Source organism: Corvus hawaiiensis, chromosome 20 (genome assembly GCF_020740725.1).
Source record: "Corvus hawaiiensis isolate bCorHaw1 chromosome 20, bCorHaw1.pri.cur, whole genome shotgun sequence".
In the NCBI taxonomy this organism is placed as follows: Eukaryota; Metazoa; Chordata; class Aves; order Passeriformes; family Corvidae; genus Corvus; species Corvus hawaiiensis.
The window spans coordinates 9,938,084-10,203,718 of NC_063232.1; the positions used below are offsets into that span (position 1 = coordinate 9,938,084).

Below are 265,635 nucleotides of genomic sequence, written 5' to 3' on the forward strand. Positions count from 1 at the left end.
ACTGCGTTGGGCCCTTGCTCTGTCCGTGCAGTGCAGGTGTGCACGAGCGCTCCCTTAGTTCTGGCTTTTCCCATTTTCCAGCTGTTCATGGTGTGCTGTTCTACACTTTGCTTCACCTCTTATGCACAACATTCTCCTGATCTATTTCTTTCAAGTGAAGCTACAATATAATATTAGAGAGAATTAAACAGGGGGAACCTTCCTTTTCAAAAAGAAAGAAAAAAAACCCAAAGGTCTTGGTGGTTTTAAACTGTAAGTGCAGGAAAAACCACAGGAAGTTAGCATTTCTTTGGATCAATGACCAAACTGAAATTGGATTGAATCATTGTTTTTTTTTTTTGGTGTGGCAGAGAGGAACTAAATTGCATCAAGGAATGCCATAATTTGGATTTAACAGGTTTGTGTGTGTACTTATGGAAAATGGTCTGTGTTATTCAGGAGGAGAGTAATAAACACTGACAGCCATACATCCTACCAGGAGAGATGACAGCCTGTAAAAAGAACAGGGGTGATTTGTAGGCCCTGCTATAAACCTGCTTTGGTGTTTGGTGGGACCCCTGAGGGCAGGAGAGGTGGAGTAGTGCTGCTTTCAAAGGGGATCAGGTTCTCAAGGATTTGGTGCAGATGTTGGCAGTGTCCATGGGAATAAACCAGTGCAGAGTGCAGGACCCTTTTGTAAAGCAAGAGGAACCTTTCTAACAGCAGTAACTTTAGGAAATAGTTGTGTGGTTTGAGATGTCAAGGGGCTGCAGCTTTATTTATTTATTTATTTATTTTTGTGAACATCCAGGAGAAACTGTAAAACCATCCTTGTGATGGGGATGGGAAAGTGACTGTGGTAAATCTCCACTTCGGTGGATCTCCAGTCATTAACGTCAGTCTCAGGTACACTAACCTTGCAAGGAGAATAAATCAAAAATGCTTAAAAGGTTTAGCTACAACCCCCACCCAGCAACACCCACCTTCAGCATAGTTAAAACATCAAAAAGGAAAGAGGCCTTGATAGTAATGAAGTTTGGGAACTCAAGAAATTAGAGGTCACTTCAGATCCCATGGCCCCTGAGCAAAACCGTTTCAAGGCATTTTACTTTTCTGACCTTCTTTGTACATATTTGAAAGCCACAGCTTTTTACCTAAAGTGCTCTAAAGAAGATTAAACAGCTTTTTAACATCTGCTGTTTTCAGTGTGTGGGAAGAGCTCAGTTGCTAGCAAGATAGATGGGTTTTTGCGTGATTTGGAAAAGGTGTTTAAACATACTTTGATTTATGTTTTTGCATTCTGTTACACTCTGAGAAGGGGTAAAGAAATACCTTGCTTTAATTTGGTGATTTTCATTCAGAGGGAAAGAAATGCTTTAAAAACAAAGCACACCCACATCTAGAGGTCAGTTCTGCTGCAGACGTAAAAAGCAGCATCTGTTTAACAGCAAGTGGTGGCTGTGGCTAATGATGTGGTACAGAAATGCAGGAGTACAAAGGGAACCTGGGAGAAGATGGAGGATAAAAATACAGACTGAGTTGAAAGAGAAACTCATATTTAACAATTGTGGGACAAGTGAGAGATTTGGCAAACGTGGTGTAAGAAATCTGCCTTTTTGACTTTATATGATAAAATATCTCTGTGATTTATAGGGGCGTATTTTGCCTGCTGTGGTTAATCAGGGAGGACAGAGCTACTCAGGGTGGAGAGGGCTCCGAGGATGTCAGGACTTGGAATGTCCATACCTGTCCCCATGTTGGGTCTGACTGGGATTACTGGACTGGGAAAGGTGTTTGAACTGGAAAGGAGAGCAAAGTGGGGCCTGGCCCAGGCCTGAGAGAGCCCCCAGATCTCTGGAGGGCCAGGCTGCCTCCGGGGCTGAGGGAAAGGCTCCTGGAGGAGCTGGTGGTGTAGCTGAGGGGTCTGCACCCAACACACCTCAGGGACAGACACTCGCCTCTGCACAAGGGCATCCTCAAGTCACAAATACCTGTCCTGAGGTGCTGGCTCCTTCCCAAGAAGTCTCAGTAGAGGCTCCTCCTGAAAAAGGTCTCAGTAAAACACAGCTGCACCTCTGACCTGAGGAAACTGTGAATACTCAGAGTCTGTGATTGTTAACAGGATGTTCCTGGAGAAAATGCCACACACAGGACAGGCAAAAAGGACTGGGAAGAGTCCAGAACTACAATTCTCAACCTCTTATTTTCATTTTTCCATGCTGGTCTCATTTTTCCTTAATTTTTGGTTCTTGGTGTGACCTCAATCAGTAGAAAACCCCTGGCTGCTCGTAACATTTGGAGTCTTCCTGGAAGCTCCCTGCAGCTGCCAGGTGATCCTAACCCTGGATGCCTCCCCTAAAACAGAGCTCACAGCACACCATTCTGACCTGTGGGTGTCACTTTGGCTCAGATCCAGCAGAGGAACGGGGCCAGCAGCAGTTTCCAGCATTTGGTGGTTTTTTTCTCTCCAGGAACTCTCCTTCTGAGCACACATCTGAATTCAGGGCTGTACTCTACTCAGTCTGTGCACTCCCCAGGGATCAGCTCTTAGGACAGAGCAGCAGCAGATGTGGAATGGGAATGGTGTTTGCAGTCTGCTCTGGTGCTGCCCACTGCAGCCAGCAATGCAGTGCTCTGCACTCAGCCATTCCTTGATGGTCCCATAAATTCCCTCTTGGGGTTTACACCCTGGGAATTCAGGCTTTCTGCTTGGAATAGCCTCACAGACAGATCTGGAGAAGCTCCTTTGGAGAAGTAACTGTGGATTTTTGAACTTTGGATGAAAAGCCAGGTGCTGAATCTCTTATTTATCAGAATTTCCCTTGACATCAGTAAGAGATGGAGCTGAGCAGAAGATGCAGAGTTCAGCCTCAGATTTCTGGAATTCACATTTGCTGTTGCCTGATACACATTGCCTTGCATGAGTTAATTAGCCTGTACGGAGGATCATTTTTACTTCATTTTATATTTACATGCTTTGCTCAGAGCTTCTCTGCTGGGATGAAGGAATTTCACGTTGTCAGTTCATCCTGAAACTGAAGTTGAGCAGAGCTTGTTTGATGCCTGGGCTCTGATAAAAGCATCTGCAACTTCCAGCTGTGGTTCTCTGAGCTTCTGGTGAGGAGCAGAAGGCTCTGTCCAGATGCTTTTGTATCCCACAGTGTCTGGGATGGGTTTAATGGATGGGATTTTGAGTGCAGGCCTGGAGTTAGAACGTTCCAGGATGAACTTAAAGCAGCCTTTCAGTACCTTAAGGAGGCCTCCAAGAAAGGTGGAGAGGGGCTTCTACAAGGGCTATGTGGTGACAGGACCCAGGGAATGGCTTCCCAGTGCCAGAGGGCAGGGCTGGATGGGATATTGGGCAGGAATTGTTCCCTGGGAGGGTGGGCAGGCCCTGGCACAGGGTGCCCAGAGCAGCTGGGGCTGCCCCTGGATCCCTGGCAGTGGCCAAGGCCAGGCTGGACATTGGGGCTGGGAGCAGCCTGGGACAGTGGGAGGTGTCCCTGCCCATGGCAGGGGTGGAACAGGATGGTCTTTAAGGTCCCTTCCAACCCAAACCAGTCTGGGATTCTGGGATTCTTACTGTGGGAGCCAGCAGGACTGATCATGCTTCCCTCACCTCTGTCTAGTGAATCTGTGTACCAGGGTTTGATGTGCTTTGTCCCAGGCACAAAAGCTTTTATAGCTCAGCATATTTGCTGAGATCTCCACTGCTCTCTCAGTAAAGAGATTAGTTGAGGAAATAAGTTTTGCTCCCTTGGGAGCTGTGATGCATTGCCAGTTTGTAAATACACAGATGCCATCACAAGAAAAAAAATCCAAATATTGTATCGAGCTGTGATGTCTGAAACATTGTTTTATATTCTAAAAGACTCTTGCTTTGATATTGAAGACTTAGATGTCACAAAAGGGAATGTGTATGATTTAATTTTTTAGAAGGCTACAGCTAAAGAGAGTGATAAAATTCTAATGGTGTTGCTCTTTTAGGGAAAACCAAACATCTTCCTAAAGTAAACTTCATGCTGTATTTTCTGGAGTAGGCAAGTCACAGTATAACAATCTTCACAAGAGGGGAAATAGGAAATAACCAACCCTCTGTAGCCTGAGACTGGCCTTTCTAAGTGCACATCATCTCCTTGTGCTTTAGCTCTCAGCTCGAGTGTCCCAGGTGATTTGAGTTCTTACATTGAGCTGGAGGAGAGTGAAGTCGCCAGATATTTTATTGTAGCTTTGTATTTGTCACAGGAGATGTTTGGCTCAGAAAAAATCGATTCCACGCTTTTGTTTTAACTTGAGAAAGGAAAACCTTGCAGCCCTGGGTGTGCCATGAATAGGCTCCAGTTCTTTCATGCTTGAATTTTTCACACTGCGCTCTGCAGCTCTCGCTGAAACTCAGTGGGAGGTTGGGCAGTGGGTGCAGGAAATGTCACCTGGCCCTGTGGTCTGTGGGACCTTATCCCCTGCACCTCAGCTCCCCTCTCACACAGAACTGAGTCCCTGCTAAGTTGTCTCTGGCACTGCTGTATCAGCTTCCTTGGTTCACCTCATTTTTCTCTGAACTTACAGGGAGAAAGATAACTTGCATTTAGTTAGCAAGAATTGATGCAAAACCCCGGTGTTGAGATGTGAAGAAATGCAGCTGTGAGCAGCTGTGAGCAGCAGTGGCGTGAGCCTGCAGTGGATTGCAGAGCAGTGATGGATTTCACAGCCACTGTCCCTGCCCCAGCCAGGGCAACCAGGTCCCTGCTGTCACCTGCTTTGAGCTCTGCTGCCTCTCTCTTCTCCCTGTGCAGAGCCAGCTCTGCAGGGATCCCTGTCCTGGTGGCTGCCAGGCTGATCCAGGCCAGTGAGTGCACCCAGCGTGCCACCACTGACCACAGACTCTGCCAGTGCCACTGCGCCGTGTCCCCCAGTGCTGCTGTTTGTCCCCAGCCCCAGGGCCAGCCCTCCTGCTCAGCTGCCCCTCACTGGCACAAAAAGCCCAAACACGCCAGGTCTGTGCCCTGCAAGGGGCCCTGCTGCTCCCTCCTGCTCCTCCCCACCCGGGGGCACAAGCCCAGGCTGCCCTCACAGCCACAATTTCATATTCTCTCAGGATGCTCATCAGGAAATGCAGCTCAGGGAGAAGAGAAAGCAGCTTTCTCTGTGTCACGTTTTCAGAAGCTGTAAATAGAACAATAAACTTAAACTTCCCCAGCAAGCACTTTGTGCAATCTGAGCATTTTTTCACCCTAATTTGTCATCTCTGTAAAGTATCCTTTTTTTCTTGCAGATTTATTGGTTTTGTTTGCCCAGTGGTTCCTGAAGCCTGTCAGCATCACTTTTTAAAATGCGTATATAATAAGGGGCTTGGCAATTAAACAAACAGAAAAAAAGACACCCAGAAAATGCTTTGGAATTTGGTTATTTAAATAACTGCCTTGTCCCTGTGGAGTATCTTCAACTGAGACAAATAAAATCTCTCAGGTTTGATTCCTTCCAGTGCCTGAAGGAGCCCACAAGAAAGGTGGAGACAGACAATTTACAAGGGTCTGGAGTGAAAGAACAATGGCAAGTGGCTTCAAACTGGGAGAAAATAGGCTTAGATTGGATATTGGGAAGGAATTGTTCCCTGGGAGGGTGGGCAGGCCCTGGCACAGGGTGCCCAGAGCAGCTGGGGCTGCCCCTGGATCCCTGGCAGTGCCCAAGGCCAGGCTGGACATTGGGGCTGGGAGCAGCCTGGGACAGTGGGAGGTGTCCCTGCCCATGGCAGGGGTGGGATGGGATGGGCTTTGAGGTCTCTCCCAACCCAAACCATTCCATGGTTCTCCATCACCTCCCTTCACATTGTTGCCAACACCATTTTCTTTGGGCACAGGCCTGTTTTCTCCTGTTGTTCTTGCCTCTAGTTCTAAGATGTGCCAGGAGCACAGGGATGTGCCAGGATATCCAGAGGGGCAGGTGAGCCTGCTGCAGCCTTGAGGCACTGGGACACAAATTGCAGGCCCAAAACATGAGCTGAGCTGGCTGAGAACAGCACAGCACAGCAGGGGCTGAGATAGTGATCCTTGAGCTGTGTGGGTCAGGATTTGGGAGAGGGCTGAACCTGCTGGTTGTTAATCACTGCAATTACAGCTGATTCACCAGGGAATGCTGTGTTTAATATACACAGAGGGGACCAGGCTTTGCTATTCTGGTCAGATACACGTGAACAGGTACTTGGAGATCTGTTCCAGGATATAAATAGGCTTTAGCAGGTAAAGCACTACTATGGAGTTGTAAATAAAGATGTCGAATGATAGTCCATAACAAAACTGCAGGTACTGGGTGGAGGGTGATGGCTTTTGCTGTGTTCATGGCTATCTTATATCTAATACCCCATAAAAGTGCTGTATTTTATAGCCAAGGTTGTACTGAAGTGAGGGATGTTACATCCCAGCCTCCAGCATTCCCTCTGAGCATTCCCTGTTCCCAGCAACTGCAGAGCCCAGTGAGGTTTTCATTTAAGGTCCATATGGGAAGCATATGGAAAAATATCGCTTTGACCTGTGATTTATTAATGGCACCTTATGAAATCTTTTGTTTGTTTGTCTTTGCTGAGGTGTTCTTGCCTTCCCTTAAAATACAACTCCCCTCCCCTGGGCAAGCTGCTGCTGTTGTTTAGTTCTGGGGAGGTGAAAAAGATCCTTCTGCTGTGCTGGGGTGACCCTGGCTGGGCACCTGGGCACCACCAAGCCCCTCTGTCACTGCCCTGGGCAGGGGACAGAGGACACAGGGAAAGGCTCTGCGTGGGATAAGGGCAGGGAGAGATCCCTCAGCAGGTGCTGCCATGGGCAAACAGGCTCAGCTGGGGGAAATCAGTTCCATTTCTTGCCCATCAAATCAGAGCAGGAAACTGAGAAATAAACCCAGATCTTCAAACCCTTCTCCACACCCCTCCCTTCTTCCCAGGCTCCACTTCACTCCGGATTTGTTCTCCCTCCTCCCCCTCAGAGGCTCAGGGGATGGGAACGGGGCTCTGCTCAGCCCATCACACGTTGTCTCTGCTGCTCCTTCCTCCACAGGCCTTGGACTCCTCCCACTCTGCCCCTGCTCCAGCCTGGGGTCCCTCCCAGGGCAGATTCTCCAGGAACTGCTCCAGTGTGAGTCCCTTTATCCATGGGGTCAGTCCTTCAGGAACTGCCCCAGTGTGGGTCCCTTTATCCATGGGGTCAGTCCTTCAGGAACTGCCCCAGTGTGGGTCCCTTTATCCATGGGGTAAGTCCTTCAGGAACTGCTCCAGGGATCCCTTTAGCCATGGGGTAAGTCCTTCAGGAACTGCTCCAGGGATCCCTTTATCCATGGGGTAAGTCCTTCAGGAACTGCTCCAGGGATCCCTTTATCCATGGGGTAAGTCCTTCAGGAACTGCCCCAGTGTGGGTCCCTTTATCCATGGGGTCAGTCCTTCAGGAACTGCCCCAGTGTGGGTCCCTTTATCCATGGGGTCAGTCCTTCAGGAACTGCTCCAGGGATCCCTTTATCCATGGGGTCAGTCCTTCAGGAGCTGCCCCAGTGTGGATCCCTCTATCCATGGGGTCAGTCCTTCAGGAACTGCCCCAGTGTGGGTCCCTTTATCCATGGGGTAAGTCCTTCAGGAACTGCTCCAGGGATCCCTTTAGCCATGGGGTAAGTCCTTCAGGAACTGCTCCAGGGATCCCTTTATCCATGGGGTAAGTCCTTCAGGAACTGCTCCAGGGATCCCTTTATCCATGGGGTAAGTCCTTCAGGAACTGCCCCAGTGTGGGTCCCTTTATCCATGGGGTCAGTCCTTCAGGAACTGCTCCAGTGTGGGTCCCTTTAGCCATGGGGTCAGTCCTTCAGGAACTGCCCCAGTGTGGGTCCCTTTATCCATGGGGTCAGTCCTTCAGGAACTGCCCCACTGTGGGTCCCTTTCCATGGGGCCAGAAGTCCTTCCAGCACATCTGCTCCAGTGTGGGTCCCTTTAGCCATGGGGTCAGTCCTTCAGGAACTGCTCCAGGGATCCCTTTAGCCATGGGGTCAGTCCTTCAGGAACTGCCCCACTGTGGGTCCCTTTCCATGGGGCCAGAAGTCCTTCCAGCACATCTGCTCCAGTGTGGGCTCTTCCCTCCACAGGATCACAGGCCCTGCCAGGACCCTGCTCCAGCAGGGGCTTCCCACGGGATCACAGCTCTCCCAGGCATCTCCTGCTCTGCCCTGGGCTCCTCCAGGGGCTGCAGGGGAAAGTTTGCTCCCTGTGCCCTCAGCTGCCTCTCCAGGGGCTGCACCCTGGAATCTTTGGGGAATCTCAGCTCTGGCACCTGGAGCAGCTCCAGCTCCTCCCTCTTCCCTGACCTTGGTCTCTGCAGAGTTCATTCTCTCAGATGTTCTCACTCCTCCCTTCTCCAGCTGTACTGGGGCAGTTTTGGGATTTTTTCCCCTCCATTTTTACCTCAGTTACCCCAGAGGTGCTACCACAGTCCCTGATGGGCTCGGCCTTGGCCAGCAGTGGGTCTGTCCTGGAGCCAGCTGGAATTGGCTCCATCAGACACTTGCAGCAGCTTCTCACGGAATCCATCCCTGTACCCCCCCTCCATGCCCCAGTCTAACCCAAAACTCTGGTGAGGGTTAAACTTCAGGCTGGGGAATAAGCAGCAGCAGCAGCAGAGATCTCTTAGAAGGCTCTCGCTTCCCTGAAAGTGCCCTTGATGATGCAGATTGAAGGTGGATCAGTATGGAAAGCATGACCTAGATGTTCTTTCAAAGCAGAATGCTTCTATGTACACATAAATATATATATATAAATATATATAACATAATCATCTTGCAAGCACTGGCAGCTCTTTAAAGCAGCAGCAAAAGCTCTTTTTTTCAGAAATCAACATCAACAGCCTCGGCACAGTCCCCAGTGATTAAAGCTACACCTACAAGAAAAGCTGGAAGCTCTGCCAGTAAACCTTCCTCCTGCTAATGCTGCTGAAAGACCCTTCATTATCCCACCCAAGGCAGAGCTGAAAAACGGATCCTTTCCAGCATCCCTGCATCAAAAAGGAGAGATTCAGGCAGTGGCAGCAGAATCAAATACACAGAAATATTCTACCTTTTCTGCAGTGATTTGCAGACACCCCTAAGGCCCCATTCCATGTACAGACACTCTGTGCTTCCCAGGAGTGGCCATTTGATTGCTTATTCAGAATTTATCCAGAAAGCTGTTTCGCAGTAGGAGTATGTTTTAATATGAAATCTAGTAGCTGGATAATTGATAAATTATGGCCATGAATAGCTTAAATATAATTAGTTATTATGAGGTAGAGAATTGTCATTTTTATAAGGAGGACTATCAAGTTATTATTGTAGAATTTTAATAACCATTTATTGGACATTAGCATAGTTCATATTAACCCTTTTTGGGTCATTTCTTGTATCTGTCAAAATTTATTTTGTTCCCTGGTAGGCTTGTGGTCCAAATTAATGTTGAGACCTTGTAGCTGTTCATCACAAATGATCTCCTAAACCAAGCTGGAACTGAATAAACAACAAGGCAGCTCAAAGGTTTGTACTGGTCACTGATGTGATCAGGGAGCTACTGTGGTGAAATTTAAAATATGGGGTTTAAATGGGTTTGAGTGAGGGGCAGGTATTGCCCTGGCCATTTGCACAGGGATGGCTCTAATACACCTTCAGGTTTCCAGTGCACTACTGAGATTCTTCACACTAAAGAAATAAAATGTAAGACATGGATGTGAGAATTAAATCCAGTAAATGATGTTTTATTCACTGAATTGTGCCATCTGAGTAACTTGCCCCAAGCCTGGTCAAAAGCTTTATTCCAAAACCCAGTTCTTGAGATCCCATTTCTCCCAGCATTTACTGGTGGAGCACATTTTGTCTAAATGAGCAGCATCATTGACTTCCCCAGGGCTGTCCGTGGCACGGCCCCGAGGCTGCCAGAGGTCCAGGAGCATTCAGACACCACTGCCAGGGATGCTCAGGGTGGGGTTGTTGGGGTGTCTGTGCAGGGCCAGGAGCTGGACTGGATGATCCTTGTGTGTCCCTTCTCTTTTAGAATATTCTGATTTCAGCTGGAAGGTGTAACTGGGAAGCTTAAGGCCTGAAGTCCTTCATTTCAGTTATCTCAAGAGGTGCTCCAGTCAGACTGCAAAATAATTGATATGTGGCCCTTGTGTGGCTGCTAATCCTGAGCAGTGAGTGCTCTGTGCTGGGTGCACTCTGAGCCCATTGACGTGAACCTATGGAGTGGCTCCTTGTGATCCCAGCCCTGATTCCTCCTCCATCCCCACTGAACCACCACAGGCCACTTAGTGCTAAACTGAGCTGAGGGCTTTTCTCTCTGTTTTTTTAAATGTATATGCATAGATATCATTTCAAAGTGACCTGCTCAGTTTTTACTTCATGCAGTTAGGTACAGGAAGAATCCATCTGTGGAATTTTTCTGTGCAAGATGACAAATGCTCGGTTGGAAAGGAGGCCTCTTTCCCCCAAACAGGGACAGTCAGATGAGTGTGAGTGCTCAGAGATCTCCAAACCCTGTGACTTTTCAGGGTGATTTCTGGAAATGGGGAAACGTTTCCCAGGGAGAGCAGAGCAGTTTGGAAAGCTGCTGGTGGGACGTGTCCAGCCTCTCAGACCTGGGGTTTTGTGCCTCCTTATTTCCTATCACCTCCGTGGGTCATAATAACCTTTCTTTCTTTTCTTTCCTGAAGTGCCTCCCCTGTACCTCAAGAACTTCCTGTAGGAAACTTAGAGACTGCTGGTAGCAGCCCCATGGAATGAGTCAGCTCCATGCTGCTTTCAGGCTGGTGAATGAAAGGGTTCTGGAGGCATAATTTCCTTATTACTGAACCCTGGGTTTGACAGAATCATAGGATTCACTGCTTTCTCATAGGTATGTGTGTCTAATTGACAGAAAGAAATCACCAAAGCCTCATGTGAATCAGAATCCCAGAATCATTAAGGTTGGAAAGAAACCTCCAGGATCATCGAGTCCAACCTGTGACTGACCCAGCCCAGAGCTCTGAGTGCCACCTCCAGCCCTTCCTTGGGCACCTCCAGGGATGGGCACTCCAAACCTCCGTGGGCAGCCCCTGCCAAGGCCTGAGCACCCTTTCCATGGGGAAATTCCTGCTGCTGCCCACCCTGAGCCTCCCCTGGCCCAGCCTGAGGCCGTTCCCTCTCCTCCTGGCCCTGTTCCCTGCCAGCAGAGCCCGACCCCCCCGGCTGCCCCCTCCTGTCAGGGACTTGTGCAGAGCCACAAGGTCCCCCCTGAGCCTCCTTTGCTCCAGCCTGAGCCCCTTTCCAGCTCCCTCAGCCGCTCCTGGGGCTCCAGCCCCTTCCCAGCTCCGTTCCCTTCTCTCAGGCCTGGATGTGTGCAGACCAGAAGCACTGCTGTGCTGAGAAGCTGTTGTGTGCCCCAGCTTTTGCCAAAGCAGGAACACAAGAGCAGCAACGCTCTGGGTAATTATTCTGATACCTCCCTTCCTTAAGAGGCTCTGAGATGAGTATATCTTTTAAGGGGAAAAAAGATTAAGTCTTGCATCCAATAGGTTATTTTCCAGAGAAATAACAAAAATATCCTTCCACTGAACATTAGCCTTTCTGCAGTAATTTCTCTTTATAAAATGCAAATCCACTGTTCAGGCCCCAAACAAACCCACACTGGGATGGCATCACTGCTGGTGCACAGTCCTGGCTGTGCTGCTGGGATTCTTCAGCCATTTCCGGCTCCAGCACTCAGCCACAAGCCTGAAACTCCTCACCTTAGTCCTGCTCCTGTTTTCCCTTTCTGTGAGGATTTGAAGAGCTTAAAGATCACCTCTCTCAAAGTACTTGACAAAAGTATCTCTGCTCTGTGAGAAGGTAACTCCTGCACTCCTCATGTGAAGCATTTTTCCATCTGCCTCATCTTTTCATGTCTTTTTTTTTTCTCAGAAAACTCACCTTCATCCTCTTTTTTTATTTCATGACCTGCATCCTACTCGTTTGTGGCTTACTCAGCCCCAGGGGCACCTCTGGAGCTGTGTCCAGCTCTGGCTCCTCAGCACAGCAGGGCCAGGGAGCTCCTGGAGCGGGGCCGGCGCCGGCTGTGAGGATGAGGAGGGCCTGGAGCATCTCCGTGCCCAGGACAGGCTGAGGGAGCCGGGGCTGCTCAGCCTCGAGAGGAGCCCCAGCTGAGAGGGGCCCTCAGCCCTGGCTGTCCCTGGCTGCAGGGAGGGCTCAGGGCAGGGCCCAGGCTCTGCTCCGGGGCCCGGCAGCGGCACCAGAGCACCGGGCAGGGCCTGAGCCCAGCAATTGCCCTGCACAGGAGGCAGAACTGCTGCCCTGGGCAGGGCCCAGCCCTGAACAGGCTGCCCAGGGAGGGGCTGGAGTCTCCCTCAGCGGGGATATTGCAGAGCCCTCTGGGCACAATCCTGTGCCCTGTGCTCTGGGATGGCCCTGCCTGAGCAGGGAGGTGGCACCAGGGACCCTCTGGGGTCCCCTCCAGCCTGGCCCAGCCTGGGATTCCGGGATCCACTGCTAAGACAAAACACAAGAGCAGATATTATCAAGACCAGGGAAAGAAACAAGGTATGAAACCCATTTAGTCTTTGGCTTTCTATGTGGCAATCTCAAACTCTACTTCCCCATTGCATTCCCCAAATATTTCCTCCCTGTCTCACCATCCCTGGTCATCCTGGCCATCCCTGTCCCAAAGCCCTTCAGAACTGACCAGGGCGTTCAGGATTAATGGCTGAGCTTTAGTGTTTCCATCCACAAAATGGATATTGCTCATCTGGAGGTTATGGTCAGAGCTGATGGCTCTAAAGCTCCTTAAAGATATGATGCTGTAAAAATTGTGAAGGCCATTGATGGTTTATTATTTTTTATCTGTAATATTTATTGCCTTTCACTCCCTTCTTGCATAACATAGCAGATGTTGTTCTGCTTCCTGAAAATGTGTGGTAAATCAATTGATCCCCTGTTTTTTCCAAGTGTCCTTACTTAGTGTTAGTTTTCATGCACATGTTGTGGAGTCTATGTAAACTATGCCTTAAACAGCTGAATAAAATAAATGCCAGGGCTCTTAACAGCTTTTTCCACCTGCTTTCAATGCAGAGCTGCCAAACAATTTCAGTGGTTTATAGCCTGTTGCCCAAAATCAAATTCTCTGTTACTTTTGGTTTAAGGGCTAATAGCTTTTTGAAATATATTAGTGTTTTCTGGTGACAGATCCAAGATTAGCTGTTTATCCATTGTTCCAAGAGGTATTCTATAATCCTGTGGCACAGTCAACTTTATGAGGAATTTTACAACCTTTCATGAGCACATTGTGTTTTAAAATGCTAAAAAAGCAGTTCAGGAGAGAGGAAAACAAAGCACTGCAGTGTGTCCCTCTGATGTTCCATTGGCCTTTGAAGTGCAGTGCTGGGGCGTGGGGAGGGATGACTGCAGGAATGACTGCAGGAGGAATCACTTTGCCCAGACAGACTGAGGAGCCAGCCAGCCCAAGGCTTTAAGTGCTGCAGACCTGCTTTACTGGAGGAGTGTTTGCCTTTAGACAATGAACAGGCAAAGTAGGGGAGCCCAAGTCACTGCCAAACCTTGAGCTTGTCCTTGGGAGCAGCAGGATTGAGAGAATGGCATCTGCTGGATTGGTGTCAATCAATCCTGATCTTTTCAAGTGATGAGAGCAAAACAGCGTGAGCAGCAGATTGAGGAGGGGGATTGTGTCCCTGTGCTCAGGTGAGACCCCACCTGCAGAGCTGCCCCAGCCCTGGCCCAGCCCAGGGAGGAGCTGGAGCTGCTGGAGGAGCCCAGAGGAGGCTCCAGGGTGATCCGAGGGATGGAGCAGCTCTGCTGGGAGGAGAGGCTGGGAGAGCTGGGGGTGTTCAGCCTGGAGAGGAGAAGCTTTGGGGTGACCTCACTGTGGCCTTGCAGGGCCTGGAGGAACTACAGGAGAGCTGGAAAGAGACTCTTTACAAGGGCCTGGAGGTTCAGGACAGGGGGCAGTGGCTTCCCAATGTCAGAGGGCAGGGCTGGATGGGATATTGGGAAGGAATTGTTCCCTGGGAGGGTGGGCAGGCCCTGGCACAGGGTGCCCAGAGCAGCTGGGGCTGCCCCTGGATCCCTGGCAGTGCCCAAGGCCAGGCTGGACATTGGGGCTTGGAGCAGCCTGGGACAGTGGGAGGTGTCCCTGCCATGGCAGGGGTGGCACTGGATGGGCTTTGAGGTTCCTTCCAACCCAAACCAGTCTGGGATTCTCTTCTATGATTCTGGGATTTGAGGCAGTGCAAAAGCAGGACTTTGGGAGTGCATCCACTGCTCCCAGATGGTTCTTGCAGGGCATGGCAAAGGCAGAGAGTTGCTGTGGGAGGGCAGGGCTCAGGACACCCCAGCTTCTTGCACCGTTGCAAACCGTGGGTACAACTTGGATGAATAGCTCCATAATACTTTATTCCTCTTTTACATGGAGACAAAGGGAAATTCCCAAGTGCTGCGATGAGATAGACTAGAGGGGGGAGAATTGGATGGGCTCAGCACAGGTTTTTTCCTTTAAAAGCTACTCTGTGAGACCTTCAGCCCTAGATGCAAATGTATATTCCTTCAGAATTATTTCAGAGGCAGGGTCTAGCACATCATTTTCTCTCCCTGCCTCCTTAAAGATGTCATATCCTTCCCCCACAACAAATGCTTTTGTTGGAAAGAAAATGGAAAATCTTTCTGGTCATTCTTGTGAAATGAAAGCAGCAATCTTCAAAGCTAAGAACAATCCCTTCAGGGTAGCTGAGTAACTACTCAGGCTATACAAAAACAGCCAATTTGTACTTGTGAAGTATCGAGACTCAGCTGTTCGATCAGGCTGGAGATGTTTGTGCCTGGCAGTGGCTGGAGTCGTCTGTCACTGGGGCATGGTGGGCTGGGCTTGGTCGCTGAATGGTGCTTGGAGCCTGGTTTTGTGGTGGGGGAGAAATCACAGCCTATTTTGGGCACCAGTTTTCATTGGATGGAGGAAGTCACAGGTTTGACTGAGCCTTAGGATCTGCTTTCCTTTGCAGCTTCGCCATCCAGTGCCTGGTGGGAGTGGAGCAGGCTCAGCCCTCCCCGGTTTGCCTCCCAGCCAAAACTCTGCTTTGTTTTGTCCCAAATCTCCTACTGCAGTTTCACCTAAACATTAAGCAGGGTTCTCTGTGAGTGACTCCCCAGCTGAGAATATTTGCAGTAAAAAGGAGATTCCTACCTGCAAAGAGCTCCTTTTGGGGGCCTCCACACTGGGATTGGCAGTTTTGCGACCCCATCTCCCAAACCAACCACCCCCTGTGGCTGGCACCAGTGCTGAGCTGAGGAGCTCAGGCTGTTCAGCCCTTCTGACGCTGCAGCCTTCAGCTGAGTGTCTGAGTATTTGACCCATGAGAAGAGGGACAAGATGATCAGAGGGATGGAGGGTTGCAGCTCCTCTCTGAGGAAAGGCTGAGAGAGCTGACAGGAAAGGTGGGGACAGAGGATTTACAAAGCCCTGGCACAGGGTGCCCAGAGCAGCTGGGGCTGCCCCTGGATCCCTGGCAGTGGCCAAGGCCAGGCTGGACACTGGGGCTGGGAGCAGCCTGGGACAGTGGAAGGTGTCTCTGCCCATGGCAGGGGTGGAACAAGAAGGGCTTTACGGTCTTCTCTAATCCAAGCCATGCTACAGTTCTGTAACTACCCTGAAAACTCAGCTCTGGGCATTTTGCCTGGACACAGCCAATGAATCAACAGCAAATCTGAAATAAAATCCAGTTTGGTTTTGGTTTTCCCACTCTACCTTTCACTGAACTCTGCAAGGGTACACAGCACCTGTGAGGTTTTGCTGAGACAGGCAGTCGGTGTGTTTTGGGAACTGGGAACACAGTTCATATATAGAGTCCCAAAATAAAACAAAAGGCTGCCTGAGAGGGAAATTCAGTTGTTTAACTCAGAGTGTAAACACATATATGTCTGTTTCTTGACCTACTTGATTTTCTAAACATTAAGAACTGCTCTGAATTACTGGTTTTTTCTGGGATGCAGACCTCTTGAAATATTTATGAGAAGCATCTTCTAAATTCTGCAGCAAGAATTTATTGATGTCAATCAGTGATACTTAATCAGTGTGGTGCAGTTCACACTGGCATTTGTCAAGCATTTGTTGCCATCTGTGGTTCCTCTTTATAGGGAAGTTTAAATTTTTTGGGTTAAACCAGTGTGTTATTTGCAGATGGTCAGCCCATCATTCATAACCACAGCAGGATAAACACTGCCCTGGCATGGCTGGGATACAGTTTAAGCACAGTGCAAGAGACATCTGAGTGCTGCAAAAGAAGATTTACATGAAAAGAAATAAGCAGGCAAGTGTTTGTGCAAAGTGGCTTGTAAAACACACAGGATTTTTAAAAAATTTGCTTTCTTTAATACAACACTTTGTATTTTGAGATCAACACACAGAGGGTCCTCATGGATAAGGAATAAAGCAAGGTGTCAGTTTCCAACTGGCATCTGTGGCTGCATTATGGCCAAGTCTTGGATTTGTACCTTCAGTGCCATCTCCGTGACTCTGGACTCTCATCCTGCCCAGCACTGTCCTGCTGGGGGAGCAGGAGCATGGGCAGAGCCCTGCAGGGCATCCCCAGGAGTCCATGGGCTCAGAAAAGGCTTTGAGCCTTGACCTTAAGCTGAGGGCTTGGTCTAAGTCACAGGATAAGAAGTCCCTCTTGAGCATGAGCTGTAGCATCCAGAAGGTCCTCAGAGCCAGGCTCAAGTAGCAGCCGAGAGGGGACGCTCCATCTCTGGGCTCTGCTCTGCTGTGGGACAGGCCAGATTGCTACAGGAGGCAAGACCAGGCTTTTGGGGAGACAGCTGAGCCCTGAGGGGCTTCCTCCATCCAAGCACACTGACTTCTGATCTTTGTCTTGATACTGACTTCTGGGCTTTGTCTTGGCTGCAGTGGCAGATCTGCCCTTCTGACAGCCATGGAAAGGCAGTCCCGATGTTCACAGGAACAGGGATGCTGCCGTTTGGCTTTGGGATCCTTCAGCATTTCCCTGCTCCCCACTGGCATGGCCGTACTGTGGTGCTGGTGAGTGTGTCAGCTGAGTGTGTCAGCCTGGGACTCAAGGGTCTGGTGACAAAATGACCTCTTGTCCTCAAGGCTCCTAAAGGCTTTAGTCCTGGCCAGCTCCTTTGTGTCATCTCTTGGTTCCCTTGGGAGTTTAAACCCCAGGAGAATGGCTCCCCAGTGCCAGAGGGCAGGGGTAGATGGGATATGGGGAAGGAATTGTTCCCTGGGAGGGTGGGCAGGCCCTGGCACAGGGTGCCCAGAGCAGCTGGGGCTGCCCCTGGATCCCTGGCAGTGCCCAAGGCCAGGCTGGACATTGGGGCTGGGAGCAGCCTGGGACAGTGGGAGGTGTCCCTGCCCATGGCAGGGGTGGAATGGGATGGGCTTTAAGGTCCCTTTCCAACCCAAACCAGTCTGAGATTCTGTGGTTTTTTTCAAAGGTCTTCAGGCATCTTTTTCTTTGCTGGTGTAATGTGAAGAAACAATGGTATTCCCTGGCTCAGGGACTATCAGGTGATGATTAGGTGCTGAAATAACTTAGGCCATATAAGTATCTTCTGTAATGAAAAAGAAATAAGAGAGAATTTATTTTCTAGTCACACAAAAAGTCAATATTTAAAATGGATTTTCTGATTTTTTGATGATTTATCAAAATTTCAATGAACTTGCTCCTCTTGCTCTTCTCCCTTCCCCCTGTTTTTCAAGAAAGAAGCTGAAGCTTTTCAAACCAGCTCTAATAATAAAATGATTTAAGAATTAGACTCTGGTCATCAAGATGAATATTGAAGTTCAAAGCAACCAAACTGAAGAATAGTTGACTTTAAGCTATGATTTTGTTTTTTTGGGAGTGAGGTCCTTAATTTCTGAAGTCAGCCAAGAGCTGAAGCCATTCTAGAAGCTTTATAAATGCTGATCCTGAAAGATACTTATTGATAACCATAGCAAAGATCTTTTTAATATCCTTGAGGGAGCCATAAAGCAATCTCATAAGCTAAAAGTACAATAAGTTGTTTGTTTTTTCACAGCATTTCCCCAATATATCAGTGATGAGCTGTCCATGCTCACAGGCTGAACTTAAACATTCATGAAATATGAATGGAGTTATTGTAACAGGGAACTAAATATGTTCCCAGCTTTGAAGATAACACTGAGGAAAGTTACTTTTGTGCATTAGCTGTTCCCACAGTGGAGAAGAACGTTAAGGCTGGAGATAAAGGGTTCACTCCTTGATGTTAAAAACGTGCCGGAAGTACTGTCAGAAATGGCTCAGAGAGAGCAGAGTGAGCCATCAGCTTTGGAATATTGGCTTCTGAAAATGATAAAACATCTTTCTATACAAGTTTCACTCATTTCACCAGCCCGGGCCTCACAGCGATGTTGGTGACCCTTGCAGGGAGCAGATTCCGGCATGGAGAAAACTCCAGTGGGAAAAACAGAGTTCATAGGCAACATGGAGGCTTGAATTCACCTACCTGATGGACGTGGGGCTTTCTCAGAGGTGGTTTTGAGTGGCAAAGCAACAAAATGAAGGCTGAATAATCAGAAATTCTTGAGAGCCTGAGAGAAAAAAGGGAAGATGCAACTCCTAAGCACCACCTGAAGCCCGAAAACAAAGAAATAACTCAATTGCACTCACAGCAAGATTCTGAGGAAGCAAAACTGGCTTTAAATTGAACCTTTTCTGCAGATTTTTGTTCGGTTTTGTTTGTTTTTTTCTTTAGCCGATTATTGTTCTCATACAGGGAGTTGGTCACAGAAAGGCTCATTTATGCAACTCAAGGAAATTTAGCTAAAAGAGCCAAGCATTTTTTTTTTTTCCTTTGTGCTGGTGCTACAAGGCTGGAAATGTAACTGGGTGCAGGGCCTGGGATCAGCTGGGAGAGAGCTGAGCTGGTGCTGAGGGAAGGCACCCGTGCCCTGCAGAACCCCCAGCACTGGCAGAAGCTCCAGTGAGTAACAGAAACTATTTTTTCCGGCCTGTTTTACATCTCGCAGATTGTGAAGACAGTCTGCCCCAGATCTGTCATGGTATCATGCTACCATCACACACTCCTGAAGCGATCGGGGGATGATAACTTCTGCAAATCAAGTTATTTTTGTATTTTTAATTCTTCTTGTAACTGGCAGCTCGTGTTGGCTGTATTTTAAGGAGCAAAGATTTCAGCTAAAGCATTACTATGTCATTAACCAATCCATTGAATATTCATGATTTAGTGGATTTTTTCCCCCCACAGAAGGAGAGAAGTAATTATTTTGGCTAGCACTTGAAAAGTGCGTGTGTGCTTTTCACAGAACTCCACTGGAATGGGCAAAAATAGAATTTTTCTATTAGACATGCAAACTGATCTCTGCCCGATACTGAGCCACGTCCTTTAGTTCTTCCTCTCTATTTAGTAACAATGTTTCAAGCCTTTTTTTTTTTTTTTCCCCTGGTAGGAATGTAATGAAGATGGAAAAAAAAAAAAAAGGATGAAAAATAGAAAAAAACCCTCCACACTCTCCAGTGGAGGCTGAGCTATGCCTTGGTTGAACCCTGATTTAGAGAGTGGGGTCTTGTCAAACATTTTCAAGCTACCATTTTGGATTTGCTGTTGAGATTCAGTTCACTGTTCTGGGGGTGCAAAGCTCTAAGGAAATATAGGTGGGGAAGCCACTCTCAGGACTGGAATGCCACAAAGCATAACTTCTCCTGGTCTCCTACGGCCGTGTCCTGTTGGTGTCCATCTTCAGGGCAGGGTGACAGGAAACAGCCTCAAGCTGAAGTTAAATTAGATATTAGGAAAATTTCATCACTGAAAGGGTGGTCAGGGCCTGGCACAGGCTGCCCACAGCAGGGGTGGAGTCACCATCCCTGGAAGTGTTCCAAAAATGTGTGGATGTGGTCCTTGGGGACAGGGGTTAGTGCTGAGCAGGGTGATGGGGCAGCCTTGATGTTTGGACCCGGTGATCTTGGAGGTCATTCCCAGCCTCGGTGATTCTGTGAGTCTCTGACTCAGCGGACTCTTGGATCCTGATTGTTGTTTGTTATCTAAAGCATTCGGCTCTCTTGTTGCTGTAGGGGAGGTACAGAGGGATCTGTTTGTGGATAATTCTGCAGCTCTGGTGGCACAGGTGGCATTTGGCTCCTTGGCAGTCCCAGAGAGCTGAGCCTCGTTCAGAACATGCTGGGGGGAGCTTCTCAGGACACACTGAAGGGAATGTGATGCTTGGTGTGAATACTTTGGGGTTTGCTTGGTCCTCAGGCCACAAGTGATTGGAGTACAACTGAACAAAACCAAAATAACTTCTCCCACATGAAAGAAAGGAAGGGAAAATCATTACTTCTGAGAGTGGCACGGCAGAAGGGGCCTGTGGAACATGGAATGCTGCAAACCAGTTCAGGAAGGGGGATCAGATTTTCCTCAGGCTGGTTCCCGTAGGAGTTCTGCAAAGGGAAGCACTGCCCAGCTGCCCCCGAGGCCAGCAGCAGGGCCAGCTCTCCTGCAGGCAGATGTAGCTGGGCTGGGGACAGTCCCAGGTGATGGGATCGTTGTCAGCCAGCACAGCTTCAAGGTCTGCTGCTTGCCTCTCCCCCGAATAAAAGAACAGCAGCAGCAACAACAGACACCTGGGGAGCTTTTGGAAGTTAATCCTCCCGGATAGGGCAGGGGGGCTGTTGGCACATGTGTATTCTGAATTTTTTGCTCTCGTGTTATTTCCCACAGAGATATTTTTTTCCTTGCATTTTTTAGGGACATCTTTATTTTCTCCTGCCATGCTGTCTTCCCCGGGACCACACACACTCACGGTGCCAGGTGCCCTGTGGCCATCTGTCACCCTAAGGGCAGTTGTGGCTTTCTCCCTCCCTCCTGCTTTTTTGGGGACTTAATTCTGCTCCTTTCTTAAAGAAACTGGTGGCAAAAATGCTCACCTTGTGCTTCAGCAAGGAGCTGCTTCAAATTCTTGCATTCTCTTTTTTAAGATCCTAAGATTATTTTTTTTCCATTGGGATCATCTGTAACAGCCACGTGCCAAACGTTTTTAAATCCAGCTTTTCCCAAACTGGTTTATAATTAAAATAGATCTTGCTGCTTCTGTGTAATGCACCAGCCTGACTTCAGTGGGAGCAGTGGTAGTGAAGGACAACGGGAACAAGTCTTTATCCCAGACTGCTTCAGAATAAGCAGCAAGTACTTTTCTGCTTGCACAAGTATTTCTGCTCCTGGCAGTTGAGGCCATGTGGTTTCCCTTTTTGGTAAACTACTCTGCCAAGTTGGGGTGGTGTTTGTTTATTTGTTTAATAAAAAGTGCTTTTATTTATAGAGAAGAAAAATCTCAGTTGTCAGCTTTGGAAACAAACCTTCTGTTTATCATGTGCCAAAACACCCCTGTAGAACCCCCAAACCAGCTTCCCCTCGGTGCCTGCCAAAAGCTGGATTTCAGCAATTTCTGAGGTACTTCTAGCTTTATGTCACGCACATCATTCACATTTTCACCGTCTTAGCAGAATAATGAACCTGCTGTGGATGATGGACTGACCACAGTATTTTAGGGTCTGATTATGAGTTATGTGCCTGTCTCTTCTCCAGGTTTGTAGCAGGATCCTGGGTCTGAACACAGAAGCCATAAAAGACTTCATGTACAGCTAGGACAAAATTAAAACTCCAAATCCTCCAAGGCAATTTTAGGTTTGTTTCCATGGCATTGATTTTTTTGTTTCTCTTTTTTTTTTTTTTTTTAAAAATTATGGCTTGAAGGTGAGAGGGGTTATTCTTACCTTTTGAAAAGTTGCCTTGTAGGATACAATGACTCAAGGTTGTTTGAATTTCTAATCCGTGTTGGTGCCATCTTTCTGAAAGGCAGGGTTAACTGTGGCACATGGATAAAGCTCGGAAGAGGGGGGTTACTGGGGTTGTTCAGTAGTGGCTGTGCTCTCATGAGAGGATTCAGCTTTCTGCCATTAAAACGTTGGATGTGAATTGTAGTTTATGATGTTTATCACTTTACCTCATGTCAGGGTTTGAGGTACTGACGATCCTTACTAAGGAGAGTGGTGACAGCTCTGAAGTCATTCCCTCGCTCCGGCTCGGAAGGCCTGGGGAGCCTGGGGAAGCTTTCTTTGTCATTCCGTGCCGGGGTCGGGAAAGCCAGGGTTCCGAGGGAGAGCACAAAGCTTCCATCCGGGAACGGGGGGAGCAGTATCCACGAGAGGGCCACGCACCGGCCCGGGGGGCTCAAACTTTCTGTGACACCGAGCAGCCCGACCGCGTTACCGCGAGCGGCCCCATCTCCCCCCGTTACAGCCCCGCGGCCGCATCCCCGCACGGCCCCGGCCCCCGGCACCCCGCAGCCCGCGCTCCTCATCCCCGCACGGCCCTGGCAGCCCAGGCTCCGCACCCCGCACTGCGCATCCCGACACGGCCCCGGCACCCCGGCACCCCGGCACCCCGGCACTCCGCATCCCCCGCACGGCCCCGGCGCTCCGCACCCCGCAGGGCCGGCGGGAGCGATGCCCGGCCGCGCTGCCCGCTCGGCCCCGCCGCGGCCCCCGGGCCCCCGCGCCGCGCTCGGGCCTCCGTGCCGGGCTGTGGCGGCGGCCGGGCCGCTCTCCGCAGGCGCGGGCGCTGCGCGGGGGCTCTGCCGCAGCCGCCGGCCCTGCGCGGGGCGGGGGCTCCGCCGCGGCCGCTCCGCCGCCCCCTCCCCGGCGCCGTGAGGGGCGGGCGCCCCGCGCCCCCGCCCGCCCCCGGCCCCGGCCCCGCTCCGCCCGCGCAGGGGGCGCCGGCCCGGCCCGCGCCGCGCAGCAGCGGCCCCGCGGGCCGGCGGAGGCGGGAGGCGGGCGGGGGTCGGCGCTGGAGCCGGCGCTGCCGCCGCTGCTGCCGCAGGGCTCCTCGGCCCCGCAGGGCTCCTCGGCCCCGCGGCCGCCCCGCAGCCCCGGCGCGGCCGCCCTGCGCGGGGCATGAAGTTGCGGCGGCGGCAGCGCGGCGGGCGGAGCGGGGCGGGCGGCCCCGGCCGCGCCTCCTTTGCGGGGCCGTAGTCCGGGGCGGGCTCGCCGCGCCTGGGCGAGCGGTGCCGCTGCTCGCCAGCCCTCCCGCTCCGCTCGCCGCCGCGGTCGTGCGGCCAGCCCGGCCGGCCGGGACGCGCTCCCCGCGATGTGCGCGCAGCGGCGGGCGGCCGCCTGCCCGCTCCCATAGCCCTGCCGGCAGCGCGGCGGCTGGCGGGGCCCCTCGGGAAGTTTGATGGCTTCTTTGAGGAGAGTCAAAGTCTTGCTGGTGTTAAACCTGATCGCCGTGGCTGGCTTCGTCCTCTTCCTGGCCAAGTGCAGACCCATCACGACCAAGAGCAGCGACTCCTTCCATGACATCCATCCCAGGGCAGAAGTGGTCAACTTGACAGCCCACGGCATCAGCTCCATCCAGGATGCAGTGCTGAAGAGGCTCTCGCTCCTAGAAGACATTGTCTACAGGCAGCTGAATGGTAGGAGTAGTTCTCCTGCTCTTTAATGTCTTTGGGGTAGGGTCGGTGGTGAACCGAGGCTCGGAGCAGGTGCCCGCCTTGCCTGAAGTTTGCATGACGGACCCCTGCTCTCCTTTCTGTTGTTGTGCAAACGGGCTCTTGACGCACTGAATCGATTTAGCATCTGATTTCCAAGTTCCGTGTGTGTTTAAAGCCCGGGGTACCTTGCACAGGATGGAGGGAAATGGTAATAACAGAATGCTGCCTTTCACATTTACAGCGGCGGTCAGAAAATGACAGTGGCACGATTTCTGCATCAAACGAGCCGGGTGTGCAGTGGGCGAACACGGGTTGGAGCAGCACAGTGTGTATCGATCGAGGGAATGGCTTTTACTCCTACAGAGCTGGGTTTGGAAAGGAGTTTTTAATGGCTCAAGTGTGTTGCATCATTTGAGTGCAGAAGGTCAGAAAGCAAAAGCACTTTCTCTAAGAAGTTAAGCAAACTATTCAGTATTTCCTATGGCTCAGCACTGACAACTGCTAATTAAAATCTCAAGTAATGCTTCTCTTTATAGCACAGAAAAGGGATTTCTATTAAAATCTCACCAGGTTCAGTAGCTCTGAGATGTGGAAAGGGAGTTTTAGAGATGCTGTGCAGGATAGAGAAACACGTTGTAGAGATGTAAGAAAATCTAGGTGAGGTATCTAATTAAAACACTCACTGTGGAAGCTGATTTTTTAAAAGTTGTTCCCCACAGATTCACAACTGGGGGTGCAATTTCAATCCAGGGTCTTGCTTATTGCTTCCAATCTCCGTAGTTTTAATGCCTGCGAGTTTCTGTGTGTCGGAATGAGCAGAGTTGGTGTTTCTGGCAGTGTCAGTGTGATTCCCTCTCTGAGTTTGGAATATGGAGCTCATGCCCCATTCTGTGCTGTGCTGAACCAAGAGCTGGTGTGTGCTGTGTCTCTGTGCTGAACCTGGGCTGTAGCTGGTGTCCCTTTGCACCAGGAGGAGAGGCAGGTGCAGGGATGCAGCGTGGCTTTCCTGGAGCACTTGGCTCAGGCAGTGGCTTTGGGGACAGCACTGGAGCACTCAGCTGAGGAGGAAAGTGTTATTGATATTCCTACTTTATACACTCGTGTGAGAAACCTGTCCTGCCTGTGCCTGGCACCACGAGATGTTGAAGCAGCACTGCTGGGTGATAAACAGAGGTGAAGCGTAAGAATAACAAGGAATAAGGTAGAAAGTTGAATGTTATTTGCAGTCACACTGTGAAATTGCCTGCTCCTGGATCCTGCTAGGGCATAAGTTTCCAGGAGGATTTAGGCAGTTATTTGGGCAGTAACTGCAGCTCAGGATAGGACCCTTACACCAGGGCGTTGGACTAGGATAGGACAAGGGATCATGCAGCAGTCTGCTATCCCTGCACACACACAGGGTGAGCTGAGGTTATCGGTTATTGCCCTTCTGTGGAGGTTAACGTGGGCTCCCTGCCCTGCCCTGGGGGCTGCTCTTGGCGCTGGCCGGGGCTGCTGAGACGCGCTGCAGGGGCACGGACAGCTCAGTGCTGTCCCCAGGCTGCTGTGGGCACGGGGAGCGCTGTGCTGGAGCCTGCTCAGTGCTGAGCAGCAGTCATGCACCTACACACCAGGGGAGGCAGAGAGGGAATAGATATGTTGGCATATCACAAACGTTTTCTCAGGGCAGGCAGAAAGCTGAGCACATAAATGTGACATCTTGTCTGGCCTCTGCATCCTGGGGTGATTTATAGCAGCGCTGATCAGTCTGGCTGAAAAATAGCTCTGGCACGGCGCTTATGTAACTTTGGGTCAAGTGTATATTTGGTACATGTGCTTTTGAGAGAAGCTCAGTGTGCTCAGTGCTCTGAGGGGTGGCTGTGAGCCGTGCTTCAGCAGGGCTCGGGTTTACAGCAAGATGTGGGGGGCCAGGTGAACCCCACCACCACCCACCAGCACTGAAAGGAAGCTGTCAGGGGCACTGGGACAGTCCCAAGGACTGAGGATGAGGAGCAGCTGGGTTGGCTTCCCCTCCAGGAATTTTCTGTGCCTTGATCAGCATTCATCCTGGGCAGTTGAGGAGCACCTCTAAAATCTCCTGCCTGCTGGAAATGTGCAAATAGGAGCTCACCACTTCTCCTTGATTTTCACGTGGGTAGTTTTGTGCTGGTGCCTCATAAAGCCCTCCTCAGCTCTGGGCCAAGCTCCTTGCACAACGACCCACTGAGAGATTTCTCTTTTGGTTCTAAAAGGTCATGTTTCATTTGGTTCTAAAAGGTCATGTTTCTGACCTGTGGTTTAGCAGCTACAAAATCGTGGAATAAAGTATCTCGTAGGGTGGCATGTGGAAAGCCTGCACCTCACAGAGCATTGGGAAGTGTTTGGCCAAAGAGAGAAACTACAACCCAGTCTGGGTGCAGCCAGCTATGGATTTCTTCTGCATTATAGGACTTGGCTGGATTTCAGTGGGAGTTGAAGCCATCTTTAAAAACCTGAATGTCTTCAAAAGCTCCATTCTGTACAGATGAAATGAGCAATCTGATCGTACCGTTGCTGTGGGTTTGGTTTGTGAGTCATGTAGTGTAAAGCAGATTGGAAATAACAGCTCTCGGTGGTACAGCAGCCCTCATGTTTTATGTCTGTGTATTTATTTATCTCTGTAAAGGTCAGCCATGAAAACACCTAAACAACACTGCCTTGGCGCTGGGAAAGGAGGGATTTGACACAATCGTAGTGTCTGAATGACGTTTCTCTGCCATGCCACTCTGGAAATAACACCAGGCTCCCTCTTACTCCTCTCTGGGCAAGGAGAGCTGTCCCAAACGTGGCTCAATCTGTACATTTGCTCTGTTCATTTCTGAAAGCCCTTTAACTCGTTGCACAGGTTGTGTGGGGTTTGCTCTTTGCTGGTCTCTAACTGATGGCTCCCACACAGAGAGGTACGAGGGCACCCTTTGGAATGGAGGGCTTTGTATGTGCAGGCACTGATCTGGGACTTCAGAGGATTTGTAATTTCTGCAGTCACTGCTATGGATGGAATTCTTTTGTCCAGCAGATGTCCAGAGAAAGCTAATGAAGGTCAGAAAGGAATGTGTGTATTTTACTCTGGGTGTTAACTACAACTTGTCTTTCTGATCCAAGCCTGGTTTTTTGTGTGCTGACATTTACATAAGCACAAATTGTGATCCAGATTATTTCAACGTCACGGAGATTTGCACAAATGAACTTTTCAGTTTGTCTCTGTGCTTACAAAGAGAGGGTTTCTGTGCTATGTGACCAGGTGAGGAGCTGCAGGGAGCAGAGACTCAGAAGGGAGCATTCAGCATTTTCAGGAGCCGTGTGCTTCTTCCTGGGCAGTGCTGGGCAAAGTCTTCCCATTAGCTAATGCCATTCTTCTGAGGCTAATGTATGTATGACTCAGTGATGACCATGAGGAATTTGAGGAATTGGGCATTTATAGGACTTTGAGACAGCAAATGTGGGCCAAGCTTTAACATCACAGTGGCTGTAGAGTGAGTGACATGGCTTGAGGACAGCTGGTGTTTGTGTCCAGTGTCCAGAGGTACTGTGAGACCCTCTCAGTGGGGTGGGTCAGTAAATGGTGCTGCCACTGGAAAATAGGGGGTGCAGGGGGGAGAGAGCACTAAATAAACCCTGGTTTTGGGTGTGGGGAGCCATCCCCTGTACCTGCCATAGCTGAGCACCTGGAAAAGATTGTGAGCAGGTTACTTGTGCTGCTCACTGGGGACCTGAGGAACCTCCCAGGCAGCCACCTTCCAGCTCTGTGTCCAGCAGAGGTCTGGCTCTTGGATTAAAGCCTCTGAGCAGTGCAAAGGCCACAAGCTCCCTCCCTAGGGCTTTGGATGCTGGTGGATAGTGGTGGGTTCACAGCAGCAGCAGACTCCAGTAAGTGCTCAGCTGCCTGGAAGCCAATGACACAGGGATGATGTGGCATCTACCTGAGTAGTGAGGGAAAATAGTACAAAAAGTCTGAACTTCAAGCTAAATACTGGTAAGACAGAGAACAGAAGGGCACTGCTGACTCATCCAGAGCTCTTCTGTTACATTTTATTTTAGAGTCTCTCAACAGATCATAGAATCAGAAAATGGTTTGGGTTGGAAGGGACCCTAAAGACCACCCAGTTCCAGCCCTCTGCCAGGGGCAGGGACACCTTCCACTATCCCAGGGTGCTCCAAGCCCCGTCCAACTTGATGTATAAGATCAGGGAGAATTACAGCTCTTTGTAAATTGCTGTAAAAGAGAGAGAAGTGATGAAGGAGTGCTGAAGTGAAGCTGGCCAGAAAAGGGGTGAGCAGAGAGGGCTTCTTCCCCCATGCTAAAGAAATGCACAGGTTAAACTGCTGCTTTTACCAAATGTTAAATGTTGAAGAGGAACTTTACATTCCTTGGGGGTGAAATAAGCCTGTGTTCATTTTTTAAGGCAGCCTGCATCTGTGCTTTTGCACATGGAATAATGTGAATGTGCTGAGGTACGGCCAAGCACATGCCAGCAGCCTCCTGTGTTCTGGCTCTGCTCTCATCTGCTTATCCAATTAGGAAATTAACTTTGGGAGGGTTGCGTATGGACATGGAACTGACACTGAATCACAGCCCTCAGCACGGTGTTGCTATCCTTGTAAAGTGGCACTTAATTAACTTAAAACACTTTGGAGATACGTGGAATTGCTTCCCATAAGGATAAGATAATGCTTATCTTCTCTAACACTTATCATCCTCCAAACACATTACAAACTTAGCTAACCACTGAGTATAGAAATTATATATGTAAATAAGTCAGATTAAAAGTGGTTTTATCAGCATTTAGGAGAGTGTACTAGCACTACACCCACAGTCTGGTAATATTAAGGTTTTAACAGGTAGGTAATATATTAACTTAAATGCTAAGAAATCCCCTGATTAAGATAAATAACTAAGTGTAAATAACTGAGAGCAGGGAAAAGCTGTTTGTAGGCAGAAGGGCCCAAACTTTAATGATGTTACTGAACTAAAACAGTTCTTCATAGGAGCAGAGCCTTGGTGGGTGAAATCCTTTGATATAAGAAATGGTGATGTGGAGATAAGTGATAAAGGATGGGGATGTGGCTGCTGTGTTAACTGATGGTTGTCACAGAGCAGCTGGGATGGTGCTTGCCAGTCTATCCCACTCCCAGGATGTTTCTGAAGTAGAAAATAACTGTATTATGTTGTATGGCCTTTACATATTAACTTGATGAAAACTGCCACTTTAACATTTAGGATGCACCCAACAGGTTTGGTTGCCGTATTCCCTAGTAGGAATAATGCAAATTATGCATTCAGTACCTGCTTTTAGAAGTTCTTAGCCTAAACTTCCTCACAGCAGGAGAGAGGTCTGCACAGGCTCAAGGCACCTGAGAGCTGCTGCCTGTAAATTATTCCTAGCAGGTTCCTGAGAACTGGGTTTGATACCGATCAAGGAATGAATAAAGGAAATACTTCTTAGAGAAATAACAGAGTTAAAAGATGAGGCTAAGATAGACATTTAGAAGCATCTGGAAGCTCAGACATGAATGTGACATTTAGTTTGCAACCCATCTGACAAGGAACTGATAGATAATTTGGGGGTTTGATGGTTGTTTGGCATCATGATCCAAATATTCCCTGTCATTGACAACGAATGAGTAATAAGCCAGTAATGCATTTGTCGTGCAGAGACAACACAGGGTTCATGGGCTGCAACAGCAGTGACCAGAACACAGTGACAACAGTGGTGTTTTAGTTTTGCATATTAATTCAGGTCTCCCTGAATGGAGAACAGAAGCTTACCTGGCTGGCAGAATTCACACAGGTACATTAGATTTACACTGCCTGTTCAGTTGTGCAGCTGTGAGAAATATCTCCCCAAGGATACAAAACACCTACAGAGGTGCTGTAATTATGTGAATAACGGTGTTTGCAAGCCTCAGTCTGGATCAGCCGTGTCCTATTGTGTCTCCAGGGAGAGAATTGGATGTATTTGGAGAAGCAGGCACATCTAGAGATGTTTCAATGCCTACAGGCTTCCAGCTGCCATTCCAGAGGGCAGGACTCTGCCTGGGTGGAGGTCTCCCCTGCTGGGCTCCCAAAGCATCCTGGATACCCTGAGGCCTTTGTAGGGCAGCAGGAATTGCTGAGGAGCAATCCTGTGCTTGCTGTCTTGGAGATCTCCCCTCTTCACCAGGCAGGATTGATGGATGAAGTTGGCTTTAGGCATGTGCTGTCCATGTGCTTGGATTCTGGGGAATCTTCTGGTCCATTCCAGGCCACCATCCTCCCTCCTTACCCTCTCCTGGCAGAGAGCACGAGTGTTGCTGATCAGAAAATGCAGCCTGTGAGAAACCCACCTGTTAACAGGGCACAACAGCAGAGGGAAATGAGCCTTCTCAGGTACCCAAGGAGGCTTTACTGATTTTGTGATTCACACCACTAATCTTTGCCTAAAATGGAACATCTGTTCCAGATGTTGCTGGCAGGCTGCCAGCTTCCAGCTCCTCCAGACACGCCTGAGCCGCGGGGTGTAGCTGAGGGCATTCTGCATGTTGATAGATTAAATTTAAAAGAGAGGCTTATTTTTGGTAAGGTGTCCTTATCAAAGTCTGCAAAGGGCTGTTCAAGCTGAATACTCGGGGTATTGACCCTCCTGTGAGTCAACAGCAGTGATTCAACTCCAGAAATGGATCCGAGCAGCACGGAGATTATTTTTCCTAAACAGTTCTGGGAGTACAAGCAACTGTATTTTCCAGCCCCCAGTCCCCACGGTCAGATTTGTTCTAGAAATTGTTGAGTGCTTTACACCTTATAGTTACAAGCCTTGCTATTTCTGCCTATAAATCTAATAGCTATCGACCCACATTCTGACATCCCCTGACGGTTATCTAAAAATAATGCAGGAATGATGCAACGAGACGTAAAACTGTGTGAGGAGAGGGCTGTGCTGAGCCATCACAGCCTGCTCGGGGTGCAGCTCAGGGCTCTGCTGCTCGGGTCCCTGGGGGGATGCAAAGTTGCCTGAAAAAGGAATAAAATTCCTGGTGAGTTGGATAAAAACCACAGTTTGCGTTTTCCTTTTTAAAATCTGATGCTCGGCACTCGCTGTGTAATGAATCCCCATTGCTGTGATCCTGCCCTCCCAGGGGCTCCTCCCTGGGCTTCACTCTGATCCCTGATACCCCAGAGAGCGATGCCAAGGGCTGTCTGCCATGTCCCAGCACTTGTTCTGCCCTGGAACAGGAAACACCGACAGCATCGCTGGCTCTGCTGGGGGAGTAATCTGAGAACTCTGCTTTAATGGATGTGTTAAAAATAGGGATCTCCCTGGGCTCTGCGAGCCAGGCTGGTGTGCAGGAGCACCATTCTTCCTGCTGGCAGGGAAAATGAGAGAGCTCTGGAGCTCTGGGGCTGTGTCACACGCAGTCAGTCAGCACATCTTCCCTCACAGCTGGTGTGCCATGGTGCACATGGGAACTTAATTCCAGTGCAGAGAAACCAGCGGTGTGATGTGTCAGCATGGGATGCTCGGGAAGGAAGGAGGGAAGGGGAGGCCTTGGTCCCTCTCCCCTTTAGTACCCTCAGCTATGTGCAAGTGGAAATGACTTAGAATCACAGAATGGGTTGGGTTGGAAAGGGATCTTAAAGCCCATCCAGTGCCACCCCTGCCGTGGCAGGGACACCTCCCACTGTCCCAGGCTGCTCCCAGTCCCAATGTCCAGCCTGGCCTTGGGCACTGCCAGGGATCCAGGGGCAGCCACAGCTGCTCTGGGCACCCTGTGCCAGGGTGAGAGTGAAGAATTCCTTCCCAATATCCCATCCAGCCCTGCCCTCTGGCAGTTTAAAGCCATTTGGTCTTGGGTCTCTTCCTGTGGTTTGAGGTGTGAGTGCCCCCAGCAGTTCCCTGGCTCTGGAAGGGGAAGGCTCAGGCTGGGAAGGGCTGAGCTGTGCCATGTGCTGCCTCTGAGCATCCTTAATCCCTCTGACTCTGTTCCCCAGCACCCAAATGGGATACCGGGCTTCCTTTGCTCCCATCTCCTCTATGGAACAGCAGGGCCTTTCTGTGTTGTGGGCACTGGAATCCAAATTGCTGTTCCTTGGTGTGTCCAAGTGCTGCTGAGACACAGAAAGCAGAAAAGCACTACAAGAGAGAAATCAGCAGTGGATTAACAGACACCAGCAGTGCCCCAGCCGAGTTACTCTGGCTGTTTCCTCGAGCCTCAGAGAGCCGAGCAAAGCTTCTTACCTGCTGGTTCAGAATTGACTTTACCTTAGTTTTAATCTTCATGAGCTCATGCACTATTTTGGGTAGGGTAGTGGCCCACCGTGGTTGTGCCTGTTCTCAGAGCATAAAGGTAAAGTGAGAGGTTAATTTTAAGATAAGAATTCCTTTCTGGGTCTTTGCCTATATTACACTTTAAATGAAATCATGAGGGCACTCACGTTTGCACCAAATTACTACTAATTCTTCCAAAGCAGTTGCTTGATCACACTTTATAAACACGAAGCAGAGGAGGAGAATAAAAAAGTGAAAAGCCATTTAATGAATTTTAAAGCTCGCTTATATTCCATTATTGGATTTTAAATAATTTTTGTTGACCTTTGTGTGTTTTTAGTATTTGCTGCATTCAGTGAGGTGGGCTGGAACACTGAATACTTTAAATATCTGGGAACATAAACCCCCTGTTCTGCTGGACTTTATTTCAGTTTTCCCTATTTGCTCTGACAAGACAATAACAGTAATAACCATTACCCTGGTGTAACCCACGTCGTGCCTTTCCCTTTGCTAAGTGTAGCCCAAAACCCTAATGTGGGATTCCAGTCTGCTGGAAGTTGCTGTTCTTGTCATCGGGGGGACTGGTGTCACTGCTGAGGGCAGCAGGATCCAGCAGGAAAGGCTCAGGGCTCAGTTTTAACTCTGATGTTTTGTGTGATGCTCCACCAGTCACACATAGTAGTATTAGAAAAAATATGTAAGTTCAGGATTTATGTTCCCTTATGTATTACTGAAGGGATGTCTCAAGGATGGGAAGAGATGAGGTTTTTATGTGGGGAATGATATGAGAACAAAGAAAACCTTGCAGACAAATTTTGGTTATTTGAGGATCCTTGGAACTGGCATCAGAGAGGTGGGAACAGAAAGAGCAAGGCAGGAGAGATGCTGGGCTTGCTTCTTCCTCCTTGGGGAATCCCACAGAGTGGATCAGGCTGTGGGACCCCAGAGGGTCCCTGGTGCCACCTCCCTGCTCAGGCAGGGCCATCCCAGAGCACAGGGCACAGGATTGTGCCCAGAGGGCTCTGCAATATCCCCGCTGAGGGAGACTCCAGCCCCTCCCTGGGCAGCCTGTTCAGGGCTGGGCCCTGCCCAGGGCAGCAGTTCTGCCTCCTGTGCAGGGCAATTGCTGGGCATCCATACCCAAGGGCTGGAATGGCCCTGGATGAAGTGATCCCCCCTCCCTTAGGCTGTGACCTTGCCCAGTGGCCCTGACTGGTTCCTGTCCCTGATACTTGGTTCTCTAAACCAGTGAGAAACGGGCTGTTCCCAAACCACTTAACAATATAAATCATGCAATAGAGTGAGGCAGAAGATTGGGAGGAGGGAGAATTAGACCTAAAGTTGTGTTAATTCCCTGTCACTTTTGGATTTCAAACTCCAGTTGGTTTAAATCTGTATTAATTGCATGTTGATTAGGTTGAAGGGGAGATATGTTAGAAAATGAACTAATAGAATCAGAGAATATCCTGAGCTGGAAGGGGCCCACAGGGACCACCCAGTCCAACTCCTGGCCCTGCACAGGACACCCCAGCAATTAATAAACTAATTAATAAAGGGACACACAGAGGGACCCTGGCTGTGGGAAGCTGGGGGAAGCAGAGGTGTCACTTTGGAGGAGCAGGTGCTGCTGGTGGGGCAGGGGCTCTGTGGATGAAGTGGCAGGGTGGACCCTGGCTGTCTGGTTTTCAGGCCCCTCAGGTGGAGGTCAGGAACAAACCTTCAGTCTCTGGAGAAATAAATGATTGATTTACCCCGTGGGATGGGGGAGCTGCACTCTCTGGCACGAAGAGGGATGGTTCAGACGTGGGGCTGTTTGCTCAGTGCTGTGTTAGGAGGGGACAGTGAGTGAGGTGCATCATACAGGTGATTTAGGGACGTGCAGACACCTCCCAAACCTGCCCTCAGGAGTGTCTGGAGGTAGCTCGGGCCTCTTGCAGTGTCTGACATGGGAGGTGTTGCAGGATCGGGTCATATTGACTTGAGTTGCCTTTGGATCAAGCTCTGAATCAATAATGACTTTCTGGGGGAGTTTAACTGCTGTTCTGACAGACATGAAAGGGGCTAGGCAGTAAAATGGGACTTTACACTTTTATCAGTCTTTTCCTAGTAAGTTGCTCAACTTCCAAGTACTAATTAATGCTATGTTCCTTCCACAAATTTCCCTTCCTACTGATGCTGTGTGTTTGATCGAGAGCAGCACCAGGCCTTGCAGATTAGAGCTGCCTGCCAGGCTGCGGTGGGGACAGAGAACAGGGAGGAATAAAACTTGGACATCACATCCCCATTGGAGGCCTTCAGCATAATTTATGCTCTTTGTGCAGCTGTTTGGAAAATCCTGGAATTCCCTTCAATGTCCAGCTCTGCATATCCAGAAACACCCAGCTCCAATTCCAGAAATTCCAAAGAAATTGGATTTGGATATCGAAATCCACTCCGAAGCTGCAGACCTGGGTGGAGACACCTCTGGTAGTGTTTTACTCTGAGGCTGCCCAGACTTTTCCAGCATGAGAAACTGCTTTAATTTGTTTATAATTTTTCCCATTAGACTGAGATGGTCAGGTAGTGTTAAGTTCATGTTTATCTTCAATTCCATCAAACTGGTCCAGATGTTTCTGGAAGTGATGTGTGAGAAGAATCACAGAATGTCCTGAGCTGGAAGGGATCCTCAAGGATCATCCAGTCCAACTCCTGGCCCTGCACAAACATCCCAACAATCCCACCCTGGGCATCCCTGGCAGCGCTGTCCAAACACTCCTGGAGCTCTGGCAGCCTTGGGGTCGTGCCCATTCCCTGTTCCATGTACCAAGAACAGGTACCATTGTCCCCATGGAGGGACAAAAGAGGCTAAAAAGGGAAAATGAGTGGAGTGGTTGAACTGGCAGCTCAAAAAAAATAGGGCTGAGAAACCATGGGAGCAGAGAAGGGGGGAGATGAGGAGGCTGAGATGGGTGGGGACCTTCAGAATTGACAGGGAGAGAGGTGGCAGGGGATGGGACAGGGTGTCCAGGCAAGGAGCAGCAGCCCTGGGGGCATCTCTGGATTGCTCCAGGAGTATTTGAATGCTGTGCAGCTGCTTGTTTTGTTACAAATAGTGGGAAAAGGGCTTGCTGCAAAAAAAAAAGTGTATTTTCAACTTGCTACTCTATATAAATGAAGTATAACTGAAAGGAGAGGTACTTCCAGAAGCCTTAATGGCAAATGTAGTCCTTGGATGTTTGTTCTGGTTTGGTGATTCCAGCGTGAGCCTCGCTCAGGAGATGAGTGGGTGCAAAGCAGGGCAGGTATTATTAGCTGTGCAAAGCAAAACAATACAGTTGCTGTGGAAAAATTACAGGGTTTGTGCTGAAGCAGATATTTAACCTTTGTTTTTACAACTCCAGAAATGAAGCAGTTTGTTTCTTAATGTGGGTTTAATGCTGCAAGTGTGTGCTGACTGGATTTTCACACGGAAGGGAAGAGATGCTGGGCGATTAAAGTCTGCTTTAACGATCTCTATTCCCATAACTCCTAATATTTGCCATTTACTAATTATGATGTTCCGAAGCAGTTTGCATTTGTAGTAGGTGTTTTAAATGCTGCTGCTGTTTTAGTTTCAAGCTAGTGACTTTTTGCTTTAAGGAAGTATTGTGTATTATTGGTGATTTTTGGAGGCTAGCATGAAGAGCTCACCTCAGATTGTTCTTTATTAGGAGGTTTTTGATGTCCAGGGCCCCGGTGGAAGCAAAAATAGATGTGGCAGAGGACCAGCAGTGCTGGAGAACACAGGAAGTGTCTGTGAGCATTGTTTTGTGGTATAAACTCCTGTGAGTCAGCGAGGGTGTGTCCAGGGGCGGTTGCTGTGGGGCCCTTTGTGATTTGGGACTTACTGCTCTGTTTGTTTGTTTTTTTTAAATCCTTGGGATTTTCTGGCAATTTTATAATAGCAGAAATGTGGCTGACTGAGAGGTCACAGCCTGGGCAGCAGCTCCACAAGGAGCCCGTGGGAATGAAAAGAGTAGAGTGGTTTGTTCATGGCCCATTTTGCTGCTCCAGGGGACAGTGGGATGGGACCAGGTGATCTCATTTAGGGCCCCGCAGGTGTTGTGAGGACACTGACCTTTGTGTGGGGTTTGTGTCACCAGGTTTTGGTATTGGGGAGGCTGCTGGAAGCTTCCCCCATGTCCAAGGAGCCAACAGCAGCCGGCTCCATGGGGCTCCCGGGGGGATCCATGGGGGAGCAGAGATCCACCTGCAGCCCCTGGAGGAGCCCAGGGCAGAGCAGGAGATGCCTGGGAGAGCTGTGATCCTGTGGGAAGCCCCTGCTGGAGCAGGGTCCTGGCAGGGCCTGTGATCCTGTGGAGGGAAGAGCCCACACTGGAGCAGATGTGCTGGAAGGACTTCTGGCCCCATGGAAAGGGATCCACACTGGGGCAGCTCCTGAAGGACTGACCCCATGGATAAAGGGATCCCTGGAGCAGTTCCTGAAGGACTGACCCCATGGCTAAAGGGACCCACACTGGAGCAGATGTGCTGGAAGGACTTCTGGCCCCATGGAAAGGGATCCACACTGGGGCAGCTCCTGAAGGACTGACCCCATGGATAAAGGGACCCACACTGGAGCAGTTCCTGAAGGACTGACCCCATGGATAAAGGGATCCCTGGAGCAGTTCCTGAAGGACTGACCCCATGGATAAAGGGATCCACACTGGGGCAGTTCCTGAAGGACTGACCCCATGGATAAAGGGATCCCTGAAGCAGTTCCTGAAGGACTGACCCCATGGATAAAGGGACTCACACTGGGGTAGTTCCTGAAGGACTGACCCCATGGATAGAGGGACCCACACTGGGGCAGCTCCTGAAGGACTGACCCCATGGATAAAGGGACCCACACTGGGGCAGTTCCTGAAGGACTGACCCCATGGATAAAGGGACTCACACTGGAGCAGTTCCTGGAGAATCTGCCCTGGGAGGGACCCCAGGCTGGAGCAGGGGCAGAGTGGGAGGAGTCCAAGGCCTGTGGAGGAAGGAGCAGCAGAGACAACGTGTGATGGACTGAGCAGAGCCCCATTCCCATCCCCTGAGCCTCTGAGGGGGAGGAGGGAGAACAAATCCGGAGTGAAGTGGAGCCTGGGAAGAAGGGAGGGGTGTGGAGAAGGGTTTGAAGATCTGGGTTTATTTCTCAGTTTCCTGCTCTGATTTGATGGGCAAGAAATGGAACTGATTTCCCCCAGCTGAGCCTGTTTGCCCATGGCAGCACCTGCTGAGGGATCTCTCCCTGCCCTTATCCCACGCAGAGCCTTTCCCTGTGTCCTCTGTCCCCTGCCCAGGGCAGTGACAGAGGGGCTTGGTGGTGCCCAGGTGCCCAGCCAGGGTCACCCCAGCACAGCCTTTTTGTGTGAGTGACCTCCCTGCAGAGCAGAGCAGAGAATGCCAGAGAAGTGGTTAAAAAACAGCTTGTAAAGTGTGAGTTAGGCTGGGGCTGTGCTTGAAGGAAAAAGGGAAATGTGCGACTCGGAACTGTTGGGTTGCTGTGCGAGCAAGGCAGGCCTGTTAGCTCAGCTGTCTGTTCCCTCTGCCTGTTATTTTACCTTGAATTTTACTTGTTGTGTTGTTTTTTTCCTTAATCCCATTTCTCAGTCACCTTCACCAGAGGCAACTCCAGCTGTGACTTGACAGCTGCTACTGTCTTCTCCAGCATGTGCTGCCAAAATCCCAGTTGATTCTAGGGCTTAAGGCACAGTGCTGTCTATTTTCTGTACTTCTGCCTACTATGAAATCACACTTATTAATATTAATCATGCTCTTTCCACATTCAGAAGCCTCCAGGCATACTGCAATTATGGGTTTTTTTTTATTTAGTGTTTGGCAGGTGTGCCCAGGCAGTAACACAGCTCATGAGCATGGCCCAGGGCAGAGCTTTGGGGCTGGGTGGACTCGAGTCTTCAACTAAAACCTTAAACTCTTAAGGAAGCTCGAGTGTGAGTGAAAACTTGGAATACACTCTCTCCACTTGACATCCTGTGAAAGAATTCCTTGACTTGGCAGAAAGGGCTGTGGTGCCAGGGGTAGGATGTGCTGCAGGTCCTGGTGCTGGGCATTGGGTGTGGTCCTGCTCACACCTGCTGTGGGTACCTTAAACTGAGCTCATTTCCTGCTGCTTTCAGCTCCAGGCTCCCTCTCTGCAGTCTAGAAGGCAAAATGCTGCTGCTCTTGGAGGCAGAATCCAACCTGCAGCCCCTCACTCTGTCTCCCAAAAGTATTAAAAAAGAAGAGAGACTTCCCCTTTCTCACCTGCTCCTTCCTTGGCATTTCCCACACCTCCACGCTGAGCCTTGGCTTAAAGCCTTCGGAGTTGAAACTCAAGAAGTTGGGGAGGGGGGAAAAAAAGCTGATCCAGGAGTCTTCTGCCTGGATCAATGGAGCAAAAGAACAGGCTGAAGCTGCACAATTGGGAGTCAGGAGAAGTTTGCTCGTGCTGTGTCAGGAGCTTGTACAGGCGATTATCTTCAGAGGTGCATAAGGCAAAAGCTTTTCCAGTCTAAGGAACTTCCTTTTTACTTCAGTTTTAAAATGCTGATTTTTAGTTTACTTTTTAAAACAAAATTGCTGATAGGGGCATTGAAGTAATAATGAAATTTTTGTGGTTCATTTTCTTTGACTCGTTTTTTAGATGTTGCTACACAAAACCTTTCCAGTACTTGCCTCCTGTGAGCCCTGGGATTCCTTTTCCTGCCTTCTGTGCATTCCCTGCACTCTGCACACTCGATCCTGCCACGCTCCCAGAGCTTCCCAAAAGGAGCTGGGTGGGAGCAGCCCGGGGTGCCTGGCCTTGGGGCAGAGCTTGGCTCCCCAGGTGTCCCTTGTCACCTGTCCAGTGACCAGGGCTGGAACTGGGAGCAGCAGGAACGTGTTCTGTGAGTGCATGGGCACAGCTCAGGAATTCCTTTATTCCTTCAGTATTGCCTGTTGTGTGGAGCCAGGCTGGGAGAGCTGGGGGTGTTCACCTGGAGAGGAGAAGGCTCCAGGAAGAGCTCAGAGCCCCTTCCAGAGCCTAAAGGGGCTCCAGGAGAGCTGGAGAGGGACTGGGGACAAGGCATGGAGGGACAGGACACAGGGAATGGCTTCCCAGTGCCAGAGAGCAGGGCTGGATGGGATCTTGGGAAGGAATTGTTCCCTGGGAGGGTGGGCAGGCCCTGGCACAGGGTGCCCAGAGCAGCTGGGGCTGCCCCCGGATCCCTGGCAGTGCCCAAGGCCAGGCTGGACATTGGGGCTGGGAGCAGCCTGGGACAGTGGGAGGTGTCCCTGCCATGGCAGGGGTGGCACTGGGTGAGCTTTAAGGTCCCTTTCCAACCCAAACCATTCCAGGATTCTGTGGAACCACTGGTAGGGTTTAAAACCCTGCAGCCCAACCTGTAAATTTTTCTGAGGAGTGGGCCCTGCCTGCATCCCTTCATGTGGGAGGTTCGGAAAACCCAAGCAACTCTGGTTTCATCATTGCAGGTGTAAGCTCTGCTCTTTCCAGGGATTTCAGCAGGGTTAGGATCAGGCTTTGCTTCTGAGCTTTATTAATTGCCAGGACGAATTGGAATGCTCTTTGCTAGGCTAACGAAATAAAAGGGTAGGGCCTAATTTTCAGGCTGAAACTGATGTAAGCTGGGCTTCTCTCATGTGAGTCCCCTGAGTTTTTTCAGTCTAATTCAAGAGATTTTTCTTTCTTCTTTCTTCCCCTTGCTAGGTCACGAGGAGCCTTTGTATTCCGTTTGCATTGTGTTACCTGTCAGGGACACATAGCTGCAGGCCACAAGCAGAACCACCTGTAGGGCAGCCACCTTCCAGCTGTCCTTCATGTCTGTGTCTCAAGTTGGTTTTTCTGACAAGTGTGGACACTTTCATATTTATACCCGTGACAGAAGTGAATCAAATTAGTCTGAAATCACCCTTTGCTCTGACAATGCTCTGCACTTTCCTTACATTGAGGAGATAAGGAGACGAACAAACCTGCTTTGAAGATGAGCTGATTTCCATAGCAGGCAGAGTGACCTACTTAAAGGGAGAGGGAGAGCGAGCGGGGCTGGGAGTGGGCTCTTTATTTATTTATATAATCTCCAAGAGTCTGCGTCAGCTCCCCTGGCTGAGTCCTCTCCTGACACTCAGCTGCCAGTGGTGGGGAACGTGGAGCTGAGCAAATGCCGTGTCCTACAAGGATCTCCTGTGTGTGCCCAGCCTGGCGTTGGGCACTGGGGAGTGGCACCATTCGCACAGGGCTTTGGGGAATGCTCATCTTGGCTTCGCGTTGTGGGAAACCTGCGTGGTTGCCTCACTTAAATGAGGAGGAGCGGGTGCCTCGCTTTGGGGTCTTGGGGGTCACGTTCAGAGCACGGGAACATCCCTGTGGGGAATTGCCAAGGGGCTCTGGGGATCCGGGGATGCCGCAGGGGATGGCTTGGAGCAGCAGGTGGCTGGTGAGATGTGTTTGCTCCTGATTTTGCACACTCCTGGTTTGGCAGCCAGGTGATGCATGGAGTCACGTGTGTGCCATCAGTGAACACTGCCTGGGTGGGTGTGGGGTTTGTGGCCTGTTCTCTTTAAAATGGGCTCTCTTAGTAATAACCTGTGTCTGGCTGGGTGCCACCCCAGTGGGGGACCTGCCTCTGCAGAACAGAGTGCTGTCCCTGGTCCTTGTCCTTGGGGTGAAGTCAGTCTGTCCCAGAGTCATCACAGGGGGCTTTGGGGCCAAAGGGACTTAAAGCCCCTCAGCCCTGGGGTCACAGAATCACAGAACTGGCCAGGTTGGAAAAGACCTTGGAGATCATCGAGTCCAACCTATGACCTGACACCACCTTGTCACCCAGACCATGGCACTGAGTGCCACATCCACGCTTCATTAAACACTTCAGGGATGGTGACTCCACCACCTCTCTGGGCAGCCCCTTCCAATGCCCAGTGTCCCGTGGGCAGGGACACAGATGTGCATCTGGACCAGAGTGACCATGGTCACACCAGCCATGGAAATGCATCATTTGTACCCTAAGAGCTGATGTTCCTGCCCCCGTGGGTTTGTGACCACCCTTCTCTCAGTGGCTGAGGGCTGGCTGTGCCCTGCCAGCGCTGCTTCCTGGGTTTGTGACTCGGCTCCACTTGCATCACCTGCAAAATAATTTCTATGTCCAGAGTTGGTGCAGCTCAGGCATTGCATGAAGCTGGGATGATGTGAGCTTTCACAAGCCCAGAACTGCTGGACACTCCTGCATGTCCAGTGTGATGTCCTGAATGTCCAGGCTGTTGGTTGGAGCTGCTGGCTGGGACAGTCTGGTCTGAGCTGATCGTGTTTATGAAGAGATGAAGATTTGTTCATTGAGGCAGACAAGGCACTAAGAAGTTTTCTTTGCCTACCCTGCAGAGGGACAAATATTTAGTAAGAGCAGCGTGTCTGGTTGTCTCTGCCTGGAAGCGCCTGCCCTGTGGGTAGCTGGGTTTCACTGGAGCCATCTGCTGAGTTAACAAAGCCCGTCAGGAATTTGGCAGGATCTGGGAACTAAGTTAAAAATTAAGCACCGACGAGTAGGTGAAAAAAGCGTGTTCACAGCCACCTCGGGGCATCAGTGCTCCTGTAACAACTTTGTTCTGTGCAATTACTGTCCCCTGTTGCTTTTTAATAACATTTCTGTTTCTCTGAGTCAGAACTCAGCTCTTTTAGGCTTCCATCCTTCACTGAGAACAGCAAATCTGCGAAGTCTAGAGGAAATCTGTGGCCTGCTTGAAGTAACATTTATAAAAAATAAGTTTATTGACTCAATGCAGAGAGGAAACCTCAACAGGATGAAGAACTTTCCATGGAGGGTGGCAGAGCCCTGGAACAGCTGCCCAGGGAGGTCATGGAGCCTCCCTCCCTGGAGACATCCCGAGCCCACCTGGATGTGTCCCTGTGTCACCTGCTCTGGGTGACCCTGCCTTGGCAGGGGTTTGGACTGGGTGATTTCCAGAGGTCCCTTCCAACCCCAGCTATTCTGGGATTCTGAGAAAATGTGTGAACACCTCCCCAGGTGCAATGAGGAGCTGTATCTTGCTTTTTTTGCTTTTATTCCATTCAGCTTTGCAGAGTTCTCCTGTCCTCTGAGCTCATCTGCCTTTCTCCCAGGGTGGAGAGTCCCAGTTTATTTCATTCCTCATCTAAAAAAGCATTTTTAAAATCTTTGCTATCCTCTTGCTTTGTGTTGCTACATTTTTTTTTTCTCTCTCTCTCTCTGTTTGGTTTTACCTGGAGCTGCCCAGGGCTGCACCCAGCAGTCTGGGTGGGAAAGGGGGGGATACCTGGGCCAGACATTGGCAAAATGGCACCAGTAATTGCTGGAAATTCAAAGACATTCCTGTATCCATAACTCCTGCTAGTGACGTAGGAATTTCTGTTCATTCCTGCTCTTAAAGGGCTCCAGGGCTCAGATGGACAGGACAGTGTCTCACAGAAGTGAACCTGAATGGCTCCAGTGTTTCTCAGTCCTCCTTGTCCCACCATGTCTCCTGTCCAGAAGGAAGGGCCGGAAGATGTTCCAAATCCTTGAGCTGCGTGGCAGGGTCTGTCGAGCCTCAGTGTCTCAGAAAATCAAAGTAAACTCTGAAACCCAGGCCCAGAATGACACGGCCTTGGGCCACTTGTGGAACTCGAGGCCATTAATGTTGTCACCATCAGGATTTATGGAGATCTTAGGAGCTGGGGTGACCCTGCACCCCCAAGGATGTGTTTTACCGGTGGTCAGTGGGGCTGCAGAGGGATCTCCCCCCTTTTCTCTGAACGTGCACCTTGTGGAAGTTTGGGAGCTCTCTCTGGGTAGAATTTGGCAGATCTGCCCCCGTCCCCGTCTCCATCCTCAGCTCTTCCTCCTGCTCAGTGATCCTTGCAGCTTTCCCAATCCCACACTGGCCTCTGTTGCTGATGGCAGACTCCAGCAAAGCTGTGATTTATCTTTGGGAGCAGTTATGTTTAATGTGCGTGTCGATAGGATGCACTTCAGATCTGCGTGTCCTGACGCTGGGGAGTGTAAACAACCCAAACAGAAATGGAAAACCTCTTACAGCCTCGTTCTGAGGCATTAAAACAAGTGCTGTCTATGGGGGAATTTAATGATTCCTTTCAGAAAGATTTATTTTGATATAATATTTTTAAAACCTCACTTTAATCTGCTCAACTGTTGGAGAGCAAACAAGACAATGCCTTCCTTAGACGTTTTGTCATTTGATTGAACAGTAAAACAAGTAGGTTCTATTAAAAATCTAATTTTTGCAGAGCACTTAGAGAACTAAAGAATTAAGAAATACCAATGAAGTCGTTCAGGCGTAGCCCTGGGTGGTCTGTTAGAGGGGTGTAAAGCGCAGGGGAGTGTTTGATGTCCATGACTGGAGTCTCAGGGTGGGATTCAGCACTGAGGTCTCTCTGCCCTCAGTGCTGGCCCCAGTCCCTGCTGTGAGGTGATGCTCAGGGCCAGGGTGTCACCCTGAGCCCCTCTCAGGGCAGCAGAGCCTCTGCACAAGCCAGCCCCAGCAGCAGGATGCATGTGCCAGGATGCAGAGATAACCCCTGCTGCTCCCAGGGTGCAGCTTCTGTCTGCTCGTCAGCCTGGTGTCAACCTGCCAGGGCTGTCAGAGCCAGCAGGGAGATGGAGTGGGAAGCAGTAATTCCTGCAGGGAAGCTCTGTGGCTCTGTGTATTCAGGAGTATCCTGGTGGGATGCAATGAGCTTACACTGGGCGAAAACATCTGCAGGCAAAATATTGTTACACTGGCAGTGTCTGCCCTGCCCAGAGAAGGGTCCAAAAGCTGCTCAGGTTCACTGGCAGTGAGGGAAAGGAGAGGTTGGGAAAGGCAGGATATTGCCCAAATACCCAGCGTTTGCCACTTCCCAAAACAGGATGTTTTCAATTCACCAGAAAGCCCCTTGGGAAGAGAGAGGGAGGAAGGGACTCTGGCCCATGTCAGGATTAACTCTGGGAAAGGCTGTCCTGAAAACAGCACTTGGGGATTGGTACGAACTGGGGAATACCCAAAAAGAGAATCAGAAGTGAAAACTGGTTTATCCTTTGTTGTTGTAGAGCTGTCTTCAAACAGGTGGTAATCCTTAGATTAAATCCTTAGATTTAGGATTGTAGCCTCTTGCCTGGAGCTGAAGGCAGTTTGCTGTGGATAATGGCTTTGGGTGGCTGGGAGCCCTTTTCCAAGTGTTTGTGGCCCTCAGCCAGCAGTGCCAGCACAGTGATCCGGGATCAGAGGTACCCAGGGTACTGTGGGACACTGGGAGCTGCTTCCATGGCACAGCTGGACTCTGAGGCACTGGCGAGGTCTCTCCTAGGGTTTGGCACACATCTGGATGGAGAACCCCCCCAGCTCAACCCTTTCTGTGGGTCAGCAGGTCCTCTGCTTCTCACTATCACTCAGCTCAGTTGTTCTGCTCTGTGGTGAGATTATAAAATCCAAGGATTCAGCCTGGGGCTTTGAAAGCTAAATTGCCGTTATCAGTTGGTCCGTGTGGATGGCACTGGACAAATGAAGCTGCTGCTGAATGCCCAGTTCCTGTCCTCAGAGTCGGGAAGCTGGCAGGGCTCAGCTCCAGGGAGGGAAAGAGCACAAACAGTTGAGCAGGATGATGACAGTGTCCTTTGTGAGACATGCTTGTCTGTGCCATAGGATAAAGCCATTCCCGTGGGGGTGGCAGTGCAGATCCAGCCAGTGGAGCTCTTGGATGCAGTTGTGGGAGATGGAACAGATGGGCCCTTGTGTGCAAACCGAGCGTGTTCCGCGCCCGTCTGTTGTGGGAGTGGAGCTCCGAGAGTGCCAGGCCCTGGAAACCCCTGGAAATCATCTTTTCTTGAGGAGATTAATTAACTAGATGTTTTTCCTAATACGTGTGGACTGACAATTTGTGCTGTTGCATATGGAGCTTCTGCACCACTGAGCCTTTTGATTCCCTCTCTCTTGCTCCGGTGACGCTCCTGTAAAGCTCCTGCAATTCCCTGGGGCTGGACCACTGCTGCCTGCAGCCCCTGCTGCCTGCCAGAGCACTCAGCCTTGCCTTGGGTACATAATGACAAGAGTTCACAACCTTCCAAAGCCATGGAATGGATAAAGAGACACAAAATGACTTAGATGCCTTATCCTGGTAAGGAAAAAGGTTGGATGCAGCCCCTTCAAAAGGGTCAGAGCCACTGGGATGTCTCTGAGCTGTGCAGGCTGCAACTGTACCCACCTGGGCCTCTGGAAGAAGGGAGGGCAGTTTTAAAGGCTTCACTCTGGAAGAAACTGGGATTGGAGAGAACATCTCTCTTAGGGGCAAGAGGAGAAGCAGGTTTGGATTTTGAGAAGAAATCCTGGTGGGTGTTTCTGCCCTTCAAACAATCTGAACTGCACTTTGTGCAGCTGGATGGGTCCTTGCTCATGTGACCTTCCAAGGAGACACTGGGACTGGTGTTCCCAGGAGATCCCAGAGCCAGCAGCAGGGACTGACACCAACTGAGTGCCTCCTGTGGAGGTAAAGGGGCAGAGGCAGCTGAGCCTTCCTGAAGTGTAAAAACTGAGAGCTGGAACATGCAGACCTCCAAGAGGAAGTGAAGTGAAAGATGTGGGATGCAGCAGTGTCCAAAATCCTCCCTGGGTTTGGAGGTGAGGTGATAAGGAGCATGTTGGTTCTTTAGGTTGGAGTCTGATTTTTTGTCCAGTTTGGGGTTTTTGGCTGGTTTTGTTGCCATTTGTTGCCATTTTGTTCAGTTTGGGGTTTTGCAAGCCCTGTAGCCTGGTGTGCAGCAGTGATAGAGGGAGTCAGCAGGGGTAGGTTTCACTTGAACATCTTGGAACCTCCTTGTTTAAAAAAATGCAATCTTCTTGTTTAAAAGCCCAGTAATCTATAATTGTAAATGATGTACCCAGTTCTGTACAGAAGCAAATGGGGAAAGCTGTCAGAAAGCAAATCTTCACTTAGGGGCTGTAAAATCAGGCTTTTTACATTTTCAAATGTCATTAGTACCTGTTGTCCAAGCATGCCTTGGTAATTGCTGAGGTTTTTGTTGTTTACATGTGGCATTTCTGGGAGCTTTCTGTACCAAGCCTGTGATAAGCAGCTTCGCTTTGGCAAGAGGTCCCTGCATCCCTCCCACTGCTTCCCCTTTATGGCTTAATTCCCTGGGCTTTGCCACACTTTGATTTTATTTCATGCCCTGCAGCACGAGGTCTCCAAATCGTTTACATCTGTTAAGCAAACATCTCTTTCTGGGACTGAGGTTTTAATTTAATAAACCACTTCCTAATGGGGGTCAGCTGCAGCTGTGAATTTGTAATGAGAGTTTGTTGGGAGCCCTTTGGAGTGGCAGAGCCTGGAGGTGCCAATGCCAAGCCTGTGCAGGGGGATGCGGCAGAGGGGTTCACGCAGTGTGAGCTCCTTGTGTTCGATCAGCTGGTGCTGCCTGAGCCCCCGTGGCTGCCCTTCCGTGGAATCCCAGGAATGATACAGGGCTGACATAAAGGTGGATCCCAGGCTCAGTTTGGATCCAGCTGGAAACAGCAAACGTGTGCAAAGGGGTTGTGTGTTAGAAGCTACAGGTTGTGTGTTAGAAGCTACAGGGAGTTGTTTTGAGGAGCTTAACTAAGGGATGCTCTTTTGTAGAGCATGTTTTGCATGTGGGAGATTTTGCCCTCAAATGCTTTGGAATCATGGAGTTGTTCAGGTTGGAAAAAAGCCTTAAGTTCATCACGTCCAGCCCTCAACCCAGAGCACCACCATGGTCCTCAAGTGCCACACCCATGTGTTGTTTTGAACACTTCCAGGGAAGGAGACTGGCATTTGCTAGGGCAGCCCCTTCCAATGCTTTACAATTCCTTCAGTGAAAAAATTTTTTCCAGTGTCCACCCTGAGCCTCCCCTGGCCCAGCCTGGGGCCGTTCCCTCTCCTCCTGGCCCTGTTCCCTGGCAGCAGAGCCCGACCCCCCCGGCTGCCCCCTCCTGTCAGGGACTTGTGCAGAGCCACAAGGTCCCCCCTGAGCCTCCTTTGCTCCAGCCTGAGCCCCTTTCCAGCTCCCTCAGCCGCTCCTGGGGCTCCAGCCCCTTCCCAGCTCCGTTCCCTGCCCTGGACACGCTCCAGCCCCTCAGGGTCTGTGTTGTCCTGAGGGGCCCAGGACTGGACACAGGATTCAAGGTGTCACCAGTGCCAGCACAGGGGACAGGCACTGCCCTGGTCCTGCTCCCACACTATTCCTGGCACAGCCCAGGTGCCATTGGCCTTTTTGGCCACTTGGGCACCCCTGGGCTGATGTTCAGCTGCTGTTGACCAGCACCTCCCACCAGACCCATTTCCAGCCACTCTGCCCAGCCTGGAGCATTGGATGGGGAATGTCTGGGTTCAGGTCACACAGATGGAACCCCCAGGCAGGGCAGGTGCTGCCCTACACAGCCCCCAGGAAGATTCCCAGACCAATTGCTTGGCTCATGGAAGCAGGTCCAGGGCAGGAAGTCAGATATTCCCGAGGGCCCCCACAGCCTTGGGATAATTCCCCTGTTGCTGGGCATCAAACATTTCCTCCTCATTTCAGAGGTCAGAAGAGCCCCCAGAGGCTGATTGCTGCTCCGTGTCTGCGTTTATCCAGGGGGTGTGCAGGAGCTGTGTTGTGCTCTGTGTCTGGTAGAGTTAATTGGGGTCTTGTTTGTTTGCCAAAGCAGCACAGAAGGATCCCAGGCCCTCAGGACACCACGCAGAGAGATTTTGTATAAATTATAGAAGATTCATATATTAGTCAATGAATTCTTTTGTATGTCCTTTCCCATCTTTGCTGATCTCTAATAAATCAGTGTTTTGGAGACCAAACAGAGGCATGAAAAATCTCACAGGGATTATATATAATATAATATATTATATATATATATTATTATATATATTATATATATATATATTATATATATATTATATAATATATATTTTATATATATATATATAATATAATATAATATAATATAATATAATATAATATATAATAAGTTTCCCCTTGAGCTTTTAATTTAATTTTTCACTTTAACATGCCCTGTCCTACTGCCAGTCCCTTCCCTTTGGTAACACTTTAAAGTGTACTTCCTTTGGCAGACTTTTCCAAATGGATTTGGGATGGATCATTAGGCATCTGATTAAAGTTTGTTTTCTTTCCCCCCACATCCTCCAAAGAAAATTCTGACTTTTTTTCAGAAGATGGGCACGAATTTCTATTACAAGTCAGTGAACTTCATTTACCACTGCCTTGAAGTATTTTGCTTTGCTACCTTCCTGCCAACTCTCACCAGGGCATCTCTGGTGAGACTTGCAGCAGAGGAAGCAGCTCATTTCTTTGGCAGTGCTGCCTTCTGGGGTGTAAAATTCCCTGTAACCTCTGGTTTTTTTCCATGATGGCTGTCCTGGACCCATTTTTGTGTTGAGTTTCCCCTGGGGGCTTTACCTGGTGAGGTTTTACACCTTGCTAAGGCCCTGGGGGTCGCTGCAGTCATTGTTGGGGTGGGTGAGGCATGGAGCTCAGCTTGCTCCTTGTCTCTGCTGTTCCCCAGGAGCTCCAGCACCGGTGGATTCCCAGCACAGGGCTCGCCCAGCCTGGCAGCTCTCCTGGTCACACCCTGCAGCCTTGAGCTGCAGTGCTCCCCTTTACATCTCCATTCTTCGCTCTTCATGTCATCCTCCTTTTCCTTCCTAGTTCTGTTGCTCTCACTTTCTGTTCTTTTATTTTTATTTATATTTTTTGATATTTCTTCCCTTTAGTACAGTGCCTGTTGGAGCTGTGCTGTAGCACAACGTGGCTGAAACTTCAGCAATGGGCCAGGGGTGCCCATCCTGCAGAGCTTCACTCTGTCTGCCGGGCTGGCAGGGAGCAGGACAGGAGCAATGGGATGGCAGAGCTCAAGTTAAAACCAGCTCAATCCTGACTGGAAGACACTTAAACCAAAACTGAGCTTGCAAATGTGTCATAACTCTTTTGATTGGTTTAACTGCTCCTGGTACCCCGAGTTATGGAAAGGGGTCTGGATGCTTTGTGTTACCGTCTACTGACCCCCCCAGGCAGCTTTTCTTCTCTGGAACACTGACAGATTCCAGTGAGAATTAGGCTCCACTTGGGGCTGGAGCTGTGCACTGAATAACTTGTTCAGAGCTGAGGGAAAGCTCCTGCTGTGACCGTGATCCTCTGGCTGCCAGGAGCTGGTGTTTTCCTGGGTTCGCCTTGTATTTCTCTATTAAGGACCTGTGATTATCCTGTAGCGAGAGGCATTGCTGTGCTGAGAAATCTCTGCTCAGGATCTCCAGCTGGAGCCATTATCATGAGAAGAATGGATTTCTCCTCTTCCGAGTATTAGGGATGTGTTGTGACTTTGTGGAATCACTGCAGGAGTAAATGATGTATGAAATGAGAAATCTCTGCTCTGTGTGAACAGGCACAGCCAGGGCTCTAAAACCTTCAGCTCAGAGGCAGCCAAAAAAAACCCCTGAAGTGTCCAACACGACTCCTGTGGTAAAGCACCTTCCACCAAGTTTGGTTTAATGTTTTTCCTGGTGCACTCACAAGTCTTGAATGATCATTACAGGGAGAGATGTCCGTGCCCAGTGTGGAGAGCACACTGTGTGCACGTGAGGAGGCTGTTTCCCTGGAAGTTTGTAGCCAAGAAGGGATGCTCCTCAGCCTGGGAGGAACTTCTTGTTCCATCAGAGCCCCTTATCAAGCCCTTTTATCAAGCTTTCTCCTGCAGACATCCCACCTTGCTCCTGCCCCAGCCAGCTGAGCTGCACACACTGAAGCTGGCAGGTCTCACATGGAATCAGTGCTCAGAGGAGACCTGGGAAGTTGTGCAGCTTCCTGCTTTTTATTGCCACGTGTGGATAAAGCCCAAGGCTGAGGTTAAATCTGCTCACTGACACTCTGTCCTTCCTCGGGCCCCCCGCCCTCCTCCCTTATCCCCACAGGAGAGCCTTGGGTGGATGGAGCAGCCAAAAGGCAGGAACTCCTTACACTGAAAAACATCAGCAACAATCTTCAGCTTCTTACAGGGTAGGTTCATGGAGCTAAAAATACAGAACTCTGTGTATTTTCTAAAATAACCTCATCTCCTCACAGGTAATTCAGCTGGAGAACAATTTGGAATTGATAATAAAGGACATTTTTCTTCCTACCTTTAGCAAGGAGGCAGAATGACTGAGAGATAAGTCCCTTGGACTCCTACCAAAAAGCTGCATCAGTGTTCCTGGGAGAGTGCCTGGAACTCACAAAATGCATCATCTGTTTAGCCAGGCTGGATGAGTTATCAGTTCAGCACTAACTGTGCCTCTCCTTGCTGCTCTCCATGGGTTCTTCTTCCCCCGTGGCATTTGAGATGAGCCCTTTCCCCTCCTCAGACTTCCTGTGTGACAGACAGGTGACATTAACCCTTAGAGTGCCTCAGGTCTGTATCAGAAACCCTCTAAACGGCACTTTTCTCCATCAGAACTTTAGGTATGGATAAGATGAGCATGGCTGACCTCCTGCAGTCCTGCAGACGCCCTGACCACTGGTTCTGACCCTGGTTTCTTGGTGCATTTGTCAGGTGGAGGGAAAATTGATGTCATTCTGTGCCATCAGCTCCTCAAGTGTCACCCTCACTACGTCTCTGCCAGGAACAAATAAATCTAAGGTAGGGAGTGGGGAGAGATGGAGGAAAGGCGATTTTTTCGCAGCACTGATGTGGCCCTTTCACTTTGCTGTGATTTCAGCACGTTTGGTCAGCTGGAAGAGCTCTGTCAGTGACTGCAGAACGTGGCTGCTCGCGTGAGACAGGGGCAGCAGGGGTACCTGGAGCCCTTGTGGGGAGTTCTGTCCCTTTTTGGATCACAGGTCAGTAGGACCTTTCTGATGAGAAAACTGCTGTATCAAGCGTTCGTTTGCAGGCTCTGAAAACTGATTAACCTGGATCCTCCTGGCATCTGACCTTGAACCAGGGACTGCTTCAGAGCTGCAAGAGTGGCTCTTACATCTTAGAAACACTGGGAGTGTGTCTGTCTGTGCAAGTTCATCTGGAGGGTGGTTTGCTCTCTGTGGGGCACATGCTGCTCTTCAGATTTTTGTGCTGCCATTGCAGCCTTGACATTTCAGTGGAAGGTGTCCCTGCCCATGGCAGGTGTGGAACAAGATGATCTTTAAGGTCCCTTCCAACCCATTCTGTGATTCTGTGGCTCTGTGACAATTTCTCTGCCTTTGTATGTTAAACACTTGCTTCTCCTCCAGCTGCTTTTTCTGTGCTTGAATGCCTGTTCTGCTCCTCTTGAGTGAAACCCACTTTAAACCTTCATCAGTTGTCTCTGCAGAGCTTTCACCAGCACAGCAGCAACTGGCTCTAGGAAGAGCATCTTCAGGACTGCTGTGGTTGTCCTCAGGGCACTCTGCAACAGGGTTGTTCATGGAATCATGGAATCATTGAGGTTGGAAAAGCCCTCCCAGCCCATCCAGTCCAAGCTGTGCCCGATGCCCACCTTGTCCCCAGCTCAGAGCACTCAGTGCCACCTCCAGCCCTTCCTTGGGCACCTCCAGGAATGGGCACTCCAAACCTCCCTGGGCAGCCCCTGCCAAGGCCTGACCACCCTTTCCATGGGGAAATTCCTGCTGCTGCCCACCCTGAGCCTCCCCTGGCCCAGCCTGAGGCCGTTCCCTCTCCTCCTGGCCCTGTTCCCTGGCAGCAGAGCCCGACCCCCCCGGCTGCCCCCTCCTGTCAGGGACTTGTGCAGAGCCACAAGGTCCCCCCTGAGCCTCCTTTGCTCCAGGCTGAGCCCCTTTCCCAGCTCCCTCAGCCGCTCCTGGGGCTCCAGCCCCTTCCCAGCTCCGTTCCCTGCCCTGGACACGCTCCAGCCCCTCAGGGTTTTTCGTCATGAGAAGCCCAAAATTGAACACAGCACTCAAGGTGCTTCAGCAGTGCCAGCACAGGGGCACAATCCCTGCCCTGGTCCTGGCACAGCCCAGGTGCCACTGGCCTTTTTGGCCACCTGGGCACCCCTGGGCTGATGTCCAGCCGCTGTCACCAGCATCCCCAGGGCCTTTCCCACTGGGCACTTTCCAGCCCCTCTGCCCCAGCCTGGAGTGTTCCATGGGGTTGTTGTGACCCAAGTGCAGGACCCAGCACTTACAGGTTTATGTTTATGAGAAATGGTTAAGCTGGGTCTTTGGTTGAGACTTTTCATCACAGTCTAAAGGTTTTAGATGTGTGTTTTATAGAAAAATTAATAGTCTGCTTTAAAAACCCAACCACAGAACTTGACTGTGGTAATCCAGCAGTGTTCATGGAGAAAGGCAATAATGTTGTGGTTGAAACCACCGTGCCTGGGAACCTGCAGAGGTGGCTGGAACTGGGAGCCTTTCTGAGTGGGTTTGAACCGAGGAGGGGCCGTGGCTCTGCTGAGTTCTGCAGAGTGGTTCAATAATCCTCACTTTGTGACACTGGATAGGAACACCTCCATCAGAGCAAACTGATGGTGCTAGAGGCTTGCAGGCTCTTTAACTAATGCACAGGAGTGTTGTGTGGTCTGAAACTGCGCAGGCCTCCCAAGGAAATTGATGTTTTTCATAAGTGTAGCTCACAGAGGGTCGTTTTTTGTGCATGTGCAGGCTTGATTCACCTAATAAACCCAGCTCTGTTTTGGGCTGTAGTTGTAAATCCTGGAGATCAATGCATTTCCTTTCCACTTAACAGCTCGTGAATGAATGCAGTGCTGCACAAAGGGGATGGTTAATGAGGGTGGTTCTGCAGGGTGTTCCAGGCAGGTGTGGTGGTGACATGAGCAGCAATCCCACGGGAGAGGCTCAATCCTGATTAATATCACCCTCTGCCACCCGCTGAACCTTGGCTGAATCTTTATTATATGCCCAGGACATTTGGGGCAGTTAGGAATTGGTTTTGTCTCTGTTTTCAGGAGGGAAATGTGCTGATCCCCCACGTTCCTGGAGCAGAGCATTCGAACTGCCTTCCTCCCTGATGGGAGGGAGAGGAGGGGCAGGCAGGGCCTGGCAGCTTCACACTCCGCTCTGGCTGCTGGGGTGCAGACAGACCCAGTGGGGCCCAAAGGCTCCCTCTGTTCACACCAGCCTGCATGCTGCCCTCCCCCGGAGCTCCCCCAGCCCCCTGTGTCCTTCCCTGCGGGATGGCCTCACACTTCACCCTGGGGAGGAGGGCAGGGTTTCTCCGGCTCAGGAGCTGACGAGGGGAACGATCGTTACCATGTTGGCTCCGGCTGGCCACACCAGTGCTCTTTTCAGTGCTCCAGCCACGGGTGTCTTTGCTCTGGCTCCTCTGCCCCCTGGGAACCCTCTCAGCTTTCCTCTGGTGGCCATCTCTGCCTGCAGAGGAGCCTGCCTTCAGCCAGGGTGGCTGCTGGAGGGGTGACCCTGCGTAAGGACAGTGCTGTGGTGGGGTGTGAGCTCCCACATTTCAGAGTCATCCAACCTCAGACTGGTCGGTGTCAGAAGGGGCCTAAAAGCTCAGCTTGTTCCAAGCCCCTGCCATGGGCAGGGACACCTTCCACTATCCCAGGTTGCTCCAAGCCCTGTCCAGCCTGGCCTTGGGCACTTCCAGGGTACTGCATTTACACCTTTAAGGCTTGGGGAGCAGAAGGTGTGCACAGAGCTTAGCTTGTGCTCTTCCAGATGGGGCTGGAGCTGGATTGAATTGTTTGGCTCATAATTTAAATTCTGCCTGGGCTGCCTGATGTTCAGGACTGCCGGACAAGGGATTGTTTATGGCCACACATGGACAGTGCTGCACACCCAGGGGTCATTAGGGACCCCCTGTGCCTGAGGAGTCGATTTGTGCTTGAGAACTTGGGCCACGTAAAGCTCCTCCTGCCCCACAGGGGCTGTGTCACCCCTCCTGATTTGTTGTGCTCTTGTTGATGCTGATGTTCTGCTGTTTACATTAACATAATTACATTAACATAAACAAAATGTTTATATTAAAGTCACTGCAAGGGAAAAATCACTTTCCTTATCCTGTCTCGCATCTCCATGTTGGTTGTTTTTCATAACACACCTTTTAATCTTCACTAATATTCCAATTTAAAAAACCACAGAGATCTTGCAAGTGCAGCTGGTAAGGAATATCACAGCTCATGCTGGAGGAAGAACAGGGTCAGTCTTTCAGACACACAGAAAGCAGGATTTGGAAGTGGTGGTTTGGACAACGTAAGGAAGAGATTTTCAAGGGCACAGCATGAGATGACATCAAGAGGAATCAAAGGCTACCTTTTCCAAAGAATCCCTGTGGACTGAAGGCCAGATTTTACCAGAAATCAGTGAGAGTTTTTTACAGAAGTTAGGCTCAGTTGCATTTGCTTAAATGAACTTCATCAGTAGAGCTGCTGAATCGCACCACAACCGGGCCAGGAGACACTTCAGAGACAGAGTCAGAGAAGTGGGTATTTGCTTTATTCGGCGCGCCGGCTGTGTGGGGATCGCTCCTCCAAACACACACACCGGTGCTCTCTACAACACAGTATTATGGGCTAAATTATGAATATTCATCACATTCCTTGGGACAGGTTATACAAATTATTTTTCAGAAGTCATTAATATCATTAGCATACAGGCCGCTCATGCGCTGTGTGTCCCGGTGGTCGCACTGAGGAAGGCTCCTCTTCTTCCTCAGGGGTCTTTCTGATGAAGGCCAGTAGTCATCCTCTCATGAACTTTTCACCTTTCTCCCTGGGCATGCGTAGTCCTTTGAGGAATGATTCAGCGGTCTCTGAGATGATCCTTGTCCCCTCTATCTTGACAAGATTAGGGTGAATTCGGCTTCTTAGGTTGTGTAATTAACATCTGCTGTCTGAACTAACATTTGCTGTCTCCCAATAGTTAACTTGTGCTTACACGAGTTAGTTATTGACTGCCCCTTCTTCAATGCCCCTCTTTTCTTTGGTTATTTGTAATTCTTTACAAATCTTGCATGTCTTTAAAGCAAGAACCCTTCTCTATCTTATTTCTAAGTTTATGCTTGTGCCATTGAGCATAGGCATTGCGATTCCAGGTACATAATATCATACAACAGTAACTACTAATACAAACACTAAGTAACAATGCAATAACACAAATAGCTATTACAAACAATTGTTTAAGCCAGGATAAGTTGGGTAACCATGCTGTAAGTTTGTCCCATACCTCTTCAAACCTTCAAGAAGTGTCATCTAAGGTGATCTGATGCAATGTTCGCTTTGGATAAATAATTTTAACAGTTTTCTGGGTATGATTATGAGACCCTTTAGCCTAGCCCACCCATCTGTGCTCATTTGTCCCTTGTCTTCTTGTATCCAATCTAAATCATCAGTGTCGTATGGTGGGGTTTTTTTTTTACTTATAAGGATGCTAGAAGGAATTAGAGCTAGGGCTTGGATCTGAACCCCACTGGGCACTGCCTTTGCTGTTTTGTCTGCCATAGCATTTCCCAGTTCAGGGACAGTGTCACCCTGGGAGTGTCCCTTACAATGCATTATAGCCACTTTTGAAGGTTTTACCACTGCTTCCAGTAACTGTACGATTTCAGTAGCGTGCTTGATTTCTTCTGTGAGGTTAATAGACCCCTTTCTTTCCAGATAGCCCTGTGAGCGTGTACCACCCCAAAAGCATACCTTGAATCAGTCCAAATGTTGATAGGTTTTCTTTTGGCTAACGCCAAGGCTCCAGTTAGGGCTGTTATTTCAGCCTTTTGAGCTGATGTCCCCACAGGTAACAGATTTGCCTCAATGACAGCATCTGTGGTTGTAACTGCATACCCAGCGAGCCGCTTACCATCCTTGACATAACTGCTTTCATCAGTGAACCAGTTGTCTGCATTTTCTAGCGGAGAGTCCTTTAGGTCCGGGCAGCCGGAGTAAACTGCCTCGAGGTTTTCAATGCAGTCCTGCTGTACAGGCTCCTCAGCAGCCTTGCCCTGGAGGTAAGCTGCTGGGTTTAAAACGTTGGTTACTTGGATACTCACATCCTCCGATTCTGCTAGGACAGCTTGGTGTTTGAGAAAGCGAGATGGGGTTAGCCAGTGATTTCCTTTCTGTGTGAACACTGCTGACACTGTGTGAGAGACAAAAACAGTTCTCTGCTGGCCCAGTGTGAACTTGAGGGCTTCCTCTATGTTCAGGGTCCCAGCTGCCACTGCACGCAGGCAGGTGGGCTCTCCTTGGCTGACCACGTCCAGCCGCTTGGAGAAATAAGCCACTGGCCTTTTGTACGGTCCCAGCTTCTGTGCCAAAGGTCCCAGCACCAGTCCTTGCCTTTCATGTGAAAACAACAGAAAAGGTTTAGTGACATCTGGTATGCCCAGTGCTGGAGCTTGCATCAACTCACGTTTCAGAGTTACAAATGCATTATTAGTCTCTGGTGTCCAGCATAGGTGAGTTCCCCCAGTCTGTTTTAGGAGTTGGTATAAAGGTTTCACAAGGAGTCCATAGTTGTAGATCCATAATCTACACCATCCTGTCATTCCCAGAAAAGTTCTCAGTTCTTTGGTTGTAGGTGGCCAGGGCATTTTTCAAATTGCCTCCTTCCTGTTGTCTCCCAAGGCTCTCTCCCCTCTTGCTAGTTTATACCTTCGATATGTAATATTCTGGAGGACTAGCTGAGCCTTTTCAGGGGAGACTCTATATGCACTTAGTCCCAGAAAATTTTAAAAACTTACAGTCCAGTTCTTGCAGTCTTCACAGGTCCTTGTTGCTATCAGTAGGTCATCACCGTACTGCAGGAGTGTACCTTCTCTAAGTGGCAGTGTCCAGGCTTCCAGTTCTTGGGATAATTGACCTCCAAATATCGTAGGGCTATTTTTGAATCCTTGTGGCAATACAGTCCATGTAAGTTGGCTTTTTCTCCCTGTTCTGGGGTTTTCCCTTTCAAAGGCAAAAATTCCTGACTGCTTTCAGCTAATGGCAGACAAAAGAAAGCATCTTTTAAATCTAAAACTGAAAACCACACCCAGTCACTTTGTAATTTTGTGAGTAAAGTGCAAGGATTGGTTACTATGGGATGTAGTGGTTTTGATACTGTATTTATCGCTCTCAGGTCTTGAACTAATTGATCCATTTGGCTTTTGCACTGGTAGAATTGGGGTATTGCAGGAAGATCTACACTCTCTCAACAACTTCTGATTAATAAATTTAGTAATTATTAGTTCTATTCCTACTCGTGCTTCATGCCTTAGTGTATACTGTTTAACTGACACTGGTTGTGCCCCTTCCAGTAGTTCAATAATCACTGGGGGAGCCCATTTTGATCTCCTTGGAATTTCAATATCTCCTACTAATGGGATCACTTGATTTGTTATTTTACTATCTATGGGTATTTTTCTTTTTTCAGTCTTCTTTGTTTGGTCGGTTGTTTTTTTTTGGTTTGGTTTGGTTTTTTTTCCTAGACCTGAGTTGATCAAAGAATGGGTTTTCCCTTTATCTAATCTTAGTGGTTTAATTTACACTTTAAAGTCCTAGTCAGGTATCTTCAGGGAGGCTTCTTTGGTTGTAGCTTCTTTATACAGTTTTTGTTATAATAATATTCTTACTCTGCTGTATAATTCTATACATTATGAAGGATTAGTTTTTATGATACAAAACTAACACACAAAACATTTCCATACAAAATGTTCTCATGCAAACATATCTTTATATCAGGGCTATGCTCTGTTTTCCAGGAGACAGATTATAGCACTCTTGTCATTTAATCTTGACACAAACTACAAACTGTGGCTTTATTTTTGGTGGGATTAAAAATGAAATGAATTCTCTTTCAAACTTAGTTTTTTGGGTTTTGGGGGTTTTTTTAATTTTTAGTGAATAAATTGCCTTCATCCCATTCTGCACCTACAACTGAGATTGCAGAATGTGCTATAAATAGGAGGGGTGAGGAAAAGTTAAAATATCCTCTTAAGACATATGGCATGAGATTGAACAGCACTTTAGTTTGAGAGCTGGTAGAAGGCTTTTCCGTATCCCTCTTGGTTTAGGAAGGGGGATTCAATCATTTCTCATGTAGCATTTGCTTGTGTTTTGTCAAGATTCTTTAATTCACTAATTAGAAAATTCAAAAAATTTAGCCAGATTATAATAATTTTGAAGCCTTCTGAGGCAGAACTGGGAAGGTTAGAACATATTTGTAGGATTTCAAATATGTATCAATTCTTATACCAACTCTCAGGATAATATTGGTTGAGACAAATTATACATCTATAAGACCTTAACCACACCATTTTTCAGTAAAAAGACAAAACAAGTTAGACAAAAATTAAACTCAAGAATATGTAGAATGCTTTAACTACTATTTGATCTTTCACCAAGTCACTTGCAATGAAAACACAAACAAATTACAAACATTAACCAACTGACAATGCGAGCAATTATGGTGACACTTTAAATTTCATTGGTTTTCATACAGCTCCATCTCATGTGTTGGTAGATTCCTAGAAAAGAAAAGTGAAAATCTGGCCCAGTAGACTGATTATTAAAAAAGAAGTAAAACTTTTTGGGGCTAACACAAAGTGACAGTGAAGCAATGGTTATCACATTTAGGTGTGATTTTGCTGCTTGCAGTTTCCTTGCTCTCAAACTGCTTTCTTTATCTTTGATGTCGGGACATTTGACATTCCTAGAAAAGAGAAAAGAAACAAACTTCCCCCCCCAAAAAAAAAAAGAAAAATATGTCTGAGTGAAACAAGAGTTTAATTGCATTAACTTATTCAAGTGGAGTTTTAGTTTTTATTCTATGAAGTGCTTGTTGCACCACTTTTGTTGTCTCCCACAGGTTTTCAGTGGGGTTTCTTCCAATTGATTCTTCAGTGGAGGGAGTGAGACTGCTTTTAAAAGTTTTGCAAGAGTTGCAGTCTGTGACTCAGGCATTTGAGTTGCTTTTTTTTTTTTTTTTTTTTTAATAACCAATCACATTTTTAGTAATCAATCATCTTTTAGTAACCAATTGTTCCTTATCTCAATTTTTTTTTTTTTTTACCAAGTCCACCCCAGGAGTAGAGAGGTGACTAACAAATTAACCAAGGAAGGACAGCAAAACATTTTCCCCATAGGTTTTTCTACAGCCCCCGCAGATGAGGCTGCATGACAAATACCTGGGGCTGCACAGGGACAACACCATCCCCACAAGGCTGCAGGATTAGAATCGGCCAATTCTAGTTCTCCACAATAAACCACAGACTGGTGGCAGGGGAGGGTTCCCCACAAGATAGGAGCTCCGGATTCGCCTCAGAACCGAAACCTGCCAATTTTGGCTTTTCACAACAAAACACAAAAGGCACAGGGGCACGGGTCCCCTCCAAACAGGAGCCTTTCAGCTCTGCACAAGCACCACATAACAGGAGCCTTACAGCTCCACACAAAATACCAAGCAGAAAAGGGAACTAAACACCCAAACCTATTAACCACAACGTCCACAATTCTTACAACTTCTGCCATCACCTTTGCCATTGCTTTTGCCTTTTCCTCATCTCTTCTTACATACACTTGCTGTACTTTTCTAACCGGTTCCTCTCAAATTTCTCACTATTTTCTGCCACTCTCCCCTTACTCTAACATTATCTGCACCTTCATTTTCTGCTAAATTCTTTATTCCTGCTCTTTCTAGGGCAGCAGTTCTGCCTCCTGTGCAGGGCAATTGCTGGGCTCAGGCCCTGCCCGGTGCTCTGGTGCCGCTGCCGGGCCCCGGAGCAGAGCCTGGGCCCTGCCCTGAGCCCTCCCTGCAGCCAGGGACAGCCAGGGCTGAGGGCCCCTCTCAGCTGGGGCTCCTCTCGAGGCTGAGCAGCCCCGGCTCCCTCAGCCTGTCCTGGGCACGGAGATGCTCCAGGCCCTCCTCATCCTCACAGCCGGCGCCGGCCCCGCTCCAGGAGTTCCCTGGCCCTGCTGTGCTGAGGAGCCAGAGCTGGACACAGCTCCAGAGGTGCCCCTGGGGCTGGGCAGAGGGGCAGGATCCCTCCCTGACCTGCTGAGAATGCTCTTCCTGATACCCCCAGGGTATCATTGGCCTCTTGACCCCCGGGACACTCTGCTGGCTCAGGGACAGGTCATAGTACACCATGAGCTCCCAGGTCCTTCTCCTCAGAGCTGCTCCAGCAGGTCCCCCCCAGCCTGTGCCAGTGCCTGGGGCTGTTCCTCCCCAGGTGCAGGACCTGCATTTGCCTTTGTTGAACTTCAGACAGTTCTTCTCTGCCCTTCTCTCCATCCTGTCTAAAGGTTATAGTAATTACAATTAGTAATAAAAATAGTATCAGAGATTTCTTTCCTATTACTCTTTGCTACCTCAGAAGGATCTCTAATAGAGTTGCTCCGAGGCAGAAGCTGGTGTGTCAGGCTTCCCCCCAGGGCAGGTTCATATATTCAGCTGGCAGGTGGGGTGCTGACAGCCCTGCCATGGCACGGCTCCGGCAGGAGCGCGGATAACACACGGCGGGCTGCATCTGCTGGGACGTTAATCTGTGCGAGGGGAGACACGGATTTGATAAGGCCAACTACACCACTCACGAGTTGTTTGGTCTCTTTCGTGTCTTGAAGATGAATGTCAGGAAGTACCCAAGGCAGCCCATATTCTTTAGATTTTCGCCCTGAATTATTTAAGCATATTCATGTCTGCTTTTGTACCAAATTACATCTGCGGCCCTGGGACAGATACTATGGTTTGTAGGAAGCACTGAAGCAAAAAGGCAATTTTCCAGCAGCAGTCAGTGATGCTGGTGCCTTTATTTTGTCCTTCTGTCTTACCCTTGGTACCTTGTTAAAGGCCACATTTTTTCATTTGCTGCCCTTCCCCTTAAAGCAGCTCTTGGTGTTTTGTTTGACCCTGTTACCGTTTGAGGTTTTTGCTTGGTTCTTTGTTTGGTGTTAATCCTGCTCTAAGGGATGGGTTTGAGTGTTTCATGCCTTTTGTACAAGGTATCTGTGTCCTCTTGAACAGACTTGTGGCCTTTTGGGGACTTTGATTCCTTGTTTGCAGTTGAAGTCCAGGGGAAGATGCTGTGTTGAATGCCATGGGAATACCCATGGTTTTGAAATCAAACACAAATAAGCAGCCAAAAGCAGCTGCTGGACCAGTGCTTCTGGTGCTGGTCCTGCACAGCATCTCTGGACACTGACTTTGGTGTCAACACAGAAGTCTGGGGGACTTGTGGGATTCACCCACCAGGGCTGGCAGGGCTGGAGTCCAGGGTGTGGGCAAAGGCAGTTTGACTTAAGTTAGAGAAGAAAAGCAGGGACAGAGGACCAGTAGTGACACCTTGGGTCATGAAGGAGCCCAGTGTGGCCTTGGCCCTGAAGCCCACGTGAAATCTTGGCCTCCTTTTAGACTGCAAACCTTAAAGGACTTACCATTGCTCCTGGGTTTTATGTCCTCTCCTCTCCCTTTTTCACCCTGTCTCCCTTTCCTCCTCCTTTTCCATTTTTCCCACCTTTTCCATTTCCCCTCCTTTTCTCTTTGACCAGAGCAGGAGAAAGTGCAGCTGCAGTGAAGCCCTTCCACACAAGTGAGCATTTTGTCATTCAGGGTGAGCACATCCCAGCCCTTCAGTCCATGGCTTTGCTCCCCCATTCCTTACTTATCCAGCTGTCTTCTTCAAAGTGCAGATTTCAGCCCTGACAAGGGCTCCTGGGACTGTGATTCAGATTTCCAAGAGTGTCAGTGCTGTGCCTTCCCTCAGACTTACAGTCACTTCAAAAACCCATTACAGGCTGCAATATCAAGGGCGCAGTTAAACCCCTCCAGCATCCATCTCTTCAGAACATGAATGGAGTGGATGAGCTATTTCCAGTCTGACACCATGGATCACAGAGCTGCAGGTATTTCCCTGCCAGCACTCAGATCCTGCCCTTGATTTGTGAGGATGCTGAGCACAGGAAGTTTCCCCCAGTGCCAGGCAATGTTCTGCATGCAGGTGCATGTGGTGTGAGCATGAAGCAGCGCTGGATTGTGTTCTCCCATGAAAAACTGTCAGCCCTCACTGAAAGGAAAGGAGGGGTGCCTGTTCCAGGTACAGCAGGAAGCAGGTACCAATCCATGGGCATATCTTTCAGCCAGGCACTGGGTTTCCTTTCTTGCCTGTACAGATGTGTCCCACTGTTCGTTTCATTGGTCCACAGAAGTGGTTTAAGACCCAGACCCATTTAAGCACATCTGCAGTGTTAAATTCATTAATTAGGGCATCTCCGTGCCCAGGACAGGCTGAGGGAGCCGGGGCTGCTCAGCCTCGAGAGGAGCCCCAGCTGAGAGGGGCCCTCAGCCCTGGCTGTCCCTGGCTGCAGGGAGGGCTCAGGGCAGGGCCCAGGCTCTGCTCCGGGGCCCGGCAGCGGCACCAGAGCACCGGGCAGGGCCTGAGCCCAGCAATTGCCCTGCACAGGAGGCAGAACTGCTGCCCTGGGCAGGGCCCAGCCCTGAACAGGCTGCCCAGGGAGGGGCTGGAGTCTCCCTCAGCGGGGATATTGCAGAGCCCTCTGGGCACAATCCTGTGCCCTGTGCTCTGGGATGGCCCTGCCTGAGCAGGGAGGTGGCACCAGGGACCCTCTGGGGTCCCCTCCAGCCTGGCCCAGCCTGGGATTCTGTGACTTGATACAGGAAAATGGCCCAGCCAGGCAAGGACCAAAACAGGCTGGGCAGGATGGGCACAGCTCATATTAAATATGTTTTAGTGTTTAATGCCAGGCTGGATGGGGCTTGCAGCAGCCTGGGACACTGGAAGGTGTCCCTGCTCATGGCAGGGGGTGGCACTGGATGGGCTCTAAGGTCCCTTCCAACCCAAACCAGGGTGGGAAAGGCATCCAGAGCTGTGGGGTCAGGTGCAGCCAGGATCCCCTGGCAGTGGGACACAGATGGTGTCTGAAACATCTCCTTTTGTGCCCCGAAGGTCTCTGATGTGCCAGGAGGAAAGATTGTCATCAGTTAAGTTTGCTGTGGACCAAATTGAGGTTCCACCTCTTTCCACTTGTCTCCTGTGACCTCAGGCAAGTCATTTGGCTCAGACCCTCACAGATCACTTGTCTTTCCAAGTACAGAATCAGGGAATCTCCTGAGCTGGAAGGGACCCACAAAGATCATCCAAGTCCAACTCCTGGCACTGCACAGACACCTCAAGAATCCCACCCTGTGCCTGGGAGCATTGTCCAAACACCTACTGAACTCTGGAGTACTTGTGATTTAAGTTAAATATGATTTAACTTGTAGTGAAATCAGTGGAAATCAGAGTCTGAATATCCTTAAACACCTGGCTGTGGGTGCTTGCCTGGAAATTCTCTCTCCAAATGTAAATAGTGTGTAATAGGCCTAAACCAGAGCTCTGATTTGGCCTGAGGCTGGGAAACCTTTTTAAGGTGTTTCTTTATCAGAGCTGGGAACATGCAGAGGTGGTCAGTAAGAGGAGAGAGCTCCTGAGCCCCAGCTGGCTCTGGCTCTGTGTTTTACACACAGCCAGGCTCTCTGCTGTTCACACTGAGCTCCAGCCAAGGTAACAAACCCATTTGTGCTGCCTCAGTGGGAAGGAAAATCTGTTGCTTCGAGGAGTTGCTGTGGCACATGTGAGCATCATGCACAGGCCTAAGATGGAGCAGAGATGAGTGAAGAGCTCCCAGGATGACAGATGTGCTGCTGGAGAGACGTGGAGGCTGTGCTGAGAGTGTGTGACAGGCTGTGATGTGCTGCAGCAATCTGATGGGGCGATGACATGGGAGATAGCTGGGCTGTGATGCTGCTGGATCCACTCCAGCAAACACCCCTGGAGCTGCTCCTTCCTCAAATCTCCGGGGTTTCTTCACCTTTCTTATCTTAATCACGGCTTGCTGCCTGTGAAAGGCACTGCTCTAATGTTATTGGGGTTTTATTTAGTGTTTGTGATAGCATTGCCCCGGCTGGATCTGTTGGATGGCTGGATTTTTAAAAGGGTTGCACAGATGTATTGAGATGTTAGAAAACGAGCAGGTTTCCAGGGGAAAACTCATCCTGTGAAATCACTGATTCTCCTTCAGATTCCCTCAAAGTAGCATTTAGCTGTGTGTGTTTTATAGCAGAACTGTTCCTCCTTTGCCATCACCTACATTATATTTATACTTGCACTGTAAGGCCTGAAGTATTCGTGCCTCAAAAGACAAAACCCTAAGATCTGCCACTAAATTTATTGCTGGATAACCTTACAGTGGGAGAATTGCCAGTGAGCTGTGGAAGGCACATGTTTTCCCTTTGCTTGGAGAGTCTCCTCAGCCTCCAGCCTGGCTGCTCTGTGTGCCTGCCTGCTGCTTTTCCAGCAACAGCTGCAGAATCCAAACTTACTGCAGAGAGGGAATAACAGCATTGTTCTTGCCTTTGCTGTGCAGCATCCTAACTCCTATAAATGTTTTATAGCCAAGCCCACGTCAAGTGCTCAGAAAGATGCAAGAAATCTGTGGTTCCTCTTCCTGGCTTTGTTGCTGCTCCAGCTGGCTGCCTTCAGTGCTCACAGAATCATGGAATATCCTGAGCTGGAAGTGATCCACAAGGACCATCCAGTCCAACCTGACCAAATTCCTCTGAGCCTGTTCCTGTTCCTGGGTGCATTCCTGGTTCCTGGAAGTGCTCCTTCCCAGCAGTGAGGGAACTGGAGATGTGTTCCTTAGGGTGGACTTTTGGAGTGTGACTGATGTCGTGTTTGGTGGGACTGCTCTGCTGGGGACACTGGGGAGTGACACTTGTGTGACCGGAGTGTTCCCGTGAGGGGCTGTGCTCCCACAGTCACAGCTGCCCAAAGCTTTGGCTTTTGAGGGGGAAATTCTCCAAACTCTCTGTTTTTCCAGGCCTGAGCAGTCTTAGTGAGTCTCCAATCTAAGAGTGATTTAGGCTATTTCTCTGTATTTCTGCAGCGTATGTGACACAAAGGACTTATAAAGGTCATGGACCACTTGCCTCTAATTCTGGTGGTGGTGCAGGGGGGAATTCCTTCTCTGCCTTTACCTTACCCAACTGGTGATTAAAAACAACCTCTGCCCATGAAACAAAGGATCCCAGGTGGGACTCAGAGTTGTCCATCCAGAGGTACCATCCAGCCCTGATGGAAAGGAAGGGACCACCAGACTCCTTCTCAGCCAGCCCCGTGTGCTGGGTAATGCTGAGCTCCGAACTTGGAGAGTTTTAATCCATGTGATTGCAAAGAGCTTTGGGCTCTTCCAGCTCAGCTGGCTGCACCCAAATGTCAGCTTTTCTACCTGACCGTGGGCACAGCATCCTTGGGGAGTGATTTCCCTCCCTCCTCTGCTGACAAGGTATTGCAGCCACGTGTTGTTGCTCCAGTGTGGCTTTGCAGAGGAGATGGCCTGGAAGGGTGGCGTGCTGGAAGGAGGGAAAAACTGGCTTTGTGGAGCTGCTGGTGGTGGTTTGGGCCATGAGGTATTTGGTAGCTGCTGCCAACATACGGATTTTGTTTAAATTTCACAGAACAGGGAATTATGTGAATGAAAACATGATGTGCTTGTTTTAGGCACGGCAGCAGTGGCCACATTACTCTGAATAGAGAATCAAACCTGAGAAGAAAAGTTACTGATTTTTTTTTTCCTGGCCATTAATTGTGATTCCCTGAAAACTTTTACCAGAATCACACTTTTTTTCCGTTACTAATAATAGGAAATAGGACTTAGTACTTGATTACTAAGTCTAGGATATAGACTTATCCTTAAGATAGGATTAGGCCTTGTGTAATGATTTTCAGCTGTTTATTATTTCATTTGACTAATGCATGGCCTAACCCAGCATTCACAGAGCCAAGCTGAATAAAAGCCAGAAATATGCACAGCAGGGTTTTGGTGGTTTTTTTTTTTTTTTCCACATAAAGAGCAAGTTACTTTCTGCAGACAATTACAGGCATGTAACATATGGGGAATTATGGGATGAGGTATTTATTTCAGGGCCCATATGGGAAGCATTTCTCCTGCTGCTCTGTGGACAGACATTCCTGTGCAGCACGAACACCACGGCGCTGAGGCGCTGGCACAGCCCACACACAGCCCCGGTGTTTGGGGTTTCATTGGGGTTTCATTGCCTCTGCGAGGGAAGAGCTTGATGGAAATGTTGGGGGTTGTAGGCATTAAGGTGGAGAATAAGAAGAAGTTGTATTTACAGCACAAAGTGCAGTCAACTCACATGAGGAAGCTCCATGAGCTCTCAGAGAGTGATACCAAGAAATGGGCACAGGCTGCCCGTCAGGTGCTCCTAAAAGCATCCTGCTGGTGATTGATAGAATTATCCCAGTTGGAAAAGACTCCAAGATCAAGTCCAGCCTTTGGCTGATCCCCACCAGCCCAGAGCTCTGAGTGCTCAGTGCAGTTGGATCCACCAGGCTCTTGCCCTGCCTTCCTCCCACGTGGTGGATCCCAGGAGCTGCAGCAGATGGGGTTTGCTCCTGGAGGAGGAGCAGCTCCTCTCCCCAGCCTGGGGAGGGGAGGGATGTTCATTTTATAACACACTGGCAAGTGTTTAAAAATAAGTCAGCGTTGGCTGCAGATCAGAGTTTTGACACTGCAAAAGATAAAAGCAGATTTGGTAAAATTCCGTTCAGTGCCTGCAGTCTCAGCCATGCAATAATCCCAGTCTCAGACCCAGGGGAGTTTGTGGGGCTCCTTGGCTTTGCTGTGGCACGAGCACACAGAGCCCCCAGGCCAGGCTCACCTCCCTCCTGAGGGTGATAAAGTTGTGCTGATTAACAGAGGCTTGCCCCAGAGTCTTGCAGTCACCTTAAATATATTCATTTATTGCTGTTGTCATTGGTTATTTGTGCGTAGGTGGTGTTCAGGAAACCCAGTCATGTATCAAGATCTCATTGAGTACAAAAGAACAATAAAATAACACGGTGCTTCACAGACCTTACAGTTAATGACTTAACTAATGACTCTAATTAATCTGTGCAAAATTGGGCAATTTGCCCTGGGACCTTTTGAAACATTAGTAAACATATATTGTCTTTTTTCTGTCAGATATTCTCATCCTGAGGTTTTTCCCTCTGCTCTGGGTTACAGAAGAACAGCCGTGCTGGGACATCAAAGCACAGCCAGAAATGTCCATTTAGCCTTCATTTGTGCAGAGTATTTTCCAGTTTCCACTCCCCTCCCAGGCCTCTCCTTGGGCTGGCAGGGTCTCTGCCTGTGCTGGCAAACGGGGTGGGGATTTTGGGGGGTTTGGGGTGTAGCACATGTGCTGTTTCAAAAGCCTTGGTCTGAAAACAATTGATTTTTGAGGCTGCTCTAGTTGAAATGAGCAGCGCATCCCTTCCAAGCATGTATTGAAAATACGACAAATTGCTTGGCCTAGAGGATGTGATACTGTCCTTCTAAATGTATCCTCCTGAGAATCTGACCTTTAAAAAGGATGTTCTGTTGTTGTTTTTTTAGCAAGATAATTCCTAGTACCACAAACTCCTGCCAGCCCCAGTTTGGAGCAGAAACCTTGAGCAGCACAAATACATTTATTACTTCTGTGCTGTATTTTTGTGTGTTCTATTTGCCCTGCCCTGCCCCCTGCATAAACAGAGGAAAAAACCTGGTTCCAGCTGCTCCTTCTCTGCCTGGTACCGAAATTAGGGAAGTGATGATGGACACAAGTAGGTAATGGGGGTGATGTGCCACAGAGAAAACTTTTCCTGGGTCTGAAATGAGATTCAGTAAACGCTCCCCTCCGAAAGCCCTGACCTGCAGCAAACTGGTCCGTTTGAGATAAAAGGGATGTGTCCTGGGGCTCACTGAGGCAAGAGGAAGGACTCCCAGGAGGTCAGACTGCTCCAAAGCCATTTCAGCACCTCAGGTTCAGGAGTTCACTGCTTGTTTTAATCCCCAGCAGAAGGTGTGCAGAGTAATTGCCAATGCTGCAATGCCTGTAGGTGCTGTCCCCCTGCACCCAGGGCTCCCAGCTGTGGGTTCTGAGGCTCAAAACTTACTTTGACTCATGCAAATGAATCTAATGGCTCACTTTGAAGTTCCTGCAGAGCACAGCAGTGCATCAGGTTCACGGTTCTTCCTGCCTTTCCTCCAGGGAAGGCTCTCACAAACTTAGAAAGTTCAACTCCAAATTTCGGATTTCAAAGTCCTGCAGTCTTTGTTTCAAGGCTGAATTGTAGTTGATGCCAAATCAGCACCAGCCCCTGAAGATGTTCACCTTGGTGGTTTGGATTCTGGGTTTCTGAAGGCAATGTTTCCATCAATAATTTGAAAACTGAAGACAAATGTATCCAGAGGAATAAAACCTGGATGTGCAGAATAAAAGGGTTTTGGTACCCAGGGTTGTCTGCTGGTAGGGTGAAGTGAGAAGGGTCAGTTTTGAGGAAGAGGGGGATGAATGCTGCCATTAGATGCTTTAATAGCCAGAAACACCAGTATTCCCTCTCTGAGAGGAAAAAGGCACTGGAGCAGGTCGGTGGCACTGGAGGATGTTCCTGAGGACCTCGAGCACGTGTAGGGATGAGACGGCTGAGGCAGGAGGGTGGATCATGGCACAGAAAGTGTAGGAGGAGAGGGGGAGGGAAGGAAAAGGAAGGAAAAAGAAGGAAAAGGAAGGGCTGGCTGGTGCACAGGGCAGGATTTGTGCGTGGGGATGGGCTGGAAGCCACTTGGCTGTGGAGATGCCGGGGGGCTGTGAGCACAGGGTGACTGTGGGAAAGGGGAAGCAGGATGGGAATTTCTGGTGTGATGGGAAGCTTTAGACTGGAAAAGCAGCACTGAAGAGCAAGTGCAGTCCTGCAGTCACCTTCCACTGTGAAAGTGTGTACAGGAAATGCAAGACTTGAGCCCAAAACTTGCCTTTCCTCACTTCCTGCTCACCATTTGTTATTCTCTTTGAATTACAGATCCAAGTTGCTCTTAGGTGTTGTCCAAAAATGGGATTTCCTTAATAAGTAAACATGGAGAAGTGGAAGTAATGCTTGTGGTTTCTCTCTTGACGCCCATCTGAAGCAGGAGCTGCTTTGCTCAGAAGGGAAATACCCTTAATATTTCCTCCCTCTTAACTCCTTCAGTTTGCTGCAGGGTGAGGAGGGCCAAGCTTTGGCAGGTGGGTGCTGATTGTGTTCCTCAGGGAGGTGGAAGAGGGAGGGGAGGATATAATTCACTTTGAGCTGTTGCAAGATACTTCCCAAATTGTTTAAGATTATCAGTTTGGGAATTAATTAAAATATGTCCTTTCCCCAAGGACAACACAGTCTGCACACTGGGGGTGTGGAAGGCTTGGCCAAGGCAAGACGGAAGAAAAAAGTGGCAGATCCTGGAAAGATGTCTTTAGGAAAGAGTGGGGGAAAAGAAATGATCCCCTTCAGCCCTCAAGTGAGTCAGGGGAGAGAGTGACCTGTCCCCACAGAGGAAGGTGTCCCCACTTCAGGTCCTCAGCTTCTCTCGTCTGTCCCATGTTCCCAGTGAGGTCAGATTTTCATTCTCTGCTTGGATTTGTTCTCATTCTGGGGATTTTAAGCACGACTCTCTTCTTTTTAGGGCATCTTTTCCACAGCAGCTCCTGGGCCTGGGAGGGGATGGGGCTCAGGGTTTGGCAGCTCCATGTCCACCGAGGCTGCATTTTCCAGAGAGCAGCAGATTCCCTGCTAAACCTGACCTGCAAAGGCAGGGAGCTGCTAAAGGAGGTTGCTGACCCTGGGTTTTGTACAACAACACTTTTTGTTGCCCTCTTAACTCCTTCAGTTTGCTGCAGGGTGAGGAGGGCCAAGCTTTGGCAGGTGGGTGCTGATTGTGTTCCTCAGGGAGGTGGAAGAGGGAGGGGAGGATATAATTCACTTTGAGCTGTTGCAAGATACTTCCCAAATTGTTTAAGATTATCAGTTTGGGAATTAATTAAAATATGGCCTTAACAATTTGGATTTCTCCCTGCCTGTCTAGGACAAGCAATGGGAGGGCATTTAGAGGTTTTTTTTAAACTGTAAGTATCAACACAAAAAGAGCAGTCACTGCCTGTGAGCTGGGCAGCTGCAGGGTTACTCATTAGCACGGGTTTTAGGGGGAATTAATTAGTACTCATGGCAGTCTGGGTGGGAGTCTCAGGCCTGATCTTGGCTGCTCCAGGGCAGGTCAGAGGATGTGCAGTGCTGGGGACAGGAGGGGACTGTGGGGAGCAAGGACTGAAGTGTTCAGGGGATGTGGTGTGGAAGGAGACTGGAACTCAGAGGGGTGGAAATGAGATGGAGGCAGGATGGAATGACAGAAGTAGGAGGTGTGTGTGTGTTGGAGGGCTGGGAGGGTGGGAAGGAGAATGGAGATGAGGACTGTGCTGGCCTGGGAAGTCATGCAGCTCCTCCAGAGGGAAGGATTGGCAAAGGCCACGTTTTGTGAGTCCTCTTTGCCTTCTGCTCCCCAAGTGAAAAATGCAGTGGCAGGGGTGCACTGTCCTGGCACTGGTGGCACTCCCCAGGACATCTGGGAATCCCTTCCACAGGGCACGAGGCTGAGGGAGGCCCATGGGGACACCACACACCTGGGTGCATGATCCAGCTCAGGGGCTTCTTCTCATTGAACACCTGGCTCTCACAAAACAGCTCCAGACGCTCCTCTTCGGCTAAAAATGGGATCCTGTGAAGTGCTGGAGTGGCCAAGGCCCTCTGGATTGATCTGGTCCTTCCAGATCAGCCACAGAGCCAGGGGTTGGCAGTCAAAGCAGAGTGGTCAGTGCTCAGGTGCCACCTGTCACTTGGTGTGGTCACTCCAGAGGGCAGGGCCTCTGGAGGAAACCCCCTGCCATGGCAGGTTCTCGAATTTCCTTTCTCTAATTTCCTAAGAGATCAGGTTCTGTCTGTAAACACTAATCCTTGGCTAAGTCACCTTGGATAAACTATTTTCTGTGTTTGACACCTAGATAAGGAGTGAGGTGTGTTTTCCCCTGAATTCTCTGGGAGCCTCAAACACAATGGGACCGAGACCCTATTATACTGTGAATTGTACCAAGAGTTCTACAAAGGATCAAGGACAGTCCTACTCCAGGTAGCTGAAACTCCCACTCCTATATTTAGCTGCCTCTCAGGAGTGCTTTGAGCATTAATTATGGTTTTAAAGCACTTAGTGTCTATCATCAGAAGCTCTCTACAGAAACACAGAGTTAAACAGTCACAGATCTGGGGCCTCTGAGGAGCTGTTCCCAATGCTGAGCAGTGTAACCATTCTCAGATGTGCGTGGATGGTGGAGGGTGAGCTCCGGCTCACTCCTCGAGGCAAAGCAGTTCAGCTCATGCTTTCCTTGAGCACTTGAGTGGTTTCAGCGAGCTGGGTTTGGTAGCAGGGTCCTTGGATGCACACAAAGCTCTGCCTTCCCCACACAGAGACTGGGTGGCACTGGGACAATGCCAGGTTTGTGTCCAGGAGGCGTCTGCTGTGCTCATTCCAGCAATGCATCCCTTACATAAAGCAGCCCAGCTCTGTGGCTGCCGTGTTTGGCAGGAGACTGCAGATGTGTGCAGGGATAAAGGCACTGCAGTGGAGAAGATTTCTCTCTAATGGCCAAATTAGCTCCTTTATTTCTGGCTTTGGCTGTGTCACCCCTACGGCCCATTGGCAGAGCACAAACAGACGGAAGGAGCTTGAAGAGCACGAGCACTCTCTGGGGTGCTCTGTGTGTCTGAGAGCACTAAGTGCACACCCCAAAACCAGCAGTAAATGGGCTTGGGCACTGAGTGAGGACAGTGCCTGAGCACAGAAGTTAAATGCACCAAGCAAACCCTTGCCAAATGGACTTTCTTGACCTTAGAAAGTAATTAGTGCGTTCACAGCTCAGTAAAATGCCATGAGTGGGATGAAGCTTGTACACACTTGCTGATGATGCACTTGTAAACCCTCTCTCTGCAGCCATGCTCACATCAAAATTACATTCTTTTTTGGGGAAAGCCAATTTTGGGCAATGTCATCCCTTCTCTGATCTGTTGGTCTTTAAAGAATGAGCACATTCGAGGTAGCCCAGGGAGGGATTATTTGGACCAAAGGGCCCCTCTGGAGAAACCTGGCAGCATTCTGAGGGCCCCTGTGCAAGTGGGGCTCTCAGGGTACACCCCCACGTCCCCTCTTTGTCCCCTGGTGCCCAGCCTGTCTCAGTGACCTCGAACTCTGCTTGGGCCTTGGGTTACAAACACCACCCGTGTTTTCCTCCCTTCCCCACACTTCAGGAGTGGGAAACAGGGAGGCCTCTGTAAGGTGCTGTAGCCTGGGAGGTGTTTTGGTGACCATCTGCAGTTTCTGCCTCTCCCAGGGCTCTGTGGAGGGGGTGCCCTGTGCACGGAGCTCACAGCGTTGTGTAACCTCCCACCTACCCACAAAAGTCAGCCCAAAACCTGAGCAGCCACTTTTGCACTGATGACGTCTGCACTTCCACTGTGGGGTTTCTTCATTTCTTATCTTGCCAAATGGCAACGATTTTCCCCTTTCCAAGAGGCCAATCTATACAGAGAGGAAATGTTTTCAGAAGGAAAACAGGCACATGCATTGGAGGAAAGCACAAACACTAACAGCTTGCTATAGAGACACGATCTGGAAATCACAGATTCCTTGTGAAAATAAAAATGCTAAATATTATTTATAACCTTTGAATGGGGTTCAGAAACTGTTGGCTTGTGTTTTTGTGGGTTCTGTTCTTTCCCCGCTTCCATGCTTGTTCCCGTGGTTCTGCTCCAGTTCCTGTGGTAATCCCATCACACTGCAGGTGCAACTCCACTCACAGCTACTCTGGGAAAAGGTGGATTTAGGAAATCCTTGTTTCTCCACCTTTGGCTGTGTGGTTTTGGGCTGGCACTGAAGTTTGACATCTCTGTGCCCAAGCAGCAGCTCTGCCTGGAAGCAGAAGGGTCGTGATGGTTGGGTGGGAATGGACTGCGTTACCCAAAGAACTGAAATTTTGCACTGGAGGATAAAAGCAGCAATGAAAGCTCAACAAAAGGTCTGCCTGAGCCCGGAGTGGTGGTGGGAGTGACTGCCTGGGGATGAACAGTTTGCAGTTTGGCCTCTGAAATCACTCCCTGAGCACAAATGTGAGGGCTGATGTTTTGCTGCTGAGGATGGAAGAGTTTGGGAACTTCTGAAACTGCCTGTAGTAAAGAAGTTTCCAGACTCTTCCAACCTCAGCATGGAAAGGACCTGTGAAGATCATCTTGTTCCAATGGTCACTCAAAGCCCCATCTAGCCTGACCTTGAAGACTCCCAGTAATGGGATGTCTGTGATTTCCCTGGGCACAGAGCTGCTCCTGCCACGGCCTCTGAGCAGCCTGGCACGTAGGAGAGTGTCCTGCCAGAGCGATGTCCTGGCAGCTCAGAGAGGAGAGCAAGATAAGTTCTCTCTTGCTTGAATTGAAGCCTGCCTCCTAAAAGTAAAGCTGCAGGTAATTGCTTAATTCATCACCCAAATGGGCCCTTGGCTGCCCGGTGTAAATGTGCAAGGTTGTTTTTGCCCTTGGCCTTGCTCCCTCGCGCTCCTGTGTCTCGAGCCACCCACAGGCACCGAGCCAGGCACATGGCTGGGAACGGTTTGGGGGCTTCAGCAAAGCCCACCCTTCAGCAAAGCTCACACTCAGGTGTGTGGAGAATCAATACCCCATTAGGTGCCGGGGCCAGGGACCTTGTCTGTCTTTGGAATGGTGACAGGCCCTGGATTGATCTCTGAAGTTACTGGAACAGTGTCAGATCTGTAGCGTCAGGCCCTGCCGTGGGTTGTGCTCTGTGGCCTTGGTAGCTGCTAATACAGACTCCCCTTACGATATCTCATCAGGTTTTAGCTCCCTGTGGGTTCCCTCCCAGCAGATGGATGGCTGGGCAAAGCTTTTAGTGTGGCTCTTTCCCCTGGCTGCTGGCAGGGTGAGGAGAGCCTGGCATAATTCCCTCCATCGTCCTCTCACAGAGCATCCACAGCAGCAGCCGTGGGCCCAGAGCCTCTGTGGTCCTGGAGCCTCAGCAGGTGACCCCAGGCTCAGGCTGGGCTGGAGCAGCCAGCCCTGCTCCCCCAGCATGGGCCTGGCGTCTGAGGAGGGGGAAATGGCCCAAAGGCTAGAGGGAGGAGCCTGTGGAGTGTTTTGTCTGCCGAGTGACAGTGGTGGAGATGAAGGTCCTGGAATTGCACTGAGCCCAGGCTGCTGATGGCAGAGGTCTCACCAAGGGTGCTCCAGCCTTGCAGATGTGCTTCTGGTGCCTTGGATGAAGCTGCTGTCCTGGTGGGCTGTGCTGGGGGATGTGCTCTGCTCTGTGGGGCATCTCTTCTCTCCCTGCTTGGGTCTCCTCACTTGTCCCTGGCTGTGCTGGGGGGCCCTGGCACAGAGCAGCCGTGGCTGTCCCTGGATCCCTGGCAGTGTCCAAGGCCAGGCTGGACATTGGGGCTGGGAGCAGCCTGGGACAGTGGGAGGTGTCCCTGCCCATGGCAGGGGTGGGGATGAGATGGGATTTAAAGTCCTTTCCAACCTAAACCAGTCTGGGATTTTGTGTTGGGTGCTCTTCACAGAGCTCCCTCCCCTCTCTGAGGCTCCGCTGTGCTTTCTCACTGCTGCCTGGGCATGGTGGTGCTTTGTGGAGATTTGTGCCACTGGAACAGACCAGGGAGAAGCCAATGGGAAGGTTGCTCTGGACTGTTCTGACCAGCTCATGGAAATACCTTGCTGTGTGTTGGTGGGGAAATGCTTGTGCCTGAATCCCAGGAATACTGAATCCCTGAAAGCAGCCCTTAGGCAGGGCTCACTAAAGCCAGTTCTCTGGAGTTCTCTGACATCTCAAACACAGGTGTGGTGTAACTGGAGTCAGCTGCCTCACTAAATGATCTTAGCGATGGTTTTAACCCTGATTTTCCTTTTTGTTACACGCTGTGATCTGCTCTTTTTCGCCTCTTTTTTCTCCCTTTCCTCCAGTATTTCCAGAATGTGATGATCCCATATGTCAGTCCGAGGTGTAAATTTGTATTTGTGTCATGACATGCAGGTGAGATTGCTGCAACAAGCTCTTTTCTTTACCTTTTCTGCCAGCACCCTTCATCCCTCCCTGCTCCTGGATCCCAGGCTGTTATCCAGAATTCCCAGGCAGCTGCGGGTGCTGTGAATGTGAATGAAGACGAAGGGCAGTGGGGTGTAACTGGTCATTTTGGGACAAACCTGTAACAGCTGTAAGGGATTGGCTTCCTGAGTGGGATTTCCCCTTTGGGAGGGGCGTCCAGCAGCAGGACAGCTCCTGGGGTGCTGGTGGCTGTACCCACAGGGAAGGGCATTGCTCTCACATCGCCAGGAATGCCTCACACGTGTGCAGGTTTTCCCTGGGACATGAATCACCTTCAGTCTCGTGTTTTGTGTCTGAACAAGGTCTCTCTGCCTGAGACTCCCGTGGCAGCAGTGCTGAGCTGCACAGAGCTTTCTTTAGCTGATGGATTTCTGCTCTGCACCAGCTCTGCTGCCAAGTTCTGCCTTTTTCAACAAGTTATTTCATCAATGTGAACAGAGTGGTAAATGCCACTATTTTTGGACTTTCAGGGAGGACAGAGCAATGTCCAAGCTCTTTTACTAGTCCCAGGTGTTGGAACCAAATAAATCATTCCTCAGAACTAAATAGCCTCGGCCTGGGGAAGGATTTCTGTTATTTTGTGCCAGAGGCAAATCTTGATTGGGAAATGATAATTTGGAAGCAGAACTTGGTAGTGTAATAGGCTAAATAGGCTTTGACATTGTCCTGATGACTGTATTGTCCTTGCTCTGGGTGCTCATCCTCCCTCTGGCTCCAAAGGTAATTTCCCTCTGTTTCCATTCCCATTTGATAAGAAAACTTCTTTTCTGAATCCCTGTGGGTGTGGATATATAAATGTATATTTGTGCTTAAACATTTCACACGAGACTTCAAGCCTGTGCAGTGACCGTGCTCCCTTCTCCCTCCTTTCCAAGGAGTGCAAGGTGGGGAGAAACCTCGATGTTTCTGGCTGTTCCCATAATGATTTAAGCACTGCTGGGTTTAAAACATTCTTCTACAGGTCGTCATTCAATCTAAGCTTAAATCAGAGAATCCCAGAGTGGTTGTGTTGGAAGGGACCTTAAAGCTCATCTCATTCCCCCCCTGCCATGGGCAGGGACGCCTTCCACCAGACCAGGGTGCTCCAAGCCTCATCCAGCCTGGCATTAAAAAGGTTGTATTATTAAATATATTTAGCAATGAGCTGTTCCCATCCTGGTTTTTGTCCTTGCCTGGATGGGCTGCAAGAAAATGGGTTCAATTCCCTCACCCCCACCTGTCACAATTATTTAAGTGAAATCTTAATGCTCTGTTGGACAAATTCATTTCAGCCAGCATTATTCACATTATTTTTCATAGGCAGGAGCTTTTTCAGAGATGCAATATGTTGGAGTACAGGTAAAATATGTTCTATTTCCAGTCTGTGTCTGCTAAAATCCCTGCTTGCCAAGCCTGGGCCCATTCATCTGCTGCTTTTTCTGAGTTCCCATTTGTCATTCAGCGTGAAGGCAGAGGGTGGGAGTTTTCTTGACCCCCCCACTTTTGAAAGTCACCATGCTCATGGTAATCTCTGCAGCAAACCAACACATCATTTGCAGGGTGAAGGACAGCAGGCAGCTCTGTGCCCTGGGGGAGATGTTCTGATATGCTAAAATCCAGCTCCTGGAAAAGGACTGTTCAGTGGAAGGGGAAGCACTGACCCTTTAGCTGCAGCATCTGATTTGGGGGATAACCTTTTGATAAGTGGTCAGCCCTGGAAAAAGTCAATTTAGCAGGTACAGTGAATAGGGTTCAGGGTTCAGGGTGAATAGGGTACAGTACAAGGTTCAGGGAAATGCTGGCTTTTCACTGGGCTCTACTATTTAAGCTCATTTTAAAACTTTATATATATATAAATATTTTTTTTTTTCCCCAGGAGAAAGCAAACTCTCAGCTTGTGATCCCTTTACTGCTACTTTTAGTTTCCCGTGCAGGACTATAAGGATGCTTTGGGGAGGCAGTAACAGCAAGGGAAGCTGCCAGGCTCAGCTGTGTTTGGTATTCCCTGCCCAGTTCCCACAGCCCTGTGGCAGCACAGCGTTCCCTGGCACACAGGTACAGCCAGAGGAGTGGGAGTTATTTACCCCAAAAACAACAGCTCTGAGCAAAGACCAGCTAAAATGGTGGAAAAACTGCTGCAAGGAGAGAAAATCCCATGCCCCAGGTTCCACCAAAGCTGCAGAGGAAAGCTGGTGCCTGTTCTTCTGCCAATGCCCCTTTTCAGCAATGAGCCCTCCCTTTAACAGTCTGTGTTGCAGCGATCAGCAGCACAGCACTAAAAACTTCAGCAGTTCCCATCATTTGCAGCATTTCCTGGGACATTGTGCCCTTTGTAGCTGGTTCTCATCGATGCCCTGAGAGCCTCTCTGCTGTGTCCTCTCTCTCTGTGTCCCCTGCAGGTCACACACTCCCACATTGGGCCATTTACCTCCCAGTTTGGCTTTTTCCCCACGCCAGAAATTGCCTGGTGGCCTTCAGCTCAGTGGCTGACTTAGGCCAGGAACAAACACCCCTGTGAGAGCTCTTGGGGCAGGAAAATGCACTGTGCTTAAGTGAGTAAGGGCTGCACTTTGCAGAGACATCTGCTTTGGTTTTGTTTTCATGGTTCCTGTGCTTTCCAGGACTATTTCAGTATTATTTATTTATTTCTTCTGGAGAAGGGGGGCTTTGTGTTCCTCTTCCCTATTGGAATGTGGCTTTCACCCTGAGCTGTGTGTGCTCTGTAGCTCGTGCTGCAGGAGATATAAATACAGAAGGATGCAGCTAAAAATTTTGCTTTTCCAAATATCTTTCCTTTATTAGAATCCCAGAATGGTTTGGGTGGGAAGGGACTTTGAAGGTCATCCAGTTCCACCCCCTGCCATGGCAGGGACACCTTCCACTGTCCCAGGCTGCTCCCAGCCCCAGTGTCAAGCCTGGCCTGGGGCACTGCCAGGGATCCAGGGGCAGCCCCAGCTGCTCTGGGCACCCTGTGCCAGGGTGAGAGTGAAGAATTCCTTCCCAATATCTCATCTAACTCTGCCCTCTGTCATTTTTAAGCCATTCCCCCTGTCATGTCCCTCCATCCCTTGTCCCAAGTCCCTCTCCAGCCCCCTGTGACCCCCTTAGGCACTGCAAGGTTGATGTTCTTTTCCTTCCTTGCCCCCACTCAGCACCTGTTTCTCAGAAATGCCTTTTCATTTCAGGGCTCTTCCGTCTTCCCCAGCCCCCTCAGTCACAAATTTCCTCAGCTGAGGGTTGTATGGGAGGGTTAATGTTTTCCTTCATCCAGGCTGATGTGGAGCAAAAAGCTTTTCTCCCCCTCTAGCTCCCGGGGAGCCTTTGGAAATGAAGGCTGGGAATCACATTAGATTGTATTTCACTAAAGGTTTTCTCTGCCTTAGAAAACTCCTGGCTCCTCCTGAAATACACTCAGCTTGAGAAGAACCGGATATATTTACTCTAACTGTGCTCAGTCTAGGAATATTTTTGCTGTAGAGATTAAATTTTCATATCATCTTGAAGAAAACCAACTCCTGCCAGTCCCCAGGGATCCCCTGTCTCAGGGCCCTTTCAGCAGGAAGGGCTCAGATCTCGGCAGCTCCAAGTGGTGTCGTGGTTTTTCTTTTCCCTTCTATTCCTGCAGTACAATAGCAATATATTCTATTTGTTCCAAAGTTCTGAATTTTTTGGAGATTCTGAAAAAAAAAAAGTCCTGGTTTTGGTTTGGGTGAGTGGGGCTTTGGGATGAGTGGAGCTCGTGGCTGCTCAGAGCTGGGATCTGCACCAAGTCCTCATCTCCATGCAGCCCGTTCCCATCTCCTGAGCTTGCAGAATTCCCTGGAGGCTGAATTCACTCCAAAAATCAAGAGTTTTTGTGGGGATTAGTGGTGTTTATCACTAGAGATAGGCTGGAGCAGGCATCAGGAGAGACTTCCTGGCAGAGGTTCAGCACTCCTGCTTTGTGCCTGCCCGGAATGACAAAGGATTCGCCCTGTGACTCGGGAACAGCCCTGGCTCTGTGCTTTCAGCCCTGTTCTCCCAGGAAATGAGCTGATGGCACCATGCTCTTGCTCTGTTTCGCTCATGGTGTCTCTGTGTGTCACATCTGGCCCTTCCAGGCCAATTTCAAGCAGGTTTCATGGAATCCCAGAATATCCTGAGCAGCCACATGGGCTGGGCTCAGGGCAATTCCTGACATCACAGCAGAGGCACCTCAAGTTCACAGAAAGGTGCCCAAAAATGTGGTGAATAAAAGCCAGTGAATGGATTGACTGGATGAGGATGGGCTGTGACCATTTGTTTTCAGCTCTGCCTCTCCTGAGGCACCTTTTCAGCCAGCTGGAAACAAATCTCCTGTTCTGTTTGGACATGGATTATCTTCCTGGCCAAACATTCCTTGATTCCTGCTTTGAGTACCACACACCAAAGTGACATTGCTGAGCCCTCCTGACAGCCTGGACTGGAGAGGAAATGTTTAACCAGCACAGAGACAGCCAGAGGATCCTGCCTGGCACATCCCACCTGGGAATATTCATCTCCATGACTCTCCCTGCGGGCCTGTCCTGGTGCTCTCCTGGAAGGGAGGATGGTGGGCTCGAGGTGAGCCCTGCCCAGCACAAATGGATCCATTTGATTGATTCCTTTGGTTAAATGATGTTGGTTTATCAGCATTTACTGACTTGGAGTAGTAGAAGGACAGAATATGCAGAAATCATGAACAAACCGAGTGAGCAGAGAGAAATGTGTGCTGGGATCTGAGTGTTGCCCTGATTGTGGTTTGGAATAAAGCAGTTAATGGCATTACAGGTTTGCCACTCAAAGCTGGCGGGTATAAAGTCATGTTTGGCCTTTCTCTGGTGCCTCTGTAGGGAGCAGAGTTCAGCAGGACCCTCACACTGAGCCTCCCACCGAGCCTGGGAGCACGGGTTGGCTCTGCCCGTGCCTTGGCTGTGCTTTGGGAGGCACAGAGTGGGCACTGGGGTACCTGAACTGTGTGATAAAAGCTCAGGTGGGCAGGGCAGGTGTCCTGGGCTGTCCAGCAGCTCCCATCCCTCTCCTGGTGGAGCAGGATTGGAGTTTGGCTGCTTGGAGAGGGCACCCAGCCTGTCAGTTTGAATCGCCTGGCAAAGGCATCCCTGCTCCAGGCATCTCCTACTGCTGCAAAGGGCAGCTCAGGCCCCCAGGCCGGCGTGGCCTCTGTGGCTGGTGGTGTTGTGAACAGAGGGAGGTTCCTCACCTCGAATTCCAGGTCCTTCACCGAGGTGCTGTGGTTGGGAGCACAATTCCCTTAGCTGAGCCAGAGATAAGAACCTCTGGAGGCTGACTGGGATCTTGTGGGGGATGGATTAGCCTTGGAGGGATCATCTTTCCCTGCTGGCTTCAAGTGTGGAGCTCTGGGAGAAGCACTGCCTTGGTGTCTGAGTTAATTATCTATTACTAGTGTTGATAATAACCAGAGCTTGTGTTTTTAAAACCTGCTCTAAGCAGAGCCAGGTGCTGGGATGTTCCTGGTTCCCACAATCCCACTGAGTGTCCTCCATGCATGGAGCCTCTGCCCTCCTCAGAAAGTCCCCACTTCCCTGCAGCCCCTCTTACAGGTGTGTGCCTTCAAAGCACCAAAAGCAGAAGCACTGGGGCAGTGAGAAATGGGTTCAAATGAATCAAGAAAAGTTAAATTAAGCTTTAAAAGCAAACTGGGAGATGTTGAGGGTTCCTGGAGTGGAAGCATTTGGGGTTGGGAAGTTCACAGAGGGATCTGCTGACCTTCTGCAGGCCACAGAGTGCCTCCTTTCCCAGCCTTCCTGAGTGATCACTGGCTCCTGCTGAGCCTGGAGCTGGGAAAGGCAGCTTGGATGTGGGATCCATCCCCACGTCACAGCCAGCAAACCCTGGCAGTTGATTTGTTGTTGCTGTCCTCAGACAAAACCTAATCAAGCCCAGTGTGGTCAGAGGGGCTCTGTCAGCTCTGGTGGAGCAGGGAAGGATGTTCAGAGCTTCCTTGTCAGAAGGAATAATAATAATAATAAAAATAATTAATAATAATTCTTCAAACTGTGCTTCCGACTGTGATTTACATTCCCAGCTGATTTTTTCCTGCCTCTCAGTGCTACTTTTTGAGGAAAAAAGTATTTAAATCTGTGGGGAGGCAGGAATGTCTTGTCCAGGACAATGGAAGTCAGTGGCAGGTTTGGGAACTGGACCAGCCTCAAGGTTATTGTCCCTTCAGAAGCTTCGGAGGTGACAAAACCTGTCCTGTTCTGTCAGGCCTCTGTCATTGAAACAATGGGAATATATACCCTGGTGTCTGTTAGGAAAAAAAAGCAACCAAACAGACAAAAAAGCAAAACAGAATCCATCATTATTATTTTTATGTTTCTGACAAAAGGAGACTGAATCTCTGCTAATGAAAAATATTAAAATTCCAGGTGTTCTGTCTAATGAATAATAACATGAGCATGGACTCGGCTTCCTACAGGCACCACAGATCATCCATGGAGTTCTTTATGTGCAGCTCATTTTGAACTTTGCCTATGTCCTTCAGCTATGCAGATATAAATAAATAATTCCCCTTGATAAGGGTCTGGGAATGCTGTACTTTAAAAGATAAGAAAGCTTTGAGGGGAAATTGTTTCTAAATCCGTACCATTTGTATGCTGTTCACTGTTCACACTGAGCAAAAATTCATTCAGCAGGCACTTAACCAACCCAATTTTATTCCTGCTCTGTGTTCAACCTATCCTTCTCCTGGGGACATCTAACCTTCCATGTAATTACCTCTCCAAGAGTGGGAAGGAGGCCTGAATCACCTCCCCACCAACTGAATAAATACACAGATCCTGGGACAGGTTATCAGCTGCCCACCAGGGGCAGGGCTGGCAGGAGCAGCGTGCCTGAGCCACGAGGAACTGCAAGACTTGAGTCACTTCTGTTCCAGCACTGGGCCAAAGAAGGAGAATTTGGAATGTTTGCAGAAAACCAACCCAAAACACCCAGGAACCCAAACACCCAGGAACCCAAACACCCAGGAGTTTTGGAGTAGTCTTGTTTCTTTGGGAAATAACAGCAATGGGTTTTAGCAGGGATGGGTTTTACCTGTGATGGGTTTTAGCAGGGATGGGTTTTAGCAAGGATGGGTTTTTCCAATGATGAGTTTTACCAGTGATGATGTTTTTGTTTTCCCTCAGGTCTGTCCAAGTCCCTTGGCCTCATTGAGGGCTATGGTGGCCGTGGCAAGGGTGGCCTCCCAGCCACCCTGTCCCCCGAGGAGGAGGAGAAAGCAAAGGGACCCCACGAGAAGTATGGCTACAACTCCTACCTCAGCGAGAAGATTTCCCTGGACCGTTCCATCCCGGATTATCGCCCAACCAAGTGAGTGCCAGGTGCTCCAGGAGGGAGTGGTTGTGTTCAGCTGTCACCTGAGCACCAGCAGTGCCAGTGGCTTTCACACTCAGGTTTGGTGCTGTCGGCTCTTCCCTCATCATTCAAACTGGGGTGGCTGGGCTGGAACTGAGCTCGTGGAATCACAGAACCACTGAGGTTGGAAAAGCCCTCAAAGATCATCGAGTCCAACTGTTCCCCAGCACTGCCAAGGCCACCACTGCCCCATGTCCCCAGGTGCCACATCCACAGGGCTGTTAAACCCCTCCAGGGATGGGGACTCCACTCCTGCCCTGGGCAGCTGTGCCAGGGCCTGACCACCCCTTCTGGAAGAAATAATTCCCAATATCCAACCTGAAGCTCCCCTGGTGCAGCTTGAGGCCGTTTCCTCTTGTTCTGTCAGTTGTACCTGGGAGAAGAAAGTGATCCCCACCTGGCCCCACCCTTGTTTCAGGTAGTTGGTGAGAGTGAGAGAGTTCATCAAGATGATTTATCAGGGGAAAGGAGTGAATTTCTTCCCAGTCTGTTTTCCTAAAGCAGTACAGGATTTTGGGTGGAATTGGTGCCATCAGAAGCTCAGCTCTGCTTTCACTGAGCTTTTGGTGTTTATTACCCTGTAAAAGTGTGCAGAGATTCTCCCTCCCTCCTTGTCAGCTCCGTCACGTCCCTGCAGGACCTCTGGAGGCCCTGGGCTCCTCTCAGCACAGGGATCCTCCTGGGACACTCTGGGATCTCCAGCTGGAGATCTGGGCCTTTAAAGGGAGTTTTTACAGTGACAATATCCTTCCTCTCCTTTTTTTGATTGAGCTTTTAAGGTGCTGGTGGTGTTTACCTGCCAAGCAGCACAGAAGAGGCTTTAAAAGAGGTGACACATCATTTTGTTAAGGGGAGGAGGAAAGACATGCTGCAAGTTTATCTTTGTGAAGGTTCATTTTAGATACAGCTGCCAGAGTGTTCCTCAAAATAGGAAAGTGTCAGTTTGTCCAGGCCTGGAGTGAAATCCCTGATAAAAAAATGAGCTGAGAGAGGTTTCAATTGTGAAAGATCCGTGCCCAATCACTGTGCCATTGGGGCAGTGACAAAGCTGTTGCCTGGCATCTGCAGAGCACTGAAGATCATGCAGCCAGGGATGCAGCTCTGTGTCCCCAGGTGCTGGCACCTTGTCCAGGCTCTGGGAGCAGGGGCAGCTCTTGTTCCTTCTGTCCCCAGGTGCTGGCACCTTGTCCAGGCTCTGGGAGCAGGGGCAGCTCTTGTTCCTTCTGTCCCCAGGTGCTGGCACCTTGTCCAGGCTCTGGGAGCAGGGGCAGCTCTTGTTCCTTCCCCTGTCCGGGCGCTGCCTGAATCCCGAGCAGCTCCTTGGAGCATTCCGGGCTGTCAACCACTGAGAGCAGAAATCCTTGGATGAGTTTCCAAAGGAATGGAGGCCCAGCCTGCATTTTGCTGCTGCAGCTCCTCCAGGCACGCTGAATTGCAGGTGCAAATTGCACCTCTGCCTCTCTGATATGCAAATCCCAGCACCATGCCAAATCCTTGGAGCGAGACCTTCTCCAGCACTTACCTGAGGCTGAGCTGCTGATTTCCATTTCTCATCCACAACTCTGACTTCCAGCAGAGCCAGCATTACTTGGTGGGAATTAATTTGAGAAGTAATGTTTCTTTTCAGATTTTGGGGGAAGAAAAGGATTAATTCTGACATTTTTAGGCTCGCGTTGTATTTTTCCTCAGTTCCGCTATCCATCATTCCATGGGAGAGTGGGGGAGAGGACAGGGCACAGCAGTTCATTAAAAATGCTTCAGTTTGGAGCTGGGCTGAGACTTGGGAGAGAACTTGTGGGTATTGACTGCAGCTGCACAACTTAGTGCCTTTTATCTGTGTAAGAATTTCAGGAGTGCGTTTTGTTTATTGGTTTTCTTTTTGTTTTGGGGATCAATTGTCTTGGTACTGCAAGAGAACAGTTGGTTAGGCTGGAGTTTGCTGGAGAGTTTGGAAAGTTTCAGCTTTTCCTACTTCTGGCTTCAGGGCTCCCTTGCTATTTAGTGCATTCAGGTTTATGGCTGATTTTATGAAGGGTTGAACACAAACCATTTAAGTCAAGTATCCTGGTCTCTGATTAAAATAGATTCAAGTAAAGGGAAATTAGCCTAAATGGCTTTGAAATTGCAGCATTAGTGGAGAAAAACTGTTGAAAACCCTCCAGCTGATAAGCATTACAAAGCATGTAGTAGTTTTAAATATAATAGTGAAGCCTGTGTGGTTCAGCTAAAGGCTGCTGTCTGGAATGCCAATGGACTGGGCCTGGTCCTGGCACAGGCTGGCACTCCCCATCCTTTCCTCTGTTTTCCCTGGTTTTAAAGAAAGATTCACGTGGCCAGGTGTCCGTGCCCTGAGTGCTGGGTCAGAGCTCTGAGGCCTGCTCCTGCTCCCTCTTTGTGCCTGTGGCCGAAGGGAAGCAGAGCGAGGAGAGTTTAGGGGAAGTTTGGCACATTTTGTGTGTATTTCTGTGTCTCCAGGCTCCCTGCACCTCGTGGTCAGCATCACTGAGGGTCCAGGGACTCAGATATGCCTGCTCCGAGGGATGTCAGGTGCTGTTGGTGAGGAGGAGCCAGCCCAGCTCACAGCTCAGGGCCTCTCAGTCCTGCCCAGAGGCAGAGAAAGGAGGGAGGTTCCCTGGGGTAAATGGTCCCAGAGGTGTGAGGGTGATGTTCAGGAGAAGGTCAGGTCTTTCCCAGCACCAGGAGCTGGGGCAAAATACCTTGTTTGTCCTGATTTGGGGAATTGTGGTGTCACTTTCTAGTTGTTTGGGTTATCATCTTTGCTTCAGCTGAGAGATTTCCTTCCCCTTTCCCCTTCCTCTTTGTCCTTCCTTACCTCTTCCCCTCTCCCCTTCCCTTATCCGTTTCCCTTTATCCTCTGCCTTTCCCCTTCCCTTTTCCCCTCTCCCTTTCCCCTTTCTCTTTCCCCTTCCCTTATCCCTTCCCCTTTCTCCTCTTCCCCTTCCCTTTCTCCTTCCCCCTTTCCCTTTCTCCTTCCCTTTTCATCTTTTCTGTTTCCCTTTTACCTCCCCCCTTCCTTCTTTCCCCTTTCCTTTTTCTCTTCCCCTTTCTCCTTTCCTGTTCCCTTTTCTCCTTCCCATTTCCCCCTCCCCTTTCCCCTCTCCTCTTTTCCCTTTCCCCTTTTCTGCTTTCCCCATTCCCCTTTCCCTTACCCCCTTGCTGCTGGGGCTGCTCACCTGTGCTGGGAGGTGGAAACTCTTCCCTGCTGTTCCCCACTGAGAGGACTGGGTGTTGCCCTGGGCTGGTTCCCAGAGCAATGGTGCTGATGCTCTGGATCCATGGAATGACGTGTGTGGAGCTGATTCCAAACAGGAGCTGTGCCTGTTCACACCTGGACCTCACTGATGTTCCTGATCCCAACCCTCTGCTGAGCAGGAAGGGCTGTGCTGGGTGTGCATGAGATTTTCCAGTTAATCAAAGAATAGATTCCAGTTTGGATGGCTGGGAAAGCTTGTCCTTGGGCCAAATAAGGCAGGACTGGTGTTTTGGGGTGAGTTAACCCAGAACTTGCTGCCAAACAGTGCCATAATAAGAAGGGCACTGGGAAGACATTTCTATGGTGCTTGATTGGGTTTTGTCGCTTTAGGATGAGATTCCTGTGTGTACTAAACTGCTTGTACTAAAACTGTTAATTCTTCATTGCAATTAGCACAAACAATGGAAGGAAAAACCACAAGTCCCAAAATACAGTTTATTTCTTTGCCTATAATCAGGAAATCTTGTTCTGGTAAACAATCTCTGCTTCCAGACTGGAAGTACCCAAGGTGCTGCCTGCAGCCTGCAGGACTTCTACACAAATCTCCACAAAAGTGAGCTGGAGAGATTTCCTTCAATTTTCTGCAAAACCCTCTGAAGGATAAGGCTGCTGAGTGAGTTTTATTGTTCATCCATTCTCAGCACACGCTGCCTGCCTGGGGAGGATAGGGGGGTTAGGGAGATGTGTTGTTTTCTATATTGAAAGTGAAGCATATTTACATGGGATCCCAGGGCCTGCAGATGTTCCCTGCTTGGAGACAGCATTTTATGCACCTCTGTTTTATCCTATGATACAGGATTTAATGGGAACCTCTCCTGTGTGCAGCCAGAAAATAAAATTGCTTTGTTAGATCAGCCTGCCTGTCCATCTTATCCGGTATCTAATCTCTGATAGTGGAATTACCAGATGCTTCAGGTTGAAGAAATCATATTAAGGAAAACTGTGAGATAATCTGCCCATCTGGTATGTTCTGCCTCCCCCGTTCTCTCCTTTCCATCCTATCCAATATAAATGTGGAGTTCTCATTATCTCTTTAAAAGTCTGTTCCTTTCTGGAATCCTGCTAAGCTCTGATTCAGTGGTATTTTATGGCATTATAGGATTAAGGGGTAGATTTAAGAGAAATAATACCCACAATTGTTCGGACTATTGGATCATTGGGTGGAGATGACACATTCCTGCTGCTGCAAATCTCCTGACAGCTGTTCTCAGCAGGAGATCCTCGAGGTATTACAGTGATGATCAAGGATGGTGTAAGAGATAAGCAACTCCCACAGTTTGATTTTTCAGATGTTTTGAGGGCTTCCCAGCCTGGAGACACAACCTCTTCCCCTGCCTGCCTCGGGGTCCTGCACGTGCGGCAGGAAATGCATGGAGAGGGACTTTGGACAAGGGGGTGTAGTGATAGGATGAGGGGGAATGGCTTAAAAATGCCAGAGGGCAGGGCTGGATGGGATCTTGGGAAGGAATTGTTCCCTGGGAGGGTGGGCAGGCCCTGGCACAGGGTGCCCAGAGCAGCTGGGGCTGCCCCTGGATCCCTGGCAGTGCCCAAGGCCAGGCTGGACATTGGGGCTGGGAGCAGCCTGGGACAGTGGGAGGTGTCCCTGCCATGGCAGGGGTGGCACTGGATGGGCTCTGAAGTCCCTTCCAACCCAAACCATTCCACGATTCTGTGATGGAAAAGTTTTGGAGGTGTTGGGAGCCTGATCTGCTGCTGTGTTCTCACAGCACCCGGTCTGTGGTTGCCGTGGGCCCCCTGGGCCTGGAGAGGTGCCCTGGGCAGAGCCTTCCCATCTCCATCAGCTGAGGAGGGAACAGCTCCTCACGCTGGCTTGGTTTAACTGCGGCGTGTGTGGGGCTGACTCAGAGCTGTCACACGCCTGTCTCGAGTGCCTGAATCACGCGTTTATTTCCGGAGCTGCTGCCATGGGAGCCCAGCAGCAACTGGGCCTTTCAGCACCATCTGCCTTCGGCTGCTTTGTTACCAGGGTCCTGTGGAGCAGCAAGCTGAGAGCCTTTCTTTGGGATATGGTGCAGAACATGGAGAGTTTCGGCTTCTGGGTAGACTTTGGGTGGTTGGTTGACAACTTAACTTGAAGAAACGAAATCAAGCCTTGATTTAATTTTTATTTAAAGTGGTCCGTGTGTGGCCTCTGTGGGCTCTCAGTGTGCACTTGCTGAGTGCTAGAGCACACTGTGGGGTGGAGAGAGGCCCTGTTCCCCTTGGGGCTTCTCCCCATCCCTGCAGGGCCTCCTGCCCTCTGCCGTGGGGCTGCCTTGGGGCCTCAGCCTCCCCTCAGCTTGCAGGGCCCAAGAATTCCATTTTGGCTTTATAACCACAACAGAATGCATCTTTGGAGAGTGGTGAGTGTGGATGTGACTGACACACATCAGGACTGCCCAAGAGGAGACCGGGCATTGAGTCTCCTGCCCATGAGACTACTCCTGCTTTCCCCTCTCCTGTGCTGGATCCAGAATGTTCCTGCAGAGCCCACCCTGGCCACGGTTTGTGCCAGGGGGTTTGTGCCCTCTGGTTGGCTCTGATGGGGAAGTTTCATGTGCCATCATATTTATTTTCCTGTGGGGAAGAGCAGATCTCCTCTGCTGTGGCAGTAACTCAACTCCCTGGCTTTGCAGGTGCCTTTGGCTCAGGTTTCTCTGGTACCAAGGCTCTGAAATGAGGTATTTTCTCAGCACCTGCCACAGCTTGGGCAGGAGGTGCCCCTGTCACTGCTCCATACATCTCATCTCATCTCATTTCCTCCCCAAAGCTGAGGTTACACAGCCTCCTTTAATGAAACAAAATGCTTTTTTCCTCTCCCCTCCCCCCACAGGACCATGTTGGCTTTGGCAGAAGTGTCTGAGATGTGCAGATATTACTGCAGCCAGTGGGAGAGCTCAGAGATGGTCTCCTCAAGGACCTGGGACATCCCTGAGCACACATCTGTGGGGATGGGCTGGTCACTCGTGTCCTGCCCTGGGCTGGGCAGCCAGGCTTGATGCAGTGAGTCTGAGGAGAAGGACAACGTTTGAGCACACAAAAACAAACTACTTGAATTATGAGAGTGGTATTTGCTGGGAAATAGAGTTTCTTGCCTGTTTATTTGTTGTGATTGCTGCTTATTGCAAACAAAGGAGGTCAGAAGAGCTCCTTCTCTCTTGCATGCACAATGTGTTACTGCAGTTCATTATTTTACCTTCTGCAAAGAGTGCTTTGATGGGCTTCAGCCCTACATCCAGACAACAGCCAGGAAAAGAGAGGCAAGATGTAGGGCTTTTTCTTCATCAAACAGCTGAAGGCAAAACTAGAGAAGAACCAAGACAGTGGAAGAATGAAAAAAAAATTACTTTCTCAGATGTGAAATTCCCTTTGAATCACATGTGGGAGTGTATTAAAAGATCCTTACAGCTCTAGGAAAAAGCCAGGACTGGTTGTGCACATTCTCTCCTAATAGATGGCTGTGGGTTTGATCCAGCATTGTGTGAAAAACACTCTTCCCCTTGGCTTTTTATAGCTTCAGCCATAAAAAAAGGAAAAGTCATAATTTCCAGTACTTGGAAAGGTGCCACCTGAAAATTTTCTGGGAGAGCAAGTAGAGAAATCAAGCAGTGAGTATCAGTGTCACAGCTCTGGCATGAAGGAGCTGTGCCTCAGAGCAGGGCTCAACCACAGCCAGAGCAGATTTGCAGTTCAGGGATGGATTGTTGGATATTTTCTATCCATGTGTTCTGTCCTGCCCAGTCTGTCCCATCTCTGTGTGGTCCAGGCAGGTTTATTCTGCCAGGCTGGAAGGCACCCAGCTTAGGAGAATCCGAGAATCCCTGAGGTTGGAAAATCCCTCCAAGGCCATCGAGTCCAAGCTGTGCCCAATGCCCACCTTGTCCCCAGCCCAGAGCTCTGAGTGCCACCTCCAGGGATGGGCACTCCAAACCTCCCTGGGCAGCCCCTGCCAAGGCCTGAGCACCCTTTCCATGGGGAAATTCCTGCTGCTGCCCACCCTGAGCCTCCCCTGGCCCAGCCTGAGGCCGTTCCCTCTCCTCCTGGCCCTGTTCCCTGCCAGCAGAGCCCGACCCCCCCGGCTGCCCCCTCCTGTCAGGGACTTGTGCAGAGCCACAAGGTCCCCCCTGAGCCTCCTTTGCTCCAGCCTGAGCCCCTTTCCCAGCTCCCTCAGCCGCTCCTGGGGCTCCAGACCCTTCCCAGCTCCGTTCCCTGCTCTGGACACGCTCCAGCCCCTCAATGCCTTTCTTAAAGTGAGGGGCAAAATCACCCAGCCCTGCACGGACACCCCAACAACCCCAGCCTGGGCATCCCTGGCAGCGCTGTCCCAACGCTCCTGGAGCTCTGGCAGCCTCGGGGCCGTGCCCATTCCCTGGGGAGCCTGGGCAGTGCCCAGCACCCTCTGGGGGAAGAACCTTTCCCTGCTGCCCAGCCTGAGCCTCCCTGGCCCAGCTCCAGCTGCTCCCTGGGCCCTGTCCCTGTCCCCAGAGCAGAGATCAGAGCTGCCCTCAGGAGGAGCTGCAGCCCAGTGAGGTCCTGGTGGTCTCACTCGAGGCTGTGCCCAGGCTGTCCCCTCCCTGCTCTGAAGGTCACAGGGGTAGAAGGTACTTCCAAACCCAGCTCCAGACAAACTCAGGTTTTTATTTCTCCTGCATCAACAGGGCCCTGAGCTCTGAGGAGCCGCTGCTGCTGCGCTGTGTGTGCAGGGGCTGCTGGTGCCCTGTGCCCCTCCTGCCCCTCCAGGGATGAGGCTGCAGCTTCTGCTGCCTTTGGGGTGATCTGCAGACAGGAAGAAGCCTCTTTGCTGCTCCACTGCTTCTCCAGCACTAATACAAACCAGCAGGCTGTTGAATAAATACCAGTATTGATCTTTATTCCTCAGTGTGCTTGGACATGCTGCTCCTGACTTCCAGCAATGCTTTTTCTTGAAAACTGGGCAAGTAAAGACTCTAAAGACATGCTTTTGCAGCTGTGCTTTACATTTGTTGGTTATTATTTGAGCCTGCTCCTGTGACCTGCAGGAGCAGCCTGGCTCCTTGGACATGCAGGCAGCTGGAGCTGGCTCCAGGGAGCTGAGAAGTCCCCCTAGAACTGGACCTGTCAGACTCCCTGTGGAAAAGTTCAGGGGTTTGTGCTGTGTTTCTGTTGTGGGTTTAGATGGGGACACAGGGCAGCTTTTCCCTTCTTTTCCTTTGGAAGCAGAGGTCACTGGAGCACACTTGGGCAGCTTGTGCGGGGTCAGGAGTGTGTCAGAAGTCTTTGGTGCTTGAAGCCCCAATATCTTCTGGAACCCCAGTGGGGAAGAGAGTGCTCTGGGGAGAGCAGCTGGAGTTTGTTTAGAGGCTGTCAGAGAGTCTCTTATTTCCACTGTGCTGCTCAGTGTCACCTGCAAACACTGTGACCATGGATTTATAGCACAGCACCTCGGGGTTCTTTATGCCACACATCCCACTAATTGTCAATTTTCCCTTCCTGACTACAAAGTTATTACCTGTTCTTGTGAGTTGGGAACATGGTGCTTCAGGGAAGACTTCTGTGGCAGGAGCGTGCTATAAAACATTTCCTAACGCAAACACAAGTATTAAATGATCACTTTGGCAGAGGATGGGATTAGTGTAATTTAACAACTCGCTTTTGTGCTCCTCTGAACTCCACTGCTGAAAAATACCCGTGTTATCATCAATACTTCTGACTAAATTGTGCTTATGAGAATAAATGAACCAATTTAAGCTTTGGATATGCTTCCCTCCAGCTGGCTTCCAAGGAAATCAGGGCTTGTGTGTTTGTTTGTGCCACCAACCTGCTCCCCTGGACTGCCCAGAGCTTTTCTGTTCCAAACCAGCACGTTCCCAGCCAGACCAGGCAGAGGGGGAGTCAGGCTCTGCTGCTTTGACAGCCTTGGTCCTGCAGCCGTTTGTGCAGTTTTCCAGCAGGAAAATCCAAGAGCAAGGAGGTGTCAATGACTTATTCTGTGTGTGTGGGAAAGAGCTGGGCACGGGCAGAGCTGGGTAAGTGGATGTGACACTTGGAATTGCTCTGGCTTTTATCTCCCTTAGATCTGCCTGAACCTAATAACTTTATTACAAGAGCCTCTCGCCAGAGTAAATCCCATTCTCTACATTCTGTTTTTACAACTTTGCAGATAATTTCTTCTTAGGACTTGCCAAGTAATGTGCCTTTAGAAATGTCTGTATGTCCCTAAATTGTGATGCCTATTCTTGAGACCCTAATTCTAAAATAGAGCTGAACATTTCTGAAGAAGAATTACTGGGAATAAAGTCGATGCTTTAAAATTGAGCTTTCCAGGGAAATGTGAGGAAGTTTCCAGGCTTTGCAGTCAGAAATAGTTTGAGAACCTGGATCTGTAAACAATGAACTGTACCAGACAGCATTAGGTGTTTTAAGATGGTTGGGTCACAAAAAATGTACATGATAGGATAGACACAATAGATTTAATGTTGTCAGTCCCTTTTGCAAGCAGACATGTGCACCAAATCAGCAAAATCCAAACTAGAATAAGCAATTAATGAATGGAGCATGATGAGGAAGTGGCAGGATGAATAGCAGGCTGAGCACTTGCTTTCTTTTAAGCCTGTTCATAATCTTTACAAAAGGCAAATGGAGATCAATTCATTTCCTGGTGAAGCTTTATTTTGGAGCACAAACGGAGCTTGTTTGGTACCAGTGGGTTTCCTTTGTGGAGTTCTTTGTCACCAGAAGGACAAACCCAGAGGGTTTTTCCTCTGCTGCTGAGGTTTTCAAGCAAAAGCAGCACAGATGTGTAGGGAAGAAGTGGGAAGCAACGCCTATGGATTAAAGCATCCAGGGAGCCTGACCCTGCCTGTGCTGGCACAGCAGAACATTGCAGTGGGATTTACAGCATTTTGTGCTTCAGCCACGATGCTTTGCAGCCCAGCCATGGGGAAATCATCCAGTCCTACCAGTGCCTCATGCATGGACCAGGATTTACCTCCCAGGCCTTCAGCTGCAAAGTTCCTGTGGGTTCTCTGTGGGCCAGGAGGGTTCCTGAGGAGCTGCAGGCAGCAAAGCCAAGCCTTGGGTGTGCATGGATGTGTTTGGCTGTGCAGGTGGTGGGAGCTTGGGAGCTAAAGCTGGTGAAAAGCAGGAAAAAGTCCAATGGCCTTGGTAAGGTGAGGGTGAGAGGGAAGAGGAGTCCAGAATTCCCCACTTTTCAGGTGTGCATCCAAACCTCTGGGGTGTGTGGGTGACAAGGATGTCTTGGGCAGGTTTAGAGTTACGTTCATCAGAAATCACTTTTAAGCCTTTAAAGTTCATCCTGTACTTCTGCACATATTTTGATATGAGTTTGCTGTGCTTTGTCAAATGTGTTATGGAAATATTTAGGTTGGAAAAGCCCTCCAAGGTCCAACCCAGCACGGCCAAGGCCACCACCATGTCCCCAAGCGCCACATCCACGGCCAGTGCTCCTCAGACACAGCCAGGCAGGCAGAGGGTGCTCACAGCCACGTCTGGCTCCTGTGGGGCCGGGCTGGTGGCAGGGTGACAGAGGAGCTGTGTCACTGTGTCAGGCTTTTGGTGCTCCTGTCAGCATCTCTGGTGTGACAGAGAACAAATCCCCAGCCCCAGTGCTGTTCTCAGGGATGGAGGAACAGTGCAAAGCGTCTGTGGGAGGGAGCTGTGGCTGCTGTCCTTGGATCCCTGCAGGTAAAGGCAGGCACAACGAAAGGGTTGTGAAACCAAAAAGGATGGGGCATCCAGCCTGTCACTAAAAATCAAGAGTGCTCTGGTTTGGGGTGTTATGAGGGGACAGGGAGGTTGGGGTATTTTTATTTGTGGGGGTTTTTTTCTGACCCTTGTGGTAATTCAGCTTTTGTTTGACAGGCTGGGTTGGGTTGGATCCCTCCTTCCCCTGCTCTGAGGGATTTAACGGTGTTGCAGTTTTGCACTGGGTTAAACTGGGTGCCTGGGTGTGCTCAGGCTCTGAACTGGTCACCTTTGTCTCCCAGTGCTGCCTGCCGTGTATTTTGTTTGGCAGAGGTGGAGAATGCAGCCACAAATCTCTCCACAGAAGAGCAGGGCTGGTGTGGGGCTTCCTCTGTGGAGTGAAGGGAAACTTCTGGCACTTTGGAGTGAATGCCTGTGTGTGGTCTTGTGGTTTGTTAACCTGATGGCCCCCTGCATGAAGGGGCACCCGTGTTCGTGGGCAGTTAATTGCCTTCAGTGAATGGGTACCTGACATTGCAATGTGAGCAGAAAAGCAAATCTAAATCAGCCCCACCTGCTGGTTTGACCCTTTTCATAGTGCCTGGGATTGTTTTTATTCCTTTCCACCCAAAGCAGTGCAAATGTCTCACCAGTGTGTCAGCGTGCCCTGGTGAGCAGCCTGTGCTGGGGCAGGTTGTGCTGGTGCCAGCTCTGGGATGTTGGGATGGCAGAGCTCTCCCTGGAGCCAGATCTGGGATTCTGGGATGGCAGAGCTCTCCCTAGAGCCAGTTCCTGGATTCTGGGATGGCAGAGCTCTCCCTGGAGCCAGATCTGGGATGCTGGGATGGCAGAGCTCTCCCTAGAGCCAGTTCCTGGATTCTGGGATGGCAGAGCTCTCCCTGGAGCCAGCTCTGGGATGCTGGGATGGCAGAGCTCTCCCTGGTGCCAGCTCTGGGATTCTGGGATGGCAGAGCCCTCCCTGTGTGCCACTCCCCACTCAGGAATTTGGCAGCCAGACTGAGGGGCGCCGCTCTGCCGAGGCCGATCCAATTCTGGCAGAGGCTAAACAAACTCATCCGGTGATTCTGTACGTAACAGGAAAGGTTTAAAAACCTCTCCATCTTCCAGTTCATAAAGCCTTCAGCAGCGTGGCTCTGTGATCACAGGGAAGAAGAGCTGTCTCTAAAATTCCATTGAGCCTTTCAAGTTCATCATTTTTATGCCAGCTCTTCCAGCAGTGGCATCATTCCACCTTGTTCCAGGCAGCACAAGTGGTGGCCACTTTTCTTCTTCATTGCCCCAAGCCTGTCCTGGGGATGTCAAAATCCTGGGTTCCCATGAGATGTATTTGAGTGAAACACTCCCACCTCAGGCTCTGTACCAAGGATTTCCTTTTCAGTTTGAGAGGGAAGGTTCACAGCAGTGCCAGTTTTATCCCCACCTGCCTGAGCAGAGCTGTGTTTGCTGTGGGACTGTCACCCTGGAATCCCCAGCTGGGACACGAAGGGCTCCCTTCCCTCACTGATGTGTTTGTCTGAATGCTTAGCCTGGGGCTGCCTCTGATCAGGGGAGGAAAAAGGCATTTTCACCCACCCAAAAACCAGCTTCAGTGACATCCCTGACAGAAATATACCTGGGATGGAGAGGTGGAGTGAATTGTCCTTTGGCAGTGGCAGTGTCACTTCACTGACCTTGAAGGGAGCTCTGGCTCCTGCCTTAGCTGAGATGGCTCTGAATTGCCTCATCCAGGACTGTGCCTGTGTGAGCAGGTACAGAGCAGCAGCTGCCTCTAGCAGAGGCTGTCAGAACATGCACTGGTAATTTACAACTTATTGGTAATTTACATTTTACTGATAATTTACAGTTTTACATTGCTGCCTGTCTTGGTTTGAAAGACAGGTGTCTGCTAAGGAAGGCAGGAGCCTCCCTTGGAAGGGAAAATGTAACCCCCTTCCCTCCAAATTATTATAATTTTTGAAATTAAGGGGCTTTCAGGCAAAGATATGAGAAATAGGAGTAACAGTTCTTTACTAGTAAATATAACAAGGCAATAATACAGAAACACTGGCTTAACCTGACAGAGTTAGGGTACAACCCAACACCCTGCCAGGCAGGGTGGTGGCAGCAGTCCGATTAAGGGGTGGCTGCAGTCCTCTTTGAAGCGATAGATACGGTTCTGTTGAAGCAGTGATCCTGTAGAAGGGTCTGGTCTCCTCTGAAGGTCCAGGGGTGGTTATGTAGCTCTTGTCCTCCGGGAATCCAGTAGGTCAGGGCTGACTGCGGTGTTCCAAACCTCAGATTACATCCAGGATGGAATGCTTGGTTCCTCCCCCTGGGTGGAGCATCTCACAGTGGGATGATGTAATTTTGAGAGTCACGCAGTGAGGCTGGATGGCTCAGTAACAGGAGATTTCCCTCCGGAGGGAGTTATCAGGGATGTGTCACTGGAGAGACAAAGAACCCTGCCCCAGCTGGTTTTAGCAGCTGGTGATAGAATACACACTTTTGGTTACACCTTACATTGTAACCTGAGACACTGCCTTTCATCCCTGGGCACTCACTCACCTGTTGCAGTGGGGATACTGCAACATGCATATACCAAACCAGGAGTCCCGTGGAAAGGAAATATATAGGATAGACAGATTCTTGCTAGCTGTTTCAGAGATGTTTATTTCTCCAGCCGCATGGCCGGAGCTCTGCTGAGGAACTGTTCCAGTCACGGGACCAAGGGTCCTTCTGCCCGCGCAGGGAACACAAACCAACCAACGGGAACGAGGCTGAGCAGGGGCAGGGAAGCCCCGTGTCTGTGCCCTCAGGGCCCCTCTCCCAGGGCTACACGGCGGGGGAGGGACCCCAACACCTCACCTTCTTGCCAGTGGCCAGGATCTGGTGCTGTCCCTGGGGAGCAGTCAGGGCTCCCTGCCTGTGCCTTCCCTGAGGGACTGCTCAGCACTGGGTGATGGAGTCAGAGCTGCCCTTGCCCCACAGCTTGGGATCCTCATGACCAAGGAAGCCAGGGTGCTGCTCTCTGAGGTCATGATGGTGTAAAATGCTGCAGACACGCATTTCAAAGCTTGCTCCTTCAGTCCCTGCCCGTTTGGACATCATTCAGCATTCAGCTGTGTTTGCAGGGCACTGTTTTAAAACAAACAGAATTAAAAATGCTCCTGAATTTCCTCCCTGCCCAATCTGACTTGCCTGGGAGGAGAGAAAAGCCAACAGCCAGGCAGCAGGACCTGCAGGCTTTGCTCCTGAGCCCTGCTGACTTCCTGTCCCCCCGGGGCTGACCACTTCATCCCTGAGCATCATAACTTTGCCATCTTGTGTTTGAATCCCTGATGCCTTGGTTAAGGGGACAGCGGCCTCCTTCTCCTGAGGACTTGTCAAGCTGGGAGCCCCCAGATGTGGCCAGGTGTGGCCATGAGGAGACCTTGGGGCTGTGTCCTGCTCTGCCTTGTCCTGCTGGGACTGATGAGGAGCCAAGGGCTCTGTGCAAGAACTGATACAGTGGATGTCATCACTTGTGCTGTCCTGAAAAGTGACAGGTGACAGGGACACGCTGGCTGGCTCTGGGCTCCTGCACCACGCCATGGGATCCTGCTCCTCTGGAAGAGTGCTGATCTCTGCGTCTGTAATGGGGTAAAACTGCTGGGACTTCATATCTGAGGAGTGCTTTCAGTTTTGGGAACCTCAGCACTGAGAGATGCAGTGGTGACAGTTCCAAGTTGATGTTTCCCTGAAGCAGCAATCTCTGGGATGGGAATTTTGGGGAGAATTCCACTTCTTGTGCACTAATCTGACTGAGCTGTCCCTCACGCACCCTTGGCTTTACTGTGGCAGTTCCACAGCTCATTGTAGAAAAGGCATTTAAATATGTCTGAGCTGAACTCTCTCTCTGCTCCTGAGCCATGTTTTACAGGAACAGCTCCACAACTCCGTGGAAGCTGTGCCAGCAGAGCTGAGCACTTCCATGATACTCACGGTGTCTTTAAGGAAGGAAGTAACAAGAATCATTTGTTCTGCTGATGAAAAGAGTATTTGCCTGTTTAAATATGCAAACCCTTGAGTCTGATACAAGACTGAAATGTCAGGAAGGGATAAGCTCCTGATAAGCACGTTAGCGGGATTTATTCAGTGTGATGGCCAAAAGAGAAATTATTAATAAGTCAGGATCCAGACTGGGGAACTCAGAATTAAAAATAAAGAGGGGGGGAGATCTGGCACTCTGATATGGAGGAGAGGAGGAAATCTTGGAACAGCCATCATCAGGATCTGCTTTCATAAGGCGCTGTGATGTCCATAATCAGAACCAGCACATTCTTTGTCTGCCCTTTGCTCTTCCACAGGTGCACAGGATCTGGATGGGCTGAGATGATCTTTAATGTCCTTCCCAACCTAGCCACTCAATGATTCCGTGATCTGGGTCTGTTTTGTGCCAGCTGGCACAGATTTCCATGTCTGCCTCTTCATGTCTGCTGAGTGTCTGTCATGGCTGATCCCACAGAGATGGAGATGGTGCAGTAGGACCCCATTAGGAGCTGTAGGAATGACTCCAGAGGATGTGGGAGCAGCACAGAGCCCCAGAGCCCTGGGTGTTGTGCAGACCAGGGATGTCCAGCCCTCTCCATGGTGGTTGCTGCTGGTGGCATTTCAGAAGGACAGGTAGGGGGGACATTTGTGTCCTGACCAGCCTTGTGGGACATCCCTGGGAAGATGAGGGGTGGTGCAGCATCAGAGCTGATGGTGCTGCAGTTATTAAATGGACACTGAGGTCATCGATCATTCTGAGCAGATCGATGCTCAGATCGATGCTCAGGATCACTCTGCTCCTCAGACCCTCGCAGTGAGGCAGCACAGAGCAGGTCCCGCTCCTGCACCGGCCATGGATGTGTTCCCTAAGAGCTCAACACAGTGCTGTGTGCTCCAAACGATCTCACAGCGTGCTGCCCATCCCTGCCTGTGCCGGGCATCAGTCAGGCCAGGGGAGTTGTTCCAGGGGCTGCACAGAGCAGGCTGCTGTTTCCCTGCTGCTTTTTGTTGACCTTTTCTCCTGGGTGTGTTTTCCTGACCTGACATCCATCCGAAGCAGAGCAGGGCCTGCCCATCCTGTGTGGCACCTGCTCCATCCTGTGTGGAACACGGACACTGCACAGGATGTCCTTTGTGTCCTGGGTTTGAGGGATGGACAATTGTAGAGGCTTGAACCTGACAGGAGGGCGCAGCCGGGGGGGGGTCGGGCTCTGCTGCCAGGGAACAGGGACAGGAGGAGAGGGAACGGCCTCAGGCTGGGCCAGGGCAGGCTCAGGGTGGATATTGGGGGGAATTCCTCACTGAAAGGGTGCTCAGGCACTGGAAGGGGCTGCCCAGGGCAGTGGTGGAGTCCCCATCCCTGTAGATGTGGCACCTGGGGGCGTGGGGCAGTGGTGAACAGGGTGGTAGTGCTGGGGTAGTGCTTGGACTCAGGGACCTTAAGAAGGCTTTTCCAAGCTCAGTGATTCCATGATTTACACCCAAGGAAGGACAGGAAGCCCGGGAGCCCTGTGTGTGACTCTTCCCTGGGGTTGTAGGGCACGTTTGAGCCCTTCCCTGAATGAGAGGGTTCCGATTTCCATTGGCATTTCTTCACTTCCCATTTGGCTTCCCTGGCCTTTGCCTTGGCATCCCAAGGCCTTGGCAGCAGGGGCCGAGCCCGGAGCGGGGCTGGCAGTGACCTCTGCAGGGGGAACTGTGCTGCTGGGGCTGAGCTGGGCCCAGCTCTGGGCTGGCTCTTTGCATGGCCAAACCTCCCAGCAGAACCTCTGCTTGAGCTCCAGCTGCGGCACCAGCCTGGATAAAACAGCTCAGGGCAAAATGTTCTATCTGTGGTTCCATAAAATGCACAAATACATCTCCAGCCAGAGGGTGGGACTGTTGTTCCTGGTGTTTAAGGCACAGTGAGGGTGAGGTTGGGTTTTTTCCTACCTTGTTTATTAGAACTGTGATTTTAAACCACCATCAGTGCTCTGAGACTGAGCCGCAGCCACTTTTCTTTCAGGGGTGTTCTTCTAACACCTCTTTACTTCTTCACCTCTTTGCTCCTCCCAGTATGTGTCTCTCTGGATCTTGCCAAGCTCTGCCTGTGCCCCCCATCCCTCAGATGGAGAGGTGGCTCCAGAGGGCTCCAGGCTGGATTGATTAGAAGGGCGTCATTAGGAAAATCAAATTACTGCTGGATAATTTCAGATGGCCTGTGGCAGCCTGGTTTTTGTCTGAATCCAAGTATTCCCTTTCAAACATTGGACATATTTGAAAACCAGGGAACTCTGACCAGAGCAGGCTTCCAGAGGAATGGAGTGCTGCCCCCTCCCTGGGAATGGGGACAGCTACACCTAATGGGATTCCATCTCCTCTTAAAGCTTTGGTAGATTTTATGTTGGCACTGGGGGAAGGGGCCATGCCAAAGGCACAGGTTAAGGGAATGTGGCAGTCTGGAAATGTTGAGTTCCTGTGCAGAGTAGATGTGGGAGCTGTCAGGAGTGGACGACACATCATGGCACAGCATGGAAGGGGGAAGACAATTCCTGTGGCCAAGGGTGGATGTGATCTTTGGTGCAGCCTCTGGGATTAGAGATTCCCAATCTCTCAGCATTAGCAGGATTTCTGCTCAGTGCTCTGAGGGGCAAAGCAAGCTGCAGCCTGACTGCCCAGCTCCTCCCTGAGCTCTGTGTTGTTCAGGGCATCACAGATCCATAAATACCTGAGCTGGAAGGGACCCCCAGGGATCACCCAGCCCAGCCCCTGGCCCTGCACAGACACCCCAACAACCCCAGCCTGGGCATCCCTGGCAGCGCTGTCCCAACGCTCCTGGAGCTCTGGCAGCCTCGGGGCCGTGCCCATTCCCTGGGGAGCCTGGGCAGTGCCCAGCACCCTCTGGGGGAAGAACCTTTCCCTGATCTCCAGCCTAAAGCTCTCCTGAAAAACTTGAATATATTATTATGTCTTTCCTTAAATTGTTTTCTTTCTGAAAGGGGCTACCTGGGGGAGGTCCCAGCCACAGCACAGACATTCCCTGGCAGCTCTGTGCAAACCTGGCCTGATGTGAAGGCCAAGGAGTGAAGACTCCTTGAAGCCAAGGAGTGCCTCTGTTGTCCTGGAACAGTCCACACTCCAGGCTGTCCATAAGCTGCCTTGATTGGTGTTGATCAATGGGTTATATGGGCTAGGGAAGGTTAGAAGCCATCGGGTTTGGCTGGTGCCAGGCAGTGCAGTTCCAGGTGGTTGATGGAAATGGCTCTGTGCCCCAGAGAACAGGTGAAAGGTGTTAATTGGGTAATAGAGTGGATCTCGTTAAGTCCCTGGGCAGGAGGAGGTGCTTTGTAACTGTTAGCTGCCACTTTGTGCCTCTCTGTGCTCCAGGAGCGCTCGCTGTGATTCCAGGTGATTTTTCTGCTGAGGGATCATGAGGCAGTAAATGCTGGGTTATCCCTTTCCTGTTACTGAGACAGACAATAAACATCCTAATCTGACTCGCTGCTCTGAAGAGTGGATTTACAGCTGTGTGCTGAGCAGAAAACAAATGATCTGAGGATTCAAAGCAGGCTCTGCAGCAGGCAAACACGCGCTGGAGCAGAGCTGGGGGTTTGTGCTGTTTTGTCTTTTGAATTTGGCTGTCTTGATTAATCCAGCCTGATGTGTGCCAAGCTGTTCAGCAGAAACTCAGCCCTGCTTTCCCCCTCCCCCAGCTGCCCTGCTCAGCCTTCCTTTGTTTCGGGATGGTTTCTTACATAAAACAGGAACTGCAAAGATTCAGGTGAAAAAATGTTCTCCGTAAATACATTTGGTTTGTGGGTTTCCTTGCAGGTTCTCCTGTTTGCAGGCCTGGGCTTTAGGTAGAGTAAAGATCTTGGACCCAAAAACGTGGTGGTGCTCACAGTCCAGGAGCTGTCACCTCTGCACCCATCCAGCCCCTGTGTCCCTGGAGGAGGGGCTGGGGAGGATGTTGGGAGGAGGTTTGTGCAGAGGCTGGTGTCAGTCATCAGCTCCTCAGAGTTCTGAAGTGAGGAAAGTGTCCTGGAAGGTTCTGAGCTGGAAGGGACCTCCAGGGATTATCCAGGCCAGTCCCTGGCCCTGCACAGACACCCCAACAACCCCACCCTGGGCATCCCTGGCAGCGCTGTCCCAACGCTCCTGGAGCTCTGGCAGCCTCGGGGCCGTGCCCATTCCCGGGGAGCCTGGGCAGTGCCCAGCACCCTCTGGGGGAAGAACCTTTCCTGATATCCAGCCTAAACCTCTCCCTTCATGCCTGAGCCTTGGACCAAGGACAGAGGAAACCCCTTTTTTTTCCCTGTTTAAGGCCAAGATCGTTTCTCAATGAGACCTTGGCGAGGTCCTTAAATTAAACCCAGTGCTGAACATGGGGAGGTTTTCCCCAGCCTCCTCAGACTTGGAGAGTTTTGTGAGCATGATTTAATGGAACATATTCAAGCATGATTTAATGGGACATAAAATGCCTCTTTGATATCCCGTTGATCTAAAGGAGAGACAAAACTCTAAGGGGGCTCTTTCTTTCCGCTATTGATTCACGATATTTGGATATAAATCCTACGAGCAGGTGCCAGCCTGGGTTTAATTGGAGAGAGCAGGACTTAGTGGGGGAAAATGTAATTGTGTAACCTGCACTGATTCGTTTCCAGATGCTGGTAGGGGCTCTGTGCTGGGCCAGGGGGGTGCTTCTCACCTGGCAAAGCAGGGATGGGGAGGGATCACCTGCAGCCTCCCTCCGTTTTCTCCAGTTAGGCCCTGTTGCCAACTGGCCCAGTGCCTGTGTCCTGCAGATGTGGCAGCACCTCTGCCTTGGGGCCAGCTGCAGCTGTGCACGTGGCTGGAGAGCACCGGCTCCATGGGCAGGGAGAACTTTCTGAGGCAGCCTTTGGTACGGATGGAATGATGGTTGTGGGCTAAATGGAACATCAGATGATGGGCTGGGCCTTAGCTGGGTAACTGATCACTGGCCCTGGAGCGTATCGTGGTGGTCTGTCCCTTGTATTTAATTTAAATTTAAAAGTTTTGAAGTGTTTGGAGTGTTCCCTTGAACATTCAGCTTCCTGGAAGGAGCCTTGATTTGGGCTGGCCAGGTACAGCGTGAGCTGGGTGTTTGAAACAGAACCTGAGATTCACAGGATCCCAGAGTGCTTTGGCTTGAAGGGAACTCAAAGCCCATCTTGTTCCAGGCAGGGACACCTTCCATATCCCAGGGTTCTCCAAGCCCCATCCAGCCTGGCCTTGGGCACTGTCAGGGATCCAGGGGCAGCCACAGCTTCTCTGTGCCAGGGCCTCACCACCCTCCCAGGGAAGGATTTCTTTCCTATATGACCCTCTTCGAGCTTAAAACCATTCCCCCTTATCCTGTCACTGCTTGTCCTTGCAAAAATTCCCTCTCCAGCCTTCCCGTAGGCCCCCGTTAGGGAATGGAAGGGGCTCGAAGGTCTTTTGAAGTATTTTGGCCTGGGATCTGAATTCCAAAGGCCTTGGCTGGCACACAGCCAAAGGCTGAGGGGGATAACTGTGGGCAGAGGGTGTCAGGTGTCTCAGGTGAGGTTTGGTGCATTGCTTGGGACTGTCCCTGAGCCTCTGGAGCTCCTGCTGGCACCTGGGCTCAGTGCTGGGTTCTCTGTGCTGTTCCTCAGGGTTGTGCTTGAAACTGAAGGCAGCAGGAATTGCCCATCTTGTGCCTTCCCCCTTTTGCAGGAAGGGCCTCTCAGGGTGGGCAGGGTGTTGTTCCCGAGGGTGCAGGTGAGGAGGGAGGTGTGGGGGTTGCAGCCTCACCTGTCCCAAGACTCAGCAGTGAGTCCTCCCTGAAGGGTCTGAGTGTTCCCAGAGTAAAGCAGCCACACCTGTGCCTCTGCCTGCACATGGGCAGAAGGACCAAGCATCCAGATCAGCCCTTTTTCTAGGAAAAAGGTTTAAAAGAAGAACCCCAAACCACCCAACACCCCAAACCCACCCCTTCCCCCCACCTGTGCCCTCACCATTCCTGCTGTTTCCCACAGCTTCTCCCCTGGCCTTTCCAGTGATGTTTGAGCTCAAGGGTTGCTCTCCCCTTTTCCCCTCCCTGCCCCAGGAGAGCCCAGCAGCTCCAGGTGTTTTCCTGCACGCTTGCAGGGATATTTGCTGGCTTGTCCACAGGGAAGAGCCTGGTGGAGCCAAAGGCTGTGGCAGAGCATCGCTCACCCCACAGCTTTTGGCACCAGCACTGAAGGGACCCCGTGGGAGGAGCACAACAAACTTGACGTGAATTGGGCTTAAAATTGCTGCTTTCTCACCCCTGTGGGTGCAGCCAGAGCCACCAGAGCAGGGTGCTTATGCAAAGCCTCTCCTGCCCTTGGAGAACTGGGGCTCTGTGCCCCCAACAATGCGGGGTTTGCCTTTCCCACTCCTCCTTTCCAGGCTTATCTCCTCTCCCTGGATCTCTGTCCGCCTGTCCTCGGAGACTGGGGAAGGAGAGCCCTGATAGGAGTGGCACAGGGAGAATGCCAATGAGCAGGAGATGAACCTCAAAGAGCTGGGTTTGGATTTGCCTCCAAAGCTCTTTGATCACAGGCTGAGCTCTTTATCCCCCGCAGCATTCCTCGGGGGAAGGCTGCCCAGAGGTGAGCAATGATTAAAGGAAATGCTCCTGCTCCTGTGACAGCCTTGTCTTCATCGGAGCAGGTATCAACATCTACCAAAAGCTGGTTTTAATGTCTGAGTCAGTTTACTTTGACTTTCTTGGCAGGATTTCAGGGTCCCTTGTCACTTTGCCCCATCATGACCGTTCTTTCATTCATTTTAAAGAAAGTTTCCCTTTGGAAGATCCTTTGGTTGCTGTCTGTCGAGCTCTTGGCTTGCTGTAGGGAAGGCAATAGTTAAATCGAGAAACACAACCATGTTTTCATCCAGCAAACTTGTTTAACTAAAGGAGACTCATAAAGAAAACTGTATTTCTGTGGAAATCTTTGTCTCCCAAGTCTCGTTTTGGAGTCTGAAGAACGCCTGCTGTTGCCTGAGAAACCCCCAGGACAATGCAATGCAGAGGCATTGCTGGGGAGTTGAGGAGCTGCTGGGATGTCACTCTGCCTTTGGTTTTTCTCTGCTGATCTGGGCAGGGTTTGTTCTGTGCACGCTCATTGTAATTCTGGGAACTCTGCTCCCATGTCTGATCTGTCATGGATGTGGGGAGGCTCCTTCTCTCCTTCCCCCTGTGGATTTATTGAAGGGGAAGCTGGAGAGTTGAATTAAATTGTTGGAAGTGGTTCAAGATCTCCTGTTTGCCTTCCACAGTTGCTCTGTGAAGAGGAGGTGTCTGGCTGAGATGAAATGTGGCAGAGGAACAACACCCATGTCCCTGTGCTCCCTGGAGAGCTGGGGGTCACCCAGAACACCCCTTCCCTTGGAGCTGCCCCAGCCCTGCTCCAGGGGTGTCCCTCTCTCCAGGTCTGTGTGTCCATGTAACAGGGACCCGCTGCTTGCCAGGGATGGTGCTGGTGGAAACCTGGGAGCTTGGGCTTTGTCCTGCTGGGCAGTGTGTGTGAGCAGAGAGCCAGCCCCAAACCCTGCCCGAGTTCAGGAGCGACTCCTGAAACCCAGGGGGGTGATCACCAGTGTTTGGGTTTAACCATCCTGGCTGTGGAGTACAAAGACACCAGGTCTTTAAAAATGCTTTAAAGAAAAAACCCAAATCACCCAACACCCCAAACCTCATCACTTCCCACCCCACACCCTCACCATTCCCACTGTTCCCAACAGCTTCTCCCCTGGCCTTTCCAGTGATGTTTGAGCTCAAGGTTGCTCTCCCCTTTTCCCCTCTGCTTCAGAGACAGGAGTGTGCTCAAAAGTATCTGCTGAGGGAGCAAAAACATTTATTGAGACTATTTAACCAAGGCTCATTTTACGTTCATTTCTTTCCAAAGCAAATGGGAAGAAAATTCCCAAGTGAGCACAAGGCTCATTTCTGAGCACCTGGAAACCTTGGGACAGAGTGGGGCTGGGGAGTTTCCCTTGAACTGCTAAAGGCATCTGCTGATTTCTGGAGGCCACTCCTGGTCCTGCCCACCAGCACAGGAACACAGCCTGGGTCAGGTGAGCTCTGCCTGTGCTCTCTGAGCCCGGGGAGGCTCTGCTTTGCTGCTGTGTCTTCCCAGCAGCAGGGATTCAAGGATGGGTTTGCAGGCACTGGGGGTCCCTGGCTGTGCACAGCTGGGAGCTGGCAGCTGTGGGCTTCCCCTGGGTATTTCCCATGTGCCTGGCTGGAAGCACTGCCCTGTGAGCTCTGCTGACCCTGTGTCTCTCTCTGCCCTTTGTGTTGCAGGTGCAAAGAGCTGAAATACGGGAAGGACCTTCCGCAGATCTCCATCATCTTCATCTTCGTGAACGAGGCGCTGTCGGTGATCCTGCGCTCGGTGCACAGCGCCGTCAACCACACGCCGGCACCCCTGCTCAAGGAGATCATCCTGGTGGATGACAACAGCGATGAGGGTGAGCAGTGCTGGCAGCTCCCAGCTCCACCAGGAGGGGTTTCATCTCTGGGAATCTCCTGGAGGGTTCTTTGGGCAGGGGCACGTGGTGTAAGGGGTGGGTGTGCTGCTGGCACAAAGTTCTCTCCAGCTTCTCTGGCGAGGAACAAGATCAAACCACAGGTAAATCTGAGAGAGCTGTGGTTTGAAAGCATATCTGAGAGCTGGGAGGTGAAGGGAACCAGAGAGCCATCTGACCTCTCCCTTCAGTAGCATCCAGGAGTTCTGGTTTCAGGGTATCCTTGTTTCTGATAAGAACAGTTTGGTTGTTGCAGAGATGCACCTCTAAGTATTTGGCAGGACGAGAGCCTGGAGCCCTGAGGGATTTCTGCTCTGGCACCTCCCAGTATTAACTGAGGTATTTCCTCTGTGTGTGCCTTGGTTTCCCTGTTGTAAAATACCATCCTGGGCTTTATGGATGGCTGGTGCCCTGCAGAGACCCTCCTTCCCTGAGTTCTGCTTTTGGTAGGAGAAGGAAAGTGGAAGAGGAGGAAACAGTCCCAGCCCACCTGTCCAGGTCAGGCCCTGCCACAGCCTGGAGGGGATGTTTGGTTTCCCACATTGCACATGAGGGTCCTTTGGTTCACCCTGCTCTCCGTCACTGTTCTCATCCCTTCCCTTCTGGCTTTTGATAACACAGAACTGCAGGGAGCATTTTCACACTCAGATTCTTCCAAGGTCTTTTTTTCTCCCAATATACCCTTGGACAACATAACCAGGGCAGTTAAAATCCTCGTGAAGGACAGCAAAGAGTTAAGTGACTTTGTTTACTGCCTTCTTCAGCTGTGCTGCCTTTTCCTTCTTTCAGTGTTATTTGAAAAAAATTAATCAAGGAGTGCTGTGGATGCAGTGATTGGAGGGGAGAGCAGGGCAGGGTGCAGGATGTGGAGAGCTCATTCCAGGGGGAGCTGAGAGGTGCTCTCTGTCTGTGAGCAGAGGAGCTGGTGCACTGCGAGCTGTTCAGGCTGTAAAAACAGGCACTCAAGCACCACAGTAATGAGCACCATGGAAAGATGATGAGTTCTAATTAGCAGGAGAAGAATCAGGAGGGCAGCTCCTCAGCTGGTGGGAATCACAGCAGCTCCAGGGCAGAGCTTGGATGGTGTCCACAGTGCAGCCATGGGATTTCAGAGCTGGAACCACTTGGCTGGTGAAGGGGAAGTGCAGGTGAGGTGCTGCTCACAGTGCTCAGGACTTGGAGGGCTTGAAATACCAAAATGAGAGGCTCCTTCTGCAAATTTTATCCTATTAATGGGGCAAAGGGAAGAACCCTTTCACAGAGAAGCCATTGGTGCCCATCCCCGAGCTTCTCCCCTCATTGCTGTGCACAAAGAAATGTCTCTGAACAGCCTCTTCCTCATTCACTGAGGGGCTGAGGTGAGCCAGGTGCTCTGGAGACCCTGGAAAGGCACAGGACAACAAAACAAATCCTTCCAAAAGCATCTGCCTCTTCCACGGGCCGAGGCTGCGGCTGGCAGTGAGGACCAGGATGGAATCCCCGGATCCACTGTGGGATTGCAGGGCAGCACCGTCCCCGGGGTCTGCCAGTGCTGGGGCTGGGTGGGGCTGGGGGGTGGCAGGGCAGGTAGAGGGGTGGCCAAGGACTGGGCTGTGTTCAAGGGCTTCCAGCTCTGGGGTTTCACAGAATCCCAGAGAGGTTTGGGTGGGAAGGGACCTTAAAGCCCACCCAGTGCCACCCCTGCCATGGCAGGGACACCTCCCACTGTCCCAGGCTGCTCCCAGCCCCAATGTCCAGCCTGGCCTGGGACACCTCCAGGGCTGTGTTGGAGCATTGTACAGCACCAGGGAGGGAGAGGCAGGGAGATGACCCCAGCTGATGGACGAGTTCAGACATCCTGGGCACAAGGTGGGAAAATCACAGTCTCCTGGCACACCTAGGCTGCATCCCACCCTGAGGGTGCTTTGATTGGCATCAGGAGCATCCAGGGTCCCTCATGCTGGCCCAGGGCTGTGCTGAGGGTTGGACATCCCTGAGGGGTTCTGTCCTCAGAAACATTGGGATGGAGGTGCACAAGGAGAGCGGCGTGGGGAGCGAGGTGGTGCCATCAGCTGGGAGGGTGAGTTAATCATGCCAGTGTTTGCTGCTGAGGCTTTGCAGGCCTCATGACAAATGAGATTTTTAAGGAGGGATTTGAAGGAAGATAATGAAGTAACTTGGCAGATGTTTATGAAGAGCTCCTCCCAAGCGTGTAATAATCTACTTTTCTCATGTAAAAGAAATGATACAAACCAGAACGCAGCTCTGGGATCGTGTGCTCCCTCTCAGCATCCTCGAGGAGCTGCAGTGACAGCCAGGAATTATTAATGGCAATAACATTGTCACAGAGTTCCCACTAATGGTAGGCAATAATTTTGAGCAGCAACAGCAACATCGCAGAGTTGATGCTTTGGATATTACAAACAAAGTCATCATAATAAATAGATTTGGGTTCTACAGGAAAATAATTACAGGAAAATAGTTCCTCATGAGCTCTCAGATTTAGAGATGAATCCTGGAGGATCAAGCAGAGGATGGGGCTGTGTGGGTGTGACTTTGGAGGCTGTGATTGAGCAAGAGAAGGAATTTCTTCAGCCTCTTTGGGAGCAGCCGTGTGGGTGTGAGTGAGGGACAGTTTCTGTGGGGATGTGGTTGTAGCCCAGGAAAAGCCTTTGGGGGCTCAGCTGTGTAACGTGAGAGAAGGTTGACTCCAGGGAGCAGTGCCCAAGCCCAGGAGCTGTGCTGTCCCCTGGGTCACCAGAAGCAGCTTCGGGGCAGTTGCTGAAGGCTCAGGACAGTCCCTGGCTGGGGTTTGTGTGGGTTTGTCAGGGGGAAGAGGAACCACAGCAGATCTGGGTAATTGGAGAACAAAGTTAGCAGAGATTTCCAAATCAAGTGTTAAGGTTAGCCCCAGGGGTAGAGGCAAGAGCCACCTGCCCTGCCCACCTGGCTCTGTGCCCTCCAGGCAGAGCTGTGCCACAGCCACTGCAAAGCCTGGTGCTGGTGTGAGGTTTTCAGGCTGGAACAAAGAGCTCCTGAAGCCTCATTAGACACTCCTTGCTCTCAGCTTTGTTGTACAACAGCACAGCACAACACAAAAAGTGTGCAGTGAGAGATTAAATTAATGAACACAGGCATTCTGATGCTTTATGTCTGAGCTGTAAATAGATAAAAGATGTCAATGTATTGTAATGGGGGAAAAAAAAATCCCTCCTTGAAGGAGAAAGCTCGGGGAGTTGTAGTTTGAACCCCGTTCTCCCTTGAGCTGCACATTACACTTCATAAAGACTCCTTTGGAGGCTGCTTTTGTTTGTGCTTGTTGCAGGGCTGCAGTTCCACAGGCAGTGTGCAGGTTGTGTTTGGCGGCGATAACGAGGTTCCCGGGCTGGTGGAGGATGCAGCCACGTGCCCCTGAGATGCTGTGTTATCTCACAGCTGCACACTTTGTCTGAGTCTCTTGTTTAATCATCACCTGCTTTTTTTTTTTTAAGTTGTTGTTGTGTCTTTTAGTGTTTTTAATCTGGGATAACATCTCTTTGAAAAGCAAACCTCTCGGAATAAAGGAAACCCTTTGGATAAAAGGCTGCTTAAAGGAGCTGGCTGCACCAGGGGAGACACGCTCAGGGTTGTAATTTACCTCGGCGTTGCACATTAGTGAGACTTGAGGGATCCCTTTCTTGTTCTGCAGCTCATTCCAGCAGCAACAGCAGCGCTCTGTGCCTCGCTCTCCCGGGACCTGTCTGGGTGTTTGTGCTCAGAGGAGGAATTGCAAGGAGCTGAGTCCCATTCCAGCCTTTCCCAGTGCTGAATTACTCCAGCCTGAGGATGGGGTGTTTAACTGGAGCTGACCTGGGCTGTCCCACTGGTGTCCAGCCCCGAGGCTTTCGGGGCTCCATAGGGAAGAGCAGCAGAGAGCACTGGGTGGGGTTGTTGGGGTGTCTGTGCAGGGCCAGGAGTTGGGTTCCATGATCCCTGTGGGTCCCTCCCAGCTCAGGGCATTCTGTGATTCTCTTTGGGTTTTGCTGAACCCAATGACCAGAGGCTTGAGCTGCATGCCCTGACCGGGAGCAGCTTTCTCTGTGAGAACTGATTCCTCCCCCTGCTCCCCCTGTCACAGTTTCCTCTGGTCCAGCTGCAGGTAAAAAGCTTCAGAAACTCCCCTGGCTCTGAGTCTCCCTGAAAAATGTTCCCATTTATTTATTTATTGCCTGTTGAATGAGCTGTTTTAGTGATTTCCTGCAGAAATCCCAGCCCTGATGGCTTCGGAGGTTCAGGCAGGTAAGAGTTTGGGACAGGGGTGCTTGGGGTCTCCCATGGCACTGGAGCACCCCCAGCCCTGAGCCCTCTGGTGTTTCTGATAACACCTCGGGCTCTGTAGGCTTTTCCCACCCAGCTGAGCCTGGCAAACACAGGGGTGTTTTCCTTAGGGGTGTAGAGGAGGTGTGGTCCTCACCCAAGGCCCAGTGCTGCACAAGGAATTCCCTGCCCTTGGTAATTCCTTGAGCTCCCTGGTGCTGCTGGCCTTTGCTCCTTTCTCTGTGTGCCTACAGGCAGCTCCCACCTTTACTTCTGGGGGCTACCACGGGATTTGGAGAGGTTTGGGCAGGATTTGGGGTGGGCATGGAGCAGTGGGTGTTTCTGTGCTTGCAGCTGGGCTGATGTCCATGGTGGGGTTACTTTCCTTGGCATCAGGTGGTTCCACTTCCCTGGCAGCCCCTGGCAGCCCCATTTCCCTGGCAGCCCCATCTCCCAGCCAGTGCAGGTGACAGAATAGTTTGCAATAGGTAACATAAGTGATAGCAGCTGGGGTTTTAATGGAGCAACAGGTCCATTGGATTCGAGTTCCTTGCTCTTGCCCTTCAGGGAAGATCGGCAGGGACAGATGGAGAACAAAAGGCAGCATTGCAATTGAACCTGCTGGCATTTTCAGGAGGCTTTCTCTCTGCAGATCTTCCCAGGCAGCAGCTCTGTCAATGGCAGAGATCAAACCCTCCCAGACTGCACCCTGAATGAACAGAGGTGCTGGGGTGTGCTCTGGGAGATGGTCCAGCTGGCTTCCTCAGAGGGGGCCTGGGGGTGTGTGGGAGGAGGGCCATGGGGTGCAGGAGAGGAAGGAGGCTCCAGGGGCCGGGGCAGTGTTGGATTGGAGGGAATTGCTGGTGGTGCAGCCCCTGTGGATCCAGCCCTGGGAATCCTCAGGAGTGCAGGCCTGAAGGAAGTGCTCCTCTGCTTGGGGAGGATGAGGGGAGCTGGGGGCCACTGCTCTGCTCCCATCCTGGCTCCTGACCTCCTTCACATCCAGAGTCCCAGTTTTTGAACTCCAGGCTGGTTATCCTGGCTCAGGATCCTGTGGATGTTCTCTCTGTCAGCCCTGTGAGTGCAGCACCAAGGCCCCGTGCCAGGCAGGGGTGAGGATGGAGCAATGCCCTGAGCTGGAGATGCTCTGGCCCTGCTGTGGTTGGTGTGGAGTCCTGGGAGGAGCAGATCCAGGGGCCAGGCTGCCCCTCTGTGTGACAGCCGCTGTCTGCTGCTGTCCCTTGGTGCGAGTCACAAATCCCTGGCATTCTATTCCAGGCCTCCCAACCTCCCTGGGGAGGAAACATCTGAGCTGACAGGTCAGATGAAGAGCTTCAAGGTCAGCAGCAGCTCTGCAGGTCCCGAGGCTGGAGCTGGGTGTTCCTCAGTGACTGCTGACTGAGGGAAACATGGGGTAAAATTAGGGATAACTTCACCTGACTTGGAGTGGGATGAGATTTGTGAGTCAGTGATGGTTTCCAGAGGTTTGAGCATGTGTGGTCCCACAGGATCAGCATCCCCAGGAGCAGAGGAGCTGTGCCAGTGCAGCTGTGCAGGCACTGGGGTTCCCACTGATGCTTTTCCACACAGCCACATCACTGACAAGGGGCCCTGGGCCAGGGCTTGCTGGAGTTTCTCAGAGAATTTAATTGTTCAAGGCCAGGCTGGACAGGGCTTGGAACAACCTGAGCTATGGAAGGTGCTCCTGCTCATGGCAGGGGTGGGATGAGATGGACTTTAAGGTCCCTTCCAACCCAAACCATTCCAGGATTCTGAGATTCCTGGAGACTGGCACTTCGCTTTTGTTAGCCAACACTGGATTTTCCACTCCTGCACTTCTGGATGCTCTGGGAAATGAGATACAGAGCCCACCCCATCTGAGTGCCAGGGATGTATCCCAGAATATCAGAACAGTGCTGTGCTCTGTGCCCTCTCCTCACAGAGCTGCAGGACAGCTCAGAAGGGTGAGGCTGGCCCAGTGCAGGGGTGCAGCCATCCTCTCCATAAGGGCTGCTCAGGCATGGAAGAAAAGGGAGTTCTCCCCAAAAGCCGTGTGCTGTGGGCTGAGGGAGGGAGCAAGCCTGAAATCTGTGTGAGGCTGTACAGGAAACCCTTGGTGGAGAGAGGGCCTGGAGCTGCATTTCCCACAGCATCAGTGCTTGTGTCCCTGGAGTGTAGCAGCAGCCCTGTGGGGACACCTGTGTCACACTCTGTGGGCAGGAGAGGGGCCCTGCCCCCTGCCAGTGACCAGGGGCAGAGTGGTGCCAACCATGGGCACCTTCCACATCCCCTGGTGCCACTCCCCAGGTGCTGCTCTGGCTCCCTGGGGACATTCTGAGCTGCTGTCACACAGCAGGGTGAGCATGGGGGTCTCTCAGGTCTGACCCTTTGCTGCCTGTGAGATGTGACATCACAGCTCTTCTGTTTCACTGCAGCTTTGCTCTGCTTTGAGCTGCTCAGACAATTCCCCAGAGGAGTTTCTTGTTTTCCTTCCACTGAGATTCCAGCTCCAATGTGAAAGTTGTTTTAATCACTCCGTGGTGCACTGGTCTGCTGCATTAATGACTTACCTGCTGCCAAAGCCCCACGTGCTGTGCTTGTGGGGCTTCATCTGTCAAAAAAATCGGTGTCTCTGTCTCCTTAAAACCATTTGGGAGAGTTGTTGTCTCCATAAAATCCTGGTTTTGCTCCGAGTGGCTCAGCACGAAATGGAAGTTGCTGAGTTATGGATGTGTGTGATGCAGATGCTTTGAATTGAGGAAGGGGCTCATTTGCTTTATTCTTTTTATTCCCACTTCAGCATAAAAGAGAAAGGAGACTTTGGGGAAATGGAGATATGAGGGGAAGCATCCCAGAAAGGCAGTGTGGAGAAAGCACATTTGCTGTGTCTGGGAGGAGGCGTGGTGGGGAAGGGAACAGATAATCCTTCTCCTCTGAAGATTTCAAAGCAGATGAGCCTTGCTGTTTACTCCTTTGCTCTCCATTGTGTGTTTCCTTCATGTGGGAGCCCACGTGTGCTCGTGTGTCTCGAGGATTTCACCCTGTGGGTGGTTAATGGTGACTTTTTTTTCCCCTCTTTACTTTTTGTCCTGGAGACAGAGAGTGCAGTGAAGGGCAGTAGACTATAATCTGAGGTCACGGATCATGCCTTAATTTTCTGCTGTCCTGAAGCCTCACAGGGATAAAAGATACTCTCAGGAACTGCTTTCATGGTGTTGAGAGTTTGTTTTGGTGCCCAGTGGCTTTGCTGAGCTTTTAGTTCCTCTCTCCAGCAGAGCTTTGTGCGCTGAGCTGGTGCAGCAGGCACTGAAAGGACCAAGGTTTCTCTGGCAGAGAACTGGCACTTCTCCAAAGGGCTGAAAAACACACTCGTGTTTATCCTTTATTGCAACCTTCCATCTGCTCCCACCTTCAGAGTCCTCGGTGTCTTTTATGCTCAAATCTCGTACTCTCAAGAATTTCTGTGCTGGGGGTGGCTGAGGGCTGCAGGTCCCTGAGGGTGCCAGGCACTGCACACACGGGCCTGGGCAACAGAGGGACATGAGCTGCAGTGAACACGAGATCTGGGGTGGGAGGATCTCCTGAACAAAGCCCGAATCCCTTTCATCCCCTCATAAAAGCAAGGGGAATTTCAATTTTTCTGGTGGCAAAACAAACAGCAAGTGCCGAGGCTGTAGTGGTGAGGCTGGGAGAAGAGGGCAGTGAAGCTCCCACATGGTTTTGATGTAGTTTGAGTCACTTCAGGTGGGTTTTGCAGCATTTCTAGCAACGCATTCAGCTCAAACCCCCATCAGGAGTTCAGAGTGTTTGCTGTCCATGGGTGCCTTCTTTCTGTCCTCGTGTTTCAGCTCCATTTCCCTTAGTGCAAAGGAATGTTAGCATCCCCTCACTGCCCTGCTCTGAGGTGGCCTGTGGGCTCCTCACTGGCCCAGCAGCAGCGTTTTGGGCCACCTCGAACTCCTTCAGTGTGGGCTGTGCTCAGTGCCTCTTGTGCCAGCCAGCGCTGCCTGACCGCGTGGGCAGGAGGAGTTCGGCCCCGTGACGCTGCTCCAAGCCCTCCCCGCAGTGGGTTGGTTTCTCTCAGGTGAGAGCTCAGCTGTTGTTGCCCTTTCCCACGGCTCTGTCCTTGTCCCCAGAGGAGCTGAAGGCGCCGCTGGAGGAATACGTCAACAAGCGCTACCCGGGGCTGGTGAAGGTCGTGAGGAACCAGAAGAGGGAAGGGCTGATCCGAGCCCGCATCGAGGGCTGGAAAGCGGCCACGGGCCAGGTCACCGGCTTCTTCGATGCCCACGTGGAGTTCACTGCTGGCTGGTAGGTGCTCGGGGGCTGCAGTAACCAGGCAGTGTCCATCCTTTTGTAGGGATGTGTCCCTGTGGAATGGCACACAAGTCCTCTGCCTTGTTAATCCTTCTCCAGGATTCCGTCTGGATGGACGGCATGGATGGAATGGCATGATGGGAACCTACGAGGAAAACCTCTCCTTGCCCTTGGTCCTTGTAATCCTTCTCTGTTCCTTGCCTTTATGCTTGCACTTTCCCTGCTCCCTGCTTACATTTTTCAGGATGATTTCCCATTCCCTTAGCCTTAAGTAATTCCTCCAAGTTTAAAAGAGCCCAGGCAGCAAAGGAATGAAGGAGAAAGTGTTTCCCACTTCTGTGCCCTTTGCTGGATCCCAGTGGGGAAGGCTCAGATGCTTTGGATTGATTTGTTTCCTCTGCTGCTGGGAATAAGTGCAGAGGTGCAGAAGCAGCAAGAGGTGTTTCATAAGGATTTTTTTTCAGAGAGATTCAAAATATTTGAGCTCAAGTGGCTCAAGTCTGAATCTGTATCATGACAGGAGCCTGAAAGGGATTTCTTTTTTCTTTAACCAAGAGTAAAAAGTAAATGGTCCATGTTTAGAAAAGTAGAGGTGGAAGAAGCTAAGCTTGTGTTGAATTTGAACACAGTAACAGCCACAAAAAACCTGTTTGCAGCTGTTAAAGCCAGAGTTCTGCACAGCTACTGAATCCTTTTTAGTGCCAGTGCAGCTGGAGGGGGTCTTTCAGGAGCTGTTTGTTATGTTGGGATCTGTATTCCCAGAGGAACATTCCTCTCTCTGGTCACTCAATCCTCACACCTGATTCACTGAGGAGCTCCCACTGACTGAGCTCTTGGAGCTCTTTTTTAGGGATAGACAGGAGGCATTTCTGCACTGTGGGCTTGGCTCTCTCTGTGTTTCCCACCTGCTGCTGTTACTGGGGGCACTGGGAGTACCAGTTCCCCCAGATTCCCCCTGGTGTGGGCACACTGAGCCCAGCTGGCTCTTGGCTGCAGAGGTGAGGCTGAGCACATCCCCTGTTCTGAACACGTGCAAATGGCCCAGAGATGACATTTTTAGCTATAAAGCCATCAAACTGCATCCCAGAGATGAATTTTTTAGCTGTATATCATCAAACTGCATCCCAAGGGAAAAAAAGATCCTTCCAACAGTCCCGCTTTCAAGAATTTACCCTGTTCTGCCTGGGGTTTTGGGATCTGGGGGAAGTCTGGGGGGAGTCTGGACTAGTTCAAGCGTGGTTTAAACCAAGCAGACCCTTCCTGGCCTTGCTTTACAGAAGGGAAAGTTTCCAGCCAGGCTTCCCAGCCCATGGATCATGTTTGCATCCAACACAGGAAGGACATGGAGCTGTTGGAGTGGGTGCAGAGGAGGAACGTGAAGGGCTGGACCACTTCTCCTGTGAGGACAGGCTGAGAGAGCTGGAGTTGTTCAGCTGGAGAAAAGAAGGCTCTGAGGAAATTCCAGAACCAAAGGGAGCCCTCAAGAAAGCTGGAGAGGGACTTGGGACAAGGGCCTGGAGTGCCAGGACATAGGGAATGGCTTCCCAGTGCCAGGGGGCAGGGATGGATGGGATATTGGGGAGGAATTGAATGGAAGCTGCAGAGAACTGACCCTCTCCTGCTGTGCTTTGCCCCTGTCCCCCCAGGGCCGAGCCGGTGCTGTCCCGGATCCAGGAGAACAGGAAGAGGGTGATCCTGCCCTCCATAGACAACATCAAGCAGGACAACTTCGAGGTGCAGCGCTACGAGAACTCTGCTCACGGCTACAGCTGGGAGCTGTGGTGCATGTACATCAGCCCCCCCAAGGACTGGTGGGACGCCGGGGACCCCTCACTGCCCATCAGGTACGGCCAGGGCTGGGGGCACTCACTGACCAGCAGCGAGGGCAGGGAGGCATCCAGCTCCTGTGGGAGAGCTGGAGAGGGACACACAGAACCCTGGAAAGACAGGGAAAAGGGGAATGGCTTCAGACAGAGCAGGGGTAGATGGGATATTGGGAAGGAATTGTTCCCTGGCAGGGTGGGCAGGCCCTGGCACAGGGTGCCCAGAGCAGCTGGGGCTGCCCCTGGATCCCTGGCAGTGGCCAAGGCCAGGCTGGACATTGGGGCTTGGAGCAGCCTGGGACAGTGGGAGGTGTCCCTGCCATGGCAGGGGTGGCACTGGAGGGGCTTTAAGGTCCCTTCAACCCAAACCACTCCATAGTTCTATGAAAATGCAGGAAGATGAAGTGAGGCAGCCACCTTGGAGAGTCAGGTACAACGTCATAACCCCCACCAGCTGTGTGACATGAGCCAGGGAGGGTTTGGAAGGGTTTGGGGTTTGGAAAAGGGTGTTGGTAACAAACACACTGGGGAGGTGCAGAACTGTGCAGATTTGGCCAGTCTGGTGTTGCAGTGCAGGTGACAAAGCGGTTTTGCCTCAGTTCCAGTGTTAGTTTGTGCAAACCATGAGGAATGGGGAGGTTATTCCCATGGAATGGATTGAGTGTGGATCCATGAAACACAGCACTGTGTTTTCCTGAATGGAAAGTCCCTCTCCTCCCAGGGCAAGCGTTGGAGAAATGTGTCTCAGGCTGTTGTAACACTCCAGCTGAAGGGTTGGCAGCTCTGAAATGCGCTCCAGCCCTGCCAGGCTTCAGGGGTGGGATGAGCCCAAACCCAGAGCAGGAGGGGAGGGGAGAGCTGGGTGTGGCTGGGAGCTGGGGCTGCTCTGTGTGCACAGCTCACAGGTGTTCCCTCCACGGCCCCCAGGGATCACAGGTGAAGCTCTATCAGGAGTGGTGTCTGGCCAGCAGGGTCGGATCCCCCTGGCTCCTGGCGTGGTTGATCTGGAGAAGCCTCGTCCTGAGGCCCAGAGCAGCTGCACGGTGCAGTCCCTGCCTGCTGGGAATCCTGGACCCAAGCAGCTCTGCTCTGCTCACTGACATAATCCCTGGGAGCTGGAATTAGGTCTATTCCCATTCACACTGAGACTTCTTGTTATTCCTTTGGTTCCCTTGTTCCAGGCAGCTCATTCAGCCCTCAGAGGAGGAACTGTCAGTTTATTCTGGACAGGAATCAGGGCTTTGACAAATAAACAGTTATTTTAACCAAATTCAGGCTGTTGGACTTGTTTAAGGATGGCTGGGCCATGCAGAAGCCAAAGCTGAGGAATCCAAAAGCCTTTGCAGGTGAGGTGTGAGCAGTGTGGTGCTGGCAGCTCTTGCTGGAGCCTCTGGAGGGTGATAAAAGGGGATCAACACTGCTGGGATAAACCTTTCTCAGCCAGTAAATACAGCAGTCAAGGAAGAACAACCTCTTTTATTAAACCAAAGTGGTGCAGTTGGGAGACCCAGGAGTGTCCCCTGTGACTGTGGCACCACCCTGGGAGCTGGCTGGGCTTCAAAACCTGTCCCTTGAGGTGACTGAGGCAACTGGAGCCCCCAATGTGACATTTAGAGATCTGCAACACCTTCTGCTCTGTTGTGCTCACAGAACGGGGTTGGAGTTTGTGTCAGTGCACTCAGGGGTGCTTAAGGAGAAGCTGGGGCAGAGCCACGTGGGGAGGGACAGCTTTGGTTTGGGGAAGGTGTTTGGGGGCAGGGGAGGTGAGGTTTGGTTGGTTGGTTTCTGGAAGATGTTTGATGTTGGTTTTTGGAAGGTGTTTGATGTGAGGGGAGATGAGAAGGCAGAGAGTGCTGAGCTGAGGAGTTTCTGAGCTGAGACCTGAGGGGAGCTGGAGGGTTGGGTGATCATGAAGGGTTGGAATGGGGAGGTCAGGACCTACACAAGGAGGATTTGGGTTCTTTAGGATGTGGCTTTGCCCCAGGCTCCCCAGATATGAACCAGTTTGGGGTTACCAATGAGCCAGGAGTAAATGGGGTCACAGGGATGTTGGACACTTCCACAACACATTTCTTGTCCTTGGTTTGGTGCAGAGAACCAGAGGTGCTGCCTGGGGATGGATCTGCTGCTGACCCACAGAAGGGAAGGGTTTTCTGTGGGAGTTGGCTCCTGCTGGCCAGAAGGTCCTGTTAGGTTTTTGTGATGCTTGTTTTATCTTTAAAAAATGTAGGCATGGTGCTAAAATCTGGGCAGGACACTGAGCATCACATCCATGCATTTCATCTGATTGCAAACAGTCACTGACAGGAGGAGCTGGGAGAGGTTTTTATCTGGGGTTCCTACAACCCTTTTCGACACAACCCTGGAGCAGGGGGTGCCCCATTATCCCCAGGGCATCCACAGCCTGGTAATCCCAGGGATCTGCCCGCTCAGCTCCATGGAAAAGAGACCAGAGGAGGGTTCTGGAGACACCTGGATTTGTTAAAGGCATCTGAAATGTGGATTCTGCTGCAGAGGCCTCAGGGGTTTGAGGGAGCCCGGGCGAAGGACACAGCCCTTAGACACCCAGGAACCTCCCAGCCGTGTTGGATAATCAAACACCTGAAATATCATTGCTGGCAGGCACTGGGGCAGGATTAGAGAAGATAAATGGGCAGTGTCCCCAGCAGGAGGCTAATGGCACCTCTGTCCTGTTGGGGAAGCACACACAGACCAGAAATAACGACAGCAGCTCTTTCTGTGCCACACAATGCTGTGAAAATCTGCACTTTGCAGCAATATTTGCATGGAAGGGATGCCAGTGCAGTGCTCCATGTGCCTAGGCATGGGATTAGAGGAAGTTTGGAAGTTACAGCATACAGAGGTACATTAGTTTTTTAGAGATATTTTAGGATGAAAGGATGGGAGTGAAGTAAAGAGTTTCTCCCTTATTTTTGGGTTTACTCTCGGTGCCTGGGGACTGTGGCAGCCCCAGAAGTTCCCTGCCCACCAGAGCTGCTCCAGCCCTGTGAGCCCACAAGTGACCAAATGCACTCAGTGGGGACTGGAGACAGAACTTGTGGCTATGTTTGGGGCAGTTTTCTCTCGGGGCTAATTCCCAGATATGATTATCCAGGCAGAGAGCTGATGGCCTCTTTGAAATGAAATTCGTCTAAAATATGGCCCAGTCTCAAACTGGCTCCTGCTTCACCCAGTAATACCCTGCAAGAAACAGCCTCACTGAATCCCTGGGGGGAATTCTGCTCTAACACCTGGGCTCTGCAGTACATCTGCTGCTGTATTTTTGTCACATTAACATCTAAAATGCTGATACACCAAAGATCCCCCCAGTCTCAGCACTAGCTGGGCCTGATTTCACAGCCAGGCTTGCCTTGCCAGGCTCTGCCTACCTCTGTGCAGGAGATAAAGCTGTGATTCCAGGGTAATGGATCGTGGCTGAATTAGCTCTCCCAGAAGAGGCAGACAGAAAATGACATCGGAAATGGTCATCACAGAGATCCTGATCTTCACCACAGCGAGGTGCAGGGCTGCTGGGATTTCCTGCTGAGTGCTAGGAGGGAATCTGTGCCTGCATTCCGTGGCTGGATGTGCTTTGCTGTGGAGATGTAGCCAGGATTGATCCAGTTATTGATGACAGGTGTTGATCAGAGTTTGCTGAGGGCCCAGAAACCTGTGAGGCCACAAAAAATGGAAGAAAGCTGATGCTTTCAGTGACCTGTGGGAAATCCAAGTGAGATCTTTGGAGATGCTGTGAAACAGCAGATTGATGACCTGGTCTTGGCGTATCCCATGGTGGGACCCAGGTTTTAGCATCCTCAGGAATGATTTATTTCCCCCTGACAGAACATGAGCTTTTTTGAGGTTCATTGAGGTCTGGAGCCTGTTGTTTCACTGGTGTGAACCCCAGAGCCTGGCCTGGTTTGGTTGTGTCGCATCAGCTTTGGTCCAAAAGCTGCTGAAATCTGGGAGGTTTCTGGCTCCATGTGCTGATGGTGCTTCAGAGGCAGCCCCAGGATTTGTAATTACAGGTGTGAGACACTGATGGCTCCAGGGGTCTGGTCCAGGAAAACAATGAAATGCTCTCCTGCCCCTGGATCTCATCCAGGAGCCACATGAGTGAACACTGAGCAGCCCTGGGGCTGAGGGACACTCACCTGAGCGTGGAAATGGGGCTGGCCACACCTTTCTGCTGGCAGGAGTTGTGCAACCTGGATCTTTGCTGCCTGGGTCCCTCGGTGGGGGGACAGGGCAGTGAGCTGCTGTCACTGGCATCACAGAGCCTCTGAGGGTGGAAAAGCTCTCCGAGACCCTCAAGGCCAGCCCCTGAGCAGGTGCCCCCATGCCCAATAAACCACGTTGTGAGATGCCAGGTCTGCCCATTCTTGGAACGCTTCAGGGCTGCTGACTGCACCCTCTCCCTGGATAGATTGGATTATTTACAACGTGATGGATTTCCTGACTTTCTCTTTGCCTTTTCCACACGTGGCTGTGCGGAGCCTCAGTGGCTCCCTTGGTGAGCAACCCCCATTAGGTGTTGGGGCTGGAGAAGCTCTCAGGTGGCTCCAGAGGTGACAAGAAGCCTCTTTCCAAGCCTGCCATGCACAGATGGGAGCAGCTTTTAGGTTAAACTGGGCTTCAGACAGGGCTGTGCTGCAGATGTTTTATGTGGCACTTCATCTTTACTGGTGCTGGAAGACAAAAGCTCATTTAATTAGAATGAAGATAATTGTGAGGAGGAAATGGGGTTTGAGAGTTATGGATCAGGAAAGAATAGAAGGGCTGATAGGTTTGGGGTTCTTTTATAAAGATGAAAATAATGTTAATTAACCCACCCAATTACCTGCTGTCTCAGCCTCACAAATGTTAATGAGTTTGCTTTTGCAGTGTACTTAGGAAAGAGCAAACTTCATCCCAGGTGTGGGAATGATGCAGGGGTGGAGATGGGAAAAGCAGAGGGGTTTTAGGTTATTGAGTATGGCCCAGGAGCGGGGAGAAGGTTCTGCTGCTTAACAAAGAGTTTGTGTTTAATTAAAGTGTTCCTCAGTCACAGAGCTCAGGGGGTGCTGAGCTGCCCCTCTCTGGTGGCTGGGCTTTCACTGGACCTTAGGGATTTGTGGTGGGATCATTATCATATTTATTTATTCATTCCAGAAACCACTAACTATTGATTTTTCCGTGGGGCTTCCTGCAGCCACCATCCCATGATGGCATTCAAAAGCCCAAAGGTGTTTTCTTTGTTTTAATTAAACAAATGCTGTTTCTTTCCTCATTTAGTCTAATTCCTAGGAATTAGGAATTCACTGTAACAGCCTGAAACTTCTGTGCACACAGGATTTGCACAACCTCTGAAGCAGCTATGGGCTCTTGGGAATAATCTCTACTGCCATAAAATGATGGAAGAGGATCTCCGTGCCTGGGACAAGTGGTTCCTGTGGCACATCCCACATCCACACCCTTGCAGGGTGAGCAAGGTGCACATCAGACCCTCAGTAACAGATTCAGACAGGTTTGCTTAAACTCTTATAAATAATTTCATCACCACTGAGCTGCTCAAGGTGGCAGAAGGCATCTCAGGGATGGTGCCTGGACACAGGTGTGAGGAATAGGCAGGATTTTCAGGATTTGTCCTGGGTTTCTGTTGGTTTGTTTTGAAAAAAACTTGAGGCGTTTGTACAAAATGCTGAATATTTTTTAAATTGGTTCTTTCTGGCTTTAACATCTCCAAACTGCAGGAAGGTCTCTGATTCTGTGTGAAGATGGTTTAAAATGTTCTCACTCTTCTGGCATTTGGAAGTTGAGGGAAAGATTTCCATAGGAGCCAGATGTGGGGCAGTGAAATGAGAATTTGTTTTTGGAAACCTCATCTGGAATGTGTGAGAAGATGGTGGTGTTTGCTTAGAGGGATGGGATGGGATGGGATGGGATGAGATGGGATGGGTGGGAATGTCCCAACAGCTGCAGAAGGCTCATGGAGCTCTTCAATGGCTTCATATGAAATTTAAACAGATAAAATTTAAATCAAACAGGAAGATAAGATGTTGGCACTGGTGATCCACCCCAGGCTCTAAAGGCCAGGCCCTCTCCTTGAGCAGCTCAAGGAGACCAGAGCTCTGTGTTGGCCACCCAAAGGCTTTATCTCCCTTGAGGTCTGGTTCTCCTCCATCCCTGCACTGGCTGCAGTTCCATGTCAGGGCTCAGCATCATTTCCAGCAAAATCCCTGGAGCCCCAAAGGACTTTGGGCCAGACCTTGGTCCAGCATGGGAACAACCTGGAAGTGTCCAAGGCCAGGCTGGACATTGGGGCTGGGAGCAGCCTGGGACAGTGGGAGGTGTCCCTGCCCATGGCAGGGGTGGCACTGGGTGGGCTTTAAGGTCCTTCCAACCCAACCCATTCCATGATTCTGTGATTCTTCCCCAGGCAAGGCTTTGTTGGTGCTTCTGGAAAGAGCTGCTGCAAACATCTTGTTGTGTAAACACCTGAACAAAATCAAACCCATCCATCCTGAGCTCCTGGAGAGCTGTGCTTCCAGGGGTGTGAAGCTGAAACCCAAGGTCTGATCACTCCTGGCTGCCACAGAGAATGAAGCTCTGAAATCTTGAAAACAAATAACAGAAGAATCCCAGAATATTTTGGGTTGGAAGGGACTTTAAAGCTCACCCAGTGCCACCCCTGCCATGGGCAGGGACACCTCCCACTGTCCCAGGCTGCTCCCAGCCCTGTCCAGCCTGGTCTAGTAGAGAAGAAATGGAGGGATTTTTTTTTGTTTAATTAGCGTCAGTCTTGTTTGGGCTCGAAATGTAGGAGAGGGAAGATTTAGGTCAGAATCATGACCTCAATAACTTTGTCATCCATCTCCAGATTAAATTAAAACCATCAAGTGCTTTATCAGCTTCTAAAGTACTCCAGCAAGAACCTCTTCAGTGTTCTCAGTTTGGGTTTTCCTTTTAATGCTGAGGGTTTTTTGGGGATGATTTGAGGCCACATAGTAAAAAATCTTTTAATTGACTTTCTCAGTTTTTATGTTAACGGTACTGGGAGAAGTGATCCTCAACTGGCTGCACAAAGTGGCCTTCACTCCCTGGTGTGCTAATTTGAAGCTCTTAAACTTCCCAGAGATTCCCTGTGGTGTGAGAAAGCTGCCACGGACGTGTTGGAGCTCAGATTGCTGCTGTTGGGCCCCTTTATGAGGAATTCTTCATCTGCTGGGTTTTAATGTCACCTAATTTAGTGCCAAGTGTAAAGAAGGCTCTGTAATAACTTGTAGTGGTGTCAGGTTTTACAAGATGAGCAGATTGATGTCACTGCCTGGAGAGCCTCTGCTGAGGGGGCACCTGAGCTCTGTGCACCTGGGGCTGGTTGGCAGCAGCCCGTGGGATGAGCAGGCTCTCCATGGATGTCAGTGCTGGATCCTGGTATTCTTGGAAGGGAATCTCCTTGGGATTGGCTGCACCCAGAGCAGAAGATCCTTGCTGAAACTTGGCAAGGTCCCCACCAAGCACCAGGGTTTGGGGGACGGCCCAAAGCCATGTGATTCTTCTGTGGGTTAGGGAGAAGCTTCTGGAGTGGAGGAGCTGTGTTTGTGCAGCTTCCCAGTGCTGGGGGCAGGGCTGTCACAGCGCCGTGGCAGAGGGACCCAGCTGGGCTCGTGCCTGGCTGGTTTGGCCAAGTGACCTTGCAAAAGCAGTGTTTGAGCACCCTTGAGGTGGGACATTTGGGGGCATGGAGTGGGATTTGGGTTCAGTATGAAATACCTGCCCCAGGGAAGGAACGGGGGACATCCATCCGTGAGGGCTGAGCCTCCAGGCCAGCGTGGTGCAGATGGAACCCCCTGCAGCCCTGCCCAGCCTTGGGTGGGGCTGCTTGTTGTTGCCAGGACATTTCTCTGCTTTGCCTGAGAAGTGGCTGGCTGGAGTCAGTAATTTGGGGGGCTCCTTGGTTGTTTCAGTGATTCCTGGATGAAAATAAATGCAGGAAGTCTTGATGATGGTGCAAATTCCATCATCGTTCTGGGCATCCTGGGACACTTATAAAGGCTTTAAGGCTGTGATTGTCCCTCTCTGCTCTGTGCTGGGGGCAGTGTAAGAAAGATCCAGAGTTACTGGAGATGATCCAAGGGAGGGACAGGGAGGTGGTGAAGGGCCAGGAGGGGTGGGATTGTTGGGTGTCTGTGCAGAGCCAGGAGTTGGATCGCTGATCCTGTGGGTCCCTTCCAGCTCAGGTTATTCTGTGATTCTACAAAACCACCACTCTAGGCCAAATTAAAGGTGTTACTGCAAGTAAAACTGAAATCCCTCAAGCACCAGTCAGCCCAGCTTCCCCCTGAAAGGCCTTGGAAACTGGGCAGGGACACTGAGCCCCTGGCTTGTCCCTTCAGGGGGGGAACAGAGCTGCAGGCAAGGGAGCAAATCCTCCTTCCTGAAGGGAGCTGTAGTTTATTGGCAGGAAATGTTCATGTAATCCATTTTCATGAAGAAAACCACGCTGGCCATACTGGAAGCATTTGCTTTTGTATTTTTAGAGCTTTGCATAAGAGAATTATTTTGATTAAAAAGAAAAAAAAAAATTATGCTCCTGGTTGAAAAAATAAAACTACTTGCACTGACAGAACTTTAATCTGAGCCCAAGTCACAAAACCAGCCTTTATTGATGTCAGAGTTGCTTTAGAAATGGAAAGAGTAAACAGGATTTGGCCTTTAATTTGTGACGGGTTTTGATTTTTTCAGAGGCATTAAAGAGACAGAAAAGATGGGTATTAAATTATTTAACAATTGCTAGGAAAATTAAGCTTCAGAGAGCCTGTTTTCACTGCAATAATCTTATTAATAAAAACAAAACAATCTGGGGCACACCAATATTCGGAGCTCATACCCCGCTGCCTGAATTGTTTCCGAGTGGTCCATGAAGTGATTTTGGAAGCCAAAGCCAAGCTGAGCCTTTTCTGTGGTCTGTTCACACTTCCCAGGAGAAAGCTGCCATTGATGGATTATCCAAACATATTTTCCCTCTAAAATCGAAAGCAGAGGGGAAAAATATGCGAGGAGGAGTTGGGGGAATTTGGCTTTTTGAAGTTTTTTTTTTTTCACTGGCAGATGGCTTTCAAGTGATTTATTGGCCAAAACCAATCCATTTTCATTAGAATGCAAGTATTTAATGACTTTGGAGGTGAGGACTCCAAACAAAGCAGTGATAATGGAGCCTAGGGGCGCTCGGTGACAAAGCAGAGCAGCCCTTCATCAAACAGACTTTAGAGAGCGTTTGAGAGCCAGGGCTGAGGGCTATGATTTCCTTTCATGTGCACTTTAATTCACTGTCCTTTGCAGCCAGCAGTGCATAAATAGGCCTAGATTAAATTAAAGGGAAAATGGATCCTTGCTCTCATCCTCACGGGCTGCAGCAGTAAGTGCTGGATGCCCTGGGAGCTCCCGGCCCCTCAGCCTTGGAGCATGGGAGGTTTTCCAAACTCTCCCGTCCCTCCCTGCCCAGAGCCCCTCCTGCTGCTTTGTGCTGGACTGAATCTCCCCCAGATTCCACCCTGGAATGTCTTCCTGGTGCTTGTGGAGTGTCTTCCCAGGGATGGGAGCAGGGCCCTGGCAAACCCAAAAGCCAGGGGGGCACCTCCCTTCATCCCGGGTTCCCAGCACAGCTTTGAAAATCTGCAAATGGGAAATCTGAGGGAGAGCAGTTGGGAGGGTCCTGATGGTCCGTGAGACCCCACCTGCAGAGCTGCCCCAGCCCTGGCCCAGCACAGGGAGGAGCTGGAGCTGCTGGAGGAGCCCAGAGGAGGCTCCAGGGTGATCCGAGGGATGGAGCAGCTCTGCTGGGAGGAGAGGCTGGGAGAGCTGGGATTGTTCACCTGGAGAGGAGAAGCTTTGGGGTGACCTCACTGGGGCGTTCCAGGACCTGAAGGGGCTATGGGAGGGCTGGAAGGAGACTCTACAAGGGCCTGGAGGGACAGGACAAGGCAGGTGGCATTAAACTGAGAGTGGGTTTAGATGGGATATTGGGATGGAATTCCTGGGTGTGAGGGTGGGCAGGCCCTGGCACAGGGTGCCCAGAGAAGCTGTGGCTGCCCCTGGATCCCTGGCAGTGCCCAAGGCCAGGCTGGACACTGGGGCTGGGAGCAGCCTGGGACAGTGGGAGGTGTCCCTGCCCTGGCAGGGGTGGCACTGGATGGGCTTTGAGGTTCCTTCCAACTCAGCCCATTCTGGGATTCCATGACACCTGTGGGTGCCCCCACCCTTTCCCCACCTCCCCTCTGGGGATGAACAGCTCCAGAGTTGGGATTTGCTGCCTTCTGCACCCACACCAGCTCTTGGTGGAGTTACTGCTGGGCTCTTTCAAAGCACAGCTCGAGCACTGCAGCCTGCACTGCTGCCAGGGAATTTTGGCATTCCTGTGTGAGTGAAGTCACCCAGGAACATGTTTTAGTTGCTGGTTTTGATCCTGTCAGTGCCTGGAAATGATGTACATGGGGCTGGCTCTGGGCTCCCTACCCACAGAAGCCCATTTGTAGGAGCTTCACAGGTGAGCATCAGCCCTGCTCATCCTGAAGGGCCTGGGGAGGTGCTGGATCATCCCTGCTCCCCCTTCCCCACCACGAGCTCCTCAGCTTTGGCTCAGGGGTACGAACGCTACCTGGACACACCTGAGGTGTGGAGGAGTCCTCAGAGCTCATTAGGATTTCTGGGGTCTCCAAATCAGAAACCCTCTGTGCTTGCAGTGCTGAGAGGGCCTGGGCAGAGCCAAAGTCTGTTGCAGGGGGATGGAGGCTGGGAGCAGCTGGTGGGAGCAGCTCTGGCCGAGGTTGTGCCGTGACAGCTGAGGGAGCCGTGGGCCCCGTGGTGCTTAATGAACACCTTTTCCAATCCCTGGTGCCTTGTAGCTGCTGTACTGTCAGAAAACGAGCAGGTCCTTGCTAATGAGCACAGCTTGGGGTTGTTCTGAGCCTGATCTGACTCGTGCTCGCTTTGCTCTGATCAATGCCTGGGCACACTCGCCTCTGCTGGGGACATGGAGCTGCTGTGAGCCTGCCACAGGACACAGAGAAATCGGGTGTCTGCGAGGGGCTGGGGCTGCTCCGGGCTCATCTGCCCTGGGGAGCAGCCTTTTACTGCCCTGCAGCCCATCCCCTCCCTTCTTTAGGCCTGGTTTAAATTTGCAGGTGTTGAGGCATTGGTACGGGGCTGGCACGCTGCAAGCCACAGCTGTGGGCTGTGCTGGGTTAATGCCGTGCCAGCCCTGCTGAACACCAGCCTGGTGTGTCCTTCCCCCTCCTCTCTGCACTCTCTGTGCTTTCCCTTCAGGAAAAAGTACTCTGGGAGGGGAAAAGAAAAGGACACGAAATACTTAGGTGAACATCTGCCAGCGTTTTTGAGTGCTGCCATAAGACCTCAGTGGCTGCAGCAAACTGATCTGAATGGGAGACCCGGGCTTAGGAGGAGGGTTTGGTGCTGGGAAAAGGTGGCACAGGGTGGGCTCCACACCCAGAGCAGCCTCCACAGAGGCTCCTCACTCCCTGCAGAGAGGCAGGCTCAGGTTTGCTCTGTCAGTCCTTCCCAAAGTCACTGCTGGGACTGTTTGGAAGGAGCTTTTCCCTCTGCTGAGCAGGGGATTGGTGCCTGCAGAGGCCCTGGCCCCCTGTGACCAGCCCTGGCAGCACCAGCACAGCTCTGCTGGCAGTGAGGAAAGGCATCAATCACAGCCCCAGATGTGCACCCTGATTGCCTCCCCGTTTATCACTGCTGCTCTGTCAAGCCCAGCCCTGGGAGGAAAGAGCAGCTGACAGGTTTCCAAGATTCTCCACAAATGGGACTTAATGGCCATGTGATCCCGTGGTTCTGGCTTCTTTTTTAGGGAAAAGTTCTTTTTTTTTTTTTTCCTGTTGCAATGACAGAACTTTTTCTTGAGGTGTGGGAAGTCAGCTAAGGCAGGGTGCCAAGGAATTGTGCATTTCTCTTGGTACAAACTCCATGCAGGCAGAACTAAAAACTTGGAGAGCTACAGGCTCCAGGGAAGGTGCCACATGAGATTTTGAAACTGTGGCAGTCCTGAGTGGGACTGCAGTTGAACCATTAAATGTGTCAAGAACATTTGCAGCCAAAACAGAGGCAGGAGCAAAGGCTGGCACTGAGAAGGGGTGTGAGGATGAAGTTTGATGCATTTTGCTCCAAGTTTGGAGGAATTGGGAAGCTCCCTGGTGGGCTGTGTGCACTGGAAGGTACAATAAGGCAGATCATGATACGAAGCTGTTGGGATGGAGTAGTCGATGCAGGAAAATGGGAGTGTTAAAAGCTGCTCTTCCCTGCATGTGGTGGAATTTCACAGAGGGATCAGGCCTTGGTCCTTCCACCATCCCAGGGTGCTCCAAGCCCCGTCCAGCCTGGCCTTGGACACTTCCAGGGATCCAGGGGCAGCCACAGCTTCCCTGGGCAGCCTCCCAGGGAACAATTCCTTCCCAATATCCCATCCATCCCTGCCCTCTGGCAGTTTGACCCCATTCCCCTTGTCCTGTCCCTCCAGTTCCTGATGCAGGGTCCCTCTCTGCCTTCCCTGGAGCCCCTCCAGACCCTGGGAGGGGCTGTGAGGTCTCCACACAACCTCCTCTTTCCCAGGCTGAGCAATCCCAGCTTTCCCAGCCCGTCTCCATAGGGGAGGTGCTCCAGTGTCCCCACTAACCTCATACAGCACGTCCCCTGAGCCTCCTTCTCTTTCCCAGGGCATTGGGATGTCTCAGTGCATTGCTGGCTTCTTCTTGGGGAAGGAAAGGGATGGGAGCACTTCCTGAGAGCTCTGTCAGCCTCGTGTTTAGGCTTATCTCTCTGCTCCACTTGACAGCTGTGTGGGTATCATCTCCAGAGCAGAAACCAAACAAACTCCAGGAGCTGTGAGTTCTGTATTTTCCCTGTGTCCGTAGGCAGCTGCACTTGTGTGTGGGCAGTCATGGGTTTGTCACTTTTCTGAGAGGGAACAAAATGAAAAATCTGGTTTTCTCGGAGATGACAAAGTCTGCTGAAGCTCTTTGCCCGTCCTCAGTGTGAATTTCAGGATCTAGGTCTGTCTAATCCACAAGATGGTTTGTTTTCTTTGTGTTGCAAAGCTCTCTGTCCACTGGTCACCAAACATTTTGTGTCCACTAGAATATTCCTGCTGGAAGAACACTTGGTTGGAAGGAGAGAGAAGCACACAGGGTGCAGTTTTAAGGGTGGGGAGCTGAGCTCTGGCTGAAGACGCTCTAAAAATAAAGTGGAAAGGACGGAAAGGAGCGATCCCAATTCCTTTTGGAACAGGAATGAGGAGATGGAGGAAGCAGATGGCTGCTTTGCTGGATTGTTCCGCCTGATTTGGGGATGGGAACCTGCAGTTACTGCCAGGAGAAATCACTTGGGAATTCATGGGAACAAGCATACCACAGGATTAGCAGTTTTTGTGGGCTGTGGCACCAGGCTGGTGGTGCCTCCACATCTTCCATCCAGAGCGGCTCTCAGCCCTGTCCAAGATTTCCAGGCAGGCCTTGACACAAAGCAAGAGGCTCTGCAGCCCCAGCAGTGCTCAGGGCTTGCAGCAGAGCCACGTTTTCTGTTTTAGCAGGGCAGACAATGTCGTTTGAGTGCTTATTTTCCAGGCAGCAGTGCTTCCCTTGGCCTAGCTGGCCATAAATCAGCCCGCATTCCCTGTGTGCCTGCAGAAGTGGCTTCGTTTCAGCTCTGAGGGAGAATTTGCTGCCCCTGCAGTCGTTTCTTTTTCAGCTTTTGTGAAACAGGCTTTAATATGGAAATAAATCATCAGAGCATTACTAAATTAAAAATAAGCATAGAAGCAGACAGAGCTGCCAGGTTAAGGTTAAACTTGGAGCAGGAGATCAGATTTTGGTTTCATCAGTCTTTCCTCCCACTCTTTGCTTAATTTGGTGCTTAAATGAGCCTAATAACTGCTGCAGAGCTCTGCACACCCAGCTGCTTTGGAGAGCAGTCTCCTGGTCCTCATGTTCTTATTTTGGGTCACACACATCACTGCACTGATGTGCTGGAGCTGTACTTGTAGATGCCACAGTTTATTGGGATGCAGAAGGATCACACTTGCTTGGAGCAGAGATTAGCATCAAGTTTACCTCCTTCCCTGGGAGCAAAGAGGAGCATTTCCAGTCCACTGGCAGGTTTTGGGTTGCCTTTGTTTGCTCTCATACCTGACCCCAGCTCACTTTTGAAGAGTCTCGAAGCAACAGCATCATCAGGAGGAAAAGTCATCGTCACTGACAGGGAACTGGGAACTTCCCAGGGACAGACTGGCAAAGGGATGGAGGGGCCTGATGGTCACTGGTGCTGCCAGGGATTTACAGAAATGTGCCCAGAGTAGGGGAGGGTGGGGAGGGGCTGGCAGAGAGCAGCTGTGGCTGCCCCTGGGTCCCTGGCAGTGTCCCAGGCCAGGCTGGACAGGGCTTGGAGCAGCCTGGGACAGGGGAAGGAGTTCCTGCTGTGGCAGGGGGTGGAACGAGCTGGTTTTTAATGCTCCTCCCAACCCAAACCATTCCAGGATTCTGTGTTTCATTCCCAGGCTGAGAGCCCTGAGCTGGTGTCTGGAGCAGCCTTGAATTTCACAAATGCTTTTTCCCTTTCAAAGCCTCATCCTTAATTCCTCTCCCCCTCCATTCCCAGCACTTCAAGGAATGGGATGATATTTTCATCCCATTTTTCCTCTTTATTTTACTGAAAGTTCACTGTGGCAAAATCCTTGAGCATGTTCCTGCCTCGGAGATCTAAAAGGAATCTCCAAATGGTGCTGGATGTGATCCGTGGGATCCATCCAGGACTTTGCTGAGTGCTGGCCACTGTTTGTAGTGCTCTGTACAGGTCCTTTGCTCTTGGTTTTCCATAATCTCCATCGGTTATGGGATGCCATTGCCAAACAAATGAGATGGTAATTAGCATGGCAACATCAGAGGAAGTTGATTTTCCGTCTGTAATAGGGATGATGATAATTAAACATGCATGACCTCATTGGGTTGAATAGGAATCAATTCAAATTAAAGCTGGCTGGGAATTCTTTTCCTCCTGTGAAATTTTTTGGAGAAAGCAAGAACAACATAACAAGTCCTAATGAAAGGAAATTGGGCTGATTTGCACCCTCAGTATTAAAAAATGAAAAAGCTGGGAGATTTTTCAGGGATGGAACGTTTGATGGTACCTGCCCTGCCCTGCCCCAACTGTGTGTAAATGCCCATTTTGATGAAGTTTTTCATTTGGAAGAAAAAGTTCAGAACTTTCCAGCTGTTTCTAACACTGTTTAGAAAAACTCAGCTCAAACACGTGGAAATGCTTCCCCAGTCTGTGTCCAGAGAGGCTCTGTGGCCAGCAGGGCACATAAATTAGTTCTGTAACATGTCTTAATTCCTTGTGCATGAGTGAACTCATCTCCAGTCTCACTGGAGCAGCTGCTTTTAAAGGGAAAAGATTTGTTATTGTGGAGATGGAACAACAGAGGGGTTAAAGTTGGAAGCCCAAGTCTGGGGCCCCAGAAAGGAGCTGGTGTTGGCCTCACCCTCAGCCAGAGCGGTGGCACCTGAGAGGCTCCTCTGGAGTGCAGGTGGGAAAGTGTTGGGTTAAATTCCTTCTTTTTGCCATTTTTTTTCCCAAATGAAGTTTCAGTGGTGCCTCAGCAGCTGCAGCCAAGCTTGCCCAGAGCTCCTGGGTTCGGCTTTTGGGAGAAGTGTGAAACCTCTCAGCCTGCAGGCTGGTTCGGGCCAGGGCAGGGAGCTGAAGGATGGGAAAGCAAAGCTTGGGTAGTGCCAGGTCTGTGTTCTGCATTTTGGGTTTGCTTCCAGGCCTTTGGTAGGAGCCCTTCGAACCTGTGGGATTCATCAAACATGGGAAGGGGCTGAAAGCAAGATCCTCTCCCAGCCACCAGGGTGAGGCTGCACAGAGATCTGCTGGAAGCAGCTGATGCTTCCCATTTTTGATCAACATCCTGAACAAGGTACTGCACATGTTTGCTCTGGGACAGTGCTGTCCTTTGGAAAGGGCCATTGAGGGAACGGCCTCAGGCTGGGCCAGGGCAGGCTCAGGGTGGGCAGCAGCAGCAGGAATTTCCCCATGGAAAGGGTGCTCAGGCCTTGGCAGGGGCTGCCCAGGGAGGTTTGGAGTCCCCATCCCTGGAGGTGCCCAAGGAAGAACTGGAGGTGGCACTCAGAGCTTTGGGCTGGGGACAAGGTGGGCATTGGGCACAGCTTGGTCTGGGACAGCTTTTCCAACCTCAGTGATTCTGGGATTTTCTCATCCTTCCCCCTTCCCTAGGGAAAAGCCAATAAATCTTACATCCAGTCAGAGTGAAACAAATGCTGAAATCCTTCTTTCTTCTCTTCTTTGGAAAAGTTTTGTTTCTTCCCTGTCCCCAGCCATTGGTGTCACTGGGTGTGGTGGGAGGTGGTGGCTTAAATTCCAAGTGTGGCCCTTGGTTCCTGTTGGGATTTGACACTTTTTTACACCTGTGATGGGGCCATTTCTGACTCAGATTCTCAGATTGCCCCATGTGTGATAAATGACATAACACAAGGTCGTGTCTGTGCAGGTGACACTCAAACCACAGCATGAGAGGTGAGCACACCAAATGTGTGGCCAAATACTGCCGTGGCTTTGGTTTGGATGCATCCACTTAAACTTCCATGTTTTCCACATGGATTTTTTCGTCTGCCACAAGCATCCTTGTGAACACAGGGAAGTGTTCCTGAGGAGAGATGCAAGATGCATCTCTGATAGCTTAAACTAGCAAATCCCAGCTTTGTTTAGTTTTCATCTCATCCTGGCTTTGCCTCATTTAGGCTCCGTTTCTGCAAGACGGGGCAGAGCTGGGTGTGATGGGTTTATTTTCTGTATCCTCATAGGCTTGGCTGGACAAGCAGGAAGTTCTATCCACAGGCATCGGCTAAAAGGAGTTTCTGGGGCTGCAGGGATCCCCCCACTGAGTTCAGATGAAGGCAGCACAACAGGCTCAGTCCCTGATTGGAACATTCCTGCTGCCTTTCCCCGTGCCAGCTTTCCTCCTGCATTTGGCCACAGAGCTGCACAGAAGGCAGCTCCTGCCAATGGCTTTCCAAGAGGGAAGAATGCAGCCAAGGCTCCTTCAGGCACTTTCTACCCAGTGGTTTTTATCACACCCCATGGAGTTGTTCACTGAATGCCCTGGGTTGGGACCTAGGCCTGTGGATGCAGTGGGGCTGTGTGTGCTCAGCACATTGGGAGATGGGTCCTCTCATAAAACAGTCACTGGACAGAATATCCAGAGCTGGAAGGGACTCACAAGGATCAGCAGAGTCCAGCTGCACTGGACAGCCCCAAGAATCCCACCCCGTGCCTGAGAGTGTTGTCCGAACGGTGCCATTTTCTGGGCTCATGCACAGTTTTGTGGGGAAAAGGGGCTAATGGTGACTCTGGAGGGTGTTTCACTGCCTCCCTGCTCCTCATCAGGTGGAGCTCTCAGTGCTCCCTGTGGAAGAAGGATTTCTCCTGGAGCAGCTCCTCCCTCAGTCCCCGGGAGCTCAGTACCTGCTGCCATCCCACAGGTGTGGGCAGGGTCCCTCTGCCTGCATGGGGCTCATGGGGCCAAGGGGGGATTCCTGGGGGAGTCTGCACAGCTCCCACAGGTTCCTTGGACTGACAGCAGGGAAGAACCCTCCTGTGGTTATGTCCATGCATTTGCTGTTGTCTCGTGTGAGGGCAGTGGGTGAATCCCCAGCTCGGGCTGGGCTGCTGCCATCACGTGTGACCTCTTCTTGGGGTGGAAAAGACCAGAGTTGAGTCAACAGGAGAAGATTTGCTGTGCCAGTGGTTAGGAGAGGTGGGGAACCACAGGCTGGGCCCGGCTGGAGGGGACCCCAGAGGGTCCCTGGTGCCACCTCCCTGCTCAGGCAGGGCCATCCCAGAGCACAGGGCACAGGATTGTGCCCAGAGGGCTCTGCAATATCCCCGCTGAGGGAGACTCCAGCCCCTCCCTGGGCAGCCTGTTCAGGGCTGGGCCCTGCCCAGGGCAGCAGTTCTGCCTCCTGTGCAGGGCAGTTGCTGGGCTCAGGCCCTGCCCGGTGCTCTGGTGTCACTGCTGGGCACTTTTTAACTCCTGAGCTGCCCTGGCCTCGCTGCAGGAGCTGCAGGAGTTGTGTCCACGAGGTGTGCTCACCATCCCACAGCGTTTTTCTGGGCAGGGGAAGTTAAACTTGTCCATTTGAAGTAGGATTTATAAAACACAACGAATTCCATGAGAGCTGAGAGCTGTGCTGGGCTGGAGGATCAGAGGACGTGGTGTAACAGGACCTGGAGCTGTTCATTAGGACAGATCTTGGAGAGGAGTTCTCTCTTCTGCCTCTTAATTGCCCAATCAAGGCCAGGACCAGAAAGGCAGGATGCAAGTGAGTGCTGCTGCCCAAGATGCTGCTCTAATTAGAGCAGTCCCTGAACCTCATCCAGACTTACAGTGTAGTATCAATTCAGGTTAAATTGGGAAACTGAGCAGAAAATTGCTGTCTGGTGTTTGGAGTGGTTTCTGCATCTTAACATTATCTGATATTGTATCATTATGTACTGATGCAAAATGCCAACGAGTAATGGCAGAGCCCTGCAAGTAATGACACCGGGATGGGAGAGCAGGAAATAGTGAGAGAAATTTAATTTCTTATGCAGTTTCATGAAATAAAGTCAACTCAGGTACACACTTGTTCAGATTAAATATAATGATGTGTGTCTGCAGCCCGGGTCTGCCGGGAATGCACATCCAGAGGCTGGGGATGCAGGGGGGAGAGTTGCCATGGAAATACAGCCAATGTCACACTTGCAGCGCGTTGCAAATGGCTCATGTGTCATGGCTCATTTTCCAGAAGAAGCAGGGAAAACTGAGAATTAAGGGAAAACATCTTTAAATGTTCGCAGCAAGGCACGGCCGGGACTCTGCGGGGACAAATGTTGGGAGCCCTGAGTGTTTGTGGGGAGAATTTTTGTTTATCCCAGAGAAGTTTGGGTTGGAAGGGACCTTAAATCCCATCCCATTGCACTCCTGCCAGGGGGAGGGACAACTTCCACTGTCCCAGGGTGCTCCAGGCCCCGTCCAGCCTGGCCTTGGACACTGCCAGGGGTGTGGATACCTCTCCCTGTCCATCTGAAGCGGAGCACAGCTCCGTGGAACAGGGCTCTCACCCAGCACCCAGGCAGCCCAAGGATGTCTGGGATCAGCAGGACAAGAGGAAGGAGGGGGTGGCTCTGACCCCACAGCTCCTGTTCCCGGGCTGGGGGCAGGGAGTGATGGAGCCCAAAGCACAAAGGGAGCCCAAAGCACATCTGTGGTAGGGCTTTGCAGCATTCCTGGGATCCTGCCTGATGCCTTCTCCTTCCTCCTGCTGGGACAGCACAACTGGACACACCCCTGGGCTGGCTGGGCTTCCCCTCCCTGCCCTCAGGGGACTGCACAGGACGTCAGCTTTCCCTCAGTTTGCTCCTTCCAAGAGCTTGGCAGCCCAGTTCCTGCAGTTGCCTGTTCCTTCCTGAGTTGCCTGAACTGTGCCAGATGATCCAGGGTTATTGCTGGATCTGTCCTGTAATCGGGAATTCAGTTGCTGGCTCTTGTGTGGACTAACCCAGCTCTCGCTTTAAAATTGGATGAAGTGCTCAAGGGTATTTTTCTTATCTTGTTCTGATTTTTGGGGGGGAATAATGGTTTTGCCATGCAAAAATAAATGAGGCTGCTAGACAAACAGCTTGGGTTGTTAGAGCCTCCCTCCAAGTAATTATGGTGTAATTCAGGCCTCTGAAATAAGAAGCAAACAATAAATAAATGATTAACTTGTCTTTAGAGTGTTGAAATCGCTATGTATTTTAAGGCTGCAGTGGGTAAATAGGAGCAAATGTGTGTTTGAACAGGCAATAGAGGAGGGACAGAAGGATCAGGGAACCAGAATCCATGAGAATTCCCAGCTCAGGACCTGCCCAGCTGCTGCCTGGGGTCAGTTATCTGTTCCTGCTATCAGCTTCCCTGTGGGATGGGTGTAACAGCCCGGGGCTCAGGTGTGTTTGAGGCGATTTTTGGGGTGTCACCTGGGAGTTCTTTGAAGGACAGAGCCACTTCTGTATGCAGAGAAATGAAGGAGCTGGCCAGTTCCTCCCTGGTGGAGAAGGCACTGGTGCTGAGGGAGAATTTGGGCTGTTTGACTGGAATGGGACTCAGTCCTCACCCACACGAGGCCCACACTGTGCCTTTTACAGACCAAGTGCCCCGGGGCTGAGGTCTGCAGAGCCAGAGGGTCCCTGGCACAGCCCATGGGTGCTCCTGCTGCAGGAGGGGAGGCAGGCACAGAGGCACATCCTCCCTTTTCCTCCATCCTTCCCTTTCCCTCCATCTTCCCATTCCCTCCCCTCTCTCCCACTCCAAGCAACTTGTCACCTTCAGCCCCCTGAGGTGAAAAGTGACTCAAATTGGAATGTAAAGCTGGGGGCCCTCACTGTGGCAGCAGAGCTCTGTCAGCTGCCAGGTCCCGCCTGGGTGTGAGCTGGGCAAGTGTCCCAGAGCTACAGCTCCAGGGAGAGTTTCTTCTCTAAAGGAAGGTGATGCTCCTTAAAATGAAGTGTCATTTCTCTCTTCTTGCTGATATATTTCCTTGAACAGCAAAGAAAGGCTGCAGAAGAAAATTGAGTGGAGTTCCTGCCGAATTCAAACACACTGTAGTGATAAATATGGTTCTGAATAAACCTCCTTGTAGTCACAAATCAATTAATCTTTTTTTTTCCCCGTGTGCTCCATCCTAAGGATTTACTTTCTCATTGAGCTTTCCGAGCTCGTGCAGTGCCTAATTCCTCACCTGGATAAATAACTGGTGGCATTTTTATTCCACAGCAAACCAGCATTATCTTTCTTGCTGTGTACAAGCAAAGGGAATTTTATTTATTTGTTTCTTTATTTTCCCCAGAGCAAACTCTGGGAGCTGGGGCTTGGAATAAAGCAGAGTTCAGGGCTTGCTGAGGAGCAGCTCTGCCATGGTTCAAGGAGCATTTGGACAATGCTCTCAGGGACGGGGGGGGATTGTTGGGGTGTCTGTGCAGGGCGAGGAGCTGGACTGGCTGATCCCTGTGGGGCTTTTCCAGCCCAGGATACTCTGATTCCATGAGCAGCCTCAGAGACAAGGGGTCTCCATCAGTTTACTGGAGCCCTTTGGTTTGCCAGACCCCCTTGGCTGAGGATGCACCGTGGATTTTTAGGGAAGGGCTGAACCACAGTTTGGGCAGAGCTCTTTTCTGCTCTTGTCCTGCTCAGAGCCAGCCTAAGGCCCTGCAGGGAGTTCAGCTCAGGGCTGGGGTGAGCAAGGACAGAGCAGAAACTTCCCACCTTGTGTGGCAGGAGCTCCTTCTTCAGCCTTCTGCTTCTTTGGGGGTGAGTTAAGAGATTAAAGAAGACCAAGCACAGGATTGAGTGTGAAGCTCCCGTGTGCTCGGTGGCACCTGGAGCTGCAGCACATCCTCAGCCTGGGCTGCTCTGCAGGGACAGAGACTCTGGAGGGAGCCCAGAGCAGGTGGCTGAGTGTCAGATCCAGAGTTCTGGGCAGGGGCTGGGAGCAAGGCAGAGCTGACCTGGGAATTCATCAGGAATTGGACTGGAACTGGAGAACTGCTGGGTGTAAAAAGAGCAAAGGAGCTGGGGAAGGGCTGGAGCCCCAGGAGCGGCTGAGGGAGCTGGGAAAGGGGCTCAGGCTGGAGCAAAGGAGGCTCAGGGGGGACCTTGTGGCTCTGCACAAGTCCCTGACAGGAGGGGGCAGCCGGGGGGGTCGGGCTCTGCTGCCAGGGAACAGGGCCAGGAGGAGAGGGAACGGCCTCAGGCTGGGCCAGGGCAGGCTCAGGGTGGATTTTGGGGAATATTTCTTCATGAAAGGGTTGTCCAGCAGTGGTGGAGTCCCCATCCCTGGAGGGGTTTAACAGCCCTGTGGATGTGGCACTTGGGGACATGGGGCAGTGGTGGCCCTGGCAGTGCTGGGGGAACAGTTGGACTCAGTGATCTTTTACAACCCAAAGAACTCCATGATTTTATCCTGATCTCTCCTGCCAGCACTACCTAGTGCCAGAACACCTCCTGAGTTCCAGCAGTGCAGGATATCCCTGTTGGACTCTTTCAGCTCCCCTTGCCCACACCCGCATATTGAGATGTGTGACAGCTCTGCCTCTGCTCCCTGCAAACACAGGGGAGACATTATAGGAAATAATCCATGGTCTTGTACTTCTGAGTGAACTTAAAAAGCTCATGCAAAGGTCTGCTGGATGAGCAGCTCACTGAGCGATGCAAACATCCCTGACTGGCTCCTTCAGTGCTTCTGCAGGATGAATTTTTCAACTCTTTTCTGTTGTCTTTAACATGTGAGAGGTGGGATGAGGGTGATCAACATCCTCATCCCACAGCCTAAAAATGGAGTGGCCATTGGGTTCTTCCTTGCCCAGGTGGTGAAGGTGAAGGATGCTGCACAGAAGGGGACAATCTTTGGGAGTGCTGTGAGACTCTGGGCAGTGGTAATGGGTGGTAGAGAATTTATATCCTGAATTATGAACCCCCTGCATGTTGCCACTGGGGTTTGCCTCACAGAAATGTTTCTGAGAGGGACCAGAGCAGGAAGCTGGAAGTCAGCTTGCACAGGCCCCATGAGCTTTCCTTTCATCCCTTGTAGATGTGAAATATTGACTCAAGTTCTGAAATCCTGAGACATGGATATTTAAAATCTCTGAGGAGCTCTTCTGCTCTGAAAGATCATCTCTCATTAGCATCACATCAAGGATGCTCCCTGAAAAGAGGAATCTTCCCTGGGTATCAGCACAGAGGGCCATTAAATGCCCTGCTTGGTTTTTGTCCTGGGGTTTCTGAAGGAGAGGGTTTTTTCTTTTTGTCTGGTTCTGTGTGATAGAGAAAAAAGGCAAGGGAGTATTAATTGTGTGCAAATGCTCTTTCAAAAGTCATGGAAAGGGTGAGCTCCTGGAAGGGGTCTTTGTGGAAGGTTTGGGGTTTCCCACCACAGGATCTGGGCTTTAACCAGCAGGTGAGAAAAGCCTTCTTCTGCCTGTAGATGTGGCAGGGAACAAGGTGGGGCTGGGATGAGGCAGAAGGATGCCAGGGGGTGGCTGGGTGCCTCCTCTGTCTCGGAGAAGTGTCCTGCTGCCAGGATATCCTCTGCCAGCACTGAGAGTCACCAGGCCCAGATAAATTCACAGCAGTGAGGAACTGTCTGGAAATGACAAAGTTTGCCAGCTGCAAACATCAGTTACAGCCAGCAGCAAAGGGAAGCAGGAGCAGATGGTTCATAAAGCATCGTGGCTGCTCTAGGAGTTACCAGTTTAATTTACTGGTGGCAATAGCAAGCCCTTGTTATCAGCTTGGCCAAGGGAGTCTCCTTTTGGTCCACAAGATCCATCTCCTCATCCTCCTTTTTTTGCTTTCTTTCCCTGGGAGGAAGGAGGGTGTTCAGCATCAACCCCAAGCTCTGGTTGTGTTACACATTCCCTCTTTGACCTGGTGATACCCTGGTGGGAGTTTTGTCTCTCTCTGTATCACAGGACTTCCCAACAAAGGTCCCAAAAGTTTGAGCAGCCGTGTGTGGAATCCACAGCAGAAGCAGCCTGTGGTGCAAAGGCCTGGGAGCGGGAAGGGCTGGAGAAAGGTGTTCCCAGGTGCAGTGAGGTGTCAGAGGTCCCCCAAGGCACCCATCTGATGCCTTGAGGGGCTGCCTAAAAACAGAGGGCAGACAGAATTACGAGAACACAAGCGGTTACATTTACTGAAGGGCCTTCAGGTACATTTAGAGCACTCAAAGTCCCCGGGGGCTACACCCAAAATGGACCACGGGGTGATGGGTTTTTCATACTTCTGTAAGTTTGCTCCATTTGCATATCGGGGGTTAATCCTCCGATTACAGCTTCAGGTAATGAAGTCATTTACCCCGAGTTTGCTCCTCCCCAGCTCACTGTGGTTTACATTTCTCAAGGCCTGAGGCAGTGAGGTGTCCTCGAGTTCCAGGCCTGGAGAGGAATTGTTTTTTCTGACCAGGATGGGAGAATAGCAGCTAACAGGCTGTGTGGAGTTTAGAATTACACACTAAAGAATCACAGGATATGAAAAATATAAAAGCGAAAGTCCTAAGGCATCACGTCACATCAGGCTGGGTGGCAGGACTGCAGCCAGGCTGTGCCTGAGAGCCAGACTCCAGTTCCCAGCCTCTCTCAGCAGGTTTCTGTGCTGTAGCTGCCTCCTTTGGGCTCAGCTCGCTGCAGGGCTGGGCTGAGCTCTCAGTCTGGCACAGCGTGGAACAGAAAACAATTGATCCCGCTGGGAAAAGCCCGTTGTGGTACGTGACATCCCCTGGAAACCCTGCCAGGGGTAGAGGTGTCACCCACAAACCTTCCTGGCACACCCAGAGCAGCACCTTTGGTGTCCTAAAACCTGAACAACCCCAGGGAGTGATGCAGGAGGGTCCAGGAGCCCTCAGCACTGCAGTGAGGGTGCCCTGGTGACCCCCAGGCACACCAGGGGACTCAGTGGCCCAGCAGGACCCTGCTGGCCCTGGCAGGGCACTGACAGCAGCAGGGGAGGGACTCTGATGTATAATCCATGAGGCTGGCTTTGTGACAGCCCTGTCACTGCAGAACCAGGTCCCTGGGGCTGTGTGTCACGAGGAGCTCCAGGGAGCCCTCCAGGGCTTTGGCAGAGCTTGGCTCTGGCTGCTGCTAAAGAGAAGCTGCAAATGTCACAGGTGGGACATTTTCTGAAAGCACCTGTGACTGCTCCTGCAGGGCCTCCAGGGGTGCTGAGTGTTGGTGTTTCCCACCTTTTGCACCTGAGGCACCAAGGGAGTCCAGCTGTGGAGAGATTTCAAGTTGTGGAAAAGTTTATATAAAGAGTTTGTAGTGATTTCATCCAAATCAGAGGCTGATGGGACAAGCCACGAGGACAGCCTGGCTTTGGAAAGAGGGACTGCAGTGACACTGGCTTCCCCAAAAAAGTTCTTCTTTGGGAAGGCTCTGGAATATCTGTACTTCCCAACAGCAGGGCTGTGCTGCTGTATGCCCATAATGGCTCCAAAATCCTGGCACAACCACAACTGGCTGCTGGGTGAACAAACTTTGGGATTTAAGAGCAGCTTTGGAAAGGCTTGGGAGGATGGAGTGAATGTGGCAGGGGACACGGCTGGGATTTCTCCATGGCCTGAGTGGCCTCGCTGCCACCACTGGGAGCTCCAGCACAGGAGGAGCGCCTGAGCTGCAGAGCTGGGCAGGGGCTGGTGAGTGTGGGATGTCAGGGCCCAGCCCCAAAGGCACGAAGAGCAGGGAAGACACCTGAAAATGCAGGTTGCTGCCCAGTTCTCTCCAAGTGTTTTCATGGGAAAGCTTCCTGCTGCATTGCTGACAACAACCAGGTGACCAGCTGAGGGAATTTGTGGGGTAACACCTCACTAATATTAAGCTTCCCCTGCAGTATTTGGGACGCCAGTGGGATGGATTTCAGAGCCATTTTTGTCAGAGCAGTCAGAGAAAAGAGAGATCTGCCCCAAATCGATGAGGTTCAGCATTGTGGGTGGCCAGGTCACCTTTGGAGATTGGATTTTGGTTCTGAGCATCTCTGAGCACTGCTGAGTGATTTGCTGCAATGAAGAGCTGAGGTTTTGGGATGCAATTGCTCTTCCTCATGAGCCAAAACTTCACGAACTCCTGTAACTGTCGCTCACTGTCAATGGAAACATTTACAGGAAATGAACTTCTCAATGGACAACTGCTCCTGCCCCCAGAATTCCAGCAGAATCCCTTGGTTTTCTTACTGAGATCAATATGTACTCATCCAGCATCACCCTGCTCAATATTCAGCCTCTGAAAGGAGAGAGGGGGGCAGAAGTGAGGCAGTGGAGTTGCAAATGCAGGTTGTCAAGGATAAGGAGAGTTAAACTCTCCCAGAGCTGAGCTGGAATCCTGCTGGACACGAGGTGCTGAGCATCCTCATCACCCACGAGATCCAGCTCTGGGATCTGTCTCAAAAAAGTTTCTGGTGCTCAGCACCTCACAGGATTTGCCCCTTTGTGCAGGAAGAAGGATCAGACAAATACAGGCATATTTATCTGCTGAGTTTTCAGCAGGAAAATGGATGAGTTTGGAATTACTTGCCATATGTTCCCCTTTGGGCATCAGGCTCTGCACTCTGTGCCTTGCTGCTGGGGACTGGAGTGATGGAGCAGGGGAGGATGTCAGACCTGGCTGCCACAGCCCTCCTCCTTTGCTCAGCAGCTTTGAAACACCAATATTTAAAGCAGTGTCTTCCCTTCCTTCTGCTGCAGCTCCCCCCGGACCTTTCCACCCACTCGCGCACTCAGCATGTTCTGCTCCCCCTCACATATGGCACGCAGAACTTTCCCTGGATTAAAACCCTAACCCGGGGAAGATTTGATGCTCCAAAAAATGTAGCAGTGAAATCAGAAACACGAAAATATGAGGCCCACTGGAAGGGAAAGGGATTCCACCTGGGAAATAACAAAGAGATATGTCTGCAGCATGTCCTGCTGCGTCCGTGAGCAGGGGCTGGACGGAGCTCTTGGAGGAGCTGAGTGTTTAATCAGGATGACTTTGAGCACCTGGCTTTGGGAGAGGGGGGCAGAGCCCGGGGCTGTTGGCAGGTGTGTGTCCCCGAGGCCGTGCCCTCCCCAGGCCCGCCCTGCTCCCACAGCCCCTCCTGCATCCCGGGGACCTCTGCTGAACCCACTGCCCTGGGCTGGGCCTTCTCTCCCATCACAGTCCCTCTGGAGGGCGATCGCTGCTCCTGGAGAAGCCACCTCGGTGTTAACCAGGCTGGGATGGGCAGCCAGAGGTGTGTTGGAGAGTCTGAGGGTGTTCAGGGCCTCGGGGAGCAGTGCAGAGGCGCTGAGGAAATCCGCTCTGCCTCCTTGCAGGGGTTGTGTGCAGCTGCTGGCTGAGGGTGAGCCCGGCGAGGATGAGCCCGGCTCTGCTCCGAGGGTGAGCCCGGCTCTGTCCTGAGGGTGACCCCAGCGCTGCCCCGAGGGTGAGCCCGGCTCAGGGACTGAACCCGGCTCTGCCTTGAGGATGAGACCGGCTCTGCCTTGAGATGAGCCCGGCTCTGTCCCGAGGGTGAGCCCGGCTCTGCCTTGAGGATGAGCCCGGCTCTGTCCTCCACAGGGCCCTGTGCCCCTGCCCTGCTCTGTCAGCCGCTGGCAGCCCATCCTCCCGCAGCTTTGGCAGCGAGGGCAAAGGGAAGCTCCTCAGAGTTCATCCCCGTGTGCAGTGCACACTGCCCCGAAGGACATCAGCTCGGAGATCTGCTCACTCCTGTCACCGTCATCCCCGCTTCTGAGGCTCCTCAGTGCACCCAGTCCCTCGGACGGGCTGCCAGCATCTGCCCCCGGTGCCCGAGTGCCCTGTGTGTGCCTTGGGAGCTGTGCCCAGCAGCCCTGGCTCCCGGAGTGGCAGCAGGAGATGTGGGCACACAGAGGGCCCCGTGCATTCCTGGGAAGGCTGATGGGATTTTCAGGTCAAATGTCTGGAGTGAGCAGCTGTGCTTGGTCCTGCTGGCACTTGCCCATGTGTTGAATAATGGTTTGTTAGTGTTGGGGCAGGAATCTGCTGTGCCCCAAAGTGATCCTGTGGTGACAAGGGCAACAGGGAGCTGTTTTCTGAAGATGTGGTAAATTTATTGGCTGTGCGTGGCCCTGGATCCAGCCTGCCTGCAATGGGGCTTGCAGTGCAGACAAATTGTTTTTAAAATTTTGCCTCTTTATTCTCGAGGTCCTGAGTGTGAATCACCTTTAACCAGCAGAGGGGAGCTGTTGCTGCCATGCTGCTGCGCAGGGAATGGTGTCAGAGGAAAGCAGAGCCGAGATGTGATGGGGATGGCATCACCCCTGGCATTAATGTCACCTCTGGAGCTGAGCCTCACAGAATCATGGCATGGTTTGGGTGGAAGGGACCTTAAAGCCCATCTTGTTCCATGGACAGGGACACCTCCCACTATCCCAGGCTGCTCCAACCTGGCCTTGGGCACTGCCAGGGATCCAGGGGCAGCCCCAGCTGCTCTGGGCACCCTGTGCCAGGGCCTGCCCACCCTCCCAGGGAAGGATTCCTTCCCAATATCCAAATTTCCTTTGTGCTGATCCTTGTGCTGAGTTCTGTCCAGTTCAGCCCCACATGGAGCAGCACAGGGCTCTCGAGCTGGCTGGGAATGTCAGGAGGCACCATCTGGATGCTGGGTTTGACTGAAATGTTGTATTCAGGCAGAACGAAGGCAAGGTCCTTTCCAAGAAAACAGTGCTGGAAACCACCCTGGATCTGTCTCTCAGCTGTGATGTTGAATGTTTTGATTGTCAGGGCATCAGGGCACTGCATGAAACATTTAATATGAAAATAGATCAGGAAATTAGTTACCTGAATGATGAAGTTGTAGAAGATTAACCTGTGCTCTGTGGCAGTGCTTTCCCAGCACCCCTTCTATTTCCTGCTGGGTTTCCATCTTTTCTTTGTTGCTCAGGAATACAGAACTGAGACAGTGGAATTTGCTGGCAGCTCTCACGTTCCATAAAGAATTCCAAGGATTTTAAATCCCTTTCCTGAGCCTGGGAGATGCAGTGCAGATGTGGAACAGCGAACTAAGGGAGTGCACTTGGCTTCTGCAGGGGGTTATTTTCACAAGAGCCATTCTCCCTGTCTCAAACCTGCATAAATTTTATTCATAGAGGTATTAGAAATCGCATTGCCTTTCTTATCCTCTTTGGTTGATGGAAACAACCCTTACACCACCAGTTTAATTTTTCTGAAGTACTGCACTAAAGTGATTTCCGTGTTTGTACAAATGAAAATACCTTCTTTTAAAAATTAAATTGGAGCCGTCTGCTTGTTTTGCAACCAGAATCCCTGATCCCTCTGTGTTGATCGTCCCCATAATGAATTATTCTTTGCATTGGGGTTAAAAATAACCCAGCCCCAAAGGCAGTGCCCTCCAACCCCACTTTGTTCTTGACTTGTGCCGAGCCATTAACGTGAGAGAGCCCCAAGCAGGTACCTGTGCTGTGGGTGACCTTGGGGACAGGATTCCCTGCTTTGGGCAAGTGCACTTTAGTTTTGCCTGGATTGCTGTGGGCAGGAGAACTGCTGTGGGGAGGAGAACTGCTGCTGGCAGCTCCTGAAATGGCAATTTTGAAGCCTGCAGCATGTTCCAAGGCAGCTGTTCAGTTCTCAGTGATTTTGGTCAGGGATTTTGGTTTCCATCATTATTTGGTGGGAAGGACGTCCCCTGTCTTTGTGCAGCTGAAGGGAAATCAGGCATTGATGTCACCTGAAACAAAAATGTCACTTTGGGGGTTTTCGGGGGGGTTTATCTAATCAAAGTTTTCGAAACAGGAAGTTAAGAGAGAATTGTTAAGAGAAAATAGTTAAGAAGGCTGCAGGGGCAACAGGCAAGGGGTTGTGGTGGCTTTGCGGTGGGTAAAATAAAACCAAACTGGTCGATAAAGAGCTGATAAGGGCTTGTACTAGTTTGAAAACAAACCAGTGGGAGGCACTAAGTCAGAATAACAATTTAATGGAAATTAAAGAAAAGGGGGAAAAAAAAGGTAAAAGAAAACACTGTCAAACTGACAGAGTCAAGGTACAACCTGACACCCTGTTAGGCAGGGTGGTGGTAGCAGTCTGGTAGAACGGTGGCTGCAGTCCTCTGAAGCAGTGATCCTGTAGTAAAACAGTCTGCTCTTCCTCAGGAAGTCCAGTGGTGGCTGCATAGCTCCTGTCCTCTGGAAATCCAGTGGGAAGCCGGTGTCTCTGGTGTTCAGCCTCAGCTTATATCCACGATGGGATGCTTGGTTCCTCCCTCTGGGTGGAGCATCTCACAATGGGGTAATGAGTCATGAGGCCAAGTGTTGATTAGGCTCATTAACAGGAGATAGTTCGGAGGGAGTTATCTCTGAGTCAGGCGGCAGGACAGTGATGGGCCATGAACAGAAAGATAGTCTGGGGGGAGGAGGCAAGGAAACACTGCCCCACCCGGTTTCAACAGCTCCTGAGGATGGTAATAGAATACACTGCAACCCAGGACAGGGCTTTGTGGTGTGTCTGCATCCTGATTCTCACAGGGCCACCAGAGATCACGGCACAACCACAGCCCTGTGCGTCCCTGTCCCGGTGCTTGGACTCTCAGTGGGTTTGTCCCTCATGACAGAGAGGGTTGTAGTGGCTTTTTCTGCCACAGCACCACCCTCTTTCAGCTCTAAACCCTTTGCCATCTCTCTGAGCAGGGGCTTATTGACTGTTTACGAGTGGCTGATAACCCTGTGGAAAATCCCAAAGCAGCTGGTGTTGAATATTGGGGCTTTGCAGCCCAGAGAAGAGGAGAGTGTGCAGAGACCTCACAGCACCTTCCAGGGCCTGGAGGGACTCCAGGGGAGCCAGAGAGGGACCCTGCATCAGGAACTGGAGGGACAGGACAAGGGAATGGGGTCAAACTGATAGACAGGAATTTAGGTTAAATATAGGGAAGGAATTGTTCCCTGTGAGGGTGGGGAGGCCCTGGCACAGAGAAGCTGTGGCTGCCCCTGGGCCCCTGGAAGGCCAGGTTGGACCAAATCAGCTGAAGCTGATTGCAAAACCCTTTCTCCTCTTGAGCCCAGATTTTGCACTGACTGGAGAGGGATGGGTCAGGCTCAGGCCTGGTGTGACCAATTGTTGTGAGAGCCCTGCCTGTTTGCCTGTGCACATCTCCCAGCTCCAGCTCCCGCACACCCTTCCAGCCAGCACACAAAGGCACTTTGTGCCTTGCCCCCTGGAAGCAGAGCTTCCAATCCAGCACTGGGATGAGTCCCCGAGCCTCCTCCGGGCCTGGATGCGTTTCAGATTGGGATGGCTGTGAAGAAATCCAGGAGTGCTGCAGCCTGGACAAGCTTGGGCTCAGAGAGGTCAGGACATTCCCCTTTGGATCCATCCCATGGCTGCTCCACAGGCTGGGAATCAGCTGGAGCCAGCAACCATCCCTTAAAGGTGTCCTGCTGCATCCAGGAGGAGGGCCAGGGTGGAAGGGCCAAGTGCTGCCCACGCTGGAAAACAGGGAAATCATAAAACCAAACAAGGTTTTGAGGTCAACTCTGCAAGGATAATTGTGATGTTAAATTCATGCAGTTCTCACTACAGACCTACACAAATGTCTTCCCATTAAGGAATTAATCACTCTTGCAGGTTTTTCCAGAGCAGTAGGATGAGAATTTGCTGCTCCAGAGTCCAAATCTGGTGGATTTGGGGGCAGCCAGGCAGTGGTGGGGCACTGCCTCTCCTCCTGCATCCTGGGATCCATCCTGGGAGAGGATGTGATGTTTTTCCAGTCAAAATGGTCCAAATCAAACAGTAAGGATAGGTTGGAACAAGTGGAGAGCAGGAAAAGAGTCTCATTATAACACACAGGGCACGGAGCCTGGCATGGGGAGGAGGAAGCACACACGGCTGTTAGCCAGGGCACCAGCCTCTTTCTCTTCAGTTTAGCTTCAGCTTCCCTTAAAATTCTTGCTGTTTATCCACTTTGCCCACACGGGAGCCAGAAGCTTTCCTGCTCGTTTCTGTCAAATTAAATTAATGGGGAGAAAAAAACAACCACACAGATGCTCCAAATCCCAGGCTGGAACTGCAGAGTTTTGGCTCTTGCAGCTGACTCTCAGTGTGGTTTAAAAGCAACTCTGAAGGCACTTAGGGCACTCAGAAAAGGCAAGAGAGCAGCAATTTTTGTGCTTGAAGGGAGAGCTGAGTTTTCCAGCCAGCTCTGAAAGGTGAGCTGTGGAATCTGGGGGTGTGCACGTGTGTGATGTGCTGATCTCCTGTGGCAATGCACGGGGCTTTTCCAATGCCTGCATTGGCCAGATAAGCTTTTCTGCTAAAATAATTGTATCAAAAAATAGCTGGGAAGCTTCTGGGAGTGTGAGGGAGGTGCCTCCCCACCTGGAGCTCCCAGCAAAGCACCTGGGAGGGGCAGGGATGGAAACCCAGCCAGGGGCACAGAGCCCTGCATGTGTGCTTTGGAGATTTGACTCTCTTGGGGCAGTTTGACGTTTCTAACATCACTCAAAGTCATCTCCTTCCTTGCAGCCAGCACAGGACCTGGAAAGCAGCTGCAGATCCAGTGGCCCCAGTCACAACTGCACTGGGATGAGCTTGTGCAGCCACCCAGGGGCAGAACGTGTGGGTGCAGATCCCAGTTTTGTGCAGGGAATGAGGAAGGCAGAGGGGGCAGCAGGCAGGGCAGGGCAGGGCTGGGCAGCAGCCAACTGCTTTTACCTTCTGCTCCTTGCACTGCCAAGGACCATGAGCCAAGGGGAGAGGAAATGAATTGATGGCTTTAAGCATGTCTGAGAACCCAGACTGTCCTTCTGGAAATGGCTTTGGTTTGGCTTTTTATGGGCAACTCAGAGCTTCTCCTGCCACCTCTCCAGAGGCCCTTTCCTTTCCTTTCCCTTTCCTTTCTCCAGGGATGCTCCAGATGAAGGGCTAGAATCCCATGTTACCCCAGGAATGCTCCATCAGTGGTGCCCTGGGTATGGATTTCCTTTGCCCCCTAAAAACTGCTGGAGGGTGGGAGGAGTTCCCACACCCCCAGGTGGAAGGCAGCAGTTTCGTTTGTCAGTGTTAATTAGAATGAGCTGGTTTGGTCTCAGTGGAAGCAGCTCTGGAGCAGGATTAGGCTGGAATGGATAAAATCAGGGATGTGAAGCTGTTGGAGTTTGATGCCAAGGACGTGTTTAGAGTTTTGCTGAGTTGAAGAGAAGATCAGGAGTAAGCACTGATCCTGGGGAAAATACATATTTTGGGGTTCTTTCATATCTTCTAATTGCAAACATCAGGTGCTGTTTGCAAGATTAGAACCAAAATTGGCCAAACTGTTTCCAAATGCTGAGGGACAGAGAGCTCTGGGGTCCCAGCCCAGGGAGGAGCTGGAGCTGCTGGAGGAGCCCAGAGGAGGCTCCAGGGTGATCCGAGGGATGGAGCAGCTCTGCTGGGAGGAGAGGCTGGGAGAGCTGGGGGTGTTCAGCCTGGAGAGGAGAAGCTTTGGGGTGACCTCACTGGGGCCTTCCAGGACCTGAAGAAGCTGCAGGAAAGATGGAGAGAGACTTTTACAAGGTCTTGGGGTGCCAGGACACAGGGAATGGCTTCCCAGTGTCAGAGGGAAGGAATTGGGAAATTGGGAAGGAATTGTTCCCTGGCAGGGTGGGCAGGCCCTGGCACAGGGTGCCCAGAGCAGCTGGGGCTGCCCCTGGATCCCTGGCAGTGCCCAAGGCCAGGCTGGACATTGGGGCTGGGAGCAGCCTGGGACAGTGGGAGGTGTCCCTGCCATGGCAGGGGTGGCACTGGGTGAGCTTTAAGGTCCCTTTCCAACCCAAACCAGTCTGGGACTCTGTGATGGTTCAGGGTTATTGATGAGAGCAAAGTTTTGGTTTGGTTTCTCCCCTGCCTGGGAGACTTCCCCAGCATAGGTTATTTCAGTGCCTTTGCTGCCCCTGCTTCCCTTTGGTGCTGCCCAGCTGCAGGCAGGGAGCAGCACTTCCTGGGAATGTAAATCTGGGCAGGTTTTTTTGGGACAGAACTGGATTTTTTTAAAACTTCCAGGCAAGAATCTCTAAAATGCATCACAAGCCCTCAATTTGGGGTTTAATGGTTCCCTTAATTCCCAGTGAATTCCTCAGTGAGAGCCTGCCAGCCACAATTTAGTGTCACCTGTGAAAATGTCAGTGTCACCTCTCAGAGCAGGGGGAGCTGGAGGAGGATGTTGTGCAGCTCGGCAGCAGCACTGAAGTGCTCAGATGTGTTTCAGGTGGGGATTAGGAACCTTTCCATGGCAGCCCTCGTGCCATGGAGGTTGTGTACACATTTATCCCACAGCTCCAGGAGAGCCTGGGGTTGTCTCAATCCCCTCCTTAACATCTCCACCTCCTGCCCCTGCATCTGGCACCCAGATGTTGCAGCTTCTCCTCTGCTCTGCCTTAGGCTGTTAAATCAGTACCTTTTTTCTGATTAAAATTCCTGATTAAAAGCTGGAGTGGAGTGAAAGTGCTCCTGGCTCTTTCGACATGTGGTGCTCTGTAGGAAAAGGGCACAGAGGGCAGAGCTGTTCCTCCCTGCAGTAAAACCAGCAGTGGCTCCTGGCACAAGACTGGAGCTTTTGTGTTGGTTTCCCACAAGCAGGAAGCCTCTGCAAAGACACAGCATAAATGCAGGTTAGGTTTGTCCAAGAGCCAGAGGGCAACTGGACTGGAATTCTTGGAGCATGTCCTTAGGGAATGAACTCACGGCAGCTCCCGGGTTGGTTCCCCAGCCTTTGATGTGCAGGGCTCTGCAGGTGATCCCCTGGCAAAGGTTCCTTGCCAATCCCACTTCCTTTCAGGACTTCAGGCACTGACCTCCCCCTCTCCAGTCCTTCCCAGCCTGTGGATTCCCTCAGTCTGGACTGGTTAAAGGCTGCAGCCTGTTGGAGCTGTGCCAGGGCAGACTGCAGATCCTTTCCCTCCTGGAATCTGACACTGCTCAGCTTCGAGGCAAAACACGAGGAGGACTCAGCCCTTTGGCCACAGCACTCCTGGAGCGTGAGGCAGATCCTTCCTGAGCCACATGGGAACGGTGCAGCACTTGGGATTCCCCGGGCCACGGTGTCGCCTTGCCCTAGGAGGTGGGAGCAGCTCCCTCTGCTCCCAGCTGCGTTTTTATCCCTCAGGCTCCAAACCTGCCCTGCAGAGCTGGGAGACCCCCCCATGCACCCCTCACAGCAGGACTGGCTGAGTGACAGGCAGGTCCCTCCCGTGCTGTGCCAGCCCTGGGACTGGGGAACCAGGACTGCCTTGTCCCGCTCCCTCTCAGCCCTGGAGCTTTGCTGCCACGTTGGCCGTGAGTTGCAAGGAAGCCCTGCAAGCACAGGAAGGAGCATTGCTGCTGAGTGCTGTGTGTGCAGCCAGGGAATGGGGTTCTGCTCCTCAGGACCACAGTTGGAGGGGAAAGGGCCCCGTTTCCTGCATTCTTTTGCTCCCTGAATGCTGGCAGCAAACCAGCTCCCCTCACGTGCAGTGTGGAATTAAATCCTGGCTCTTCAGCTCCAGTTCTGCCTGGGCTGATGCCACCTGGACACACGGCTGAGCCCCTTCATCCCAACTTGGCACCTCATTGCCAGGTGACAGAGGGCAGGAGCTGCCTGGGGACGGCCCCTGGCTGCTCAGTCTGTGAGCCAAACATATTTTTTTACATTTTTCTTACATATTTCCTACAGGAAGGGGAACTCTTGTCACCCAGGAGCTGGCTGAGGGTTTTGCCAACAACTTTGAGAGAGCTTTGAATGCAAGTCTCCACTGGGAGAGGAGGCTCAGCCTCCAGAGGGCTGGAGTTCCTCTGCTCTGGAGCCAGGCTGGGAGAGCTGGGGGTGTTCAGGATGGAGATGAGAAGGTTTTGGAAAGAGCTCAGAGCCCCTTGCAGGGCCTAAAGGGGCTCCAGGAGAGCTGGAGAGGGACTGGGGACAAGGGCTGGAGGGACAGGACCCAGGGAATGGCTCCCCACTGCCAGAGGGCAGGGCTGGATGGGAGATTGGGAAGGAATTGTTCCCTGGGAGGGTGGGCAGGCCCTGGCACAGGGTGCCCAGAGCAGCTGGGGCTGCCCCTGGATCCCTGGCAGTGCCCAAGACCAGGCTGGACATTGGGGCTTGGAGCAGCCTGGGACAGTGGGAGGTGTCCCTGCCCATGGCGGGGGTGGCACTGGATGGGCTTTAAAGTTCCTTTGAACCCAAACCATTCTCTGATTCTATGCTTTTAAAAAAATCAATGCATTTGGTGATTAATAAACCCCCCAAACAATGAGCCAAAGCAAACTAAAAAATTAACACCAGCACCCTCCCCGCTCGAGAAAAGAATGTAAAAGCCCCAAGCAGCTGTCCCAGAGGGGGCTCATGGTGAGTGTGCCCCAGGCCAGCAGAGGTCAGCCAGGGCTGTGCTGGTGCTCAGGGTTTGCAGTCAGGAGCTGATCTGCAGCACTCTCCTGGTTGCCCTGTGCTCAGCACTGCTCCACTCTGCCGGTACAAAGAGCTCTTGCATCACTTTGTGCCTCCAGCCTGTGCAGCTGAGGCAGGAAACACAGATTTCCATGGGTCTGCTGGTATGCTCAGGGTACCTGGGATGGGGTTCCTGCTTTGGGAGCTGCTGGCTCTGAGTTGCCTGACCCTAAACAAGCAGTTGGGATAAATCTCTGTGCAAACATCGGGCTCTGTGCTTTGTGGTTGGGTGGATCTGCACGAATCCAGGTGGAGGTGAATCCCAACCATCTTCTCCACCCCTGAGTTCCCTTCCCTGGCAATCATCTTTACCAAGCTTGCATTTCCATTTCGCTGCAGTTTTGCCCATTTTCATTTTTCTTTCCCATCAGCTCCGCTCGGTGCTTTAAACAAAACAAACCCAGCGCTGAGCAATGAGAGTGACATTTGCTGGTAAAGGCTGGAGGCACAGGATGGATCTGCTGTGTTTCCCTGGAATTGTGCTGCTGTGCCAGGGATGCGTGAAGGGTGAGATGAAGCTGGGAGCTGCCTCCCCAGAAATAGCTGCTATCAAGGAGGTGTCACAATAAATGCATCGCTCAGCTCCTCGAGGTGCTCACGGGGCTCTTTCACTGCTCCCTCGTTTCCCAGCGAGTGGAGCTGCTCCAGCTGTCAATAACCATTCCTCACACCCCGTGATGTGCATGGAAATCACTCACCTAAACTCTGTCTGCAGGAATATCCCTGAAATTCCCCAGGACTGAAGGCTCCTGAGTCTTTCCCAGCTGTTGCAGGGATCCTTCAGAGAGCACCAGGGGCTGTGCAAACCCACTGCTGATGGCATCACCCACCACAAGCTTCCAGCAGCACCTGGAATGTAGAGCTGAGGAGGAATTGGTGTTCAGGAGCTGCTGCTGAGGGTTTGAAGGGGACTGGGACCAGTGGGTGAGGTGTGGCTGTACTGGAGATTTGAATGTGACCGTGCAAAATCACCCCAAAATCACCCTGTGGTGGCAGAGGGGCTCTGGGGCTGCTCCCCCAGCACAACCTGACCGAACCATGGCCTCAGCCTTTCCCTGCTCTGCTGTTCCTCTTGGTCCTAGGAGCTGACAGGAACTTGTGCTCTGTTCTACCTGTCAAGGGAATTACTTCTCAACTCAGCTTTGTGGCAGGCCACAGTTCCTTTGTGTGCTTGTCCCCAGATGCACAGCTCGGGCTCGCAGCACCTTTGTTCCAGGCAGTGATTTGCTCAGGGAGATTCCTCTCCTGATTTCTGCAGTTTGGTTTGAGTGTTCAGAGATTAAAAATGGTGTTCCAGCCGTAAACAGAGCGGGTCTGTTCTGGAGAGATGCTCACCCGAGCCCATCTTCACCTTTACAAGTCAGTTTATTGTAGTTTCTTTCAGCTGATATCACTTGGAGCAAGTGGAGGAGCTGCAGGAGTATTTCAGTGGAAGATAGGTCAGAAATCGCTTCCCAAGTCCCACTTTGGGACCAAGCTCAGGGTGTTAACTGTGATCCTTCAGCCCCAGCTCGGTGCTTTAACCAGGGCACGGTTGTTGTTGTGCCTGAGACAAAGGGAACTTCGTTTATCTGTGAAATTTGCTCATTGTGATTTTTATGCTCAGTGGAGAGGAAGAACACGCCTGAAAATCAGCTGCTCGGCTGCCCTTGAGAGAAAATACATTCATGTTAAAAACAGCAAAGTAAATAACACGTCCCTGTTAAGTGCCTGATAGTTATACATATTACATCCCAGAGTAATTACCATTTAATTAGCACTCTGGCAGCAGTGCAAGGAGATGGAGTTACAGCACAGTTACTGCTGAAGGGTCGTGCTCCTGATGAGGAATTCCTGCATTCCTGGAAGGGCCCTTCAGGGAGTGTGAGCAGCACCAGGAGCCAGCCCCCCAGGGCAGCAGAGACCCCAAACCTGCCGGGTTCCCATTGCCTTGGCCATGAGGAACGAGGTGCTCCCACCTGAAAGGCAGTGGGAGTGGATTTAGGATTAGATTTGGGATTAGATGAGCACGTGCAGTCTTGGCCACCCAAACTCTGGTCACCATCTGAGGGATTTCTGGGGAACTGTTTGGTCCCCTTTTCTCTTTCCCTTTTGCTGCACTTCATTTTGTTGTCGGTCAGGTTGTAAGTGCCAAGTGTTAAAGAAATCAGTGCCATTCCTCTTTGAGTATTTTTATATTCAATACAAATATCTGTTTCCTTTCTATTGCACCTGATCTCTAGGGTTTGGCGAGGAGAGGTTGAAATGAGATGCTCTGCAAGGTTCCACCCTGAACCATTTTGGGACTCTTGGAAATAAAAGGCCACAAAATCTTTGCCCTTGCCAGAGGAAATCTCAGCACCCACATGCTGTCACTGGGGAGTTTGAAACGGTGTGAATCCAAATCCTTAATGTGGAATTTATGATGAGACTTCACTGTCTCTCGAGGAGCTGGGGACTGGTTGGAAGGTGCTGCGAGTGTGAAAGCCCGGATCTGGTGGGGCCCAGAGCTGGGCCAGAGTGGCTGCCAATTGTGGGGTATGCCCAGCCCCTGCCCTGGAGGGATCTCTGCTGGGCGATTGCAAAATCTCTTATCTCAGCAGACATCCCTCCAGGGCAGCCAATTAGCACAAATGAGCTTCTAAACTACTTCTGGGGGAACTTTGAAGCCACTGGCTGATTTTATCCTCTTTGCATAGGCAAACACTGCCAGTTTAATGGAGAATTCCCCTGGGATTGCAGCCCCCAAGGAGCTCGGAGGAGGTGCTCGGGGCTGGGTGCTGATGATTGATGGTTGCTGAGGGTGGTTAATACGGGGATGTGCTCTCCTTACCTGCCAGGCCCCCAGAAGTAGTTTAGAAGCTCATTTGTGCTAATTGGCAGCCACTCTGGCCCAGCTCTGGGCCCCACCAGATCCGGGCTTTCACACTCGCAGCACCTTCCAACCAGTCCCCAGCTCCTCGAGAGACAGTGAAGTCTCATCATAAATTCCACATTAAGGATTTGGATTCACACCGTTTCAAACTCCCCAGTGACAGCACGTGGGTGCTGAGATTTCACCTCTGGCAAGGGCAAAGATTTTGTGGCCTTTTATTTCCGAGAGTCCCAAAATGGTTCAGGGTGGAACCTTGCAGAGCATCTCATTTCAACCTCTCCTCGCCAAACCCTAGAGATCAGGTGCAATAGAAAGGAAACAGATATTTGTATTGAATATAAAAATACTCAAAGAGGAATGGCACTGATCTCTGGAGCAGCAGCTTTGCTGAGCAGGGATCCCCAGGTGGGGACACCTGCATTTCCTCACCTCCAGGCTCAGATCAGAATTTCAAACTGCCCGCTTTTGTCAGAGCTTTATCTCCTGTTGGTGACCACGTTTTAACTGATGAGACAGCAGCGAACATCCCTCTCCTGGTGGAGCCCAGGCTGGGGCTCAGCTCCTGGGGCTGCTCACAGGATGAGCTGGATCATTTCTGTGTGGGGCAAAGGGAACAGCGATTTCCAGATCTGCTCTGAGGGGCACAGCTTTAGGGGACCAGTCACAGAGGGAAAATAAAACCAGGTTTACCAGGTACTGAGCCTTCCTGACTCCTCATCTCTGCTCATCTGGGCTCCCTTTGTGTCTTGCCTTGATCTGCAGTGCCTTTCCAGGCAGGGAAAGTGTTTTTCTTGCATCTTTCAGTGGCTTCCAGTATGAGCCAGTGCACAAATGAAAATCCTGCTCTGCTTTATCTCAGCCCCAAGCCTGAGACTCTGTGTGGCCTCTCCTGTGGGAGTGTCCCTAATAAATCCCAGTGAGTGATCACAGTTATTCCCCCAGTTCTGCCTTGGTGGATAAATGGGGCCCATTAAGGGTCAAACCCTCGGCATGCAGATGTTTGCAGATGTGCTGCAGGGGCTGTGGGAAGGACCCTCAGCCCCCTGAGCTCTGGGGAGGCACCTGGACCCATCCCTGTGTGCCAGAGGGTCCCCCCAGAGTGAAGGACAGAGTATCCCCGAGTGCCTCCTGCAACTGCCAGGAAATGGGCTCAAACGAGCAGCCCTGTTCCAAGTTCATCCCGAGGGACAATCCTGGCACTGCAGCTCTTTCCTCTGTTTCTCAACAGCACCATTTGAAGGAAATTATCAAATTGACTTTGGCCAAGTTCAGGCAAAGCATTTAACTCCCTTGTGCCTCTGTTTCCTCCTCTGGCAGGTGAGTTTAACACCTGGCTGCTCGTGAGAAAAACCATTTCTAAATCAGTTCAGTGCTTTCCCCACTGGAGCTGCTGAATTCACTGCTGATACTGCTGATACTTGGCCAAGGTGGCTTCTCTGGGGTTTGTACTCTGGGACTCAGAGTGCAGCCCCCAAATGCTGCCCCTGCTGGGACAGAGGGGACAGGAGCACCAGGAGCACTGGAGATGTCACCTGGGGCTGTTTGCAGTGATGGAGAACAGCCCCAAACACCTCCTGCACGTTCTCCTGGCCCTGGGCAAGGCTCAGCCCAGCTCATGGCTCTCAGCCTGGAACGCTTTTCCAGGTTGGTGCCTTTTGTGAGGTCCCAGCTGGGTGGATGTGAGAGCTGGATGGGATTTGGCATGAGGGCTCCTGCCGTGGGAATGGGATCAGCCCTGATCCTGGGGCCAGAGTTTCACTTCAGGTGACAAAACACAGAGAGCTGGGGACAGCTGCTCCCTGCACGTGAGCATTTTGGCAGCCTAGAGCAGCACATCCATCGGGGAGCTCCTGCAAAAGCGCCTGCGGTGTGAAGGAGGTGTCCAAGCATCCAGGGATCCTCAATGCTGGGCCATCCTTGGGGTTTTAGAACACACCAGGAAGGAAAAGGCTTTAGGCAGTGACTGAGGCAGCAGTTTTCATCTTGGAGGGGAAATTTTGCTGTTGAGCTTGGAGGAGGAAATCGAAATCGGCAGTGGTTCCCAGGCTGTGCCTGAGCTCGGGGTGGGCACCAGTTTTGGATGCTGCTGGGGTTGGCAGCAAGGCTGGGAAACAGCCAGTCCTTGCTCAGAAGGTTGTTACCACCAGTGCTTTTCTCCCCAGAGCCTGAGGGGTCTGGCAGCCATGGCAATATCAGCAGTGAATTCGGCATTCCAACAGGGAAAGCACTGAACTGATTTAGAGATGTTTTTTCTCACGAGCAGCCAGGTGTTAGACTCACCTGACAGAGGAGGAAACAGAGGCATAAAGGAGTTAAATGCTTCACCTGAAGTCCCAGAGCAGGCAGAGAACAGTGACAAAGTCAAATGTGTGTTCAGCAAGGTCACAGGCATGGGTAGATGTAAGAGGTTTTTTTAAAATCCAGTTTTCACAGCCTCCTTGCCATTCAAAGTTTAAGTGGTATTAATCTCCAGTAAATTCAGTGAAGCCATTCAATCCAGCATCTCTTTTATGTGGTATCTCTTATTTTTAATTTGTTTCACAGGTTCTGTGGTACTTAGCAGGGCAATAAACCCGCTGGAAACAGACAATTAACCCGGGGCACTGGGGCAGGGACACCGGAATCGTGCGGGGAACAGCTCTTGGAGATGCTGCCCTGGGGATGGGATGAAGGAAGCGACGCTGCTGGGGGCTGAGATGCCGTTCCCTCATGAACATTCCTGGCAAACAGGTCCAGCTTTCTCCATTCCCCTGGCAGTGAAGGGGCGCTGGGAGCGTGGCTCTTCCCAGCTCCTGCTCTGCATGGACATGTCCCACAGTGGAGGCAGAGGGAAGGTGTGATTCCGCTTTGGACACATGCTCTGTGTGTGACGCTGCATTCTGGGCTTTTGCCATCAGGCTCCTGCCTGGGCAGTGCCAGCAGCCGCCTCCTGCTGCCGCCCTGGGCTCGGACACTCGGCCCTTCCCGCAGAAATCCACGGGCTGAGGTCACTTCCAAAGCAAACCCCGCTCCACGGAATGCATCCTGCCTGCCCGGGGTGTTTGAGATTCAGAGGAGCTGGGATGGGGTAAGGAAGGGTTGGGATGGGGGCACCACTGTTTGGGGTTGGGAGGAGCTGGGATGGAAATGAGGAATCACAGAATCACAGAATTGAATAGGTTGGAAAAAACCTTTGAGATCATCAAGTCCAAGCTATGACCCGACACCTCCTCATCAACCAAACCACGGCACTGAGCACCACGTCCAGGGATGGTGACTCCACCCCCTTCCTGGGCAGCCCATTCCAGTGCCTAAGGAAGGGTTGGAATGGAGACACTGTGGGTTTGGGGCTGGGAGGAGCTGTGATGGGGTAAGGAAGGATTGGGATGGAGGCACCACGTGTTTGGGGTTGTGGCTGAGGAGCCCGTGGGGAGAAGGCTGAGAGGGCCAGGGCCAGGCAGGGGGGTTCTGCCTCATCCTCACCCTCTCTGTTGCCTCCTGGATGTGGCCCAGCCCTCTCTGAGGACAGGGAGTGGGATGAAGCCGAGAGGGACAATGGGCAGGGCCAGCTTTGTCTCTGGGTCTCTGGTTTGCTCTGCTGGACCTCATTTCCCTGTGCAGGAACTTCTCTCAGTCCAATCCCATTTCAGGGAACGGGCTCACTCCAGCTCCAGGCTCTGCCCAACCTCTCCCATCCCAGCCTCCCCCTCCAGGGACCCCAGGGGCCAGGTCAGGCTCTGCAGGACCGTTCCCAAGGGAGTGGATGGTCCAGAAGCCAAGTGCCACTGGAAACCAGGCCTGCTGCTTCCCAGTGACTTTTAAATTCCTCCAGCTCCTCTCCTCCTCCTTTCTCTGCCCCAGGCCCTGAGGGAGCAGAGCTTTCCTTCGTGGCTGTGCAGAGGGCTTGGCTGCAGGTGCCCTGAGCACAGGATGTCACTTGGGCATGGTGGCAGCTCCAGGGTGTCCTGGGGACACTCAGCAGGGATGCTGCCCCTCAGCCCCCCCAGAGCTGTCCTGCTGAGCTCAGACTGGGCCCAGTGTGGTGCTGCAGTGGCTGGACTGGTCAGAGAGCAGTCAGAGCTGGAGGCTCCATCCTGGCATCCCTGATTCCCAGGACGCAGCTGGCTGCCAGTGGAGCAGAGGGTTTGGATGGATTCTGCCTGGGGCAGGCTCTGGCTGTCCCTGTTTGATCAGCAGAGGGGTCAATCCCTAATGCCACATCCTTGTGTTCCATTTCCACACAAATAATTCCCTTGTACAAACCTATGTTTCTCATCCCAGGCTTTAATATTTATTTATTCCCTGAGCACAGAGGGGACAGCACTGGCAGTTGTTTCTTTTGCAAGCAGCTCCTTAATCTTGCCTCTGGCCAAGAGAAAATCCAGTGTTTTATCCCAGAGTGTCACTTGCAAATGGAGGTGGTGTTCTTCCCTTCCCTGCTGTCAACAGGGAAACCATGGATAGGCCACTAATTAAAGCCAGGGGCTTTAATCTGATAATTTACCTGATGTTTTCTACATATTGTGAGTTGGTTGAATTTCAGCCCTGGAGCTCAGAGGCTCCCAGAGTTTTCTGCTGAGATGCTGGGTCCCACCAGTGAGCCCCAGCTGGATCAGGGAAGTGCAGAGAGGCAGCAGGAGTGGGAAATCTCCAAATGGAAAATGGGATTGTTCCCATGAGCCCCCAGCTGGAGTCCTGCACAGTTCTGGTGTCCCCAGTGTGGGGAGGACATGGAGCTGTTGGAGCAAGGCCAGAGGAGGCCATGAAGTTGATAAAGGGACTGGAGCACCTCCCCTATGGAGACGGGCTGGGAAAGCTGGGATTGCTCAGCCTGGGAAAGAGGAGGTTGTGTGGAGCCCTCACAGCCCCTCCCAGGGTCTGGAGAGGCTCCAGGGAAGGCAGAGAGGGACCCTGCCTCAGGAACTGGAGGGACAGGACAAGGGGAATGGGGTCAAACTGATGGAAAGTGGGTTTAACTGGGATATTGAGAAGGAATTGTTCCCTGGGAGGGTGGGCAGGCCCTGGCAGAGGTTATTCCATGGATTCCCCATCCCTGGCAGTGCCCAAGGCCAGGTTGGATGGGGCTGGGAGCAGCCTGGGACAGGGGAAGGCGTCCCTGCCCATGGCAGGGGCTGGAATGGGATGAGCTTTAAGGTCCCTTCCAACCCCACCCATTCCAGGATTCCCTGATTGGAATTGTGTGAGTTGAGTGTGTTAAATTAGGAATGGCAGGGTTGGGAGAGGGACCAAGAACTTTCCTCTGGGCAGGTAAAGGACTGTCCCAATGTCCCAACTGTGGGGCAGTGCCCTGTGGTGTGGAAGGTGAGCAACTCCATGATCCAAGTTTATTAAAAGCAGCAGCAGTTTAACAGGAATTGGACACCCTGGAAGTTCTTCCAGTGTGTTCTCAGCCTCTTGCAGTCAATGGTAAAACCACTAATTACTTTTTTAATATCTCTTTTCTACATATTTTATAACCTGCTCTTTAGTGTAAAATCGGAAGCCAAATCCAATTGTGGGGGAAAATTAATTTCCTCGAATTGAAGGAGCAATCTCCTTGAGACTTTTTAATCATTAGATGATAACTGTGAGCTAAAGAAAGGAAGAGCATTAAAGTAACTTAATAGAGCAGGATAAACGTTTTTCCCTGTATCTCCATCATCTTTATTTAGAGATCCATGAGGAGGATATTTCATAAAAGCTGCTCTTCTTGACCTTCCTTCACTTGTTCTACAGAGGAACCAACCAAAAGAATGGCAAGGAAGGAACACTGTGGAGTTCTGGATACAAACCCAAGAATTCTGCCCGACATCTCTGCTCTTCCTCCCTGCCAACTTCTGCTTTTCCTTTCTCATTGCAGGGAGAATAGCTGTGGGGACAAATAAAAATGCATTTGGCTGAGCTGGGTGATTTTTAAAAACAAGCTCTGTTAATGCTTTTAATTAAGGGGCAGAGGAACAAGAGGCTTTATCAGCTCTTTGTCTGCAGGCCATTATTTCGTTGGGGATGAGCGATCCATTATTGTCAGCGGCCACCTTTTTGAAGGATTTACCACCAAATCAAATGGTGTTTTTATTGAAATTGTTGAGCGCTGCTGGATTCCTCATTTATTTAATGTGGAGGCATTGTTAGAGAGGAGAATGGAGCACTTAATTTGGATTGCTTGAGGGACCAGGAGCAGTGCCTCGGGAGCTTCCCGGTGTCCTGGGCTGGAACAAGATGTGCAGCACAATGGGAAAGAGGAAAACGTGAAGGTGAAGTTGCTAAATCCCAGTTAAGCTGCTTCCAGCAGAATTTTAGGAAGGATTGGTGGCTCTGTGCTTTATAAAGTGAAGTCATGTTGTGAAGTCTCAGGAAGGAATTGTTCCCTGGGAGGGTGGGGAGGGGCTGGGATGGAATTCCCAGAGCAGCTGTGGCTGCCCCTGGATCCCTGGCAGTGCCCAAGGCCAGGCTGGACATTGGGGCTGGGAGCAGCCTGGGACAGTGGGAGGTGTCCCTGCCTCTGGCAGGATGGAATGGGATGGGCTTTAAGGTCCTTCCAACCCAAGCCATTCCATGATTTATAGAAACAATGAGAGAAGCCCTCTCAGGGTACAGCTCCTGTTCATGGCTCCTGAGCTGTTTCCAGCCCAGAAAAGCTCATTTACCTGGTTGAGAGTTCCCAGTGATCCACATTATTGGGTCCAAAATGCAATTTCCTTTGTCTGAAACTTTCACCTGGATTCTTTTTCTGGCTTTTGCCTCTTCTCTGAGTGCCTCTAACAGGTTTTGACTGGAGAAGTCAGAGGTTTCCACACCTATTCCTGGTGGAGGAGATGAACTGGGTTGTTCATACTCTGGAAAAAACCAGAGCAATTTTCCCTTCTCTTAAATTCCAGGAGGTAATCTAGGATAATGGAACTATTAGATTTGGCATCTGTAAGGTGGTTATCATTTCAGAAGGAATTGTTTCTGTTAATGGCAGTTAACTTGCTACAAATAAAGCAAGAGAATTGAAATCTTAAGTACCAGCGTGGCAGCAAACCATGAAACATTATCCTGCTCCGTGGAAGGAAGGCTGAGCCAGCTGTCAGGGAAGAAATCTATTGGAAAAACCCTCTGATGGATTCCAATTGGAGCTAATTTAACGTGGCAGCAGCACCCAGCTCTTCTACTTTCTATTAGAAGAATTAAAATGTCTATAAATAATATTAAAGTGGGCAGACGCTTTCATCCAAGGAGCTCGTGGTTTGCACCAAGGTGAGTTTGGTGGCTCTTGGTGGAGCTGAGCTGTGAAATCCTTGGAATTACTGAGCCCTGGGCTGCCCCGGGGACCCCAGGAACTCCTGTGGCAGATTTGGGCACTGTGTGAGGTGCAGATGGAGCCTGGGCCTTGCTGTCTGTGAGCCAGGGCTGGGTGAATTTGGGGCTGTTCTCCACCTCTGCAGGCCAAACCTGCTTAGTCCAGCCTTGGACAGGACTGGAATGGGCTTTGAGGCAGGATTTGGGGGCTGCTGTGGAAACACAGGATCCTATTGCCCCGTTCCTACCTCTGCAGCTTCCCTCTGGAGAGCAGGCATTCCTGGGTGGTGTGGGATTGCCGAGGGCCATCCCATCCCCCTGCTCAGAGCTCGGAGCTCAGGGTGGGCAGGGAAGTCCTGGAACTCCCCAAAAAAATCAAACTCTGGCAGGACCTCGCTGTAAAATTCATTGGCAGCTCGCTGCTGGACTCAGTGGATCCCTGGGTTTTTCCTTTACAGCATGGATTCAGAGAGCAGCCGGCAAACGGGAGAGTGCTTTTTGTTGGGGAGGATGAAAGTTTGGTAAGAAAGTTTCACAGGTGTGTAGGCTTGGCAGAAAGATCTCTGAATGTAGAAACTGGGGATGAGGTAGAAATGGAAGCAAGTTTTGATATAGAATAAAGGATGTTTTGCTGAAACACTGATCGCTGAGTAACTGAGAAGGCAAAGGTTGGAGATGAGTTGGAAGGAGATTTTTATGATTAGAAAAAAGGTACGTGACTACAAACAAAGACATGTTTTTCACCAAGTAAATAAGTCTCAAGAAGAGCATAAGTAAATAGAAGACATGTCTTTACCAAGAAGAGATATATGGCAGGCAAACAAGAAATGTTGATGTAGCAAGAAGAAGAGAGGTCTGAGAATTTTCCATTGTAAGCTTAAATTATAACTTACTCTTGTGCTTGGATAATAATGACTATAATATGGTGATGGTAGTAGCTATGATAGGCTATAGGCAAATGTAAAGGTATTGTGTGTGGTGCTTATTGGTTGTTATGTGTTAAGATACTCTGCAAAGAAAAGTATCTGATGCTTTGTAATTTGAACAGAAAGCGGCTTCAGGTCTGCCTACAGCTGGAGCTGGCAGCTGTAGGGCTGGCTCTGGATACCCGCTCCCTGAAATGCTGTAACTTCGCCTATGCCATAAACAGCTTTCAAGAGAGCCACCTGAAGTCCAGACATCCTTTGTGAAACTTTCTCCTATAGCTTTTCATGTTTCTGTTTTAGCCCAGGGAACATGCCAGGGGCAAACTGTGCACAGCAAACAAACACAAACCACGGCAGCAGCAGCTGAGTGCCCCCGAGCAGCCCGAGCAGAACCGCTCGGGATTGTTCAGCGCTGGGCTCTGGGCAAAGTGCAGTTTTAGGGAGAGGGTTGGCAGCGCTAAGCGCTCCAGAAACGCCCTGAAATGTGATCTCAGAGTGTGTGAATCACAACTGCATCCTCATCTCAGGGCAGCTGTGGCAGCTGGAGAGCTGGTCCAGGGGTTTGCAAGTAATGAGGGTCATTAGGAACCACAGCCCTCTACAACGTCCTTAAAATTGCACAGTTACGACAGATTCACCCCGGCACTGTGTGTGTCCTCCCTCTGTGGGCTATTCCATGGGTGCTCCCAGCTTCCTCACTCCTGCAGTGTGAGCTGAGAGCTCTGAGCTGGAGCACACGAGGTGCAGGATGGATGTGACACCTTGATCCCAAACCCAGAGCCCTGCTGGTACTGGGGCGGCTGGGAAGCGACCCCACAGATGGTTCTGCAAACAGTTCTTAAAGGATTTGCTGCTGCAAATCTGCAGCGAGCTTGTTGCTGGCAGTGATGGCTCCTTTGTGGTTCCAACTGGAAACCCTCTTTCCTGGAACACCCTAAAAAGTAGATTCCATCCTAAAATCTACTCCATGCTGGACGTCAGAGAAAGGAAAGGGCATTATTGTATTTCCCTTGTTTATGGGCAGAGCTTGTACCCTTGCCCACAGACACCCCAAGGGATTTCCAGCAAAGCCACAACCTGAGTGCTCCTCCAGAATTTAACCCCAGGAAAACCCTTTCTCCATTTTGAAATGAGCTTGGATTTTGGGCAATTCATTGCAACGGTAAAAATTTTGGACAATTTGATTGCAGTGGTAAAATAATGTCTTCAAAGGCACAGAGCTCGCTCACTTCCACAAAGTCTTTGGGATAACCAGTGGTGGGAAGCACCTGAACCCAGCAGCTTTGCAGAAATGAGCCCAGTAAGGGCTGGGAAACGTCCCTGACTGTGCATTCCTGTGGTTTCTCCCGGTGCAGGACCCCGGCCATGATCGGCTGCTCGTTCGTGGTGAACAGGAAATTCTTCGGGGAGATCGGGCTGCTGGACCCCGGCATGGACGTGTACGGAGGGGAGAACATCGAGCTGGGCATCAAGGTTTGTGCCACCTGGGCAGCAAAAATGTCGCCTCACAGTGTTGTAAGGAACCCAAAGCTCTTACTGAGTTGGCCTGAACAGTTACTGGAATCCTTCAGGGGAGCTGGGAGGTGATGGGATTCACAGCATTTTAATTTCACTTCAGGGGAGAAAAATGCCTTGGTTTTAGGGGTGAGTTTAATTTTTTGCCTTGGATTTTAATCTGTCTGACCCGATGCAAAAAGCTGCTGAAATGAAAGGGCATTTCCAGCTTGAACTTGGCTGTGCTGCCACAGTGTTGCTGGAAGTTACAGGGATCTTAAATACCAGGAGAAACACGGTTGGGTGAGCAGCATTTGGGGGTGCTGAGACTACTGTGAGTGTCTCAGGAAGACACAAAGCCTGCAAATCTTTTCCAGGCATTTAGCATCTGCAAATAAAATGTGTTCACAAGCACAGAACCTGCTTTGAACAGCTTTGAGCAGTGAAACTGATGCCATGAAGACTTTTGCCTTTTCTTTTATACCCCCGTTATACCTTTTTACAACTTCTGTATTCCCAGTGCTTTTTGCCTACATTCTTGGACTTGTTTGTCAAGCTAAGAGACTCAACATTTCAGAAGCTTTGTAGTTAGGGATCAGTGTGCCCCAGACCCCAAGGTGCTCTCCAGAACACATTCTGTAAACCAAGATAGAACCATCCAGGGGAAGGTTCCTTGGGGAGGGGGGGCTCACTTGAGCCTCTCATTGGGGAATCTTGGATAGATCTGCTAATTAGTAACACCTATAAGGTTATACCCAATGTTGAGGGGACACACACACTCGGTGGGGTGCATCTTGATGCATATGACCTGGATGTGTGCACCTAAGGATCCTTAAAATAAATACCAAGGTAAAATCCCTTTTCCCCTTCTAACTGTGTATGACTCTTGATTTTAACACCAGGAAAAGGCATCAAAACTCTACGAGCCAGGATTTCAGAGCTGCCTCGGTGCCGCCGCCCCAACACCATCCCTTGATTACTGTGTACAGTATTAGATCTGGCTTAGTGATTCGAGTGTTTACACACACTGAAGTGATTCATCAGCGATGAATTCCGTGTTCAGAGCAACCCAGGATGGCAGAGTCTGTGGAGATTCTCCCAGGCATGGTTTGGAGTGCAACACTCGTGCATTAACGAGCTCACAGGGGGAGGCTGGAGACTTCTAACTGGGGAAATTGCATTGATTATGCTGTTGTAAAAATGAAAAATCATTGTTCAGCTCCGAGATTTACCAGAGCATATTTGCTTTGCTGGCAAGGCAGAGGAACCTTCAGAAATCTGTTGTTGTTGGCTATGAGGAGCAATAACCTCACTTAAACAAGGGAGTGGAAGTTGAAGGCTCTAAATGTGCCACAGAGCTCCTCTCCTTGTGATTCCTGCTCATCCTGCAGTGGGGCTGGAGAGATCCCTCTCCAAACCCAGCTCCTCCTGTGGCTCTCCTGGTTTGTGTGGATTTGGGATTTTTGGTCTCATTGTAGAGCTGCTCTTCTCACAGTAATTCATCTCATTTGCCTGGTTTGGGGGGATTTCACTCAAGATTGGCTTCTTAACTGGAAAAATCAGATGGATGTCAGAGAAAGTGGTGAGCATTTGTCCTTTTTCACGTGCTGGATTTTTTAATAAGGCCAATAAATATCCTTTTGGAAAAAAAAGAATCCTTCTCTTCCCCAATTTGACTTTCCCAAGCTTGAGTTTCTAAGCGATACCTTTTCTCACTCAGGCTGTGGGTTCTGGTCAAGGTTTTTAAATTATGAGTGGTTTTGAGAGCCAAAATACTTAAAAACCTGCCTTGTAAGACCACACGGAGTAGAATTTTAAAGATTCTCGAGCTCCAGAAATCAATCTCTGTGCAAGTGTCTCCTTTAGTGACCAAGATCTCGTGGCACAGTGGTAAAGAAGGACTCTTTATTAATAAAATCCTTTTAAGGATCAGTGAATAGAAAATTATGAAGGCTTTTTGGGGGTGTTTTGCTGTTTTGCCTGAGAAGAGGCTGTCTAGAGTCCGAGAAGTAATTTGGGGGTTCCTTGGTTGTTTCAGTGATTCCTGGATGAATATAAATGCAGGAAGTGTTTCTTTGCTTGTATGATGGAGCAAATTCCATCATCGTTCTGGGAATCCTGGGATGCTTTTTAAATGTTTTGTGGATGTGATTGTCCCTCTCTGCTCTGCACTGGTGCAGCCTCACCTCAAGTCCTGGGAGTGGTTTTGGCACCAAAATATCTAAAAAATCTAAAGCCAGAACAGCCCAAAGAACAAAAATGAAACAATGAATTCATCGAGGCCACAAGAAGGAGGTGGAAAATGTGGAGTGTTTCAGGCAAAAGCAGAAGCTAACCCTGTCACGGGAAATTCAATCAAGGAATCTGAAAACCATAATGAGATAAAGAATTGAGAGGGTTGGGCTGGACTAACCTGGAAGGGCCAAAGCCCTGTAAAGGGTCCTGTTTTATTAATGTGCTTCAGGGTGGGGGAGCCCCCATCCCTGAGGGGTTTAACAGTGGGGATGTGGCACCTGGGGACATGGGCCACTGGTGGCCTTGGCAGTGCTGTGGGGGCACGGTTGAACTCAAAGACCTCAGAGGAATTTTCCAGCCTAAAGAATTCCATGATTCCATACATGGTGTAAAATGAGCTGCACTGTGCCTGTTGTGGGGAAACACCTGGGCCTTGTGTTTCTGTCAGTGCCGAGTTCAGAGAGCAGAATGAGGAAAGTCCTGCAGGAGCCTCTTAAAACCCCCTAAAAACCCTTCAAGGAAGAGCCCTGTCGGTCCCATTCGCAGCGTGGCTCTGGGCTCTCTGCGCTCTGGGATTCCACAGTTCCATCGCTCGAGGCTCCCCTGCCCTCCTGGGGAGGCTGTGGGGTCACTGGGGTCTGTGGGTGCCGGGGGTGCTGCGTCCCCTTCTCCTGGCCCAGCTCCACTCCTGCTCTCTCTGAACGAGCTTTGGGCCAGCTCTTTAGCCCTTTTCTGTTTGAAGGGGTTTCTGCTCTGATTTCATAAACCTGGTGCCCAATTCTCATGGCTTGACAGTGCTGCTGCTGCTGCTGTGGGTCCCCAGCAGCTCCAGGTGGGAATTCTGGCACAGAGACTTCACTCCCCATTCCTGCTCCTTCCATTGAAAAGTTGTTGTTTCTTCCAGAGCTGTTTGTGGTTTTCAGTGTGTGATTAAGGGGGGAGGCAGCCTGTGCCCTGTGCCTCGCCTGTGCTCTGCAGGGAGCAGCCGTGGCTCTCCATGGTTACTCACAGACATTCCCTGAAGATGCTCCATGCAATTGTGTGTATCTGCTGGACTAAAGATGCCAAAGTCTGTGCCGTGGCTGCTGCCACGATTTCAAGCTCTGGGATGGGCTGCAAGGTTCTTTTCAGAGCATTTCGTGCTGGTGTCATGCATTGCTAATTAAAGTTATTTGAGTTGTCTTTTCGAGATTAATTTAATCAATAGGGATATTATTACTACTTTGATGGTATCATTTGTACAAATTGTCACTTGAAGAAAGCAATTAACTGAGAATGCTTATTAGCTGATCCATCCCACACCTTATTTGTGCAGCAGGAATCGATTATTGGATTCATTAAGTCAAGCACAATTCAGGGATCCCTTTGAGGTTTATGACTGACTTGAGCTGCTTTTACTGCTGCTGTTAAATGGGCTGAGGGTCAGGGTGGATCTTTAGAAGTATTTCCAGAAGAAAAGTGTGGCATCTCCTCTTTATATCCCAGACTTTTCCCCCAGAATTTGTCCTCTAGATCCAACAGGGCAGATCTCTGGTGCTGCCAAGCCAGGGGATTTATGTGCATGGAGCAGATGCAGTGGCATTCCCAGGCATGGGAATCATGGAATAATGGAATGGTTGGGTTGGAAGGGATCTCCATCTCATCCCACCCCAGCCATGGCAGGGACACCTCCCACTGTCCCAGGATGCTCCCAGCCCCAATGTCCAGCCTGGCCTTGGGCACTGCCAGGGATCCAGGGGCAGCCCCAGCTGCTCTGGGCACCCTGTGCCAGGGCCTGCCCACCCTCCCAGGGAACAATTCCTTCCCAAGATCCCATCCATCCCTGCCCTCTGGCACTGGGAAGCCATTCCCTGGGTCCTGTCCCTCCAGCCCTTTCCAAAGTGTCTCTCCAGCTTTCCTGTGGCTCCTTCAGGTCCTGGAAGGCCACAGTCAGGTCACCTCGAAGCTTCTCCTCTTCAGGCTGAACAATCCCAGCTCTCCCAGCCTTTCCTGAGTGCTCCATGTGCAGCTTTGGAAATAAAGGGGTACAACAAGTTGTTGTTAGAGGTGATTTCAGCAATCAGAGCCTCCTCCTGCAGCTCTTCAGGCAAAAGTGACCCCCTGCCCTGGCAGGGACATCGATCCTCCCAGGGGTACCCCGGCTCTGTCCTCTCAATTTCAGAAACCCTCAAAAGAGATGTAGTGGCATTTAAATGGGACAAACCTCCTGCCTGTTTAGTTGGTATCAGTATGATTGTTCATTGTTGAAATATTGAGAGCAAAAGAACAAAAGCAAAGCTGTCAAAAAGTGTGTTTGAATTCTACACGGGAGCCTGACTCTCTCCGCATCCAGAGAATCAAATCCTTCTCTTCCTGCTTGCATTCTCCATAAAACTCTGCAGTCTCTTCCTGGGAAGAAACCAAGTGAGGGTGTTCAGGGCAAGCAGCTCTTCCAGCATCTGGGGGGCCTGAGGTGAGGGCTGGGCAGCCCATGGGAGCTGAGGGTTCCCGTGGGTGGGAGCAGAGGGAGGACGGCAGAGCTGCCGGCTGGGAGGAAGAGGCTTTGGTTTTATTTGGGTTTTTTTCTCCTCTGTTTTTATAAAAGTAAATGCACTGCAAGCGCAGACTGGCCTTGCCAGCCTGACTGGGAACTCAGGCTCCATGAGGCTTTGCATGGAATTGCCATGGAGAGTGGTGGGTGGGAGTGTAATGGGGGCACTGTTCCATTGTTGGATGGAGGTTGGGCTGGGTTTGGGCTTGCAAGGAACTTATATCTAAAAAATAGGGAGTGCCTGTCACCAAAATGGAAGAAACATCCCTGCTTAGGGTGGAATTTATTTTTATAACGGAGGCACTTTCTGCCTCTGCCACATGTCCGTGGAAATGGGGTTTGTGGGATTTTGATCATCCTCCAACGTCTCCCTCTCAGTGCTTCTGATTAATGAATTCAAGTCTGGGTGCAGGCAGAGGGAGCTGACACAGGCTGCACCCAGAATCCCTGTCCATCAGTGCCTGGTGTGAATTCCAGCATTCCCAGGGACTGTCACCTCTCCTGGCATGCTGGGGGATGCGGGATGTGGAGCGTGGTGGGATCCAGGATGATGCATTGTTTGGAAAAGCCTGTAATTTATTCATGAGGCTTTATTAGGCTTTCAGGGTTCACAGGAGGCAGGGATGAATCCAGTTCCTCGTGGGCTTTTTGCCCACCTCACTTTGAGGAGCCTGAATTAGTCATGGAATTGCGGGTGCTGCAGGGAAGGGCTTTTCTGGGACGTGTGGGAACAAATCCGCTCCGGTTTCCGAGGGATGGGCTTGGGGCAGCACAAGGGGAGTTTGCTGCAGGTGCCTCCCCAGCTCTGCTCTGTGGTTGACTGCAGGAGGTGTGGGCACCCCTGGCTGCAGGGAGGGAGGGAGGGAACGTGCCCTGGGCCAGCTGAAGGCTTTGGGGTAGAATTCCCGGGGATTTTGTTCTCTGGGGCCCGTGTACTGTTCAAACATCCATTCTTTGGACATCCCTGAGGAGCTGTGGTCTTCCCAAAACTGGCCAGGTGGAGATGAGGCAGAGCCAGTGGAGGGGATGTTCAAGTGGGGCTGTGGGCAGGAGGGGAATCCCAGAATCCAGACTGGTTTGGGCTGGAAGGAACCTCAAAGCCCATCCAGTGCCACCCCTGCCATGGGCAGGGACACCTCCCACTGTCCCAGGCTGCTCCCAGCCCCAATGTCCAACCTGGCCTTGGACACTGCCAGGGATCCAGGGGCAGCCACAGCTGCTCTGGGCACCCTGTGCCAGGGCCTGCCCACCCTCCCAGGGAACAATTCCTTCCCAAGATCCCATCCAGCCCTGCCCTCTGGCAGTGGGAAGCCATTCCCTGGGTCCTGTCCCTCCATGCCTTGTCCCCAGTCCCTCTCCAGCTCTCCTGGAGCCCCTTCAGGCCCTGCAAGGGGCTCTGAGCTCTCCCTGGAGCCTTCTCCTCTCCAGGTGAGCACCCCCAGCTCTCCCAGCCTGACTCCAGAGCAGAGGTGCCCCTTGGGCTTCCCCTGGACTTCCTTCCTGTGCTGGGACCCCTGAGCTGGACTCCCTCCAGCAGGGAATGAAACCCTGTGCTCACCTATCAGCGAAAGAAATGCTGGAGTTGGAGCAAGATGTGGGAAAAGCAACAGGGGAACCACTAAACCTGGAGAAGTTTTATTTATCAGCCGTGGGAGTCGCAGCTGGCCCGGCCTGATCTGTGGGATGAAGCTGTGTGGGAATGGATCAGCTCTCCCTCCTCCATCTCCAGGCACAAGGGGCATGGAGCAGCTACCCCAGACCTGCTGATGCCTTGCTGGGACCTTGCAGATTCCTGCAGATCAGCAAACATAAAAACAAACCCATCAAAAGAGGTTGAAACAATCAAACAAAAAACCCCACAACCCAAACTTGCCCACGATATAAACTCAAGACCGGTATTGTGTAAGTGTTTTATCTGTCAGACACCAAAATCCACTTAGAAATTGGGGCTTAAGGATGTTTCCAAATAAAAATCAAGTTAATTTGGAGGAAAATCAGAGTCAGGGTAGGACTGACCTTGGAAAAGCTCCTAGAAACACTGATACACCAGGAATACACAACCTCCATCTGTTTATTTGTACCTGGACCCCTGTTAGAGGAGATTTTGCTCTTCAGACTGATTGTGGCATGGTTGGAAGAAATATTTCCACCCCTGAACAATATCCAATCACTGCCTGCATTTATTTTAAGAGCAGGAATCAGCACAAGTGTGAGTTCAGCCCCGAGGTTTGGCATCTGAGCTGTCAGCTCAGGATTTACGGTGGGTGCTTGAGGGTGCTTGAGCTGAAGCTCTGCTCTCATTTTCTAAACTGGTAAAATGCTTTTCATCCCAGCCTTCTCCATGGAGATGGAGCCGTGTTTGGATTGTTTCTGAGCAGGAGGAGCTGGGGGTTGTGGCTGTCCCTCCTTGGGAAGGGGATGGCAGGAGGCTCCCGGCTCGCTCCCTTCTGATAGCAAAGGATTTGTCACCCCTGTTATCTGCTGGCAGATGGGATGGGGGGGGAGGGAGAAGGGACTGATATTTTCACCCCAGCTGATTCTCCTGTTGTCCCTGACAAGTTGATTTTTATGCTGGGAAGACACTGATCATCTTTGCTGGGAAATGTGACGGCTCTGCCCGTGCAATAACCGTGTGAGAGTCACTGGTGGGTGAAGAAATCCATTTCAGGACTCAGCCATGCCTCGTTGTCACTTGAAACTCTGGCAGGTGTCAGCTTTTTATGGATTTTCATGGGATTGGTGCCTCTGGCAGGCAGTGGTTGGGATTTGTCAGGGGTTGGTTTAACACTGAGCCATGGTCAGAGCCTACCCAGGGGCCTGGGTGGTGAAATCCAGATGTGCAGAGCAGGCACAGCATCGCTGTGGCTGTTGGGCTGTGGGGAGCAGGACGAGGGGCGGGCAGGTTCCTGGGTTGGCAGAGTTTGGTTTGTTTGTGCCCTCTGCCAGGGGTTTCAGAAAATGGCACCCAAACCCTGAGGGAGCTCCCGCCGTGCTCAGCTTTGCTCGGACTCTGCTCCTCCTGCTCAGCAGAACTCATCCAGGTTGCTCTTCCCACTGAACTTTGGGGAGGTTTGAATTTCCCCTGCTGTAGGGTTTGGCTCTCACTGACTCTCCACTGAGGTTGCTCCTCCAGCAGGTGCTGCCACCCCTGCCCACACCCAGGCTGGGGACACCAAAGACACCTCCAGTGCCCCCAGGACAGTTCATTTTTGGTTTTCCATCCCACGCTGTGTTTCTTGGGCATGACTTCCATCCCTTTTACTTCTCCTGGGCTTCCAGCTCTCCATCCTCTGTGGGGAAGGAGGTGGCAAAGGAGGTGCTGAGTCTGCAGTTTCCCCCTTTCACTGAGTGCCACGTCCTTGGACACCTCCAGGGATGGGGACTCCAAACCTCCCTGGGCAGTTCCAGTGCCTGGCAGCCTCTTCCAGGAAGAAATTCCTGCTGATGTCCAAGCTGACCCTCCCCTGGTGCAGCTTGAGGCCATGTCCTTTGTTCCCTGGGAGCCGAGGCTGGGATGCTCAGGAATCCCTCCGTCTCATCCCCAGGGATCCCTCAGTGCTGCCCCTTCCAGGACCTGTCCCCAGCCGCTCCGTGCTGGTGTGGGGAGGACTCAGGGACTTCCCTGCAGCAGGAGCTGGCACGGGGGGTGCCAGCAGGGAAATAAATCATTTCAATTCCATCCTGCCCAGCATCCTGCAAGGCACACTGCTTCCCTTCTTTATCGGCCCCCTGGCCCTTCCTGTCCCATTGCCTGGGCCACGGCCCCATTTCCAGCCCTGAGATCTCATTACTGCAGGGATGATGCATGAGCTGGAGCAGCCCTGGCTCCCCGAGTGCCTGGAGGCTGCGATTGGGTCAGGAATTGCTGAGCTGCAGCAAAGTTAGGCCCTCTGGAAGGTGTTTTATAGCTGCTCTCCCTGGAGGACAACTGTCCTCCAAAGCATTCCTGGGTGCCTGGAACAAGCACTGAAATCTGCCCTCACTCCTCCCCATGCAAGGTGAGCAACAGCACATTCCCTCTGTGCATGTGCTGCGGTGTCTGGGATAGAAATTACCCCAGAAATCAGAAAAACCAGGCTTGTCTCTCCCTAAAATCCAACTCCCAGCAAAACTGACCTTTGTCTTCTGACAAAAAGCCACTCTTGGGAAATGCCGAGGAAAATGTGACGTGGAGCTACCCACCAAGAAATGAGGCTCGTAATGAACTGAGGGGAGGCGTGAGGCGTTTTTTCATCCCATTACATTCCTAAAGCCTTTGGAAAGCTCCCTGCCTGGCATGACTGCAGAGCAAAGGGAATTTTTTGTCTTTTTGTCTGTCCTTTCTTACAAGCAGACTCACTTGTGATGCACCTGCTGGGGCTGTGGGACACACAGGTCTCTTCCCACTTCTGCCAGAGCCACAAAGTTGGTTTTAACCCTCTTCTGGTGTCTGATGACTCAGGCAGGGCAGGAGCAGCCCTGGCTCATTGAGTGCTGGCTTTTTCCAGGGATGAGAGTCTCTCTTGACTCCAGATTTCTCCTAAGCTTGAGGATTATCCCTGGTAAGATGTAATCAATGCTGTTCCACTCCTGTGATTTTCAACCCAGAAGCTTGGAGTTAAAAATTTCCAGGCAGCTTTTGGTGTGTTTGGGGTCTCTGTGAGGCTTTGCTGTCGTCCTCTCTCAAGGACTTTGAGGTCAAACCTGTTCATTTTTACAAACAACCCCCTGTTTTCCACGGGCCCTCGCTGCAGTCGAGGCTCTCAGAGCTGGCTAAGCTGCGTTTCCTTCTCCTCGGAACTGCCCCTGGCCAGGGAATGCAGCTGGAAGGCTGCTGGGATGGCAGGGAACAGACTGACAGCATTTCCCTGCCCACATCCATCCCAGCCCTGCGGAGCCAGCGGGGAATGACGGTGACACAACAGTCAGACAGTGACCAGACACTGCCCCGGCCCTGGAGCGAGGCAGCTGCGCTCCAGAGTCAGGGAGGCCTTTCTGCCTCCTCCACCATCCCCTGCGGCTGCAGCACCCAGCAGCTCCTCCTGCATCCCCCTTGGACACCCAAATCCCTGGGTCTGGGGTGCTTTAGAGCCCTGTGTTTGCTGTCAGCCCAGGGCCAGGCTGGATGGATCATGCCACTCCCAGCCCCCAGCGCTCCCCAAACCCAGCCCAGGGTTTGTGTTCCAGTCCCTGCTCCTGCCCTGTGCCCGAGGTGTGGCTGGGCATGCTCCCGCTGCTGGCACCAGCTCCACGTGCCTGGAGTGCAGAGCAGGAGTTTGGCTGCACGATCCTGCCTGGCTCCAAGGCTTCAGGAAAGGCTCTGGAAGATCCCTGTTGGATCATGCCACGTCCAGCCTGTGGCTCCCTCTGATCCAGACAAATCCTTGAGCTCGCTGGGCCTGGTTTGCCATGTCCAGGTGGATTTTGTGTGCCTGAAGCTTGGTTGGGGTAGGAATTGCAGCACCTCCTGTGTGTAGGGAAGGCGTTGGCATCCTTGGGCTCTGCCAGGATCCATGGCAGTGCTCAGGAGCAGCAGCTGCTTGGTCCTCTCAGATTCACTGGCTCCCTTCTCCCACAGTTTTCCCAGACCTGAGGGACTGCTTCAGTGCAACAAGGAGGAGAAAATTCCCAGCCAAATTTAGCGGGAACTCATCCCTTATCTCCTCCAGCCATCCTGGAAAATCCCCCCTTCCCTTCCATGAGCAGCAGGAGCCCAGCCCTGAGTGCGTGTCCATCGATGTGACACCACTGAGCCTTGCCCTGAGCACCCCTGAGATAACAGTGGGAACAACTGGACAGGATTGGCATTTCCCTGTGCATGTATCCTTGTCTGGAGTGTCCTCGTGATCCCCACGGAGCTCTGTGGGAATCCTTCCGAGCAGCATTCCCAGGCGGAGCTCCCTGGGAAAGGAACTCCCTCACAGTGGTGAACTTCCTGTGCTCTGAGGTGATTCCTTCCTCACAGCCAGACTGCTGGCTCAGGGCTGATCTGATGGCTCTGATGCACCTCTGCCTAAGGCCTGAGAGGTGTTTAACCTCTTTGATCCCTCTCCTGACTCCAGGGTTTCCTCAGCAGTCCCTCAGCTGGGAAGATGCTGCCGCTTGACCTCTTCGGCTGCCTCCTCCTGCTGGAGCTCACCCCCCAGCCCTATCCTGCCTCAAATTCCATAAGGACTCAGTGGTTCACTCAAACTTCCTTGGCTTTGCCTAAAAACTCGACCACTGAGGCACTGGATGCCATGGAACTGAAGGATCTATTGGGGCTTTTCTGCACTGGGGTTGGAGCAGTGTTTCCTATCTCTGCCTGAGCTGGGTGGAAGCTGCTGGTGCAGGAAGCAGATCAGAAAATGAAATTGAATTCCACCTCTGACTGCCCAGGCTGGGATCCAGCAGAGCACTTAACTCTGGGCACCTGGGCAGCCCTTTCCATTTTGGGGCACTATTTCACCTGCTTAAGTGAAGTTCTGGATCGAGGCCTCTGGACTGAACCTGAGCCATAAGGGTTAATATTCCCAGAATTAAATTCTCCCTGGAAGAAGGTGGTGTTGCTCATCCCCGTCCCTCCAACGAGTGCTTCCGTTTTATGAGCTAATTAACTCATCTGGCTTTAAAATACAAGTACATCCTTCTTGGCTTTTGTCATGTGTCACCACCTTCCAGGGAGTTATGATGTCTTATTTACACAGGAAATACAGAAGGAGGGAAGTGAACCTGTTCAGTGCTGAAATTTATACCCAAAGCCATTATTTCATATTCATCTACAGACACAAAATACGTGTTAATTAACCAAAGTGCTGCTAGTGGGCATATGCAAATGAAGTGGCATCAATCAGGCCACGATCACCTTTTTTTTTTTTGAGTTTTTCCTTTATCAAGAAATACAGCTTTGTGCTGACTGCAGCTCCTTAATACCAGATCTGTGCCTTGAAGCTCAGCCTGCAAAGAGCCTCAGAATCTCCCAGCACTGCAGAACCCACTGCAAATGATGCAGCTGATAATGAAGAATTCCTGTGTAATCCCAGGGAGGAGAGAACTGTCTGGGCCTGCCTCAGGCACAAAGAACCCCCGTTTGTTTTTGTAGGAGGTGTTTCATTCTGTCAAAGCAGCAGAGTTAAATTGAGAGAGACAGTTAGGCATAAATTCACATTTGGACTAAATATATCTAACATCAGATGGAAGATGGGAGTTCTGAGTCTGCAGCTCTGCTTTTCCAAGGCACATGGTGACAGCAGGACCCACAGGATCTGCCCTGGAGGTGTGACAAGTGCTCAGAGGGGGATCCTGGGTGGTCTGTCCCTTCCCTGCTCCCTGGCTGCCACTGCCAGAGCCACTGGGGATGCTCCTGGCGCCTCAGCTTTGAAATTCCTCAGCTCTTTGCCCAGCACTCTGCACACCCCTGTCCTGCACAGCTGCCAGGCCAGGGCAGGGGGTCCTGCCTGCAGGAGGAGCTTTGGCAGTGGGCAGGCCTGGGGCTGACCTGTCTGCAGCAGCTGCTGCATCTGGTTGTACCTCTGGCATCATTCCAGCGCTGATGGTGCTGAGGGCAGAGCAGGGTTCTCAGAATCGCTTGGTGGGATGCATTTTGTTTCCTTCCCAAAGGAAATATTGGATATTACTGATGAGCCAGGACGGGGGGAAGGGGCTGGATGGAGCCTTGTAGAAGAGCTGGCAAATTGTGAATGGCAAAGAAACTTCTTGCTCTCTGGTCTTTTCCATCCCGAGATGTTGTCCCCCCACCAAAGGGACACAACTGTTGATTTTCACCTTTCAGGTGGCCCAGGAAGGTTCCCAGTGTGAACCCCAGCTGCTCTGGATTCCTCCTGTGCCTGCCCATTTTGTCCCCAGAGCTCTGGATGGGGGGAATTGATCCAAATCCCAGGACTGAACCGTTCCCCTGTGATTTTTTGTGCTGTCTGGACACATTTCCCTCTTTCCAGTCCCTTCCAATCAGTGTGAGCCCCAGGAGAGTGAACCCAAACCCACACCTGGGGCTCAGCTGTCACCCCCCATTCGGTTGGGTTTGGTCGACTCCGCAGCTGTAGAGCTGCAAACAAACACCAACTTTGCATCTGGAAGTTCAATGCTTCTCCTCTTCTTCCTAGGATTTTGGGTTTAAATCCATCTAAATGTACAGAATTACACCTGGTTTCTATTCAGCGTTTTGGCTTTGGCCATTCTGAAACCCTGTGGGTCTGCAACAAGCTCGTGCTCCTCGTTGGATTATTCCAGGATCAGGAACCTGGCCTTTGGCTGCGAACATTAAACCCCAGCATTCCCCAGCATTTGGATTCTGCTCCAGATCCTGTAACCTCTCACCATCCTGGTGAACTCGGATTTTGGCAGGAATTGTTTTCTCCTTCTCTGTGCTTGTTCCAGAGGGTGCTCGGAGGTGGGGAGGCACAGGAGATGGCCCAGGCTGTGGCCCAGGGGTTCCTGCTTCCATGGCCAGCACAGATGTCTTCATTCCACCCTTGAAAAAAGCAGAGCTGGAAGAAAGCTGCACTTTCCTGATGTTCCCAGCAGCTCCTGCTCCTCCAGCCACAGCCCAATCTCCGAGCAAGGGGCAGAGTGTGGCTGTGGCACCTGGGCACCCAAAATGCTGCTCAGCCACGTTCCCCACACCAACCTCCCTCCACAGCTCGAGCTACCCACGGGATCCAGGGGCTGCAACCACGTTTCCAGTCCAATTTCATCACAGCCACCGAGTCCCCGGGAGTTTTCTTGGGTTCCTGCTGCCTGCACAGGGAGGAGCTGCTGCCCAGCACTGGGGACCTTGACACTCCACTGTCCGTGGTGCTGCTCAGCTGCCCCCTCATCCCACACCATCCCATCAGAGCACGGCATCACTTTTCCGTGGCTTTGCTTTGCTAAAGGCTCTCCCAGCCCCGTCACTGACCCCATCTGCTGCAGCTGGGCTGCACCTCCTGGCCAAGGGTTTGTCTGCTGTGCTGCCCGGAGCTGCATCTCCACTGCTTCTAAGGCCACGGAGCAAAAGCTTCCAAATCAGGCTTCCAAATGGCTCAGGAAGCAGACCCAGGTTCCCGTGGCTCGGGCTGTGTGGATGGCAGGAGCGGCAGGAGCAGCAGGAGCAGCAGGCAGACCCTCTCCAGCAGGGCACCTCACTGGTAATTTTTGCTGACAGCCCAAAAGCAGCCAAGTGAACCATTGTAAAAGCCCTTCAGAACTGTTCATTTCCATCATTTGCTGCTTCTGTCAGGCACACAGAAGTGTGTCTTGTCATGTCTTTTGTCTCATTTTTACAAGAGTTCTGTTGTCTATTTAGATTAAACTACAGGAGCAAGCAGTTGCTCAGGGATTAGCACTGGTGTGATCCGAGCGGTGCTCGGGAGCAGGAGCAGGGTGGTTACCTCAGGTGGAACTGTCAGGAAATAGATTTTTTTCCTGCTGTATAAGCTCAGATGTGGCAGCTGAAGCTGCATCCAGCGTGGATGGATCCCTAGTGGAAGGACCAGCCCACGGAGGGGGTGTCTGGTGTCCCCAGGTGAGGTGAGGGACTGGGGACAGGTTTGGATTCAGCTGCTTCGGGGTGTCTGGGAGCAGGTGCTGCTGCTCTGATGGGTGCTGGGTTTGAGGAGCTGGTGCCAGGGGAGCCTCGTGCCCTGGGGAGGTGAGGATCCTGCTGGGAACCACCTGGGCAAGAGCCAACTCCCTCGGGAGGGAAAAGCTCCTGACAAAAGGGGTAGGAGGTGGATTTGTGTCATCCCTGCCTCCAAAACCCTCTGGTGGAGATTTGCACCCCAGGGGGGGGAACTTGGCCCTATGTCCTGCTTCAAAGTGCCTCTTCCTTCTGAAATCTCTGTTATATTTAAATTTATAAGCATTTACAGCAGCTGTATTTTCATTTTTTGGGAGGAACACGTAGACACTGAATCTTCCTCACCTGTTCCCACACCTTTATGTCCAATAAAATTGAGAAGTATCTTCCCAAAAATGAGCAGCCAGGGGAGTGTGAGCCTGGAACACCTGATTTCATTTGCTCCAGGGGTAGCACTCGCTGTGTTTAATGGATTTGCTTGGCTTTCTGGGACACATTTAAAGGGGAAAATGTGTTTATTGGCATCAAATTTAGAAGACCTGTAACATTTAAGAGGGAGATATGTTTGAAAATGTGATATGAAATGGGGAATTGTCAGTTTTGCTGTCTTTGCAGAAGTTCTGGCAACTTTACTGACCATGTTTCTGTGGTGCAGATAGAATCTGGGCCCTAAAAAACTGAATGCATAATAAAATACCTATGGCATGCCATCATTTCTGGTTATGTTACTGTAACTGGGGTGTATTTCTAAAGGCAATCATCGCTGGAGAGGAGAGAGGAAAACACAGAGAGAGCTTTAAATTTCATTAGACACTGAAACATCTGAAGGAGGAACTCTAATGGTTATATATAATAAACCTCTTTTTTTATCTTCCCATAAAATTGTATCTCTTTTCCTTTTTCCCCTCAAGTTGATCTGCCTTGCAGTGTGCAGGGTTCTGAAATAAACCGATGATTAACTAAACAACAGGAATTCATAAACCTCCTTATTTTATAGCAGCGTTTAAGGCAGTGCACAGTGCGTGCTCCCCAAGCTGATCTACGCCCTCAGGTCCATTACTGGAGCTGCAGATAAACGAGGTGTGTTTTACCTGGTGGAGGTTCTGCTCAGGCAGTTTTCACCCTGCTGGTGTAAATCCAGGGCTTTATGGAAGGAGAGGAGCAATATTCTTTATAGGTACAAGGAAACGTGACCCAAGGCTGGAGATCTCAGGGGACGATGTTGCTCCTGCTGAGCTTTTCTCAGCACAACCTCAGGAAGTGCAAAGAAGATTCCTTTTCCTGGGTTTCCATATTTCCATTCCAGTTAGGAGCAAGTCCTGGGGCTGCTTTCCTTACTGGGAAGCATTACTGGGAGGGAGAAAGGAGAGCTGTGCTCTAGAGGAGCAGCTCAATTGTTGTCAGGGAGAGCATTTAGCTCCTGGCAGATGATGGAAATAGAGCAGAGTGAAGAGAGTCTGATGGAGGCAGCTGAAAGGCATGGAAAGCACTGTACAGATGCTGCTGGTGATCACCTGGAAGGGCTGTGGCTCTCGGAGCTGAGCAGGTTTCTCTGTTAGAATTGCTCCCGGGGTGTTTGCTCCCTCGGAGGTGGAAGTTTTGTGATGGTTGAGCCACGTTTGATGCAGGGTCCTGCAAGCCCCATGGATTTCCCTGCCCGTGTCCCTCCTGGGCCTTGTGAAACTCTGTCCCCTCCTCTGCATGGAGGTGTCACCATGGCAGCTCCTGCAAACAGCACCTCTGAGTCAGTGGCAGCAAAGCTGCGGGGATTTATCAGGAAAGGAGCTGGGAATAAACTGCTCTGGCTGCCCACACCCTGCCTGCTCCGGGACTGCAGGCTCAAAGGTGATTCCAAGCTGGAAATGGTTCAGAGGAGGTGATGGAGGGCACAGAAGGGCTCCTTCATCAAGGGGGGAGTGCTCAGCAGAGAGAGTCCGGAGCCTGGAGGGAGGAGGAGGATGTGGGAAAGCTCTAAATCAGAAGTGATGGGGAAGCAAAAAGAGGCTTTTCCCTGGGCCCTGCCCTGAGAACACAGAGGGGTTTGGAAACACCGAAGGTGCTGCTTTACTCTGTGCATGGGTACTTGGCTGCTGCTAAAGGTTCATTTGTTCAACAAGTTCCTGCATTAATTCCTGGAAAAGCCCACTGAGGACTATTAAATGCAGAGAAGGTTGCTTCTGGCTCTAAATGTCACCCCCATCTCTGCCCAAGGCTGCGAGTGAGCTCTGGGGTGGCAGAACTGCATGTTCCTCCTCTTCACCAGGCACTAGCTGTTGGCTACATCCAGCACCACTTCCCAGTAAAAAACCTGGGCTTGGATTTGGCTGAAGGCAAAGAGAGAACTCCAGGATTTTGCCTCTGCTCAGCCTCTTCCACCCTGCCCTTTCCCCCTCATTTTGCTGAGCACGCAGCAGCGTGTTGGTTGTGGCCTTGCAGTGCTCTGGGCTTCTTATTGAAGGGTCTCCTCTTCCAAACCTCATGGAAGAATCCTGGGCTATTCCTGTGCTTTAAAAGGAGAAGAAGGACTTGGGCCCGGAGTGGTTCCTCCTGCTGAAGTCTCACTCCTGCTCCGGGAGTTTGGATAAGGGCCTGAGGGTGGCTCAGCTCTGGGGATGAGGAGAGATGGATCTCAGTCCTTGTTTGCCCTCTGCCTGTGTGGCCTCACTCCACAGCTCCTGTGTGTTTGCAGGACAGCTCTGGCAGAGCCCGAGAGCACAGGAGATGCCCACAAGTTTCCAGCAAGTGATTTCCGAGTTGTTTGTGCTCCCTGCCGCCAGCTAAACCCTCAGATGGAGGGAAGTGCTTGGCAGTGGGAAGGATTTCTTCTGACAGAGCAAATCAGCTCAAAATCTCCTTGCAGGAGAGGTTAAGCACAGCAGCCCCAGATCTGTCACAACTACACTCACTTCATCATCAAGGCAGACAGCGTTCTCTCTTCCGCAGTGAGGAGTGTGCTATTTGTTAACCCTTTACCCCCTTCCCTTCTCAGCCACTGCCCTTTAATCACCTGTTAATCAGATTAGGGGGCCTGACTGCCTCCTCCTCGCTGTGTCCCTGCTAGCCCAGCCGAGCCAGTTAAAAGGCAGATGCTACAGAATTTTCTATTTGATTTTTTTTCCTGCTGTTGCTCCTCGTTTGACCCTTCCTTTGTGGCTCTCTCGTGGAGATGCTGGGAGATGGAATCTGTTTCCTTTTGTGGGTGCTGTGTTTGGTACCGGGGCCCTGCAGCGAGGCCCGATGCATCAGTGCTTCCATTAAGTGACTTCAGGGAGGTTTAGCTGGGCCATAAAAGCCGGGGCTGGGCTGAAAGCCGAGGCACAGAGGCTGCAGGTACCCCGAGGCAGCAGGGATGGGCTCTCTAGTTCGATGAGCTGGGGAGATGCAGCTTACAGAGCAGAGCTCAAATCTCTGTCCTGAGCAGGGCCAGGAGCAGGACTGGATGATCCTTGTGGGGCTCTTCCAGCTTGGGGTACTCTGTGATTCTATAAAATGCTTTTCTGGCACTGCTGTTATTGCCAGGATTTGTTCTTCCACACGAACAGCAGGTTAGAAAGGAGATGAACAGAATCGATGCAGCAGCAGAGCTCAGATAAAAAAAGAGACTGCAGGACACATTTATAGTGCAAAGAAAAGCAGCTTTGAGTCTCCACCTCAGAAAAGTTGTTTCTCTTCTAGGAGTGATTGAAATGCTGCTTTTAAAAGGGAGAAAGAAAAAGCATTGAGGATGCTTGAGGCTCAGTGGAACAGCTGGTGTGTCCGTGTCCCGGGGTCGGGTCAGCACAGACACAACTCCCTGGCCCAGCAGGGACACATGGAACGTCTGGAGACGTTCAGCAGAGGTGACACCAGAGCCGGAGCCATCAGTGGGAGACAGCTCCTGCCCTGCAGTGAGCCCTGACCATCGGTGCTCTGTTCTGGAGCATCCCAAACACTGCGGGAGCCACACCCCTCACACCCAGCAACCCCTGCCCGTGTCTATCATTTCAAAGTTCAGCTTTCCCAAGCCCGACCAGCCTGTGCTGTAACTGATTCCCAGGCTGGCCTGTGCACAACCAGGAGATGGCCTCGATGATCTCTGGGGTTCCTTCCACCTCGGGATGGATACTCCCTGCTGCATCAGCTGTTCAGGGAACGGGCTCCGGCTCTGGCCAGGCACTGAGCTCTGGGGGATTGTCCTGTTCAGGGCCTGCAAAAGCCTCATTCCCAGACTGTCCCTCACTGTGCCTTTCCCTGCTCCATCTCGGTTCCTTTGGAAGGCACTGCTGTTTAAAGGCAGCAGATGCTCTCCCGGGCACGTACAGATATCAAACACTTCTCGCCACGTCTCGCCTCGCGCTTCCTGCGCGGTGCCCGGGAGCTGCTGCTCCAGTCCTGGAGCTGTCCTGGCAGTTACAGGGTCAGATCTCAAAGCAGATGCTGCTCTTTCCCCATGAACATGTGCAGGGCAGCAGGTAGCAACTAAAGTCACCGGAAAATGCCCATTTTTCTGCTCTCCTGCTTTTTGAACCGATCCATAACAAATTCTCTTGGAGGCGGAAAGTGGCAGCTCCGTGGTGTTTGCTAAGGGGAAATCTTGAAATAGGGTAAACTCACCTGAATTTCTGAGTCTTGCAAGCATAAAAAGGCAAAAAGGCAGTCTTTAGTCTGGCATTTTCGTGTTTCTCTTGGTTACTATCAGAGGAGGTAGAAATCTTCTCTTGGAATGGGATGTGGCAGTGCCTGTGGTAAATGGAGCCCGGGGGTCTTTATGGGGTTTTTTTTAATATATTTTATTATTGTTTATTATTGTTATTGTTGGCTGGTCCTCAGGGCAGAGTATTCCTGAATTTAAGGAACCACAGAACCCAAGTTTATTGCTGTTTGATGATGAAGTAAGGGCTGCTGAAGTGATGATGAGCACGGTGTGTCCCTGTAGGTTACGGGGTTCTGGGGTCCAGTCGGGACAGCCGGACGTAGACGGTGACGGATGGAGACGAGAGATCTCTATAGGCAGGTCTCGGGACACAGCCGGTTTATTGTAAAGGGCGTGGGTATTGGGGCACTGCTCAGAGCTGGTAGACTCAGCTCTGAGCAGGCCCAAGAGAGCAAGAGAGTGAACGGGTGAGAGAGAGAGTGTAAGAGCAAGAGTAAGAGCAAGAGTAGAAGTGGAAGAGACTGAAGTCCTGGTTACAATACAATAAATCATCTTCTGTACTGAATATTCTAATTGTCACTAACCAATCTAATACAAGATACAAATCCTATAGCATTTACATACAGCCTATAAGAGTTCTTATATTACCATAGAGTGTTACATCTTAACTTCTAAAAACTACTCTTTGGACCCCTTCTGCTGAGCGAGTAGGGTCTGCTCTGACCCTTGGACCTGTTTGCAAGCAGAGGGTATTGTTCCATCAAGAGGGGATTACTTCAGTCGGCCATACCATTGTTTTCCAGTTGTTCAGTAACTAAGACTTGGTATTTCAAAAGTGGCTTTAATTTCGATGTTGCCTGTAGTTTTCATATTCCCAAAATCTTTTGTCAGGCAATCATATTTCCAAGGCTTTCCTGTTTCATCTTCCCCAACATGTCCCTAAGCATGGGAATGCAAAGCCTTGGGCTGTGCCAGAAATCCTGGGAGCACCCAAAAATGTTAACAGACATCACTTCCAGGGCATCCAGCGCCAGCCTCTTGGCTTTGCTCTGCTGTTCCCCTTTCTGGATGATCCAACAGGCAGCAGAATGAGGGGCAGGCATGTGGCTGTCCTTTGTGATCCAGCAGGCTCATCCCTGTGGGAGTTCTCCTGGCATGCTGCTCGTTACGGTATCGATGTTCCAGTAAATGCAGTCGTGGGACTCAGCCCTGCTCTGCTCCCAAGGACTTTGGGAGATGTGGGACTCTGCCCCCTCCCAGCACAGCAAACGCTGCCCTTGGCTGAGGGGGGTCAGTGCAGGACTTGCAGATGTGTTTTCCCTGAGCGTGTGTTTGGGTAGCCGCTGCTGCTGTGGGGTGCTGCTTGTGGCTGGCGTGGGAGGGAATCCAGCAGTCCCAGCAGAGCTGAGCCTTCCTGCTGGCTGCGGGATGGACGCTGGTGACAGCAATCACACTGTGCACTGCTGGCATCACGGTTCCACAGCACAGTCCCTTCCAAACCTGGGATCTGCATACAAGCAGAGATTGAGCTCAGGCCTGGCTGAGCTCTCCTGGTGGTTTACGAGGTTTCCCTGGGCTCTGTCCTCCCAGATTTGTATTTTCCAGGATCTGGGCCTGCTTTCCGTTCTCACTGTGTCTCTGGAGCACCCGCTCCTGGTGCTCTGGGAAGTGGCCAGAAGCCAGTGAGGATCTCCAGGCTGCTGGGAGGGGGTTGTGAAGGGATTTAGTGCGTGGCCTGATGTCCCCACGGGGCTGCAGCTGGGTGGAGGTGGCTGTGCCCACAGCTCCCTGCAGCACAGGCACCCCATGCCCCTGCTGGGGCTCCCCTGGACTCCTGCTCCCCCTGCTCAGAAACACAGCTTGGGCACGTGTTCTGAAAGCAGGAGAAGATGTAACTTGGGTTATTTCAGCAGGAAAAAAATGCCAGAGAGCTCCAGGTGAGAGGGGTGTGTCAGGGGAGAGCCACGGTGTCAGGGATGGGAGGTTTCACTCCCAGGAGCTGTGTGTGAGTCTGAGCCAGCCCGGCTGTGTCTCCAGGCAGGGTTTGCCCACTCTGCAGCAGGCGTGCAGGGTGGGTTAACATCAACACCACGGTGCCAGATCCTCCCTGGCTGAACGTGGCTTGCACCAGCACCATCTCTTCATTTCCATCACCAGGTAAAATACACTGCAATGATGAATATTGCCTCTTCGTTTAAAAATGACGTGAAAAAACCATCTCTCTCCCTGGGCCTGCTCCAACCTGGAAAAGTCTGAAGGAGAACAGAGCCTTGGTACCTTTGTACATCCCTCTGTTAACCCGAGTGCCATGAGAGCATCACCAGCCCCACTCAAACGAGAGCTTTTTGCTGAGGAGGAGCCTCAGGTGACCTCTGTGACCTGGCAGTGGCTGGGACTGCCAAACCCTGCACGTTCTAAAATAATTCCGAGAGGGAAGTACGGCAGTGCTGGCAGTGGGAAATGAGCAGGGCAGGGCTTTCCTGAAACCCTGGCTGCGCTGGACAAGGTGGCTTCTGGTGCCTTCCTGCAAAGTCTGCCTTATCTCCAGGGAAGGAAGATTCCTAATTGAGGAGCTGCATGCTGCGCCTTCACCCCCAGCTCTGATTTATGTCTGCTGCTGCTGGAATACATATTCATGACAGGTTTTGCATAGAGCAAAGCAAATTATTCTTGTGGAAATATATAGGGCAAGGATCCTTTCCGTTTGTTACCTCCTCGAGTGTCTCTGGTGATTGGAATGAAAAGCAAAGTGGTGGCTTTGGGTCTGCATCAGTCTGGGAGGGAAGCGGGGCATTCCTTCGGGAGCAGTGCTTTGGAAAGGGATGTGGAGGATTCACAAATGCTGATGGACCCTGTCATTCACACTTGGCTTTATCCCCAGGTCACTCCTGTACATCACTACCAGAGAATTCTGGGATGGTTTGGGACCCTAAAGCTCATCTCAGGGACACCTTCCACTGGTCCAGGTTGCTCCAAGTTCCATCCAACCTGGACACTGCCAGGGATCCAGGGGCAGCCACAGCTTCTCTGGACACCCTGTGCCAGGGCCTTCCCACTCTCCCAGGGAAGGATTTTTTCCTGATACCCAGTTCAAATCTGTGCTCTTTCAGCTCTTTCACAGCATCACAGAATGAACCAGGTTGGAAAAGACCTTTGAGATCATCAGGTCCAAGCTATGACCCAGCACCTCCTCATCAACCAAACCACGGCACCGAGCGCCAGCCACATCTAGGCTTTGTTAAACCCCTCCAGGGACGCTGACTCCACCCCCTTCCTGGGCAGCCCATTCCAGTGCCCAATCACTCTTTCAGTGAAGAATTTTTTCCTGATATCTAACCTCGACTTCCCCTGGCACAGCTTGAGGCTCTTTCTTTATCAGATCTATTGTTGGAGCGGGATAAACTGCTCCCCATGCGGTGCTGGCCCAGCCTGGAAGTGGCCATGTCACTGAGGGTGAGTTACTGGGGTGTGGGCACCTTGCCCTGTCTGCCTGCCCACAAATACCAACCCCTCGATCTTCCCCAGCACTGCCAGGAGCAGGCAAAAGCCAGAGCCCAGGGAGAGCTGCTGCTGCTTCCTGATGGCGCATGAGCTTTTAGCATGCTGTGGAGATGAGATCTCCCGCTCAATTAATACACTGTGAACTCCAAATAATTACTGAAGGAAAGAAAGGGCTCCAAGTGATGGATTACGTCCACAGCCGAGTGTGTCCTCAATGAAGGCAGGTTGGGACTGCTCCTCTCCTGGAGAGAAAATGCCTTTAGAAAGCCCATGCCTGGGTCTGTCTGTGCAAATCCAAGCTCCTTCCCTTTTCCACTTGAATTATAAAATGTTTCTGTTTGTTTTATACAAGCATTCAATTGGCTTTGATAAGGAACACGATGTTATTTACTGTGCTTTAGCCTTGTACTTTAATCTGTGTTTTAGCAGCAGAACAAATTAACTGCTTTCTCCATCTCCAGGCAGAGCTTTCTGGTCCAGAGCCAGCTGAGCCTCCCAACAAAGGATGCTTTTAGTGCCTGCATCTTCTCGAGCTCCCATCTTTAGTGGATTATTTTATTATTCTGCCTCTGATTGGAGATCAGAAGTGGCTGTGTTTAAAGCTCTGTATTTACACTAAACCAGCGTAAGCCCCCGAGCTGCAGCAGCCTGGCTCTGCTCCATGAAGGGCACCCCGTGTTATTCCCTATCCTGGGCTCTGCCACAGTCACAGGGATCTGCCACACGTGGAGTGAAGTGGCAAATGCTGCCTGGGCAGCTAGTGATTATTAATCCTGGGAATTAACAGATGGGGAAATTTGGAAGCTAAAGAAACCTCCCTGAAAAGGAGTCATCTTCTGTAGGGTGGCAGCAGGGCCAGGGCAGGGTTTGTCCCCTGTGCTGGGCACTGCTGTGGTCACCTGGGGTCAGTTTTGTGCCCCTCAGGACAACACAGACCCTGAGGGGCTGGAGCGTGTCCAGAGCAGGGAACGGAGCTGGGAAGGGGCTGGAGCCCCAGGAGTGGCTGAGGGAGCTGGAAAGGGGCTCAGGCTGGAGCAAAGGAGGCTCAGGGGGGACCTTGTGGCTCTGCACAAGTCCCTGACAGGAGGGGGCAGCCAGGGGTGGGTCGGGCTCTGCTGCCAGGGAACAGGGCCAGGAGGAGAGGGAACGGCCTCAGGCTGGGCCAGGGCAGGCTCAGGGTGGGCAGCAGCAGCAGGAATTTCTTCACTGAAAGGGCTGCCCAGCCCTGGCACAGCTGCCCAGGGCAGGGCTGAGTCCCCATCCCTGGAGGGGTTTAACAGCCCCGTGGATGTGGCACCTGGGGACGTGGGGCAGTGGTGGTGGCCCTGGCAGTGCCGGGGGTGGTTGGACTCGATGACCTCCCAGGGCTTTTCCAACCTTAAAGAAGCTGGAATTCAGCATCCTCTTCCCCAGCCAAAGCTCCATCACTCTGGTGCTGCAGAAAATCAGGGAAAGCCTCGTCACTGGTCACCAAAGCCTCTGTGTCCCTGAAGGTGTTACCCCGGCAGTTTGGGGTGGAAGTGGTGGAGAACTTCAGGCTGTTGTGGCTTTGGATGAAGTTTTCTGACCAGATCCTGCTGGAAGGGATTCCAGGTCCTAGTGAAACAGCCACTTTCTTCTGGCCAACATTATCACAAAAATCATTATTTTTGTGCTGGAAAGCTGCTTATCCAAACCTTGCCCAGCCCTGATTCTATCTCGGTTCTCTGGGGAGGATTTCGAGGAAAATTGTGTTATAAATTCACTTGCCATTTTCTCCCCCCACCGCCTTCACAGTAAAAAGCTAAAACCTCCCATAAAATATCTGGTTTTTCTCGGTCCTCGGTTACAAATCACTGGATTTCATGTGCTTTCCCACTCGTCCTGTTCAAATATAGATTGTGCCATGCATAGAAACGCAGAATTATTTAAGGCTCCATTAAAAAAGGGACTCTAAAGCTCTTGGTTTTTCCAGGTATTTGTGTCTTTGGGCTGAATTCAGGGGGAAACCACTGGCAGCAGAACTCACATTCCCTGTCCAAAAGGATCATTTGGACCTTGCTGAAGCTTTCCAGAAGTCAGAATAATCATACTGCAAATTCCTATTCCCGTCCCATGTCCCAGTTGTGACACTTGCCGGACAGAAAATCCCTGAAATGAACCCAGGTGCTGCAGGAATTGTGTGGAACAGTTTCCCTGAGGAGAGAGGACACCTGGAATATTATTTACCTGACCACGAAATGGAAACAGTGTTTAGGAGATGAAGGGTTTTTCCTGTTTAAGAAGAAGGAAGGCACAGGGAGGCAGAGCTCTTGTGGTGCAGGTTCTGTGTGTTGCCCTGAATTGGCTGCAAAATTCCTTGGAAGAAAACCCTGAAACTTTCTCCTTGTGGGAATGTTTTCACTGGTTCCACACAGCTGATGGAAAGCTGTGCTGCTGAGAAATCACCTGCCTCAAAAGAGAATGTAGGACAGGATTTTTATGGCACCTTGAACTCTTGCTGGAATGCCATGGGATGATTCCAATGATTCCACAGCTCAGGATACAGGGAATTCTCGGTGCTCCTTCCCTGCTTCCCACCACCAGTGGAGCAGGGGCTGGATCCACCTGCCCTTCCTTCCCAAAGAGTTTCCAGCAGCTCCAAGTCTAATGAAGTCTCCTCTTTCCATGTAACAGCCCCACAACCCCACATGGATATGGAATATCTGGATCCAGCTGGGTGAGGAGTTACCATTGTGGGCTGAAGGTGTCTCCCAGCTTCTGTGCTCTCATTTCCTCTGGAAAAGCCACAAGTGCAAATCTGGGAGAGCCTTGCCCACACTTTTCCTTCAGCTTCGGTGCCTTTGGCTTCTCAGTCGGCCAACCTGGGCAGCTCCCACTGTCCCCAAATTCCACAGAAACCCAGGGACCTGGGAAAATGCTTCCCTGCGAAAATACTCCTGCAGAAATGGCTTTCCTGGAATTTCCTGTATACATCCAAGTCCCAGCCTGGCACTGTGCTAATAGCCACGAGCAGAATTAATTAAAATATAATGGACAGCCTGGGAAATGAAACTCAATTTCACATCGGGTCTGGAGCCGAGTTATTCCGACATGAATGTGGTAATAAGTGTTGGGAATGCAGGTGAATATCCTGCAAATTAAAGGGGGAATGAAGTGTTCTCTAATTTTATCTGGAAAAACACATGAAGGATGGCAGGGGGGCAGCTGGTGCAGGATTAATCACTTCCCAACCCCTGTGGCTGGGCCTTGAGGACACTTGAATGGCTGCCTGCTTGATCAGGGAAAAGAAAAGGAATTCTGGGCATCCTGCCCAGCACAAACAAAAGGTGCCTTTAACTGCCTGATAGTGCCCACTTTTTTCCAAGTTAGTTTTCCTTAAAGGCTTTTATTGAAGCAATTATTATCTATTTTTCCTCATTTAGAAGAATCCACGGGAAGAGCTGAAATGTTTGTGCAGTTGCTGCTCATGATCTTTATGGAGTTTAAACCAGTACAGAAAATTATTGACTTGTGACTCTGAGCTGGCTACGAGAATTTGTTCCTTCCCAAGCAGCAGTCACGGAGAAATCATCCTGGCTCTTTCTATTCCAATTTTTTCCATCATTTTCTTGTTATGGATCTGAACTCCCGCTGACTCCCGGGCTTGTTTTTGCCAGGAAAACAGGCTCATGCTACTGGCGCTTGTGGAGAGGGGTGAGGGACAAAGGAAAGATGTGGCCTGAACTGGGGGCTCTCGGATGGGTGGAAGCTGCTACCGAGGAGAAGATGCAACAGCTCCCTGCTTTTATAGCTCCTGTAAATCCTTGGATCTGGCATGGAGTAAAAATGCTCCAGCCCACCACAGACAGCCCTGCTGAGGTACGAGCTGTCTGCAAGGCCGGAGTGGCTGTGGTCACTGGGGCTCGTGGGGACCCTGCAGGAGGGCTGGAGGTTTGGGACCCCCCCCAACCTGACCTTCCCTGCCCCACTGAGCTCCTGTCATTCGGGCCTGACTCTGGGGAGCAGCTGAGGGAGCTGGGAAGGGGCTGGAGCCCCAGGAGCGGCTGAGGGAGCTGGGAAAGGGGCTCAGGCTGGAGCAAAGGAGGCTCAGGGGGGACCTTGTGGCTCTGCACAAGTCCCTGACAGGAGGGGGCAGCCGGGGGGGTCGGGCTCTGCTGCCAGGGAACAGGGCCAGGAGGAGAGGGAACGGCCTCAGGCTGGGCCAGGGCAGGCTCAGGGTGGGCAGCAGCAGCAGGAATTTCCCCATGGAAAGGGTGCTCAGGCCTTGGCAGGGGCTGCCCAGGGAGGTTTGGAGTGCCCATTCCTGGAGGTGCCCAAGGAAGGGCTGGAGGTGGCACTCAGAGCTCTGGGCTGGGGACAAGGTGGGCATCGGGCACAGCTTGGACTGGATGATCCTGGAGGGCTTTTCCAGCCTCAGCGATCCTGGGATTCTGGGGTCATCTCTGAAGAGGCAGGAAGGTGCTGGAGTGCTGGAGGTATGACCAAGGAAGGGGTTTAGATCACCCAGTTAAGGTTTCAGAGATTCAAGTCCCAGTTGTCCAACGTCCCTAAAACCACATCTGCCTGCGAGCTCTCACTACAGGTGGGACTGCAGGGCTGCCGTTGGATTTGCTGCTTCCCTATATGGTCATCAGACTCCCAAAATTGTTTGGGTTGGAAGGAACCTTAAAGCCTGTCTCATCCCACCCCCTGCCATGGGCAGGGACACCTCCCACTGTCCCAGGCTGCTCCAAGCCCCAGTGTCCAGCCTGGCCTGGGACACTCCAGGGATTCCAGCCACATTCCCGGGGGGATTGGTGGCTGTGCTCTTCCCATGGCCCATTAATGCTGCTCCAGCTCTGGCTGTGCTGCTGCTCCTCTGCTTTCCTGGCCTGGCTGTTGTTCAGAGGAAAAAAAAGTGCTTCATTCACCCTCTTCTTCTCTTCCCTCCCTCCTGCGCAGCAGATGAGAGCAGGGCTGAGCCCACAGGGCTCACATTCTGTTCCTTAGAAGGAGTAAATGAAAACTGGGTCAGGGCTTTGGCTCAGGCTGCCCTCGTCTCCCTCCAACCAGCATGTCCTAGGGGTTTGTGGTGTTGGATGAAATCACATCTGAATCCAATATCCTTCATCAGCTCTGTTTTCAGGATGACAGGGAGGAGATGTGTTGGAGTATATTTGATTTTATAATTTTTGCCTACTGTGGCTCTTCCATAAGCTCTGAGGACTTGCCCAAGCATTTTTCACCTGCAGCATTTGGCGTTGCCTTCTAAGGGTGCCCTCAATATCTCAAGGTCTCTTCAATGCCCAAGGGAAACCCTGGGCTGGCTGTTCAAGAAGGAAAGCTGTTGGCTGGGGGGTACCACAGCTGTTTCACCACACCCCTGTGCCTGAATTTCTACCCCTGATGCAGCTCTTTCAGGGCAAACTTTCCCTGCAAAGTGGCCAGGAAACAAGGCTGAATGAGTCCTTGGTGTGTTGAGGGCATGGAAGGAGCCTGGAGGAATCCCTGTGGAGCATGGCAGGCACAAATCCATGCATCCCATAATAAATCCCATCATAAATCTGGGATAGCTGAGTGTGGGGCCTGCCAAGGACATGGCAGTGACCCTGCCCCAGTGTGGTGAGGGGGAGCTGCTGTCCGAGCTGGGATTTTCTGGGAACAGCCGTGTCCGTGCAGTTCTGTAAATTTGGATGAAATTCCACGTGGCAGTGGATTTATGTGTTCAAAGTACGAGCTTGGAAAATTGTGGATGCTTCAGAGTTTAATTACAAACTGAACTGTGTTTGCTGTCTGCAGCAGATTGAGGAGGGGGATTGTGCCCCTGTGCTCAGGTGAGACCCCACCTGCAGAGCTGCCCCAGCCCTGGCCCAGCACAGGGAGGAGCTGGAGCTGCTGGAGGAGCCCAGAGGAGGCTCCAGGGTGATCCGAGGGATGGAGCAGCTCTGCTGGGAGGAGAGGCTGGGAGAGCTGGGGGTGTTCAGCCTGGAGAAGGATGTGGGTGTGTCCCAGGCCAGGCTGGATGGGGCTTGGAGCAGCCTGGGACAGTGGGAGGTGTCCCTGCCCATGGCAGGGGTGGCACTGGATGGGCTTTAAGGTCCCTTCCAGCCCAAACCACTCTGAGATTCCATGAATTCAAACAATTTAAAGTGGGAATTTGTCAGGGGTAGCAGAAGCTCTGGATTCTTGGAGCACAGCCCAGGGGAGGAGTTCACTTCCAGGCTCTCCAGGACACTCAGTTATCAGCAAGACTGAGAAAAGGAAGGAGGGGCCCACCAGACTTTAACACTGCTTGGAAGCACCAAATAAAATCAGTTTTGTGATCTGGGTGAAATGTTTAACTCAACATCTCACATTATAAATGTGATTATAATCAACATTTCACATTATAAATGTGATTATAGTCAACATTTCACATTATAAAAGTCACTGCAATAAAAGGACATTTTGATGAGCAGCCTTGGCTCTGGTGATGTCTCATAAGTGAAGCAGCAAGATCAGTGAATAAGCCCTGTCTCTGCTTTACCTTTTCTCTTAATATCACAGTTGATGAGTTTTAAGTGCAGGCAGCTAAAAGAGGAGAGGACAGGACAGGGTTTGTCCCAGCAGTGGCAGCGGGGGACCACAGTCCTCTCCCTGTCACCAGGAATGTGTTTCCCAAGTCTGGACTGAAGTCAGAATGACTGGAGAAGAGGACAACATGACAAGCAGGACAGTAAAGAGAATTTCAATGGCTGAAGAGCAGGGGTTTGGAAAAGCAAGGGAACAATTTCCTGGCGTCGCCCATCACAAGGAAGGTGTTTGTCCTCAAAGCTGTTGAGATAATCCCATTTTTCCTCAGGGCCTCTGTAACCTCCCACCACTCTGCTTCCCACAGCCTTTCTGTTCCTCTCTCTTGTCACTTTGAAGCTTCCCCTGGTTTGAAAAGCAGCTCCAGCATTTCCTACCCTCGGTCCCCTCCCAGTGGCTCCGACACGGGGGGAGATTGACAGTGGCCTTTATCTGAAAGCAGAGTATGAATTTTAGTCAATAGAGAATGAGGGCTGCTCTCAGCTTTCATTTTGTTTTCTCAGCCTGGTTAATTGTGGGCAGGAGTTGCTGTGCCTGTCTGGGCACAGCGCTACGAGGAGCTGCTTTTCAGTGCCTTAATTGAATTCCTGCGTGCGGGGAACCTTTGGGATGCTGGGGATGCTCCCACCCAGGAGGGACTGAGCAGCCCTGCACCAGCAGGATTATACATCAGTGCTTATATATTGGGTAGAAATGTTATTATAGATATTATTATGTGGATTAACTTCCTTGTGAAAGTCAGGGCTGCTTTGTTTTTGGGGAGAAGGAAACTGTGGCAGCATTAATGATTAATTTAAATGCCATGAATTTCTTTGAGGATGAAGATTCCATGGACCAAGCCTTACACCAGCTGAAACTGCTGAATTTGGGAGCCTGAAGGCAGAAATGCTGAAGCAGCATAACTTATTGTTTCCCCATTTCCCTCCTGCTCGCAGCTGGGATAAGTTCAGAGCATGAATTGAACCCCAGCCTTTTCTCCTGCCTGATGAGATTCAGGTTTAACATCCTGGCCTGGTCCAGGCTTGCATTCATTCCAGGGATTTCATGAATTTCACCATCTTCGCTGCAAAGCAGGGCTCAAAGCTGCAAAATGACTTTTCTGCAAAGTGAATGTTGTCAGTTTGAGCTTCCTGATCAGGAAAAAAGATCCATTTCCACGTCCCCTCTGAGCCTTTTGTAGGGAATTTGCCCATCTGGCCGTGGTTCTGTGCAGTCTCCTGGGTGTGAGCAGGCACAGAGTCTTCAGCAGCACAGATTGGGGCTATAAATAAGCAAAGAGCAAGATTTTTTTCCTTTTTTCCCCCTGAATTCTTCCCATCCTCACTTATTCTCTGTAGCAAATGTAATATTTCACCTGTTTCCAGGGCACTGGAAAGGTCAGTCCTTTGCACAAACCAGCACTGGAGTCGTGGCCTGGCTGTTGCAGGTTCCTTCTGGAATTCTGAACAACTATTTTGTACTTTGGTTCCCCATCTTTAAAATGGGAATCAGGAGTCTTTTTCTGTGCCTTTTTATGCAGCAGGGAATATATTTGGCCACAATACTCTGCAAATCCAGCTCCCAGTGAATTGCCACTAATTCCAAGAATAAAAGTCACGTGGTACCCTGAGCTGATGGTCATGGAATCTCAGAATATCCAGATTTGGTGAGTTTGAGAGATAAAGGAACAGCTTCGTGAGGACCTTGAGTGTATTTTCATGAGTCTGAGCTTTGAGGTTTGTTGAAAATGAGGATTTTTTGAAGGACTCAGTAGGCAGTGCTGCACCAAAACACATCACAGCCCTGGCTGGGCAGTGGTGGGAGCAGCTTGTGGGGGTATTTTGGCCTGTTTGCCATCTACTTTTGAATATTCATGCCATTATCAAACTGATATCAAAGGAAATCACTGAATCATTAAGGTTGGAAAAGACTTCCAGTGTTTAAGTCCAACCTGAACTGCTGAACCACATCACAAAGTGCCACGCTTTTGAACCTGTAGGTTACGGGGGTTCTGGAGTCCAGTCGGGACGGCCGGACGTAGACGGTGACGGATGGAGACGAGAGATCTCTATAGGCAGGTCTTGGGACACAGCCGGTTTATTGTAAAGGGCGTGGGTATAGGGGCACTGCTCAGAGCTGGTAGACTCAGCTCTGAGCAGGCCCAAGAGAGCAAGAGAGTGAACGGGTGAGAGAGAGAGAGAGAGAGAGTAGGAGCAAGAGTAGAAGTGGAAGAGAGGAATGAATAGAAGTGAGAATGAGAATGAGAATGAGAGAATGAGAATGTCTGAAGTCCTGGTTACAATACAATAAATCATCTTCTGCACTGAATATTCTAATTGTCACTAACCAATCTAATACAAGATACAAATCCTATAGCATTTACATACAGCCTATAAGAGTTCTTATATTACCATAGAGTGTTACATCTTAACTTCTAAAAACTACTCTTTGGACCCCTTCTGCTGAGCTAGTAGGGTCTGCTCTGACCCTTGGACCTGTTTGCAAGCAGAGGGTATTGTTCCATCAAGAGGGGATTACTTCAGTCGGCCATACCATTGTTTTCTAGTTGTTCAGTAACTAAGACCTGGTATTTCAAAAGTGGCTTTAATTTCGATGTTGCCTGTAGTTTTCATATTCCCAAAATCTTTTGTCAGGCAATCATATTTCCAAGGCTTTCCTGTTTCATCTTCCCCAACAGAACCAGAAAAGTCTTAAATATGACAAAATAGGCTTGAGCTGCTCTTCAAGCAGCTGGGAAGCCTTGGCAGGGCAAGCAACAAGGTAAAAACTCAACGCCCTGAAGATCAGACCCTGGAGATTTCGTGACTGACGTGACTTTGCAGGGTGCTGGCGTGGCTGGGAGCCTGCGCTGGGCCCGTGCACAGCCCGGTGCTGCTCCAGGGGCTGCCCATTAATTATGCGATCACTCATCCTGGGCTAATTAAGCAGCTCTGTTTGTGAAAGAGGCATCGGGGGATTGGCTCCAGGGCGTTTGTTTGGAGAGCACAATGCAGTGTTTGGGTTTGGGCAGCCAACCGTTGTGATCCCATAGTGATCCCATAGCGATCCTGTTGTGATCCCATTGTGATCCCATTGTGATCCCATAGCAATCCCATTGTGATCCCATTGTGATCCCAGAGCAATCCCATAGTGATCCTGCTGTGATCCCATAGTGATCCCAGAGCAATCCCATAGTGATCTCCTTGTGATCCCATAGTGATCCCATCGTGATCTCACAGTGATCCCGTAGTGATCCCATAGTGATCCCCCTGTGATCCCACAGTGATCCCGTAGTGATCCCATAGTGATCCCGTTGTGATCCCATAGTGATCCCGCTGTGATTCTGTTGTGATCCTGTTGTGATCCCGCTGTGATCCCATTGTGATCCCATAGTGATCCCGTTGTGATCCCATAGTGATCCCATAGTGATCCCCCTGTGATCCCCCTGTGATCCCACAGTGATCCCATAGTGATCCCATAGTGATCCCCTTGTGATCCCATAGTGATCCTGTTGTGATCCCATTGTGATCCCATTGTGATCCCATCGTGATCCCGCTGCGATCCCATAGTGATCCTGTAGTGATCCCATAGTGATCCCGTAGTGATCCCATTGTGATCCCATTGTGATCCCGTTGTGATCCCATAGTGATCCCTTAGTGATCCTGTTGTGATCCCGCTGTGATCCCATAGTGATCCCGCTGTGATCCCACAGTGACCCCGCTGTGATCCCATGATCCCGCTGTGATCCCGCTGTGATCCCCCTGTGATCCCGCTGTGATCCCGTAGTGATCCCGCTGTGATCCTGCTGTGATCCCATAGTGATCCTATAGTGATCCCATCGTGATCCTGCTGTGATCCTGTTGTGATCCCCTTGTGATCCCATAGTGATCCTGTTGTGATCCCATAGTGATCCCATAGCAATCCCATAGTGATCCCATTGTGATCCTGTAGTGATCCTGCTGTGATCCCATTGTGATCCTATAGTGATCCCATCGTGATCCCATCGTGATCCCATAGTGATCCCCTTGTGATCCCCTAGTGATCCTGCTGTGATCCCATAGTGATCCCATCATCATCCTGTTGTGATCCCATAGTGATCCCGTAGTGATCCCATAGTGATCCTATAGTGATCCCATCGTGATCCCATTGTGATCCTGTTGTGATCCCGCTGTGATCCCACTGCGATCCTGTAGTGGTCTCATTGTGATCCCATAGTGATCCCGTAGTGATCCCACAGTGATCCCGTAGTGATCCCATAGTGATCCCGCTGTGATCCTGTTGTGATCCTGCTGTGATCCCATAGTGATCCCGTAGTGATCCCATTGTGATCCAGCTGTGATCCCATCGTGATCCCGCTGTGATCCCACAGTGATCCCACAGTGATCCCATCGTGATCCCGCTGTGATCCCGCTGTGATCCCGCTGTGCCCTCGGAGCCGGAGTGGATCCAGGAGTGTGCCTGCAGCCAGCAGGGTGGGCACGGGGTACCTGGCCCCCCCTTCCCTTTGGGCTGAAGCACTTGGGGAGGGGGAGGAAGTTCTTCTCTGCGAGGTGACGCGGCGCCTGCTGGCCTGGCCCTGCACCGGGATTGCCCCTTCCCATCTCTGCCGGAAGGTGTCGGACAGTCCCTGCCCATGGCAGGGTGAGCACTGGGTGAGCTTTAGGGTCCCTTCCGTCCCAAACCACTCAGGGGCTCTGTGATTCCGTGACCCTGCTGCCAGCCTGGTGAACGCGGCTGCTCCTGCTGGGAACAGCTCCTCTCTTAAAGGGCTTTCATCACCCTGACACTTTGTCACTGAGCTGGGCTCAGGTTGCCTGGTTTCGGGTGCATCTTGAGGAGGCCAAGATGCCACAATTCAACCCTTTTTTCATATAAAAACTGTCAAAGGGATGGAACTGGTCACAAGGGGTCTCAGTGTGACCCTGAGTCCTCATCTGAAAGGCAAAAGAAGCTCTTGGAGGATGCGGAATTGCCAGCAGTTCCCAAGAGCTGGGCTGGTGTATCAAACGCCCTTCTGATCGCTTGGGTCTGCTCATCTGGGAGTGTTTGGGGTGGCGGGGCAGGGGAAAGAGAGCCCCATGTGGGAGCAGCCAGCAGGAGGGGAAAGATGGAAGCAGGAAGGTGAGATCAGAGCAGAGACAGCCGAACAGGAGAGGCTGCTGGTGCCCACTAAATCGAACGAAACCAGCCCTTGTGAGGCTCAGAGGGGTCCAGCAGAGACTTCACCGCTGTCCCGACAGCTGCTGAGCAGCCACAGCCCTGCTGCCCTGCGTTTATCCCTCTCCTGGTGTCTCCGTGGGAGCAGCAGTGACGCGTCTGCTGTGTTGTCTCTCACACTCGTCCCGTGGGCGTCCTGTGCAAATCACAGCTTGTTTACCTACCTCATGTGGAAACGTGGGATGAAGTGTGCCCACAGAATGAATGAAAAGCTTAGTGAGCAGGAAGGTAAAGTGGTCCTTTCCAGGGAAGATATCTGGGATGACTGGCAGTCCTCAGTGTGTACCTGCGCTGCGTCAGGAAAATATTTTGACAGTTCCAGCTGAAAGCAGACTTTGGAGTTTGGAATTATTATTTTTTTTTTTTTTTTGAAAGAACCATGGTGTGGAACACAGCTTTGATGCCTTAATGGAATCCAGAGAGCTCAATAATATGCTTCAGGGTTGGATAAAAGAGAGGAAAAATTGCTTCCAGCACTTTTATGCTCAAGAAAAACAAAGCCCAAATCATCTCTCTGTGGTGTCTGATCTGTAGTAGTTTAGCAGTGTGATATCTAAGTGCAGCTTTGGTAGAGCTTGCTGGGACTTCTCAGCTCAGGGAGGAGATCCAAGAGGGCTGGGACATGCTCTGAGTTACTTTAGATTGGCCTTTCTTTAAAATAAAGAACACAAACTGCAGTGAGGCCCAGGTGGATGGGCTGATTTTCCAGGATCATGTGCCCATGGCGCATTGGGACATGCAGGAAATCAAGCAAAGGTCACAGGAGTCTGTGTGGGTGAAGAAGGAGCTCCTGACACATAAAAAAACCATTTCAAGGGTAAAAGCAGATCCAGATCACTCAGAGGGAATCCAGACACTCTCCAGGCGTGTGAGGGTGGGATTGGGAAAGCCAAAGCCCACCTGGAGTTGAATCTGGTGGAAGACGTGGAGGGCAACACCAAAACCTGCTGCGGGTCATTCTGAGGTGGAGGAGGACCAGGAAAAGTGTGGGGCTGCTGCTGGATGGGGCTGGGCAGCTGGAGAAGGGTCAGGTCCCCAATGCCACCTTCATCTTGGTCAGGCTGGTCCTGGAGAACCCCCAGGTCCCCAGGACCAGAAGGAAGGTCTGGAGCAAGGATGACTTGGAGGAGTCGTGTTGGCCCTGGAGTAAACAAGATGTGCAGGAGGGTTGCGTTAGGGAACATAAATGAACTGGACACACACAAACCCCTGGGCCCCCAGGGATGCTGAGGGAGCTGTCTCATGGCATCCAGAGGCCACTCAAGTGTCTTGGAAAGCTCCTGGCAACTGGGAAAGGTTCCTGAGGACTGGAAGAGAGCAAATGTCACCCCTGTGTCCCAGAAGGGTGGGAAAGAGAATCGGAATTACAGCCAGTCAGCCTCAATTCCATCCCTAGGACGGGATGGAGCAACTGATCCTGGGAGCCATTTCCAGGTATCTGAAGGTCAAAAAGGCCACGAGGAAGAGCCCACATGGATTTATGAGTGGAAGTCATAGGTGACCAAGGCTTCTCTGCTGAGCTGTCAGGCTCAGGGGTGAGGGACAGCAGGGCACAGGTATGGACACTGTCACTGTCTCCTGTGACACCCCCGCTGGGGAAGGGGACGCTCAGGAGCTGGGCTCAGTTGGGATCAGGGCCACTGCTCCAGGCAGGCCAGTGGCTTCTGTATTCCCACAGGACAGGTGGGTGTTTCCAGTGCTGGGCTTTCTGAGGGCAGACACGTGGAATTGCACAGGGAATCAGCACAGTCCTCGCCTGGGCTCTGTCTCATCCGTGGCACGCCCCTGCTCATCACAAGGTGCGGGTTGGCTGAAGGCTGGAGCGAGTTCAGAGGAGGCCACAAAGCTAATAAGGGAATTAGAGCATCTTCCCTATGGATACAGGCTGAGGCAATTGGGGCTGTGCAGCCTGGGAAAGAGGAGGTTGTGTGGAGCACAACCTCACAGCCCCTCCCAGGGCCTGGAGGGGCTCCAGGGAAGGCAGAGAGGGACCCTGCATCAGGAACTGGAGGGACAGGACAAGGGGAATGGGGTCAAACTGAAAGGGAGTAGGTGTAGATTGGATATTGGGAAGAAATCATTCCTTGTGAGGGTGGGCAGGGGCTGGGATGGAATTCCCAGAGCAGCTGTGACTGCCCCTGGATCCCTGGCAGTGCCCAAGGCCAGGCTTGGATCATGCTGGGACAGTGGAAGGTGTCCCTGCCCATGGCAGGGGTGGGATGAGATGATCCTTGAGGTCCCTTCCCACCCAAACCATTCTAGGACTTTTAAGGTACCCAAGCTGTGACAACGAACCCTTCAGCCCAGCAGGGCCGTGCACAGCCAAGTGAGCCAAACGTGGAGCTGAGATTTAATCTTCAACCCCCCCTTGCTGTAGCTGCTGCTAATTCCATGTTCCCACAGACTCCCAGGAAGAGGCCCCAGGAACTCAGGCTGTGCATGGCACCTTCATAATCCCAGCTCCAGGAGTTCATCTGTTCCCTCTCATCCCCCCTCCTGTGCTGCTTCTCACCAACAGCTCTGGAGATTTTTGCCTCTTTTTTTAGCATTTCCCCCATCTCTTTATCTGCTTTTTACCCGTACATCCTTATCCTTTTTGTGGAGACAGCCTCATCTGCAGAGACCGTGCTGCAGACAGGGAGCAGCAGCTCTGGGAGGGTTAAGGAAATAGTTATCTGCAGATTAGGTAGGGATGGAAACAGCCAGCTCCAGTTTATCTGCTCTTGCTCCTTGTTAATTGTCACTGGAGAGGAAAGGGGTTTTATGGTTCCAGTGATGGAGAGCTGATAACTGTTTTAATTTTACAATCTCACTTGTTCCAGGCTCATGACTCACATTGGAAAGGGAAAAAAATTGTCTAAAAGATCATGAGATAGCAGCTGAACAGCTGCTTTCTCTGGGCCAGGCTTCATCCCCTCATTCCCAGGACAGGATGAAGCCAAAGACACAAATTGTCCTGCCAGCCTGAGCACTGGCTGCGGGTCAGACACCCCTCGAGCTGGTTCCTTGCTGGCTCTTTCTGTCTGGTGTGGATGGAGCTGTGTCAGCAGCCAGAGAATCCCAGAATGGTTTGGGTTGGAAGGGCCCTTAAAAACCACCTGGTTTGGGCAGGGACACCTCCCACTGTCCCAGGCTGCTCCCAGCCCCAATGTCCAGCCTGGCCTTGGGCACTGCCAGGGATCCAGGGGCAGCCCCAGCTGCTCTGGGCACCCTGTGCCAGGGCCTGCCCACCCTCCCAGGGAAGGATTTCTCCCCAGTATCTGATGCACTGCTCTCTTCTGTCAGTTCAGTCGCTGCTCTGGGGAGGTTTGGGGTGTGTTGTACTCATGCAGACTTTTTCTGTTCCTTTTTTGCTCCCCTTTCCCCTCAGCTTTGGAAGTGAACACGCTGCACCCAGGTCTTTTCTCCTCCTTTTGGCTGCTGGTAAAAATTCCTGTTGGAGGGAGCTAAGGAATTTCTTCCTCCTCTTGTAGCCGTTTGCACTTAGTTATTTTTATGAAGGAGGAATAATGATTTGCAGATGGCAGAGCAGAGCTCTGTAAGAATGTGCCTTTCCTTTGAATGTGTCTTTTTACCTTGGGCTGAAGCCAACAGATTTAAGAGTCAGAGTGAAATCACATGGGGCTGATCAGAGACTGCCAGATTTGATCTGCCCAGCTCTGGATTTTTGATTTCTCCTTCATTTTGGTGGCTCTTGCCGTGGAGAGTCTCAAGAAGTGCCCAGTGGTCCCTGGACCTGCCCTTCTCAGGGGTGTCAGTGGGTGCTGCCTGCGGGCACCCCCCAGTCATGTGAGTCATGGATTAACAGCTCAACCTCTGAGACTTGGGGCTCGTTATTCTGTTTTTTAATCCTCTCATCATCCCAGTTCTCACCAGTCCTTGCACTCCTCGAGTGAGTCACCGCTTGAGTTTTCAACCATGTTTTCTTCCCGTGTTTCTCTGCAGGTTTCCTGCTGGTTTATAGATTTGATTTGATGGTGTAGATGAGCTCAGAAAGCTGTGATTGTTTGGCCAGCAGTGGCTGTGACAGTGTGACAGTGTGGCTGTGACAGTGTGGCTGTGACAGTGTGGCTGTCACTATGACTGTGTCTGTGCAGTTTGGGGTTGTACCTGCAGGTTCTACCAGGGGTGGGACAGCCCTGGGCCTGCACTCACAGCTCAGTTCCCTGGGTTTATGGCAGGCAGAGTCTCTGCCGTGGCATCTGTTGAAACAGAATTGTGTAGAAATTAGCTGTTTAGTCTTAATTAACCTAATTAGTGAAGGGGGGAGCTGAGTGCTCCCCTGGGTGCAGCTCCAGCTGTGCCCATCCCTCTCCCTCCACAGCAGGGAGACCCTCAGGGACCAGGGGCCTTTCCTGTGCACAGCCAAGGCAAACCAGATGAGCCTGGCTTAAAACTTGTTCCAACAAATCTCTGTTTTCGGAGGAATTTGACTCTCCTGCTCCCACCTGCCCCCGGGATGGTCCTGCACAGGACAGGCCTCACATCCTCACTCACACTCTGGCTGTCTCCAGCCTGCAAAGACAAAAGCTTTTAATTTTAATTTTTTTTTTTGATTAATCCATTTATTCTGCTTAATAAGGACTTAACGACAGCTTGAGCTTCTCGCTGGTGACTGAATATTTTAGTCCTTATTCAGTGTCTGGTGAGGTTTGTAGGAATTTGGTATTGATTTTGATAGGCATTGCCTTAGGCCTAAAAAATGCCTCTTCCACCGGGTGCTCACAGGGGTGAAGGCAGAGACCCAGGAGGGTGGGGGTGCCAAACCTCAGCTCTTCCTAAGCAATCCCACGTGAGGATGAGCTCTGTAATACCCATCTCACCTCTCTGGAAATCTCTCTCTGTGTCTGGCCCCACTGCTGGGCTGTCTGGGGGGGTGGGAGGGATCCAAGTGGAAGGAGAGGTTTGGGTTGGAAGGGCCCTCAAAGCCCACCCAGTGCCACCCCTGCCATGGGCAGGGACACCTCCCACTGTCCCAGGCTGCTCCCAGCCCCAATGTCCAGCCTGGCCTTGGGCACTGCCAGGGATCCAGGGGCAGCCCCAGCTGCTCTGGGCACCCTGTGCCAGGGCCTGCCCACCCTCCCAGGGAACAATTCCTTCCTGATATCCCATCCAGCCCTGCCCTCTGGCTGTTTAAAATGCTTTATTTCCAGAACAGGAAGGGAAAATGAGAAAAAGAATTGTTTTCAGCTTTCTTTTCCTTTTTCGGGGTGTGAAAACTCTGAGGTTTGGTTTTCATTTAGAAAATGCAGAAAAGGGGAAACACGACCGGTGTGAAAATGAGATACAACAATGGGGTTTGGGCAAAGCAAAGCACTTTTGAGAAAAACAGCAACTACAGTTTCATTGTCCTGAGTAATTGCTGCTGCCTTTTGGAGGGAGTTGAACACCCCTTAATTATGGATTGCAGATGATGTGGGCTGTGACCCCTGACAATGAAGAAATTAAATGCTGCCTTTGAATCCCCCATTTGTTTGACATCTGCTATTAGTTCATTTGAAGGGATTTTACAGGTCTGGGACTAGGCCCAAGTCCCTCTGCCACCGTCACACGATGCCATTGGCAGCACCAAGGATTGTTGTGCTTTGAGCAGCACATGTGGGACCCAGCAAAATCTGCTTTTAAGGCAGGTGGAGTGGAATCCTGCCTCTGTCCTGCATGTGTGGAGCTGAGGGGAAGTTCAATCAGCTGCTGTGAGGCTGATTGCCACCACGTAGAGTTCACTGCTGCTGTGGTTGTGTGAGTCTGGTGGGCAGCGTCCACAGTTCAGCCTGTGTGTGTCCTCCCAGTGCTCCCAGTAAATCCCAGCAGTGGGCAGACTGGACAAGCTCCAGCAGCGCAGTGCCTGTGCTTGTGTTCTGCTCTGGTGTCTTTGTCTGGGACTGGTGAGGATGAAGAGGAATTTCCAGATCGTGTTTTCAAGGAGAGGGAGTTGCTGGTGCCTGGTGGGTCGGCCCTGACTGGGCAGAGCCTTGTCCATGGGATTGCTGCTGGGACCTCGCTGAAGCCAGGCTGGGCTTGGACTCCTGGGCAGAACAAAGCTCAGGACAAAGGCTGGGGTTTAGGCAGCACAGCACCCCAAACACCCTCATGGAATCCTGGAGTGCTTTGGGTTTGAAGGGCCTTAAAGCCCATCCCATTCCACCCCTGCCAGGGCAGGGACACCTCCCACTGTCCCAGGCTGCTCCCAGCCCCAATGTCCAGCCTGGCCTTGGGCACTGCCAGGGATCCAGGGGCAGCCCCAGCTGCTCTGGGCACCCTGTGCCAGGGCCTGCCCACCCGCTCAGGGGACAATTCCTTCCCAAAATCCCACCTATCCCTGCCCTCTGGCAGTTCAAAGTACAAAGAGAAGTTTTTTCCTCCTGTTTTTTTCTGGAGCATGGGAGTGTGGGTCCCTGGGAAGCTGAGTCACGGCTCTGTGCTGGAGACATCTGTCTCAGCAGTAATTAGAGGAGATGAAACCCATCAGTGACAAGCTCTGTCCCAGCAGTTGGAGCTCAGATTCTCATTTCATGCTGCAGAAGGATGAGTAATTCTAAATAGCTCTGCAGACGTTTAAAAGCACCCAAACCATGACAGACAGCAGAGAGCAAATGAGAACAAGGTGAGTTATTAAATGCCTGCTGAGCACACACAAAGCCCCATTATCCCTGAACACTGGTACAGGGGCTGTGTGTGTCGTGCCTGTGCTGTGCTCCCCGGGTTGGGGCAGCTTTGGGGACATCACACCTCAGCCTTTGTTTCCCAGCAGCTCCCTGGGCTCTGAGCTGGGCTGGAAACAGAAACTCAGCTACTCTGTCCTGGTGCTTTCAGCAAGAAACTCCCCATTAAAAACCCAGGAGAACCATTAGGTGGTGGAAGGAGTCTGTACCCTCAGACAGAAGGCTTGGAACACCCCGAAATTCCAGGGAGGAGCAGGAGAACCCCAGCCTGTCTGAGCTGTCCATGGCAGTGAGGAAGATGTGAGCTCCAGGCAGGATTTATCCCTGCTCCAGCAGGATGTGGATAACTGTGCTTGGCAGGGCTCCCTTCCAGGGGAGATCAGTGAGCAGCCTCCAGTTAAACCAGTGAAGAGCTGAGAGGCGTTTCCAGCTCCAGGGCCTCGGAGGAGCAGCTCCTTTCGCACCTGAATGCAGCTTTTTAATTAAACAAAACTTTTGCCAGTGTTTTGTGCCAGGAGTGCCAGCCCTGGTGGGGGGTGCTGATGGCATTGGCACTGCCAAGTTCAGGGGCTGGGATGGTGCCCAGGGCTTTTGGAGGGGATGGAAGTGTTTCCATTTGCCTTCAGGAACATGGCTCGCACTTTGGAAGTGTAATTTGAAGCAGAGCCAGAACATGGCCCAGGTCTCATTTTAAAGGGAATTTGGTTGAAGGCTTTTCATTGCTTTAAGTCCTGCAGTGACTTTAAGGCTGCCTGGTGACTCACAGGGAAAATAAATTCAAACAAATAAAATAGAATAACCTTAATGTGCTGGCGTGGCTTGCAAAATGTGAGCAGTGCTGGAGAAGTTTGTCTCCTGTGTGACTTTGAGGGAGCAGAGGGATGCAGCAAAGCCACCCCTGAAGCTGCAGCAAAGAGCACTTTCTCCAGCAGAAAAATTTAGGGATAAATCTGGGAGCAATCAAAGTGGGATCTTCTGATTTTCTGCTTTGTTCCCATCTCTTCTGGTTTTGTGTGTTCACAGGAAATTTCTATATTTGTCATTTTACGCTCCTGCCAAGCCCAGGGATGCTGATGAATTAGGAACTAATAACAATTAGTGTTGAAATCTAAACAAATGAGCAAGGAATGAGTCACAACTTTGGTGTGACCTGAGGACACAGCACTGCTCATTGTCCCTTTTCCTCTGCCTTGTTCGCTTTCTACATTCTGCTTTTCCAAAACGCATCATTTCTATTTGGGTTTGCAAATGCATTTCAGCAAAAAGCCTGAGAAGTTTCCAAAACTGCAGCTCGGAAATGTAGAGTTGATGAGGATGTTTGGTTGCATTAAATCTGAAATTTTGCTCCACTTTTATTTTTCTTATCAATTATTTCGAGTTTTGAACTTCACACAAACCCAGGCATGCAGACACCCTCCATTCCAACGAGCTCTAAATGCAGCTCCATCCATTCTGTTGAAAAGCTCCCTTTCCTTTCTGGCAGAATTTCACTGGAACCACCACTTTCCAGATTTTTGAAGATAAAGCTTTTAGATGCTTTTGACTCATCTCTGTTTTTCAGACATGGGCAGTCTGAGTTCACAGCAAATCCCTGCCAGGGAAAAGTGTGAGACCAGAGCAGAGATGTTCATGTCCTTTGTTTTCAGGGTGCAGTGGAGTCTCACAAACTAAATTATAGGATAATTGAATGTCCCGAGTGGGAAGGAACCCATAGGGATCATGGATCCAGCCCCTGGCCCTGCACAGACCCCCCAACAACCCCATCCTGGGCATCCCTGGGAACTCCTGGAGCTCTGGCAGCCTCGGGGCCGTGCCCATTCCCTGGGGAGCCTGGGCAGTGCCCAGCACCCTCTGGGGGAAAAGAACCTTTCCCAAAATCCAACCTCTGAGCCAGCCCCAGCCCTTCCCTGGGGTCTGAGCACGTGTGGCTGTAAATCTGTGCCTGAGGACGAGTCCTGTGCCACCGCTCTGGGATTTGGAGCCTCTGTCGTGTGTTTGAAAGGAATCAAACAGAAGGAGCTGCTTCAGCAGGGAAGTTATTAGTGCTGGGCGCCCTTGAATGGCAAGGCTCGGATTTGGAGGGGAAAGCTGAAATGAGACATTTTCCATTTTATGATTTTGTCTGTGGAGAAAGTCCTTTTAATCTCAATTTAATGAAAGTCGGCTCAAGACATGTGAGTGACTGGGAGTGCTGGGGAGAGACAGGAGCAAAGCTTGACGGGGGCTCAGAGCAAGATGGAATTCTGCTTGAGATGAGGCAGAATTTGGAAGGGGCTGGGTGACCCCCATCCTCCTGTGTGGAAGGACCTGGTGCTTCATTTTTCATTTCTTTATTCATTGGGGAATTCCAAGCCATTTATACCGGAATGATTTCCACAGATGAGATGGCAAACGTGGCAGAATGAATTAATCTGGTGACAGGGACATCAGGAGCTCCCACCTTTCCCAGCCTCTCAGACCAAAGTAAGGGCACAGTCTGGCCCTGTTTGCTGTATGGGGGATGTCCAAGCCTCCTGCCCTTGTCCTTTTCCCAGTGCCTGTTCCCACAGCCTTTCTCCCGCTGCAGAGTGGGAAAGGCTGGGGGTGTGCAGAGCACCCATCCCACCAGGGCAGGAGGCTCCTCTGGGCCTTGGTCTTGGCCTTCGCTGGTCCCTCACAAAATTCCTTCAGAGAGCCCCAGCCAGCCTTGTCCTGGCCCATGGTGACTTCCAAAAGATTGGTCCAGCTGAGAGAGGGGACAGGAATGTGCCCTCTGTGGGCCTCACAGGGAGAAATCTCTAGAAAGGTTTGCACCAGGAACTTGGCCAGGTGAGAGGGTGACATCACAAAGAGCTTTAGGCTCGCTGCTTTCTGGGGACATCACATCTGCTGGCAAAGCCACTCTGTCCCACAGTCAGCCCAGGCTGTTGTCCCACTGTTCCCAGTGCCCTGCTGCGTTTGTGCCCTGCTCCAGAACCCAGCGCTTGTTGCCTCGGGGGGTTGGTGTCACCAAGGTCCTGCAGATGGGCTGGGGGTCCTTCTGTGAATGGCTTCACTGGGGAGGCAGAGCCTGGCCAGACACCCAGGAGCTGCCAGGGGTGCTCTCCCAAGGGTGCTGTGCAGCTCCACCCACACCACCTGGGCTCCCGCTTTGTCCGTTTTTCCCTGTTTGTTCCTCCTCTGGAAGCTCTCACTCCCCATCCTCTTCCCATGGCTCTCACTGCCCACACCTCAGCTGCTCCCCAGGAGCTGCTGGGTCACAGAGAGCTGCTGATGTGGGAGAATCCAGAATCCCAGACCAGTTTGGGTGGGGAAGGACCTTAAAACCCCCCTCTTCCCACCCCCTGCCGTGGCAGGGACACCTTCCACTGTCCCAGGCTGCTCCAAGCCCCATCCAACCTGCCTTGGATTCCCTGGGTGAGGAATCCATGATAAGAAATCCATGCCTTTCCCTGCACTCTCTGCTCTCTGGCTCTACCTGAAAGAAGGGAGAGCAATTCTCCTCCCCAGCAGCCTGATTCCCTTCCCTGCCTGCTCCTCAGCCCTCCCCAGTCATGGAGCTGCGGGAAGGGGAAGGGCTGAGGAAATGCCTTTTCCCCGTGTGAGAAATGATCTGTGAGAATGATCTTCCTGGAAATGTCTGATTAAACAATAACCATTTTCCTGTTCTTGGTGGGTTTTGAGATTCTTTTCCAGGGAATGACAATGAATCCCTTCTGTTCGAATCAAATCTCTGAGTGTGTGAGCTCCTGTGAATGGACACGGAGAAATAAATGGAAACAGTCGCTGTTTTTATCAACAGGCTCCCTTGGGAAGAAGAATTCCAGAGGAGCTCCTTTATGGCCCTGTCGTAGCACTTTGGGTGACAGTCTGATTGCACTGGGGGGCTGGATCCCTTCCACTGCTCTTATCCCTAATTGGGAGATCCAGGACAGGAGGAGGCAGGGAAAAGATGAGGCCTGGGGGAGATTTGGTGCTGCTAACCAGGCTGGCAGGGCCGAGTCAGGGAGTCAGGGCATCGTTTATTTATCATTTATATTTATTTTTTTATTTTTTTATTATTGAGGGATACATTAATTAGTGATTTTTTAAAAGGGCTGTGTTACGGAAATAGAAAGAAATGGATGTTGGGTGACCTTAAATAATGACTATGCAGTTGTGGACTTAGAACTGAAATTTTTAAAATGTATTTGATATTTAGGGAGACTTCCACACAGAACAGAAGGAGAGAAAGCCTGGCACTATCCAAGGAGTAAACAGAGTCCTGTCAGATAAATGCAGGAAGGTTTTCCTGTCTGGTTTTCCCACAGTCTCTGTTCTGCACGTTTCACACAAAATAAGTAATATCAGGTCCTAAACCTTGTGAATAAATCAATGAGCTGAGTCCATGACCCCTGCAGAGGTGGCTTGGTTTGCTTTGATCCAAGCCTCGGGATGCAGCTCGTGCAGAAATGACTGTTTGCACCAATATCCAGCACAGTTTAATTCCCCCCAGGGATCTGACTGCTCAGGAAAGCAGGGCTTTTATTGCCTGTCAGAATTCCTTAAGGTCTATCCCTCCCTGCTTGGCAGTGTGCCTGTGCTGCTCAGCTCTCCTGATTCAGCTCCTCTGGTAGAGCTTTATTGGAAGTCTTTGATCAGTAAAAGTAGAGATTGAGCTTCAAAAGCCTCCAGTTTGTCACCAGCCTTTGTTCTGAGAGACCCCGAGCACAGTTCAGGTCCTTGTGTGCTGCTTGCTGCGTGACCAGAAAGAATTTGTCTCCTGATCCATTTCAGCGTCACACAAAGGATGATCCCACCTCCTCCGTGCTCTAAGGAACCTGGAAAACTCCTCAGGCCAGGTTTTCACCCTGGTACCTGTGGCACCGACCCAGGAGTTATTTCACAGTGTCTGGGAAGAGGGGGATTAAAAAGTTCTTAAACGGGGCACAGTAATCTAATCTGGAGGAGTTTCCGAAGGATCTTCTCCACTGGAATAATGCACAGGGCATGGAGATGGAGATTAGAACATCTGGAAAACGCTGCAGCAGATGCTGAAGTTTAAAATGTGCCTAAAAGAAAAATCCCTGCTGTTGCAGTACCTTGAGCAGGCCCCAGCTGGGGTGGGACTGGCAGTGCAGCAGGAGCCATCCTGTGCTGTGACAGCTCCATCCTGGCTGTGCCTCGCGACACCAGGGGCTGGAAAAGGAGGAGACAGGGTTAAAGAGCACAGAAAGAACTTGTCAGGGTGCTCAGGGGAAGAACCAAGGCAGGATTTCACACCTTCCCTCCGATTCCTCCCTTCCAGCTCAAAGCTGGCCAAGCTGCAGCGGTGGATGAGCTTTCCCAGGACCAGCTCAGCCAACCCTTCCCTGTCATATGTGGGGAGACATGAGCAGGACTGGGCCCAGCAGGAGGGGGCAGAGGTGGCTGTGGCTGTGCAGGGCAAGGGTGGCTCCTCATGGAGCTGGCACTTGAAGGTGCTCCTGTCCCCGGGGCTTGGGTCATCCCAAGCAGGGCAGTTTCAAGTATGTTCTGCCTGCCGTGGCTGGGGTGGGCTTTTGTTTAGGGGAGGGCCCGTGAGGCTGCTCTGCCACAAAACCTGAGTGTTTTCTGAAGGTCTGTGATCATTTAATTGTGATAACTAATGCAAACACATCAATTCACTGCCGATCGAGAAGGGGATGAATTGACCGAGATCCATTTGCATTTTCATGCCACCAACAAAGGGTCCATTACAGTGGGGGATGTCACACCTGGATGTGCCGGGGTATCCACCACAGCCCTCCCCAAATCCCTTCGGAGGCCAGCACAAAGCTGTTGCTGCTCTGCTTAGACAGGGAGGCTGAGCCCTGGGAAGGGCACTGGGAGCTGTGCTGGCTCTGGAAAGGGCACTGGGAGCTGTGCTGGCTCTGGGAGGGCACTGGGAGCTGTGCTGGCTCTGGAAAGGGCACTGGGAGCTGTGCTGGCTCTGGGAGGGCACTGGGAGCTGTGCTGGCTCTGGAAAGGGCACTGGGAGCTGTGCTGGCTCTGGGAGGGCACTGGGAGCTGTGCTGGCCCTGGGAGGGCACTGGGAGCTGTGCTGGTTCTGGGAGGACACTGGGAGCTGTGCTGGTTCTGGGAGGGCACTGGGAGCTGTGCTGGTTCTGGGGAGGGCACTGGGAGCTGTGCTGGCTCTGGGAGGGCACTGGGAGCTGTGCTGGTTCTGGGGAGAGCACTGGGAGCTGTGCTGGCTCTGGGGAGGGCACTGGGAGCTGTGCTGGCTCTGGGAGGGCACTGGGAGCTGTGCTGGTTCTGGGGAGAGCACTGGGAGCTGTGCTGGCCCTGGAAAGGGCACTGGGAGCTGTGCTGGCTCTGGGAGGGCACTGGGAGCTGTGCTGGCCCTGGCGAGGGCACTGGGAGCTGTGCTGGCTCTGGGAGGGCACTGGGAGCTGTGCTGGCTCTGGGAGGGCACTGGGAGCTGTGCTGGCTCTGGCGAGGGCACTGGGAGCTGTGCTGGCTCTGGGAGGGCACTGGGAGCTGTGCTGGTTCTGGGAGGGCACTGGGAGCTGTGCTGGCTCTGGGAGGGCACTGGGAGCTGTGCTGGCCCTGGCGAGGGCACTGGGAGCTGTGCTGGCTCTGGGAGGGCACTGGGAGCTGTGCTGGCCCTGGCAAGGGCACTGGGAGCTGTGCTGGTTCTGGGAGGGCACTGGGAGCTGTGCTGGCCCTGGCGAGGGCACTGGGAGCTGTGCTGCTGGCCCAGGGAGGGCAGGAATCGACATCCAAACTAGGCTTAGATCCAGCTTAGATGGAGAGTTAGTACCAGTAATAATAAATTAGGACTCAGCTCTGGTTTTAATCAGTTCTGGGCAGAACAGGAGATAAAAAAGTCATTTTGCATCAGATGCATTTCTGCTTCCAGCCCTTCCAAATCTGTCTCAGTGCTCTGGGCTGTTCCCTGGTTGTGCTGGTGGAAAGGGTGCATTTCTGGCTGCTGGGAGATATTGGGGGCTCAGGAATCAGTGGCCACTCAGCCAAAGTTTGCCTGCATCAAGGAAATGCCATGGGCTTTGTTAAACCAACATCTCACAGTGGGCACAAGCCCTGGCCACTGGCTCTGGGAACATCTGGAGATGAAAGGGAGAGTCCAGATGGCCACCAAGGTCTTGGAGTGGCCCATGGACAGATTGGCTGTCGTCACCCTGAGCACTGCCCCCAAACACAGGGCTTCCAAATTTCCCAGCAGAACTCCAGCTCAGAGGCTGCTCTGTCCTGATGGGGGATGTTTCAGGGGTTGGCCACACTTGAAGGAGCTGCTGGTGCCACCAGGATGGGAGGAGCAGCAGTTGGGAGGTCATTAACCTGAGGAAGCCTCTGCACAGGGCTTTTCCTGGGATTGACGGGAATTTTACATCCTCTGTCGGAGCTCTGTGACAGTCACTTATCAGGGAGTTCGCTGATGGGACTTTCAGAGCCACAGAGATTGCTCAGGTTTTCACCGCCATACTCTAAACTTTGCTGCTTGCAGTTGCACAGTGTTCATTATTTCCAAGGACATGATGGCTCTGCTGGAGAGGGGATTTTAACTCTGCCAGGGAACGCAAGCAGATGGCGCAGAGAGTGGCAAAACTGTGGCAGAGCTCCTGGTCCCCAACCATCTGGTCTGGAGCTTGGCTGGACATTTCCAGCCTGCAGCTGGGCAGTGGCAGGAACAGCCCCCAGATACGGATCTGTCCTGGGCAATGGGCACATCCTGGTGCCCCTCTCTATTGAGGGGTCCCAGATCCCCCTGGCCCTGCCTGGGCATCACTGCAGGGACAGCTGGTGGCAGTGCAGTGTCCCTGGGCCTTGGCAGGACACTAGAGCAGCTTTGGTGCTGGCTCCCTCTGACTCTCCTGGGCATCAGCACTGGGCATTCCCTCCTGTCTGACCCACGCTCAGCTGGAATGCAGCAATGGGATTCACAATGTCCAGCTCCAGAGGCCCCGTCACAGCAAGGACCTGGAGCTGCTGGAGGAGCCCAGAGGAGGCTCCAGGGTGATCCGAGGGATGGAGCAGCTCTGCTGGGAGGAAAGGCTGGGAGAGCTGGGGGTGTTCAGTCTGGAGAGGAGAAGCTTTGGGGTGACCTCACTGTGGCCTTGCAGGGCCTAAAGGGGCTCCAGGAGAGCTGGAGACGGACCAGGGACAAGGGCTGGAGGGACAGGACACAGGGAATGGCTTCCCACTGCCAGAGGGAAAGAATTGGGATCTTGGGAAGGAATTGTTCCCTGGGAGGGTGGGCAGGCCCTGGCACAGGGTGCCCAGAGCAGCTGGGGCTGCCCCTGGATCCCTGGCAGTGCCCAAGGCCAGGCTGGACATTGGGGCTGGGAGCAGCCTGGGACAGTGGGAGGTGTCCCTGCCCATGGCAGGGGTGGGATGAGCTTAGGAAGCGCCATCAGTGTGGCTTTGAGCACTGACAAGGAGTAAAATACCTTGGGTGTGTCCCTGGGTGTTCCTGGGTGTCCCTGGGTGTGTCCCTGGGTGTCCCTGGGTGTCCATGTGTGTCCCTGGGTGTGTCCCTGTGTGTTCCTGGGTGTCCCTGGGTGTGTCCCTGGGTGTCCCTGGGTGTCCCTGCTCACAGTCTCATCACCCAATCCCCACACTCAGACCCTGCCTCTGTCCCTCCCTCTGCATTTTCCTGCTCTAAACTCTGGAGCTGCTCTTTTGACAAGTTCCTTGAGCAGTGTTCCAGCGGGATGGGCAGAGTCACAGCCAATGTGATCCATGCAGGAACATCCATGGAGGAGCCTGGCTCCCTCAGCAGCTTCCCCATGGGGAGTGGTGGGAATATCTGCAGTTACAGATCACAGAGCAGTGGGCATGGAGCTCCAAAGGCTGGCAGCAGCTCCGTGGAGCCGAGCACTGTCAGCTCAGGAGCTGCTCCATCACTCAGCTGCCTCTCTGTGCATCAATAATTCTGTTTCAGAGCCACCTCCCATGGTTCCAACACTCCCTGGCACCTTCCCCGTCCTCCTGCCACTCCCCACATGGAATCCTGTTAGGCTGAAGAACCGGCTGTGGATCATTTCCTCCAAAGGCTTTTTGTGCATGAAAAATAGATCAAAATCCCGGGGAGCTATTTATGCTGGTTTATTTTTACAGCTCTGACAGAAATGGTAATAGGAAAATGAGATCAAGATGCTTTTGCTACATTACTGGCAATAAAATAATAAAAAAAGAGCAACCTCCAAGCAGATCAGGGTCAGATCCTGCAGGTAATTTCTGTGCTGGGAGTGCACAGAGCCCAGCGTGTTCGGCTCCTTCTGCAGGGCCTCCAGGTATTGTTGATGCTGGTTTTGAGGCACTTGTCTTTTATGAGTCTGTAATAATCTTTGCATTATGCTATTACAACATAATCAGGTCCTTGTCACGCTGCCAAGCTGAGCAGATAACATCAGAGCACTGAGGAGTTTCAGCTCTAAACTCATTAGGAGAGACCCAGATTTGTTCCGCGATCGTTCCAAAGCTCTCCAGAGCTCCGTGCTCTGCAGGGATGTGCTCTCAGCTAGCTGGGGGCTCAGGAGGCAGATCTGGGCTCCAGCTCCAGCAAAGCCTGTGAGTTCAGCTGGGAGAGCATTTCTCCAAGATGGGATTTAGAAATACTCTGCTCCTCTTTTTTAAAAAATTAACTTCTGGGAGCACGGAAATGACAAAGCTGCAGCAGCTGTGGGTGCTGTGCTTTCATGTTGCAGAAATTCAGGTATCGCTCCTGGTGCACTGGGAGGTGGAATGCTGCTTCCCAGCAGTTTTCCCAAGCCAAGGGGATGTGGACATTTGTCATTGCAGAGGATCCTACCCGTGCTGTACTTTGGGATCGGAGTCTCTGAAATGCAGCTTCCCACCGAGCCCATTCTTACGGCTCTTTGCAGGTGCTAAGGTCAGATCAGTCCCTTCTGCAGCCAGGAGCGAGGCACTGTTCAAAGCAGGCTGGGTTGCATTTGTCAGAGTATCACAGCGGAAATTTGCCATTGGAAAAACCTCCAGTTGGGGCAACCTCCATGGCAGTGTGCGGGAATGTTCTCCTGGAGAATCCCTGCTCTGCACACGTGTCTTGGTTTGAAAGACAGGTGTCTGTTAAGGAAGGCAGGAGCCTCCCTTGGAATGGCAGATGAAACCCCTTTCCCTCTGAGTTATTATAATTTTGAAATCAAGGTGCTTTTAGGCAAAGATGTGGGCAATAGGAATAACAGTTCTTTACTATTATATATCTATATGTGTATAACCAGTCGAACAAACAGCAATAACCATGGCAGTGACAGCAAACACAAACCCAGTGCCAGCCTTCTCGGCTGTCGGGCCCTTTCCCCTCGGGTGCAGTTCCGCTCGCAGCCGGCAGGGGCGCTGGCGGCTCCCGGTGAGCAGGGCAGGTGCGATGGCTCCCCCGCGGCTGCAGGGGGCGCTCCGGAGCGAGCTCGGGAAACCCGCGGCACCGGTGCCCTGGGATCCCGGGAAGGGATGGGACAAAGGCCTCACAAACCCCTGGGCAGCCGATCCCGGTGTCCGGCCGGACCCTCGGGAACAGCAGGCTGGAATGGCAGGGATGAGCACAAATCCCGGGTGGCAGACGAGGTGTATCCAAGCGGGGAACCCCCCGGAGGTCAGGCAGGCAGGGCGAGCACAGCTACAGCGCAGCGAAGGCTCGAAGCAGCGGCCGGGCAGGGCGGCCACAGCCCAGCCTCCAGCAGGGCAGGGAAGATGGGCCAGGGGTCCTGGGATCTTTCTCCACAGAAAGAAAAACAGCAAAAAAGAACCAGCAGCTCCTTTCTCTGCAGCTTCTCTCTCCAAACACCGAGAGCGAACTGACCTCGCACCCAGGTGAAACAAAAGAGTAGTCAGGTCTTTCGTTTTCTCTTAAGAACCCTGAGATTTGTATCTTAGTAACAGAATGGGGGAAAATTCCTTTAACAGAAAAAAAAAACTAGACCTCTTAAAACCCCAACAACACATGGAGATCTGGCTGTATTCTGCCCTCTCAATGTGTCAAATTTAAAGTCTTTATGTTGCTTGAGGATGAAAAGTGGTTATTACCCATTTTTGCTGCAGGCTAGGGGCAGTGGAGTACATCTGATTCCACTCTCCTTTGGCATTTTTAGATGCCATTACAAAAGGAATTAATTTATGAAAGATTGGACATTTGGACACTGGACAATTGGGACATTTCTGTTATTGGTCTGGCACAAAACAGATGGGAACCTGTCCAAAGTGGTATCATCCATGACGATAAAACAGGAGAAAAGGAGAGCCAAAGAAGAGAAGAATTAAGTTTTTAAAACGTGTTCTAACCCTCTCCTCCCAGTTCCATTCTCTGCTGGAATGGATGTGGGCTGGGATGGGCAGGTCCATTCAGAAATCCCACTTTAGGGAGATGGCACATCTGGATGGATCCTGGGCCTGATCTGGCTGCTTCTGAGCCTCCCTAAAGGTTTTCTGTGGCCTCAGGAAAGAGGAAAGAAATCTACAGGTACAGCAGTGAAATTCCTTTTCCTGTTCCAGCTGCAGGACGTGGAGTCTCCTTCACTTCTCCCTGCAGCTCTCCAGGACAATTCCTCAGCTGTTCAGGATAGAGCTGTGCAGGGATTTGCAGCAGGATGTTCTGGTGGGCCCACCCAGGGCTGCTGCCTCTGCCAGGGATGTGCCAGAGGGTTTTTGTTCCTTCTCCATCCCCCGGCTCTGGATGTGGGGCTGGATGTGGCCTTTGCTGAGCCTGGAGGAGCACCCAGTGATGACTCAGGGTCCAGCTCCCACCTCTATGGAAATGCACCCATGAGAAATACCAAATACCAGCCAGCCTGCAGGCTGAGGGCTGTGGGATGGGATTGGCACCCGTAAAGGGCCACCAGCTGCTGATGGGGACGTGTTTATCTCCCCAAACTGGGATTGAGCTGGCTGGGATGGGGGTGTCCCACTGCTCCATTCCACAAGCCTCGTGCCAGAGAAACCATGGAAATAAAGGTTCTGCAGGGAGCACAGAGGTCTGGGGAGCAACTTCTTCATCCCATTGCTGACAGCATGAGCCTGGCCCTGGGGACCTCCTGCCCTGGTGTGCTGTGGGGACGTGGGATGGGGCACAGCCAGGGGGAGCAGGAAGGATGGGAGTGCTGGGAATGTGGCTGTGCGTGTTGTTTGTTCCCACAAAAGCAGTAACTTGGAGAGGTAAAGTTGCTCAGAACTTGACAGGAGAAATGATTCTTTTGTTGCCTTCTCTGCTGTTTCTCAGTTGGATTATTTAGCCCTTTGTCCTGGCACATTGGGAATTATTTCAGCTGCCCCAGTAATTGTGTTTCCCCCTCAGCTTTGGAAGGCACTTGTCAAAGGAGGAAGGGGAGCAAAGATAAGGCAAAGCTGGTAAATGGGAAATCTATGTCTAATTAAGGCAGGGGCTTGCTAATCACCTGAGAAATGAAGTTATCGGCCGAAAAGCCAGGAGTGGGTGGAATCAAAGTTAGGGAAGGCTTTCCCCCATTTCCTTCTGTCACAATGCATTGGGAGATGCAAAGTTTCCCTTGCTTTGCATCAACTGCAGAGCTCCAGCTGGTCCACGATAGATTTCAGTCTGAATAGTTAAAATTCGGCCAAGCCATGGGCGAGTAAAGGCAGGGTTTCATTGTGGGTGCTCATCATGGGTGTCACACCACGGCCAGCACCCAGGGTGGTCACTGTCCACTCTTCTCTGGGCACCCTGTGCCAGGGCCTGCCCACCCTCCCAGGGAACAATTCCTTCCCAAGATCCCATCCAGCCCTGCCCTCTGGCACTGGGAAGCCATTCCCTGGGTCCTGTCCCTCCATGCCTTGTCCCCAGTCCCTCTCCAGCTCTCCTGGAGCCCCTTCAGGCCCTGCAAGGGGCTCTGAGCTCTCCTTGGAGCCTTCTCCTCTCCAGGTGAGCACCCCCAGCTCTCTCAGAGCACTGGGAAAGCAGCTTTCCCTTTGCAGCTGAGGCCTGGAGTGTGCTGGCAGAGGAGATGCTGGTGCTGGTGGAAGCTCCCCGTGCCCAGGGAGGTACCTGGGCTTCCCCTGGGGCTCTGCTGCCCCTCGGCATCACCGCTGAGCCCTGTCCCAGCCCGGGCTGGCCCTGGGCAGGCCCTGAGGTTCCTCCCATTGCACAAACGCTCTCACACACCCACAGCAGCTCCGTGCTTCCAAAGGGTGGTTGGGAAGCAAAGCTGGCTCGCGCCATCCCTGGAGCACATCCTGTCACAAGGAGAGCTTGTCATAACCAAAGTGGGCCTCCCACAGGGAATCAGGACGTTGGAGAAGGCCTCTGAGTCCAACCATTCCCCAGCACTGCCAAGGCCACCGCTAAGCCTGTCCCCAAGTGCCACATGCACATGGTTCTTGAACACTTCCAAGGACACTGACTTCAGGGCACTGCCCTGGGCAGCCTCTTTCAACGACTGACAGCCCTCTCAGGGAAGAAATTTTCCCAATATCCACCCGAAGCCTCCCCTGGCACAAGCTGAAGCCCTTCCTTCTCCTGTCCTTTGTCACCTGGGAGAAGAGACCAACCCCCACCTGTCTTGAGACTCCTTTCAGGTAGAAAACAAGAAGGTCCCCCTGAGCCTCCTTCCCTCACGTGCCGAAGCTCCTGGAAAGCAGATTTAGCAGTGCAGTGTCAGCTGTGCTGGGGCATCTCACTCCTCGAGACAAGGCACTGCTTTTCCATGCTGAGGACAGTCACATTTTCCTTGGAAAAGAATTACAAGTTATCCCCCAGCAGCTTTCTGCAAAACACATCAAAGGTCTCTGGGTGATGGCTTCGGTTTCTGTTTGTTCCTCCGGGGTTCCTTCACTAGAGTTTGCCATTATCTGGTTGTTTATAAATCCCAGTGTTTTCCACGGCTTTGATTCCTCCTGAGTGTGGATCGATGGAGATGTTATTGAGTCACCCTCCTTTTCTGAGGGCAATGGGTCTGGTTTTAGTTCTGTATCACTTCACGGGTGAAGGAGTGGCAATTTAATCATTGTGTGGGAATGGGAATGTCAGAAAACAGGGAAACCTGGAGACTTGCTCATCAAATGCTGAGCTACTGTACCCCGAGCCTCCGAACACGGCTTTGTGTGAGAGGGACTGGGGACAAGGGCTGGAGGCACAGGACACAGGGAATGGCTTCCCAGTGCCAGAGGGCAGGGCTGGATGGGATACTGGGAAGGAATTGTTCCCTGGCAGGGTGGGCAGGCCCTGGCACAGGGTGCCCAGAGCAGCTGGGGCTGCCCCTGGATCCCTGGCAGTGGCCAAGGCCAGGCTGGACATTGAGGCTGGGAGCAGCCTGGGACAGTGGGAGGTGTCCCTGCCCATGGCAGGGGTGGCACTGGGTGGGCTTTGAGGTCCTTCCACCCCAACCCATCCTGGCATTCTGGATTCCATGAACAATGTAATAGGATTCTTCAGTAGGAAGGTACTCTATGTGTCAAAGGGCTTTCCTGGGATCAATGGCTGCTCCAAGGTTCCCAAAGAGCCTCCTGCCCTCAGGGCTGGGTGCCACAGGGGTGAAGTCAGGGCTGGGACATTGGGGCAGGTGCCTCCCCTCCTGCTGGGAGGATTGGTATCCACTGGGCTCTTCTGGCTGTGGAATTCTGCAGGAATTCTGTGCCCTTGAGCCGTGGTCAGTGCAGGCCTGGGGCCTCACACTGAGCTTGTGGGGCAGGCACAGCTCCAGAGCCTTGGGGGGTTCACTTGGGTTGCAGCTCCCTGTGCACCTCTTCACCTGCAGTTTGGGTGCAGGAGGGGCAGAAATTCCTTGTGGGGCCACGTGGGAAGAAGCAACTCCTTCCTGGGACAGTGATCCTGTGGGACTTGTGTGGCCATCCCTGGGCCATGGCTCTCTCTGCTCTGTTGTTCCCAGCAGAAATATTTCTAAATACCTTCTCAAAACAGGGATTTTTTAGTTCCTAATGCCAGCTCAGGCTCCGTTTAGGAGGTGATGTGTGCTCTTCCCTTGGATAATTCCTGAGTTAAGTTTGTATGGCTCCCTCTGGGCCAGGCTGTGGATGTGTACCCAGGCAATGCCCTTTGCTCAGTGCCCAGCTCTCTGCCCCCACAGGTTATTCCAGTGTGCGAATTTCCAGGTGGTTTGTACAGATATTCCTGAAATTTAAGGAAGCTGCCATGAATTGTTTAACTGAAGCACAGCAGGACAATGGGGTGACTTGGGGCAGGCTGCTAGAAAAGCATGTTAATTATGGTTTTAATAGTTTTAAAGTAATTATTCTAATTTTAAATCAAGACAAAGCCTAACAAATCCCCAAAAGTACAAAACTGTGAGATGCTGGGGGTCACTCTGGAGTGGAGGGTTTATTCAGTGTAGTGTTTGAACCCAGCAGCTCTGGGAGCACCCAAGGGCAGAGCTCATTCCCCTCTTTCACCAAGGTGTTGAGAAATTAAAGAACTGAGCAGAAATTAAAGAACCACGGGAAGTTTCTGCCTACGGAATGTTCCTTTAAAAATATTTTTTTTGTCCTTTGGGGTTGCCTAGTTCAGCTCTGGTTCACTTTGCCTGTTGCAAAACTTGAGTGGCCCTTGTTGACTTGGGGCGGGAGGAGGGAGGGGAGGGACAGGGAGGGGCAGGCAGGTCCCTCTCCCAGAGACCAGCTCTGAATCCCCGCTGGGGCATGAAATTGTCTTTAACGTGTCCTGAAAGGTCAAACCACAGAGCAGGAGCAAAATGGGATTTTTTTCTGCATGCTTATGCACCAGCTGACACAACAGGCTCAGGTTTTGGGGGGGGCTCCTCTTCTGCAGCAATCCAGGTGGGAACAGCACGAGGAGCAGGGGAAGGTGTCCCCTCGCTGTCCTGTCTCTGCGGTCACCTGGGCACGTGTGGCTAAAGCCACCCCCGGGAGGTGACGCCGGGCGCTGCTCCAGGCAGGAGGCTCCTGGTGCTGCTGGAAGAGGGAACTGAGCAGGGTCCATGAAGATCAGGGACCGCAGATGGGAGGAAAGGTGGTGAGCCTGGAAGGGATCCCAGTCACGCTGCGTGTTACAATAACTGTGCCAAATGATAATGCAGAGCAGCCTGCAAAATAGGCAAAACTGGGATTATTAGGCCTGCTTGGAGTAGGGGTTTGGAATGATTGCCCGGGGGCTGCAGTCCTGGCTGGAAGGTAAATAACTTCTTGCTGCTGACAAACAGGTGGGGAAGAATCCAGGTATGGCAAGTGTTCCTGCAAATCCCCTGGGTGTGAGATGAAAAGAGCATCTTACAAGATTGTATTAACTTGTAAACCAGGATTTAAGGGAGTTTGAAGCAGCACGTGAAAGAACAATAGTGAACAAATGGTTTCAAGTGGGAGAAATCTGTCCCTGCCATATGTTTCACTGGCTCATCCCTTCTGCAGGAGGGGATCTTGGAACTGTTTGAACTATTCCAGTCACTAGTGCTTTGTATTTGAGAGGAAACGCAGGTCCTACACCAGCTGAGGGATAGACCTGATCCCTCTAAAGCTTTGAGCACAGGTTTTGCTCTGGGCACAGGTTAATCCAAGAGTTGCTTGAAAGCGGCACAGAGATCATCTCAAACCTCCCCAGACTCTCTCGGTGCTGGGCAGAGGCCCCACGTGGCCGTGGGGTCGCGCTGGCGTTTGAGATGTGACGCTGTGCTCGCCGGGATGGTGTGGAATCCTCCGAACTCCCCTCTTTCCCTTGCTGCCCACGGGGGTCGTGCCCGTGCTGAGGGAGCTGTGGCTGTGTTGCAGGTGTGGCTGTGTGGGGGCAGCATGGAGGTGCTGCCCTGCTCCAGGGTGGCCCACATCGAGCGCAAGAAGAAGCCCTACAACAACAACATCGGCTTCTACACCAAGCGCAACGCGCTGCGCGTGGCCGAGGTCTGGATGGACGACTACAAGTGGCACGTCTACATCGCCTGGAACCTGCCCCTGGAGGTACAGCCCGGCCTCGTGGTCACTGTGTGCTTAAACCCTGAATTATGGAGCGTTTAGTGTCCCTAAGCACAGCCTGAAGCCCCCGGGGCTCAGCCCCAGCAGAGCTCCCTCGGCTCTGGGGGAGAGGCTCCAAACCCTGCAGGCTTTGGGGGGATTCCTGCTGTTCCCCCAGCCTTTTTTGTGTGGTTCTAGGAATTAAACTTGCCTTGGGGTGTTTGTCTCCCCACTGAGTGTTTGCCCAGTGTGAGGAGATGTCCTGACACTGCTCTGCAGATGGAGTCTGCCTGGGAGATTACTGCTGTCAGCAGCGTTAGAGCCTCAGGTTTATTCCATGTCACATCCAGCCCAGCTCGGGTTCCCAGCTCATGGGTACCGATCCTGCCCAGAGCTCCCCACGGATGTGTGGCCCAAGGCTGGGGCTGTTTGTTTTCCCAGTGCTGGGAAGTTGAAAGGTAAAGGATTGGACATTGGTGGCTCACAGAAGGGGATCCCCTTCCTTTTAAATCTTCTCCTTAAAGAGCTTTGCTGGATCCTTTTGTTTCTGCCCAGAAATGGTAAGGTTTTCTTGGATCTGACACAATAATTTTGGTGTAAATCCTGCCACGTCACAGCTTGGTGAGTCTGGAAACCCATGAGGTGCCACCAGCAGCTCCAGGTGAGCATGTCCAGGGACAGGGATCCCTCCCTACACTTCTGGGAAAGCTCCACAGGCTCCAGGAGGAATTTCTGCAGGTCCAAAGCTGCTCCTTGGACTCTGCCCTCCCTGGGTCTCTAATCCTGGAAGCCAAGAGCATCTCCTGGCTCCAAACGCTGCCTGGAGCAGTCCTGGCACGATCAATGCCCCATTCCTGCCCCCAGCACTGCCAGGGGAGGAGCAGGGAGCTGGGGATGGGGAGGCAGCGACGCTCCGGGGTTACGGGTGGGATGAGCAGGTGAACGAGCACTGGGGGCTGCCCAGTTTCACTGAGAGGTCAAACTGGTGCCACAAGTGTCCAGCCCCACTGTGAGCTGAATTATTTCCAGCCACCCCTTGGTGCTAAAAATGAACACAAAATCTTCCTGCTTGGCAAAGGCCCAACGAGCTGCTGAGTCCTGGTGCAGCTGCGGGAGCATTCCCGGCTGGTGTCTGCTCCAGGCCTCTGGAAAACCAAGGAAACACAAAAACCTGAGCTGCTGCTGCAGCTTTCTGAGCAAAGGCTCCGTCTGGGGACAGCTGCTGGCGTTTGGAGCCGTGGAGTCACAGCTTTGTGCTGCACTGGGAGCAGCCTGGGAAGGGCCAGGAGCTGCAGGTTCGTGGTCCTGGGGTGGGGGGATCCAGGGCCAGGAGGTACGAAAATGCCAGGAAAGAGAGGAAGAGGGATAGAAGGAAAAGCTGTTCTCCCAGGGAGCTGCAGGAGGGCTCTGCCTGGGACAGGCACCGCTCCAGGGGCCGGGAGAGGAGGAGCTGCCTCCAGGACTGAGGGAATTTGGGTGTCTCTTAAAAAGAGGCTTCAAGATCCAAATGCTCATGGGCAGGCATCAGAAATCCTGATCCTTGGGCTGGTTCCTTTTCAGAGGCGAGGCACCATGCTGCTGCTCAGGAACAGCTTTGGAGCCTTGCAGAAAGGATTAAAATCCATCCTGTACAGCTGGGGAAAGGCAGGGCCACATGGATCAGCTCTGGGGCTGGGAACAGGCCTGGGTGACCCAAAATTAACTCGGGATTTTATGCAGATCTTCCCAATAGGTCTGGGTTCCCCAAAACCCATTTGAGATTTTTATACAGGTCCTTTCCCCATCAAATCAAGATTTAATTTGAGGGAAGCCTGGTTGGATGGGGGGTATTTTATGGATGTGCACTGGATTATTTTGGGATGGCAAGGCAAAGCCCTGCCCTGACTGTTCCAGGTGCTGCCTGCCTGGGCTGGGCCCCACCTCGCCCACTCCATCCCAGCCTGTCTCCACCGAATCATCTTTATTTTTACCTCCCAGCGACCAGTGGCACATTGAAACGGTGCCTCTCCTAAAGCAGAGTGAATAATTCATTAGGAGATCATTACAAGCGTTGTAATGGAAAATTGCTTCCCCAGCTGTGTTTAATGATCGCTGGGAAAGACAAGAGCAGGAGCCACAGCAGAGTGCAAGAGGAGAAGGGGCTGCTGGGGCTGCTGTGGCTGCCCCGCTGCCTCAGCTCCGCAGGCTCCACGCTGGGATAAAGGGGGGCAGCTCTCCAGCCCTGCCCGCAGCTCCCGCAGGGTTATTCCCCAGGACAGCTTTGTCTGCTTCACCTCTGCAGGAGCAGTGGGGCTCTGCCGTGTCTCCAGGGAGACCATTCCTCCCTGGAACTGCCCAAATTGCCAAGAGGTTTCTCAGAGGTTCAGCCTCAACTTCTCTTCTCATGCAATTTTTATCCTTTCTTCTCAGCCGTCTGCCTCTGCTGTATTTGAATATTAAACCTTTCTCTCTTTTCTTCCTTCTTTTCCCATTTATTTTACACCTTTTACCCCTCCCTTCCTCTGGGTTGTGACTCAGTGGGGTCACGGTGGGCTCAGGGAAGGGTTTTGGTGCTCAGTGCCCAGCCAGGGTTTGCATTTCCATCTTTGAAATCCTGATCTCCACTTGCTGCTAAGCTCTCCTAGAAGTCCTGTGCCTCAGAACCCAAACAGGAGGAGAAATCTTTTAAAAACACCTTATTTAAACATCTCAGATGGATCCAAACCCAGGGGAATCAGGGAGAAGACTCCCAAGAGTTTCACTGCGCTTCCCACATTTCTTCCAAACCTTTTCTTCTCCGTTTGGCTCCTCTTTTGTAAATCATCCCCCAGGACTGAAGCCTGTCCAGCACCAGCCTGTGGCCATTGCAGAGAAGTTGGTGTCCCCTTCTTGCCATGGCTCTGGAACCCACAGCTTCCTCCTGATGATTTCAGCCCTGGACACTCATCCCAGAGTCCCTGCAGTTACTCAGCCACTGGCTGAGTTTGGAAAGCATCTCAAAGCTCAGGGAAATACTCTCATTTTTACCCTTTTTTTTGGAAGTGTGACCATTCAGTGACATCCTGTTGCTGTTTTCCAGAACCCAGGCATTGACATTGGGGATGTTTCCGAGAGAAAAGCCTTGAGGAAGAGCCTGAAGTGTAAAAACTTCCAGTGGTACCTGGACCATGTTTATCCAGAAATGAGGAGATACAACAACACCATTGCTTATGGAGAGGTAATTCAGTCCCTGAGCTCAGCCTGGCAATGTTTGCAGTCCCTGGAGAGAAACATCCCCAAAGGAGAGGAGTGTGAATCAAAACCGACTTTCTGTGTGTAATTATCCCAATTTGTAATTATCCCATCTGCTCCCAGTTTCTTCTAAAAACCAGTTTGGGGATTTATTGTTGATCCTGGAGACTGTATAAAGTAAAATATTTTAATCCATCATTTAGTAAAATGACAGAAATTATCCCCATTTCCCGTTGACTCCGTGGATTAAGGAGCTGTATTTGTATTTTTAATACTCAGGCATCTTCTAAAACCTTCTGACTTCAACTCAGCCTAATGCCTGACAAGGTCTCTGGAGGATTCATTGCCTTATCACAACAGCTTAAGGACAAGATAAAATAAGGGGACTCAATTCAATCTCTGCTGGCTTTGAAACCATTCTGGGAATATAGAAAGAGTCATTTATGGGAGCTAATAACAAATACTCTGCTGCAATGGAATTGATGGAGGAGTGGCACCAGGAGGAGGCTTCTTGAAGCCTGGGCACCCCAGATGGGTTATTCATTTTAGGGAAGATTTGTTATCAAAGTTACTGAATGTCTTCAAGCTAAAACCTCCCCAAAAATTCTATTTTCATCGAAAAAAGAAATTTCAGAAAGGTTTGGGTTGGATAAAAGCCCAGCTGGAACAAGGATGTGATGATTCCAAGGGGATCCTTGTTCCAGCTGGGCTTTTTTCCCTTCCTCGTTGAGCACTTTGAGATTTCACTGAGATCTGGGGGGTTCTGCATCGATTTCAGGCTCCTTGCAGCCCAAACCTGGGTTTGTCACCACCACCCGTGACCAAACACAAAGCCAGCTGTGTGCAGGGGCACTGCCCCTCGGAATGGGGGCTATTATCCAAAACCAGTCATCATTAACCTGGATTTAAAGAAAACTGACAGAGCTCTAAACCTTTCTCTGCCTGGTTATTCCTGGTGATACAGCAGTGAGGGGTGGAGAGGATAGAGAGGGCTGTGCAGCATTTTCCTGCGTATCTCTGATAAGAGAGGGCCTTAACTCTGCCCTTTGTGTGCCATAACTCTGCCCGTTTTGTGCCATAACTCTGCCCCTTTTTATGCCATAACTCTGCCCTTTTTGGGCCAAAACTCTGCCCTTTTTGGGCCAAAACTCTGCCCTTTTTGTGCCATAACTCTGCCCCTTCTTGTGCCATAACTCTGCCCTTTTTGTGCCATAACTCTGCTCCTTTTTGGGCCATAACTCTGCCCTTTTTCGGCCATAACTCTGCCCTTTTTTGGGCTATATCTCTGCCGTTTTTTGTGCCATAACTCTGCCCCTTCTTGTGCCATAACTCTGCCCCTTTTTGGGCCATAACTCTGCCCCTTTGTGTGCCGTAACTCTGCCCTTTTTCGGCCATAACTCTGCCCTTTTTTGGGCTATATCTCTGCCCTTTTTTGTGCCACAACTCTGCCCCTTTTGGTGCCATAACTCTGCCCCTTTTGGTGCCATAACTCTGCCCCTTCTTGTGCCATAACTCTGCCCCTTTTGGGCCATAACTCTGCCCCTTTTTGGGCCATAACTCTGCCCTTTTTCCCTCCCAGCTCCGGAACAACAAGGCCAAGGACGTGTGCCTGGACCAGGGCCCGCAGGAGAACCACACAGCAATACTGTACCCCTGCCATGGCTGGGGCCCACAGGTGAGGGTGGCACTGCCACAGCCACGTGGCACCACAGGGGACAGGGTGGGGCCCTGCAGCTTGGCTGTGCCCTTCACTCTCCGGCGTTAAACACACCTCGGATATCACAGGGAGTTCTCCCAGCAGCTCCTTCAGTGTTTTCTGGATTGCCACAATCCTGCCAGAGCTGCAAGGAAAAGCCTTGGGGGAAAAAAAAAAAAAAAAAATTGGAAATCTTTGTAATTTGGAAGCGTTGAAAAGTTGAAATTTTTGCAATTTGAAACAAACAAACAAAAAATTGAAATTTGTAATTTAAAATAAAACCTTCCAGACAAAGGCAGATAACAATAATCATGGACATGATCTGAGCATTTCTTTCCCAAGGCCAGCTTGGATGGGGCTCTGAGCACCTGGGACAGTGGAAGGTTGCAATAAGATGATCTTCAAGGTCCCTTCCAACCCAACCCATTGTGGGATTCTTTCTCTTCCACCCAGAAGAATAAACCCAGACCAATGGGGTAAAGAAAACAATTAGTGCTGAGGTAATGAGCCATTTCGCTTGGCTGGGAATTGTTTTCCGGCACTCCTTTTGCCTCTCCAAATGTTTTGGAGCATCTGGGGCCCAGCAGGCTCAAGGAGGTTCATTTTCAGCTGAAAAAAAATGTACAGTTCAAGGGATGGAAAAGCATAAAAATCCTGTTCTCACTGCACAGTCACCCTGGACTAAGTGATCCCAGCATTCATCTGAGCCTGGACTGGGAACTCACGGAGCTGGGAACCAGCTGTGGGGTGGAGAAAATCCCACTTTGGGTTATCCTTGCCTTAAGCAAAGCTCAGCCCCTGGGGCTGATGGAGTCCCTGCTAAACAGAACCCGCTCTTGCTCAAACAACCCCATTTTTCTCTTAAATGGCACAACCTGCCTTTTGCACTCTGTGGCTGGGAACTCGAACCTCTGAGTGCGTTATTGTGGGAGAAACTGGGCTGGGCCGACATTGGTGCTGACCCTGGGCTTTGGGATGAATGGCTGAGAATGGGTTATTTATTTTTCCGTCTGTGTTATTGGGATTAAACTTAATGATGTTTTCTTTCCCTGCCTGAAGTTCTGAAGTCAACTTTTGCTGGCTGCCTGGAGCTTGCCCATTTCATCCTTCCTGGGCTTCCCTCTGCACATTGTCCCTTCCCTCTTTAGCTGAGAGCCAGTTCTTGGCAGTTCCTTTGTTTCATGATACATCCAATTAGTGAAACTCCTGGAAAATGCTGGTTTTAAGCTGCTATCAGCGAGTGCAGAAGCTTGGAAATGGCCTTTGTGACACCATGAAGGAAATTGGACTTTACCTACAACTGTTTAATTAATGGGCTGCAGGTTGTAATTGATGGCTGGGAATGGAATTAGAAGTAATGCAAGCTCTGGTTTGTATATATATATTTAGTTTTTATTTATTTGTGTGTATATGAAACCCCACAAGGAGTTGTTGGGCTCCTGGGGAGTTACATCCCGAAGCACACCCGTGTGCTCAACGTGTCCCCCCTTCCCTCCTTGATCCTGGGGCCCATCCCAGACATTTTGGCATCCCAGACATTCCTTATTTCACACTGAAGAGATGGTTTCCCTGCCAGCCTTGGCAGGAAGGAGGGAGGGGCAGGCATGGGCTCCCTGCTGCCACTGTCACATCACGAGGACAGCGGGATCGTGGCTCCCGTTTCCTGCCATGCCAGGGCTGGTGGGATTTCCCTGGAAGCCCTCCCTGTTCCTAAATGCAATCCCACGCCATCCCTCAGCCTGTGGAGGAGCAGCCCAGCTGGGAGAGAGGGGAATGTTGTATCTGCAGGGGGGTGATTTGTGCCCTTCAGGGCAGGCCAGTTTGTGTCCCATCCCCAATTCCTGCTCTCTCCTGTGGCTGCCCGTGGGTTTAAGCTCAGCCTGGATGCAGCTCAGGGTGGTGCCTCTGAATGCAGATGAGATCTTGGCTTTACTCACTCATCCCTCAGTGAGGAAAAATTTGGGGGGTTTTTCTCTCATTTTCCCTTCAGCTTTCCGTTCTCTTTCTTTCATTCACTTCCAGGTCAAATCATGATGACATTCCATCATCATCCCTTTATCCTGTAATTATATTGAGGCTGCTGATGGATTTTTTTCCTGCTTGATGGCTTCATCGTGGAGGCAATCCCTCCTGGAAGCACCTTGCTGTAATGATGTATGGCACTAATAACGCAGCAATAGCTCACTGCAGTGACACAGCCGTGCTGATATATTAAGGTGATAGAAGGCACTATAATACTATAAAACTTAAGATAATGTTCACCCAGCAGAGCATTTCATTTAATTATAGGATAAAATATGTTTTGCCCATTTAAGCAGCAGAAGTTGAGGACAAAGCCATCAATACTGAGCTCATGGGGGACACGGCAGGAGCAGGGGTGACCAAACAGCACCCTTTAATCAGATTAAATTGTGGTAAAAGGCAAATCCTGAACGTTTTACTGATGGCTGCTAATTGATGGTCTGCTTGGAGCAGAAGGGAAGCTAAACAACCCTAAATTATTTTCCAATCGAGTCAATGAAGGTCATCAAGGCTTTTATTTCCCAGGTGCTAAGATGTCTAATTAACTTTCTCCCATCCCTGAGATGCAGCCAGGCAGAAATTGCAATCACAGGAGATGGATTGGAGGTGCTGCTTTGCCAGGGGGATGAGCCCAGCCCTGGGAAAGGGGCTCAGGCTGGAGCAGAGGAGGCTCAGGGGGGACCTTGTGGCTCTGCACAAGCCCCTGACAGGAGGGGGCAGCCGGGGGGGTCGGGCTCTGCTGCCAGGGAACAGGGCCAGGAGGAGAGGGAACGGCCTCAGGCTGGGCCAGGGGAGGCTCAGGGTGGGCAGCAGCAGGAATTTCCCCATGGAAAGGGTGCTCAGGCCTTGGCAGGGGCTGCCCAGGGAGGTTTGGAGTGCCCATCCCTGGAGGTGGCACTGAGTACCCTGGGCTGGGGACAAGGTGGGCATCGGGCACAGCTTGGACTCCGTGGCCTTGGAGGGATTTTCCAACCCCAGTGATGCTGGGATTCCCCCCAGGGACACCTGAAGGTGGGAATGTGGCCAGGTGCAGTTTCCTGGAGGGGATTTACTGGAAGGATGTTCCCAGGGGCTGAGGGTGTGAGTCAGTGCCTCTGCCTGGGGATGTGGCTTTAACCCCATGGAGGGGTTAAAGACCTCATCAGTTTTAGCCACTTTGAAATGCTTGGCTTGGGAATAGTTTTAAACTGTTTCATCTGGTCCTTCCTACTTGGTCTTTCCCTTGTTTCTTGTCCTGTCCCAGGCTGGGCTGGGACCCCTGGCTCGCTCTGGAGAGGAGCAAAACAACAAAAGAGGAATTAAGGCTTGGAGCACCTCTCCTATGGGGAGAGGCTGGGAGAGCTGGGGGTGTTCAGGATGGAGATGAGAAGGTTTTGGAGAGAGCTCAGAGCCCCTTGCAGGGCCTAAAGGGGCTCCAGGAGAGCTGGAGAGGGACTGGGGACAAGGGCTGGAGGGACAGGACCCAGGGAATGGCTTCCCAGTGCCAGAGGGCAGGGCTGGATGGGATATTGGGAAGGGATTGTCTCCTGTGCCCAGAGAAGCACAGAAAAGCTGTGGCTGCCCCTGGATCCCTGGCAGTGTCCAAGGCCAGGCTGGACAGGGCTTGGAGCACCCTGGGATAGGGGAAGAGGGTGGGAAGAGATGATCCTTAAAGCCCCTTTTCCTCCCAAAGCACTCAGTGATTCTGTGATTCTCTGAAGACATCCCAAAAGCAGAAACTTGGGTGGGACTTGCACTCACAGGTCAGATGGGAATTTTGGGAATAACCCCGCTCAGGGCTGGCTTGGAGGCTGCAGTGGGGGTTGCTGAGGCCCTGCTGTGTTTGGGGGGTGGCTCAGGCCCTGTGCTGGCCCAGCCCGTGCTGGGGCTCCCTTTCCCTGCTGTTCCCAGAGCAGATATCCCACCTGCCAGCTGCACTCCCTGCCTCGTGCATCCTATCCCTGTTTGTTCCCCAGCTCATCCCCGCCCTGCTCCCTTCCCGGGCAAGGATTGGATTCGTGCTCGACTTATTTTCCCCAGCACGTTGGGCAACAACGTGTCAGAGCAGAGATGCCAGTGCCCTGTGGGCATGGGGCCAGCTGGCTGGGGACAGGCTGCCAAAAGCCATCCAGAAGGGAAGAGCCTGGCACGCTCCTTCCCAACAGGCCGGGAACATCTCGGAGACAGGAGATGGCAGGAGACTGGCACTGCCCACTGGGGACATCTGGGTCACTTCTGCCTCTGTCCTGGACAGGGTTTGTCTTTGTTTTGTCTGGGCCTTTTTGCACCTTTTCCTGCAAGGCTGGAAGCATCATCAGAGAATCCTGGAATGGTCTGGATTGGAGGGACCTTAAAGCCCATCCAGTGCCACCCCTGCCATGGGCAGGGACACCTCCCACTGTCCCAGGCTGCTCCCAGCCCCAATGTCCAGCCTGGCCTTGGCCACTGCCAGGGATCCAGGGGCAGCCCCAGCTGCTCTGGGCACCCTGTGCCAGGGCCTGCCCACCCTCCCAGGGAACAATTCCTTCCCCATATCCCATCTAAACCCACTTTCCATCAGTTTGACCCCATTCCCCTTGTCCTGTCCCTCCAGTTCCTGATGCAGGGTCCCTCTCTGCCTTCCCTGGGAGGGGCTGTGAGGTCTCCACACAACCTCCTCTTTCCCAGGCTGAGCAATCCCAGCTTTCCCAGCCCATCTCCATAGGGGAGGTGCTCCAGTCCCTGAACTTCAAGGCCTCCTCTGGCCTTGCTCCAACATTTCCATGTCCTTCCTGTGCTGGGGGCACCAGAATGCTCTGAATTCGGTGCTCAGATGCCAGTTCAGATGAGCTGCATGGTTCAAATCCCTCTGCCAGGCTGAGAGCACCGTGTGGCTCCAGGCTTGGCTTATTGAAGCATCCAGAGGAGGCCACAAGGATGAGGAACGACCTTGAGGAGAAGCCACGTGAGGAGTGGCTGAGGGCACTTGGAATGTTCAGAGGAGACTGAAGGGAGACTCATCCCAGTTCCAACTTCCTGGTGAGGGGAACAGAAAGGACCAGAGACAGGGAGCGGCTGGAGCTGGGTCAGGGAGGGTCAGGCTGGAGATCAGGGAAAGGTTCTTCCCCCAGAGGGTGCTGGGCACTGCCCAGGCTCCCCAGGGAATGGGCACGGCCCCGAGGCTGCCAGAGCTCCAGGAGCGTTGGGACAGCGCTGCCAGGGATGCCCAGGGTGGGGTTGTTGGGGTGTCTGGGCAGGGCCAGGGGCTGCGCTGGGTGATCCCTGGGGGTCCCTTCCAGCTCAGGATATTCCAGGATTCTGTGACTGTCTTGCAAAGGGCTCTGGGGACAGAAGGGCACATCCTGCCCAGGGGGATGAGATGGGGCAGCTTTGTCCCCAGAGCAGCTGGGGCTGCCCCTGGATCCCTGGCAGTGCCCAAGGCCAGGCTGGACATTGGGGCTGGGAGCAGCCTGGGACAGTGGGAGGTGTCCCTGCCCATGGCAGGGGTGGCACTGGGTGGGCTTTGAGGTCCTTTCCAATCCAACCCATCCCAGGATTCTGTGGTCAAGGTCTGGGCTGCTCCTGACCCCTGCTGTGGTGAACACCTGGCAAATGAGGATCAGGGAGATGCGAGGAGCTCAGGGCCTGCTCTGATCCACAACATTTTCACTCCGAGTGTAACTCCAGCAGCACCTGGGAGCAAAGCCAGGCCCAGCCCAAGGGAGCCGGGCACCGTGGCTGGATCTGGGGTTGTGAGCTGGAGTCTGACCCTGCTACATTGTTTTAACTTGCTTTCCAGTGTTTAATTATTCCAGCCCAGATAACCCAAACTCCCAGTGGGATTTACAGCCTCTTCCCTGGCATCTGGGTCACAGATATGCTCAGTTAATTAACGTGCTGAATCCTCCTTACTTGTCTGCTGGATAATGGCCTGATTCATAATTTAAATAAGCAGCTGTGGAGATCTTTGCCTTGAACTATAAAAGGCAGGACACTGGCATCCCTTCCTCCTCACTCCAGAATCTAAATGTGTTTAGGGAAATATTGTGGTGGCATTCCTTGAAATGGAGGAGTCCTTTGTGTGCCCGGTGTCCCCAAAACCATCATCCCTGCCCGGTGCTCCCATCCTGCACCCCTGGGCAGCCCAGGCAGCCCCTGGGAGCTCTGGGCACTTGGATCTGGTGGGAATGGCCAGGGGTAGCTGCAATCCTGAGCCGTGGGACAGATCCAGGCTCCCATCCCGGTTCTGGTCCCTCTGGCCGGTGCTGGTGCCCCATTGGAGCCCTGGGGGCTGTGCCAGGCACCCAGAGGCACCGGCCCAGCCAAGGCTGGCTCACCCAGCACACCAGGAGCCGGGCCAGCAGCACCAGCCAGGCCAGCTGGCTCCAGCTGGAATCCAGGGAAAACCATCCACTGCCCCATCCCGCAGCGTTCCAGGAGGCTGGAGGAGTCTGCTCTGGGAAGGTTTAAGGCTTGGAATTATTCCTACCCCTTCCTGCATCTCAGTTCCTCACCTGCATCTGAAGAAAACCACCCCAAACAGGGAGAAGAGGCTGGGGAAAGCTGGGATTTATTCCCTCCAGCTCTGCTTTCCCCGTGCATCCCCACGGAATTTTCCAGGGGCTCTGCTCCACCACCCTGTCCTCTGTCCCTCTGTACCGGTGCTGTGAGGGTGCTGACGGTGTCCCTGCTGTCCCCTGTCCCCAGCTGGCTCGATACACCAGGGAGGGGTTCCTGCACCTGGGGGCCCTGGGCACCACCACGCTGCTGCCCGACACGCGCTGCCTGGTGGACAACGGCAAGAGCCGCTTCCCGCAGCTGCTGGACTGCGACAAGGTCAAGAGCAGCCTCCACAAGCGCTGGAATTTCATCCAGGTGGGTCCTGGGGCTACTGCTCTGCTTCCCAAACCTGGCTGGGACACAGCCAGTGGGACAGGATGGGATGGGATGGGATGGGGTGGAATGGGATGGGACACAGCCAGTGGGACAGGATGGGATGGGATGGGACGGGATGGGATAGGATGGGACACAGCCAGCAGGATGGGGTGGGACAAAAGGGAAATGGTGCCATGGAACAGCAAGTTCCAGCTCCTGGGGCAGACGGAAAAGGTTAAGAGGGATCAGGGCAGCATTTCAGGACAATTTCTAGTCTCAGTTTTCCTGTCTGGTAGCAGCAAGGTGGATCTGGTTGTGTCTGGTCTGCCAATGACTTCCAGGTTCCTTCGTTGTGGATAAAGAGTGAAATTCATGAGAACACTTCTGCCCCAAAGCAGAGTGTAAATAATGCAGCTTTCACAGAAGTGCCCCACCCTCCCACCAGCTGTGGGCTTTAAAGGTTACAGGTGTCCCTTGGGTGCTGCCAGGGCCAACGGATGCTCACTCCATTTATTTGGGGAATTATTTTATTGTTTGAATTGCGTTCTCACCCAGCTGAGTGCCCCTTCCAGCAGTGCCCAGGGCTGCCCTCCTGCCCCTGGTTTGCTTCACAGGCCAATCTTGTCTTCATTTTTCCATCTTTTCCTCTTCCCTTTCCCTGCAGAACGGGGCCATCCTGAACAAGGGCACGGGCCGCTGCCTGGAGGTGGAGAACAGGGGCATGGCTGGCATTGACCTGATCCTTCGCAGCTGCACGGGGCAGAGGTGGACAATTAAAAACTTCATCAAGTAGAGGCTGAAAGAGTCAGGGGAGTCTGACCTGAGCCATGGCTGCCTGGGACTGATCCGACTGCATTCCTTTGGAAAGGATGGAATATCAACCAGAGCTTTACTCGTGTTCCTGGGAGAGGACCTGGGGGAGATGGGCGTTCGTGGCTTTATTTTTATCGTATCTGAGTCTCCCCCAGCTGCTCCCAGCTGTGTGGAGTGGCTTGGAACTGCTGTTGCCTCTGGCCAGCACTCCCAGAGGTGCCACGTTCCCTGCTGGAACGGCTCTAAAGCTGTGAGCATTTACTGACAGGGAATTCCTGCTTTCCCACCCAACTCACAGCTCTCCCAAAGGGCTGGGGAGGTTTGCACCACGACCTTGGACAGACCTGCCTGGCAAGTGTGGAAACTGAGGAGCTTGGGAGAGGAAAAGGTTCCCAAGCCCCAAAGGAGCCGAGTTTGGAAGATTTGGTGTTTTGCTGGGTCCTCGCTCTCTTTTCCCTTCCCTGCCCCTGCATCCAGCAGCCCTTTCCCTGAGTTTTGGAGCAGCAAAACGCACCTCAGTAGCTCCCAGGGATCTTTCCAACCCTTGATCACAGCAGTTATCCAACAAAACGCAGTGGAATAAACCCCTGATCTCCCCTTGCCCCCCTCCCCATCCCCCAGATGCTGCTGTTGGCCAGGCCAGCACCGCCCTCCATGGAGACCCCGAAGGGCTTCCCCGGGAATGGCCTGGGATGTCTGCCTGCCCTGCTGGTGACAGCAGCAATGTTCTCCTGAGCCCTGAGCACCCCTGGCCTGCCTGCTCAGTCCTGGCCAAGTCCCCCCAAAGTTCATCACCCTTCCTGAGCCGTGGGAGGGGCAGGGAGGGAGGCCAAGGCACCAATAAATGGCAGCTTGGCCAAAACTCTGTGCCCTGAAGTCCCTTCAGGCTTGTTACTCTGGTGGAGGGATCTCTCCTGATCTTTTTTTGGCTCTCAGTAATCCTGGCTACCAAATCTTGGCTACCAAATCCACCTGGGAGACCTCTGCTCGGGGTCCTGAGGTGTGGCTGCCTGGAGAGGGGAAACACGGTCCTGCAAAGTTGCTGTACGTGGATGGACGCAGGCTCTGCTCAGCAGGGAGGAGAAACCAGCCCATCTCCTGTCCTTCTCCCAGAATAATCCTCTTCGTGGCTGCCCTCTGGCTAGGGTGCACTAAAATAGATTAATATATGAGATGTATGTGTAAATATGTTTCCCAAGCTGGGATGTGCACAGAGTCCTTTGCTGCAGAGCACTCATGCCTGTCTTCCATTTGCATTCCTAAACATCCCTGGATGTTTAACGAGCTGAATTTCCAATGCCATGCAGCAGGTTTATAAATGATGTTTTAGTAATTTATTGAACAGAAGCAGATCTCTCTCATTGTTCCTTCTACAGCAATGAGCATCACCTAGGACTGATTGTTCATTTAGGCTTTACAAGACTCCCTCAACCACTGGGGCCGTCTCTGATTTTTCCCTGCCTTCCTTAATGAAGTAAAACCTCTTAGTTGTCCTGACTTGCAGAGTAGAGAGTCAATGTAGAATTTTGCTCTCTTTTTCGCTGTTGCATCATCTCTTGTGTAATAAATTTGAGCACTTCCAAACCCAAAACGACCACAAGTCTGTGGGTGCATGAGCCAGCTCCCCCCGCCTTTGTTGCTGCCTTCCAAGAGAAGCAATTTCCTGGCGGATCCTGAGGGATCTGAGACCCCCCAGCTCTGGCCCAACTGCTCAAACGCCCTTAAACTGAGCAGATATCGGAGGGGAGAGCCTGAGTGGGTCAGGATAAGCAACCCACCAGCCCTGGGATGCCGGCTGTGCTGTGACTGAGCGCAGCTCGAGCCCTGCCAGCGCCCAGGGTGGCAGCGGATGGCCTTGGCCACACGGCACGGTGCAGCGCCGAGGTGCCCCAGCCCCAGCTCCCGCAGCGGGGCTGGACAGGACCTGTGGCCACTGCCTGGCTCCGGCCCTGGCCGTGCTGAGCTCTGTGCCAGTGCCTGCCTGTCCCTCTGGGATGGCCGCGTGTCCTGGCACAGGCGCTGGGCCGGCGATGTCCCCGTGCCAGGTGGCACAGGACAGGCGGGGGTGAGGATCCTGCTGCTGCTGAGCTCTGGCATCCTTTGGAGTGTTCAGGGTCAGAGCTGCCTTTCCTTCGTGCTCCAGAAGGAAAAGCAACCCCTGGCTCGGCACAAGGAAGGGGCGGTGGAGATGAACGCCGGGCTCGAGGAGCCTCGGGTGGGGCAGAGCCCCCGGGGAGGTGTTGGCCCCTTCTCCCTGCTCCACCTGCAGCTTCCAAGCCGCTGGAAAGAGCAAAAAGGAGCAGAGTCAGGAGCAAAATCAGGCTGAAAAGTGGGAATTTCCTCTGCTGTTCTGTCCTGACGCCGTTTGTGACTGCAAGGTGACGCCGGGCTGCACCCCGGCCCCGGAGAAACCTGTCTGAGATCTGGGCCTCATTGTTGCATCTCGCTTATCTCTGATCATCTGTTAATTGCTTTAAGAAGTGATCTCCAAGTGGTTCTTATTAAATATCTGATTTGAGCCGTGCCTCTTGAGTGATTTTCAAAAGACTCTCGCCGCTGAGATGCAGAGGCAGTCACTCCCGTCCCTTACTCATTTAATAGGAGAGCGCTGCGGTTTTAATGAAACTTCCGTCTTTGAAAGAAATGGAAATGAAGGAGAGATCAAGAGAGATGGTGGGCACAGATTAACTCGCGTTCCATCCATCCCTGCTGCTGCCAGGATAACAGTCACACCCCACGGGCTGGGAAGAGATGGAATGCGGGCAGTAAAGCATCATTTGCATCCCTGAGCCCAGGCCGGGTGTCCCTAAATGTCCCCAAATGTCACCTGGAGCTCGGGGCACTCCTTGGACCCCCTTCTTTCCATCCCTGTTCTCCTGAACACCGGCTTGGTGCTGTCCTGGGTGGGGGGAAGGGTCTCTGTGGGGGCACCGTGTGACCAAAGGGAGCAGCAGCAGCAGCTCTGCCCCACCCCGAGGCGGGGCACAGCAGCTGAGGGGAGTCTCACCGGGGCAGGGGCACATCCAGCCCTGGTTTGCAGCCACAGGGCTCTTGCAGGATGGCACAGGATGGAAACCTGAGCCTTGTGGGGAGCATTTCACACCCCCAGGGCTTTTCTGAGGCAACATCCAATGAAAATGGCTCAATCTAAGGGGCCTCAGAGCAGATGGAATCACAGAATGATGGAGTGGGTTGGATTGGAGGGACCTTAAAGCCCATCCTGTGGGCAGTGCCACCCCTGCCATGGGCCACCATGGCACACCTCCCACTGTCCCAGCCCCAGTGTCCAGCCTGGCCTTGGACACTGCCAGGGATCCAGGGGCAGCCCCAGCTGCTCTGGGCACCCTGTGCCAGGGCCTGCCCACCCTCCCAGGGAACAATTCCTTCCCAAGATCCCATCCAGCCCTGCTCTCTGGCACTGGGAAATCATTGCCCCCTGTCCTGTCCCTCCAGCCCTTTCCAAAATCTCTCTCCATCTCCTTTTTGGCTCCTTTAGGTCCTGCAAGGCCACAATGAGGTCACCCCAAAGCTTCTCCTCTCCAGGTGAACAATCCCAGCTCTCCCAGCCTCTCCTTCCAGCAGAGCTGCTCCATCCCTTGGATCACCCTGGAGCCTCCTCTGGGCTCCTCCAGCAGCTCCAGCTCCTCCCTGTGCTGGGCCAGGGCTGGGGCAGCTCTGCAGGTGGGGTCTCACCTGAGCACAGGGGCACAGGGACACAATCCCAGTCCCTTTCCTGCTGCCCCACTGGGATCAGCCCAGGGCTGGGGGGTTCAGGGCCGGGACATGTCCAGAGTCACCCACAGCTCCCCCAGGGCCTTCTCCCGGGGCTGCTCCAACTTCATCCCAGCCTGGATTGATCCTGGGGGCCACCCCAACTTGAACTTGGCCTTGTTAAACCTCCTGAGATTCCCAAGGGCCACTTCTGGAGCTGTCCAAGTCCCTCTGGATGGCCCCGTCCTCCGGGCGTGTCACTGCACCCTCAGCTTGGTGTCACCTGCTGAGGATGCCCTTGATCCCTTCGTGTGTCGTTGATGAAGATATTTAAACACCACTGGCCCCAAAAGTGACCCTGAGGCCACCACTGGTCACTGATGTCCAGCAGGACTCTGAGCCATTGACCACGACCCTCTGGAGGCACCAGGGACTCTTCCTCTGAGGAGCTTTGTGCTGCCAGGGCAGAGAGCAGAACTTGCAGAAGGTTCTCTCTAAGCCCTCAAACGAAGCCCAACTCTCACTTCAAAGCCAAAAGTTGAACTCCTGCACTCCCAGTGGCAAAGCCTCTGCTTGGGCACGGAGCAGTATAGGAGAAAGTTTCACGAAGGATGTCTGGACTTCAGGTGGCTCTCTTGAAAGCTGTTTATGGCATAGGCGAAGTTACAGCATTTCAGGGAGTGGGTATCCAGAGCCAGCCCTACAGCTGCCAGCTCCAGCTGTAGGCAGACCTGAAGCCGCTTTCTGTTCAAATTACAAAGCATCAGATACTTTTCTTTGCAGAGTATCTTAACACATAACAACCAATAAGCACCATACACAATACCTTTACATTTGCCTATAGCCTATCATAGCTACTACCATCACCATATTATAGTCATTATTATCCAATCACAAGAGTAAGTTACAATTTAACAAGTTACAGTGGAAAATTCTTAGACCTTTCTTCTTGCTACATCAACATTTCTTGTTTGCCTGCCATATCTTTCTTTTTGGTAAAGATGTGTTTTCTATTGACTTATGCTCTTCTTGAGACTTACTTACTTGGTGAAAAACATGTCTTTGTTTGTAATCACATACCTTTGTCCTGCTCCTAAAAATCTCCTTCCAACTCATCTCCAACCTTTGCCTTCTCAGTTACTCAGCAATCACTGTTTCAGCAAAACATTCTTTATTCTATATCAAAACTTGCTTTCATTGCCACCTCATCCCCAGTTTCTACATTCACAGACCTTTCTGCCAAGCCTACATACCTTACCAAACTTTCATCCTCCCCAACACAGCAGTTTGGGCACTGATCCACTGCTAATGCCACAGAGCTGGGCACTCCGGGGTGGGACGAGGCACTGGGAGCTCTGCAGCTCCTCCTCACAGATGGGAAGCCATCCTTGCTCAGGTTGGGGCTGGGAAAAGCGTCTGTGGCCATTGGGAGTCTCAGCTGGATTGCCAAGGACACTGGGATGAAGGACTGAGGCCTCTCCCCTGTCACTGCCAAACTTGAACGGTCCTTTAAACATCAGAAAGACTTTGGGCCACTTCAGGGACAGCAATAAACCCTTCCAGCTGAGAAAGGTGAGGGGCTGCGCTCCTTTTACTGCAAGGCCATGATCTTGTGGGGCAGCTGATCCTGAGTGTTGGGGGCAGGAGGTTCCTGGAATCACTGTCCTTATCAATGAGAAACTTCCCCAAATTAATGATGGCTCGAAGTCTCCCTGCAGGCAGGAGCCACACAGCCCCTGGAGCCAGGGAAGCTCCTCAGCTCTCTCGGGAGTTCAGGGGACTTGGCACTGCTGCGTTGGGAAGCTCGGCTGTGCCTTTGGACAGCAACACAACCAAATAAAAAACCAGAAATGAGGAGCTTCAGAGCCCAGCAACCTCCAGTTATCCAGGAAATCCTGTCAGGAGCAGGAGGGTTCCGTGTCACATCCCAGAGGACCAGTGTGACAAACCCTGTCTGTCTCAGCTGGAGCCATCCCAGCTCCTCCCCCCAGGAAGGGCTCAGGTGGGGATTTATGGCAGGAAAAAGGGTCAGTTCCCATTTTCTGCTGGTTCAGGTGACTCCTGCAAACCCCAGCCGGGGAATTCGGCCCAGGTGCTTTGGATCCCATTGAGCTGAGCTTGGCTGTGCTCAGGGCAGGGAGAAGGAACAGCCTGAGGAGTGGCTCCAGGGGCTCCTACAGTGCCAAATATTCCTTTTGAAGCTGTTCAGGACTCCCAGCCTGGAGCAGCCACCCTGATCCTCTGTGTCAGGAGTTCCTCTGACAGCAGGCAAAGAACAGGGAGAAAGATGGGATAACCCTGGGAGCTTTCCAGAGGAGAAATTCTTATTTAGTCCCATCTGGTGGCTGGGAGTTGTCAGGGGTCACAGCTCTCCAAATGTCTTTGCTGGCTGTTGTAATCCCAGGTTTTATTGTTATGGGCAAGAACCGAAGCAGGAATTAATTTCTGATTGTGCTCTTGGAAATGTGGGAGGGAAAAAATCCAGAGGGGCACAAGGGGCTGAGCTGAGCTGCACAACCACAGCCAGCACAGGGATCCTTCCAGCCTCCCTGGGCTGTTTCCTGCAGGGTTCCCCACCATGGAAGAAGTGCCTGAAGCCTCATCCTTGGAAAACGGGCCCAGGAATGCAGCTCCGGGTGGCAGAGGGAGCCCAGGGATCCTCGGCAGTGCAGGAGCTTCCCGAGGCTGTGGAGATGCTGGGCTGGGAGAGCTGTGCTGGGCATGGCCTTGGCTGGCTCTGGAGAGCACCCAGCTGCTCCCAGCCACCCTCCACAGCACGGCAGGGGGAGGAAATTACATGGAAATCTCCTGGGGTGGGAGAAGGGCAGGGAGGTCACTCCCCAGGCACTGATTTGGGGAACAGTGATTTGATTTAGTGCAATTAAAAATGGGGTAGGTGGTGAGAGACAAACTGAAACCCCAATAACCCTGTTTTGCAGGCTCAGCCTCGCTCTGGCATTCCCAGCTCTGGCATTCCAGGCGGTGCAGGTGGATGGGATGGGGGTTGGTCCATCACACTTTGCCTGTGGATCCTTCCTCACACCTTCCCCCTGTGCCATCCCGGGGTGCCTTCCCGTGGGATAAATTCCTTCAGGAGCTGCTCCAGCGTGGATCCCCCACGGGCCACAGCTCCTGAAAGAAAACCTGCTCTGGGGGGGGGGCTCTCCAGGGGGGTCTCTGCTCCCCTCTGGATCTCCAGGGCCTGCAGGGGCCCAGCTGCTCCATGGAATCTCGGGGGAATCTCTGCCCCTGGAGCAGCTCCTCATCTCTGCTGGGCTCGTTCTCAGCCGTGTCCCTCCCTCCTCTCTCCCATAGCAGCTGCACAGTGATTTTTACCCTTTCCTGGATGTGTTATCCCAGAGGTGGCAACAGCTCCAGTGCTGGCCTTGGCCCTGGCACGGCTGGTCTGGAGCCAGCTGGACCCCGAACTCACACTGGGACCCCACATGGAGGAGGGCAAGGACAGGACAGCTTGGGCTGGGGAGAGAGGGAGGGATCATTGTGGAAAGGAGGGATCATTGTGGAAAGGAGGGATCATTATAGAAAGGAGGGATCGCTGTGGAAAGGAGGGATCGCTGCGGAAAGGAGGGATCATTACGGAAAGGAGGGATCATTACGGAAAGGAGGGATCGCTGTGGAAAGGAGGGATCACTGTGGAAAGGAGGGATAGCTGCGGAAAGGAGGGATCATTATGGAAAGGAGGGATCATTACGGAAAGGAGGGATCGCTGTGGAAAGGAGGGATCACTGTGGAAAGGAGGGCTCCATTTCCTGGAGCAGCTCGGAGCATCTAAGGATGCTCCCCCTCGGAGGGGTCTCTTGGGCAGAGCTGTCTCCTCTCCGGCAGCCTGGGAGGGGATGGGACAGCTCCAGCTGGGCTCTGTCCTCCCCGGCTCCCTCTGCCCTCCCCGGCTCCCTCTGCCCCCTCCCGTGCCCTCCCCACCCCAGGCTGTGCTGGGAGTGCAGGGGCAGCGCAGGAGCCGTGGCTGCGCCGCTGTCACCCCGTGCTCAGCTTTGCCCCTTGACCAGAGTCAGCTCCCCCGGACCTTCAATCCCTTCATGTTTCCACTTCGGTGCTATTTTTGTGCCGCTTTCCCTTTGTCTTCAGTGCTGTCTTGTCTCAATTTTGTGTCTAGGGCTGCCTCGAGTCCCCTCTTTGTTCCCTGCAGGAGTTTGCTCCGTCCCTGTCCCCTCTCGCTCTGTGTGTTTTCCTTTTTTTGCTCCTTTTCCTTTGTTATTCCTTTTGATTGCTTATTTCCATTTCAGATTTTTTTTCACTCTTTCTCGTTCTTTCCTGTTTTATCTCTCTTCTTTTTTTCCCTCTTGCTTTGTTTCCCGCTCAGTCTTGTTCTCTCTCCCGATGGTTTTGTTCTTTGTGTGTGTTTGGATTCCTCACCTCCCGCTTTCCTCCCCAAGTTCTCATTTTGGGTGGGAAATCAGCCTGCGTTTCTTTCCTTAAATTTTAATCAATCCAAATCCTTTTTTTATTCTTTTTATTGCTAAGAAGGAGACATCAGCACAGCTGGTGCCCATCCTGCTGCAGTGCCTTGGCACAGGCTGGAAGGTGGGGATGCCATGGATTTTCCAGATTCCAAGACCCCCCTGCCATGGGAAGGTGCAGACCATGGGTGGATCCTGGTTTCAAGCAGCAGAAATCCCTGATGCTTGGGGACACATCTCTGAGGTGGTGGGATGAGCCTGTGAGGGTCTGGATCACCCGTGGACATCCAGAGGGGAAAGGGATGAGATGGGACAAAGTCAGTCTCAGGAACCTGGATTTGCTACAGGCTGGGATTGTCTTTTTTTTTCTAATAAGGATAAAACCCCCAAAAATCCTCTACTAGTCTTTACGCTGAATGAGAGGAGCAGAAGAAATGCCTGCCCAGGTGCCCTGTGGTGGTGGGAATTCCAGGGGAAACACCAGGAGATGTGGGGCAGGAAAAGGGGAATCAAGAAAGGGAAATGAAGGGATGAGGGCCAGATTTGGTGAGATGAGCACTGGGCTCATCCCTGGGCTGCTCCCTCTGGGATGGGTCTGGCTTTGGCCAGAGGACAGGGCCTGACCCAGCACAGGGAGCTGCGAAGGGCCAGCCCTGCCATGGCCACCAGCAGCACCTGGGGCTGGGCTGGGAGGTGCTGGGCAGCTGCTCTGTCCCCCAGCGTGGCCAAACACAGCCCCTTCCTGGGGGATTTTCATCCCATCTGCTCCTGAGCTGCTTCCTCAGGCACCCCTGTCCTCCCTGGCAGAAATGGGCTTTGTGTGTCCAGGCTGAATTTTCCTGCTGGAATGGCAAACCCGAGCCTTTCTCCCTTCCCAGCCCTGACAGGGAGGCTGCGTGGGTTCTTTCCTTCTGTTCTTATTTCCCGTGTCAGGCTTCTTCTGATCCAGAAAAGATCAAGCCACCATTCTTCCGTGTTTCCCCGTCCCAAACCAGCAGAACCCTCTGGTCATCATGGATCCCAGAATCCCAGAATGGTTTGGGCTGGAAGGGGCCTCAAAGCTCATCCCACTCCCCCCCTGCCGTGGGCAGGGACACCTTCCCCTATCCCAGGCTGCTCCAGCCTGGCCTTGGACACTTCCAGGGATCCAGGGGCATCCACAACTTCTCTGGGAAATCCCTTCCAGCCCCTCACCACCCTCCCAGGGAGGGATTCCTTCCCAGCATCTATGAAATAAATCCACGGCCCCTGGAGCCAGAAATCCTCCACGCTGGGTGCAGAGGGGCTTCGCGCATGCCGAATCCCGGCTGGGAGGTGCTGGAAGGGCCCATCCAACGGCCTGACGAGAGCTTGGCCCCGTTATAATAAATAATATAAATCATCAACGCCGTTAATTACCGCAGCCAGGCCGCGCTCTCCATTCACTTCCCCGCCCGGGTAATTTCCTCGCCTCCCGCGTTGAAGCGGAGCAGCTCCTGCTGAGCGCCTTTGCCGCAGTTGATAGCGCGGTAATTAGGACGCCATCAGTGGTTAAACTGTTCCAGTAGCGCCGGGCCCGCTCCTCAGGCCTTTGATGGATCTCTCCGCGCTCCGGAGATCGCAGATTAGCCGGCGGCTGTCCCCGGCTGCCGGCAGCAGCGATCCGATCCCCGGCCGAGCAGGGCTTTCCTCAGGTGCGCTCCGCAAACGCCGAGCAGCGCTGGGGCTGGCTCTGGGGCTGGCTCTGGAGCTGGCTGCTCGCCAGCCCGGCCGGCAACGCGGCCCGAACCCTCCTCCCGGCCCGAACCTTCCTCCCGGCCCGAACCTTCCTCCCGGCCCGGAACCCTCCTCCCGGCCCGAACCCTCCTCCCGGCCCGGAACCTTCCTCCCGGCCCGGAACCTTCCTCCCGGCCCGGAACCCTCCTCCCGGCCCGAACCTTCCCCCCGGCCCGGAACCCTCCTCCCGGCCCGAACCCTCCTCCCGGCCCGAAACTTTCTCCCGGCCCGGCCCCTCCTCCCAGCCCTCGCCGATCCCCGTCAGCACCGATTTCCTTCTCTAGGCGTGGCGGGCAGAGGAAAGGGGGATTCGCCCCTCAGTCCGGCAGGAATCATGGAGCGGTGGGATTTGCAGGGTGAGGAGGGGGAAACGCTGCTTAAAATGTCCCTTAATGTTTGATGGCCTACGGAATGAAGGGCCCAGCGTGCTCCAGACCTCCCTGCAAAGAGGCGGGAGGTAAAACCTGTTTATTACCCAAGCCTTTAAACCTTAAAACATTGAGATGAGCCAGCTGCTTTTCCTGTTTTGAGGAAGGATTTCCCCCACCCCACCAGTCTGTGTGGGAATTTATGGGAAGTAATCAACTGCCCCGTTTCTCTGTGGTTTTGCTGTTGAACTGCACTGGGACACATCCAGTCAAAAATGCCGGTCCTGGTCCTTGAGGGGACCCAGCCATGCCCAGGGCCCTGGAACCCAAAACTCCTCCTGCTCCCATCCTGTGCAAGAGGGATGAAGTTTTCATGGGATCACAGAACATCCTGGAAGGGACCCCTAGGGATCACCCAGTGCAGCTCCTGGCCCTGCCCAGACACCCCAACAACCCCACCCTGGGCACCCCTGGGAGCTCTGGCAGCCTCGGGGCCGTGCCCATTCCCTGGGGAGCCTGGTCCTCGGGTAAGTGGGGCCTTAACCTGTGTAACTGCATCCTAGAATGTCTCACTCAAAGCCTGGACTCGTGTGAGACTCTGAACAGCACGGGTAAGGTGGGATTGCTTTGCAGAGGGCTTTATTGCCGTGGCTGTGATGGGGGGGAGCACCCGGGGTTCTGTTGGGTTTGGTTTAATTATTGTTATTTGTGTGTAAACACACCGAGAGCTTGTTGGAACCACTGGGCTGGAAAACTGCCTGGGAGGCTCCTGCTCCTCTCCACAGCGTTTAAACCTTTCATGACTGTTATTTCCCAGCCTCCTGCCTGCCTCAGCTCCGGGTGTTCATCAGGACAGACCTCGCGTGCCCCGAGCCAGACGGGTGTTCCCGTGCTGGGAGTGATGGAGCTGCAGCTCCTGAGGGAGGGATGGGCACTGGGAGGGGTGTTTGGGAATGGTCCTGGGCTGGGAATGATGGAGCTGCAGCTCCTAAGGGAGGGATGGGCACTGGGAAGGGTGTTTGGGAATGGTCCTGGGCTGGGAATGATGGAGCTGCAGCTCCTGAGGGAGGCATGGGCACTGGGAAGGGTGTTTGGGAATGGTCCTGGAGCTGGGCAGAGCTGGTCCTGCTCCAAGGAGATGCCTGTGTGCAATGTGCTCACCTCTGGAGCCCCTGGAGAGCCAGGGGGGAGGGTGGGTGCTTTCTCCCTTGCTGGATTTGGGGCATTCCCCTTTCTCTGGAGCCCCTTGAGCCGCAGGGATCTCCAAATCTCTGCTGTGCTTTACATTCCCACTACAGCCCTCACTTCTGGCACACTCTCACCTGGGAGGTGGCACAGGGCGCTGCTGTCACCACAAAGCCACTCCCTGTCCCCTCTGCAGCGAGGCTCCCGAGGGTCCCCATCCATGCCCACTGTCCTGCGTGCCCCAGAGCTGTCCCCCTGCCCAGGTGGCCCCGGGCAGGTGCTGGTGCCCCTTGGCCAGGGACTCTGGTGCCACCCAAGAGGGACCCTTCCCTCGTGTCCCAGGACAGAGCACTCCCACCTCGGTTGGAGGGAAACACTGAGGTGCTGGCAGGTAGAAAATAAATCAGTTTCAAATAATAAAACCTCCCCCAAAGCAGTCAGAAGCCCCAAGTGCAGGAATGGCCTGGAAGAGGATGGGTGACCTTGCTGGGGACATCACCAGAGCAGAGGAAGCAGGGGGGCAGTGGGGGTGCCCCATGGTGGGGTGGTCACCCATGGTGGGGGGGTGACCCATGCCCAGTGCCCTCGGAGAGCTCAGGAGGGCAGGGGAATTGGGAAAGGTGTGAGTGTGGCGGGTTTGGTGCCCCAGGTGGCACTGGCAGGACGTGTCCCCCGGCCCCCACATCCCTGTCCCTGGGGTGATGCTCTCCAGAGTGGGATCCAAACCCCACGGGGCTCAGGAAATGGGTGAACCACTTCCTGCCCCGAATCCCAAATCCCATATCCTGTGGGTTGGGATTTGGGATTCAGGGCTCTTTGCATCCCTTAAAGCCCCTCATTGAACGATGGGGGGCACCGGGGGCCTGCCCAGGCTGAGCTGTGCTGGCCAGGGATGAGGCACGGGGAAGGGGAAGGCAAGGGAAAGGGAAAGGGAAAGGGAAAGGGAAAGGGAAAGGGAAAGGGAAAGGGAAAGGCAAAGCTGCTCCTCCAGTGCCACCTTGTGCCTGAAAACCAAACAGCCCTGTTTGGTTTTGGCTGTGCAGGGCTGTCACAGGGGGATGGCAAAGTCCAGGACATCCCTGTGGGGCTGGCAAATCCCAAATGGGGCCAAAAAAGGCTTTTGGATAAAGCTGTGAAAGGCTCCCTCCAGAGCAGCTCCTGCTGGGAACTTCAGGTGAAGCTTTAACCAGCCAGGCTGAGCCCAGCCTTACCTCAAGGTTTAAAAATGCTTCATGTTCACCCAGCTGGAGAGGGCACAAAGGTGGAGGCTGTGCCCCAGCACCCTCAGGGTGCAGCTCCTGCCCCCTGTGCCAGGGCCTCACCACCCTCACAGGGAGCAATTCCTTTCCAATATCTAATTTAAATCTCTCCTCTTCGAGTTTGAATCTGCTCCCCTCTGTCCTGTCAGTGCCTGCCCGTGTAAAAAGTCCTTTCCCCTCCTTTTTATGTACCCCCTTTAGGGGCTCTGAGCTCTCCCTGGAGCCTCCTCCTCTCCAGGTGAGCACTCCCAGCTCTCCCAGCCTGGCTCCAGAGCAGACTGGGAGCATCCTCAGGACTTGCTCCAAGAGCTCCATGTCCTGTCTAAGTGGGGAATTCCAGGGAAGGAGGAAAGCCTGACCTCTTGAAAGCCCAGTGGTGGGACACGAGGGAGAGGGGAGGGCCAAGAGCCGGGGCTGGAAGTATCTGGAGAAAACAGGGAGCTGGGGCAGCCAGAGCTGACCCAGTGCTGTGCACGCAGCAGAAGCACCAGCACTGGGAATTCCTGGGTCTTGAGAATCTTGGACTTTTCCAACACAGAAATCCTGTGAGCTTCCTAAAACTCCACCTGAACTACTTGGAAACCCTTCATTAGAGGCATCTCTGCACACCACGAGTGACAGGGAGGGATTCAAAAGGGGCAAAGGGAACCCAGGAGGAGGAAGGAACAAGAAGGGAAGAATCATAAATCTGCCCTTTGGAAAGAGCACCTGGGGCAAAAGGCCTGGGTTTCCCAAAGCAGCCACCTCTGGAGTGCCCAGAGGGATGATCCTGTCCTGCAGCTCTGGGACAAACCCTGGGAAAGGCTGGATTTCCTCTGCAGCTCCTGCCAGGTGGGAGACAGGCTGAAGGACGGGGTGTCCTGGGTGGGTCCCCGGGAGCAGCATGGCCCCAAAGCCTCTGAAGAGGCACTGCAGGCAATCCATGGTGTGCTAATTATCCCACTCTTGGGAATGAGGGAGAGGGAGAGGGAGTGGGGCTGGGGTTTGCAGGGCTGGAGCTTCACTGTAAAAGCTTTGACAGGGCAGGGAGGGGGCTTGGAGCTGCTCAGAGGAGACAGAGGGACTTGCAGGAGGGCTTTGCCTTCAGCAGCACCTCCCAGTGCTGGGACCTCCTTGGGGCCAGGGTGGGCAATTCCAGGGCCACGGGAAGTGAAACCCCCAACTGGAGCTGTCCTGGGCTCCTGCAGGTGTTGAGCAGGAGCATCCACTGGGAAAAAACCTTTAAATCGCACTGGAATTTCTTCATAGTGAGAAAGTCCTTGTGGAGCTGAGAATCCTGGAATATCCTGAGCTGGAAGGGACCCCCAGGGATCACCCAGCCCAGCCCCTGGCCCTGCCCAGACACCCCAACAACCCCACCCTGGGCATCCCTGGCAGCGCTGTCCCAACGCTCCTGGAGCTCTGGCAGCCTCGGGGCCGTGCCCATTCCCTGGGGAGCCTGGGCAGTGCCCAGCACCCTCTGGGGGAAGAACCTTTCCCTGAGCAGCCCCTTCCAATGCCTGACCACCCTTTCCAGGAGGAAATTCCTCCTGATGTCCAGCCTGCCCTCCTGGGTGCCTGTGGTGAGCTCCTGCCTTATCTGAGGCCTCAGTCCTGATCTCACCCACCACACTCCAGCCTCAGGAGCTGGGAGCTGCAGGAGGAGTGGTGGAACAGCCCCCACTCACTGACAGCTCAGGTCGTCCTCACTGGAATTTTTTCCTACTGGAAAAAGCCTCCAATTAAATGTCCAGCAGAGCCAGATCCACGGGACTGGAGGGCTGAGACACCAACAAGCAGCACGAGGAACTCCAGCTGTGCACAGCCACAGGCCCTGCTCCTCCAGGGAGGCTCCTGCACGGAAACACCGTCAGATTCCAGTTCCCAGGGGCTTCATGGTGACCCCCAAGGATGGCACAGCTGGCCTGGCACCCCTGCAGCTGTCAGGGTTGTGTATTTGTGCTGGAAAACCAGGAGTCATCCACTGGATCCCTTGGAACCTGCAGGGTGGGTGTTTGCAGCTTTCCAAGGGCAGGGGCAGCTGTTCCCGGCTGGGAATTTCTTCTCTTCTGGTTTCCGAGCCTAAAGCTCCTTTAGAGGAGCCGTTCAGCCAGCCGGGAAGTCTCCTGCCGTTCCCAAATAAACCTGGTTTCACTTTCCACCACGAGAGGTCCCCAGGATCCTGAGGAAAAAAAAAAACCAGTTGGAAAATGCGTGCAGGAGCAAGGCTGGAAGCAGCGGTGGGGAGAGGTCTCGTCCTCTTCCAGAGGAGACTTCCAGCACATCCCTGGCTGCTCGGGTCTGGATCCTCGGGGTGACATCCCCAACTTTCCCAGCAGGTTTGGGAAAGCTGAGGTGCTCCCAGGGGAAGTGTCTGGGAACTCTTCAAGGGAGGAGCCAAACCAGGGGAAAGCCAGGGTTTTCAGGAATGGGATGTACCGAGGCAGCTGTGGGGAGGTTGTTCCTCCTCAGGGGTCGGGGTGTCTCCAGGGGCTGGGATCAAATGTCCAAATTTCAGCCTTTTCCCCTTTCCCAGCCAAGGGGGGGCTCAGTCTGTGCCCACAACCCCCTCAGGAGGATGAACACATTCCTGAGAACACATCCCATTCTGTTAACACAGAATCCCGGAATGGTTTGGGTTGGCAGGGACCTCAAAGCCCATCCAGTGCCACCCCTGCCATGGGCAGGGACACCTCCCACTGTCCCAGGCTGCTCCCAGCCCCAATGTCCAACCTGGCCTTGGGCACTGCCAGGGATCCAGGGGCAGCCCCAGCTGCTCTGGGCACCCTGTGCCAGGGCCTGCCCACCCTCCCAGGGAACAATTCCTTCCCAATCTCCCATCCAGCCCTGCCCTCTGGCACTGGGAAGCCATTCCCTGTGTCCTGTCCCTCCAGCCCTTGTCCCCAGTCCCTTTCCAGCTCTCCTGGAGCCCCTTTAGGCCCTGCAAGGGGCTCTGAGCTGTCTCCAGAACCTTCTCATCTCCATCCTGAACACCCCCAGCTCTCCCAGCCTGGCTCCAGAGCAGAGGAGTTCCATCTCCTGGAGCATCTCCGTGGTCTCCTCTGGATTCATTCCAATGGACCCACGTCTTTCTGTGCTGGGGGCAGTTGTTGCTTTCTTTCCTCCAGGAACTGAAGAAATTTTTCCTCACATACAACCCTAACCTGCCCTGCTGTAAATGGCATTTGAGGAAGTCCCTCTGTGCCAAGGGTGGGTCACCTTCTCCTTCCCCCGGCATCTCCACATTCCCTTGGCTCCCAAAGATATTGGCTTGTGAGTCTGAGGCAGAAACTCGGGATTTTTGCTGATCTTTGAGTTTACGAACTCTTCAGAGAGGGTTTGCAGCAGTGGAAGTCGTTCCAGACCTTTCCAATCAATACTCCAGCAGTTGGAAGAATTGCTTTAAAAGGCCTTGAGGACAGAGCTTAGTCCGTGCAAACACTGATATTGTCCTGACCTGATCCTCATTAATCCACCCGGCCACCTCAGAGCTGGGGGTGCTTTGTGCCGAGGCACTGGGGGCAGCAGTGCCATATGAACATCCCCACGAGGCTGGGAGGTGGCCGGGAGTGCACTGCTGTATTTCCTTCCCCCTTCTCCTCCCCTCGTCCCGTTCTCCAGGCTTTTCCTTGGCTCCACGGCTCCCTGATTCCCATGCCCCGGGCACCATCACCCGCCCTCTTCTCTCTCAATGTCTGTCACAGCAAGCCCTGACCGAGCCCGTGCTCCAGCTGGGAATTCAGGTCTCGTGGGCTGGAGGAGGTGCTGGCCAGCCCTGGGCACGGTGACTCCATGGACATGGATGCCATCACTCGCAGGAAATGCTGCCCTCAGCCCCCGAGGTGTGGGAGGCCCTTTGAGTGAGGGGTTTTCATCTTCAGACCCATCTTCAGATCTCTGCCAATCCCTGCTGGATTCTGGGGTCCAAGCAGAGCTGAGCCTGTGGGAAGCCAGCAAAGGTCCTGGGTGCAGGGAGGGGTGAGAGCCTGAGGACAGAGAGGGGACTGGCACAGAGCTGGATTTAGGGGATGGTTGTTAAAGAAGAGCCCAGATCTGGGCTGGATTCCTGGAGGAAAGAACACTGACTCCAGGGAGCCCCTCCTGTGCTGAAAGGGGCTCCAGGAGAGCTGGAGAGGAACTTGGGACAAGGGCTGGGTGCCAGGACAAGAGGGAATGGCTTCAAATTTACAGAGTGTGGGTTAGGTGGGATATTGGGAAGAAAATGTTCCCTGGGAGGGTGGGCAGGCCCTGGCACAGGGTGCCCAGAGCAGCTGGGGCTGCCCCTGGATCCCTGGAAGTGCCCAAGGCCAGGCTGGACATTGGGGCTGGGAGCAGCCTGGGACAGTGGGAGGTGTCCCTGCCATGGCAGGGGTGGGATGAGATGAGCTTTAAGGTCCCTTCCACCCCAAAGCATTCCATGATTCCGTGACAGCCCCTTCTGAGGGAAGCTGGCAGGGGATGAGGCCCTGCTGGGGCAGAGCCTTTTCCCATGGACAATGTCCTCCATGGGATTTCTGCCAGCCCTGGGCTCCTGCAGGCCTGAGGCAGCTCCTCCATGGAGGGCAGCACTGGATGGCCCAGGAAAGCTGAAATTATCCTGCATCCTGCATCAACAGCCTGTTATGATCTCAGGGGCCCAGAAGGAATCCCAGGAACTGGCTGTTTGGAGGACAAGGTGGGAATAAAGGGCACAAAAGGGATGGTTTTGCCCAAAGGTGCCATCTCTTGGTGCTGCAGTCAGAGAAGAGCACAGCTGGAACTGTGTGCTCTGGGATGTCCCAGAGCCTCTGGGGGTGCCCCCATCCCTTTTTCAGTGCTCCTGCTCACTTCAGACGTCCTGGGGCTTTTTTCTCCCTGTGCCTTGGCCATTTTCCAGAGCAGCACAGGATGCAGGCAGTGATGGTTTGTGAGAGCCGCTCCGAGGGCTGTGATAAAAGCTGGGAGTGCTGCTGCTGGTGTGGGATCAGCCCACACGAAGGGCTGCTCTCCCTGCCCAGCCTGGAACTGAAATCACTCAGCCGTGCCATGTAAAGGCCTGGCTTTGATAGGCCTGCCCAGAAAGGTTCTGGCTTTGCACACAGATTATTGTCAGAGGTGCAGGGGGAGTGCAGTGAACCTGCACAGCCAGAGCTCCACGGGGGGGTGGGGGGGAGACATCTCCTCTTGCACTAGATGTCATAAACTGCTCTTTTTCCTCATTTTCAGACCTGCTTTCTGTGCTTTCAGCTGCTCCATCGCTTGATGAAGGCAGTCACGTTGATAATCCCTGAATAAACTCCTCTTTTTTGGATTTTGGGCATTTTTTTCCCCTCTAAGTCATGCTTAGCTTCATGCTTTTTTTGCCACCTCACACACACGTGCCAGCACATTCTTGCTGCCACGCTGCAAATGCCACGCTGTGGCACGTCTGCTGCGAGCTCAGAGCTCTTTTGGGCTTTGATTTGCATTTTTAACTTTCAGCTGCTCCAGCATCTTCCCTGAAAGCGGTGGTGACATTTGTTCTGTTGCTGAGCAGAACAAATGGTGAGGTTTAGCTTAGCTCACTTAAGTCCAGCTCAGAGCTCGTTGTGTGTCTGCTCTGTGCTGGGGCTGGGAAGGTGAAACCAAACCCAGCCCAACCCTCCCAGAGCAGGCTGCATTTTGTCCAGAGATGGTGACTCCTACAGAGGCACTGGGCAGTGACCCAACAAATCCCTCTGCTCTGGGAATGTCCACCTGGAGAAAAGAAGGCTCCAGGGAGAGCTCAGAGCCCCTTGCAGGGCCTAAAGGGGCTCCAGGAGAGCTGGAAAGGGACTGGGGACAAGGAATGGAGGGACAGGACACAGGGAATGGCTTCCACTGCCAGAGGGAAAGAATTGGGATCTTGGGAAGGAATTGTTCCCTGGGAGGGTGGGCAGGCCCTGCCATAGGGTGCCCAGAGCAGCTGGGGCTGCCCCTGGATCCCTGGCAGTGCCCAAGGCCAGGCTGGACATTGGGGCTGGGAGCAGCCTGGGACAGTGGGAGGTGTCCCTGCCCATGGCAGGGGTGGCACTGGATGGGCTTTAAGGTCCCTCCAATCCAAAGCATTCCAGGGTTCTCTCAGCATCCCAGCTTTTCCGGAGCTGGAGGAGCTGTGCTGACCAAGTAGCAGAAACCATGGATTCCCACACTTCACCCTGGTTTGATTTGAGGACAAATCCCTGCTCTGAGCTGTGCAGCCCTGTGAGGCCCAAGGGACAGACAAGATTCCACCTGGGTGGTGCCAGAGCCCTGGATTGTCTCCGGGAGATCTCCAGATCCCTGACAGAAAAGCACATATTTGTGTGTGAGCTGCGTTTGCTCTGGGAGGTGCTGGCCCTGCACACCTGGGAGAGATCAGACATTCCTGAAGACCCAGTTACAGATCCAACACAAATGCTGAGCTAAAAAAATAAGGGCTAGAAAACCTCCTCCTGCTCTTTCATCTGTGGTGCTTCCTCAGAGCTGTTCTGTTTCCCTAAGGAAAAAGCTGGGAATATAACAGGAGGGAAAGAAAAGGCAGATGAGTCGTGCTGCTTGTCCAGAGCAAACAGGCTGCAGGGATCTGAAGCGCAGCCTTTTTCTTCCAGAATATCCATCTTGCAGCCCAGAGGAAGCTTTGGGGATGTCTGACAGCCCCAACAGGTTTCTCTTCACCCCACACAGTTTCAGGGAGAGCCCTGGGATGAGGGCTCTCCAGCCTTCCTGGTGCTCCAGATGTTGTTTCAGGTGAGGAGAGCACGGGAAGTGCTGGATCACACTGCCACAGCCTCATAAATCACGGAATCATTAGGGCTGGACAAGACCTCCAACTCCCCCAAGTCCAGCAGTGAACCCAGCACTGCCAAGGCCACCTCTGATCCGTGTCCCCAGCGTGTTCCTGGCCACGGTGTGGCACAGCACAGAGGGGAATGAGCTGCAGCCCGAGGGATCTGCATCCTGCAGCAGCTCCAGCACTTTGCCTGTGCTCTCCCCACTCCCGGGGCTGGTGTGGGGCAGGGCTCTGGGGACAGCCTGGCCCCACACGTGGGGTTTTAGTTTTGGAGGGGTAACAAAGAGGAAGTGTCATTTTAGGGAGTCAGTTCTGAAACGGATGGAGATGAATGAATCGAGGAGCTGAAGGCGGCTCTGGATGTTGCTCCAATGTTTCTGTGTATGGATGTGGAAAGGAGGGAAGGAAATGTCTCCACTAAACCCCAGAGGGACCTTCAGGAGATGTGGGGCAGGGCTGTTGGTTTGACCTGGCTGCTCAGTTCTTTAACAACCCCATTCCAGGAGCCAGCCGAAGGAGGCAGGACGTGTTCTCATGGGCGGGATGGATTTCTGGGAGTTAATTTCCAAAGATAAACACAATTATCAGAACTGCTCATTACCCATGAATTACCTCCATGGAGTATGGTTCCCCGGGATGGAAGGTCTACTCTGTGAGAAGTTTAAGAAATACCAAAATAAACCAAGCAAGCCCACAAACTCCGAGAACAACAAGGGAAGCAAACCTGCCATAATTAGGTCCCAAGGGATGCTGATTCCCAGCTCGATGGAGAAATTAAGTCAATACAATGGAATGGTTAAATATTGACTGATCTGTAATATTTAATCAAGGAGGATTCATACTGCTCCTCTTTCAAAAGAGCTTGAGCTGCTTGTTTTATTGGCTTTTTAATCAATGCTTTAATTATATCAGTGCTCTAATTTCATAATAAGCTTACATTAATTAAGGCAGCTCCTCTATATGCAGAGAGTAATGGGAAAACCAAACCAAATAAGAGGAATGTGCTGTTCTCCTGCTCCAGAAGAGACGGGGACTGTGCTGTTTACACTCATTTACTCCTGAAAAGGGAAATGGCACCAGGAATTTGTGGGACTCAGAGTGACCAGGAGTTCTTTATTCATGCTTAGGTCAGCTTTGTCTCTCATTCAGTGAAAGATTTGTGGAAATAAGAACTTGGCTCAACATGGTTTGTACCGGGTTGTGCATCAGATTTCTGGGGGAAAAAAGTGTTTGGGTATAATGGAAGATGAATGGGGATCCCTCCCAAAATGGGCCTTGGAATCTTGTGGTGGATGTCAGCTCTAGCAGAGGGACAAGGGTGAGAGGAGACGACTGAGCTGTTTGTTAAACAGGGAAGTTTCTCCTGGTGCTAGGGACACTCAGATCCACACAGGTTGGCAGAACCATTAAGTTTTCCCAGCATTTTTTCCTTCAGATGGGGAGAAGTGGATGGGTGCAGTTTGGATGCTTCACCTGGGCCTGTTATCCTGGATCAACGAGTGTGGGGCACTGCCTGGATGAGCAGCTCATTAAACTGCCGATTAGCACTGCTGATTAACACTGCCCATTGGCACTGCTGATTAACGCCGCTGATTAACACTGCCCGTGTCTCACTGCTGCTCTCAGAAACCAGCGGCTCCTCCAGGGTAACCATGGTTAGGATCAAAACCTGGAAGGGAAGACGTTTAGTGCTGTGGTTGGAATAAGTCCGGGAATGTCTCCTTTCTTTGCCCACCCCACCCCAGTGACGCTAGGGACACCTCAGGGCCTGTGGTGGCCTGCGAGGTGCTCCTGGCTGGAGGCTTCTCCTGCAGCCTCATTCCTGCTGCAAATGCCACTGGAAAAGCAATTCCTCATCCTGTTTTTCCAGAGGCAGCAGGCAGGCAGTCTCCTCCTGCTGAGCAGTGGCTCGGGAAGGCAGCGGAGTGCTCCTGGTTTGGATCAGGACAGAGCAGGAGCAGCCAGCCCTGCTCCTGAGCCTGCCTCAGCATGCCAGGGAAGGAGCAATTCCCTGCGATCCAGAGAGCAGCACTGTCTCAGCCAGAGGCACTAAAACCTTGGGTGAGATCATGTCTTGGAGCGGGGTGTGTTTGGAATGCCAGGAGGGTGCTGTTATCCCAGGATTTCTTTGCTGTGCAACCAGACCTCCGCAAGGCTGGACCATTTCGATACAAGGGATTTTTGTTAATGAGGTCACGGTGGCTGGAAGGGCTCCTCTGTCCCCGGGGTCACAGGGACGTCAACAATGCATTATTTCACACTTAGACGTGATGCAGGCAGAAGGGGATTTGTGCAGCCAATGAGATAAGGTGTCCCAAAAGTATTAAAAAATGTCTGTGGCTGTATAAATAAGTTAGTGGGAACTGGGATGTGTTGAACAGGCAGCTTTTTGGAGCTGCCCTCAGCTGATGTTGCCACATCTGGTGATTGTCATCTTCTATCAGCGTGAGGAGGCTGTGAGCTGTAAAGGGAAACTGCCTTGTGAGGATGCTTCATTGATTTTATTAACACTGGGTCTTGGCTGGTTCTTGCTGCTGGAAGCTCAGCTCAGCCGGGGGCATTCTCCAACAATTCCATCACGAACCTTCCCAGTCAAACCCGGTGAAAGGGGTGAGAGTACAAAGAGCACTGAGCTCCCTCTGCAAGCGTGTGAAGGACGTCTCCATCAGTTATTGTGAGGGCATCAGGATGTCAGGGTCCCCTAAGCTAAGTTTAACAAGAATTAAATGTTAATTTAATTCTTCCTTTGGAAGGGCGGCACTGGTGAAACTGAAGCAGTAACAAACCCAGTGAAGGGATTTCTGCCTGGGTTCCTGCCCCAGCACTCACCACTGGCACGGGCTACAGGGACAGCGGGACCTGCTGGGGCCCTTCAGAGCTGCCCCCACTGGGACACGTCCCCAGGATGTCAGAGGGGCCAGAGCACAGCCAGCCCCACCAAGCAAAACACATCGTCCCCACCCTTCTGCCTGGACATCGTCCCCACCCTTCTGCCTCCCTTGAACCCTGGTCAGAAATAAATTGGGGAGCATGACCCATTGTACTAGTTTGAAAGCAAACCAGTGAGAGATTCCAAGTCAGAAATACAATTTAATAGGAAAATTAAAATAAATGCAACAGAAACACTGACAGAGTCAGGGTACAACCCAACACCCTGTTGGGTGGTGGCAGCAGTCCGATTAAGGGGTGGCTGCAGTCCTCTTTGAAGTGACAGATACGGTTCTGTTGAAGCAGTGATCCTGTAGAAGGGTCTGGTCTCCTCTGAAGGTCCAGGGGTGGTTATGTAGCTCTTGTCCTCCGGGAATCCAGTAGGTCAGGGCTGACTGCGGTGTTCCAAACCTCAGATTACATCCAGGATGGAATGCTTGGTTCCTCCCCCTGGGTGGAGCATCTCACAGTGGGATGATGTAATTTTGAGAGTCACGCAGTGAGGCTGGATGGCTCAGTAACAGGAGATTTCCCTCCGGAGGGAGTTATCAGGGATGTGTCACTGGAGAGACAAAGAACCCTGCCCCAGCTGGTTTTAGCAGCTGGCGATAGAATACACACTTTTGGTTACACCTTACATTGTAACCTGTGACACCCATGGGTGCTGTGCTCGTGGAGATCCCCTCCTGTGAGATTGCTTTCAGAAACCATGGCAAAATCTCTGTCCTCTTGAAGATCTTCTTCACTTCCTTCCTCCTCCTTCCTTCAGCACTCCCTACTCCAGCCCCTTGTCTCTGCTCCTCTTCCGGAGGGGCCAGCAGAGCCCAAGGAGCAGGACAAGGCCTGGGGAAGGGCCCAGCCCTGCCAGAGCTGCAGGACAAGGAGGAGTTCGGCTCCTCAGGACACGCAGGGTCCGGCCGGGCTCGTCTGCTCCACGTGTGCACAGCTCTTGGGAAGGACAAATGACCCCAACTGCCCCAAGGCAGGAGCACGGAGCAGTGGGGGAGCCCTGGATAAACAAGCAGTGGAACCAGAATCCAGCAGAGCATCAGCTCTGGGGCAAAATGCCCCCAGCTCTGGGGCAGCCGAGCAGCTGGGAGCCTCTGCCCCATCCTCAACTACTCAACAGCAGCATTGAGTGCAACTTATGGACAAAACTACAGACAAAACTATCCCAGAACTATCCCAGAACTATAGACAAAACCATCCCAGAACTATAGACAGAACCATCCCAGAACCATCCCAGAACTACCCCAGAACTATCCCAGAACTGTCTGCAGAGTCCAGCTCCCAGAGGGAGGGCAGTCTCCCGAAAGGGAGGGCAGGCAGTGTCCGGGGGGAAATGGGAGTCTCTGTTCCCGGCTCCTGGCACAGGGCGTGGCTGAAGGCAGTGGTGAAGGTGTCCATGGGGCTGGTGGCGATGGCACGGCCTCGGCTCAGTCCAGGAGAACCCAGTCGAGGTGCTCCTCTAAAAGCCGCCTCAGGTCATCGAAATCGCTGTCCTCTTCTTCTTCGTCCGCTGAGCTGCTGCTGGATTTCTCCTCAGAGCTGTTGGGGCTCTCTCCAGAGCTGCTCGAGCTCTCCCAAGCTCTGCTGCTCCTCCTTTCCCCGAGGCAAAACCACAGCCCCAGGAGAAGGAGCAGCACTCCAGCAGCAGCCCAGAACATCCACTGGTGCATGGCAGTCCAGAGCAGGGCTCCCCAGGTCCCGAATCTCTGCTCCAGGTCCTCCTGCTCCAGCTCCTGCAGCAGCCGAGCCATCTGCTGGTTCAGGAATTCCTCCCACTGCTGCATCCGCTCACGGGTGGCCTCGTCCAGCCCATCCCCGACTGGCTGCGGGTACTGGAGGAGGCTTTGCACACACCAGAGCACGAGAGTTGTGAACATGGCCTGTGGGATGAGCAACAGAGGGCTTGGGTGGGGCTGGGATGGAGGGAGCTGGCGCTGGGGGATCAGGGATGGGAGCCACGGGGATACGGGGCAGGAATCGGAGGTCCCAGGCAGCTGGCAGGGGGCAAGGCCTGTCCCAGTGCCCCCGAGTAGCCACGGCCCCTGACCCAGGTGTTCCCACAAGGGCCCAGGCCTGGGAGCAGGGGGAGAGGGCAGGTGTGCACTCACTGCTCGCCCAGGCTGCACAGGGACAACGGGACCGGCTGGGGCCCCTTGGAGCAGCCCCATTGTGACACGTCCCCAGGGTCATCACAGGGGCCAGGGCACATCACAGGCTGCTCTGTGAGAGCACCTGGATCCCAAAGATCCATTCCCCAGGGGTGATGGGCACCTGGGGGTGGTGGTTTGCTGGTGGGCAGCTCCCAGTGACAACAGAGCAATGTCCCTGAGTGCCCGGCGTGCCCAGGTGTGCAGGGCCAAGGCCCTGGGTGGGGGCTGGGATGAGCGGAATAGTCACTGATTCCCTGGTAAACACTCGGAGTCTCCTGTGTGGACACATGGACACACACCAGAGGTGCCCCTTGCTTGGTCCTGCCCAGCCAGAGCTTCCACAGCCCCTCTGGAGTGCCTGGCACGGCCTGGGAATGCAGAAGGAAAGCAGAGGGAAAACCACCTCTGTAGCCATGGTGGTGTCCAGCAGCTGCCGTGCCAGGGAGGGCACTGAGAGGGGCCACTGGAGCTCCTGTCAGAGGCTGCTGGGCAGGGATTTCCCCATCCCTCCTGAGCCCTACACACTCCCTGGTTTTGCCTGTGGGATGAGGTCAGGTGGAGGCATCAACCCCCAGCAGATCCAAGGGTTGATCCCTGGTGCTGGGAGCACAAACCTTCAGCACCACCTGCATGGCCAGACATGTACCTGGTGAGTTCACCTGCCCCTTCCCAAACCCCGAGCCCTTTGTCTGGGAGGTCACAGGAGAGCAGGAGCTGTGCTGGTGCCTTGGGTTTTAACTTGTATGTTTTTCAAATCCTGCACTGCCGGCTGTGTCACTCTGAAGTTCCATGTGCCCTGTCAGCTGCCCTGTCAGCAGCATTCTCTCGTGCTGGTCAGACATAACAAACCCTCTCCAGGTTTGCTCTCCAAGGACACCTGGATTGTCCCAGGCTCAAAATGTGTGAACTAAAAGCCTCTGAAGAGGAGGGGCAAACTTGGGGTGATTACATCATTAACTGAGGTTATAACTGGAGAATTAACCCTGATATGCAAATGGACCAAACTTATAAAAGTGTGAGGAACCTGTGACCCAGGGTCCATCTTGGGTGGAGCCTTTGGCCTGCCCAGGGTGTGCCTTTGAGGGCCCTTCAAATAAACACCTATCTTTATTCTCTGATTCTTGTCTAGCCTCTGTTTTTAGGGGGCCACCTCAAGGCATCAGTGCTCTTTGGGCCTTCCAGCACCTCTCCCTTGGGTGGATCTGATTTGCTCTGTGCCAGCACCGGCAGCCCCTGTGTCAGACAGCGGCAGTGGACAAGTGACTGTTGCAGTGGGGATACTGCAACATGCATATATCAAACCAGGAGTCCCGTGGAAAGGAAATATATATGGACAGACAGATTCTTGCTAGCTGTTTCAGAGATGTTTATTTCTCCAGCCGCATGGCCGGAGCTCTGCCCAGGAACTGTTCCAGTCACGGGACCAAGGGTCCTTCTGCCCGCGCAGGGAACACAAACCAACCAATGGGAACGAGGCTGAGCAGGGACAGGGAAGCCCCGTGTCTGTGCCCTCAGGGCCCCTCTCCCAGGGCTACACGGCGGGGGAGGGACCCCAACACCTCACCCGTTTTATTTTAATAAAAGGAGAATGAAAACAACTGGATAAACACCTGTCTTTATTCTCTGATTCTTGTCTAGCCTCTGTTTTTAGGGGGCCACCTCAAGGCATCAGTGCTCTTTGGGCCTTCCAGCACCTCTCCCTTGGGTGGATCTGATTTGCCCTGTGCCAGCACCGGCAGTGGACAGTGACCTCTGGGGCTCAGCAAGCCTCACATCCTCCCGGAGCCATCCCACGTGGGAGCTCCTGCTGGGCACCGGATTCTCTGGAGAAATCACCTGGATGGCAACCTGGAGCTCTTAGGAGACAATCCCCAAGTGCTGATCGCTGAGGGGATTTTTGGGGCCCTGGTTCTGACAGGGGGAGGTGCCTAAGCTTTGCCTTTGCCTTTGCTGCTGCTCCTCTCAGAGGTTCGGCTGTAGTTCAGCAAGGCTGGTAAAGGAGATGGTGTTTAACTGCAGGTTCCTTCCCATTTCCTGATCACCTGAAATGGTTTTATCTTCTCCAGCTTCTCCACAGAGGAGTCTTTATTCATGGACGCTTATTACCGCAGGCCTGAGCCCTAGGGTACATCACCGTGTCCTGCAGCCGTAGGGAGGAGGAGGAGAGAAGATCCAGCAGGCAGGAATTGTGAAGCAAGATTGATTTATTTAATTATTTTACAAACTCTTTTACAGACTTTTTTCTTCATAATCTATTTGGACAAAGGATCAGCCACCCCTTGGGGTGATTGGCTAAAATCCTAAAACATCCATTGTCAAAATATTTTCTACTATACCATAAACAAGACTTTTCAAGGTTGCAGGTGTTGGGTTATTTACAGAACTCTGCTGCCTCTTCTGTGAGAGAGAAAAGTCTCTCACGGGCTTAGAAAATAGCAAGAAAATCCTCGCTAGCAGCATTTTTGTATCTACAGACGCTGACTCTGCTTCGTTTGAAAATGCTGCAGTAATTGCAATTATGAACTGAACTCCAGCTTCCTGCCCGACATACCCTGAATGCTTTACGCCATTCACCACGGCAGCACTGAAACTGCTTTCCCAAGAAATGCCAATACTCCGGAGCACCCCCATGTACCACATCTTTCTCTGAGCCCCTTACTGAGACCAGCACAAGCAAATCCATGTCCTCAACAGTTTTTCAGTTTTATCCCAGTCTCGTCCCTCTCATTTCTTCCCTTCTCCCCTCTGAACTGATGCTTGGGTTTCCTCCTTGCAGGGGACAATAATTTTAAAACACGTGCAAGGTGAATTTCTTCAAGAGGGAGTGAACCTGGTGATCGCTCTCCACGTGAATAGGACAGGAAATAATTGATTTTAAAAATCCTCTCGGAAATGGAGTATAGGAAATAATAAATATTCCAAGCAGCATGTTGTAGATCTTCAGGATTAAAGTGTGGGTTATGCACTTTCAAACAGATTTAATTTTGGCAGGTCTGTGTTGACAGGTCCTGAGCTGGAGCCTGTTCCTGGTACTTGGAGATTTCTTTCACCATAAGAAGCAATTCCCATTTTCAGTATTTTTCAGGCTTTTAGGTTCTCTCCGGTTCAAAGTGAGAGAAGACACTAAAATTGGCACCAGCACAGTGGGAGCTCACGCAGTGTGGTAGGAAACAGCATCCCCTCTCCCTCAGATCCCAGAGCTTTGGTCACTGGGTTCTTCACGCGTCTCCCTGGATCCGTCTGTTCACAGCATTGCCAGCTCCTGCTTGTGCTCAGAAAGGCTCCCTTGGAAAGGATGAGAAAAAAATGCTGCATCCTGGGGTCTGTGATAATGCTGGATCCTGGCATCCTGATAAAGAAGTATCTTGGGGGGTGTGAGTGCCATTCCTGGCCATTGAATTCAGGAAACCAGTTGTCCCTGCCCAGAGCAAGGCTTGGTTTCAGCCCAAGGTCAGCAGACCCATCCTGAGCGAGGCAGGAGAAACCCCCAGGTTTTCCAGACACCTCCCACGTGCAGGATGCTCAGAGCTGCTCCCACCCCTGCTGCTCCCACCCCTGCTGCTCCCCGGGCACAGACTGTGACAGGGACACGGTGCCAGCCCAGGGGGCTCTGGATGATAACTCAGATTTAGAAATGAGGCTCTGTCCCCTCGTACAGGGAGGGACAAGATGAAGAAATCTCTTCTTAATGAGAGCCAGGGTGCCTGGAGAATGCACCACGCACGGTGCGTCTGGGAACTTCATGGCAAGGGCTCATGGAGGCCTCAGGGCATTGCCAGGAACCTGAGGAAGGATTTCTGTGCCAAAAGGGTGGTCAGACACTGGGACAGGCTGATCACCTGATCTGCTCAAAGAGGTGCTCAATGCCCCAGTGTTTACGGAATCAATGTTTAAGGAAAGTTTGGAAATTGCCCTTGAAAATCGGCTTTAATTTTTGATCAGCCCCGAAGTGGTCACGGCTGCACTAAATGATCATTGCAGGTCACTTCAGCTGAAATAAACTGAACTATTCTGTTCTGTTCCATCCCATCCCATCCCATCCCATCCCAAGCTGGAGAAGCACTTGGAGAAGCTGAGTGCGATGAAGATGAGCAGCAGGAACTGGCATGTGGCAACAGGGAACTGTGTCCTTCCCCCTGAGGCTGATGAGCTTCTTGTTCATTCTCCATCTGAAACCACCTCTCTGGAAGTTTAATTTCAATGATCTGCAGATGCCAGAGGTGCTGGTGCCAGCCTGGAAGCTCCATAGCTCCATGTGTGGGACATGCCAGGCCAGGGATGAGCTCCCCAAAGGCCACAGGGAAGGATGCTCTTGCTATTCCATCCACATTTCTCACTGAACATGCAGATGAGATTAATTTCTGTTTAATCAGCCTCTGCAAACAGCAATCACTTGAGAGCTTTCCTGCCTCACATGCAGTGATTACTCTTCTTACACCAGCACTGCTCGTACCAGCCTGGGGGCTCTCAGCCCCTCCAGGTGACACCTTTCATTCACTTCAGGACGTTCTGGAGCTTTGCTGTGAAACACTCTGTGAGCTGGGACTTGTTGGATTTGGAAGTGGCTCGGTGGCATCGTGTTCTGCCTGGGGCTAAGGTGCCTCTGGGATCTCTGCTTTGGCCCCAGAGCAGGGCCAGGAGTGGAGACATCGCTGGAGCTTTGTCCGTGTCACCCCTCACTACACGGGGGAGGCCCCAGCTCAGGGTGACCCCGGTGCTGGGTGTTTGCAGTGTTTGTGCTCTTCCCCTACAATTTGTGTGTGTGAAATTCAGCTGCTGCTGTCCCAGCTGTGATGACAGGACACAGGGAATGGCTTCCCAGTGCCAGAGGGTGGCAATGGATGGGATATTGGGAAGGAATTGTTCCCTGGGAGGGTGGGCAGGCCCTGGCACAGGGTGCCCAGAGCAGCTGGGGCTGCCCCTGGATCCCTGGCAGTGCCCAAGGCCAGGCTGGACATTGGGGCTTGGAGCAGCCTGGGACAGTGGGAGGTGTCCCTGCCCATGGCAGGGGTGGCACTGGATGGGCTTTAGGATCCCTTCCAATCCAAACCAATCTGGGACTCTACATTCCTTGATTTCTCAAAACCAACCATGTGGGGCCCATTCCTGCTCCTGCTGGGGATTTGCCCAAAGTCTCCAGCACAGACAGAGCTCCCTGGCAGGTCCAGCTCGATGCCTTCAGAAGGACAGAGGCTGAGAACTGATGGACTGAAGGCAGAAACCTGAATTTGTTGTGAAACTCAAGATACAGAGAAAGAAGAGCTGGAGCTGCACAACTTCAGCTGCACAAGGTCACAGCTCCCCGAGTTTCATCCCTTTGTGTTTGTAGTTTTAGCTCAGACCCAGAGGCGTTTCACCACCAACAAAGGGATGATATTTTTCTTGTCCAGTGGCTGGGGGACTCTGCTCCTTCGATAGTTCTGCAGCCCTGAGCACTCTGAGGGTGCTGAAAATCAGCTTTCCTGGCCCCCCAGCATCCTGCCCCAGGTTGTGGGCCCTGTGCTGGCACTTGGGTTTATCTCCTGTTGGCAGTGGCACTCCTGTGATTATCTCAGCTCTCTGTCACTGCGTGGGCAGTTATTTCTGACAGCTTGTTCCAAAGCAGGTCATTATGGGCAAGGGGAAATTTAGGCAGTAATTAGGGTTAAAAGAGATTTATTGCAGTGTGCCAGGAGTGGCACTTGGCATCCTCAGCCTGATACTGCCACTTCCAGTGGATTTATCATCTTCCCTTTTGGGGAGGTGATGGTGGAGCAGGGCCTTTCTGCCCAGGAACGGTATCAGAGTGAAATAAAACATCTTCCAGCCATCCCTTACTATTCTGTGCCCAAATCCCTGTAGCCCTGGCAGTTCCTTCATTCTATCTCTTCTTTTCTTCCCCCTTCTCCCTCCCAAATTTCCCCAAGCCTTAGCAGCTGGCTGAAAGCTGGAATGAAATCATCCCAGCTCCTACACAGCCAGCTTCGTGTCTGAGGGAACACCAGGGATGGAAATTTCTGTTTCAGAAAGCTGCAAAAAAAGTAAAGTCAGGGGGCTGATGTGCAGCATTCAGCAAGGCTGGTGCTACAGCAGAGATCAACATCTGCTGTAATTACTTTCTTTAGAACTTCACAATTGTCCTGATAATTTTGGTAGGAGGAAGAACAAATGGGAAAAGATCCGGAAGATACTCTTGGTGAATTTTTTAATTAAAATGTTTTTGATTTGTTGAGGAACTCTGAAAGAAGCAATTAAAACAAGATGATATTGGTCT

General features: G+C 51.9%; 1 protein-coding gene and 1 long non-coding RNA gene across 2 annotated transcripts; one reads left to right on the forward strand and one right to left on the reverse strand.

The window, feature by feature from the left end:
• Positions 1-17,419: 17,419 nt before the first annotated feature.
• Positions 17,420-22,301, reverse strand: LOC125336463. The gene is made up of 3 exons (XR_007207758.1): positions 21,777-22,301; positions 18,493-18,577; positions 17,420-17,577 (listed from the first exon to the last, which is right to left on the reverse strand). It is a non-coding gene; the product is annotated as an uncharacterized LOC125336463 (long non-coding RNA).
• Positions 22,302-23,102: 801 nt separating this feature from the next.
• GALNT17 (polypeptide N-acetylgalactosaminyltransferase 17) lies at positions 23,103-237,348 on the forward strand. Its single transcript, XM_048324406.1, has 11 exons — positions 23,103-23,473; positions 81,862-82,045; positions 105,373-105,539; positions 114,008-114,182; positions 115,835-116,032; positions 164,450-164,567; positions 222,077-222,262; positions 225,315-225,452; positions 227,046-227,141; positions 233,850-234,017; positions 234,682-237,348. Exons 1-11 carry the CDS (start codon positions 23,236-23,238, stop codon positions 234,808-234,810), a joined length of 1,797 nt encoding a protein of 598 aa, XP_048180363.1. The 5' UTR covers positions 23,103-23,235; the 3' UTR covers positions 234,811-237,348.
• Positions 237,349-265,635: the final 28,287 nt, after the last annotated feature.

Bases quoted from the DNA above. Each gene is read 5' to 3' on its own strand.
- GALNT17 (XM_048324406.1), top strand. From the start codon at position 23,236: ATGGCTTCTTTGAGGAGAGTCAAAGTCTTGCTGGTGTTAAACCTGATC. The intron at 82,046-105,372 runs GTGAGTGCCAGG...TTTGTGTTGCAG, and splicing joins CCGGATTATCGCCCAACCAA to GTGCAAAGAGCTGAAATACG. The intron at 227,142-233,849 runs GTGAGGGTGGCA...CCCTGTCCCCAG, and splicing joins GCCATGGCTGGGGCCCACAG to CTGGCTCGATACACCAGGGA.